The sequence below is a fragment of the Bos javanicus genome, chromosome 1, assembly GCF_032452875.1.
Source record: "Bos javanicus breed banteng chromosome 1, ARS-OSU_banteng_1.0, whole genome shotgun sequence".
Lineage (NCBI taxonomy): Eukaryota > Metazoa > Chordata > Mammalia > Artiodactyla > Bovidae > Bos > Bos javanicus.
Window position 1 is genome coordinate 63,596,416 of NC_083868.1, and position 288,358 is coordinate 63,884,773.

Genomic DNA, 288,358 nt, shown 5'->3' on the forward strand with positions numbered 1-288,358 from the left:
AATTTCATGGCTGCAGTCACCATCTGTAGTGATTTTGGAGCCCAGAAAAATAAAGTCTGACACTGTTTCCACTGTTTCCCCATCTATTTCCCATGAAGTGGTGGGATCGGATGCCATGATCTTCGTTTTCTGAATGTTGAGCTTTAAGCCCACTTTTTCACTCTCTACTTTCACTTTCATCAAGAGGTTTATTAGTTCCTCTTCACTTTCTACCATAAGGGTGGTATCATCTGCATATCTGAGATTATTGATATTTCTCCCGGCAATCTTGATTCCAGCTTGTGTTTCTTCCAGTCCAGCATTTCTCATGATGTACTCTGCATATAAGTTAAATAAACAGGCTGACAATATACAGCCTTGACGAATTCCTTTTCCTATTTGGAACCAGTCTGTTGTTCCATGTCCAGTTCTAACTGTTCTTCCTGACCTGCATACAAATTTCTCAAGAGGCAGATCAGGTGGTCTGGTATTCCCATCTCTTTCAGAATTTTCCACAGTTTTTGTGATCCACACAGTCAAAGGCTTTGGCACAGTCAATAAAGCAGAAATAGATGTTTTTCTGGAACTCTCTTGCTTTTTCCATGATCCAGCGGATATTGGCAATTTGATCTCTGGTTACTCTGCCTTTTCTAAAACCAGCTTGAACATCAGGAAGTTCACGGTTCACATATTGCTGAAGCCTGGCTTGGAGAATTTTGAGCATGACTTTACTAGCGTGTGAGATGAGTGCAATTGTGCCGTAGTTTGAGCATTCTTTAGCATTGCCTTTCTTTGGGGTTGGAATGAAACTGACCTTTTCCAGTCCTGTGGCCACTGCTGAGTTTTCCAAATTTGATGGCATATTGAGTGCAGCACTTTCACAGCATCATCTTTCAGGATTTAGAATAGCTCAACTGGAATTCCATCACCTCCACTAGCTTTGTTCACAGTGATGCTTTCTAAGGCCCACTTGACTTCACATTCCAGGATGTCTGGCTCTAGGTGAGTGATCACACCATCGTGATTATCTGGCTCATGAAGATCTTTTTTGTACAGTTCTTCTGTGTATTCTTGCCATCTCTTCTTAATATCTTCTGCTTCTGTTAGGTCCATACCATTTCTGTCCTTTATTGAGCTCATCTTTGCATGAAACGTTCCTTTGGTATCTCTGATTTTCTTGAAGAGATCCCTAGTCTTTCCCATTCTGTTGTTTTCCTCTATTTCTTTGCATTGATTGCTGAAGAAGGCTTTCTTATCTCTTCTTGCTATTCTTTGGAACTCTGCATTCAGATGCTCATATCTTTCCTTTTCTCCTTTGCTTTTCACTTCTCTTCTTTTCACAGCTATTTGTAAGGCCTCCCCAGACAGCCATTTTGCTTTTTTGCATTTCTTCTCTATGGGAATGGTCTTGATCCCTGTCTCCTGTACAATGTCATGAACCTCATTCCATAGTTCATCAGGCACTCTATCTATCAGATCTAGGCCCTTAAATCTATTTCTCACTTCCACTGTATAATCATAAGGGATTTGATTTAGGTCATACCTGAATGGTCTAGTGGTTTTCCCTACTTTCTTCAATTTAAGTCTGAATTTGGCAATAAGGAATTCATGATCTGAGCCACAGTCAGCTCCTGGTCTTGTTTTTGCTGACTGTATAGAGCTTCTTCATCTTTGGCTGCAAAGAATATAATCAATCTGATTTCAATATTGACCATCTGGTGATGTCCATGTGTAGAGTCTTCCCGTGTTGTTGGAAGAGGGTGTTTGTTATGACCAGTGTATTTTCTTGGCAAAACTCTATTAGTCTTTGCCCTGCTTCATTCCGTATTCCAAGGCCAAATTTGCCTGTTACTTCAGGTGTTGCTTGACTTCCTACTTTTGCATTCCAGTCCCCTATAATGAAAAGGACATCTTTTTGGGGGTTAGTTCTAAAAGGTCTTGTAGGTCTTCATAGAACCATTCAACTTCAGCTTCTTCAGCGTTGCTGGTTGGGGCATAGACTTGGATTACTGTGATATTGAGTGGTTTGCCTTACCTACTGTTAGTTCACTGCTTCTCTTCTAGAGACAGGCTCTCACATCAAAATGGCCTGAGCAGTCCTTGGAGCCCTCAGGCGGGTTGCTCCAGTGCTGCCTCACCCTGCAGACCTGCTCTCATCCTCTTGCCCATTGTGTGTGTTAGTCGCTCTGTCTTGTCCAACTCTTTGTGACCCCACACGCTGTAGACTGTCAGGCTTGTCCTTCCATGGGATTCTCCAGGCAAGAATACTGGAGTGGGTTGCCATGCCCTCCTCCAGGGGATCTTCCTGATTCAGGGATCGAACCCTGGTCTCCTGTTTGCAGGCAGATTCTTTACCACCTGAGCCAACAGGGAAGCCCTTTTGCCTATCAGTGACTTTCTTTCAGATCTTAAAGTTAGCATTTAACTACAGATGAACATTCCTTGGCCCTTACACTGAGACTGTGGGCACTAAACCACTTTTCTTTTCCCCTATTTTCTTATCTTTGGTCTCTTAACTAGAGTCATTGTTTGCAGATTCCTTCCTTTCCCTCCTCTCCCTCATGGGGTTACAGGTGCGCAAGCCTTCCTCCCTCAACCTGCCAAAGGTACGGAAAGACACCCCTCCCAGCCTCGCCCTCCCTGCTACAAAACTCTGAAACAGGACTGAACAGCATTGAGAAGTTCTCTGCACTCTGAGTTCTAACTTTCTTTGCCCAGCCATCTTAAAAATCAGATGAAATGGGAGCCCGGCCTCCAGGTTAGGCACACAATTAAATGGAATGGGACTATTCAAATAACAAGATCTTCTTTGGAAGGAGGAATGACTCGAGCTATGTGTTCTCTCAGATTTATGTAATTTACACTGCTACCTACATTAGAAATATCTCTTTTCTAGTAATTAAAACACACACACACACACATATAGATAGATAGATAGATAGATAGATAATATATTGGGTTGGCCAAAAAGCTCATTCGGGTCATTCCATCTTACAAAAAATCCAAATGTAATTTTTGGCCAACTCAGGATTATATAAGTAACAATCAATCTGTAGAATCACACTCCAGATACAAAAGACTCAGAAGTCTATGCTCCCATCCTACCTCTGCCCCTTCCTAGCCCTAATCCCTTAAGCAGGTTATGTAACGTCTCAGAGCCTCAGTTTTCTCATCTGTAAAATGAGAATGATAAGGATGCTACCTCAGAGTTAAGTAAAATAATGTAAGCCAGTGTATGGCCTGTATTAGGGCTTCTAAAAGTGTCAGCAATTTTTATAATGTGTGTATCCTAGAGTTTATAGGTCTTTTTGCCACTCTTCAATGTCTGAAAGACAGTTAAGAAGTCTTCCAAACAGTTGCTTTATGATTACAGGGCTCCCGTTACAAACAATCTAGAAATTCACAAAGAAACTCAGCAGCAGAATATGGTCAAGTTTACATATTAAGCAGCCTTTCTGACAATTCAGCAATTAAAGTCCTCCTAAAGGGGGAGAAGGGGTATGAAAAGAGGAAAAAAAAAAATCCCTTGGAAATAACGATTTCATCTTTTGTTCTGGCCTGTTTCAGGGTAAAAGAAATGCCAATTCAGAAAGTCCCTGGAGCTAAGCAAATTCTCTCCCATCAGCTCCTGGGCTGTGTCAGCAAAGCCAGGCCTGCCAGCAGGACAGAGGGCCCAGGAGTCTCCCCGAGGCTCTCTCGCTCTGGCGTCATCGCCCTGTTGTCCTTCTGAAGGCCACAGAGGGCATCGGGACCACTGCCAGGCCCTGCTCACCTTGACAAGAAAGTCCAGGCAGGCTTTTATGCCCAAACTGGAGGGAGAAGGGGAGAGCTTCTCTCCTCCCCTTGTCCTCTCCCTCCCTTGCTCCCTCCTGGATATTAAACTTACTGGGGTTTCAGATACTTTATCATCTCATTTGCTTTCTGATCTGATCCTGGGCTGCCATGTGGCTGATCAAAGGCAGATGTGAGCTCTCATCTTCACAAAGAAGTCCCTATATTCAAACAAACATGTTAATTCATCCGGCTCCTTGCCTGCAGTTACCTTGCTTTGCCCCCTCCTGCCATTTCTCAGTATATTCTGTCACTCCTAATGCCCTCTCCCGCAATTCACACTTTCTTTCCCCTCTGTTTGTATGACCTTTGGATTCTCATTTGTCTTTAAAAATCTCTTCCTTTTCCAGTTCACATTGTCAGAGGTTAAAATAATAAAATTGCTTTTTACCCCCATCTCGCAGTCCTCATACTTAAAGAAAAAAGAAACTATAGTTTTGTTTTGTTTTTTAAAACATGAGACATGCTCTTATTTTCGGCAGCCTAGTTTGTTTTTAATGGTGGCAAACATTATCGATGGTGAAGGACAAGGAAACTGGTGTGTTGCAGTCCATGGGGTCGTGAAGAGTCAGACAGGACTGAGCGACTGAACATCAACAATAGTATCAAATTCCAGCTTTGTTTCCTTCTTGCCAGACTTCCCCTTTCCTTCCATTCTCCCTGCCTCTCCCCTCTCTCCTTGTCTGCACCTTCCATTCAGGATGTGTCCCCATCTATTATATCCTTCCCTGCCTTCTAAGAGACAGTCACCCTTTTTGCATTCTTTCCAAATTCTGCTGCCTCCCTCTCTGCCAACCTTCTGCTGAGTTGCTACTTTCAAGGTTTTGAAATTCAGTAAATCCTTGATAGTTTGCCCTAATTTAGAGAGAAGGTCAATCAGAAATAATAAGCCTGAAAAACAGAATGTTTTACAAAAAATCTTCCAGTTGAAGGATATTAAGTGGACACAATATGACTGTTGACAAAGAATGAAGAAAGCTATTCACAGAACTACCAATAACAATTTACTGAGTTCTCAGGGCTATGAGTGATTCAGAGATGAATAAGGCTTGATCCCTGCCCTCGAGTATTTTAAATATAGTACAGAAAATACAGTGTGCTTGTACCTGACCTTAATAAAGTCAAAGTGTGTAAGAAGCTGATTCGTCTGACAGACATTAACCCCTACACTGTGGTTAGAGCTTCAGAAAACTCAAAAGTGAATCCCACATGGTCTTCATCTTCAAGGCACTTAGACTCTAGCAGAAGATCAGTCTGTACTTAAATGATTACCATGAGAAGTCAAAAATCAACAAGCAAAACCCTTAAGGTAGTGGACAATGACCAGTTGCTAAGGCAACGTGATCAACTTAAGCCTAAAGATGGGGAAAGTGTCAGGGCAGAGAGGCCATCGAATCTGGGTCTTAAAAGATGACTTGGCAGAGAGGTCAAAGCTATAGAAGGGTTTGTCTTTGTGTCCATTCAATTCACTGTAAGACACCACAGGATTCCCTGGTTGAGGATTCTATCTCTGCTGAGAGGTGATGTGCTGATTAGCAGTGTCTCCTTTGAACCCAAGCAAAGGAAGCAGAGTTATGGATGCCCACACATGACTTCCTGCACTCAGGATCAGCACTGCACACAAGGCTCAGATAGAAAACTAACTGGGACGTAAAGTAGGAAATAAGTGGCCCAAAGCTGCTGTTGGGTAGGTCGTGAGAGAGATCGAAGAGGTGAGACTGAGATGGCAAGTACCACGTTGTGGAGGGCCCTGAACACCACATGCAGAAGTGGAACATGCAAGATTTTTGAGCAGAGGAGGATAGAATCACATTTATGCCAGGTCTATGGAAGAGGGGAAATATTAGATGAAGAGAAACCACTTAGGAGGCCATTGTAATAACTCAGTAATACTTAATGAGTATGATGGCAATGAAAAGAGGGATTTGATTCAAACAATAAATCTATGGTAGAATCTGCAGAAGAAGGAAAGAGGAGTTAAAAATGAAACATTACAAACAATGATGATGTCCTATAACCAGAAAGAGAAAACAGGAGAGAAGGTAACAGATTTGGTTTTATTCACATTGATTTTGTGATATTGGTGAATATAGAAGCAATAGTGAGAAGAAAGCATAGAACATGAGAGGCCATTTGAATACATCTTTGGAGCAAAATTATATAAAGTCAGGAGGTGAAAAACTGTACCTTCATTCAGTAAATATTTATTGAGCACCTACTATAAACCTGTGAGATGAAGCACAGCACAGAAATCATACCCTAGAAAGTAGGGTACTGTTTACATATTTTAATGGCTAAAAAAGGTGACAGAGAACGAGATGGCTGGATGGCACCACCAACTCAATGGGCATGAGTTTGAGCAAGCTCTAGGAGATGGTAAAGCAAGGGAAGCCTGGCATGCTGCAGTCCATGCTGTTGCAAAGAATTTGACACAACTGAGCGACTGAACAACAATAGGGCTTGAAGTGAGCAGAAAAAGTTGCCAATGATTCACCGTGGGTAAATTGATTCCAGCAGAATTGAAACCTCCTCAATACATTCCAGAGGCTGTAAAAAACAAAACTAAGTGGGAGAAAGTAAGGAGTAAAAATGTAGAAGCCACAAAGGTTTTACAGAATCCAGCAATTCATTAATAGATAGATAAGAATCAGTTGTGCTTAGCAAATGTATTATTTACAGGCAAATACTGCCGCTAATTGTCTTCACTCCTAAGTAGGCTAAAGAGAAGGTTTCTAATGCTGGAGAGAGTAAAGGGAAACTGGTTTTGTAATTACTCTGCCACTTAGCAATATTCCTTGGGTCAGTTACTTAGTATCTCTGAGTCTCAGTTTCTTCTCTGCAAGAATGAAAATATTTCCTTCACTGTGTTATTGTGAGGTTTCAATAAAATTAATGTGAGTCAAATGCCTGGAACAATAAATGGCAGGTATTATTATCATATTTTAAAAATGTATTAGTCTAACACTTTTTTCCCTGCTTTGAGTCAAGTTCTGTCAACAAGTTTCTGTATGAGTAAACTGTTTCCACATCCTATCAGTCTCTAGGAATGAAGTTCATGTGTGCTAAGTCACTTCAGTGGTGTCTGACTCTTTGTGATCCTTTGGACTGTAGACTGCCAGGCTCCTCTATCCAAGGGATTTCCCAGGCAAGAATACTGGAGTGGGTTGCCATGCCCTCCTTCAGGGGATCTTCCCAACCCAGGGATTGAACCTGATCTCTTATGTCTCCTACATTGGCAGGTAGGTACTTTACCACTAGTGCCACCTGGGAAGCCCAACAGTGTCTAGGAACAAGGTTTAGGCAGTCTTATCAGAACACATCCTCTGCAGTGCTCGTCCCTGCCCCTGTCCACTTAGCACAATTCTGTACCACAAATGCATGCTTCCGCAGTTTTCATTAGAGGAGTAGATGGGGACGGTCAAGCTGATGGCAGAGCAGTATTGCTTTTTGTTTTCACTTCAAATAGCAATTGCGCATCAAACCTCACCCTGCTCCATGTCAGATAATCAAATCAACCTCAAACAGAAGTATTTCTAAGTCCTTATATTAAGCACTATCTATAATTCCCAACCCTGACTCTCACCAACCAAATTCACTCTGTCTGCTGCATCTTCTTAGTATCAGTCTGCAGCATCCTAGCATTCATAACTCTCCCTCTGCCCCATGGCCACATCGAAAGGGTTCTGTCTCTTAAACCAGATTCTTTCTCTCTACTCCCACTCTGCTGCCCAGTGCAAGAGCCCTGTTACCTCTAACTGATTTCTAGGCTACAATCTCTTCTCTATTCCAATCTGCCCTTCACACTACAAAAGAGATCTAATTATATCATTCTGTGACTTGCTAACTTCTATTGGCTCTGAACATTGCCCACAGGATAAAATCTATATATTTTATTTGTGCATCATGGCCCTTTATATTCCCAGCCTAGCTATTCAGTCCACCCTTTGCTCCAGTTTCCCAAATATGTAAGTATCATTCACTAATTCAAGCCATTGCAGGTACTGTTCCCTTCATGTGTAATACCTTCCTATGATTTGTTTGACAGGAAGACTCTTACTCTTCTGTTAAAATCCAATCTCAATTAATAATAGAGACTGAGGATAGCTTTTTGAATTGTAGAGCTCTGTCCATGTCTAGTCACCCATAACCTTGAGAGGTTCCTAAGAGGTTTCTACCATGTAAGCTAAGGCAAGAGAAAGAACAACTTTTAACTCGGCTTTGGTCTCCAGCAGCAAGGAGAAGACCTAGGTGGGCTAACCTGAGCAACAGTGCCTTGAATTTAATTATTTTACTTAAACTGAGAAACTGACATTTTCGGTGGGAGATCAATCTAATTTCTAAATGCCTTTCTAACAGCCTGAGAGAAAGGGAAGAGTGGGAGCTCTCTTCTCTTAAGCAAGAATGCCATGGGCCCTGACTTACCATCATAACCTTGTGGGAAAACAGAAATGGAGCTTATTAAGACCCCATCCGCTTGGTGACCCAGAAAACCTGATCCAAAACATATCCCCGAACATGACACACCTATTGTGACTCTCCTCCTCGGATGAAGCCAGAGGCCAAGAAGATGACAACAGTGACTTCCCTTGAGATTTCTTCTCTGACTCTTTATATTCCCCACTGCCCTTTCCTTCGTCTGCGTTCTTTCACTTCTTCCTTCATCTGTGTTCTTGAACTAATTTGTCCCTCTCTGATAGCACTTGTATTTTCTATAATTATTTTTAGTATCATCTTTCCCACTTGACTACCACTTTTAAGACTATCATACAGTCCTTTGTGTCCACTGCCTAACACAGGGAACCCAGTAGCATATGGCCCCTTGATGCTACTTCCTCCAGCTGGATGTAGCCGGTGCTTGGTGAGCAGAGCATGGGCTGTTTCAGGCCCCCCTCATCCACTCTCTAGACACCTGATGGTCTAGCAATCCTAGACCAACAGAGGGACCCTTCAAATATTTTTGAATAAGTGGATAGTGCACAAAAGAATGCTTTGGAGCATGAGGAATATAGTGACAATGTAAAGGCTGAGAAACTATGAGGCTTAAAAATTAATAGAATTTTTGACCACGATCATTAACGATCCATAAATTTTAGAAAGCTCTTAAGTATACAAAAGCAATGAGGGCCTTAAATCTCAAAGAATTTTATAATTAGAAGTATGGCAGCCATATGTTCCAGATTTTCTAGGATAATCTATATTTCAAATATCCTGTCTCATTGCCCCCATAAGTATAATTGAACTTGTCAGAGTGTATGTCCTAATTTGGGGCTCAGAAAATATAGTTACTAACTAGAAGGTACATTTGATTTATGTTTGTTCAACCTTCTCATTTTAAAGATGAAGAAACAGATCCATAGAGGCTAACCAGGTCATCTAACATCACACATGAAATTAAGTCTAAACCAGGGCTTAAAACCATGTCTTCTGACTTCTAATCTATTGTTATTTTGTATTACTTTATTTTATGACCTAACATAGCTCCACAAAGTCTTTTGCTTGCTGTTAAACAAATATCCCACTCCTCCTATAAAACCTTTTCCTGGAATAGGAAGCACTGCCCTGCCACAATCTACCAGCAATCCTTCCATCTCTGATTTTATGGAGTCTCTGATATCCTATATGGCACAGTGTCTGAGACAAACCCAGCCTGTATTTTGGGGCTGAATGTCTGCAGGGCAAGTTGAGGGAGGAGACAGACAATGCCTTCATCAAGGCTAATGGTACAGAAGGGACATAATCACTAGGTGATGTTTCTTAATCACTACATTCTGAACTCTGTACATCAAAACCCCAGGCTTCCTGGTATCAACATCAACCAAGGTGACTTTCCAAGATAAAAGAGGAATGTGAGAACATCTGGTAGGGGAAGGCTCAATAATGAAAAAGTATAGGAAATACCCAGCAGCCAGTCTGAAACTGCCATTCATAAAGAACCCATCACATAGGGAAAGTGCATATGGAGTGATTAAGAAAAGGACAGAAAGAGTAGGTAAGTTGAGAATAATTAATGTGAACATATTATGGATACTGTGGTGCAGTAACAATGATGAAGTGCTTAAAATCAAGGTGAACACAAAAATACTACTAACTGAAGGACTCGTGCAGGTTAAAAACTTGAAAATGAAGAAAGCACAGTTGTAAAAAGAAACAGAGAAGTCCAGTTAGAAGGGAATGTGGAGCTGCTTCAGATGGCGGAATAGAAGCCTTCAATCTAACTTGATATGTGACTTTGAGCAAGTTATTTTGTTTCTCTGAGCCTCAGTTTCCCCCCTTTTAAACATAAGAATTAGGCTCCATGATCTGCAAACACCTTTTCCAGCTTTAATTTTTGTGATCTCAATTGAACAATTACCATCCTTTGTTTGAAAGTGAAAGTATTAGTCACTCAGTGGTGTTTGACTCTGCGACCCCATGGACTGTAGCTGGCCAGGCTCCTCTGCCCATGAAATTCTCCAGGCAAGAATACTGAAGTGGGTTACCATTCCATTTTCCAGGGAATCCTTTGCTTACTTGCAAAGAACTTTATTTGTAATAAAGTGATTAACAAATGTGGAGGGTTGTGTTTACCAGATTAATGGAAAATCATAATTTCTAGTGTATTTTCCAGTCCAGAGCGACTGGACAGCAACTTTTCCTGTAAGATGCCAGGTAGCAAATATTTTATGCATTATGGACCATATGGTCTCTGTCATAACTACTCAACTCTGCCACAGTAGCATAAAAGCTGCCAGAGATAATATGTGAAAACTTAAATATGGCTGTGTTCCAATAAAACTTTATTTATAAAACAGGAGGCAGGCTGGATTTGGCCCCTAGTTTCTAGTTTCCTAACCAAAGCATGAAAAATGGATTATACGTCATTTAACGTAATTTTTAGGCTTCTGTATGTATTATACATGGTAAGAATGCAGGAAAAGCTTTAGAAAAGAAACAAGTTTTCCCAGTTGAGAAATATATAGACTGTCATATTGCACTACTCCAGGTGCCATCATTCACAATGACTTTATAAAACACTAGAATTCTATACAGTACAATGTGAACATGAGAGATGTACCTCTGTGACCCTGCTGGTGGAACTGATACCTGAGTAATATTAACAGCCTAAAAGGGAGAAACTGAATGTTGAGGAAGAAAAGAAAGAATCTGAAAAAGATTCAATAGACTAGAATTCATATCTCCTACTCCCCTCAGGAATTCTCCATGATAATTCTTCCTCACTCCCCAAACAAAAGGTTGTTACCTCAGGAAAGTGAGGGCATATCAGTCATTTTAAACTTGAAGTGAATTTAAACAAGTGACCTTTCTCTAGAAGTGTTTTGATTTAAAGATGAACTATTGGAGGGAGTCCAAGGAACAGTGAGGCGGTAGGGGAATGCTCCTGAAAGTATACCCCCAGTGGCCGCCTGCTGCCTGCAATCCCTTTATATTGTTCATCTGTTGTTTAGATACCTTCTTCCAGAAATAGCACTTATTTATTTCAAAAGAGTTGATGCTTTTGAACTGTGGTGTTGGAAAACACTCTTGAGAGTCCCCTGGACTGCAAGGAGATCAGACCCATCAATCCTAAAGGAAATCAGTCCTGAATACTCATTGGAAGGACTGATGGTGAAGCTGAAGCTCCAAAACTTTGGTCACCTGATGCAAAGAACTGACTCCTTGGAAAAGACCCTGATGCTGGGAAAGATTGAAGGCAGGAGGAGAAGGGGACAACAGAGGATGAGAGGGGTAGATGGCATCACCAACTCAATGGACATGAGTTTGAGCAAGCTCCAGGAGATGGTGAAGGAGAGGGAAGCATGGCATGCTGCCATCCTTGGGGTTGCAAAGAGTCAAACATAACTGAGCAACTGAACAACAATTTGGAGGTCTTACCCCCACATCAAAGCATATGTTCCAGTAGAAGTTACTAATCTAAGGAAATCTATACCCCAAATCATAGTTTATCAACTCAAGGATGGACATCTGACCCTGGCCAGTCAGAGTTCTTTACTGGGATATTTCACACCAGAACTTGGGGAAGAAGAGTAGCCACTTTCTCTGGTAGGGAAACTATAAAACAGCTTTCTGTCGCCCATCATGTGCCCTACCACATGCACAAAGCAGATGTGAGAGAACGCAGCCAATGTGCAGCGAGATGCCGAGAGAGGAGTTTGGGGGACATTCTTATCAGTATTTCCAGCTGTGCTTCAGGTTCTTCTGTATTCCATCCCTCAAGAATTGTGTGGATGTCCTCACTATCCTTCTAAAAAATTCTCCCTTCTGCCCAGACTACTTCAAGTAGAATTTTTGCTACTTGTAACCCAAAAAAAATCTGAAAAATACAGTCTTATAACTATATTATTGCCTCCAGATATGTACTCCTGTATCACATTTTTAATATTCTGTACTCTTCCTTTCCCTGGGATTTTCCCAAATTCTGGTGATAGAGAAAAAGTTAAATTTTCTTCCACTGTACATTAAGCATCAACCCTAGACCATATTCACATATATGTGCTAGTAGGGATTCTGTGGTGTGGACAGAATCTACAGACTTCGGGTATTACCACAAGGAATTCAGTCTGCGGCCATCCCCAAAGGCCCTTAGATATGGAAGACAGCACAACAGCAACCAATCACATGACAGGTTGCCCACTTCACCAAACAGCAGGGAAGAAGCATTCAAACTTCAAAAGCTTCAGTAGTAAGTTCTATAAAGTTATCCAACTGTAGAAATCCCAACTTAGTAAGGTCAACTTGACCATTTCGTTCAGTTCTCCTTGGTTAGTTGGTTGCCATTTTAATTAGCCACCCATGTACATGGCACAATCTTGAAAGATTACAAAAGTGTTTATGGTGGTTAGTAGATCTCCCCTTACCACTTCCTCATCCCCCAGACGCCAACTGTCATCGCTAATGGCAACAGCTCTTATCAGTTCTTGAATATGTTTCCAGAGATACTCTGTTTATTTATAAATATATATGCATATATTTTTTTTTTCACAGACATGCCAGTACTAAAATACATGCCATTTTGTTCCTTGCTTTTTTTAATGTAACAGTGCATCTATTCTCACTACTTGGAATGAGGCATATGTTATCTGAAGAATCTTCTAGTCTCATCTGCTTGGGAACAATACTTAGATAATTACGGCTAAACAGACACAGACATTTCCTGAGATCTCTGTTAGATATGCTCCTTTGTTTTCCCTCAATATTGTTATAAAATAAACTGAAGCATATTAAAAATTTTAAGAGTTCCTTTTGAGCAAACATTGACTCGAATTGGACAACACCAAATCAGAAGTGATTAAGAGCACTCTACCAGCAGGAGTTTCAAGAATATCTTCTATAGACAGACATGGAAGCAAAGCAAGGAAATGATTTGACTGGCTACAGTGGTTGCCTGGTTTGGGAAAGCCTAGTTGGATGCTTGTGACTGGCTGTCCTTAGGTTTTGATCTCTTAAACCTTAAGGCATCCCAGGCTTATATTTTCATTTGTTTACATAGGTTACCAAGGCATGGCAAATAGATGGAGAAACAGTGGAAACAGTAGCTGACTTTATTTTTGGGGGCTCCAAAATCACTGCAGATGGTGATTGCAGCCATGAAATTAAAAGACGCTTACTCCTTGGAAGGAAAATTATGACCAACCTAGAGAGCATATTAAAAAGCAGAGACATTACTTTGTCAACAAAGGTCCATCTAGTCAAGGCTATGGTTTTTCCAGTAGTCATGTATGGATGTGAGAATTGGGGTATATAGAAAGCTGAGTACAGAAGAATTGATGCTTTTGAATTGTGGTGTTGGAGAAGACTCTTGAGAGTCTCTTGGACTGCAAGGAGATCCAACCAGTCCATCCTAAAGGAGATCAGTCCTGGGTGTTCATTGGAAGGACTGATGTTGAAGCTGAAACTCCAGTATTTGGCCACCTGATGCAAAGAGCTGACTCATTTGAAAAGACCCTGATGCTGGGAAAGATTGAGGGCAGGAGGAGAAGGGGATGACAGAGGATGAGATGGTTGGATGGCATCACCGACTCAATGGACATGGGTTTGGGTAGACTGGCAGTTAGTGATAGACAGGGAGGCCTGGTGTGCTGAGGTTCATGGGATCACAAAGAGTCGGACAGGACTGAGTGACTAAACTGAACTGAACTGAACCAAGGCATTAGAGTCACCTTAATCTAATGGCCTCCTTGCCTAATTAATACAACTGTACCAATAACAAGTTCATTTAAAGAAGAAGTTCAAAGAGGCAGAAATACAATACTGAAATTTGGGGATAAGGTAAATATCTAGCCAGATCCCAAGCACAAATCTTAACTCTGGAGGGTCTGAAGTTTGAAGCAACAGATTGCTTTATAAAAGGGAGTTGTGAATTTCAGCATATTATGAAACAGAATAAGCTGTGACTGCTTGGTTCCAAGCCATTTTACTAAACTAACAAATGACCAGTTCAATGATAGGTTTTTGGAAAAAAAAAAAAAACTTTTGTGGTTGACATCATGAGAATAATCTGCCATGGTCATAAACAAACTCAGGACAAGATCAAACGTTAGTTTATTCTTATATGATCATTTACTTGTAGGTTCTTTTTTTTTTTTTTAACTTTACAATATTGTATTGGTTTGCCATATATCAACATGAATCCGCCACAGGTATACACATGTTCCCCATCCTGAACCCTCCTCCCTCCTCCCTCCCCGTACCATCCCTCTGGGTCGTCCCAGTGCACCAGCCCCAAGCATCCAGTATCGTGCATCGAACCTGGACTGGTGACTAGTTCCATATATGATATTATACATGTTTCAATGCCATTCCCCCAAATCATCCCACCCTCTCCCTCTCCCACAGAGTCCAAAAGACTGTTCTATACATCAGTGTCTCTTTTGTTGTCTCGTATACAGGGTTATTGTTACCATCTTTCTAAATTCCATATATATGTGTTAGTATACTGTATTGGTGTTTTTCTTTCTGGCTTACTTCACTCTGTATAATAGGCTCCAGTTTCATCCACCTCATTAGAACTGATTCAAATGTATTCTTTTTAATGGTAGCTCAAGAGACTTTTGGGACAGTTTGACCAGTTTTAAGTGATTTTTATCCTTTCTTTGTAAAAGAAAGTTTGAAATCTTTCTCTTCTATTCGCCAAATCACTCTATACAGGAGAACAGCTGTGACATTTATCATCATTTAAATAGATTAGAGTTTCAAAGCATTCATTGTCCTAGACCTTAGCCCATCATAAATTTTGTATAAGCTTCTTTGCTCAGAGAAGATAGTCTGACCCTAGGCAGTGCTATCTCTGGTCTCGCCTTTTAAATTCCTCCCTCATGCCTTCCTCTCTCCTCATTTTAATAGTCCTTCCTTTACTCTAATTGGCCTCACATAAGCCATATTAAGGGCTTCTCCAGTGGCTCAGTGGTAAAGAATCTGCCTGCAGTGCAGGAGACACATGAGATGCAAGCTTGATCTCTGGGTCAGGAAGATCCCTTGGAGGAAGGCATGGCAACCCACTCCAATATTCTTGCCAGGAAAATCCCATGGACAGAGGAGCCTGGTGGTCTATGGTCCATGGAGCTACAAAGAGTTGGACACAACTGAAGTGACTGAGCACAGCAGAAAACCACAATAGCTGAAGAGTTATTGCCATGACCAAGAAGCTGTTAATAGCTGCCTGACTTGTGCTGACTCTATGGAACTTCTTACCAAGTCCAACTCCAAAGAAAATGATGCTCTTTGAGCTTCCTGTTACATTTTCTTCTCTCATTCCATCTCCCTTTCTGTCCGTGCAACACACTGACCACCTATTGCACTGGACTGACCAGCATCCTTCACTGTAAACCTTCAGTGTAAGCCTCCATTCCCTTCCAAGCAAATGCCTTAGATCTAGACAAATCTCTCCACCTTTCCCCAACCCAATTTTTCATTGCTGTATAACCAAGTCCCTAGAAGTCTTCCTCAGCCTGGTTCTACCAGCATTTTGGATAGGGAAACATTAAATCATGGTGTGCAGATTCTCCTCTGATGACAACACCCATAAGAGTCACAGCTTCTTTTCTTTCCAGCAGTGTTCCACAGTACAATCGGTTCGGGTGCATAAATTGTGTATATGGCCCTGAGTTAGAAACTCTGTGTTAACTGTAACGAGAATATGTACCCTGGGCAGAGTTCTGTGTTTCCAATTCACCTTGGTCTTCACTTGGACATGAACTGGCCTCTCTACTCCATAAAACTTTCTTCCAGGAAAGGTCTCCACTCCAAGACACTACACTTATCTAAGGCCTTTGTACTCCAAGTTCGGCTGTTTCCTTTAGCTACCTTTAGAATCAGGAAGAGCAATGATCTTCCTCTCTCAGCTCCCAGACCTCTGCTTTCTTTCCATGATCAAAATTATTTACAGATTCCTAAATTCCTTCTCTCAGTGATGCCTCTCAGAATCTACCTAGAGAAACTTTTGAATAGTTGTTCCTTTGTTCTGCGATGCAGCATCCACATAGCTCTACTAAGCTCAGCCTCCAGTCTTTGAGTTTCCCTAACCCTCTCCATCAAGATCTCTCTCCTACTGGTCCTTTCTCTAAATGTCCCTTCCATGGGACCAGTTAACAAGGTCCTCCTATCTTAATTGGCCTCACAGAGGTTCACTTTTCTTTATGCAACCCCAGGGTCTCTCAAACCCCCACTGTTCCTCCACAATAACCCAGCAGACATCAGTAGCCCACCTGGACACCTCTTAGCTCAGAGTTGCCACAATCATTAGCATAGCAAAGCCCAATTATATCAATACACACTTCCCCAGTATTGCCTTTCCCTGGCACCATTTACCACTTAAAACTCCCCTTTTATGTTTTGTCTCAGCTGCTCCAAAGTCCAGGGGAAGCCAAATGACTTTGGGAAAGATTGATATTTATTTACTTTACTGAGTCATTTCAAAAGAGGTCTACATAATCTATTTTAGATATGTAACAAACTAATTCATGATAAAGTTTTAATAACTGGAAACATGCTGGTCAGAACTTTATATTCATATAGGTCTGATTTTTAATATTGGTAAAGCTTATCTCTAGTTATTTCAACTTGGATGAGTTAGGAAATGTTCCCATTATCAGATTCATCCTATTAAATGAACATACTCCTCCCTCATCTCTCAGCAATGATAGCAATAACATCAATAATATGGATAGTAGATAGTCAACAAATGCCACATTCAATCTCTCCTCCTCAGGGAATGTGTGTTATTGCAAGTGTCTACAGTATCTTCCTCAATGGGATGACTCTAGAAAGGCTTCAGAAGGATTCTCTCTGGAAAAAAAACTCTGGAACAAGCCCTTGCCAATGTTTCTGACATTATGCATATAATAATACCTTACTCTAGTTCTGCTATCAATAACTTCGTTGGCCTTTTTTTCCCCTTGTCATTCCTATTATCTATCTTGTTATTTTCAAATAAGCCCTTGCAGTTTCCTAAAGTCTATACTTATGATTATATGACAGGTGAAACAAATATTTCAAAATTTAAAACTTGGCACTGTACAACTGATAACATGAACTCATTTCACATTTGAGTTGTATCCCCAAAGGTGGAGGACTCTGAACACTGATTACTCTTATATTCCTTTAGAAGTCCTTATATTTCTCTGTCCAGAACCTGCTCCACCTCTTGGGGCAATAGGTTCTGTGTCCTTGACTACAGAAGTGTGCATGTGAACCAACCTGAATCAAGAAATATCACCCAATTGTCTGGCCACTGAGATTGGCCTGGAATAGACAGATGATCCATGCAAAGTCCTGCTCCAGGATGTTTCTGGCTTAAAGGAGCACAAATTATATCTCTCCTCTCTGATGGCAGAATTTCTGGGAAGTGAATTCAGGGCCGCAAGTGACCATGTTCCTTGCCTTATGGAGAAAATGTGTCTATAATAGGAAAAGATGAAGCCAATACAATAAAGAAGCTGAAAGATGACACAGAAATGGATAAAGAGTCCTGCCAGCATCACAGGCAAGGCAGGGAACCAGTTGTTCTTGGGGCCAATGCCACCTTTCCTGTGATGCATTCCATGAGTAATAAATTCTCCTTCATCTTAAATGAGAATCTTGTTATTTGCAAGTTTAAAAGTGCTTATTCTGAAATTTCCACTGTCTTGTCCCAGCTCTTTAAGAAGAACTCCTACCAAAATAAACAGACTGGTCTATGCTGTGGGATTCCAGACATAATCCTTAGAAAGAGACAACCTTCATCATCTCCTACTAATCCCCTTTGCGAGCCTGTGTCCTCTCTTCTGCTGCCTTCCTTCATTGCTTTACCTTTTCTGCCATCTCTTCCCTTTCTGTAGGTGTTTTCACCTCTATCCTCAAACAATTTTAGCTTCATCTAGTCTAAAAAGACCTTTAGTTGATGCTGTTGGCACTTCAGTATACCATGGCATTTAGCCAGGGTGTGCCAGGCTCTGCTGCAATAGCAAACAGCAGAAGGCATGTCAGAGGAAACAAATAAGATTTGTTTATTTCTCATAATAAGTGCACTACAGGGCAGGGTGACTCTCTAGAAAAGACCTTCTAAGTGGACAACTCAATGTCCCTAGTAAAGAACATTCCAGCATTCTGTAATTGTATGGTGTACAACACTGTAGTGGATGGAGCGTCCATGGCAAGCATAAGAGGGCAAAAAAAGGATGGAGAATAGCACACAAGCTCCTTCAAATCTTCCGCCCAACAGTGAGAGAAGTCCCCTTTGCAGACATTTTACTAGCCAATGTAACTCTTAAGGTCATGGGTAACTTCAAGGATTCTGCTTTGGGGAGAAAATATCAGATATGAATATTAGATGTTTCTACATCTCTCTCTCCCTTGGATTTACCACTAGAATTTTTAAGAAATCAGACCAAAATCAATGTAAATTTTTTTCCCACAAACAGTCATTAACTTCTTGCAAATATCCTTCTGTACCAATAACTTGAATCAGTCAGCTTGGATGAAGTACTGATCTTCCCACTCCCAGGAGCTTACAATAAACAATGATTTCTTTTTCATGTCCCTTAGGGACTGCAGGTTGGCTCCAGATCTGTGGCGCCTGGAGCTCAGCCCCTGTGTCTTCTGTTTGGGGACCGAATCTGAAAGAGCAGTTCCCATGCTTTTGCTCAGACATGGCACCCTTGACATTGCACACATGCCTTAGCCAAAGCACATCACATGGCCAGACCCAAAGTCAACAACGCTGGGAGGTACAGTCCCCCAACAGGAAGCACAAAGTTCTCAGGGCAGTGGGTGAGGGTCCTCATACAGAGAAGCAGATGTGAGTAACCAGGACCAGTAGTATAAGCCGGTATAGTACTTGACCGGCACAGCTCTGTTGGTATTTGTTCTATTCACCTCCTCTAAGGTAGGTACCTTCTTCTAACACGATTTTAACTATAAAATTCTAAAAATATTGCATAAATTACATCTTTGATACCATTTTTCTCTCCCAAGATTTAAAATATTAACTCATCTGCCAGAAATCTACATTGTATGAATTATAATTCCCATCACTGCCTCACTAGACACGCCTTAAACATATCCCCACAAGTAAGCACTCTTCTGTATATTCCCATATCTGTCTGAGGTTATTATGCTGACCATCCTTGCCATACAACCCCAGTGTCATTCCTAAATCCTACCTCTTTGCCTCCCCGACATCTTGTATGAGATAAACGCAATTCAAAACCCCTTCTAATGCTTTATTCCCTCCCATTACCTGATTCTACTCTGATCCAGAGGCTTCTAACACAGGCCATTTCGATACTTTTCCTAATAGCATACCTAATGACCCAGGAATTCCATTCTTAAGTGTATGCCATTCAAAATTCTCATACACACACACAAAAGAATTTACAAGAATATTCACCTTAGCATTGATGGGATTAACAACATTTGAAAAACCTGCACATGGCCATTAACCAGAGAACTGACTGATTGTGGTTTTCTCATGATAGACTAGTAGACAATAGTGAAAATAAATAAAATTACACATATCAACATGGATGATTTTCACAACAAAATGTTCACTAAAATAGCAACATCACAACAGGGCATCCTTTTGACAAACATTTAAAATCATGAGAATAACACTATGGTTGTTCAGTAAAATACTTTAGTAAAGTATGTTTTAAAGGCATGGAATTCACAAATACCAAAATCATTACCGTGGTTACTGAGCAGGGCATGGAGAACACAGGTGGGAAGAGGAATGTGCCTGGGGCGGGCACACAAGGGGCACCAACTGTATCCATAATGTATTTCTTAAAGGAGATCGTGGATTCACAGAGTGTTTTGTCTGTATTTTATACTTTATGACTAACTGGTTATAAACAGTTAATGGAATACCATTGGTGGTGGTGTTCAGTCGCTAAGTCATGGCCAAATCTTTGCAACCCCATGGACTGCAGCACACCAGGCTTTCACCTTTCAGTTTTATATTATTTGTGTCACACATTTCCTATAATAGACGTGTTAATTTTATTGTACTTTTTGGTAGCTTTCACGAATCTAAGGTATTGTAAGGTATTGTACATGCGTCCTGATTTTGCCACAACCTAGATACTGAAGCTATCCAAGCTTTTGAAATAAAGATTTTAAAATCCCCAAGGCTAGGTGATTGTGGGGTACACTGTGAAGAGGGCAGGTGCTCCTGAGCTCCAATATCCTCCACGACTTCCTAAGGCATCCTGTCAGGCATAACCATACACTGACCACATATTTGGTTAGTTCCCTTTAATTTTTTTTTAAATATCCCCTAACAAATCTCTCCATTCTAAACTATCCCTATCTTAAAGCATTTTGTACATTAGCCTGATTAATCTTTCTAAAATGCCATTTTCCTTTATCTTTTATTTCCAAGTCTCCAATTAGTCTCTACAGCCTATAAGGTAAACTCCATACTCTTTTCACATCATCCAAACCTCCCAAGAATCTGGAAATCTCCTTATCACCATCTTCCTTACTCCCTTACCTGAGACATTCTCTCCTTAAGTCATACTTTCCCATCAATACCCAGTCTACATATCCCTTTCCTTTCAAACCTGCCTTAGAGAGTGGAACAGATTGCCGTCTTTCTCATCTGGGCTGTTCCTCTACATACACCCTTTAGCCTCTTTCTTCCCACACCCTCTGGGAACAAGTTCCCCATTTTCTTTTAACTCACTGTGTTTTCTACATTCTTTTCTCTCCTATACAACCTGTTTTTTGAAGACTTCTCTTCCAGTCAGGCCTGAGTTTTGAGGATGTACCACTTTGCAACCTTGGTATGCTTTTTTAGGTACTGCTAAGAATTGTGAAGGCAATGGCACCCCACTCCAGTACTCTTGCCTGGAAAATCCCATGAATGGAGGAGCCTGGTAGACTGCAGTCCATGGGGTCACGAAGAGTCGGACACGACTGAGCAACTTCACTTTCACTTTTCACTTTCATGCATTGGAGAAGGAAATGGCAACCCACTCCAGTGTTCTTGCCTGGAGAATCCCAGGGACAGGGGAGCCTGGTGGGCTGCCGTCTATGGGGTCACACAGAGTCGGACACGACTGAAGTGACTTAGCAGCAGAAGAATTGTGAAGGGTTAAAGATTTTACCCTCCTTGCAAACTATCCAGTTAGCCCTGAAGAGTTCATGGATGTTGGCAGAAGATGTAAAATGCATGATCAAAGACAAAGTATTTTATTGCTCACAGCAGAAGCAACAGCTGGGACATCAGCTTTTCTTGTGCTGGTTCCCTGAACACCAGTTCCTATCGCATGATGCAGGAGACTATGTGCCACTTGCATACACATTGGGTTACATTATAGGAAAGAAACCCTGAGCTTAAGGAACTAGATACTTTTATAAAAGTCAGTAAGCAAGTCTTTTATAAAGTTAGTAAGCCCTTTCCACTGAAGAAAGATTCTGTATCTTTTGCTATTTGCTATACGAATTTCATTGAAAAGATACATCTAAAAAACCAAAAGGCTGTTTGCTATATGAATGTCATTTGCTATACAAATTTCGAATTTTGTTGGTTGCTATATGAATTTCATTGAAAAGATACATCTAAAAAACCAAAAAGCAGTCAGTACCTCTGCTCAAAAGAAGGGTGGAAACAAGTGGCCCATAGATAACTGTCTTCTAAAAGTTACTAGTCTTATTTATACAACTCCATGGTAAAATCCTTGAAAATGAGGTTTGGCAAACATTTTCTTAAAAGGTCAAATAGTTAAATGTTTTAGACTTATTGACCAAAGCATCTCTGACACTATAGCTCAAAAGGAGCCAGAGGTAATATATAAAATGATGGATGTGACTACAGCCCAGCAAAACTTTATTTACAAGAATAGATGGCTGACCCTTACTTGTGGACATTGGAACACATGTATGTGCTACACACTGTTCTAGATGCTGGTGATGTCTTAGTGACTAAATCAGATAAAATGTCCTACATTCATCAACTATGCACTCTACTGGAAGAACCCACAACAAACAAAGGAAACAAGTAAAAGATAGTTTGCCAGATAATGATGAGTGCTATGAGGAAGAAATAAAGCAGGAATCAAGGAGATAGAGAGAGGTAAAGTTTAGATTAAAGGGTCAGGGAAGGCATCAATGAGAAGGTAACAGAAGAATGGAAGAAAGTGCTGATACCTGGGAGAAGAGCAGTATTCCGGAAAAGGTAAACAATGCAGATGTCCTGAGATGACAGCACCCAGGCATGTGCAGCAGATTCCAGGAGCAGGAAGGAAGGACTAGAGGTGAAGCAGAGTGGATATGAGGGAGAATGGCAAGAGATGAGCTTATGAGTTAGCTGGAGGATTCTAGGGAGGAATAATCTATCCTAACCTATATTTTTAGAGATATGTCTGCTGCTTTGAGAATAGTTTGAAATGGGGGCAAGGGTGGAAGTAAGAAGACGATTGAGGTTGCCTTGAAAATAATCCAGGCAGAAATGCCAGCTCACACTAGAGGAAGAGTAGTTAAATTCTAGATAAATCCTGAGAGTACAGTCAACAGGCTACAGCCAACAGGTGGGCTGGACGTGCGTGTGAGAGAAACAGTGGAGGAAAGGACGATAGCTCAGGTTCTTTCCTGAGCTAGGGAAAGGGTGGCACGGCTCTAGACTGACAAGGGAGCACTGAGAGAGGAGCAGGTTTGGGGGTACATCTGGAGTTCTGCCTCAGAATGTCAAGTAGGTATTTGGTAATGTGTTGATGATAATAAGCTATCTACTTAACAGTTGCCTACAGCCAGCCCTGCAGCCCGCTGATATATATCAGAGGGCTCTAAATGCAAACAGACAGTGGCCTTCCTTACCCTCTGCAGAGTTGTGGCCTCTACAGATGGGTCAGCTGGAACATTAATTCAGATCACTTCTCTGGCCAAACAGACACAGAATGATGACAAGGGTCCTTTGTCCAGACTTGATCTGATGAAGGACAGATCCAGCGAGCGAAGATGAGGCTGTCTGCCTATCAAAATGCATATTCATTAAATGCTTTATCAACTGTCAGCCCAGAAGGGAGAGTGACAGATTTTTAATAAGATAATTTGAGGAACATTCCCTAAACATATTGAACTAAATTGTCCCTCTGTATCTGGGCTGGTGCCAGCAGGCACTGTCCACATCTTGCATTCTTTTCCAGGCCACTTCACAGGGTCAACTGAGGCATCCTCTCACATTGCTTAAAAATCAGTGCACAAAGCCTGCTTTGAGGAGAATGCAGGGTGCTTTTCCCCTGCTCTAAAAGTGAAAGAGTCTCAGCACTGGACCTGCACCCATTCCAGCCCCATCTCTCACATCCAGGCTATATCCCCAAAATTTAAAAAAAAAGAAAAAAAATAGAGTAGAAGTTAGCTTTGCTTGGCTCATAATCATTTCTAAACAAAAGCAAAGCCCCACCTAGTATAAACAAAGGAAGTAACCCACACCTAATTTCATTTTGGCATCCACTTTCATACATGTTCATGCATCTCTGAAGTGTTTCTTGCAGAGGAGCAGCAGGAATAACTTAAATGAGAATGTTCCTGTGTGCAGGATCCCATCCCATCTCAGGGTTCTTCAGTACCAAGTTGGAGAAGGTCAATCACTAAAGTGAGGCTGAGTTGCCCCTTTGAAATATTTGAGGAGGGAGAATATAGTCATCCAGAGGGAAAACTAAAAGCAACTTGACATAGAAAGAAGACATTGGCCAGGGTTTGACAGAAGCGTAATGGGGCCCAAGCCAAGGGAGAACGAAGTTGACAGTCTTAGCATTGTAGATGGAAATGGAATGGACAGAAAAGAAAATAAAGTTCAGCAACAAAACTGAAGGAACAAAAGTAGACTTGTTTCTTGAGAACAGAAACCATCAGAGCTGTGCCAGAGAATATCTACATAGAATCTGGGCAACTGGTCTAGACAGAGAGGCAATATGTATATCTGAGAAATATTAAGATGCAATTCAGGGAAGTTTATTAGATCCACTGGGATATATTTTGCTGAAAGCAACAATACCTTTTTAAAAGTGACAACAATCAGGATCCATTATCTCAAATAACAAGAAATCCAGGGTTAGGATTCAAAAGTTGGTACAACAGCTTAAGAATGTCAGCAAAAACCTTGGTTTAATGTTGCTTTTCTGTACTGCAATTATTCACATGTTGGTGGCTTCTCTCATGAACACAAGTTAGCTGCAACAACTCTCGTGTCCTATTTTTCACAAAACAGTATCTTAAAAACAAGGTAGTGGGTGGGAACATAAAGGGTGTGGCTCTGTCTTTAGCAGTATGATGTGGAGGTGCTGACAAAATCTGAGTTATCTTCCAGGGAATAGAATTGAGCTATTTGGCTTAATTTAATCAAAAATTCATCCCTGAGGTTGACTACATTGCAGCAAGAATGCAATTGAGGTTTTATTTGCAAGAAAGGGAAGATATATGTTAGGTAGAAAACCAAAAGTATCATATTTCATTTCTTGCATTTCCCATATTCTATCTTAAAAAGTACTTCTAGAAGGCAAGAACTTTGGTAGGAATAAAGTTTGAGAAGCTGAGATTCAGATGTCTAAGAGAGAGAAGACACAGAATGGAATAAAAACTTCCGATTCTGGTAAGGTGGTTTATGTAACTGAGACGGAACATCACTAGAGAAATGATAATTAAAAAAAAAATTAACCTCATCTCTTTGAAACTGTCAAGAGCTTACAAAGCAGTGGACAATTATGTGGCCACAATCTCGAAGCAAATGGAAATCAAGAGAGACAAAGTGGGTGCTTAGGGCCACTGTGCCCTAGGAGTATCTGTCAGTTTTGAAAGAAGTAGCTGAAAGGCTTGGAAACTGAGGAAGGGCATAGCACTTGGAGTTCAGAACCTTACATGCCTAATATAAACTTCAGCCCATGGGTTGGTGACATGAAGAGCAAAGCCCTAGGAGTAAGGTACAGATCAGAAACAGACCTGGCATTGCAGAGGATGAGATGGTTGGATGGCCTCACCAACTCAGTGGACATGAGTTTAAGCAAATTCTGGGAGATGGTGAAGCACAGGGAAACCTGGTGTGCTGCAGTGCATGGGATTGCAGGGAGCCGGACACGAGTGAGAGACTAAACCGCTTTAAATAACCTTGTTCCTTGAAACCGGTGATAGGAGATTTGGAAGAGCTAGAGTGTCCCTACTAACTGTCTGGCAGAAGGAAATATTACTATTCTTTAGAGAAGAATAACAACGTTAAGCCACTAATTACTCATATTTATTTCATATTTTCAGTTTTTAAAAATATATACATTGTCATATCTTTTCAGGTTCTAGAGCATAATGAAAACCTCCTGACATATGGGAGATAAGACAATGTGATTGAAAAGTAAGAAAGACAACGGACAATAAAAACCTATCCACTGGGTTCCAGGGATTAAAGAGATTTAGAGTTTAACCAGGTCTAAGATGTTCAAGGAAAGAAAAGAAAATTTGAAATTTAGAAATTTAAAAATTAGAAAATCAAGAGTTAGGTTGAATGGCAAATTTGATATAGCTAACTATAGAGAATTAAGGCACTGAAGGTTAGATCAGAGGAACAGATCCGGAATGAAGTAAGAGAGAGAAGAAGGGAAATATAGAAAAGGTAATGCAAGATGGAAGAAATGCAAAAATGACTACTTAACTGTAATTAAAACCCCAGAAGGAAAGGAGTGAGATAATAATAGAAAAAGCAATAGCTGAGGCAATAATGCCTGAGAATTATCCAAAATAAAAGAGAAATAATAAGCCACGGATACAAAAAGCACTGTTCCAAGTAACCAGAATAAATAAAAAGAAAATTACACCTACGCACAGCATAGCAAAGTTGCTAAAGATCAAGATGAAGATAAATTCCAAAAAGCAGCTAGAAAAACAACAATACTTTCAAAGGTAATAATAACATAATAGTTGATTTCTCAACCAAAAAAAAAAAAAGGAGCTTATATCTTCAAAGTTCTGAAAAAAATAGCTCCCAAGCAAGAATTATATACCAAGTAAAATGAAAGAAAATGAAGTTATTTTTAAATAAGTAAAAAACCAACAGCATTTTCAACACTGCACTTGAACTAAAGGAAATACTAAAAGAAAAGAATGAATAAAAAGTGTTAAATATATGGGCAGATTTGTTAATTAGCTAAACACATAAATAATGCTTCTAGGTTTTTAAAACAGTAGGAATCAAAATGCATGAAGCCATACTACAGAGGTTGTGAAGGAGAACAAAGGTAATAAAAGTGTTTTAGTTCCTTGAATTTTTAAGCAGAGGTGAAAATCTTAGTTTGCATTATACACTGATAAATTGAGAAGGCCTGTTGCAATCTGTAGGATACCACCAAAAAATTGTTAACAAGAAAATATGCATAACCTTCTTAACAGATGAAATAAAATGCAATAATAAAAATTATCCCAAAAGGGGCACTTCTTTGTCAGTAACCATAAAAACAAAATAGAGAAAGCATGTGATGATCTAAAAAAAAGAAAGAAAGTAACAAAAAGCATTTGATAGCTTTTAGCATCCATTTGGAGAAGGCAATGGCACCCCACTCCAGTACTCTTGCCTGGAAAATCCCATGAATGGAGGAGCCTGGTAGGCTGCAGTCCATGGGGTCGCTAAGAGTCGGACCTGACTGAGCAACTTCACTTTCGCTTTTCACTTTCATGCATTGGAGAAGGAAATGGCAACCCACTCCAGTGTTCTTGCCTGGAGAATCCCAAGGATGGCAGAGCCTGATGGGCTGCCATCTATGGGGTCGCACAGAGTCAGACACAACTGAAGCGACTTAGCAGCAGCAGCATCCATTTATGATAAAAAACCAATCAAACTAGAAATAGAAAAAAAAATTAAACAGCCTTATTGAGGTATAATGAATATACAGTATACTGCACATATTAAAATGTTTGATTTGATGAGTTTTGACAAGTATATCCCTATGAAACTATCCCCACAGTTAAGATAAGCAAATTCATCACCTCCCCAAGTCTCCTTGCAGCTCTCTGTCATTTCTCTTTTCTATCCCTTACCACAGGCACCCTCAGCCCCAGTGAAACACTGCACTACTTCCAGTAATTAAAAATTAGTTTCTAAAAAGAATGTCATGTAAATTGAATCTCTATACTCTTTATTTTTTCTCTGACTTCTTTCCCTCAGCCTAATTATCTTAGGATTTATACATGTTGTTTTATGTATCACAAATCCATCCCTGTTTACTTCTGAGTAGTATTCTATTGTATGGGTAATACTACAATTCACAGAGACATTCACCTGCTGGTGGACATGAAACATCAAAGCTATTCCAAATAAAGCTCCCATGAATATTTGTGTACAAATCTTTCTATGAATGCATGCTTTCATTTCTTTTAGGTGTGTACACAGACACATACACACACATACACACACACACACACACACACACACACACACATAGGTATTATATAGGAGGAGGAAATGGCTACTCATTTCCATGGGTATTCTCACCTGGAAAATTCCCATGAACAGAAGAGCCTGGCGGGCTACAGTCTATGGGGTCACAAAGAGTCAGACATGACTGAGCACACAGGATATATATACATATGTATATATGTGTATAATGTGTGTGTGTGTACACACCTGTGAATAGAATATAGCTAGGTTATATGGCAGATAATATTTAACTTTTAAAAAAATTGCCAAACTGTTTTCCCAAATTAGTTCTATCTTTTTACATTCCCAGCAGTGTGAGGATTCTAGTTCCTCTGCTTCTTTACCAACATTTGCTTATCTGTTGCTGTTCAGTCACTAAGTCATATCCAATTCTGTGTGACCCCGGACTGCAGCAGGCTAGGCTTCCTTGTCCTTCCCTATCTCTCAGAGTTGCTCAAACTCATGTCCATTGTGCTTATGATGCCATCCAACCACCTCATCCTTTGTCATCCCCTTTTCTTCCTGCCTTCAGTCTTTCCCAGCATCAGGGTCTTTTCAGTGAATCTGCTCTTCACATCAAGTGGCCAACATAGTGGTGCTTCAGCTTCAGCATCAACCCTTCCAGTGAATATTCAGGGTTGATTTCCTTTAGGGTGGACTGGTTGGATCTCCTTGCAGTCCAAGGGACTCTCAAGAGTCTTCTCCAGCACCACAATTTAGAAGTATCAATTCTTTGATGCTCAGCCTTCTTTATTGTCCAACTCTCACATCCACACATGACTACTGGAAAAACCATAGCTTTGACTAGACAGACCTTTGTTGGCAAAGTAATATCCCTGCTTTTTCATATGCTGTCTAGGTTAGTCATAGCTTTCCTTCTAAGGAGCAAGGGCCTTTTAATTTCATGGTTGCAGTCACTGTCCACAGTGGTTTTGGAGCCCAAGAAAATAAAATCTGTCATTGTTTCCATTTTTTCCCAATCTATTTGCCATGAAGTGATGGGACTGGATGCCATGATCTTAGTTTTTTGAATGTTGAGTTTCAAGCCAGCTTTTTCAATTCTCCTATTTCACTTTTATCAAGAGGCTCTTTAGTTCCTCTTCACTTTCTGCCATTAGAGTGGTGTCATCTGCATATCTGAGGTTTTTATTTCTTCCAGCAGTCTGAATTCCAGCTTGTGATTCATCCAGCCAGGCATTTGCTTATATGTATCTTTTTCTATGTTAGCCTTCTAATAGCCTTGGGGAGGGAGGAGGGAGGAGGGTTCAGGATGGGGAGCACATGTATACCTGTGATGGATTCATTTTGATATTTGGCAAAAATAATATAATTATGTAAAGTTTAAAAATAAAATAAAATTTTAAAAAAATCAAAAAAAAAGAATATTGAGAATCTTTTGGGGTTTTTATTTAACATTCTTTTATTCAGCAAAAAATCTTTAAGTCTTTGCACATTTTTAAATTTAGTATTTTATATCTTATTATTGAGTCTTAAGAATTTTTAAATATATATATATGTACACAATGATCATTTTTCATTGATATTTTTGTCTCTCTTGGTGCTAACACCATACTGTTTTTATTACTGTAGCTTTACAATAAACCTTGAAATAAGGCAGTATTATATTATTTTCCAAGTTTGTATGTGTATATATTTCATATACATATGAAATATACTTTTCAACTAAAGATATGTATATATGTATTTTTCCTGAGCACAATTCCTTTTGTCAGTTGTACAATGTACAAACGTTTTTATATCAGTCTGTTAGTCTTTTAATTGTTTTAACAGTATCTTTTAAAGAATAGACATTTAAAATTTTCATGAAGTTCAATTTATATATTTTTTTCTTTATGGACTGTGCATTTGGTGTCATATCTAAGAAATCTTTGCACAACCCAAGATCCAAAGATGCGCCCCTGTTTTTCTCCTAGAACCTTCATGCTTTAGATTTTACAATTAAACCTATGATTATTTCCTATTAATTGTTGAGCATAATGTAGAGTATAGAGCAATGTTATATTTTTTGCATGTGGATAGTCAACTGTCTCAGTACCATCAGTGGAAAATTCTATTCTTTGTCCAATAAATTGTCATCACAAAATCCTTATCAGAAATGAGTTGTCCGTATATGCGTTGTTCTATTTCTTGATTAAGTATTATTTTTCATTGATCTTTGTCTCTTGATACCAACACCATACTGTTTGGTTTCGTGTAGCTTTATTAATATAATAAATCTGAAATCAGGTAGTATTAGTCCCACAAGCTTGTTCTTCATTTTCAGAGTTGCTCTGGTCATTTCAAATCCTTTGTATTTCTGTATTAAATTCAGAATCAGCTTGTCAATTTCTATAAAAACTCCAGTAAAGTACAAAGTAAGTGTTTAGAGCCCCCTTCAGATGCTCAGTGAGGCATGTGCATGTGATGGGTAGACAGCTATTATCTCCCTGGTGTAAAACTGCTGGGCTTACTCACTGTGCAAACATACACCTCATTTAGCACAAAATGTAAGTGTGTGTATCATCAAGTTTACAAATTACTACAGATTATAATAAGTGAGCAAAACTGTGAGCTGGGGCCTATGCCAACACTTATATACATTATTTCACTTAATGCTCACAATAAGCAGCAAGGAAGGTATAGTGATTCCTCTCTATTTAACAGACGCAGATAGATAATTAATTTGCTGACAGATACATAGCCTTGATCTTACTCTGTTAGTCACTGAGTCATGTCTGATTCTGTGCAGCCCCATGGACTATAGCCCACCAGGCTCCTCTGTCCATGTCTAGGCAATAATACTGGAATGGGGAGCTGTTTTCTACTCCAGGGGATCTTCTTGATCCAGGGATCAAACCTGGGTCTCCTACATTGCAAGCAGATTCTTTACCATCTGAGTCAATAGGGAAGCCCTGATTTGACTCTAAATCTGACTTATTGACCACTAGGTTATTCTACCTCTAGGGCCTTAGAGATCCACTTAAATAATAATATGAATGTCTTATCTGTTTTCTACTAGTTTATAAAGTCTCACAGGACAGAACCAGTGCCCACATTTTTGTTTGTTTGTTTAGTCACTAAGTCATGTCCAACTCTTGTGGACCCCGTCGACTGTAGCCTGCCAGGCTCCTCTGTCCATGGGATTCTCTAGGCAAGAACACTGGAGTGGGTTGCCATTTCCTTCTCCACATATGAACACAGAAATACCAGAGCCCACATATGGGAAGCATCCAACAAAAGTCTTGAAAGAAAATGATTTAACAAATGATTGAACAAGAAAATAATAGATATTTTGTATTGAATACACAGACGAGAAAAGAGGGGAAAAGAGAGTTTATATTGGGTTGAGGCACATAGCTTTTGGGTTGGTGAATAGTGATGCATTTGTCTGTAAGGCTTTTTGTAAGATTTTGTAATGATTTACAAAAGGGTGAAATCTGGACTGTCAGCAAGATGGTCAAAGAAGCTGTCCATGTAGAGATGAAATCTGACAGTAGCAGTTGCAGTGAGAGAAACTGGCAAGGCTTGCAACCCAGTTATGACCACTCAACAGCTACTGAAGAATAAGCACCAGCACAAGAAAATGCAATGATTTAGGAAACACTTTTTGCAAGTTAAAAATTTGGGTTACTCAACTAATCTCACCATTTCAGAATTTTGGATGCTAAGGAGACCTTACAAATCATTGATTTTGCCTCTCAGTTTCATTGCAGAGAAATGGAGCCTGAGAGAGATGGATGGCCTCATCTAAGGTCACACAGTTTGCTGTTTACAGAAACCCAAATACATTAATTCCCAGTCCAATACTCACTTCTTTACAACACAGAGTCTCTATGTGTATCCAGCCATAGATAATCTCACACTTTTTATGATCTGTGGACTAAAAAGGGATTTCCGCAGACAGGATTAATATCTTTAGAGCTCTCTCGAGGGAATGGGAAAGGCCTATTAGAGGAAAGAGAAGCAAATAAGCAAAGATCTGGGAAGCTTCAAGAGCAAGCTAAAAACACAACATTCCCCTGCTGTTAGCCTTTGTGACAGTTCAGTGAAAGCAGAATATCTATGGTATTTACAGGGGAAATTAAGAATCCTCTTCAGGCTGACTTAACTCTATGCTGTGCTTAGTCACTCAGTCCTGTCTGACTCTGTGACCCCATGGACTGTAGCCTGCCAGGCTCCCCTGTCCATGGGAATTCTCCAGACAAGAATACCAGAGTGAGTTGCCATGCCCTCCTCCAGGGGATCTTCCCAACCCAGGGATCAAACCCAGGTCTCCTGCACTGCAGGCAGATTCTTTACTGTCTGAGCCGCTCTAATATGGAATATTTTGCTATGAATCCACTACCATTTGGCCACACTACTTTACTTGGTTTTGCCCCATTCATGTAGCCCAACTAGTTCCCTTCACCCTGAGAATACCATGTACTTGGAATATTTACAGGTGGTACCAGTATCAGGTTTTATTTTTATTATCTTTAATTCTCCTTATGACTTTACAAATTAGATGTGATCATCATTCTTGTTCAATAGGTAAAGTAACAGAAGCTCAGAATGTATAAGAAATACCTCATAGGTAATACAATTAATAAGATCTAGGGCTAGAAATCAAACCAGGCACTGGTGATACCCAAGCCTTTGGTCTTCTCACACAGCACAAAAAGACCACCTGAGCTGAATGCTGCATTCCCAACCAGCACATACTATTGACCAGAGTGCTGAGTAAGTGTTCTGGTTTGCTGGACAGGAAGAGTGTCCTTCATGGGTGTCTAGAATAATCAATGGCAAGAAAATCATTCATTGGTAAAGAGTCATGGGCTATAAAAGCAGGATGAAAGAGAATCAGAAAAAATAATAATAATTAAAATAATACATAACTGGTGCCAGGAACTATTTCACACACCTCACAAAATGTATTGTTATTTAGTTCTTACAAGTCTAGGAAGTGGTTATATGGCAGAAGAGGAAATGGGAGGCTTTTAGACTTAGGTGACCTCTCAAAGTCACACAGCTAGGAAATATCGAAAGTCTATTTTGAGAGCCTACTTTCTTAATCTGGAAGGTTAAAATCACCTGAAATAGAAATAAATAGAGAAACAAAAGAAATTTGCAGGTAACTGGAAATTTAACAGGACAAAGTGAACACAATATTAAAATCTGCAGCTTTTACTTAAAGGAAAATAATTGTTGTTAATGACTAGCCTAAGAGATCTCTAAAGTACTTTCTTAAGTTTTATAAAGCTGAAGTTGGATTTTTTTTTCCTATGTGAGACTTAATATAAGCCTCCAGATATGAATTAGAAATTACATTATTTGTCTCCGTGCAATACAGTTTGTTTAGCATGAAATTGAGCAGTGCAATTGTGTTTACTATTAATGATTAGAAAACCAATTGTTGTGTGATTCACCATAAACGATAATAGAACATGAAAAATGTATGACCACTATTCGGTCTCCAGAGCCATATCAGATTAAGAACAAGAGTAAGATACAAGTCATGATGACTCTCATTTCTGACCTGCATAAGAAAACAGAGTTTTCAACTCTCACCGTCAGTTCCTTGGTAACCTAAAAAAAAAAAAAAAAAAGGCAGCCTCATGGGTTACAAAGTACAGTTAGCTAAATACCCTACCCTTCATCTTGTCCTCTCTTCCCAAATTAAATGTCATATTATGGAGAATCTAGGTGCTTAAGAGGTAACTTCAGACACATGGGTGCTAAAAATATAGGTCAGGTTTGATTTTGGCCTTATCATTTACTAACTGTTTGTGACCTTGGATGATACAGTCGGAATGTCTGGTCACTCTCCAGTATCCATTCTTACCTTTTAGTATGGTAGAATTTTTAGTTGGGCACCCTGTCACCCAGAACACAGACTACATTCCCTGGGTTGCCTTACAGCTATTTCCCAGACATGTCCTGTATGACTAATTGTCCTACAAGAAATTCCTGAAAAGAAATCTGTTATACCCTTTTCCCATTGTTATTCATTCTTCCCTCAATCCTATTCCCTAAAGAAGAAAAAAAAAATAGATTCAATCCTGATTAATAAGGCCAAGGTCATATGCAATGCATGACAGAATGAGGAACTGGTAGAGGTCTTGGTCTCTGAAGACTTGGGACAGAATTACAATATAGCATCCAAACCCTGGATAAACACCACTGCACATTTACATGATAGAGAAATGTGCTGCTAACTACTTAACTGTTATTTTAAGATTTTCTCATATTTTATTCAAACCAACTCTGAACAAATGCTGACGAGCTATATAAAATGAGAATACTAGTACATATGTAGCTCAGGGGTATATCTTGAGGATTAAATGAGGAAATGCATGCAACTACAAGGCCTGAATTTCCACAGTTTACTGTGATCCACACAGTCAAAGGCTTTGGCATAGTCAATAAAGCAGAAATAGATGTTTTTTCTGGAACTCTCTTGCTTTTTCCATGATCCAGCGGATGTTGGCAATTTGATCTCTGGTTCCTCTGCCTTTTCTAAAACCAGCTTGAACATCAGAAAGTTCACGGTTCACATGTTGCTGAAGCCTGGCTTGGAGAATTTTGAGCATTACTTTACTAGCGTGTGAGATGAGTGCAATTGTGCCGTAGTTTGAGCATTCTTTGGCATTGCCTTTCTTTGGGATTGGAATGAAAACTGACCTTTTCCAGTCCTGTGGCCACTGCTGAGTTTTCCAAATTTGCTGGCATATTGAGTGCAGCACTGTCACAGCATCATCTTTCAGGATTTGGAATAGCTCAACTGGAATTCCATCACCTCCACTAGCTTTGTTCATAGTGATGCTTCCTAAGGCCCACTTGAATTCACATTCCAGGATGTCTGGCTCGAGGTCAGTGATCACACCATTGTGATTATCTGGGTCATGAAGATCTTTTTGTACAGTTCTTCTGTGTATTCTTGCCACCTCTTCTTATTATCTTCTGCTTCTGTTAGGTCCATACTATTTCTGTCCTTTATCCTTTATTTCTGCTTTATTGACTATGCCAAAGCCTTTGACTGTGTGGATCACAATAAACTGTGGAAAATTCTGAAGGAGATGGGAATACCAGACCACCTGATCTGCCTCTTGAGAAATTTGTATGCAGGTCAGGAAACAACAGTTAGAACTGGACATGGAACAACAGACTGGTTCCAAATAGGAAAAGGAATTCGTCAAGGCTGTATATTGTCACCCTGCTTATTTAACTTCTATGCAGAGTACATCATGAGAAACGTTGGACTGGAAGAAGCACAAGCTGGAATCAAGATTGCCAGGAGAAATATCAATAACCTCAGATATGCAGATGACACCACCCTTATGGCAGAAAGTGAAGAGGAACTAAAAAGCCTCTTGATGAAAGTGAAAGTGGAGAGTGAAAAAGTTGACTTAAAGTTCAACATTCAGAAAATGAAGATCATGGCATCCAGTCCCACCACTTCATGGGAAATAGATGGGGAAACAGTGGAAACAGTGTCAGACTTTATTTTGGGGGGCTCCAAAATCACTGCAGATGGTGACTGCAGCCATGAAATTAAAAGACGGTTACTCCTTGGAAGGAAAGTTATGACCAACCTAGATAGCATATTCAAAAGCAGAGACATTACTTTGCCAACAAAAGTCCGTCTACTCAAGGCTATGGTTTTTCCTGTGGTCATGTATGGATGTGAGATTTGGACTGTGAAGAAGGCTGAGCGCTGAAGAATTGATGCTTTTGAACTGTGGTGTTGGAGAAGACTCTTGAGAGTCCCTTGGACTGCAAGGAGATCCAACCAGTCCATTCTGAAGATCAGCCCTGGGATTTCTTTGGAAGGAATGATGCTAAAGCTGAAACTCCAGTACTTTGGCCACCTCATGCGAAGAGTTGATTTATTGGAAAAGACTCTGATGCTGGGAAAGATTGAAGGCGGGAGGAGAAGGGGACGACAGAGGATGAGATGGCTGGATGGCATCACTGACTCAATGGACCTGAGTCTGGGTGAGCTCTGGGAGTTGGTGATGGACAGGGAGGCCTGGCGTGCTGTGATTCATGGGGTCGCAAAGAGTCGGACACGACTGAGCTACTGAACTGAACTGAACAAGGCCTGAATAATAATTAAATATTTGTTAGTAGTGTTACAATAGAATGATAGTATTATAATTCTTGACTAATGAAAACCATTTTCTTGTCTCAGGTATTACTCAGGAATTATGATAATTCAGGTATTTCCTCGGACTAAAACATTATAAGAAAAAAAATAAATTGTTTTATGAAGAAAACACTTAACAAAATTTAACAGCTATTCATGATAAAAGTATGTCAGTGTGGATATACAGAAACATATATGAATATAATAAAGGTCATTTATGACAAGCTCACAGCTAACATCATATTCAACAGTGAAAAGTTAAAAGCTTTTCCTCTAAAATCAGGAACAAGACATGGATGCCAATTCTCACAACTTCTATTTAATATAATATTGGAAGTCCTAACCATGTCAATCAGACAATAAAAATAAATAAAAGGCTCCCAAATTGGGAGAGAAGAAGTAAATCTGTCACTATTTGCTGATGCTGTGAAAGTCTATATGAATATCTGAAAATCTACCTATAAAGTATCTGAACTAACAAAGGAATCAGTAAAGTTGTAGGAAACAAGATTAACACGCAGAAAACTGTTGCTTTTCTATATATTAATAATCAATTATCAGAAAGAAAGAATAAGAAAACAATCTTGTTTAAAATCATATCAAAAAGATAAAATTCCTAGAAATAAAGATAACCAAGGGAGTGAAAGACCTATATTCTGAAAACTATAAAACATTTATGAAGAAATTTGAAAATGTTACAGAAAGGGAAAGATATCTTAAGTTCCTGTATTGAAAGAATTATTTTTAATGGTCATACTACCCAAAGCAATCTACAGATTTAAAGCAATCTCTATCAAAATGCCAGTGACATTTTTCATAGAACTATAAAAAAAAAATCCTAAAATTATTTAGAACCACAAAAGATCCTGAATTGCCAAAGCAATATTGAGGAATCACACTCCCTGACTTCAGACTATACTACAAAGCTATCATAATAAAAACTGCATAGTACTGGCACAAAAACAAACACGTGTATCAGTGGAACAGAATAGAGAGCCCAGAAATAAATCCTATGGTCAATTAATCTATTACAGAGGAGGCAAGAATATACAGTGGAGAAAAGAATAGAGAAAATATAGTCTCGTCAATAAGTGGTACTAGGAAAATTGGACAGCTACATATAAAATACTTAGAACATTTTCTCATTCCCTATAGAAAAATGAACTCGAATTTAAGATCTAAACACAAGACCTAAAACCACTCAATTCCTAGAAGAGAACATAGGCAGAACACTATGACATAAATTATAGAAATATTTTTTTGATCAGTCTCCTAAGGCAAATGAAAGCAAAAATAAACAATGGGTACCTAATTCAAAGAGTTTGCACAGGAATGAAAATCACTGACAAAGTAAAAAGACAACTTACTGAATGGGAGAAAATATTTGAAAATATGATCAATAAAGGGTTAAGGTCCAAAATAGATAAACATCTCATTCAACTCATATAAAAAACAAACAAACAAGTAACCAGGTTAAAAAATGGGCAGAGGACCTGAATAGACATTTTTCAAAAGAAGATATACAAATGGCTAACAGGCACGTGAAAAGATGCTCAACATTGCTAGTCATTAGAGAAATGCTGATCAAAATCACAATGAGATATCACCTCACCCCTGTCAGAATGGCTATCAGCCCCAAATCTACAAATATCAAATACCAGCAGGGAGGTGGGAAAAACGGAACCCCTGGACATTGTTGGTGAGAATGTAAATTGGGGCAGTCATGATGGTAAACAGTACGGAGGTTCCTCAGAAAACTAAAAATAGAACTACCATATGATCAAGCAATTCTACTTCTGGGTATTATCTAAAAGACAATGAAAACACTAGTTTGAAAAGATACATGCACCCCACTGTTCATAGCAGCACTATTTACAGGCAACCTAAGTGTCCATCAACAGATGAAGGGATAAAGATCTGGTACACACACACACATTTGATCTTTACCATTTGTCACTCACCTAAAATTAATATCTTCAATTTCAGGCTCTCCTCTTTCAACATCCCAGATGATGACCCTCAACCCATTTTCTTGGGTAAACTATCCTTACCTATTCCATTCGTTCCCCTGTTAAAGCAGAAGAGTAGAGTAGGAGTCATTGCTAGTGTTTTATCAACTTCTTCCACAGCAGGAGTAGACAAGCCCCTCATGGTAGCTTACCTTCTGCAGTACTATATTTGTAACCACATCCTAGAGCTTCCTCAGCTACTGCTGAAGGCCTGGTCCCACTCACTATACCACAAATCTTCCTTCTCTCATGTGAAAGATACTTGTCTCCCTTTGTCCTCCACTGGACATAGTTTTAAAGGGTAGAGAGGTCCAATGCAAAGAACTTCGGTTTTGAAGCAGACTGAATCTGAGTACCAGCTCTGCTAACCACTGGCTACGTGCTTGAGTGCATGGTAAGTTGCGTCAGTCATGTCCGACTCTTTGCGACCCCGTGGACTGTAGCCTGCCAGGCTCCCCTATCCATGAGATTCTCCTGGCAAGAATACTGGAGTGAGTTGCCATACCCTCCTCCAGGAGATCTTTCTGACCCAGGGACCAAACCATCTCTTATGTCTCCTTCTTTGGCAGGCAGGTTCTTTACCACTAGCACCACCTGCGAAGCTCAAATATGTGTGTGTGTGTGTGTGTGTGTGTGTGTGTGTGTAACTTGTTATTGTTCAGTCACTAAATCATGTCTGACCCTTTGCAGCTGCATGGACTGTACCATGCCAGGTTCTTCTCTCCTCCACTATTTTCCAGAGTTTGTTCGAATTCACGTCTATTGAGTCCGTGATGTTATCTAACCATCTCATCCTCTACCACCCCTTTCTTCTTTTGCCTTCAATCTTTCCCAACATAAAGTCTTTTCTAATGAGTTGCCTCTTCGCATCAGGTGACCAAAGTATTAGAACTTCAGCTTCGTATCAGTCCTTCCAATGAATATTCAGGGTTGATTTATTTTAGGATTGACTGGTTTGATTTCCTTGCTGTCCAAGGGACTCTCAAGAGTCTTCTTTAGTACCTCAATTCAAAAGTATCCATTCTTTGGTACTCAGCCTTCTTCATGGTCCAACTCTCACATCTGTACATGACTACTAGAAAAAGCATAGCTTTGACTATACGGACCTTTGTCAGCAAAGTGATGTCTACTTTTTAATATGCTATCTAGGTTTGTCATAGCTTTCCTTTCAAGGTGCGAGTGGGATATGTAGCATGTAATGTTATATACATGTTATATGTAGCTATGCACAATTCTATGTGTGAATTACACACAATAGATATTATATTACATATAATATTAAATTCTGTGTGTCTATGTATGTATATATATGTGTGTGTATACACACACACACACACATATATATATAAAAAAATAAAATAAGATGTGCTGCGGGGACTTCCCTGCCGGCTCAGTGGTAAAGAATCTTCCTGCCAATGCAGGAGACACAGGTTCAATCCCTGATGTGGGAAGATCCCACATGCCGCAGAACAACTAAGCCTATGTGCTACACTATTGAGTCAGTGCTCAAGAGCCTGGGAGCCATAACTAATGCACCCATGTGCCATAATTACTGAAAACTGTGCATGTAGAGCCCATGCTCTGCAACAGGAGAAGCCACTGCAATGAGAAGCTCCTGCTTGCCACAATTAGAGAAAATTTCATGTAGCAATAAAGACCCAGCACAACCAATAACAAATAAATAAATAAAATAAAATATTTTAAAAAAGATGTACTGTGATGTAAAGACAAATCATCAGGAACAAAATCCCGTTTGGTTTGTTACCTACTTTGAGGAGATACATGTGCTTCATATCCAGTTTAATTAACAAATTCAGATTCCTGGTCCACCAGAAAAAAAAAAAGTATCCAAACCTTGACCCCAGGATTAATAAAAAACTTCGTAAATGAGGAATCATTAGAGGATGTGAACCAAAAACAAACAGTCAAAGCAAAACTAAAACTTACAAAGTAAAATAGAATTTGCCTTAGATGCATGATTTAGGAAAGTACATAAAATATGTGGCAGATTTAAAAGCTGAAGTTGGAAAAACAGAGTTTCCTCATAAGGAGAGCTCGAGCCAGAAATGTCAGATTTTCACCATTATATTCTAAATCTGAATTTATATAAAAATAATTGAAGGCAAGTTATTTGTTTTGAAAACCTACCTCCTACCTTCACATTATATTTTGTCTGGGAAACAGATGTAAAAATAGCTCATTGCCACATGCCCAGAATAGAACACAGACTGCGTGTGGATGGAAGCCCTTCGTGTCCTCTCTGCCCAGTACAGTGGGGAAAGGGATCCGTGTGCTGGGCTTCACAGGAGAGGGAAGGGGCCTGGTGGAAGGAGGGCAGTGTGCCCGGAAAGGAGCCAGGGTGTGGAGGAGACAGATGGCACCGGTGGGTGCTGAGCCGGTGAAGGCGAGTAAGCTGCCCTCGTTCCATCCTGTTGAGCACTCGGGCAGTGGCTTCAGAATAAGTTATCACTGCCCTTCGGTGTTCTCATTAGCTCAACAATGTCAGGTGCAGAGGTTTGGGGCCTTCCTGCTGATGCCCAGGGGAAGACTTAGTCTGAGCTAAACACTCTCAGGGGTCAAGTTACCAGACTGGAGGGGTCAGAAGTGCCGACAGTTGATTCTGAGTCAATGCAGACACTACGAGCAGACAGTGAGATCAGAAAAGACTGTAAATCCAAAATCAGGAACACAGGAAAGATTTTCTAAGCTGTGCTGAACATCAGAAAGAACTGTAAAATGTGTTCAGGAGAGCAATGGAACAAAGCAGAAAGACTAGTAACCTAGAAATCTAAAGACCTGGATTTTAAGCTAGGCTCCATCACACACTACGTGTTTGATCGTGGAGAAGTCATCTAGCTTTTAAGCACCAATCTATCACCAAAGTTCTTAATTTCTCCAAAGCGAAAAGTCTTCATCTACAAAATGGATAAAATAACAGAATCTTTCTCATCTGAATTTTTTAAGAATTAAATGAGCTAACACATGTAAAGACAATAGCACATATTAATAGTAAGCATTCAGTAAATGTTAATTGTCATTCCTGCTGTTACTCATCATTATGTCTATCTCAAAGGGATTCTCTGCAGACCAATCAAATGAGACATTATGTCTAAGCCTGGGCCCTGGTTACACTGGTTCTCAGACTCAGCTTTGCCACCTGACCTGGTCTATCACTCCTGTCCACACTCATTTGATGTCTAAGGGAACATCAATCTGAAGCTATGTAACAAGCTGCTGACAGCCCCTGACACCGATGTCATGAGCGGTGAATTGTATGAACAGGCAAGATGGTGATTATTCAAGAAGATGAAACTGACAGGAATACGGAGGGCTGAAACACCAGTAACAACCCCCTCCATTAATTGCCCGATTAAAGTCAAATCCAGTGTGATCAAGAGTGAAATCTGCAATTTCAAGCAAAATAAAACATATGAAAACATACACAGATGAAGAAAGGAGGGAAAGAATTTGATAGAGATGACAAATTTGATAGTGATTACATCTGGCCTGAAGGAGAAATTTTATTTTATTCTTTATACTTGCTTGCCTCCAAAATTTTGTGCAGTGCACATTTTATTTAAAAAAATGTATAAAAGACAAAAATGTAAGTCCAGGCCCCTCTAAATGGAAGAGATGTAAGACCATATTGTAGGGAGCAGAGGAAGCAGGGAATCTGAAGCTACATCCAAAGTAGTATTTCATTCTTGCATCCCTTCTTTCTGTTTCCATGGTCACTTACCTCCCTATTCTGGATCTGTATCACCAGATGATCATAAAACTATTTTGCAATGTATCTACTCACTTCCATGCTCCCTTTGAAGCCGTCTCTCCCACACAGCTAGACACATTCTGCAACAAACACCATCTTTGCCAGTCACCTCCTTGATGTCCTGTCACATCGGATATCACTCAACAGGTGTCCACTGTTCAGCAGATTTTCTTAACTATTCCTCTGTTATAGTTTCTTCTCCACTTCTATTTCTCACTAAAACTTAATGAGGCCTCTAACTTTCAGCTAAACCAGGCGTTCTCAAAGTGTGGTCCATGGACTACTGGTGTCAGCATCACTTGGAAACTAGAAATGTTACTTTTGGTCCCACCTCAGACCCCAGAATCAGAAACTCTGTGGTTTATCAAGCTATTCAGGTGTTTACCACAAAAAGTGGTAAAGTTCGAGAGGCAAATTCAAAACATTGATCTAAATTGACCAGCCAGTTCCTTTCAAACCTTGCTCGTTCAATTCTTACCTGGTCGCCTTTGTACACAGTGTGGAGGCTTTGCAATGAATCAACTTGGGTGGGATGACTATATTTCACAGAATTTCCTTACCTGGTGGTTTCTCGTTAGGCTCGGTGACCAGAGATTCAAGTGCGCTTCCAGCCGGAAGTGAAGAGCCGCCATTTTGTAGCTCACACTTGTTGTTACTTACCTGCTGAGTTGCTTTGTGGGTTGAGGTAGTAGCTGGATCTGAAATGGCTCCTCCTTCACCTGAATCCTCCTTCACCTTCTCTAACTCTTGGGCCAGACAGGCACTGAGCTCCATGATGAGGGGCCTCAGCTTCTCCTGTGGACACACACTATCAACGTCAGAGGCAGTGAGAACCATGGGACTGTGGGTTCCCATTTGTCTTTGCTCTTCCCATCTTACACCCATCTTCTCCTCCCCAATGCACAGACTCCACAATCTCCTGCATCAGATGAAAAGATAACAGCTTTATAGCATGAGCTGTCAGCGAGATAGGAAAGGAAGAGGAAAGGTGAAGAGCAAGTGTGTACAGAAAGGTGTCCCTGACCTCCACTGCAAATCTCACTAATCCTCAATTTCCCCTTCACACTCTTGCATGCTCAGGAGAACTCAGCTCAAACATGAGCTCCAGGAAATCTTCCAGATGAATCCTATTCCCATTCTAGTTTTTCTGAATTTTGAAAGATGTGCTGTCCTTCTTTGTTCCCCCACACTCCAGTAAAGCAAATTCTATTTACTATGTTTTGTAACATCAGCTTATTTCCCTTCATATTCTTCCTGGACATTATTCATCACTCTCAATGTTTCATGAACAGATAGATGATATTCAAATATATGTCTCTTATCTGGACCTCTTTCCTGAACGTCAAGCCATATACATAATTGCCTACTGAACATCTCACATGGATATCTCTCAGGTTTCTTTAACAGGTTCAAAACGGAACTTTTCACACAACCAATTCCAACGTTTTTGTGTTTTCTGTCAAAGACAAATGGACCTCTATCCACGCTGTTCACCAGACTCAAGCCATGACCTGCGTTTATCCTAGATGCCTCCCTCATCCTTTCCCCCAAATTCAATCATATTACTGACTCATCCACATGTTTCCTCCTTGATCCTAACCACCTCTCTTCCCTTGTTTTAGGGACAATGCACAAAATGGTTAAAATGATGGACTGCAAAAATGGGGGCTCAGGTAGACTTAAATTCTAGTTCTACTGATGACTACATACTAAGGCTCAGTTTCCTCATCTGTAAAATGGAAAGAAATTAGTACCTATTTCAAATGACTGTTGTGTCTGTTAACACAGAAAATTCTTATTAAGCCGTATACAGTCTCTGTCAAGTAGCAAATACTCAATAAATATGAGCTGTTATGAGTCCTTCTGCTATTACTCAAAGCCAAGTCACAATTTCCTTCCTTGATTATATTGCAGCTGCCTAATCGGGTTCCTTATCACAAGACTTTCTTCTGACTCAAGTATAGATGTAGAATTTTATAAAACATCATAAAATGCCATCAATTATTCTTTCAAACACCACAAATATTTTACAGTGGTATTTTAGGTATATTAACAAACTAGATTAACAAATTTATATGGACTTAGCACCAAGAACTAGAGGGTCTGGCATAAGACCCCAATTCTTTGCAACCCCATGGACTGTAGCCTGCCAGGCACCTTTGTCCATGGAATTTTCCAGGCAAGAATACTGGAGTAGTTTGCCATTTTCTTCTCCAGGGGATCTTCATGGCACAAGGATCAAACCTGCACCTCTTGCATCTCCTGCCTTAGCAGGTGATTCTTTACACTTTGGAAGCCCCCATAAACTAGATTAACAAATTTGTATGGTCTTAGTGCCAAGAACTAGAGGGTCTGGCATGAGACCCCAATTCTCAGCTTTGGAATTTTAATTCAGAGAGGCCCCAATGCACACACACTTCCTGAAACATCCTTGAAGAGCCCCAGTATTCACAAGGTGGATATACCATACCACTACTGAGTTATTAAGCAGGTAGTTTTCTTTTTTCCCCCTAGGACAACATACAAATGTCTAACATTTCTACTTTTCTCCATCATTCAGGTTGGAATGTTCTAGGATTCAGCAGTAGGAAGATTCACAATATCCTTTTCAGGAGCTATGTCTTCCCGTAGCAATAACTGACTCTGACCAAGACAGACAGACTTAACAGCTGCACAGCAGATGGCCCTCAGTCATGTTTTAGGTGACTGGTTCAACTGAATATTATAAAATTGGATGAAATTCTGCCAATTTCCCCGTGCAATTACAGAAATGTGGAGTGAGAAAGTAAAAAAGATTTAGTATCCATTAAAGTGAGCATCCTTAATAAAGTCTACACTTTCCATTTCTGAAAAGCTGCGTGTTTTCATGTAGCACCAGAGCACTTGTACCCTTAATGAGCTCTGGTCTGTATTAGAGCGATTTATATATGTTGTTTGCTTTCCCCACTAGACTGTGAGCTACTTGAAGGCAATTCCATGTCTGATACATCTTTGTTTTCGAGCACCTTGTACACTCTCTTGCTTACAGTGTGTGCTCAGTGAATACTGAATTAATGAACAGCCAGATGAATAAACATGCCATTGAAATTTTCATAATTAATTCATACTTTATAATGAAGTGGAACGAGTCACTATTTAAAGGTACTCTGTGGAAATTTGTTATGTATAATGCCAAATCTCTTCATTATTTACCACATATTTCATATATCAAATTTACTTAATTTGATACAATTCAAAAAATGCACAGATTGAGCATCTGTTGCCTTCCACTGACTGCTAAGATACTGAGAAACAAAGAAGAATGAGACATGGTCCCTGGGGCAAATGTTACTTTCTGCTCTTTTCACAATGTGATTGACTGACACCCTTGCTATGAAGTGGCAGGGTCTGTGCCCTCTCCCATGAAGATGAGTGGGATTTTGTGATTGTTCCACCCAATAGAGCATGAAGGAAGCGATGATACGTATCCCCTGAGGCTGGGTCACATGAAGGATTCTTACTCTCTCAATCGGGACACTCCCCATCTTGGAAGCCAGCCACCATGCTGTGAGGAAGCCCAAACTAGCCCATAAGGAGGGTGTAGAGACCACATTAGAGAGGTCCATGCAGATACAGAGAGAGATCCTGGCTTCTCCCTGCTAGATGACAGGGAGTATCCCTCATCTGAGTTGTGACAATCAAAAATGATTCCAGACATTATCAAATGTTCCCTGAGGAAAAGGCAAAACCACCCCTAGTTGAGAACCACTGCTTTAAATGATTCCAGAACCCAGACTCTGAGCTGCCCCAGCCAACTTCATGTGGAGAGAAAATGAGCTATCCCACTGAGCCCTGCCCAAATTGGGGATTTGTGAGAAGAACAGATGCTGTTATTGTAAGCCACAAAGTTGTACAATGGTTTGTTGCAAATTATTAAATAATGTGAAAAGTTCTTGACTTCAAGGGACTGTTTTTCCCCTGTAGGATGGAAAGCAACTATGAAACTAAATAATCACTATTCTACAAAAGGCACTTATAAAATCTACTGTTCAAAAGTTTTACTACATGGCATACCTTGAATAGATGCGTGTGTATGTGTGTGAGAGACTGTGTGTGTATACACAAGGGGCAGCACTCTGATAGCAAAGGCCTCGTCTGTGGTCACACTGAGCTATTACAGCATCTATGTTAACCTAATTTCTGATATATAATTACACCGTCTTCCTAATTTGCTCATGCACTTTCAACTGGAAGTGGTGAACACCAGATTCTTAAATAACTATGCATCATTAAGGTCGCCTACAGTAACGCACAGCTTGTTTTCCTGTAAACTGCATTAGATGACTCAGTGTCAGAGTATTTGGAACAGTTGTGAGATAATGTTCTGAAGAGAGCTGTAGCAGGTCAAGTTTGGTCTGCATGGCACTTATCATTTATTTTCAGACATCAAGGAAACAGTCTTAGACACAAAGTATGGATATGCAGGGACTCAATATAAAACAGATATGCTAAATTTAGGGAGTTTTTTAAAAAGAATTTTAAATTAAGACAATACATGATAATATGTATACCTAGAATTTGGTTTTACATAATTACTATGAGTAACATGACCTCAAGAGTAGAAGCTGTGTCTCATTTGTAATAACAGCAGTGGCTACTATTGAATGCTTGGCCATGGGCCCTGTGCAGCATTATGCTGTGGGGTTAATCCTCACCACAGCCCAGCAGTTCAAAGAGGTTAAATAACTTTCCAAAGACCTCATGGGATTTGAAGCCTTATTTCTCTGACCCCTAAGCCTGTTGTCTTTCCACAACACCTGCTCCCTTTATCTTTGTGTCCTCGCTAGTCAACACAGTGTGTAGTGCATAGCTGGATATTCAGATGAGTTTGTAGGTGTTGATTAAAAAAAGGCTTCGAATCACAAATGCAACAGCTCAGTATGGAAAAGAGACAATATAGCCTACTGGATTGATCATTATGATGGTCAATCCATGTTTGTTGATTGCCACGCTATAGTGGAGTCACCAAATAAGTGATTATTCTAGATGCTAAGCCAACTGAATCAGCTTGACTATGCAGTATGACTGATTGCCTAGTAATCAGCCACTGAATGGCAAAACTCATCTATGTAGACATAGCCTTAAAAGGGCCTGCTGTACTAACTCATTAGTTTCTCATTTTATGAAGGGAATGTTGTTTCAGGAAGGAGAAATAGAAGTCAGCTTAATCTCTTTCTTATAAGGAAAGGGATAAGCTGGTTGAGAGAGGCTCTCTAATGAATATATGCACAAAATATACTCAATATATAAGGCTAAGCAATTTCCCAATTGGATTGTGGAATGTTATTAACAAAGGGTGATGCCCACAAAAGGTGAGTGAATAAATGAATGAATAATTGAATAAATGATAGATAAATAAATAATGAAAACTAGCCTAAACTAGTCAGAGGCATTGTTGACTGACATCCAACTGCATCTAACTGCAAAGTGAACTTGTTAGGAGAAATGCATATGAAGATCAATTGCAAACAATAGTTATTAATATTCCAAATTTAGTGATGATCACTGATAGTTTGAATTAAGCCTTCTTTTTCTTCTCAGCTGTTTCCTGTTTCACATGAGTCAAAAATTCAGATTCTGATTTAAGAACCACGTTATGTATATATGTATGTATGAGAAAGAGAGAGAATCAAAGAGAGAGAGACCAATCTGAGGAAGTACTTTTTCCAGATACACTTTAATTTATCAAAACCTTAGATTCTTTCTGATAGCTTATGGGTCTGATCACATAGTTTGGAGCTACACATACCAGAATCTTTCCACCTGAAAAGGAAACAGCAGCTAAACCTCTCCTCTTCTGAAAGAGCAAAAATGAGGAAGAAAGACAGATTCAATAGTTCTCAAGTTCTTAAGAGGGGGTGTTCTCTTAACGGGTGCTGGAAAAGGTGGTGTGGGGGGCGGGGTGCGGGGCGGACTCTGGAGTTGCCACAAAGACAGGGAGCATGAATGGTATTTAATGGATAAAAGCCATGAAAAGAAAACATCCTGTAACATACAGGACAGCTTTGCAAAAGGAACAATTTACCTGCCCCCAATAAGACTATTAATGAGAAATACTAGCCAATTCTCTTTTGAAACTTCACAGGCCACTTGTACAATATGAGCAAGGAGAACCAAATTCTAGCCATAATTATGTAGAAGGAACACGTCAGGATTTGGCTAAAAGAACTTTCCTGTTCTGAAGCGAAGAAAATCCCCATGGCTACCTCTAAAACCTCTAAACGCTTCTCAACTTTAGGGACAGCACCTCTGAGTTGCTACAGGCATTAGAAATTTCAAAGAGAGCCATGAAATCAACAAATGCTAAGATTCGGTTTAACCCAAGAACTCTCCCCTGCTTAGACGGTAAGCCTGGTTGAACATGCAGTAGATTATCAAACAGAATCAAAGGGTGAGTTGCATGGTAAGAAGCTCATTTGAAAGTGCTGTAAAATGTCTCCGTATTCCTACCCTCAATCTTGGGGGAGACTGTGGTCCTTGTGCTTTTCTAGAAGACAATTGATGTTGTTCACTACACAGGTGGGCTGAGGATTTTAGCAGATGGCAACAGGATGGCTGTAAAAGAGAAAAGAGCTCTTGCAAATGGTATACTCACTCCTTTCTGTGTTTTTCTTTTTGGAGAGGGCAGGGTGGGAGGTAGTTGTAAGACAGTGCAAAGATGCTGCAAACTCCCCAAGTATTAATTCTCATATGTCTTCAGAAGTTACCACGTCATTATCTTTCATCACATATCACAGAAGAGAAGTCAAGGAAGAAACGAAAAGAAGACAACAGGAAAGATTCTTTAATATATACAACCATAAATTCACCATCCTCTAGAATTACCCTTCATGGACTCAAAGCCTTTAATGCAGTAAATTCCCCTGTATTTTCCTTTTCCACGTTAAATAAGCTAATTGCTGTAACTTTTCCTCATAGGCATTTTTTTTTCAATCTTGTGCAATTATATTTTGGTGCTTGACTTCCAGCTATACATTCTGCTCATTGTGTGATTCTGAGGCACTACAAGTTGGTCACAATATTCTCATAATGGCTGCAAGATTGGAGCTGACTTTGCTGGTGATCTCTTGTTAGATGACAACACCATGTCCCTCTGTGGTCTCATCCAGGAGAAAGAAGGTAGTTAATGAAGCCACTCAAATGTGGGCAGCTTCTGCTGCAGTGTGGGTACAGGTTTCCCACCATAATGAGCAACCACAGCCATTAATTGGGCTGCAGATCTCCGAGTTTTCCAAGCCTACTTCTTCAACTCCTGTCATCACTGCAAAGATGGCAAGTGGCAAGTTCTTTGCAATGTACTCTCTCCCACAGTGTGATCCTAAAAAGTTCATCCTCAAGGATTGCTGTTTCCTTTTCCTCCACTAGCTCTGGACGGCTGTACCCAGAGTACTTCCTCTGCCTACATTTCATATCAGAAATGGGATTAAGTGATAAAGAGTGAAGTAGATACTTTTAAATAATTACTTCAGTGATTCATGCACATATTCATTTCTCCCTTCATCAGCCTAGTAAATATATACTGAGAACGTACTGTGGACCAGTTTTGGGGTAGTCACCAGAGTATAAGCAAATAGATCAAGTTGTGACTCTAAAGTTCTATGAAGACAGACAAGGAAACCAACAATTACAATTCAATATAATACATATATATTTTTCAAATGCATAGGGTCTGATGTGAACACCATTTCAGCCTGGACGGTCAGAATCAGAAAACCTCATTATTTAGATGTGACGCTATGAGGGAGTCAATGAAAGGAGAGGCACACCACAGAGAAGATGGAGCCCGTGCACAGGGACCTGAGAGAGTGTTTCAGAAGCACCAGATTGGAAGGGAAATTGTAGCCTAGGATACATGTGGGGCATGGCAGGCAGGAAGCTGGAGACAGAGAGGTCTGAAGGACTTAAGACTTGACTAGAAGTTAATTAAGACCAGCATAGTAAACTCCCACCCAACTACAATTCACTAGGTGGTCTCAGTCTAGGGGACTTAGGTTCAGAAGAAGGAGCTATGAGGCAATAAAACAGACTCTGCCTTCCTCATAACTGACCTGCGGCTCTTCCTTCATGGTAGGGTGACACGGTGTTGAGCGGCCTACAATCTAGTTTAGTTCTCAGTAAAACATCCTGTTTCCTCAAGCAACTATAGAATACAGCCAGGAATGTAAGAGGCTCCTTATGGAGGACATTTGCCTTGGTTGTTTTGGCCACCCAGCATCGAGTCCCCTTCTTTTATGGTTCTATCACAGCACATTTTTAAAGGATCATCCTATGCCCACATTCAGTGTAGTTTGTTGTTGTTGTTATTGTTCAGTCACTCAGTCATGTCTGACTCTTTGTTACCCCATGGACTGCAACACACCAGGCTTCCCTGTCCTTCACCATCTCCTGGAGCTTGCTCAAACTCATGTCCATTGAGTCCATGATGCCATCCAACTATTTCATCCTCTGTCATCCCTTTCACCTCCAGCATCAGGGTCTTTTCCAGTGAGTTTTCTCTTTTCATCAGGTGGCCAAACTATTGGAGTTTCAGCTTTAGCATCAGTCCTTCCAACAAATATTCAGGGTTGATTTCCTTTGGGATTGACTGGTTTGATCTCCTTGCTATCCAAGAGAATCTCAAGAGTCTTCTCCATCACCACAGTTCAAGAGCATCAATTCTTTGGTGCTCAGCCTCCTTTATGGTCCAACTCTCACATCCATACATGACTACTGGAAAAGCCATAGCTTTGACTGTATGGAGTTTTGTTGGCAAAGTGATGTCTCTGCTTTTTAATACACTGTCTAGGTTTGTCATAGCTTTTCTTCATAAGGAGCAAGCATCTTTTAATTTCCTGGCTAGAGCCACTGTCTGCAGTAATATTTACATTCCTACAAAAGTGAAGTCTGTTTCTTGGCTTAGGACATCAGCATACCAAATTGTCCTGGTCACAGGGACTGGTTCTGAGATGGACACATAGCTCCCAGCTGGTCCAATCCAGGTGAATTCTGGGGCTTATTCAAGACCTGTCAGGAAGATGTGCTCTTTCATATCCACTGAATGCAAACATGGGAACATTTAAGAGCTGAAGTTACTGCCAGATACCTTGCTATTTTGCAGAACTTGAGAATGAAGTTGACATGGTAGAAAGCAGAGCCCGGAAATGGAGAAAAAAATTGAACCTCTTGGATCAAGCCACAGCTAAATCCTGGACTCTCTAGAAATGTGGGTGTGCATGCCCGCTCAGTCACTCAGTCACATCTGGTTCTTTGTGATGCCATGGACTGTAGCCCACCTGGCTGCTTTGTCCATAGGATTTTCCAGGCAAGAATACTAAAGTGGGTTTCCATTCCCTTGAAATATATGTTCCCCCAGATTTTCCATTTTAGTAAAGCTCAGTTTGAGTTAGATTTCCTGTAATTTGTTATCAAAAAATACCCTTACTGATATAATGCTAAAATTCTTTTTCAAAAATTCAGTTCAGTTCAGTCACTCAGTCATGTCCGACTCTTTGCAACCCCATAGACTGCAGCACACCAGGCCTCCCTGTATATCACCAACTCCCGGAGTCTACCCAAACCCATATCCATTGAGTCAGTGATGCCATCCAACCAGCTCATCCTCTGTCATCCCCTTCTCCTCCTGCCCTCAATCTTTCCCAGCATCAGGGTCTTTTCAAATGAGTCAGCTCTTCACATCAGGTGACCAAAGTATTGGAGTTTCAACTTCAACATCAGTTCTTCCAATGAACACCCAGGCCTGATCTCCTTTAGGATGGACTGGTTAGATCTCCTTGCAGTCCAAGGGGCTCTCAAGAGTCTTCTCCAACACCAAATGGCTGTCTGAGGAGGCCTTACAAATAGCTGTGAAAAGAAGAGAAGCAAAAAGCAAAGGAGAAAAGGAAAGATATACCCATTTGAATGCAGAGTTCCAAAGAATAGCCAGGAGAGATAAGAAAGCCTTTCTCAGCAATCAATGCAAAGAAATAGAGGATAACAATAGAGTGGAAAAGACTAGAGATCTCTTCAAGAAAATTGGAGATACCAAGGGAACATTTCACGCAAAGATGGGCTCAATAAAGGACATAAATGGTATGGACCTAACAGAAGCAGAAGATATTAAGAAGAGGTGGCAAGAATACACAGAAGAACTGTACAAAAAAGATCTTCACGACCCACCCAGATAATCACAATGGTGTGATCACTCACACTCACCTAGAGCCAGACATCCTGGAATGTGAAGTCGAGTGGGCCTTAGGAAGCATCACTATGAACAAAGCTAGTTGAGGTGATGGAATTCTAGTTGAGCTATTTCAAAAATTATCTCTTTAAAAATGTAGTGTCTTAGGGGATAGAGTATACTGAACATTGAACAGGTGAAGAATAATGAAACAGGATCCATAAAAACTGTTTTCCAGGTCTGGCTTTACCACTTACTAGTCACATAGTTTTGGACAAATTACTTCATCTTTCTGAGCTTCAAACTCTCTATATTGAAAATACCAGCATAATTCTAAGCTGTTCCCCATATTATTATATGGATGAAATGCCTTGCAATGAAAATCAAATAAAATTATGAAGGAACAACTCATCAAATCTGAAGCACTAAATGAATTAAATGGCTACTAAAGTATTTATATTTTCTTACAAGCCCTTAAAGATGTTAGTCTCACATTAGGAATCAGTCTCATTCTCCCCAGCTGTATAAATTAAGTTTAAAGTGGTTGACATCCAATCAGTACCTGCTTTAAAGCATCAGGTTCCTGAAAGCTAAGTGGAAATCAACATTACCTCAGGTCAGGAGCCAACTAAACTTAAAATCCTACTGTGCCCATGGTAACATAGTACATGTTAATTGGTATTATGTTAGCAGTTATTTGAGCCAAGAATGAAAATGTAAGAAAGCTATGTCTAATATCTACTTAAAATCAGCTGACAAACAAAAGCAATCTGACTTTGCCATCCAGGCTATTAACCACATTTTTTGTATATATACATATATATATATATATATTTTTTTTTAACCTGGTTGCTATGGTGACCTGTCCCAGAGTGATGAAGTTTTTTTTTTTCACTTGAGACTTAAATATATGCTATGTCACCAACGACTGCAAAGAGACTTTGTTCTTTCACCCCTTCTCTTTTTCAACCACCTCTCCGTGCAATGGGTCACCTAGTGCCATCAATTCTCCTGGGGCATCTCATAGATTCTTCCACCACATAGCAGGTTACTCAAGCCACCTGACCATTTCCCTGCACTCTGCCACTAGCCCTACCCATTGTCTCACTCTCTTCCCCACCCCAGCCTTCAGAAAGTCAACATCTGAGTCAAACTGCAATTCCTAGACATAACACAGAGCAGCCACACTGTTCCTTGAACTTAATATACATTATCATAACTCTGGGACTATGTCCATTTGCTTTCTTCTGATTAAAATGTCCATTATTCTAGTTTTTCCTATACCTCTTCTCTGTAACTACGAAAAATGTGAACAAAAACTGATAGTATAAGAAAAATCATACTGCTGTGTTAGTCTATCTTTTGTCACCTTTAGATATAACCATGAGACAAAGAAATCAGTTCAGTTCAGTCACTCAGTCATGTCCGATGTTTTGCAACCCAATGGACTGCAGCATGCCAGGCTTCCCTGTCCATCACCAACTCCCGTAGCTTGCTCAAACTCATGTCCTTTGAGTCCCTGATGCCATCTAACTATCTCATCCTCTGCCATCCCCTTCGCCTCCTGCCTTCAATCTTGCCCAGCATCAGGGTCTTTTCCAGTGAGTCTGCTCTTCACATTAGGTGGCCAAAGTATGGGAGTTTCAGCTTTAGCATCAGTCTTTCCATTGAATATTCAGGATTGATTTCCTTTAGGATTAACTAGTTTGATCTCCCTGCAGTCTAAGACCTCTCAAGAGTCTTCTCCAACACCACAGTTGAAAAGCATCAATTCTTTGGCGCTCAGCTTTCTTTATAGTCCAACTCTCACATCCATATATGACTACTGGAAAAACCATAGCTTTGACTAGACAGACTTTTGTTGGTAATGTAATGTCTCTGCTTTTTAATATGCCATCTAGGTTGGTCATGGCTTTTCTTACAAGGAATGAGAATCTTTTAATTTCATGGTTGCAGTCACCATTTGCAGTGATTTTGGAGCCCAAGAAAATAAAGTCTCTCACTGTTTCCATTGTTTCTCCATCTATTTGCCATGAAGTAATGGGACTAGATGCCATGATCTTCTGTTTTCTGAATCTTGAGTTTTAAGCCAATTTTTTTCATTTTCCTCTTTCACTTTCATCAAGAGGCTCGTTAGTTCTTCTTCACTTTCTACCATAACGGTGGTGTCACCTGCATATCTGAGGTTATTGATATTTCTCATGGCAATCTTGATTCTAGCTTGTGCTTCATCCAGCCTGGCATTTCACGTGATGTACTCTGAATAGAAGTTAAATACTCAGGGTGACAATATACAGCTTTGACGTACTCCTTTCCCAATTTGGAACCAGTCTGTTGCTGCATGTCTACTTCCAACTGTTGCTTCTTCACCTGCATACAGATTTCTCAGGAGGCAGGTAAGGTGAGCTGGTATTCCCATCTCTTGAAGAATTTTCCACAGTTTTTTGTGATCTACACAGTCAAAGGATTTAGCATAGTCAATCAAGCAGAAGTAAATGTTTTTATGGAATTCTCTTGCTTTTTCTATGATCCAATGGATGTTGGAAATTTGATCTCTGGTTCCTCTACCTTTTCTAAATCCAGCTTGAACATCTGGAAGTTCGTGGTTCATATACTGTTGAAGCCTGGCTTGGAGAATTTTGAGCATTACTTTGCTAGCGTGTGAGATGAGTGCAATTTTGCAATAGTTTGAGCATTCTTTGGCATTGCCTTTCTTTGGGATTGGAATGAAACTGACTTTTTCCAGTACTGTGGCCACTGCTGAGTTTTGCAGATTTGCTGGAATATTGAGTGCAGCAAAGAAACAAAGAAATATATTGAGACATAGAAATAGTTCTCTACTGTTTAAAAATTAGATCAAGGTCAGTAGATATATGCAGTAACAAATTACTTCCTACATGTTGGGGACATAATAAGGAATGGTAGCAACTCTGGAAAATGAAGCAGAGAACTCTCAGATTTAAACTTTCATTGCTCTATAATTATGTAGGCTTAATGCTAATAATCTTTCAATTTTTAGGAGATGCCACAAATCTTTATTTATATGTGAAGCCTTTGGAGAAGACTAGATCAATATATTTTGTTGGTTATGTATGGCCCAAGGGCAGTTTTGTAAATCTCAGCCTAATGACCTTGTTCAAACACTGCATTCTCTGTGATGCCTTCACTTACTCCCCTGAGCCAGCCACCATCCTGAGGTGTTAGTGACACAGTGGACTTAACGTGGAGCACAATCATGTGTAAGCAGGGCAAGGTGTGGACTGTCAAATATACTTGTGTGCCCTGCACCCAAGCACCTCAGTCTACCTGCTTTCAGGATAGCCCTAATGGAAATGTTGCTGCATACTGCCTGTATCCCATCTCAATTATAACCCACAGCACCTGTTTTTCTGCCTCCTGGCTTTCAGGTAGAAACCAGCTCAGTCTGTGCAGGCACAGCCTTGACAGGCATGGCAATGAGAGAAATGCCCTGGTTAACCTGTCCTTTGGTTGAACAATTCTGTCTCCATAACTTACACCTCTATTATGATGTTTTTATGGATGTGAATTTAAGGAAAATTATTAACCCAGATAATAACCATTACCTTTCAAGGGGCAATTCTTGTCCCAATTCCTCTAGGAGACCCTACTAACTTCATGATAAAATTACAGAGGGAAAAAAAAAATGACAGTGCTATTTATAAAAACATTACAGTAATTTCTACTCAAAACCCACTCACACAGGATGCTCTCTTAGTTTTTTTATAGAATCATCATGGGGAGAGTTTTCAGTCATGCAGCTGTAAGGCAAGTACCTACCCACTCTTAACTAGGAGGGCATGGAACCAAAATACAGATGTTGCAGCTCTGGTATTAAGTAGTCTTTTTAACTACAATAAGAATTTTCATCATAAAATGGTATATCTCTGAAGTACTTATTTTTATATTAACTGATTTTGTGCTTCTTCTGCTGGGAGCTCTACACTGAAGTGAAGAAACAATTGAAATGCAGAAAGCTCCCCAAAGAAGGATGATCAAATCCTACAAACTGGCAGTAGGCCAGGAGTTAAGACAAGAGATGGCCAAAACTCCAGTGAGAGATTGTGGACCCTGGACTTGAAAAGCTGACATATCTAATATCCAGTTTCAAGTTTCCTTTCTCTGTGTTGAACTTTTCTTATGTAAGTCTCCTATCTTAGTCAAATTAGTTTTTTGTTTTTAATTTATTTATTTGGCTCTGCTGGGTCTTAGTTGAAGCATGCAAGATCTTTGATCTGCATTGCAGCCTGAGAATTCTCAGTTGCAGCAATGTGGAATTTAGTTCCCTTGACCAGGGATCAAACCCCAGTCCTGTGCACTGGGATCCCAAAGAGTTAGCCACTGGACCACAAGGGAAGTCCCCAAGATTAGTATTTTTGATGAAAGTTTTTTTGCTGGTGGTTAGGGGTAAGCTATCACCGCGTGAAGAGGAAGTGATGGGAAGACAATTAGGGATAGGCCAGAGTAGAGGGTAGGTGTGAAGAGAGCACATCCAGGATAGCATTTGTTCTGAGTTGAATTGTGTCACCCGAAAGATGTTGAAGTTCTAACCCCCAGTACCTGGATATGTGACCTTGTCTGGAAATAGGGTCTTGCAGATGATCAAGATAAAATCAGACAACTCGAATGGGCCTCAATATAATATGACTAGTATCCTTACAAAAAAGAGAAATTTAGGCAATGAGACATGCATAGAGGAAAAATACCCTAAGGACACAAAGAACAGCATCTACAAGCCAAGGGACACCTGGGGCTACCAGAAGCTAGAAGTGTGGCCTGGAACAGAATTTCTGTCATAGCTCTCAGAAGGAATCGGCCCAGGAGACACCTTGATTTTGAACTTCTAGCCTCTGGAGCTGTCAGACAATAGATTTCTGTTGTTTAAGGCTCCCAGTTTGTGGTACTTAGTTATGGCAGCCCCAGGAAACCAATACAGCACTCTTATAGCAAACCTCAGAGAGACACCGGATGGGATCCCAGCAGTCACACAGGAGGGATTCTCAGACTACTGTATTTAAGTTATTAAAGGTAAGCATGAAAAATGTAGGTACACTCGGAGAGACGAATCATTCCACTTGCCTTCAGAATGTAGCACTCCAGCTTTCTTATTATATCACAGGAGTCAGTTCTGTGATCCAGCTTGAATTAAACTCCTTCATGACATATAGCAGCTTCCCAGGTAGCACAAACGGTAAAGAATCTGCCTGCAATGTGGAAGACCTAGGTTCCATCCCTGGGTCAGGAAGATCCCCTAGAGAAATGCATGGCAACCCGCTCTTGTCTGGAGAGTTCCATGGACAGAGGAGCCTGGTAGGCTATGGTCCATGGGGTTGCAAAGAGTCAGACACAACTGAGCGGCCAACACACACACAGTACATAGTACAAGGAAATACAGCACAAACCCCTCCTTCTTGGTCAATTTTACCATCTCCTTAGTTACAAGCAGACTACTGACACTTAGTATTGAATTAATATCTATCAATTACACCTATTTCAAGGCCTTTCTATATTTAAGAATTTCCAGAACACACAATCCCTCTGATTCCAAAAGTGACCAAAGGTGCCTGCCTTCAGAAGATCTAGGCCAAGGATAACAACTCCTTAACAATCTTGGAACGTTCTATTAAGGAAGAGATGAGGTTGTTCAGGGTACTTGGTGGTCTGGAAAGAATCTTGAGTGTATTTTTCTGAAGCCTGCTTTTTTCACTTGGTAGTATATCATGAACTTTTCTCTGTGTCAATAAATATCCCTCCACAACATGATTTTTAATAGCTGTGGGGATTGTATCATCAAGAAGTACATTCCATAATTCACTTAACTAATCCTCTATTCCTGAGACAAGTCAATGAAAAATCAAGACAGTGAACGGAGTCCAGAGATATGTATGCCCTAAGGACCAGCTCTAAGATCATACGTCTCATATTCCTCTATAAATCTCTATATGGTGCTTTTTCTGTCTAAGAGTGCCTCACAGAATCTCACTCTCCAGTCTGAAGGCATTACTAGGCTTTTCTGAAGGGGAAAAAAAAAAAAAAAAACACCTGTCACTAAACTTCTGACTCTATCATACATCCGTTCACTCAAAGAATAAATATTTATGTTGTACTTAACTATGTGTCAGGCACTGTTCTGATGGCTGATGATAGAGAAATGAACAAGACAGATATGGTCCCCATGTTCCTGGACTTCAGAACCTAAGCAGAGCACAAAATTAACAAGATCTATTCAAATAGCTTCTATGAAGGAATGACGGAGATGGTGGGAGCAGGATACTTCAGATAGAGAAAGAGAAAGCAGCATATGAACTGAGACCTGAAAACGGAAAAGGTGACTGTGGAACACAGGGAACCACATTCATTACCTTGTAATATCCTATAATGGAAAAGAATCTGAAAAATAATACATAATACATATATATGTATAACTGAATTACTTTCCTGTCTACCTGAAATTAATAAAATACAGTAAATCAACTCTACTTTAATTTTAAAAAACAAAGGAAAAGAACTATCCCTGTCAAGAGGCAGGGAAAAGGACCCCTCACAGAGGAAACAGCTACAGTAAACACATGATAAGGGGAAAAGTGTAAGTTCAAGAAACAAAAGTTGGCCACAGTGGCTAGATAGTGAAATAGCAGGTGACACAGAGAAGAGTTCAACAGGTAGGTGAGTGCTGGGTCTAGGAGATACTCATGAGACATGGCAAGGTGGAAGGACTTCACTCTTTACTCTGACCTCAGTGAGCTGATAGCTTGCAAGGTCTTAATTCAGGGAGTATCCTATGCCAGTTCTGTTTTAGGAAGAACCCTCTGGCTATGGTTGAAAGCATAGATCATAAAAAAAGCATGAGAGGAAGTATAAACAGACTGAGAGAGTTGTTGGCTCATTAACACTGAGTTGATGGCTATGGAAACAGAAAATGTGAATGGGTTAAAGATGTTTTGATAATGCAATAGGCAAAGCATATTGATAGAATTGATATGAATGCTGAGTTTCAGAAAGGAACCAAAGATGACAAAATTTTTAATGAAAATTTCCAGACTTAGACTGAATAATGATCATCCATGTACTCACCATGAGGATTGTACAGCTAATATTTTACTATATATAATTTATCAAATAACCATCCATCTATCCATCCCACTGTCCATGCATCAATCCATGTTTTTTGATGGTCTTAGGGTAAAAGGAAATTTGAGAACATCAGGACATCTCACCCCCACGTCCTACTACTGTATGCATATTATTGACTAGAATCAACAAGTTGTTTTGGTTCTTTTATTTTTATAGGAAAACTCTGCATAGAATGAATGAAATGCAAATATCTTAAGTATACCATTTAATGAGCTTAAGAAATGCATACACGTATGTAATTCTAACTCAGGGTTTTTAAACTTTGACACTGTTCTCAACCTCAGATAATTCTTTGTTGTGGAGGCTGTCCTTGCATTGCTGGATGTTCAGCAGCACCCTTGTTCTATATACCCTGGGTGTCAGGAGCTCCACACACCTCCTTCTCCAGTTGTGACAACCAAAAATATCCCCAGACTCTGCCAAAAATAACCTGGGGGCAAAAATTCTCCCGTTGTTAACCACTTCCCTTATTCCTAACATAATATAGACGATTACCATCATCCAGAAAGTTTCCCCATGTACGTTCCTTCTCAGCAAATCCTCACACTTCTCTTGAAGGTAACTACTCTAATTTGTTGCATAAATTAGTTTTGCCTGTTCTGCTGCTAAGCTGCCAAGTCACCTCAGTCGTGTCCGACTCTGTGCAACCCCATAGATGGCAGCCCACCAGGCTCCGCCGTCCCTGGGATTCTCCAGGCAAGAACACTGGAGTGGGTTGCCATTTCCTTCTCTAGAACTTCATATAAATGATATCATACTGTATGTACTCTTTGTGGAAATCTTTATTCAATAAGCATAGGTGTTTTCGAGATTCATCAATGCTGCTTTGTATATCCGTACTCTCCTCCAGGTGGCGCTAGCGGTAAAGAATCCGCCAGCCAAGCTAGAGATTTCCAGAAAAACATCTGCTTCATTGACTATGACAAAGCCTTTGACTGTCTAGGTCACAAAAAACTGTGGAAAATTCTTAAAGAGATGAGTATACCAGACCACTTTACCTGACTCCTGAGAGACCTGTATGCAAGTCAAGAAGCAATAGTTAGAACCGGACATGGAACAATGGACTGGTTCCAAATTAGGAAAGGAGTAGTCAAGGCTGTATACTATTAAACCGCGTATTTAATTTCTATGCAAAGTACATCATGCGAAATGCCGGGCTGGATGAAGCACAAGCTAGAATCAAGATTGCCGGGGAAAATATCAATAACCTCTGATATGCAGGTGACACCACCCTCATGATAGAAAATGAAGAGGAACTGAAGACCCTTTTGATGAAGGTGAAAAAGAAGGGTGATAAAGGTGGCTTAAAACTCAACATTCAGAAAACTAAGATCATGGCATCCGGTCCCATCACTTCATGGCAGACAGATGGGGAAACAATGGAAACAGTGATAGACTTTATTTTCTTGGGCTCCAAAATCACTGTGGACGGTGACTTCAGCCATGAAATTAAAAGATACTTGCCTCTTGGAAGAAAAGCTATGACAAACCTAGACAGAGTATTAAAAAGGAGTGACAGTATTTTGCCTACAAAGGCCCCTGTAGTCAAACCTATGATTTTCCAGTAATCATGTATGAATGTAAGAACTGGACAATAAAAAAGGCTGAGCACCAAAGAATTGATGCCTTCAAACTATGGTGCTAGAGAAGACTCTTGAGAGTCCCTTGGGCTTCTGGAGATCAAATCAGCCAATCCTAAAGGAAATCAACCCTGAATATTCATTGTAAGGACTGATGCTGAAGCTCCAGTACTTTGGCTACTTGATGCAAAGAGCAGACCTATTGGTAAAGACCCTGATGCTGGGAAAGTTTGAAGGCAGGAGGATAAGGGGATGACTAAGGATGAGATTGTTGGATGGCATCATCGACTCAATGGACATGAGTTTGAGCAAACTTGGGGAGATGGTAAAGGACAGGGAAGCCTGGCATACTGCATTCCATGGGGTCACAGTCAGACACAAGTGAGCAACTGAACAACAACAAAGAGAAAATTAAAAATTATAAGGAAGGAGGAAAATAGGGAGCCTGTGGTTCACAGAACTCAAAAAAGGAAAGTGCTTCATGTTGACTGCTGCCAAGAGTTCAATAAGATGAGGACAGAGAACTGCCTGCAGATTTGGTAACATGGAGTCACTGGAGACGTTGACGCTAATCTTTCTGGGATTGGATTTGGGGTGGAACAAAGGTAGATTGGAGTGCATTAAAAAGAGAATGGAAAGTGAGGGAAAGATGACCATAGGTATCATCAACTTGTTACAGAATTTTTCCTGTGGATAGTAGCAGAGAAATAGGGCTGCAGAGATGAGGAGTCAAGAAACAATAAGACAAGTACATTTCAACCTTTGAGATAAGGAAGACAAAATAGAAGAGAGGATAATTTCATTTAAAATATTTGTGATGGTGGCGAGAGCTGAGCTGTAGATTAAACGTCAGACTGAGGTTGTTTCCAGTCTTAATCAACTACATGACCAAGGGTGGGTCATTTCCCTTTCTCTTAGATTCAGTTTTCTCATTGATAAACGGATGTCTTCTGGACTATGTATAAAACAAGACAATTTAAATATTCCTCAACTCCTGTGACTTCTCTGACAAGTCTCAAAATGGAACTGGCCTCTAATCTGTCGTGCTTACATCTTAAAATTTATGGTAATTTTGCTTTATCTATGGTGTCTCTTAATTGTTTATTTGTATTTTGTTAGTAGTATTACAATCAGAGGTCAAGTCTAATTACCCTACAAAAGAAGAAGATATACAGACAGTGAAATTCCTATTTATGTGAAAATAAGCTGTAAAGAGGAGAGAGTTCCAAGGGAAACAAGTGGACACAGAGCCAGAAGAATTTCCTAAACAGAGGAAACACAGCCACAGATGCTTTATTAGATCCCTTACAGCCTTTACAGCAAGTGGGAAGAGAGATGAGAAGGGTACTTGAAGGTTAATCATAATCAGCCAATCACATCATGGTAGATGAAACACATTTGATAAACTATAATAACTAGTCACTAAAATAACTAGGCCACATCAAATTATCTTGTTTGTTAAGATAAATGTATTAGATTAGCCATTTTACTAAATCCATGGACTAAATGTTTAACTAATTAAACTCATTTCTTCTAAAAGAAGTGATTAATTGTGTTGATGATGTAGTGTCAAGTAAACAGGACAAGTGGATTTGGAGCGGAACAAAAATTAAATAGATTTTTCTACAAAGAATATGTATATTTAAATAGACTCAGAAGTCAAGACTTCACTATGGATCTGTTGAGTTTTACAATTCAGTGTTTTCTTTCCACAATTATTAGACACCAGGTAGGAAACAAAGAAACTTAGAGGAAATGGTTGCTGCTTTTAGGTAGCTTCTAATTGAATTAAGGATATAGAACACAATAGTGAATACACTGAATAGTATTGCTTCATGCCTAACTAGGGGAAAGACTAGAAAATTAGCAGTTGTGCAAAAGAAATGGGATATTATAGGGCAAAGGTAATCAGGGAAGGGTCATGGAGAATGTATATTTAAGTACATTAAAGGCAGAATTGAGAATCAGAACATTTGCTTCAAGTGACAAATATATACGAGTGAACTATATACTAGGCATAAACTGGAACCAGTAGAAGACAAAAGGAATCAAGATCAGCAACTATAGTGGCAGGCACACAAGTACTTCCAGGACCTCTTTCCGCCTTTTTCTCATCTCTCCTTCTGTTAGTTTCTCAGCTTTAAGTCTCAGTTCATATCCAGTGGAGAATCAAATAAATATATATATTTTTTAAAGTCACAAAAGTGTGTACCAAATCAGGTAAAGTATAAATACAGGCAGGAAAGGGCAAGCTTACTGTTTTCTATATATTTATTAAAGTGAAATTCATTAAGTGGCAGAACCTCCTTCTTTCATCATTCAGCTCTCTGGAGAAACTGAATGACAGGAAGAGACCACAGTTAAGAAGCAGAAATAAGATATCAGTAAATATAACACAGAAGGAGCAAAGAAAAATCTTTTTTAAAATGCCAATTTTAATGTCATTAAATTATTAGAGGCATCAAAAAGAAAAAGAATACAGGAAAGTTCAGGGATAAAATATTCCTTTAAGTAGATTGTAGGCAATAAAACCAAATTTAAAAAGGATTAAGAAATAAGTGAATTATAAGAAAATGAAACTTCATTGTCTAACCATGATGGAGCAACTAGGACCTGACCAATCTCTCCCCATAAAGAGTAATGTGCTGGTAAATATTTAAAAGCCAATTTTAAATTAGGTAATCTAATTTAAAAAAAAAATCCTTGGTTTATAACATTTGCCTGTTTCCATTACATACCTACTCCCCCTGGGGCTGATTTCAAGCTACCAACGGTTTAACAGCTGACTGGCAAAATTCCTAAAAGTTTCAAATTTGCCTTTCACGCTGGCATGAGCTGATTCCAACACCCCTTAAATTGCTATAAAATTGGCTAAAATATTAAATAAACTTATTTTCAGGCATTGGAAAACAGGGAAGCTTACATAGTAAGCATGATGTGTACAGCTACCATCCTACTGCTTTCCGCCTGGAGAAGAATTTCCCAAGTCAGGTGAAGTTAGACCTGGAGTATAAATAGAATACAGTGTTTCACCTGAGCTAAAGAGTCTCACATCTTCTTGGAGATAGAGAACGGGACTACGATTTGAGCAGCCTTCTAACAAACGGGAGGGATCTGTGCAGAAGAGAGCCCCAGAAATCTAAGTGGGGTACCCCAGTGAGTCCTTGACTTAAGGCTGGGACTGTACATGGGCAAGGAGAGATTACACGAGGCTTCCAAGGAAGTTCATTGCTATGGGGCTGCCAGTAGAAAAGAAATGCTAGAAGTCAGAGTTATGAATTATATTAAGAGTTTGAACTAGCCAGGGTGGAGACATCTCCTTAAAATATTGTTCATATCCTATTAGCACTCAGCATCCAGCTGAGACTTCAGCAAGGCCATAAATTAGCAAGAAGAAATGACATTTTTAAAGTGCTGAAGGAAAAAATAAAAAACAACAGTCAGCCCAAAATTCTATAACCAGCCAGCAAATATTTCTCTATGAAATGAGGATGAAATGAAGACATGTTCTCTTTAAAAAAAAAAAACAAAAAACTGAGAAATCTGTTGTTTACAGACCAGCACTTCAAGAAATTGTTAGAGTATCTTTGAGGTTGAAGGGAAGTGATAATGAAGATGTGTGAGACTATAAAATACTTCTCAAAAAATTAAAGAAAATTTAAATAAAAAGAGATATACCACATTCATGGATTGAAGGACTCAATATTAAGATGTCCACTTTTCTCCAATTGATCTACAGATTCAGTTCCAATCAAAATCCTATTTGGCACTTTTGTAGAGACTGGCAAGCTTATTTGAAAATTTATATGAGTTTGAGCAAGCTCCAGGAGTTGGTGACAGACAGGGAAGCCTGGCATGCTGCAGTTCATGGGGTCACGGAGTCAGACACAACTGAGCAACTGAACTGAACTGATGAAAACTTAAAGGACCTAGAATTGCCTAAACAATCTTGTAAAAGAAGAACAAAACTAGAGGACAGAGACTATATATATTAGCTTGGTGCAAAAGCAATTGCAGTTTTGCACTGCTGAAATTTGCTGTTTGATAATGGAATACATTCTAAAATAAATGTGATTGTGTTATACATCACTTTAATGCAGATTTCTTGCTTTATTTCTTTTACTGATGACTTATTAATTGCTGTTTATTTTATATTTATTTAGACTACAAAAATGATGTTAGAGAAAAAGCAAATTCAAGCAATTTTTTTAGAGTTCAAAATGGATCATAAAGCAGCAAAGACAACTTGGAACATCCACAACACATTTGGCCCTGGAACTGCTAACGAATATCCAGTGCAGTGATGGTTCAGGAAGTTTTGCAAAGGAGATGCGAGCCTTAGAGATGAGAGGCACAGTGGCTGGTCATCAGAATTTGACAATGACCAACTGAGAGTGATCACTGAAGCTGATCTTCTTACAATTACACGAGAAGTTGTTGAAAAACTCAACATCTACCGCCATTCTATCATTTGGCATTTGAAGCAAATTGAAAAGGTGAAAGAGTTCAACAAGTGGGTGCCTCATGAACTGACCACAAATCAAAAAAATAATAATAATAATTTTGAAGTGTCTTCTCTTATTCTACACAACAACTTCGAACCATTTCTCAATCAGAGTGTGATATGTGACAAAAAGTGGATTTTATATGACAACTGGCAATGGCCAGCTTAATGGTTTGAATGAGAAGAAACTCGAAAGTACTTCCCAAAGCTGAACTTGCACCAAAAACAAAGGTCATGGTTACTGTTTGGTAGTCTGCTGTCTGATCCACCACAGCTTTCTGAATCCCAGTGAAACCAATACTCTGAGAAGTATGCTCAGTGAATCAAAGAGGTGTACTGAAAACTACAACAACTGCAGCCAGTACTGGTCCACAGAATGGTTCCAATTCTTCTCCACAACAATGCCCAACTGCATATTGCACAAGCAACACTTCAAAAATTGAACAAATTGAGGATATGACGTTTTGCCTCATCTGCCATATCCACCTGACCCCTCACCAATCGACTACTTCTTCAAGCATCTCAACAACTTTTTGCAGGAAAACTTCCACAACCAGTAGGATGCAGGAAATGCTTTCCAAGAGTTTGTTGAGTTCTGAAGCATGAATTTTTAGGGTATAGGAATAACCAAGCTTACTTCTCATTAGCAAAAATGTGTTGATTGTAATGGTTCTTATTTTGATTAATAAAGATGTGTTTAAGCCTAGTCATAATGATTTAAAATTCATGGCCCAGAACTACAATTACTTTTGTACCAACCATGGCACCCCACTCCAGTACTCTTGCCTGGAAAATCCCATGGACAGAGGAGCCTGGTAGGCTGGAGTCCACAGGGTCGCTAAGAGTCAGACACGACTGCGCGACTTCACTTTCACTTTTCACTTTCATGCACTGGAGAAGGAAATGGCAATCCCGCTCCAGTGTTCTTGGCTGGAGAATCCCAGGGACAGTGGAGCCTGATGGGCTGCCGTCTATGGGGTCGCACAGAGTCAGACACGACTGAAGCGACTTAGCATCAGCAGCAATAATTCTAAGACTTACTAAAAAGTTACAGTAATCAAAATATTATAGTATATAAAATTAATTTGAAACAGATCATAGACATAAGTATAAAAAAAACTATAAAGTTTCTAGAAGAAAATACATGAGTAAATCTTCATACTTTAGAGCAAGCAAAGATTTCTTAGACTAAAATTACTAACCAAAAATTAAAAAAAAAAGATAAACGTCATCAAAATTAAAACTCTAGTTTTGCAAAAGATATCATTAAGAACTAGAAAGGTAAGCCAAAGATGTGGAGAAATTAATTGCAATGCATATATCTAACAAATGATTTGTGTCACAAGTCATTAAAGAAACTCTTCTAACTCAATATGAGGAAGAAGACAAGCAACCCAATTTACCAAAATGTAGGAATTTTGTACAAGACACTTCATAAGAGGACATATAAAATGGCCAGCCAGTAAGTACAAAAAGAGAAGCTGAACATCATTAGTCACTAGGGAAACATATTAAGACCACAGCGAGTTACCCTGTCATTGGAATGACGAGAATCAAAATGGATAATACCAAAGGTAACATGATTGTGGAATAACTGGAACTTCCATACACTGCTGTTTTGCTAAAGTGACATAGCCTCTTTAGCAAACAGTTTGAAAGTGAAAGTGAAGTCACTCAGTCGTGTCCAACTCTTTGCGACCCCATGGACTGTAGCCTATCAGGCTCCTCCGTCCCTGGGATTTTCCAGGCAAGAGTGCTGGAGTGGACTGCCATTTCCTTCTCCAGGGGATCTTCCTGATCCAGGAATCGAACCTGGGTCTCCCACATTGCAGGCAGATGCTTTACCGTCTGAGCCACCAGGGAAACGCTAAAGTGAAGTCGCTCAGTCGTGTCTGACTCTTTGCAAACCCACAGACTGTAGCCCACCAGGCTTCTCCATCCATGAGAATCTCCAGGCAAGAATACTGGAGTGGGTTGCCATTTCCTTCTCCAGGGGATCTTCCTGACCAGTGTGGCACTGGGTGTCCTGGTGTGTCCTGCATTGTAGGCAGACGCTTTACCATCTGAGCTACCAGCAAACAGTTTAGCAGTTTCTTAAAGAGTTTAACAGACACTAACCATATGACCCAATAATTCTGTCCTCAGGTATTTCTCCAAAAGAAATAGATGATAGATAGATACCATATACACATATATTTCATACAATGAAATACTACTCTGCAGTATAAAGAATGTCCATTCAACAAATGTTACATTCAAAAACATGGAAGAAAAATGTTGTTTTCAATTATGCTGAGCAAAAGAAACTACCACACAAAAAATATACACTGTACATAAAAAATATAGTAACTCCAGTTGAATAAAGTCTACAACATGTAAAACAGATCTAAAACGACAGAGATCAGATCTGCGCTTGCAGTAAGAGATAGAAGCAATGGCCTGTTTATGAGTGTGAAAGACTCTGGAATAATGAGGGTGGTCTATGTTTTGACTGGGGTGCTGGATACATGATACATATACATACAAAAACCTCATCAAACTTCAAATTTTTCATTTTATTTTATGTAAATTATGACCTAATAAAGTTGATTTTTTTTAAATGAACATAGTATAGCAAGCATAAGAATAGCTACTACTTCCCAGTGTTTTGTATGTCTCAGGCACTGTAGGATGCTTGGATATTAACATATTAACCACTCAATTCTTTGAGCATCCTTCAAGTCAGGAGTTATTGTGAAAACTGTGGTTGAGAGCAGTGAAGTAGCTTGCCCAGGGTCACACAGGAGGGAAATGACCCACAAGAAGGGCCAAGGGAAGAATTCTATAGGAAAGAAGAAATCAAAACTGTTAGAAGGAAATTATGGGAACAAGCCATAACATCTGAAATAGAGGGAAGAATTAAAGGGTGTTTATAGAGGCAAGTATGTAAGAAGAAAGAGAGCTGGTGGGAAATGGGAGGGGGGGTTCATGTTTGATGAACTTGGTCTCCTCAGTAAAGCAGAAAGTGGGATGACCTGTTAGAGGCAGCTGGAGCAGAAGGAGGAATCTGGAATAGTCCCAATAGAAATAAGAAAGGACTTCTGGACAGCAACAAAGACGCTGTCTGAGGGAGGCGGGTAAACACATGCAGTGGGCAAGCCCCACAGGACTCTGCCACCATCTCTGGGGAGTCCTGCAAACTAAGCTCAGCAGTGATGAAAGCGATGGTGGATACAGCCTGAGAATATGTAAATGGGTCCCAGGCAAGAGCAACCCAGAAGCCTCTAGGAGTACGTGAGTAAAGCTTCTCAGTTGAAGTTTAAAACATTCACTATCACGTCCATCCGAGCTGAGGGGAAAACTGGCAATTCTGTCTCTTTTTTAATTATAATATGTGACTTACTAGGATTCTGTAAGACTACTAAACTGGAAATGGAATAAAATATAATAGAGTAGAAATTTTAGCTGAACCAATTAAAATATTCCATAGGGAGCCTTTCCTGTCCAAGCAATATTATGTACCTCTGAATAAATTGGGTCTGGGCCCTGGTTTGTTATTTTTAATTTGGACTAATAGGTTTGACATAAAAGACTAAAATTTGGAGCTTATTCAGTCACTCATGTCCTGATCAAAATTCCAACATGTCAAAAATTGACATCAGCTTCACCATCTCAATTTCCTCTGTTACTGCCAAAGTTTACCTCATATTCTGCCTTCCCAGACTTAAGAGGGAGGTCTTTGAATCTAAGAACTGTCCCCCTTCACTCCTCGGCCTCTTTCTTTTTCTTCCGTGCCTTTGTCAAGAACCAGTGCCACACCCTGCTGCTGCTGCTGAGTCACTTCGGTCATGTCCGACTCTGTGCGACCCCATAGACAGCAGCCCACCAGACTCCCCCATCCCTAGGATTCTCCAGGCAAGAACACTGGAGTGGGTTGCCATTTCCTTCTCCAGTGCATGAAAGTGAAAAGTGAAAGTGAAGTCGCTCAGTCGTGTCCGACTCTTTGCAACTGCAGCCTACCAGGCTCCTCCGTCCATGGGATTTTCCAGGCGAGAGTACCTTAGGTCCTATACATGAACATGGTTCTGTAGTCAGCTACCTTGTGTTAAACATAGTTGCAAAATTTTGCTACAGGACCTTTCAGAGGTTTTAACTTGTTTCTGGGCATTGTGAATCTCTAAGGGAAAGAGGAAATATTTGATCATGGAACCCCTCTGGTTGTTACATTACCTGAAATTCACCCTGGGAAGTGTTGGCCTAAATTGCAGTAACCACCCCCTGGCCATCCTTTCTGCCTTCAGACTCTGGTGTTTCCATCCATCTTAAATACAGCTGTGGGGAATTAGCTCAAACCACACGTTCCTTGAGTTGGTCTTTAGCTATAAAGCCTTTGGTGACCACATACAGTACCTACAATGCCACATCCAGCCACCTCTAGCTTTGTGACCTGCAAAGCTCTCCTTACTCTGAAAAACCACACAGCTGACAAGGATGTCACATGCTCTCAGTGGAAGGAAGTTACTGTTTCTAGAATGTATAGGTCTTCAGAGTTTACATTTTAAAAACAGGAAAAGTGGGGGGGGAAAGCTTAGATGATCTTCCCTTTAGAGGATCATCATTCTTTAAAGAATCTGCCTGCAATGCAGGAGACACAGGAGATGTGCGTTCAATCCCTGGGTCAGGAAGATCCCCTGGAGAAGGAAATGGCAACTCACTCCAGTATTCTTGCCTGAAAAATATCATGGATAGAGGAGCCTGGCAGGCTACAGTCCATGGGGTTGCAAAGAATTCGACATGACTGAGAGACAACAATTTCACTTCACTATGTGCAGACCATCTGATAAGAAATGAGTTCGAACTGGGATGGTGGTGGGTAGGGGCTGCGGGTGGTGTCACTTGCCAAAATCTTCTGAGCTGGCTTAGACCTACCAACAGGAGAGAGACTATCCTTCATTAAGCATTTTACCTCATTCAAGAGTAATATAGCTATAGACCCCACCCCAGCACACCGTTAGATCTCCAGAGCTAGACACATTTCCCAACTGATTCTCACAGGCAGCACCAGTAGCCTAATTTTGCCCCTTCAATGAAGTGCTCTGCTATATCACACACTATCTATACCATATAAATTATCTAGGACCTATCTGCTCCCAAATGCTTCGACCTCAAATTATTTGAATACTTCATGTCAAAATGTGGTTTGGATCTGAATTACCTAAATAATTAAGTTGTGCTTGGTTTTCAGAGCATGTGTCTGGAATAAAAAGAGCCTGTTTCTTTAAGCAGATTTTACAAAGGCTTTCTAAAGCCCTCTCCTGTTTTGTTGATTTATTTTTTTAAAGAGAGAAAGACATGTTGATGAATGAGCTGGACTCCTGCAGGATCCCAGGGGAGGACAGGAGGAGGAGGAGAGGGGTTGGGGGAGAGAGAGAGGTGGGCGGCTTTTTCTTCTGCTTTGCAAAAGCTCCAGGGCCCCCAGTCTTCTCTGATTACTCTCCAAGATGCTACACTCACTGTCTGGATTGACTGGATGCCAAGAAAACCCTCCTTTCAGGCCTTGGAGAGTTCCATGCTGTGGAATTAAAAAGTAAATGAGAACAGAAAGGGATGAAGGATAGAGAGTGAAAGGAAAAGAAAGCTGAGGAAATGAGTCTATTTGCAAGCTGGGAAATTTCTGTATCTCCTGGCTTGCTAGGCTCCAGTGATCCTTAGAAATAAAGGGACAGAACTAATATAAAAATGTTCCAATGCAGAAAGGATTAGGCTTTTGCACAAGAGGTGTCCAAGGAGTCTCTCTGCCTCTGGTCTGGAAATAGCAGGTCCTCTATAAGAGAACAAATGCATGGATTTGTCCTGAAAATCAGCTGGAGACTATAGCACTCACAAGCTGCTTCATAGGGACTTATGGGTCTCATAGAAGCCTTTCTCATGACAGAACAATCAGAACTGTTCATTCATGTGAGTAGCAAGGACAAAAAAGCTACTGTATGTCACCAATGGGCTTCCCTGGTGGCTCAGTGGTAAAGAATCCACCTGTTAATGTAGGAGATGCGGGTTCGATCCCTGCGTCAGGAAGATCTCCTGGAGAAGGAAATGACAACCCACTCCAGTATTCTTGCCTGGAAAATTCCATGGACAGAGGAGCCTGGCAGACTACAGTCCATAGGGTCACAAAAGTGCTAGACATGATTTAGCAACAACAAACATCACCCAACAACAGGTTAGAGGGAGCATCAAGGTACCTGACAGGAACACATCAAAAAAAAAAGTTTCTGACAGAATGTAATATATTTGCCACTAAAAAAAAAAAAAAAGGAATCAGTTTGGAATGCTAGAATAGTTTATTATATTTATGTAACAGTTTCATGTACTTCACATGTCAACCATTGCTACATCTAACAAGCCATCCATAACTCAGTGAGTTAAAACATCAGTGATGGATAAGTCAGCGTGGCATTGTCTCCTCTAGGCTGAGCTCAGCTAGTCAGACAGGTCAGCCTCAGTCCAGAGTGGCTGGCACAGCTCTGCTTCTCAGAGTAGGGCCAGGAAAGCTGGGTGGCTCTGCTACACTTGTCTCTCCTCTTCCTTGCACCGCCAGGCTAGCTCGGGCACGTTCTCCTCTTGGCACTGACAGAAGCACAGGAGGGGGCAGCCCCAGCCTTCCCTAATCTTACCTTCTAGTATTCTTGCCTGGAGAATCCCAGGGACGGAGGAGCCAGGTGGGCTGCCGTCTATGGGGTCGCACAGAGTCGGACATGACTGAAGCGACTTAGCAGCAGCAGCAATATCTGATTAGACAAATGAAGTCCAAGAGCCAAGCCCAAATTCAAGGGATAGGAAAGCACGCACCGCTCTTTGAGAGAGACGCTATAAATTTATGTGGGAAAGGGTGTTGATATAGGGAGAAGTGATGCGTCGGGGCCAGTGGTTCCACCTATCCTGAAGAACCATTATCTCTTCAGTTTTAGGGCCTCTAAAGATCTTCTCTAGGCATCACTGGTTCTTCCCCAGTTAGTAGCTAGTGTTGGGGATCTCTTTAGGACTCGGTTTCCTGATCCATAAAATAAGGATAATACTTTCCCTGACTATCTCACAGGGCTGGTGTGGAGGCCAAATAAGATGGATGTAAAAGTTCTTAGAAAGCTCTAAGGTGTTACACACACCTATTACCACAATTATATACTACCATAAGGCAATACCCTTTGTATGTATTGGGCTTATAGACCATAGATTCTCTGTGAAACTGCTTATCTCTGGCATTTAGCACAAAGGCAGCTAGGGACAATATGTAAATAATGAGCATGGCTCTGTCGCAATAAACTTCATATACAAAAAAGGCAGCTGATCGAGGGTAATCATTTGCTGGTCATGATATATATTCATAAACTTTCGGAATAGATGTTAAGATGGATTTAATTTGTCTGACATGCTTGTGCAAGAACTCCTTCAAAAGACTCCCTTCCGTCTGTCATTAACTCATCTTGGGGTTCAACAACAATGCATCATATATATGTATATAAATAACTGATTTACTTTACTGTACAGCTGTAAATCAACTATATACCAGTAAAAATTAGTTTTTAAAATTATGCATCATAATATGTCAATTATACCCCAATAAAAAGAAAATTTTTTAAAAGATGCATCATATTAGCAAAGCTCCTCCTTCTGCACTTTAAACCCATGTTATTTCGTTCTGCATGGGGGTGGAGTTTATTTGTTATAGACAAGGTACTTTGTACACTCTAGGTATTTCATAAAGCCAAGTTATTTGGGGATTTTTGAAATTTGAGAAAATACAGAAAACATTTTCCATTTCCTCTGAAACATGAGAAGATTCCAGGCTTCCACTTTCCCCACCATGAGCTCCCGTGTGATCCTCTCTCACAGAAACAGGAGGCAGGGTGTAAGCATGGATCCTGGGACCTATTGCCAGTCTCTATTAAGGGGACAGTCCCTTCATTTCCGCTGAAGAAACAACTGCTGCCACTGAGAACTCTCTACAACCACTTTGCTGTTTTCAGAAACATCTTTGCATCTTCCCTCCCTGTCAGCCAGAGGGGTGATACTCCGTTACAACCACGTACAAGCATGGCTCCAGCCAGCACCCTTGGGAGATGAGTGAAGAGAGAAGACTTCTCTCTTCTAAGCTCTGGAAGGTCAGTTGGCCTACTTTAAAGGATTTGAAAATAAACAGAAAAACAAGCTGGAGGAAATCAAGAACAGTCACACAACCCCATGATTTCTTACCTGAACTCTTCATTAGGCATTCTGAATGATCCGCTTTGGAAGAGAAAACAGCTGATGCAAAGACTACAAAGGCTGGTGCGGGGGACTTGCTTTTATGAGAAGGCAAACAACCCAGAACTTTCCACAGGAGGCAGGTTGCGCCAGGAGCTCCAAAGGAGCCCACTGCAAAATATTTCATTGTCCTGGAATGATCTTCTATACCTGAAATGAGGGTTTCAACAGTAAGTAAATTACCTGACACTGCCCAGAGTCAGTGCTGGTAATGAGGACATTTGGGGTCATGAATCTTATATCTCCCCATTTGGTACACAGTTTAGAAAGCAGGCAGGACCCCATACTGATTTCATGCCATCCCATCCACAGAGCTGGAGAGGCTCTCAGGGTACATTAAATTCAGTGCAGATACCACAGGGACAACCTCTGCAGGAACCTGGAGCTTTTTAAGGTCTGAGCTCCATTTACAGTTGGCAGATGCCCAGTTTTCCTAGGCTGCTCTGAGAAGCAATCCCTTGCAGCACAGATCAGGCTCAAAGAGCTCCTGTTCAAATAAAAGATTCCCTTTCTTTGTGCTCATCTGAGAGTGGAAATATGCTAAGGAAGTGCCTCCCGGGAGTTGGAGCCCTGGATGGGGCATTCTTTCTGCATGGGTTAAAACCAAGTCTGGCTGCCATTTGTGACACACAGATTCCATGTCTAACCAGCCTGGCTTACTAATGCTCTGGCTTTGTATCCTCTCTGTTTTCCTTCCAATCATGACTTTCAGCTAAATGCTGCCTCCCTGCTGCCAGCCTCTCCTGTCCTACAAACCTACCTCATGTCCTAGCCCTCTCCTTAACTTTTCTATATCTTAACTTTAGTCATAGTCCTATTTCTCTAAACATATATTCTTTACTGACCCATCTGTTTCAGTAAATGAGATTATTCATCATTCTCCAAACTCATCTTGCTTTCTGCCATCATCTTCTTTCTGCACACCATCTTCTCAGCCTGGAATGTTCTATCCCATTTCTACCCATGCAAATCCTCCAAACCCTAACTTATACTGTTTTTCCTAAAAAAATAAATCAAAAGTGACATAATTAAGAGAATCTGGTTCAATCCCTGGGTCATGAAGATCCTCTGGAGAAGGAAATGGCAACCCACTTCATTATTCTTGCCTGGGAAATTTCATGGACAGAAGAGCCTGCCAGGCTACAGTCCATGGGGTCACAAGAGTCAGACACAACTTAGCAACTAAACCACCACCACAAAGTCCCTTAAACTCTGAACTTAAGTTGAATTTCTCTTATGATGTTATGTTCTCTCTCATATTATAATGAATTCTTTCAGATTGGAAAAATCACTATCTCTACACTGTCTTCCTCTTCCCAAAATATAACTCATAATAGATGCTTAGTTAACACTTGTCAACAAATCAGTCAACTGCAAAACTAAGAGCCTGAAAGATTCATTTGTATTCCTAAGTACATAAAGCATAACCAGGAAATGTTACCCCTATTGTGTGTATAACTTGTTCTGTCCCTTGAAGAAGTAAGAAATTTTACAGCAGTTTCACTAGGGTGTTTACCAAGTTGCTTACTGAATCATATTCTCTAAACCTAAGAGAAATAAGTTAAATCTTATTTTTCCCATAAGAGCAATCTTATAAAATTGGTTTCTGTTCTTAACCGAGACCTGGTACCCAACTTCTTCATATGAATGGTCACAAGCAGGATATTTAATCAATTTTAAAATGTTACACCTGTTACACTGTAGTGCATAAAGCTTTCTACAGTGTATATAAATCAATTAAACAAGGCTACACAGAAGCCTGTAAAATAAAATTTTACATTAAGTAAAATATAGGTCATAAAGGTCTACTGTACAAAGTTCTCATCTTCTTTAAAATTCCTTTTAAAATAAATCAGCCAGTGAAGATACTCCATGGATAGGGTTTCAGAAAGATTTCTTTAAGGAAATTTTGTAAAACCTCTTAGGAAAACTGTGTAGGGGATTAAAAACTGCAGTGACTTTTGGAGAAATGAATGCAGGAATGTAGGTTTGGCTGCCCCTATTTCTCCTTGATAACTTCCCCACAGTAAGTATAGATATTAACCAGCAAGGTTGAATTTCAATATAGAGGCAGAAAGTTTGCTGCCTTTTAAGTAGTCTTCTCATCAGCACTAGCTAATTTTCCCTGCTACATGACAATAACATACTCGGCCAAGAAATCTGCCCTGACATTAAAATGAATGCATTCATTTGCTCCCACATGATGATAGCCTTACTCTTTTCATCTGATAAAAAAACTTTACCTAGATTCCTTCCAGTTTGACAGACTAAACATCTACGACACTCACAGCCATCTCCACATTGCATCACCACAATAAGAAGTCTCCACGCTGCCTTTCACAACTGACGGTGGTGTGACTCCACATGATCGATCTACCTCTGATTTATGAGAACAATACCAGCCTTTCTCCATAGTTATCAAATCTAAGCCAGAGATGCTTAACTCTGACTACACATTAACATATCATTGCTGTTTACTCAGAGCAGTTGAAAATCTATGTCCACATGAAAACCTACACAAAGATATTTACAGCAGCTTTAAACATAACTGCCCAAACATGGAACCAACCAAGATGATTTTCAGTAGATGAATGGATTTACAAAACTTTGCTGCTTCTAGAAAATGGGATATTATACAGTGCTAAAAAGAAACAGACTATCAAGTCATGAAAAGAAATAGAGAAAGCTTAAATACATATTACTCAGTGATATAAGACAATCTGAAAAGTTTACATGCTATATGAGTCCCATTATATGACATTCTCAAAAAGGCAAAACTACACACAATGAAAAGATCAATGATTATCATGATTAGCAGGGAGGGAAGAATGAATAAGTGTACCACAAGATTGTTATGACAATGAAACTACTTTGTTTGATATGATAATGGTAGATACATGTCAATATACATTTGTCCACACGTAAATTGTACAACACCAAGAGTGAATGCTATATGTATAGACTTTGGGTGCTAATGATGTGTCAATGTAGGTTCATTAATTGTATCAAATGGACCACTCTGGTGCAGGATTTGACAATGGAGGAGGCTATGCACGAGTAGGGACAGAAAGTATATAGGAAATCTCTACCTTCTTCTCAATTTTGCTGTGAACCTAAAACTGCTCTAAAAAATAAAGGCTATTTTTTAAAGTTTTAAAATAAGTAAAAGTCCTCTCCCAAAATATTTACACACACACACATATGCCTGGGTGCTCCTCTCAGACCCAAAGCCAATTAAATCAGAAAATTGGAACCTCTGTGAGTGAAAACCAAGTCTCAGTATTTTTTAAAGCTCCCTAGGTGATTTCGGAGAAGGCAATGGCAACCCACTCCAGTACTCTTGCCTGGAAAATCCCATGGACAGAGGAGCCTGGTAGACTGCAGTCCATGGGGTCGCTAGGAGTCAGACACAACTGAGCGACTTCACTTTCACTTTTCACTTTCATGCATTGGAGAAGGAAATGGCAACCCACTCCAGTGTTCTTGCCTGGAGAATCCCAGGGACGGGGGAGTCTGGTGGGCTGCCGTCTCTGGGGTCAGACACGACTGAAGTGACTTAGCAGCAGCAACAGCAGCAGCAGCAGCAGCAGCAGCAAGTGATTTCAATGTGCCAGCTGAGTGAGAATCACAGATCCCTGTATATAAAAAGCAGCCTGCTCACTCATTTGAAACTTAAAGCAAATAACCACCTAAGAGAATTCTTGGGCTCTAGACTCAATGTGAAAATATCCAGATGCATAACTTTGAATAGATTATATCCCCTCTCAAAGTCTTAATTCCCTCAAGTATAGTATGAGCAGAGTATCCCCCATACGAAAACAGTCCAATTCCTCAACAGACACTAGCAAACAAAATTCAATAGTACATTGAAAGGATTATACAATACAACTAGTAAGATGTATTCCTGCAATGCAAGGATGGTCCAATATACAAAAGTCATTCTCTATAATATACCAGATAGATAGAAGGAAGGATAATAACCACATGATCATTTCAACTGATGCAGAAAGGCATTTCCACAAAATTTAACACATCTTCAAGATAAATTAGGAATATCTCAAACAGCTTAGGAAAAGAAGGAAACTGCATGCATGCATGCTAAATCACTTCAGTCATGTCCAACTCTTTGTAACCCTATGGACCATAGTCCACCAGGTTTCTCTGTTCATGGGATTCTCCAGGCAAGGATACTGGAGGGGGTTACCATGTCCTCCTCCAGCAAAGGAAATTACCTCAGCATAATAAAATCCATATATGAAAAGCCCACAGCAAACATCATATTCAACAAGGAAAGACTGATAATCTGCACTAGAGTTCTACATTTGTTACAAGCAATGAACCAACAATGACACCTTATTATCACCCAAAGTCTATAGTTCACATCGGGGTTCACTCTTGTACATTCTGTGGTTTTTGACAAATTGTATAATGATGTGAATCCACCATTATAGTAACATACAGAGTATTTTTGTTGCTCTAAAAATCCTCTGTGTTCCACCTATTCATATCAACCTTTTCAGATTGACTTCTCTCATTTAGTAATATACATTTATGTTTTCTCCATGTCTTTTCATGGCTTGATTTCTTATGAGAAATCACTAATTTCTGCTCAATTTTGCAGTAAACCAAAAACTGCTCTAAAAAAAAGTATTTTTTAAAGAAATGAAATGGTGTTATTCATATAAAAAAAAACAGGGTGAATTAAAAGAAAGTAGAAGAGACAAAGATTTATGCAGCACCTATTATCTGCCATTATTCTACTGGGTGCTGAGATACAGTGATGAGCAAAACAGACATGGTCCCCATCCTCTTAGACCTTTCCATGTAGTACAGGAATCTGATTCAAGCAAATCACACAAATATAAAAGTATAATGTTCAGTGACAGCATATACAGGCATACCTCATTTTATTATGCTTTATTGTGTTTTGCAAGTACTGCACTTTTTCTTTTTAAACAAACTGAAGGTTTGTGACAGCTCTGCATTGAGCATATCTATTGGTGCCATTTTCCAACAGCATTTGTTCACTTCATGTCTCTGGATCACATTTTGGTAATTCTCAAAATTTTTCATTACCATTATATTACAGTGATCTGTGATCAGTGATCTTTGATGTTACTACTGCAAATGCTTAACGATTAGTATTTTTATCAATAAGGACATTCTTAATTAAAAAAAGATGAAAGACTGAAAGCTTTTCTTCCAAGATCAGAAACAAGACAAGGATACTCACTTTCACCACCTCTATTCAACATAATACTGGCAGTCCTATCTAGAGAAATTAGGTAAGAAAAATAAATAAAAGGTATCCAAATTAGAAAGGAAGAAGTAAAATCATGTCTGTTCACAGATGACATAATCTTAAATGGAAAAAATCATAAAAATTTCATTAAACACTTAGAATTAATAAATAAATTCAGTAAAACTGCAGGATACAAAATCAGCATGCAAAAATCAGTTGTGGTTCTATACACTGCTACTGCTAAGTCACTTCAGTCATGTCTGACTCAGTGTGACCCCATAGACGGCAGCCCACCAGGCTCCCCCGTCCCTGGGATTCTCCAGGCAAGAACACTAGAGTGGGTTGCCATTTCCTTCTCCAATGCAGGAAAATGAAAAGTGAAAGTGAAGTTGCTCAGTTGTATCTGACTCATAGCGACCCCATGGACTGCAGCCTACCAGGCTCCTCCGTCCATGGGATTTTCCAGGCAGGAGTACTGGAGTGGGATACCATTGGTTCTATGCACTAACAATGAACAATACAAAAAGGATTTTTTTTTAAAATATCATTTATAAAATCATCAAAAAAGATTTGGGAATAAATTTAAACAAGAAGGCAAAAACCATATACACTGAAAATTCTAAAATATTAATGAAAGAAATTCAATATACAGATAAATAAAAGACATTTATTTTCATAGATTAGAATATTTAATATTGTAAAAGTACCAAAACTATTCAAAGTGATCTTTAGATTCAACACAATCCCTATTAAAATCCCAGTAATATTTTTTGCAGAAACATAAAACTTCCTTCATATGGAATTTCAGGGGACACCAAATAACCAAAATATGCTGAAAAATAAAAACAAGTTGGGGGGTCTCACATTTCCCAATTTCAAAACTTACTGCAAAGTCACAATCATCAAAACAGTACAGTGCTGAAAGGCACATGTATATAGACCAACAGAATAGAACAGAGAGGCTAAATAAATCCTAATACATATGGCTAAATGACTGTTGACAAGAATACTAAGACCATTCTATGAGGAAAGGATAGTCTTACAACAAATGGTGTTGGGAAAACTGGATATCTACATACAAAAGAATAAAGTTGGATCTTTACTTTACACTGTGTACAAAAATCAATTTAAAATCCATCAAAGATCTAAATGTAAGAGCTAAATCTATAAAACTCTGAAACAGTAACAGAGGAGAAAGTCTTCATGACGGGATTTAACAATGATTTCTTGGCTATGACATCAAAAGCACAGGTGGCAAAAGAACTGAAAGCAAGAACTCAGAGAGATTTACCTACTCGTGTAAATTATTATTTCCAGTATCCAAAAAGTAGAAGGAATGCACGTATCCTTTCAAAAGTGGATGGATAAACAAAATGTAGTATGCTGCTGCTGCTGCTAAATTGCTTCAGTCGTGTCCGACTCCGTGCGACCCATAGACGGCAGCCCACCAGGCTTCCCCGTCCCTGGGATTCTCCAGGCAAGAACACTGGAGTGAAAAGTGAAAGTGAAGTCGCTCAGTCATGTCCGAATCCCAGCGACCCCATGGACTGCAGCCCACCAGGCTCCTCCGTCCATGGGATTTTCCAGGCAAGAGCACTGGAGTGGGGTGCCATTGCCTTCTCCGAAATGTAGTATAGGCATACAGTAAAATATTATTCAGCCTTAAAAAGGACAGAAACTCTGACACGTGCTACAACATGGGTAAACATGTCAAGGGCCCAGATTCAATCTTGGTCAAGGAACTAAAATCCGACAGGCTGTGTGGTCAAAAAAGAAAAAACAAAAAACAAACTGTGGTGATGGTAGCACAAAATATGAATCCACTTAAATGCCACCAAATTGTACCTCAAGAATAGTTAAGATGGTAAATTTTATATTATGTGTATTTTGCAATTTAAGAAAAGACAGTACGATGGATGAATTCTATTCAAAGGCAACAGTTATTCAGTAGTTAGTGGACACACGGTAACTACCATGGACAGCTGTTTTAATTCAACCACCTCCATTCTGATGATAACGAACCAGCAAAGTAAGACTGTATAGTTGACTGGTGTTAGGGGAGACAAAAGTTACCTTGCTGAATTTCAAACCAATTATTTTATGTATCATTGAAATGCAACCATTAGCTGAGATTTCTGTCTGCTGGTTCTTGCAGACAGAAGAAGAGTTTCTTGCAGAACCCTCTATGATCTCACATGAAGATGCTAATACATGAGTGGTTTATATATAGTAAAAATGTGCATGCATGTTCATCCTTTTGAGGGTGGCATAAAGCTTTTTATAACTATATTTGACACACAGAATCTTCTAAATTGATAATATTAACCTAAAATAAATATTATGTTAATATTTTTTATTTAAAATGACACACTATTACTTCACCACAGAAGAGGAAATTTATGTCTTTTGAATGTGCATAGCTGAGCAATATTTAGACCTAATCAGACACTAAATATGAATATAATCAACTTGAACTCCTCCCCACAGCCACACCTGCCACTATCTAGTTGGTAACCATAGTAATAAAGTGGTACATTATAAACATTTTTAGTCACTCAGTCATGTCTCTTTTGTGACCCCCCAGACTGTAGCCTGGCAGGCTCCTCTGTCCATGGAATTTCCCAGGCAAGAACTGAAGTGGTTTGCCATTTCCCTCCAAGAGATCTTCCCTATCCAGAGACCAAACTGGTGTCTCCCGCATTGGCAGGCAGATTCTTTACCACTGAGCCATCTGGGAAGTCCATGAACAACATAGGACAGTTAAAAGTGAATTTTTACAGTTATTGAATATTATATCTTTAAAAATAGATTATATCTATTTCAAATATCTCTACAAATTGGCACACACAAAACAACAGCAGAAAATTCCAAATCAAATCACACACATACATATAATGTTGGCATCTGGGCATCATGAGGATGAGACTCTGTTTTGCTCTCTTCAGTATCTCCTGTGTCTAGAATACTACAAAGTGGTGCACAATAAGTATTCGCTGAATGAAAAAATAATGTGTATAGTTTCACTGAGGTCTCTGGTCAGACGCCCTGAGAAGGACATGGGTGTGGTCATGCCAGTGGATCAGATGAGCCAAAAGGAGGGAAACAAACCCAACTTTTGCCTCCAGACCTGAGGAAAGTATCTCCCATAAAACATGTTTCCAGACTGCAGCAATTTCAGAGCTGAAGCAGCAGACAATAGGCCCCAATATGAGGGGTACAGAGATTCCAATATAAAATGGGAAGGAAATGATAAGGAATTTAGGGTGGGCTATGTGAAGAAGCCCAGACAGGAAAGTGACCACTAAAATGTAGGAGAATTCCAGTCACTGGATTCTTGGAAGAAAGTCTCATGCCAAGAAGGCATTTCAGAAATCAAGGTCAAAGCTCCAATTCAGGGAACTGGAAAGATGGAGAACTAGGTTAAAAGCAACAAGCCAGAAATTTCCATTCCCTAAATGGAGGCAAATCACAAGAGTTAGATTAGCAAACTGGCTAGCACCTCATACTTAGTCCTAATGCATGGGGCTGAGGACACTGACGCATCTCCTGTGCCTGGAACTGGGCTAAGTAAGCCTAGTGTGTTTACGTAAACTGGTTATGAAGAAGAAAGGATTCAGAAATCCCTCAGCACCACAAGTCACCTGGGTACTGCCACCTTAGAATTGACAGGGTAGCTCTTCAGCTCAATCCCTGATTCAGGAAATAATGCTGGGAGGAAAGGAAGAAGAGAGGAGACTGGGCATCCACAGACAGAATACGCAGTGAGAAGGCTTTCCACTACAAAGAGAATTACACTGAAAGGATGCTGGGAAGACATGAACTGGATGCACAGGAATATTCCTGCCATGAAAAGGAGTCTGCAAATTCTTTTCCCCTTGCTTATGGCAGTAATGTGATTTCTCTAGTATGTGATAAACAGCCTCACTGTTCATTCTCAATTGGTACTTTCTCTGACTCTATCTAATTCATGTGTTGTAAGAGTCTCCACTCCTTGTCAAGTATAAATGGAAGGTAATAATAACATTGTTTGTAATATCATTATAAGTATGCTATGTATTGTAAAGCTGTGTTGAGTTAATATCTGTAAGAAAGGATATGAATCTTATAAAAGAGGTCATACTAGATCAGAGATCATGCTCAGAAACTATAAGTTTGTCAAAGGAGGTCAACTATATGGTTGAAACTGGTTCTAGCAGCTGGATAACAAGAAATAAGGGAGTTTTTTAAGAACTTACTCTTTTAACTGTTACATGACCTTATGGTGTAAATATTCTCATTTTATTGATGACCAAACTGAGGCAGAGAGGCAAAAAGTAATCTGTCTAAGGTAACATCCCTAGTAATCCGGGACTCAGATAATTCAAACACACTTCCTGTCCAGATAGCCCTTGCTGTAAACCACTTGGTACACCAAGATATCCTCACTGACCTCCTCTGATAAACCTGTAGTTTATGAGCATGACCTCTGATCTAGCATGACCTCTTTTAAAAGACTTATATCCTTTCTTACAGATGTTAACTCAATGCAGCTTTACAATACATAGCACACTTATGAAACAATGATCAAATCTGATCTATGTGTCCGTGCAGCCATAGTAGAGGGTGATGGTTTCCTGTCATTTCATTCAAAACCCTCTCTTTGTATGGAGAAAAGCACTTTTCAATCATTTTCAGAGAAAAAAAACTTTAGGGGTTGGACAAATAACCAGCTAGCTAGATACCTTTCAGGGGCTTTGAATACCAAGCTTTCTTGAAGACCCAAAGCATACAGACGTTGCAAAACCCATGCCAATTCAGGGAGGTTTCCTTCTAATTAACGTGCCCTGGAAAAAATTAGAATTAGATTATGCAGGGATTCATTACATATGCAGTGTCCTGAGAGATACTGCACTGTATCTAAATATTAGATGTTCTTTAAATCGTACTCTGAATATATGTACCCTGATTAACACACTACATTTGTTTTTATAAATTATTTGTTTGTATTTAATTTGTTACCTTCATCTATCAGGAGTGGGATAGAGCAAATCAGCAAAGGCATTAGACTACATGGTTGAAGTCAGTTCTAACAGCTGGGTAAGAACTGAGAAGGAGAAATACAGTAATCCTAAAGCAGCAAGGAACTGAAAGAGCTAGAAGTACATTTTATAATGAATCAAAGACCAGAAGTGAAAAATGGGCCCTTCAAAAAGTAGGCCTTCCCATTATGGAGTTCATCAAGCAATAAGCATGTATACAAGTGCATTCTCCACCTTAGGGGCTCAGGATTACAGAGATGACTGCTTACTCCCTGCTGTTGAAGGATTTTATATCTAGAACTGAAATATCCAATAGAACTTGGATATTCTATTATATATATATAGAATATTTCTATATATATTCTATATATGTGCTATCCAATACGGAAAACAAAAACTACATGAGGCTATTTAAATTTAAATAAGTTGAAAATTCAGTTCTTCAGTCACACGAGCCACATTTCAAGTGCTAAATAGCCAAATGTGGCTACTTAAATTTAAATTAATATTTAAAGAAAATTCATAATTTAGTTTATCAGGAATAATGGTCACATGTCAAGAGCTTAGTAGCCTTTCATGACTTGTGGCTACTGTGCTGGACAGTCAAACATGGAGCATTTCTTTCATCACAGGAAGTTCTATTGGACAGAGATGCTTTCAAAAATGTCAGAAGAGGAGGAAAGTACAATGTCCTTATTTTTAAGAAGCATTAATTGTACAGTCTTCTTTAAATGAAATCAATCATAAGATGATTCCAAGCAGGACCTTGTGCACAAAAGGCTCACACGTTCCTGACACAAAAGCTTCTCCGTGTCCCCTATGTCTCTCTTTTTCTTCATATGATATAATTTTTAAATTTTATCTATTTTTTATTTGAAGGATAATTGCTTTACAGAATTTTGTTGTTTTCTGCCAATTATCAACATGAATCAGCCACAGGTATACCCCATTTCTTGAACACAGGACACAGGCTTCATTCAGCCTCCTAGAACTTCTCTGAATTCCAAGGGCAAGTTCAAACAGATACTAATTAGGGAAGGGAGGAGATGCAGAGACAATGGAGGAACAGTCAAGAGAAACAGTAGTGCAGTCTTGGGGGCAAGGTCTTGGATCCCCCCAAGCGATACACATAACAATATCTTTGAACTGTTTTGCAGATACAGAAATGCCCACCAGGTTTGAGAAAAATTAACGATATGCTGTCCACAAGTACAAAGACCCCAGACTGGTTGGAACCCAAAGGTTGATGATGCTGACTCCCACTTATTTCACCATCAACCAGTCAGAAGAATGTCCACAAGCGGATCATGCCCTCTTTGAACCATTACTATAAACCTTTTCACTAACCCCTCTAGGTTGGAATACATAGTTTTGAGGGCATTAGCTCTCTGTGCACCCCCTGCCTGGCAAAGCAATAAAGCTATTCTTTTCTACTTCATCCAAAACTCTATTTCCTAGAATTAATTCAGTGTCAGGGTACAAAGGCCCGAGTCAGCTTCAAAGTCATGATGCAAAGTAGAAATAATGGACAAGATTCTAAGAAATCTTATCAACTGAAGGCAACCTATCTTAAATTGCCTTTGAATTCACACATGATCATAACACTGCTAAGGAATGTCTTTAACGTTTGAGGTAAAGCGTTTGGCACAAAAAGTTTCCACTTGAGAAGTTTTCCACGAAAAAAGTTAAATCCATTCAAGTCTTGACTGTGTAGTCAAAGATGATCAATGCGTGTTGATGTAGCTATCAGGGAAAGAATGAAATTTAGGATAACAGAGATACCATTGAGGTGAATTATTTTGTTCCAGCAAACCTCATGCTGAGATTTATTTCTTCTCCTTGGTAATGCATAACAAAGAAAGTCAAGTGCGGGCTTGTGTCAGTGGGACTATTTAAGCTGATGCATTACAAGACTAGTAGTGGCTTTCACCTCATTCAAGCTATGGGCCTATCGATGTTCTCATTAAGAACTAATATTCTCAGTGACTTGAAACTTATCATAAATATTTAAGTGGAGTTGCTTCTAAATTGGGGGCTTCCCACGTGGCTCGGCAGTAAAGAATCCACCTGCCAATGCAGGAGATGGAGGTTTGATCCTTGGGTCAGGAAGATCCCCTGAAGAAGGAAATGGCAACCCACTCCCATATTCTTGCTTGGGAAATCCCATGGACAGAGGAGTCTGGCAGGCTACAGTCCATGGGGCCACTGAAGAGTCAGACACGACTTGGCTACTAAGCAACAACAACTTCTAAAATGAGAGCTTCCTCCCTGACCTTCATTCATGAAAGGGCCCCAACCCATTTGTGACTATGTTTCCAAGGAGGAGCATAACAGGTGTGCCCACAGCGACAGGCCCTCCATACTCAGGTAGACTCTGACACTCATGCCATGAAAGTGGAACCCAGTACTTACGCAGAGTAGAGTACATGGGTCTTTCAACATCTTGTTTATGTACCTGGATCTTGGGGTGGCCTTTTTGTTACCATCTTCAGAACTCTGGCCTAGAAAACACTCCATAAGGCAATTTGATTTCTAAAAATTGGCTTCTTCACACATGAAACAATTTAATTTAAATAATAATAGTAATCTTGTTAATTGAAGGAGGGAAATTCACTGAGTGAAGCCACATTAATGCCTAGCATCATTTTAATCTGCTTGCTGCTAAGTCGCTTCAGTCGTGTCCGACTCTGTGCGACCCTATAGTCAGCAGCCCACCAGGCTCCCCGTCCCTGGGATTCTCCAGGCAAGAACACTGGAGTGGGTTGCCATTTCCTTCTCCAATGCATGAAAGTGAAAAGTGAAAGTGAAGCCCCTCAGTCGTGTCCGACTCTTATCGACCCCATGGACTGCAGCCTACCAGGCTCCTCCCATGGGATTTTCCAGGCAAAAGTACTGGAGTGGGTTGCCATTGGCCTTCTCCAAAATAAAAGAACATTGTAGTAGAAGGCAGAAGAGAGCTGCAAAGCAAGCTAAGGAGCAAATGGAGAACAGTGGTATCAGGAAGTCTGGCAGGAGTGATGTAGTCACGTGTGTCCAGCTCTTTGTGACCCTATGGACTGTAACCTACAAGGGTCCTCCGTCCATGGGATTTTCCAGGCAAGAGTACTGGAGTGGGTTGCCATTTCCTTCTCCAGGGGATCTTTCTGACCCAAGGATTGAACCCAGGTCTCCTGTATTGCAGGCAGATGCTTTACCCTCTAAGCCACCAGATCCCTAAGTTAATCTGCTTAGGATATCTAAATTTAGCAGGCTGAGCCCTGCCCACCGTCAGGAGAAAGATCTCTGCCCCTGTCCTGGAGGTTAGCCAACAACACCTGGTGACAAGCGGGTTGCCTTCCCTTTCCCACTTTCCGCATTCTAAACTTTCATTTTCCCTGTTGTGGTTCTATCCCTTTTTCATTTTTGAATTAAAAAGTTATACAACCTAAAGCAGTCCTTTTAAAAATAGACTCTCATGCTTTCTTCCATTTGGTGATCCATAGAAACCCTCAGAATAAACCTCCAAACCCAAGCTCCAGTAATAATCTAACCATGATCATTGTTGTTATTACAGCCATCAGGCATTCATCCACTCCTCCTTTTATCCTTACTGTTCTCACTATACTGGTTAAATAAAACTCTCCCACCAGCATGGAAGCTCCTGGGGTACCACCTTACCACCTCCTCTGGGAAATGACTGCCGTGAAACACTCCCACATACTTGTTCCTTTTAGTCATGCCTGATTGGATTAAGAGGGGACATCTAAATTAAGAGGAACTAGTCAAATTGTTTCTTCCTAAAAAATTAGAATTAAGATTTTAATCAGTCTGACCTGGTTTTTGCAATTGCAAACTTGAGAGATCTGATTTGGCTACCTTCTGCCTTGCATATAGCAGAGGAAAGCGGGGGAGGAGCCAATTTACAGGGGGAAAAAAAATAAACTTCTGGCAGCTTTTCAATTTAAGTTCCTATCTCCCCAGCCCCAACTCTTCACATCTCTCATGGATATACACAAATAACCACAATCCCCCTTCAAAGCACATCACCGCCTCTCTGACACAGTCATCTCCATCTCTTTTCCTTTTTACTTTTAAATGACTGTGTTCATATACCCTCTTCTTTCTTCCTGTGTCAAGTACAGAGATTCTCTCCTCCTTTTTAAGACTGACCATCCATCTTGACTTGGCCCTGTTCCTTTCCATCTCCCAAGTAACCGTCAATGTCTATTCTTCAATTATCTGATTTTGCATCTACCTTGTCATCTGCCATTTCTATTTCTCCAGGAATTCTCCTTAACCTTCAGGCATGCTTCTGTTTTCCTTCACTTTGTCACCAAACTCCTTAAGAAAGAGATGTGTACTTTTCTAAACAAGTGCTGAGCTTTGGCTATCCCAAAGTACCAATAACCCCAGAGCTCTGCACTTCCACCTCCTGTCCACCGTCATGCTCCATCAAGCCCAGCAAACTGTCCTCTGCCATCCTCACTCCATGGAAGCATTTATCCCAAAGGGCGTCTCAGACTTTCAATCACCAAGTCCTGAGTTCTCTTCTTATTTCTCTATTTGGCTTTTGCATCACATAAAAGAAACAGTTTATTCTCGGTGAAAGACAGAATAATGTGCTGTGTGCTTAGTCACTCAGTCGTATCCAACTCTTTGCGACCCTATGAACTGTAGCCCACCAGGCTCCTCTGTCCATAGGGATTTTTCAGGCAAGAATACTGGAGTGGGTTGCCATGCCATCCTCCAGGGGATCTTTCCAACCCAGGGATCGAACCCAGGTCTCCCCCATTGCAGGTGGCTTTTTTACCATCTGAGCCACCAGAGAAGACCAGACAGAATAATGATTCCCCCCAAAATGCCCAAATCCTAATCCCTAGATCCTGTGAATATGTTACATTATATAGCAAAGGGGAACTGGCAATGTGATCAAGGTTACAGACCTGGAGATAGGGAGAGATTCATAGATTATTCATGTGGGGACAATCTAATCATATGAGCCAAGAGTCAGTCAGAGAAATGTGGTGAAAAAGCAATAGGAGAGCTTTGAAGTATGAGATAGACTTAATCCACCATTGCTGAAAATGGAGGAAGACAGCCTCCAGCATCTGAGGAGATCCTCAGGCAACAGCCAGCAGGGAAATGGGACCTCAGTCCTACAACCATTAGAAAGTGAATTCTGCCAACAATCCTAAGGATCAGGTAAACAAATTAACCCTTAAAACCTCCAGAAAAGAGTGTAGTCCTGTGACATCTTGATTTTAGACAGGTGAGAACCTTGCCAGGATGGTGATTTATAGAACTGAAGATAATTTTCTTTAACCACTAAGCCATTAAGTCTGTGGTAACTTGTTATAGCAGCAATAGAGAATAGAAACATCCCCTTCTTTCTGAAAGTTTCTCCTTGGTTTTCATAATAATGCCTTTTGAGGTTCTGTCCCCTCTCCTGGAACTCCTCTTGTGCTCTTCTTTACTCCCATTCTCCCTATACACAGGTAATTATATTTTTGTTTTCATTCCTGTTCTCCTCCTGGCAATATTATAAAATTTCATAATCTCAACAACCACTTCCACTCATATGGAACCAAAAGCTAAACTCCTGCCTCTGACATTTCCCCCAACTGTCTGCTGGTCATCATCATCTAAATAATCCACCACTCAAACATTTAGTATGTCCCAAACTATTAGTGTTAGTCCCAAACATTTAGTATGTCCCAAAAGATGAATTCATCATCTTTTTTTCCAGGGATTGCTTACCCTCATTATTGTTCTATCTTTTTACTCACATTACCATTCTCAGTTGCCCTAATTCAGAAACCCCAAGTGACCGTGGAAATCTATTGACATTCTAAAATACCCACTTCTACAATTCTTTTCAAAATCCTATGTATCATCTTTCTATGTGTTTCCCTTGCTCTACTCCCACTGGCCTGCTGAATCAGCCAGGATTGAACCACGAAGATATGTGCTATGCTGTGCTAAGTCGCTCAGCTGTGTCTGACTACTTGAGACCCCATGGACTACAGCCCATTTTTATCCTATGTCCATGGGATTCTCCAGGCAAGAAAAGAGTGGGTTCCCATGCCCTCTTCCAGGGGATCTTCCTGATTCTGGGATCAAACCTGTGTCTCTTCTGTCTCCTGCATTGGCAGGCAGGTTCTTTATCACTAGTGCCACCTGGGAAGGCCCATGAAGATACAAAACCACACTAATTATTTTAAAAAGACTTAATACAGAATTTTAGTTCTACAGGTGCTAGAAACAATAAGAAGCTAAACAAGGGATAATCAAGCAATCTAGAAATGAGTACAATGGTAAATTGCTATTCTCTCTACCTTGGAGAGGCAAAAATGGAAGACAGAATTACCAAAGCTAAAGCCACTGCTGCCAAAGAAGTTACCACTGCTGTCAAAGTACCACCTGAAACAGACAAGAATCTGGAAACAGAAAAGAGATCTACTCCTCTTTCCCTCCCCTCTTTCACCAGTGTGCCTCATTTGCCAAACCAGTAGGAAGCTAGCTGACACCTAGTGTGGAGTCTGGGAAACACAGACTGTAGGAGTCAGCTACTTTGCAATCAGAAAGTGAAAGTGTTCCTCATTCAGTCCTGTCCAACTCTGCAACCCCATGGATTGTAGCCCACCAGGCTCCTCTGTCCATGGAATTCTCCAGGCAATAATACTGGAGTGGGTTGCCATTCCCTGTTCCAGGGGATCTTCCTGACCCAGGGATCCAACTCACATCTCCTGCATTGCAGGCAGATTCTTTACCATCTGAGCCACCAATCAGAGGAAGTGAGAGATTTAGATCTGAAAGCATATAAGAAGTTTTCTGTTATATATGCTAGCTCTACCCCTCATTTCCTCTCACCTTGACCATTTATAAAAGTCTCTTAATTGGTCTTACTACCTCATGCTCTTCCACACTATTGTCAGACTCATCTTTCTAAAACAATAATCTCATTGTGGTACCTTCCTCTGCAAATTTTTCAATAGCTCCCTCTTACCCACTGAAAAAATTCCTAACCCCTTTGCCTGGTGCAGCAGATGGTTAATCTGAAAGCCCTAATGAAGCACACCTCTCAGTACCCTTGCCTTTGTGTTTCTTCTCCTACGTGGACTCTAGGCTTGAGACCAATGGGCCGCTTGCAAGCATGTGGTTTAATATGCATTTCAATACTGAGGCATATCCTACTGGAGTATGAGTTCTTAGGATCCAGCCACTATGTGAAGCATCCGAACTAGCCACATGGAAAGGCTATGGAGAGAGATAGGAGTCACAGGCTCTCAGCCATCCTGGACATTCCTACCTAGCCCCATGAGAGATCCCAAAGAGAACAGCAAGAAGCTACCCAGCTGAGCCACAGTGAACCTACAGAATCATGAGCAAGTAACATGGTTGTCTTATTAGGCCACTAAGTTTTGGAGTGATTTGTTATATAATTATAGAAAGCCCAAACTATACTAGCTCCTCTCACAATAGCATAAGATCTAATTCCTGTAATAAATCAGTATTCCACAAAATATTTGTAATAATTTTGCTTCTCTGAGCAAATCCTGATGGCTATACCTGGCATTAAAAGCTCTCTGCAATCTATCCCCTGCCAACCTTCTCTCGTCCACCTCTGACTACTGTTTTCAATCAACTTTTATTCCAGCCAGTCATACCATAGGTTCTCATGTGTGGCCTCTACTCTCTAGTTCCACATCCTCCTCACCCAGAATGCAGCGTCCTGCTACTATTCACAGAAATAAACACCAGCTTAACATCACCGCCTGCAGGAAGTATTAGCACATCTCCACAAATAATCAACTCTTTCTCCTCTGTTACACTATTCTATGTTGGTAGGGTACCTCCCTTACATTAGTGCTAATCAGTCCCTGTGCAGAACTGGTAGCTCTCAGAGGACAATTAAAATCCTTAGTGCTTTTTTTTTTTTTCTCTCATCAGCACCCAGAATAGTATCTTATCCATAGAGTATGCTCCTTAAATGTTTGTGGACTAACTGACTGACTCAATTAAATACCAGTTAATCTTGGGTGACCAGGAAGTTAAAGAAAATAAGTGATGCACATCTACTGCTAGAATGAAAACCGCTGGGCACTGACAAGAGACACAGAAACACTTGTAAATGGAATACATACTCATGTGATACGTTATATGAACCTTCTATTTCAGGGTCATCTTAGTTAAATACTGTGTAGTTCCCAATATGTTTGAAACATTTAAAGTTACAATTACAATCTCCCCTTCTTTTCCTACAACTCATTTTCTCCTTCATCTTTTTGTATTACTTTCTCTCCCCAGGCCATACGTCCTTCTCTTACCCAAGGGCAGGGAGCCTTTTTTCAGGCAGGCTGCGTGCTGCCCAAAACCCCATGCCTAAGTCCGCAGAGAGGCAGGGGTCACCACAATTATATTACTCTGACCCCTTTCTTTCCGTGTAGATTTATTTCCTGTGCCTGGAACCAACAAAATGGTATGTTTTCAGAGCCCTAATCCTTTGAGGGTAAATTTTAATTTTATCATTTTAAAATGATAAGAACAACCAAGTCCTTGGTTAGCACAAAATATCTAGGGCATTGTTGCAAATATTTGGTAATATTCACTAAAGAGGGAGGGAAGCATGTTAAACCAAATTGGTTATAAATGCAAAGCAATTTTCATGGAAAATTAAAAATTAGAGCCTGAAAATGAACTGGTACCCCATAACATGCTAATTTCTAGGAGTGTCATTTAAAAGAATCTACCTACTAGTATGCCTTCTTTTTCTTTTTTCTTTTTAAGAATAAAAATGGGGTTTGTGCAAAATCCTAAATTATAAACCAGATTCATACTTCACATAACAAAATGAAAAGAGTAAGGGCTTTGAATCAAGACATGATCTGAGTCCCAGTTCTGCACAACACTTGCTGGGCACTTTACTTCAACTCTATCATCCTCCAAGCTTCCCTGACTGCAAAACAGGGATAACAATCCTACCCTACAGAGCCGCCATGAGAGCTATTTGTATGAGCACAAGAAAAACACCCTACCTGGCACGCTGCAGGTGCTCAATGCTCAAGAACTGGCCACGTTTGGGATGCTTAATGAATCTTTTTCTCCCACCTGCACTTAGAACAGCACCTTGTATGTAGCGTGTATCCTGAATCCAGCCCCTCTCCAGAGGAGATGGGGGTCATTTCCATGTTCACTTCCTTTCACGAAACCCTTTATGCAGTATTTTCTTACTTGTGTGTGTGTGTTCAGTCACTCAGTCATGTCCAACTCTTACAGAACAATGAGACATAGGCCTTGAAATTTGAGGATCATTAGTCCCTTTCAGACTCAGCAAGCCCTCACAGCAATGCAAGCTCAGATTGGCAGGCTGGTGGCAAGCCCCTTCCAAGTTCTTCCCTGTCCTTGGAACTCTGAGGAATACATGAGACCCAGGGTTCCCAAAGACTAGGAATTTACCATCTGTGGACACAGCACACACACCTATGAAACAACAACAAATCCACAACACGTTTTACAGCATCTTTATAATATTTTGTGTTCTTTTCTAGGAAATGCTCCATTCAGTCTTCTCCAAAGCTCCAGGTGCTTCTGAAGTAGGCAGGATAGGTATCATTAGCATTCCAACCATGGATCAGATGAAACCAATGCTCAGAAAGGCTGAGCAAAGTGACAGAGCCACATAGGCGCTCAGTAGCAGAACCCATACAAGCCCTGGGTCCCCAGATACCCTGCCCATGGTCTTCCCAGGAGACACTCTTCTTCCTGGGCTTCCCTCCCTTACCGTCTGAGTTATGCATGACTTTACCCCAAAGAAAGAGATTTTCAGATCTCTTATTCTTTCAAAGGCATTTCCTGAACTCCTTCTTGGTGTAAGACTCTGTGCTGGGTGTTTTATGAGATACACAGATTACAAGAGCCACAAGACCTCGAGAGAGAGGCAGCATCATGGGAGAGGAAGTGGCGAGTGTGTCCATACATAAGATCCCAGGAAAGATTCCAAAGGACAGGGCTCTCAGTTCCCCCTGTGAAGACTGGATGTAAGAGCAGATAAGTCAACTGAGGCCACTGAAATGCAGCTTCATTTCTTCTGTGAGTTTTCTCTGTGCAAAGAGGCAGTAGCCTGTTTTCTGTCAGTTGGTATAATGTTCCATTCAAGGTACGATGGTTACATTTACATGGCAGCTTGACTAGGCCATGGAGTGCCCAGATATTCAGTTAAACATTTGCCCAAATATTCAGTTAAACATTATTCTGAGTATGTCTGGGAGGGTGTTTCTGGGTGGGATTAACATTTGAATCAGTGTACTGAATAAAGCAGATAGACCTCACCAATGTGGGTGGACCTCATCCATTCTGTTTAAGGTCTGAACTGAATGAAAGGCTGAATAAGAAAGAATTCCATCTCTCTGTCTGACTATCTTTCAGCAGGGACATCAGTCTGCTTCAGACTCAGACTGCAACTTCCACCATCAGTTCTCCCAGGTGTCAGAACTCGGCCTCTGCCATGGGCTCCCCTGGGTCTCTAGCCTGCCCCCTGCAGAATGTGGACAATCAGTCTCCATACTTGCATGGAGGTCATCATAGTTAATCTCCTCTAGACATAAAAGGAGAAGGCAATGGCACCCCCACTCCAGTACTCTTGCCTGGCAAATCCCATGGATGGAGGAGCCTGGTAGGCTGCAGTCCATGGGGTCGCAAAGAGTTGGACACCACTGAGTGCCTTCACTTTCACTTTTCACTTTCATGCATCGGAGAAGGAAATGGCAACCCACTCCAGTGTTCTTGCCTGGAGAATCCCAGGGACGGGGGAGCCTAGTGGGCTGCCATCTATGGGGTCGCACTGAGTCAGACACGACTGAAGCGACTTAGCAGCAACAGACATAAAAATATCTTATCTGCTTGGATTCTCTGGAGAAGCCCACCTAAGACACAGGGTCTTCTCTCACCCCTCACTGACAGTCCCAATAAAAGCTTCTTGCCTTCTGCCCCACCCATTTTGCAGTTTTCCAAAAGGACACTATATGCTTCATGAAGTGTTGAAGTTTGAATCACCTAATTTGTTTTCTTTATCATTTTTAACACCAACTAGCCAGCATCAGTACTCAGATGAAGACGTAGGGGCTGACGTGAGTCAGGCGAGAGGCAGAAAGAAGCCTGGTCTGGTCCATCTGGCAGAGGAAGAGTCAGAACATTCCCACGGGGAGGTGGGTTAATGTAGCAGAGTCCACAGAGCAATACAGGGCTTCCCAGATGGTGCAGTTGGTAAAGAATCCACCTGCCAATGCAAGAGACGCAAAAGATATAGGTTCGAGCCCTGGGTTGGAAAGATCCCATGGACTAGGAAATGGCAACCCACTCCAGGATACTTGCCTAAAAAATTACATGGACAGAGGAATCTGGCAGGCTACAGTCCATCAGTCCATGGGGTCCCGAAGAGTTGGATATGACTGAGCATGCATGAAGAAACACAAGCTGGAATCAAGATTGCTGGGAGAAATACCAATAACCTCAGGTATGCAGATGACACCACCCTTATGGCAGAAAGTGAAGAGGAACTCAAAAGCCTCTTGATGAAAGTGAAAGTGGAGAGTGAAAAAGTTGGCTTAAAGCTCAACATTCAGAAAACGAAGATCATGGCATCTGGTCCCATCACTTCATGGGAAATAGATGGGGAAACAGTGGAAACAGTGTCAGACTTTATTTTTCTGGGCTCCACAATCACTGCAGATGGTGACTGAAGCCATGAAATTAAAAGACGCTTACTCCTTGGAAGGAAAGTTATGACCAACCTAGATAGCATATTCAAAAGCAGAGACATTACTTTGCCAACAGAGTTTTGTCTAGTCAAGGCTATGGTTTTTCCTGTAGTCATGTATGGATGTGAAAGTTGGACTGTGAAGAAGGCTGAGCGCCGAAGAATTGATGCTTTTGAACTGTGGTGTTGGAGAAGTCTCTTGAGAGTCCCTTGGACTGCAAGGAGATCCAACCAGTCCATTCTGAAGGAGATCAGCCCTGGGATTTCTTTGGAAGGAATGATGCTGAAGCTGAAACTCCAGTACTTTGGCCACCTCATGCGAAGAGTTGACTCATTGGAAAAGACTCTGATGCTGGGAGGGATTGGGGGCAGGAGGAGAAGGGGATGACAGAGGATGAGATGGCTGGATGGCATCACTGACTCGATGGACATGAGTCTCAGGGAACTCCGAGAGTTGGTGATGGACAGGGAGGCGTGGCGTGCTGCGATTCATGGGGTCACAAAGAGTCGGACATGACTGAGCGACTAATCTGATCTGATCTGATCTGAGTACTCACGCACATGATTTTGAGCAATACGTCATTTTGAGAGAAAGGCCACTCACAGAGGCATCCCTGGATGGTACCTGGGAGAGGGCAAGCAGGATCCCAGGTAAAAAGACAGTCTCCAACAGGAGCCAGGCAAGTCTGGGGTACCAGACCAGGTGGGATGTGTGGAAGCCAGTACTATGGCTTAGATCCACCCTGGCATATGATACAGGTATACATGGCAGCCTACAAGCCTGCCCACAGTTGGTGCCTCAAACAGAAAGCAGGTCTGACTAGTAGTCTGCCCCAATCTCGGATACCACTGGTCCAAGAAGAGGGCAGTCCTGGGCTTGGGGCTTTGAGGAACTGGAATACTCCATGAGAAGAGTTGCATAGCATGGAGGCAGGAGAGTACAACAGGCAGGAGTCAAGTTCCACAGGAACGTGAGCTGTATGAGGGCAGTACATTCTTTTTCTATTTTGTTCACAGCTATATCCTATGCATTTAAAGCAGTTCCTGGCACATCATGTGCCCTCATTAAATATCTGTGGAAAGAATGTATGAAATCACAGTTTTGTCTTTTGCCAGATGTATAAGCCTATTCAAGATATTTAGTTTTAATTCTTCTTAGATTCAGTTTTTTAGAAAACATGCATTGTCATAGGCAGAATTTTGGCCCCATAACCTTCACCTCCAGGTGTTACTGCCATGACTCTGTTACGTGACACAACACAGACTTTTTATAGATGGATTTAAGGTTACTAATCAGTTGGTCTTAAGACAGGAAAATTATCCTGGAATCTGAGTATATGTAATCTAATCATGCAAACTCTTAAAAGCAGAGATCTTTCTCCAGCTGGTAATGGAAAGAGAATTTAAAGATCCATGGCATAATAAGAATTTGATGTGCCATTACTGTATTGAAGATTAAGGGGGCCATATGTCAAGGAAATGGTAATCTCAGTCTTACTGTTATATTACAAAGAACTGAATTCCATAAGCAACTTGAATGAGCTTGGAAGTATTACCTTCCCCAAAGCCCAGCCAACCCCCTGACTTCTGCCTTGCAAATCTGAGCAGAAGAGCCAGTTGAGCTATGCTGTGCCCAGACTTCTGACATGTAGAACTACAGGATAATAAATAGTTGTGTTTTAAGCCACAAAGAGTGTGGAAAACTCATATGTATATAAAACTCATATATATAAATATGTTTACAAACTATTTTTCAAATTGAAATATGATTAATTTACAATGTTGTTTCAATATACAGCAAAGTGATCCAGTTATATATATGTTTTCTTTTCTATTATGCAAGATATTGAATATGGTTCCCTGGGCTATAGAGTAGGTCTTTGTTACTCATCTATCTTATACACAGTACAGTGTATATGTTAATCCCAAAGTCCCAATTATCCATATACACACACACACAGAGTTAACCCTTGAACAAAATGAGGATTAGAAGAATTGACCCATTTATTCAAAAATCTATGTATAACTTTTGACCCCTCCCCCCCAAAAAAACTTTAACTTAATATCCTAACAAAGAGAGTCAGTTAATATATATTTTCATCTTATATGTTTTATACACTGTAGTATTACAACAAAGTAAGTTGGAGAAAATACAATATTATTAAGAAAATCATAAGGAAAATACATTACAGCACTTCAATGTATTTATTAATATCCTAAGTGTACATCATCTGTTTACAAGATGAATCAATTGTCTGTCAGTACAAATACCAATATTGCCTTGTATGATACAAAACTCTGTAGATGTTATATATATTAGTAACACTAGACATTATAAAAATGGACAGATAATAGGAAAAAGAAATTCATCTTTATTTACAGGTATCACAATTCATGCACTGAAAACAAAGAAGCAGCAATATGACTGCTTTATAGTAGCCTAGTATAACTGATACAATTGCTTCAAGGTAGCTTAGCCTATACACTAAAAAATGAATCTAAATTGTTACAAATTTTTATGGCATAGAGTATTACAGTTATATCCATAATATACTATTGGAAACATTGTTATGTTTAAAAAAAATAGCACTTACCTGGAAAATAGGCTGACGCATAGTTTCTCCAATTATGAGACTGAGAGACATACTGTCAGTTCAGTTCAGTTCAGTCGCTCAGTGGTGTCCGACTCTTTGCGACCCCATGAGTCGCAGCACGCCACGCCTCCCTGTCCATCACCAACTCCCGGAGTTCACCCAGACTCATGTCCATCGAGTCAGTGATGCCATGCAGCTATCTCATTCTCTGTCGTCCCCTTCTCCTCCTGCCCCCAATCCCTCCCAGCATCAGAGTCTTTTCCAGTGAGTCAACTCTTCGCATGAGGTGGCCAAAGTACTGGAGTTTCAGCTTCAGCATCATTCCTTCCAAAGAAATCCCAGGGTTGATCTCCTTCAGAATGGACTGGTTGGATCTCCTTGCAGTCCAAGGGACTCTCAAGAATCTTCTCCAACACCACAGTTCAAAAGCCTCAATTCTTTGGCTCTCAGCCTTCTTCACAGTCCAACTCTCACATCTGTACATGACCACAGGAAAAACCATAGCCTTGACTAGACGGACCTTTGTTGGCAAAGTAATGTCTCTGCTTTTGAATATGCTATCTAGGTTAGTCATAACTTTCCTTCCAACGGGTAAGCGTCTTTTAATTTCATGGCTGCAGTCACCATCTGAAGTGATTGTGGAGCCCCCCAAAATAAAGTCTGACACTGTTTCCACTGTTTCCCATCCATTTCCCATGAAGTGATGGAACTGGTTGCCATTATCTTCGTTTTCTGAATGTTGAGCTTTAAGCCAACTTTTCACTCTCCACTTTCACTTTCATCAAGAGGCTTTTTAGTTCCTCTTCACTTTCTGTCATAAGGGTGGTGTCATCTGCATACCTGAGGTTATTGATATTTCTCCCAGCAATCTTGATTCCAGCTTGTGTTTCTTCCAGTCCAGCCTTTCTCATGATGTACTCTGCATATAAGTTAAATAAGCAGGGTGACAATATACAGCCTTGACATACTCCTTTTCCTATTTGGAACCAGTCTGTTGTTCCACGTCCAGTTCTAACTGTTGCTTCCTGACCTGCATACATATTTCTCAAGAGGCAGATCAGGTGGTCTGGTATTCCCATCTCTTTCAGAATTTTCCACAGTTTATTGTGATGCACACAGTCAAAGGCTTTGTCATAGTCAATAAAGCAGAAATAGATGTTTTTCTGGAACTCTCTTGCTTTTTCGATGATCCAGCAGATGTTGGCAATTTGGTCTCTGGTTCCTCTGCCTTTTCTAAAACCAGCTTAAACATCAGGAAGTTCACGGTTCACATATTGCTGAAGCCTGGCTTGAAGAATTTAAGCATTACTTTACTAGCATGTGAGATGAGTGCAATTGTGCGGTAGTTTGAGCATTCTTTGGCATCCCCTTTCTTTGGGATTGGAATGAAAACTGACCTTTTCCAGTCCTGTGGCCACCGCTGAGTTTTCCAAATTTGATGGCATATTGAGTGCAGCACTTTCACAGCATCAACGTTCAGGATTTGAAATAGCTCCACTGGAATTCCATCACCTCCACTAGCTGTGTTCGTAGTGATGCTTTCTAAGGCCCACTTGACTTCACATTCCAGGATGTCTGGCTCTAGGTCAGTGATCACACCATTGTGATTATCTGGGTTGTGAAGATCTTTTTTGTACAGTCCTTCTGTGTATTCTTGCCATCTCTTCTTAATATATTCTGCTTCTGTTATGTCCATACCATTTCTGTCCTTTATCGAGCCCATCGTTGCATGAAACGTTCCTTTGGTATCTCTAATTTTCTTGAAGAGATCTCTAGTCTTTCCCATTCTGTTGTTTTCCTCTATTTCTTTGCATTGATCGCTGAAGAAGGCTTTCTTATTTCTTCTTGCTATTCTTTGGAACTCTGCATTCAGATGCTTATATCTTTTCTTTTCTCCTTTGCTTTTTGCTTCTCTTCTTTTCATAGCTATTTGTAAGGCCTCCCCAGACAGCCATTTTGCTTTTTTGCATTTCTTTTCCATGGGGATGGTCTTGATCCCTGTCTCCTGTACAATGTCACGAACCTCAGTCCATAGTTCATCAGGCACTCTATCTATCAGATCTAGTCCCTTAAATCTATTTCTCACTTCAACTGTATAATCATAAGGGATTTGATTTAGGTCATACCTGAATGGTCTAGTAGTTTTCCCTACTTTCTTCGATTTCAATCTGAATTTGGCAATAAGGAGTTCATGATCTGAGCCACAGTCAGCTCCTGGTCTTGTTTTTGCTGACTGTATAGAGCTTCTCCATCTTTGGCTGCAAAGAATATAATCAATCTGATTTCGGTGTTGACCATTTGGTGATGTCCATGTATAGAGTCTTCTCTTGTGTTGTTGGAAGAGGGTGTTTGTTATGACCAGTGCATTTTCTTGGCAAAACTCTATTACATACTGTAGAGTAACATAATTCCTTGAAGGCAAAGTTACAAAACAGTAAGAAAACTAACAAATTATGAATTTTATATTAAATATCACTTACCCTATGCCTCTATATACACTAATATCTGCATATATTTTATTTATTCATAACATACCTTTTACTTTTTTAATTTTTTTAATATTTTAATTTTTTATTATATTCAGTTAAGCATTATGTTTTATATAGGTAACTCCCTTCTTTTTATTTTTATTTATTTATTTATTTATTTTTTAACTAAACAATATTGTATTGGTTTTGCCATACATCAACATGAATCTGCCACAGGTGTACATGTGCTCCCCATCCTGATCCCCCCCTCCCACCTCTCTCCCTGTACCATCCCTCTGGTTCATCCCAGTACACCAGCCCAAAGCATCCTGTATCATGCATCGAACCTGGACTTGTGATTCATTTCATATATGATATTATACATGTTTCAATGCCATTCTACCAAATCATCCCACTCTCTCCCTCTCCCCAAGAGTCCAAAAGACTGTTCTATACATCTGTGTCTCTTTGCTATCTTGCATACAGAGTTATCGTTACCATCTTTCTAAATTCCATATATATGCGTTAGTATACTGTATTAGTGTTTTTCTTTCTGGCTTACTTCACTCTGTATAATAGGCTCCAGTTTTGTCCACCTCATTAGAACTGATTCAAATGTATTCTTTTTAATGACTGAGTAATACTCCACTGTGTATATGTACCCCAGCTTTCTTATCCATTCATCTGCTGATGGACATCTAGGTTGCTTGCATGTCCTGGCTATTATAAATAGTGCTGCGATGAACATTGGGCTACACGTGTCTCTTTCAATTCTGGTTTCCTCAGTGTATATGCCCAGTGGTGGGATTTCTGGGTCATAAGGCAGTTCTATTTCCAGTTTTTTAAGGAATCTCCACACTGTTCTCCATAGCGGCTGTATTAGTTTGCATTCCCACCAACTGTGTAAGATGGTTCCCTTTTCTCCACACCCTCTCTAGCATTTATTGCTTGTAGACTTTTGGATAGTAGCCATTCTGACTGGCATGAGATGGTACCTCATTGTGGTTTTGATTTGCATTTCTCTGATAATGAGTGATGTTGAGCATCTTTTTGTGTGTTTGTTAGCCAACTGTATGTCTTCTTTGGACAAATGTCTGTTTAGTTCTTTGGCCCATTTTTTGATTGGGTCATTTATTTTTCTAGAATTGAGCTGCAGGAGTTGCTTGTATATTTTTGAGATTAGTTGTTTGTCAGTTGCTTCCTTTTCTGTTATTTTCTCCCATTCTGAAGGCTGTCTTTTCACCTTGCTTAGAGTTTCCTTTGTTGTGCAGAAGCTTTTAAGTTTAATTAGGTCCCATTTGTTTATTTTTGCTTTTATTTCCAATATTCTGGGAGGTGGGTCATAGAGGATCCTGCTGTGATTTATGTCGGAGACTGTTTTGCCTATGTTCACCTCTAGGAGTTTTATAGTTTCTGGTCTTACATGTAGATCTTTCATCCATTAGTTCTTTGTCAGTTGCTTCCTTTGCTATTATTTTCTCCCATTCTGAAGGCTGTCTTTTCACCTTGCTTATAGTTTCCTTTGCAGTGCAAAAGCTTTTAAGTTTAATTAGGCCCTATTTGTTTATTTTTGCTTTTATTTTCATTACTCTGGGAGGTGAGTCATAGAGGATCCTGCTATGATTTATGTCAGAGAGTGTTTTGCCTATGTTTTCCTCTGGGAGTTTTATAGTTTCTGGTCTTACATTTAGATCTTTATTCCATGTTGAGTTTATTTTTGTGTATGCTGTTATAAAGTGTTCTAGTTTCATTCTTTTACAAGTGGTTGAACAGTTTTCCCACCACCACTTGTTAAAGAGATTGTCTTTTCTCCATTGTATATTTTTGCCTCCTTTGTCAAAGATAAGGTGTCCATAGATGCGTGGATTTATCTCTGGGCTTTCTATTTTGTTCCTTTGATCTATACTTCTGTCTCTGTGCCAGTACCATACTGTCTTGATGACTGTGGCTTTGTAGTAGAGCCTGAAGTCATGCAGGTTGTTTCCTCCAGTTCCATTCTTCTTTCTCAAGATTGCTTTGGCTGTTCGAGGTTTTTTGTATTTCCATACAAATTGTGAAATTATTTGTTCCAGCTCTGTGAAAAATACCATTGGTAGCTTGATAGGGATTGCATTGAATCTATAGATTGCTTTGGGTAGTATACTCATTTTCACTATATTGATTCTTCCAATCCATGAACACGGTATATTTCTCCATCTATTAGTGTCCTCTTTGATTTCTTTTACCAGTGTTTTATGGGAGAAGGCAATGGCACCCCACTCCAGTACTCTTGCCTGGAAAATCCCATGGACAGAGGAGCCTGGTAGGCTGCAGTTCATGGGGTCACTAAGAGTCGGACACGACTGAGCGACAGTGTTTTATAGTTTTCTATATATAGGTCTTTAGTTTCTTTGAAAGTTGAAAGTGAAGTCACTCAGTTGTGTCCGATTCTTTGCAACTCCATGGACGGTAGCCTATCAGGCTCCACCGTCCATGGGATTTTCCAGGCAAGAATACTGGAGTGGGCTGCCATTTCCTTAGTTTCTTTACATAGATATATTCCTAAGTATTTTATTCTTTTCGTTGCAATGGTGAATGGAATTGTTTCCTTAATTTCTCTTTCTATTTTCTCATTATTAACGTATAGGAATGCAAGGGATTTCTGTGTGTTGATTTTATATCCTGCAACTTTACTATATTCATTGATTAGCTCTAGAAAGTTTCTGGTGTAGTCTTTAGGGTTTTCTATGTAGGGGATCATGTCATCTGCAAACAGTGAGAGTTTTACTTCTTCTTTTCCAATTTGGATTCCTTTTATTTCTTTTTCTGCTCTGACTGCTGTGGCCAAAACTTCCAAAACTATGTTGAATAGTAATGGTGAAAGTGGGCACGCTTGCCTTGTTCCTGACTTTAGGGGAAATGCTTTCAATTTTTCACCATTGAGAATAATGTTTGCTGTGGGTTTGTCATATATAGCTTTTATTATGTTGAGGTATGTTCCTTCTATTCCTGCTTTCTGGAGAGTTTTTATCATAAATGGATGTTGAATTTTGTCAAAGGCTTTCTCTGCATCTATTGAGATAATCATATGGCTTTTATTTTTCAATTTGTTAATGTGGTGTATTACAATGATTGATTTGCAGATATTGAAGAATCCTTGCATCCCTGGGATAAAGCCCACTTGGTCATGATGTATGACCTTTTTAATGTGTTGTTGGTTTCTGATTGCTAGAATTTTATTAAAGATTTTTGCATCTATGTTCATCTGTGGTATTGGTCTGTAGTTTTCTTTTTCTGTGGCACTTTGTCAGGTTTTGGTGTTACGGTGATGGTGGCCTCATAGAATGAGTTTGGAAGTTTACCTTCCTCTGCAATTTTCTGGAAGAGTTTGAGTAGGTTAGGTGTTAGCTCTTCTCTAAATTTTTGGTAGAATTCAGCTGTGAAGCCGTCTGGACCTGGGCTTTTGTTTGCTGGAAGATTTCTGATTACAGTTTCAATTTCTGTGCTTGTGATGGGTCTGTTAAGATTTTCTATTTCTTCCTGGTTCAGTTCTAGAAAGTTGTACTTTTCTAAGAATTTGCCCATTTCTTCCAAGTTGTCCATTTTGTTGGCATACAATTGCTGATAGTAGTCTCTTATGATCCTTTGTATTTCCGTGTTGTCTGTTATGATCTCTCCATTTTCATTCTTAATTTTATTGATTTGATTTTTCTCCCTTTGTTTCTTGATGAGTCTGACTAATGGTTTGTCAATTTTATTTATCCTCTCAGAGAACCAGCTTTTGGCTTTGTTGATTTTTGCTATAGTCTCTTTTGTTTTTTGGGGTTTTTTGTTTGTTTGTTTGTTGCATTTATTTCTGCCTTAATTTTTAAGATTTCTTTCCTTCTACTAACCCTGGGATTCTTCATTTCTTCCTTTTCTAGTTGCTTTAGGTGTAGAGTTAGGTTATTTATTTGACTTTTTTCTTGTTTCTTCAGGTATGCCTGTATTGCTAAGAACCTTCCCCTTAGCACTGCTTTTACAGTGTCCCACAGGTTTTGGATTGTTCATTTTCATTCATTTCTATGCATATTTTGATTTCTTTTTTGATTTCTTCTGTGATTTGTTGGTTATTCAGCAGCGTGTTGTTCAGCCTCCATATGTTGGAATTTTTAATAGTTTTTCTCCTGCAATTGACATCTAATCTTACTGCATTGTGGTCAGAAAAGATGCTTGGAATGATTTCAAATTTTTTTTAATTTACCAAGGCTAGATTTATGGCCCAGGATGTGATCTATCCTGGAGAATGTTCCGTGTGTGCTTGAGAAAAATGTGAAATTCATTGTTTTGGTGTGATATGTCCTATAGATATCAATTAGGTCTAACTGGTCTATTGTATCATTTAAAGTTTGTGTTTCCTTGTTAATTTTCTGTTTAGTTGATCTATCCATGGGTGTGAGTGGGGTATTAAAGTCTCCCACTATTATTGTGTTATTGTTAATTTCCCCTTTCATACTTGTTGGCATTTGTCTTACATATTGTGGTGCTCCTATGTTGGGTGCATATACATTTATAATTGTTATATCTTCTTCTTGGATTGATCCTTTGATCATTATGTAGTGTCCTTCTTTGTCTCTTTTCACAGCCTTTGTTTTAAAGTCTATTTTATCTGATATGACTGTTGCTACTCCTGCTTTCTTTTGGTCTCTATTTGCGTGAAATATCTTTTTCCAGCTCTTCACTTTCAGTCTGTATGTGTCCCTTGTTTCAAGGTGGGTCTCTTGTAGACAACATATATAGAGGTCTTGTTTTTGTACCCATTCAGCCAGTCTTTGTCTTTTGGTTGGGGCATTCAACCCATTTACATTTAAGGTAATTATTGATAAGTATGATCCTGTTGCCATTTCCTTTATTGTTTGGGGTTTGAGTTTATACACCCTTTTTGTGTGTTTCCTGTCTAGAGAAGATCCTTTAGCATTTGTTGGAGAGCTGGTTTGGTGGTGCTGAATTCTCTCAGCTTTTGCTTGTCTGTAAAGCTTTTGATTTCTCCTTCATATTTGAATGAGATCCTTGCTGGGTACAGTAATCTGGGCTGTAGGTTATTTTCTTTCATCATTTTAAGTGTGTCCTGCCATTCCCTCCTGGCCTGAAGAGTTTCTATTGAAAGATCAGCTGTTACCCTTATGGGAATCCCCTTGTGTGTTGTTTGTTGTTTTTCCCTGGCTGCTTTTAACATTTGTTCTTTGTGTTTGATCTTTGTTAATTTGATTAATATGTGTCTTGGAGTGTTTCACCTTGGGTTTATCCTATTTGGGTCTCTCTGGGTTTCTTGGACTTGGGTGATTATTTCCTTCCCCATTTTAGGGAAGTTTTTAACTATTATCTCCTCAAGTGTTTTATCATGGTCTTTCTTTTTGTCTTCTTCTTCTGGGACTCCTATGATTCGAATGTTGGGGCGTTTAACATTGTCCCAGAGGTCTCTGAGATTGTCCTCATTTCCTTTAATTCGTTTTTCTTTTTTCCTCTCTGATTCATTTATTTCTACCATTCTATCTTCTAATTCACTAATCCTATCTTCTGCCTCTGTTATTCTACTATTTGTTCCCTCCAGAGTGTTTTTGATCTCATTTATAGCATTATTCATTATATATTGACTCTTTTTTATTTCTTCTAGGTCCTTTTTAAACCTTTCTTGCATCTTCTCAATCCTTGTCTCCAGGCTATTTATCTGTGATTCCATTTTGATTTCAAGATTTTGGATCATTTTCACTATCATTATTTAGAATTCTTTATCAGGCAGATTCACTATCTCTTCCTCTTTTGTTTGGTTTGGTGGGCATTTATCCTGTTCCTTTACCTGCTGGGTATTCCTCTGTCTCTTCATCTTGTTTATATTGCTGTGTTCAGGGTGGCCTTTCTGTATTCTGTCAGTTTGTGGACTTCTTTTTATTGTGGAGTTTCCTCGATGTGGGTGGGGTTGGACGGGTGGCTTGTCAAGGTTTCCTGGTTAGGGAAGCTTGTGTTGGTGTTCTGGTGGGTAGAGCTGGATTTCTTCTCTCTGGAGTGCAATGAAGTGTCTAGTAATGAGTTATGAGATGTCAATGGGTTTGGAGTGACTTTGTGCAGCCTGTATATTGAAGCTCAGGGCTGTGTTCCTGTGTTGCTGGAGAATTTGTGTGGTATGTCTTGCTCTGGAACGTTTTGGCCCTTGGGTAGTGCTTGGTTTCAGTGTAGGTATATGCCAGCAAATTTGGAAAACTCAGCAGTGGTCACAGGACTGGAAAAGGTCAATTTTTCTTCCAATCCCAAAGAAAGGCAATGCCAAAGAATGCTCAAACTACCACACAATTGCACTCATCTCACTTGCTAGCAAAGTAATGCTCAAAATTCTCCAAGCCAGGCTTCAACAGTATGTGAACTGTGAACTTCCAGATCTTCAAGCTGGTTTTAGAAAAGGCAGAGGAACCAGAGACCAAATTGCCAACATCTGTTGGATCATGGAAAAAGCAAGAGAGTTCCAGAAAAACATCTATTTCTGCTTTATTGACTATGACAAAGCCTTTGACTGTGTGCATCACAATAAATTGTGGAATATTCTGAAAGAGATGGGAATATCAGACCACCTGACCTGCCTCTTGAGAAACCTGTATGCAGGTCAGGAAGCAACAGTTAGAACTGGACATGGAACAACAGACTGGTTCCAAATAGGAAAAGGAGTACGTCAAGACTGTATATTGTCACCCAGCTTATTTAACTTATATGCAGAGTACATCATGAGAAATGCTGGGATGGAAGAAGCACAAGCTGGAATCAAGATTGCCAGGAGAAATATCAATAACCTCAGATATGCAGATGACACCACCTTTATGGCAGAAAGTGAAGAGGAACTAAAAAGTCTCTTGATGAAGGTGAAAGAGGAGAGTGAAAAAGTTGGCTTAAAACTCAACATTCAGAAAACGAAGATTATGGCATCCGGTCCCATCACTTCATGGGAAATAGATGGGGAAACAGTGGAAACAGTGTCAGACTTTATTTTTGGGGGCTCCACAATCACTGCAGATGGTGACTGCAGCCATGAAATTAAAAGACGCTTACTCCTTGGAAGGAAAGTTATGACCAACCTAGATAGCATATTCAAAAGCGGAGACATTACTTTGCCAACAAAGTTTTGTCTAGTCAAGGCTATGGTTTTTCCTGTGGTCATGTATGGATGCGAGAGTTGGACTGTGAAGAAGGCTGAGCGCCAAAGAATTGATGCTTTTGAACTGTGGTGTTGGAGAAGATTCTTGAGAGTCCCTTGGACTGCAAGGAGATCCAACCAGTCCATTCTAAAGGAGGTCAGCCCTGGGATTTCTTTGGAAGGAATGATGCTGAAGCTGAAACTCCAGTACTTTGGCCACCTCATGCGAAGAGTTGACTCATTGGAAAAGACTCTGATGCTGGGAGGAATTGGGGGCAGGAGGAGAAGGGGACGACAGAGGATGAGATAGCTGGATGGCATCATTGACTCGATGGACGTGAGTCTGGGTGAACTCCGGGAGTTGGTGATGGACAGGGAGGCATGGCGTACTGCAACTCATGGGGTCGCAAAGAGTCGGACACCACTGAGCAACTGAACTGAAATGAACTGATGGAGTCGTTTGATGACCTCCTGTCAATTAATGTTCCCTGGAGTCAGGAGTTCTCTGATACTCTCAGGATTTGGACTTAAGCCTCCTGCTTCTGGTTTTCAGTCTTATTTTTACAGTAGCCTCAAGACTTCTCCATCTATACAGCACTGTTGATAAAACATCTAGGTTAAAGATGAAAAGTTTCTACACAGTGAGGGACACCCAGAGAGGTTCACAGAGTTACATGGAGAAGAGAAGAGGGAGGAGGGAGTTAGAGGTGACCCAAATAAGATGAGGTGGAATCCAAAGAGGAGAGAGCAAGCTAGCCAGTAATCACTTCCTTACATGCGCTCCACAGTTTGGACCACTCAGAGATGTTCACGGAGTTATACAGAAAAGAGAAGAGGGAGGAAGGAGACAGAGGTGGCCAGGAGGATAAAGCGGGGAATCAAAAGAAGCGAGAAAGATCCAGCCAGTAATCAGTTTCCTAAGTGTTCTCCACCATCTGGAACACACAAAGAGATTCACAGAGTTGGGTAGAGAAGAGAAGAGGGAGGAAGGAGATAGAGGCGATCTGGTGGAGAAAAAGGAGAGTCCAAAGGGGGAGAGAGCAGTCAAGCCAGTAATCTCGCTCCCAAGTAAAAATAGGTACTGAAGATTGGGTTCTTAAAGGTACAAAACTGATAACAAATACCAAAAAGCAAAGATTAAAAATCTAGAGTAGAGGTTGGATTTTCAAAAATACAATATTAAAGAAAAGAAAAGAAAAAACGAAGTCACAAAAATTATTTAAATATATATATATATATATGAAATTTGCTTTAAAAAATAGGGTCTCTTTTTTTGTGCAAAGTAATAGTAGGTTATAAAAGTGAAAATTAAAGGAGTAATAGAGGACTTAAAATTTTTTTTTTAATTTTTTAAAGAATGATAGTAAAACTAGTAAAAAATATATCTAGGACTTTCTCTGGTGGTGTTGTGGGCAGTGTGGGGTCAGTTCAATTTCATATAGTTCCTTGGTCTGGCTTATATTTCTCAAGATCTATAGGCCCCTTCCTGTGTAGTCGATACCAACTATAGGGTTTTAATCTATTGCACCTGTCACTTCCAAGGCAGTTCCCTCTTCTAGCTTCCCTCTTTTAGCTTCTGTTTGCTGGTCTCTTCTGCGTCTGATTTCCACCCTGACACAAGGGGGCGGTGGTGGACACTTTTTTAGGCTCACTTGTTCAGTCGTGCTATGCGGAGAGAGGGAGACTGCAAAAAAATAACACTGGCCTGTGCTCACAGTGTCTCAGCCACACTGGACCTACCACCACTCATGGCGTGTGTGCCCTCCCTGCCCACACTGCTCAGGCTCTAGGCTGCTCCGCTGGGAACCGTCCAAGGCCCACCCTGGGCTGCATGCACCTCCCAGGTCTAAGCCGCTTATGTTCAGGCACTTGAGTAGTCCTCAGAAGCGCAGACTCCGTTGGGCCTGCATTTTGTGCCCTTCCCAGGTCCGAGCAGCTCAGGTGATCAGGTGTTTGGTGAGCACAGTCGCTGCAACTTATTGCCTCCCCCATCCCTGCTGCTCGGTTTTCTGGGTGTACAACTGGTGCACCTTCTCAAGCAGATGTTGACAGTCCAGAATCCCAAGAAGTCTTAGTTAGCAAAGGAGCCTGCTTGCAGTTTGGTAGATAATGCCTCTCTGGGGCCGCAATTGCCCCCTTTCAGCTCTGGCTGCCCTCGCCTGCCTATCACTGGAGGGGGATGGTCTGCAGCTGGGTAGCTCTGTTCAGTCTTTTGTTCTGTGAGCAGGACTAACGGTGTCTTAGGTTAGGGCTTTTCGCTCTAGTCAGTCCTTTGTTCTGTGAGCGGATCTGGTGGTGTCTTAGGTTAGGGCTTTTCGGGTGGTAGCTATCCCACAGTCTGGTTTGCTATCTCAAGTTATTTCCCTCAGATTGCCCTTGGGGCATTCAGGCCGGGTCCTTACTCTAAGCAATGCAGCCTCCCTGCCCAGCCCCTGCTTACTAGTGGCAGGTGCAGGCGTCTGTGCTGCTTCTCCGCTGGGGGAGTTACCATTGGGCACATAATCTGTGGGTTTTAATTATTTATTTATTTTTCCTCCCAGTTATGTTGCCTTCTGTGGTTCCAAGGCTCGCCACAGACTTAAAAGTGAGAGTGTTTCCCGGTGTTTGGAAACTTCTCTCTTTTTAAGACTTCATTCCTGGGACAGAGCTCTGTTCCTACCTCTTTTGTCTCTCTTTTTGTCTTTTATATTTTTTCCTACCTCCTTTTGAAGACAATGGGCTGCTTTTCTGGGTGCCTGATGTCCTCTGCCAGCATTCAGAATTTGTTTTGTGGAATTTACTCAGCGTTTAAATGTTCTTTTGATGAATTTGTTGGGGAGAAAGTAGTCTCCCCATCCTATTCCTCCACCATCTTAGGACCACCTCCAACATACCTTTTTTTTTAATCATTTCAATATATCTTAGGCTACACAGTCTGTGATTTTTTTCAAATTGTCACAAATCTCAAAATGTTTCCAAAATAGTTATTGAAAAAAATCTGTATATAAGTGGACTTGCACAGCTCAAACTCGCATTGTTCAAGGGTTAGCTATAACTCAAAATACATATATTCATATACATATACATATATGTGTATATACATATACATATATATATATATATATATATATATATATATATATGTATATATAGCCTGGCACATTCTAACAACTAATAGTGTTAACTAGAGCTGGCAATCTTCATAGATTACATCTGAATTTCTAGGTTTCTTCTCGACCTTTTCTAGGTGAGCACCTCCTAGCCCTAATCACTTCATTAATTTTGCAGTGCAATGCTCCCTGTGGACCTAATTTTGAAATAACTTTTTAAGCCAGCTTCCCTTATTAAGAATGGAATCAACACTAAAGGATCATTTGTTCGAGAAAAGCCTTTTTCTACCAAAGTAGCCTGTCTCTAGTGTGTATTAGGAGGGTTGAGAAGAAAGGCAAAGGAAAGTGACAAGTAAGCCTGAAAATGGCTCTGTGGGCTTCCATATAAGAGAAGAAGGTTGCTGCATTCCCCAGGCACAAGTGACTCATCACAGATAACCTTAAATAAATGAAGCTGTCCTTCAATGAAGCTTTCTGCATGTTGCTGGTGCCCAGGCCTGATAGTTGTCAACCACAACAAAGGTTGAAATGCTCACTATTAAGAGTACATTCTACCATGTCAGAGATGCCTGGAAGTTTCAGAGGTCATTCCAATCAGCAGGGTTAATAGAACAGAATTCACTCCACCTAGTTTGAGCAACATGAGATTATTGCACTGTATATTGAGTTGAATAGGGTGCCTCCAAATTTATGTCCACCAAAATCCTCAGAACATCATGTTATTTGGATTAGGGCCTTTACAGATGTGATTACTAAAGTTAAAAACAGGCCATACTGGATCAGAGTGGGCCCTAAATCTAGTCTAGTGTCTTGTGTCCTTATATGAAAATCATGTGAAGACACAGAGACACATACAGGGAAGAAGGTCATATGAAAAATACAGGCAAAAATAGGAATGATGTATCACAAGACAAGGAATGCCAAAACATATTGGTAATCACCACCAAAAACTTGGAAGAGACCAAAAACATGCTTATTAGAGCTTTCAGAGGGAAAGCTCTGGTGACCCCTTGAATTTGAACTTCCTGCCTCCAGAACCCTGAAAGAGCAATTTTTTGCTGTTTTAAGCTTTGTTTTGTTATGGCAGCCGAAGAAAATGAATACACAGTGCATTAATGGCTCAGAGTATTACTGTGGAGAAAGGCTACTGAAGAAACAGATAGCTTCTGGGAATAATCCCAAAGCTGTACTATGGAATCCGTTAGCCAAATGAAATCTTCTGATTCTGATAGGAGGCCACCACATCTACCAGCTCTAGAACCACACCCTCTCTGCTATAACGGGAGTTAGTAAGATAGGATTCCTGATGCCCTACCTCTCTCCCTTCATAGTTCAGTTCTGAATTTAAGTTTCTAGCAAGGGTTTCTGATCAGTGAAAGTGACTCACAAAACTAACTGCAAGGGAGTCTGGAAATGTCAGTTTTAGCCTCTGCAGCCAGGAGACACAATCAAAAAGGTTTAAATCCATACACATCACACTAGACATCCAAGTGTCTACTCCTAATTCCTCATATAGATCTAGATTCCACTAACCTTTACTGAAATCTTTACATGGCCCAGGCTTATAGTTAATGACCTCTCCTATGTTATGTCATTCATATTCTCAACAACCTTTCAAGGCACCTATTATTGTCCTCATTCTATACATAAGGACATTTAAGTTCAAAATGTTTAAATCTCACTGACCACCTCACAACAATTTAACATCCAACAGGTATTGATCGGATACCTTCTATGTGCCAGGCTTGCTGGAAATAACCAGGAAAGACTTCACCCCTAATTCTAAATGCTTAAAGTTTAATGCCACAGTTTTAAACTCTGGTGAGCCTAAGAGTTGTCTGAAGCCCTAGGCTTTGAGTATTAATAGATTGTCGAGGCTCCACTACTAAAAGTCTGAAAAGAGAAACACAGTATGAGGGGTGATTTTTTATCAAACTGATGATCTGAATCTGAATCCTTGATTTCAGGTCCAGTTGCTCCATTGATACCCTAAAAATTCTTCCAGTTGCCAGGCAGGTAAAAATAAATATGTGGGGAGGGAGTCACAAGTCAATAGGTATTAAGAAAATTATTTCTAACTGAACCTAGCCTGGTGAAACTAACACATTCTCAGATTACTCAGGGCCTTTGAGTACCCCACAGAGGGCTTCCCTGATAGCTCAGGTGGCAAAGAATCTGTCTGCAATGCAGGAGACCATGGTTTGACACCTGGGTCAGGAAGATCCACTAGAGAAGGGATAGGCTATCCACTCATTCTTGGGCTTCTCTTGTGGCTCAACTGGTAAAAGAATCTGCCTGCAGTGCGGGAGACCTGGGTTCGATCCCTGGGTTGGGAAGATCCCCTGGAAAAGGGAAAGGCTACCCACTCCAGTATTCTCACCTGGAGAAGTCCATGGACTGTATAGTCCATGGGGTCACAAAGAGTTGGACACAACCGAGTGACTTTCACTTCACTCTTGAGTACCCTTGAGCTTCCATAGGGTGGGAACAATGGAAGAAATGGCTCCAATGCTGACCCTATTTGAGAACCAAGGCTCTGATCTACTTCTGCTGGACCTATCTAGGATGAAACTTCTCTGGTTAATGGCAGTATGCAAAGAAGGTGGATACCTCCCTCTTATGCAAGATCAGTTCAGTTCATGTCGGGAACCGCATTAGGCATTACTGAAAAAATGGAGGCACAGCCCCAGACCCCTCTCCTCATTCTGCAGGCATGGCCCCGGGATGCAGGAGTTAGGCCTTGTAATTCTGACTTGTCTTTTCCTCTCCTCGGCTGAGTTGACTGAAAAGGAATATTAAGGTGTTTATTGTTCTTGAGAGGAGCATGAGATGGCACAAAGCCTTCTGCAGCTGTGCTCAGAGAATAATTCATAAAGTTAATCATTAACATTTGTTTAAGTACTTTTACAAAAGAGTGTTCCAGGATGAGCACATAGGCCATAGCTTCAAGCCATGGGAGGCATTGCTATCTGAAGCCTATTTGTGAAGAGAATGTTTATGGCAAAGGAGTTTACTGAATTTAGGGCTTAGAAATAATTAAAACAGTTAGAAGTTAAAGATCTAAGGAATGTTGTAAAGTTAGCATATTTTACTATAGCTTATAGAAGTTAGGAATTTTTAGAGACACTATAGCTAGAAGCTTCAGCAATATGCGAACCATGAACTTCCTGATGTTCAAGCTAGTTTTAGAAAAAGCAGAGGAACCAGAGACCAAATTGCCAAAATCCGCTGGATCATGGAAAAAGCAAGAGAGTTCCAGAAAAACATCGATTTCTGCTTTATTGACTATGCCAAAGTCTTTGACTGTGTGGATCACAATAAACTGTGGAAAATTCTAAAAGAGATGGTAATACCACACCACCCGATCTGCCTCCTGACAAATTTGTATGCAGATCAGGAAGCAACAGTTAGAACTGGACATGGAACAACAGACTGGTTCCAAATAGGAAAAGGAGTACATCAAGGCTGTATATACACCAGCTTATTTAACTTATATGCAGAGTACATCATGAGGAACACTGGACTGGAAGAAACACAAGCTGGAATCAAGATTGCCAGGAGAAATATCAATAACCTCAGATATGCAGATGACACCACCCTTATGGCAGAAAGTGAAGAGGAACTCAAAAGCCTCTTGATGAAAGTGAAAGTGGAGAGTGAAAAAGTTGGCTTAAAGCTCAACATTCAGAAAACGAAGATTATGGCATCCGGTCCCATCACTTCATGGGAAATAGATGGGGAAACAGTGGAAACAGTGTCAGACTTTATTTTTGGGGGCTCCACAATCACTGCAGATGGTGACTGAAGCCATGAAATTAAAAGACGCTTACTCCTTGGAAGGAAAGTTATGACCAACCTAGATAGCATATTCAAAAGCAGAGACATTACTTTGCCAACAAAGTTTTGTCTAGTCAAGGCTGTGGTTTTTCCTGTGGTCATGTATGGATGTGAGAGTTGGACTGTGAAGAAGGCTGAGCACCAAAGAATTGATGCTTTTGAACTGTGGTGTTGGAGAAGTCTCTTGAGAGTCCCTTGGACTGCAAGGAGATCCAACCAGTCCATTCTGAAGGAGATCAGCCCTGGGATTTCTTTGGAAGGAATGATGCTGAAGCTGAAACTCCAGTACTTTGGCCACCTCATGCGAAGAGTTGACTCATTGAAAAGACTCTGATGCTGGGAGGGATTTGGGGGCAGGAGGAGAAGGGGACGACAGAGGATGAGATGGCTGGATGGCATCACTGACTCGATGGACGTGAGTCTGGGTGAACTCCGGGAGTTGGTGATGGACAGGGAGGCGTGGCGTGCTGCGATTCATGGGGTCGCAAAGAGTCGGACACGACTGAGCGACTGATCTGATCTGATCTGATTGCTAGAAGCCTTTTTAAGAGATAGTGAGCTCAGGATGTTAGGGGCAAACAGGATTTAAGAAGATAAGTAGTAAACTGAGGAATGTAGCATGAGTTACAATGTAATCACAAGTTAACTATAGGACACATTAGAGGAGGTAGATAATAGATGATAAGGCTGATTCCCAGAGAATCACTGAAGCAGGAACTCTGTTTGAAGAGCAACAATGATTTATGGAGATAATAAATCTGGGTGAGGGGGAACTGAAAATGTCAAGCCTCTGACCTAACGTTTTTGTACAAGTATAAAAGAATCTTAAACTTGAAATAAAGAGGCAGTCCAAAAGAAAACTGAGAGGCTGCCTCATCGCCAACACTGTTCATCTCTTCAGGTTGAATCCCTGGCAGCTGGAGCTGGACTCCGGCAAGTTCAGTTCAGTTCAGTCACTCAGTCATGTCTGACTCTTTGCGACCCCATGAATCACAGCACACCAGGTCTCCCTGTCCATCACCATCTCCCGGAGTTCACTCAAACTCACGTCCATTGAGTCGGTGATGCCATCCAGCCATCTCATCCTCTGTCGTCCCCTTCTTCTCTTGCCCCCAATCCCTCCCAGCATCAGAGTCTTTTCCAATGAGTCACCTCTTCGCATGAGGTAGCCAAAGCACTGGAGTTTCAGCTTTAGCATCATTCCTTCCAAAGAAATCCCAGGGCCAATCTCCTTTAGAATGGACTGGTTGGATCTCCTTGCAGTCCAAGGGACTCTCAAGAGTCTTCTCCAACACCACAGTTCAAAAGCATCATTTCTTCAGCACTCAGCTTTCTTCACAGTCCAACTCTCGCATCCATACATGACCACTGGAAAGACCATAGCCTTGACTAAACGGACCTTTGTTGGCAAAGTAACGTCTCTGCTTTTCAATATGCTATCTAGGTTGGTCATAACTTTTCTTCCAAGGCAAAATGATAGGATACTGAAAGAGGAACGCCCCAGGTCAGTAAGTGACATCCGCTGGACCATTGAAAAAGCAAGAGAGTTGAGAAAAACATCTACTTCTGCTTTATTGGCTATGCCAAAGCCTTTGACTGTGTGGATCACAATAAACTGTGGAAAATTCTGAAAGAGATGGGAATACCAGACCACCTGACCTGCCTCTTGAGAAACCTGTATGCAGGTCAGGAAGCCACATTCAAGGTCAGGAGGGGTGGCAGTGAGAAGATACCCCTCGTCCAAGGTAAGAAGCAGTGGCTGCGCTTTGCTGGAGCAGCCGGGAAGAGATTCCCCACATCCAAGGTAAGAGAAACCCAAGTAAGATGGTAGGTGTTGCAAGAGGGCATCAGAGGGCAGACACACTGAAACCATACTCACAGTCTAGATCACAGTCAACATAAATGGTATCTTTTAGGCTCCCCCATCCACCACCTCATATGTAAACTGCACAATTACACAGAGCTGGCAGGATGCAATACGGAAACCAGGGTGATATTTGCCATGTTTAACAGCATTTGGGACATCACAAGGTGGGTTTGGTGAGGAATGAGAGAGATCAAGAGAAAGAGAACAACTGAGATTGTAACAAATTACCTAGATGGCTCAGGGGTATACGAATCCACTTGCCAAAGCAGGAGACATGGGTTCGACCCCTGGATCAGGAAGATCCCCTGGAGAAGGAAATGGTAACCCACTCCAGTACTCTTGCCTGGGAAATCCCATGGACAGAGGAGCCTGGAGGGCTACAGTACATGGGGCTGCAAAAGAGTCAGACACAACTTAAGTGATTAAACAAAACAATAACCGTAACTGAAACTCATGTAGAAAAATATCAGTTAATGCCACTGGGAAGCTAACTATCCTTCTTCATACCTGCACCGAAGCCTGTGGGTTGATAAGCAACAGTCACCAGTAGTTTCTTGGCTTCCATGAAATCTGGAGAGATGCACCTCAAGGGACATCAGAGTGTTTTTCAGGAAGTACATTAATAGGCGCTGTTCCCACCCCTTCCTCTACTCCAATCCAACAGAGGTAGAAGTGGCTTACTAACCAGTTGGCTTTTCGAGTCTATAAACCAGACAATGGATGTACCTAAGTTAGTAGTAAATATCCCTGTTGTTTGTTTGAATATGAGGGAAGAAAGGAGTTAGAGAAGAGAAAAAGGAACTGCCTGCATTCAAGGAACAAGTTTTCTGCTTAAATAGAGGGGGAGACTCAAACTGAACATTTAATAAGCCTCATAAATATGCCTGTTTCTTCATCAATAAATGAAATGGAACCAGAATCTGGATGATTAATTCAGTAAGTCACAATTCTTTTGATTTTAATGTTTGGTATTTTTTTATGTTCTATGTTACATGGGGCAGAACTTTGGGGTCTCAAGCAAGCAGTTACTTAGATCCAAAACTCTTTTCTGAAAAATAATACTGTCTGTAGCTGCAAGTGAGGGAGAAGGGTGGTTTTCTCTCAAGTGAAAGGACAAGTGTAGTTCCTAAACTTGGATAATGTAGAAGCACTGCGTGTTCCTCCAGGAAGCGGACAAGAAGGCATACACTCGTCCAGCACTTCTCAGGTCTCACTCCTAGTCTTGGGAGTGACTACAACATTAACTCCTAATGTGATTACTTTTATCATTCTAAATATATTTTGTCTAAGTAAAAAGATGGACTGAACTGTGTCTCCCTACAATTCATGTATTGAAGTTTAACCTGCAATGTGATCTTATTTGGAGAGAGATCCTTTAGGCAAGGAATTAAGGTTAAATGAGGTCAGAAGGGTGGGGTCCTAATCCAGAATTGATGTCCTTAAAAGAAGAGAAAGAGAAACCAGAACTTCTTTCTCTCTGCACAAGCACTGGAGGAAAGGCCATGTGAGGACATAGAGGCAGCTGTCTATGGTAAGGCAGGGACCTCGCACCAGAAACCAAAGTTCTCAGCACCCTGATCATGGACTTCTACCCTCCAGAGCTGTGACAACATAAATTTCTGTTTTGTAAGACACTCAGCATATGGTAGCCTATTATGGCAGCCCTATACGCACATACACACACACACACTCTTCTCCCCCTGAAGCACACATACACCCACACCTTGATTTTTCTGGTTAACAATGTCTTTGAGCCTTCCATATCAGAATATAAAAACTGTTTCATTCTTTTTTTATAAACATCAGCTTAATATTCTATTGAATGGATGCCCCATGATTATTTCACTGGTCCCCTTTTAATGAATGTTTAGGCTGTTTCCAAACTTGGCAGCAAAAGTAACGCAGCAATAAATAACAGTATATATATAAATACATATATGCATAATAAATACATATGTGATTTTTCCACATCACACTAAGAATTTTTTAAATATATGAATTAGTTGCCAATATGGAAAACTAGGAGGATTTCATGTATAATCTTGATTTGTTACTTTTCTTGAAAGATCAGAAAATCGGATGACCCCGGTGCACACTTTATCATGGCGTCCGCCAGCAGGAGCCGAGAATTTGCTGCCAGTCAGTGGGCCACATTCTCTCCTGCTTGCCACCACCTCCACTCAGACTAGCTCACTCACCGGCGTTACTCATCAGACCCCCAGAGAAACAGGAGTTTTTGACCCCAAAACATTCTCTGGTTCCATGGAAGCTTAAGATAAGTTATCAGCAAGTAGAGTAACCATGTACTAGCTTAGCTCATTTTCATTGCCTTCTCAAAACTAGGGGGAAAAAAGCTCTTACCAAATTAGAATTTAATGTTATGCCTCCTGCCTCTATAGAAAGTTGAAATAACAATTGTCTGTTTAAGGAGGATTTTAGTGTCTTTTACACGGCTGTCACTGAAGATACTGTCCACTGTGTTACTCAAAGTTCTTTAAATAAATTCTCATTCCATAAATGTCTGCTTAGGTTTGATTCCAGAATAATAAAAAGGTCTCTTTGGGTGAATGCATCTACTTTCTCTTGTCAGAAAATGAAAATGGAATAATGCACAAACTTCTTCCTTTGCATTAGGAAACAAAAGAAACTTTTACCCAGACTCAGTGTCCCTTGACAGTTACCAGCTGGTCTCTGATGCCTTGGAAGGTTCTAGCTCTTACATTTTATTTAAATCAACAATGAGTGATTCCCATCCCTTTTATAGGTAGTTCATCTAGGTTCAAGTTCCCACCTTTTAGTCAATTTCAGGATGAACTCAGTCCCTAAATTAACATTTTAATGGCTAGAACTCAGTGCCATTTATTTCAGTGACAGTGCCATGCTTAATAATACAGATAATCTAAGTCATAAAAATATACATTTCCCCTGAGGGACCTAATAAACCTATTTTCATTTTGAATGAAATAAAAATTACATATAAATATGTATATTTGTCCTGCATTAGCTCTCACAGAAAAAAGAAAGTTGCTGAGTTAGGTGAACTTTTCTTTTTTTCACTCTCTGAATATCTTCTTGAATCCTGTGTTTCAATAGGAATCTGCATCTTGGTAGTAGGTAGGGTAAAAATATTGAATAGTGAAAAGAATACTGTTTTTTATTTTTAAATTTCCTTTTTTTTACTATGTAATAAAAAAAAATAAAATCTAGTTTAAAACTTAATTCCATATATTTAATGACTTAAGGAAGTTCTAAGTCCACTTAAAAACTCTGATCACAAATCCAAAGTCTTAGTTCTTAACTAAGCAATCAGTCTGCCAAGATCACTTGTTAAACAGGTTGGCTGTGATTTGAGCCTTCAGCCCTTTTCCCAGCTTCAGGGTCTAAAGGAACCATGTCTGTGTGCTCAGTTGCTCAGTCATGTCCAACTCTGTGTGACCCAATGGACTGTAGCCCACCAGGCTCCTCTGTCCATGGGATTTTCCAGGCGAGAATACTGGAATGGGTTGCCCTTTCCTTCTCCAGGAGATCTTCCCCACCCAGGAATCGAACCCAAGTTTCCTGCATCTCCTGACACATTAGCGGTGGATTCTTTATCGCTGAGCCATGTTCCCAGGCAAGCCATCTGGGAAGCCCGTGAGGGAACCATAGTCATAGCATATTGTGAAGAACCCTGGATAGCTGCCACAGTGCTGTCATGAGTTAGTTGTGTGAACTTGAGGAAGTGACCGCAGCCATCAGTTTTCTTCCCTGTGAAATGCACCTGCTCCCACTCAAGGGTGCTGTGATGACAGTCAAATGAAAGGTAGCATGTAAATATCCTTGGAAGCAATTCAAATGGCATGGTGGTTATAATAATAAAAGCTAATATGGGCATCCAGTCCCATCACTTCATGGCAAATAGATGGGGACACAATGGAAACAGTGGCTGACTTTATTTAGAGGGGCTCCAAAATCACTGCAGATGGTGACTGTAGGCTTGGAATTAATAAATGCTTGCTCCTTGGAAGAAAAGCTATGACCAACCTAGAAAGCATATTAAAAAGCAGAGACATTACTTTGCCAACAAAGGGCCATCTAGACAACGCTATGCTTTTTCCAGTAGTCATGTATGGATGTGAGAGTTGGACCACAAAGAAAGCCGAGCACTGAAGAATTGATGCTTTTGAACTGTGGTGTTGGAGAGGACTCTGGAGAGTCTATTGGTCTGCAAGGAGATCAAACCAGTCAATCCTAAAGGAAAGAAGTCCTGAATATTCATTGGAAGGACTGATGCTGAAGCTGAAGCTCCAATACTATGGCCACCAGATGCAAAGAACTGACTCATTTGAAAAGACCCTGATAATGGGCAAGATTGAAGACAGGAGGAGAAGGGGACAACAGAGGATGAGATGGTTGGATGGCATCACCAACTCAATGGACAAGAGTTTGAGCAAGTTCCAGGAGTTGATGATGGACAGGGAAGCCTGGCGTGCTACAGTACATGGGGTAGCAAAGATTCGGACATGACTGAGTGACTGAACTGAACTAAATATAGACTAGACTGCCCTCTAAGTCACTTACATATATTAATTCACCTAATTCTTATAAAAACTCTATGCAGGCTATTATTATAATCTTCATATTTTATAGATAGAAAAGCTGAGGCAAGGAGGGGTCATAAGACTTGCTAAAGGTCATACAAGAGCCAGGATTTGAGCCAGGATGCCAGGTTCCAAGGCCCATGCTCTCAACCATTTTGCAGCCTCCCAAATGTAAGGAAGTATTAAAATCACTCGGCTTCCCAGATGGTTCAGTGGTAAAAGAATCTGCTTGTCAATGCTGCTGCTGCTGCTAAGTCACATCAGTCGTGTCCAACTCTGTGCGACCCCATAGACAGCAGTCCAACAGACTCCTCTGTCCCTGGGATTCTCCAGGCAAGAATACTGGAGTGGGTTGCCATTTCCTTCTCCAATGCATGAAAGTAAAAAGTGAAAGTGAAGTCGATCAGTCGTGTCCGACTCCTAGCGACCCCGTGGACTGTAGCCTACCAGGCTCCTCCGTCCATGGGATTTTCCAGGCAAGAGTAGTAGAGTGGAGTGCCATTGCCTTCTCTGGCTTGTCAATGCAAGACACATGAGATTTGCTTGTCAATGTAAGACACATGAGATTTGGGTTTGATCCCAGGGTTGGAAAGATCCCCTGGAGGAGGAAATGGCAATCCACTCCAGTATTCTTGCTGAGGAAATCCCATAGACAGAGGAGCCTGGCAGGCTATAGTCCATGATGTTGCAAAGAGTTGGACACGACTTAGTGCCTAAAACAACAAATTAAAATTACTAAGTTCCCACAGAACCCCAAAGGTAGACAAATTTATTCCAAATACATCTTTCCTATTTTCTTCCCAGACATTAGTTCATGCCCAAGAAAGGAAAAAAGCAAATTTTCCTTTGTATCTTTCCTATAAAGGGCTGCTTCCTACTAAACAGAAATGGGTATATAACTGATTATTCTCTAAGTTGCTATAATGCATTTGCTCAATGTGTCAAAATATGCAATGTGCTTTCCCACCCACTGCCAAACCTGAACTTCACCATGGCAAAGCGAAAACAAATATTCATCACTATTTTCTTATGACAGAAAAGAAAAAGTTAAAGTGGGACAAAATAATGCAAATAGCTGAGGTCTCATAGCCAGTAAAATACAAAGTTAGGACTGGAATTCATTTTTTCTGAATCTAAACCCTAGGCTCCACCTACAAACCCATCCATGTGTTCACCAAGCTCTAAGATGTAGGATGTAAGGGATGCCGTGCCGTGCTTAGTCACTCAGCTGTGTCAGACTCTTTGCAACCCCATGGACTGTAGCCCATCAGGTTCCTCTGCCATGTAGATTTTCCAAGCAAGAATACTGGAGTGGGTTGCTATGCCCTCCTCCAGGGGATCTTTCCAACCCAGGGATCGAACCCAGATCGCCTCCATTGCAGGCGGATTCTTTACCATCTGAGCCACCAGGAAGCGCCATATAAGGGGTAATATAATTGAAACCTTGGGTCCTATGTATATATATTCCTTCTGTGGGAGAGCAGAGGGCGTGGGAAGTCAGAAAGTGTACTGATCTTCCCAGGGAACACTGACATAAAGATATGCTGCCTCCAGTCACTGTGTGTGTGGAGGTGTGTGTATTGAGGGCACATGTGCTCATCAAGTCTAAGGGTCACCTATCCTGTGGGTCGCAGAAGGTGTGCCTATAGATGAGGTTCCTTTCCTTTTCTCCTGTGCCTGCAAACCTGACAGGCTTTCCAATTTCGCCTGTAATTAGTGGACTCTTGCCCACAAATGGTGGGATCTTGCCTTGGAGGCAGCATCAGGGGCAGCCCTTATCCACCTGCTTCATTTCTCAGTCACAGCAGAAGATGGCCAAGAAGTAGTGAGGTAGAGAGGACAGCAGAGGGCACTAAATAAAGTTAAAGAGAGGAAGGGCATGAGGGGTTACCTCTTGGAAGGAGCAATGAAGAATCAGTATGGAAGGGATAAGGAGGACCGTGAATATTTGAGGAATATTTGAGGCTTAGAGGAAGGAAGTGATTCTCTGGCAAATCCTTTATAGACCCACAACACTCTTCCAAGATATATGCCTTCAATTCAGCTACAAGCTCCTCTCATCACTCATCTCTGTTGCTTTACAGGAAGCCCAATGCCACTGGCTTAGCCTCAAAGATAGAAGCAAATCAGTAGGTGATGAGACAACTAAGAAAGCAGAATTATCCTAATAGAGATGAGTGAACTGGGGCCAGGATGCTGTCAGCCAGCACAGACATATTCACAGCAGACAACCTGTCCCTGGTACTGCCTCTACTCACCCAAAAAGTACACAGTTCCTCTGAGCACCCTACAAGTGCTCCCAAAATTAGTCAAACCCATCACATGGGTTTCTGATAATGTCTCTTAATAATCACCATTCTCCATAATTTCAATGTGTTTACTTTAATTGTCATCATCTGATTTTCACAACGCCAGTCCAGTGTATCTGCCTCCCTCCACAGAGAGGTGAAGAGTTTTCAATTGTAATGGATCCATTTAGATGATCTACACATTCCACCTGAATGGGTGGGGATCCTGCAGCAGAACCACACACCCCTCATCCTGTCATTCCATTTGGTAAAGTTCATGGCTGGAGGACTAGGTGCTGGTGGATAGCATGTGATATGGGGAAATGAACATGAGCCTGGACATCAGAATTGGGATCCGAGCCCACTCTATCCATTTCTAGCTGGGTGACCTCAGGTAAGTGCCTAACTGCTCTAGGTCCTAGATTTCTCCTTCACAAAATAGAAATAATATCTTCTTCTAGGGCTTCCCTGGTGACTCAGATGGTAAAGAATCTGCCTGCAATGTGGGAGACCTGGGTTTGATTCCTGGGTTGGGAAGATCCCCTGGAGGAGGGCATGGCAACCCACTCCTGTATTCTTGCCTGGAGAATCCCATGGACAGAGGAGCCTGGCAGGCTATAGTCCATGAGGTCACAAAGAGTCAGACATGACTGAGTGACTAAGCACAGGGGTTGCTAGAAAAACTACATTAGGTAACATGTATAAGGTGCCAGAGATAGTGTCAAGCCCATGGTTAGAGGCTCAAGAAGCCATGGTAAATATAAGTATTATCCTCATTCTTGCTACTACTCCCAAAATAACAAACAAAAATTAGAAAGGCAGATACTACAGAAGGTTTGTCATAGCAAATGAGGTATACAAACACGTAGTCTTCAAAACACTCAACCGATTCTACCTTTGTGCACCCCAAACCATTTGTACATCTCTACCTGAGAACTCTGCCTCTGAACTGCAGTGTGAGCTCTGCAAAAACAGGAAAACTGTATTCATCAAGAGTTTCTCTTAATGTCTAGAAAGAATAGGAATTAAGAAATTCTGAATGAATGCAAAGCTGTCAAAACAAAAAACAAAACAACAACAACAAAAAACTTCCTCAAAAGAAATTTATTCCACAAGTTGATTTGGAGATGTACTAGCAAATGAGTTTATAATGCTCCCCTAAATGTCACGAGGAGGTAGCCAACCTAAACTGTAATTAATTAAAAGTAATCTGTAAACTTGTCGAATGTAAATGGTTACAAAAGGATGCTAAATGAGAAAGGGAAAGACTCATGTAACAACAAAGGCAGGTGACGGTGGTCATAAGAGAGGAGAGCTAAAGCCAGGGGGTCATCTGTCTCCTGCTATGCTCAGCAGGAGGGTGTTCAGACTGGAAATGTTCTGGCTCTTCCAACAGAAACCTCTCCTGGGACGAGAGACACAATTCATCAAGCTACCAAGACTTGGCAGGACCGTCCCTCGAGGACACCAGCTTTGATTCTGTATTCACCAAGAAACCTTCTGAACTGTCATGTGTTTTTCAGAGTGAACTCACAGTCTCAGGCCAGGATTTTCCCCAGCTTCAAGTTAATAAAGCTGCATTCTAACTTACATGTCAGAATTGGGGTGGAAGAAGGTATTGTCCTGAGCCAATTATCCAGTGCCTAATTGTGCCAGGAAAAAACTAAATAGGATTAAATTGTTGGTGCTATAAAACTATGGACTGGACTTACAGCTAAGAAGGTCCAGGCCTGCTAACTTTACCTGTCACATCACTTCAACAAGTACAGTGAAGATTACAGGAAAAGTTAAGGGCTGGGAGGAAGCCCCAGCCTTCACTGTTGTTATTCCCTGTTGGGTCCTTCAGAGTTCAAAGAAGCATCATACGGACTAAAACAACAAAAACAATTTCCTTTGTCTCAGTAGACTCCAAGCAAAAGATCAAAAGGCAATAGGTGTGGCTATGGCTAAAGAACTACTGCTTAACTTTATTTAAAAAAAAAAAAAACTTTTGACAGAGCAATTGACTTATTATAACAGAACTATTATAAAGCATAAATTTATAAGGTATGCAATTATTGGTCTCTTTAGTTTTTAACATTTAAACATATTCTCTTAGTCATTTCTAGACCCATGACTCTTCAAATGACACCAAAATAATTTGCTGATTCAATGCAAATAAATCAAACTAATCATTTTCTTATATATCCAAAATAACTACCTGAAGACTTTTCTTTAACTTTACAACCAACTGGGATGGCATTGCATGGATGAGGTATGGATGACCTATGATCATTGAGTCCAGAGAAATTCCCAATGTATTTCTATCTGGACAACATGAAAAGTACCAGGAGCCACTCACATTTACTTCTGCTTATAGTTGCAACAATGCAACATGGCTTTAAAAATCTTTATTTGTGGAATTTTCAATTGCTATAAAGTTAGAATCTCTCTCTGAAATTCTTTCTTCTACTCTGTGTCTATGTATAATAATCTCCAGCCACACCAGCATATCTGGAACTTTCATTCTCCATGTATGAGTCTGACTCTATGTAATTCTCTTGCTCAGATGACCTACTCCATTGCCTGATTCTTGTCTCTCCACATTCAATTTTCTTCTCATCCCCTGTTTATCTTTCTGTTTTCTATCCTGCTGCTGTCCAATAAAACTTTCTGTAGTGTTGAAAATGTTCTATATACGCACTTTCCAATACAGCACCCCTAGTGACAGGTAGCATTAAATGAGAGGAGCATTACAATGTGGATAATGCAACTGAAGAAGTAATTTTTTTTAAATTTTTCATTCATTTAAATTTAATTTTAAATAGTTATATCTAGGTAGCAGTTACCATATGAACAGTGCATAATTCCAATACATTGAAGTAATACTGGAGTTCATATTTTCTATCACTATAGTATATGTGTATATAATCTTCATCTCTTAGAAATAAGAAATTAAATTTATGTGGCTCTCAAATGATTTCTCCCTTTCAACAAAACCGTGGTCCCTGATCATTTATTTAACTCCCTCAGCTTGAAATCTCTAAGGAGTTCAAGGGAGAAAAAGGAATAGCGAAGCCAAGAAGCAAGAAAGAGAAATAATTTTTTTTTTTTTCAGGCTATAAACTTGAGCAGCAATGTAAATCCATGAAGCCATTCCCTCGAGTCGGCTTTGGCCCTGCCTATCAATAGAACATTAATGGCTGATTAGCAAATACTGAATATTTGTGGATTTGGCATGAGGAGATCTGTGCCTGGGCCCTTTGATGAGACCTCCCAGTGCAGAGATTTCACAGGGCTGCCGCACTCTGCCGGGCCAGAATCGGATGTCAGCCAGGAAAACTGCTCGCGCCTTGAACCTGCGGGTGATTCAATCTAGAGCAAAAGCTCCGCCTACAGGCCGCATCAGTTAATGCAGTCTGGCTAACAGGGTCTTCATTCATCCTGACAAGAAGCCTATACAGTAGAAAATCTCATCTCCAAATCCTGCCACAAAATCACACGTTCATGGGGGTGTGAGGAGACGGATAAAGTGAAGCATTTGTCAATTCCATCTCACCAAAACACTACCTCCCTGATTCCACCAGAGCGAAGCACTTCATTTCAGAACAAATAGCAGTTCATCACCGACCTCCTTCCTAGGCATAGTTTAACTGGACACCAGGGTCTTAAGTCCTTGTCACAGATCCCAATTCTCTGCTGAATGTATGTGCCACTGTACACCTCCTTCTTTCATTTGGAGAATGAACAATGTAAATGATTTCACTGACAATGAAGTACTTATTAAGGAATTCAGAGATAGAATTAGTTCCTCCTACTTTCTCTTCATTTAATGACAATGGAATAATCTATTGTTACATTAAATGCATTAGAGACGAGCATAATAACCCTGCTATTTTTAGCACTTTGCCACCACCTTTACTGGATTTACAGTATTTACAGGATTTACTTTATTAGAGGCAATACAGAACTGAGGTTTTTAGGTTTCCTTTCTGACCCTGACTCCTTATGGCATTTTAATCCAGACTGCCCTGGACAAGGAGGTGGCCCTGAGACCATGGGGAGGCGAGTTTCCCTGGGGAGCCATCTGAGGTTGCAAACTGCTGGGAGTCTGAATTCCTGTGAAGGAAGACCACCTCAGAATTCAGGAATTGGGACCATTTGGAGTTTAATGGCATCATCACCAGAACCCAGGCTTTCTGATCGTTAGAGGTAAGGCTATGGAAGCATAGTTGGCCACCTTGCTATGACCTGTAAACTCTGCTGCATCTTTCATATCTGAGTTCCAGTTTCTATTTACCTCAATGGCATGGAACTAGGTGAGGGAAGGCGAGGTCATGGAATAGGGTCAGAGAACCATACCAGAATACCAGAATTGAATATTCATTCATTCACTCATTCACCCCTTCATTTGCTCATGCAGTGTTTATTCAGCTCTAATAGGCAGACATGGTACCAAGACCAGAGAGAGACATGGTTGTGGATTTGCAGAACTCATGCTCTCTGGTGGCCATCTGACAAAATACGTTAGGCCAAAGCTCATGTTTCTGCTGAGCTCAGATAGTTATTGCAGGAGAGTTATGCTAGGTATTATCTATGTTAGAAATATGGGAACAAAAATTCCAGTCGCAGCTAAGTTGTTTCTTTCATTCTCATCCTATTTGTGATCCTAGCAAATTAATTTTCATTTATTCTCCAATCAAATATTTAAGGACCCTCTACTATATGGAAGGCATTATACTGGGCTTTTTATAGGTTCTGTGAACAACACAAAGGTCCTCAAGGAGTTCACAGGCAAAAAAAAAGGAAAATAAGACAAATGCATAAATAACTATACTAAATTGAAAAATAGACAAAATTGCATAAGAAAAACCAAACAGATAAAACTATTAGGAGAATCATGGGATACTGGGATTGATGGAAGGATCAAGAAAGTTGGAGAACGTACAATCTGAACTTAAAGAGAGTGTGATTGTGACAAGTGATTCAATGAAAATCAACAGAGCACTAAAAAAACACCCTTAAATCCATTAACCAGTTGAGCTTCACAGCAGCTCTGTGGGATCAAGTTACTTTTTCTTCTAAGTGAGAAACTGAGCCTTGGATAATTTAAATGATTCACTAATACAGAGATCACTTAGAATTTTTGCCATAACCTAGCTACCTAACTTCAGAGCTCTGTACATACCAAGGCAAATTTACCACTCCAAACTCCAAATGACTCAGCAAAGTTCTCCAATTTATATGATCCCATAGCCTTTCATCTCTTTTACAAAGTATCTTTATCATTTCCAAGGCAGGTGGAATGGAAGGATCCATGCCTGACAAAAGGATTCAAGGGAGTGGTAGATTGCATTCCCCCCAAAAGATTACAACATTTCTGGTTCCACATGTACATCCATAACAGGCATTCTCTCTCAAGAAGTACAGTCTGTGTCCCCTCATCTTGAAACCAGGAAGGTCTTTGGGATTACCTGGACTAGTAGAGTACAGCAGAAGTGATGCTATCTGACTCCTGAAACTAAGCCACAAAAGGTGACATAGCTTCTGGCTAGCACTCCGTCTCTCAGGTTCTTGTCCTTAGATCCCAGTCAGCAAGCTTTGAAAAATCCCAGGCCATGTGGGAAGGCCCAAATGAGAGATTCTGAGACTCTGGCCCTCATCCCTAGCTGAGATCCCAGCTAGTGATATCCTCAGTTCACTTCAGTCTCTCAGTTGTGTTTGACTCTTTGCTACCCCTTGGACTGCAGCACGCCAGGCTTCCCTGTCCATCATCAACTCCCAGAGTTTACTCAAACTCATGTCCATTGAGTCTGTGATGCCATCCACCCAGCTCATCCTCTGTCATCCCCTTCTCCTCCCGCCTTCCATCTTTACCAGCATCAGGGTCTTTTCAAATGGGTCAGTTCTTCCCATCAGGTGACCAAAGTATTAGAGTTTCAGCTTTAGCATCAGTCCTTCTAATGAATATTCAGGACTGATTTCCTTTAGGATGGACTGGTTGGATCTCCTTGGAGTCCAAGTGACTCCCAAGAGTCTTCTCCAACACCACATTTTAAAAGCATCAATTTTTTGGTGCTCAGCTTTCTTTGTAGTCCAACTCTCACATCCATACATGACTATTGGAAAAACCACAGCTTTGACTAAACAAATCTTTGTTGGCAAAGTAGTGTCTCTGCTTTTTAAAATGCTGTCTAGGTTGGTCATAACTTTTCTTCCAAGGAGCAAGCTTTCAATTTCATGGCTGCATTCACCATCTGCAGTGATTTTGGAGCCCCCCAAAATAAAGTCTGTCACAGTTTCCACTGTTTCCCCATCTATTTCCCATGAAGTGATGGTATACCAGATGCCATGATCTTCATTTTCTGAATGTTGAGTTTTAAGCCAATTTTTTCACTCTCCTCTTTCACTTTCATCAAGAAGCTCTTTAGTTCTTCTTCACTTTCTGCCATAAGGGTGGTGTCATCTGCATATCTGAGGTTATTGATATTTCTCCCAGCAATCTGGATTCCAGTTTGTGCTTCATCCAGCCTGACATTGCACATGATTTACTCTGCATATAAGTTAAATAAGCAGGGTAACAATATACAGCCTTGACACACTCCTTTCCCGATTTGGAACCAGGCTGTTGTTCCATGTCCTGTTCTAATGGTTGCTTCCTGACCTTCATACAGATTTCTCAAGAGGCAGGTCAGGTGGTCTGGTATTCCCATCTCTTGAAGAATTGTCCACAGTTTGTTGTGATCCACACAGTCAAAGGCTTTGGCGTAGTCAATAAAACAGATTTTTTTTGGAACTCTTGCTTTTTTAATGATCCAATGGATGTTGGAAATTTGATCTCTGGTTCTTGTTAGGAATTAGGAATCTGGTTCCTATTAGGAATCCTATTAGGATTCCTGATAGGAATCTCTGGTTCCTAGTGATATCTTATTAAACAATAAATCACTGACCCTGGAGATGAGTGGGAGCTCTGAGATGTAGTATTTGCCAGTTTCCATGGTATGAACACTGCCACTACCACTAATTTCATACTATCAACATGAAGTCATTGAAAGTGGACTGGAGAAACAGATGTACACAACTGGCTTTGTAAATCAATGCAACTAGGTTGCCAGCACAGCACTGCTCCCACCATAGTCTGCAAAGACTTAGCCCCCAAGTGAGTGACCCACCTCTGAAGCAAATGCTCCAGCCCTCAGTCCAGCTCTCCCAAGTGATGCCAGGTGGAGCAGACACTGACTTCCTCCCAAAGACCTGCCCAAATTTCAGGTTTATGGGTGATTGCTGGGTTTTGATAAGCTTTTAAGCTACATACCAAGTGTTAGAATGGCTGTTATAAAGCATCAAGTAACCAAAACGAATAAATGTGAAGGAGACGAAGACTCCAACATGACCTGCAGGTTGTAACACCAAAAGTTTGACAAGGCAATTTTATGCTTGAAGCTAAGGAATCTACAGTTAAAATTTGTGAGTTTGAAAACCACAATCAAATAGAAAAGAGAGCAACTGCTACTGGCTAGACATTAGGTGACTATCTGATAAAACTAAGATATTACTGGAGCCCAGCTTAGCCTCTAAGGGAATTTGTGTGTTTTAAAAGAAACGGTCAATAGAACAAATTAGAAATCCTCAAGGGGGCTTTCCAGGTGGCTCAGTCATAAAGAATCCTCCTGCCAATGCAGGAAACATGGGTTCAATCCCTAGGTTGAGATGATGCCCTGGAGAAGGAAATGGCAAACCAATCCAGTATTCTTGCCTGGAAAATCCCATGGACAGAGGAGCCTCATGAGCTACAGAGAGTTGGACATGACTGAGTGACTAAACAACAGCAAATAGTTCTCAAAGCCATGTTAGTCAGAGGTATTCTATGACTAAAATCAACTAACGCAGTTGCTTGTAGGTGAATTCACAAGAAAAAGACATTTCAATGAATACAGTTTGCTCAACTTAAAATGTCGTCCCATTAGGAAACCAGATTTCCTTAAATCTTTTATGACTGTTACAGATCTGCTATTGGCAGATCCTAGCAAATGATGAGACAAATTATTAAGTACTGCTGCATTAATGTTACCAGACAAATTTAGAAGTATCCCTAGGTCTTTGGTATATGTGATTATGGAAGTGATTTCACATTGCAGCATACCATACAGTCATATTTTCTGCTGGCTAAATGTTCTTAGTTTGTAAATGGCATTAAGCATACCAATATTTCATGGAGTTCTTCTCAGAAGATGATTTGCTCTATAGGTGTTTCACCAACTAAACAAGATTGAGAACCACTAACTTAAATGAATCTGTCATTAGTTAAAACATAAGGATGCTATTTTTTCACAGGTTGGAAAGACTCTATATACTGTCTCTTCTCCAAACAACTGTCAGGCCTTCACCACATGACAAAGAGAATGGTAATCAGCAAGCTGACATCTTACTTCTGAATGGCTTACTACTCTGGCCTTAAAGAAGCAGAAAGAAGCCAGCAGTTTTCTGAAGGCAAATTTGGCCTGAAGACACAGAATCACATGATGGTCCAAAGAGACATGTGATTATAAGATTAGACTGTATAAATATAAAATGAAAATTGTAATCAAGCTCTAGGGATGAAAGCAAGGTAATTGAAAGTGAAAAGGGACCCAATATTAGAAATCTTAGTTCTACCATGCTTAGTTACTTTGAGAAAGTGTGTGTGTTACACTAAAGTCTTAAGAACTGTTTCTCAAGCAAGATTATATAATAAAAGAATCTATCACCAATAGACTAAAAAGCCAGTAAATTCCAGAAAAAAAAATTCCCCAAATTTATACCTTTTATACAAAGAGTATAAAATATAAACAAAAGGGATAAAACACTGGATAGTGTTATAGATCTCAATATAATCACAGATACGCAAAACTGGTGGTTGAATTTTCCAATATTTGGACCTCCTAATAAAAATGCTAGTTAGCCAGAGGATTCTGAGTTTATATAAAATACAATGATAATTACTTATTGATATTCTTTGTGGTTTATATTTCACTAATTTCAAAATGTATTTGAGACAGCATTCTTTTTTAGATCAAAGTTGACTCTTAAATTCTCTCCTTCTCTCTCTCATAACAAGATTATTGATAGCTTTTTTTTCTTTATTGTCATTTGACACTTCTCAATAATTTTAAATATTGAGGAAACAAAACTCTTCTGAGTTTCTTAATCAGTCTTATTGTAGCACATATTCTTGCTATTCTAACACAGGCTGGGATAGAGAAGTGCCAAGTAGGGAGGGGATTGGTACCACTGCCTTCAAAGGACGCTCCAGTCAAAGACTTTAAAACAAAACAAAATCTTTTGCTAGCAAGGGTGTGATAAATTCATGTGCTCATATGACTATTGGTCTACATATGACAGAGCTTCAAAACTGCTCTTATCCTTTGACCCAAAAGTCAAGGAATTCAGTCTGAAAATTTTTTCAAAAAACATTTTAAAAATTAAAGTAAAAGCACATTCATCTTATTGCAAGATAGAACAGAATTTTAAAGGAACATAAATGCCAAGAAGTTTAAATATATTCTAGTATATACCTATAGAGAATAGTAATTTATAGCACTCACATGCACTATGATTTCATTTGTGTATACGTCTGTGTGTGTTTTTGTTTGAGTGTATGGGTACCTGGAACAAAAAGGAAACACATATAAATCCCAATAACAATTATTTCTAGTCTAAGAATTGTGATATTTCTATTTTCTTCCTTACATTTTTCTATGCTTTCTAAATGTTCTGCAGAATGGATAATATTTTCAGAATAATAAAAAAGAATGATACTATAAGTTTCCCTTTCATGTCCTTAAAAAAAAACAAAAAAACAAAAAAAAAACAGTCCAGTCATACTATCCAATTCTCTGATTTTTCCAGGAAGTCTGATGCTGGGTTAATTTATTTACGCCTTGATCAGATGTGCTTCGCCAGGACTGCTTCAGCTCGGCTGTCCCCTCATCAAACCTTCCTGAGTGCTGCCCACTCCAGAGGCCTGCAGCTCTCTGTGTACCAAGCAGGTTAAAGGTGTACGGCTTTCTCTCTCCTATCCACACTGCTGCTCTCAACTTTCTGCTTTTGCTCCAGCTTTATAAGCCAGGAACTTGCTTGTCACTTCTGAATGACTCACTACTCTACTTTCTTTTCCTCTCCCATTGTCCAAGTCTTACACAAGCAAACGGATTGACTTTAGTAATGGTCTTTCTTTTTTTCTCACCATCATGAAACATCTAACCGATAGGGTCCACATGGGGTCTCACTGATACGATGGCTCGTAATGTCAACTTCGCAAATAAAGAATAAATCACAGTGATCCTTGAGATTGACCAAATTGCCCAAATGGCATCCTGTTATCTCACTGGTGCCTATCTTCTCAAAGCTGCGAGACCACCAGATTCCAGACCTCTGGCTACATGACCGCCCCTTCAGAGAGTTGTTCATCAGTGAGGTATAAGAAGGACTCCATCAGAAAGGGAACACACTGGCTCTCCTTAAGAGCCAGGCACCCTCTCTTTTCCCTCTAATAAATTTCCCTTTCCTTGCCTGACTGCCAGGCTCACTCTCTTTTTCTCCGCACTCGCCTTTCACGAACAGCCAGTTTTCTTTCTGGGTTCACATGTAAGTAGAAATTGTGAGCTCCCACAATTATATAATTAAGAAAGAAATCTGTCATAACTCTGAACCATAGTTCCAATTCTTTCTTGTGTTTATCTTCTTTGACACTTTTATACAAAGATCTGCAGGAAAACATTAGTCCCTTGAAGTTTCTGGGCCCCTTATATGTATCAAGAGGCCAAGAATATTTATACTCTTTAACCCAATACTTCATTTCTGGGAGTATAGCCCCCCTATCCAAAATCCAAAACTCAAAGAGGGAATATGCTATGAGATATTCACTGTAGTATATTTTGTAAAAGAAAAAATTAGACATAACCCAAGTGACCAAAATTGAGAAATCCTTAAATACGGTAAGACACAACCATAATATAGTATTTTTTTTTTTTTAGTTATAGCCATTAACTTTAATGACTAAGACCAGGTAGCAATGGGCAAACATTTAAATAGTATTTTAATTTTTAAAGAGGAGGGCATGGCAACCCAGTCCAGTATTCTTGCCTGGAGAATCCCCATGGACAGAGGAGCCTAGTGGGCTACAGTCCATGGGGTCATAAAGAGTTGGATATGACTGAATGACTCAGCTCTTAATTTATAAAAAAGCAGTGCTTAAATAAATTATAATCTAAGCCAAAGGGTGCAAGAAAATCTGGAAGGACAAACAGAGATAACAAGAAAAAAGCCTCATTTCCCTCCTCCAGTTAGTTCCTTTTGTTAGTTTGGAATATATTCAAACCCCAGTAAAAAGGTGCGTATTAACAGGTCTAGAAGTCCTAATAGTGTGGGATCTCATTACCCACCTACAGACTCAAGTGGAGTTTCCTTGCTTCACACTTACCCCATCACAGCAGGGCAGTTCAGTTCAGTCACTCAGTCATGTCCTACTCTTTGCTACCCCATGGACTGCAGCACGCCATGCTTCCCTGTCCATCACCAACTCCCAGAGTTTACTCAAACTTATGTCCATTGAGTCTGTGATGCCATCCACCCAGCTCATCCTCTGTCATCCCCTTCTCCTCCCGCCTTCCATCTTTCCCAGCATCAGGGTCTTTTCAAATGAGTCAGTTCTCCCCATCAGGTGGCCAAAGTATTGGAATTTCAGCTTCAACATCAGTCCTTCCAATGAATATTCAGGACTGATTTCCTTTAGGATGGACTGGTTGGATCTCCTTGGAGTCCAAGGGACTCTCAAGAGGCTTATCCAACAGCCATAGTTCAAAAGCCTCTATTGTTCGGTGCTCAGCTTTGTTTATAGTCCAACTCACATCCATACATGACTACTGGAAAAACCATAGCCTTGACTAGATGGACCTTTGTTGGCAAAGTAGCAGGGCAGTGGTGACCTTCTAGAGAAGGCAAAGTTCTGTGTCATAAACCTGGTGAAGCATGTCAATTTGCTCCCACCTAAAGGCTTCTGCTTAGAAAAAAACCAAAGTGAAGACCAAGGCTTCCCACTGTCCCACCAATCATCTATGACTCAGCATCTCTCCCAGGATCTGCTGGTGCCCCAGGCACTCTTCCTAGCAAGGCTCTGACTCATACAATGGATTTTAGCAAGTCTGCAGGAAGGGACCTCTAAGGACCAACCAGGCAGTCACTTGGGAAGCGAATTCCCTCTTAGAAACTCCTGTCTCTGGACTGCCTGAGGCCATTCCCTGGGGTGGGAGCTGCTCTTACCTTGACCTCTGCTAGAGCTTAATCCCTCCTGTGACTACATCCCTGGTGGCTTAGAGGGTAAAGCATCTGCCTGCAATACAGGAGACCCGGGTTTCAATCCCTGGGTCAGGAAGATCCCCTGGAGAAGGAAATGGCGCCTCACTCCAGCACCCTTGCCTGGAAAATCCCATGGACGGAGGACCCTCGTAGGCTACAGTCCATGGGGTCACAAAGAGTCAGACACGACTGAGCAACGACACACGTGACTACCTCACTCCTGCCAGACTTACTGATACCACTGTTCTCCATTTGCTCCTTAGTTTGCTTTACAGCTCTCTTCTGCCTCCTACTAGAATGTTCTTTTAACACTTCTCATTAAGTCAGCTGACCCTTTTTCTGTTTCTCAAGATTCTTGTACTTGAGGCTTCCCCCCACCACCCCACTCAGTGTTTGAAGAAAGGTAGTTCACTTATCCTGACAAAACTCAGAACCTGTTGAGGCTCCAGCAGTGTTCCCCCGCTCCATTCTGTCAGTGCTTCTGGGGACCATAGACGACCCAGGTAGGAGCAGGTCCAGATTTACACTTTGACTACCAAATCTATATGCATCATCACAAGGTTGATTTCAATGCTGCACAAATTCCCTAGCCTTCCAGCAAGAGGAAAATCTCTCATTAATGAGAGGGGCTTCCCTGGTGGCTCAGAGGTAAAGCATCTGCCTGCAATGCAGGAGACCTGGGTTTGATCCCTGGGTCAGGAAGATCCCCTGGAGAAGGAAATGGCAACCCACTCTAGTACTGTTGCCTGGAAAATCCCATGGACAGAGAAGCCTGGTAGATTACAGTCCATGGGATCGCAAAGAGTCGGACACAACTGAGCAACTTCACTTTCAACTTCACTTAAACTCCCAGGAGACTACACTGAAGGCATTCACTTGTGAGCTCAATTGCCTTTATCCCACCCCTCCTTCAGCCCAAGATACAATTTTTCTAAAGTCCTAAATTGTGGGTTCCCAGGTTCCTTAAATGCACGTTTTTGTCTTGAACTTTAGGAAACTACATGTACATTGAAAAAATAAACTGGGAGAGATATATCCAGGTTATCAATACAAATATTAATGTAGTAGAATTATAGATGACATTTCTCAAGATCCTTATTTTCCAAATTTCTATATCACATTTCACAAGACTATCTCAATATCCTCACCATTAATCAAACTCCCAACAAAACCAACCAGAGTATTTCTTTTATTTGGTCTTTGTTTTGTTTTCCCCAACTTCTACTCTCCTCTCTGGTGGTAATACCTTAATTGTGATCTCAGCCATCCATCCACCTATCTATGCATCCACCCATCCCTTTTTCATCCCTACTTTAGCACAACCAAGTAAGGAAGCCATGAGCTGCTTTTAAAAAGAGAAAGCAAGAAACATTCAGTGGCAGCCACAGGCACTAATGTGAGAAGCTGGAGAAGGTGTCATTTTCCACTCAAACTGACATTTAAGCTGTTTCATAAATATGAAATCAAACTTGGGGGTCCAGATGGGCTGCCGCCCCCTCTGCCTTTTGCTGGAATGACATGCTATTTACCAGCCTCAGAAAAGGGACTAAGGAATGAAACTTTCAGAAGATGAGTCACTGAGGGAAATGATTGATGAGTGATGAATGAACTGGAGATTTTTTCATATAAGAATCAGGAGACAGTCACTGCAAGATGGACAGTGATCTCCAGCGTGTACTACAGCCACAGTCAGACTGTGACAAGGAGCAAGGTGGTCACATTTTCCAGGACCTGCACAGAGAACAAGTCAAGCTTATCCCCAAGGTACAGGGAGGCACTTCCAAGGGGATAGGGTCAGGTTTCGTGGATGATCCCATAGCAGCCGCTGTTCCATATCATACATGCATCATAATAAGAGTATCACATGAAATCACCTATAAAATTTGAGTCTCGAGGACACAGGAACCTGCTAGGATCTTCAAATCACAAAGTCCAACAGTACTGCCCTACCAAGTGCTTCCTAGAGAGCTGTTTTGAAGGTGAGCATTGCAGAGCCTTGTCTGCACACCCAGAGCCCTGTAGAGCGGGACGTGGGGAGGAAGGCAGGATCATCCAGAGCAACACTGGGCTGCAAAGCTACAATATGCTCCCAGCCAGGGAGAGGGAATGTGGTTCTCATCAACTTAGAGGACTCCGAGAGTTCCCTGGCCTTCATCTCTGGGGTTCCTCCTCGTAACTCTGAGGAGTCTTAATTTCCTGAGAAACAGAGAAAGAGACATCTTTGTTTGCTTTATAGCTGTTGATGATAAGAATGATGGAAATCTTTTTTAAAATGTATTTCAATGACAGAAGTGAAATTTTAATGATAGCCATAAGCTTGAATTTTCTTCATCATTTAACAGGCAAGAACTTGAGGTTGTATATAGCACTTTCTTCAGTGAAAATGTGGTGGTGATGTGTAGACAGAAAATGTGAACTTGAGCCACACACCTTCCCCCAGTGGCAGAACAGACCTTTCAAAACAGGGCAGATTCCAGCTACACTGGTCAAATTCTTTGGAGATACCAGCTTTGTATGTAAATTAGCACTGAATGAAAGAGTCTTGTTATATATCAATAGATCAGCTCTACTTACTTCTTCCAAGCACTCTTCTGCAAAACAGAGTCCTCCAGAAGGGGCTTTAATGTTAACAAAAGATTAAGATAGGAAAAATTCTCTCCCTCTGCTCCTCCCCAGGTCAACAGCACCATAATACTTAATACATAATCCTTGCCAAAGCAGTAACAATGTCTCCACCCTGTTCCAACTCTGAATTGAATACACACACACACACACACACACACACACACACACACACGTTAACTCAGAAGATATTTACTGTTTAGATTGATTTGATATGGTATATACAACTTTCAAATTGTTCTAAAGGAAGATTTCCCTTGAATGGGCCATTGACTTTCCAGCCTGCCAGGATTACTAACTCCAGACACATCGTCTTATGCTCACATGCAGATATCTGTGGCAGGGGTCCCATTATGGCTATTTGAGAGAATCACTCAGGCATGTTTGGACTTGAATATCGGTAGTTTCCATCACAAATATGGGAAAATGTGCACCGATTCAGGGCATATAGAACCCAAATGTAAAGCTGGTATAAAGAAAATGTACCATTTAAAGAGAACTAGTCTCTTCTCTGCTATTTAGGATCCTAATCGTTTTATTGATATCCTGGGCCATATGCTGGCAACTTCCACACTGGAAGAAATTCAAAGGTTTAGCAAAAGAAAGTTCTATCTCAATCTCATTGGTAAATATTAAAATCTACATTCAATTTAATTCAGAAAGCATATCTTATTTGAATACTATGTGCTTAATCCTGTGCTAGACATTGAATAGGGTTTTTTTTTTTAAACATTGGGTTTTTTCCTACATCTAATGGCATATATACTTACTATGAAAAATTAAATAATAGCAGAAAGCAGTAAAGAAAGTACTCAGCTAGCTCATCATGTAGACAAATCTTGTTTTGTTTTCATAGTGATTTTATGATCTCCTATGAAGGAAAATGGAAGTAAAGTGGGGGTTTGTGGGTAGGATGTCAAAGTTGTTATCATAACATAAAACAAAATGACTAGAAATAGTCTCTCCAGATACACCCCAAATAGCAGGACTAACTACAATGGAGAAAGGTCTACAATTAAGTACTTCCCCAGGGGAGTGTCAAGTATCCACAGAAGAAGCAATAACAGACAACAGGTGGGAGCAGGGACAAGTAAATTGTCTCAGAGCCCTGCAATTTCAAATAAAACAGTGGGACAGAGGTGGCAGTCCTAAGATAAGGCAGAATGAAGAAGAACCAACTGGCAGTATCAGGAAGATCTGAAAGCTGGAGGCAGAACCTCAGCCATAGGGCTAGTGTACAAGTTCTCTGGGGCAGACAGGAAAAACTAAGGTCTTAACCATAAGAAATTGGGCATAACAGATCTTCAATACAAGGCATAAGATTTGAGAGAACACAATAAGAATGCAGCCGCCAACCTAGAGGCAGCAAGTGGTCTGCGGAACCAAAGGACACAGGATTAGAGCCAGGCATGCAAGAACACTAACCAACCAATTTATACACTGCACGGAACTTTCACTTTCAGTATCACATTGTGCCTGTCCCCAGGTCATCCATTTAATAAATTCATCTACCATGTGCCAGGGCCCATAGTAGGGATGGAGCACCTAGAAATGGAGAATTTAGGATGAAGAAGGCACGACCCCAAGGTTTCTGGAATATGGTCAAGTGTGATTCATGGCTCCTGAACATCACAGAGCTCAAAAAGAGAAAGAAGTCATCCTGTCCTATGTCCTTTGTAACTAATTTAAAAGTTCACAGTGACAGCCTTAGATCTAAAGGTAATGACTTAGCAACATTACACCTACCAAACAACTAGAACTTAAATTTACATACAAGTGAGCATTTAATTTCTATCCCACAGGGCTCCACTTAGAGCAAGGGGTCCTTTTAAAATTCCATAGAATAGGCCCTGCGGTGCAGATCACCAGAGAGCCTGGAGGTGGATAGGCTCTAATGAGCTGCCACGTGACTTGGGTAATGTGCAACTCTGAGGAAAGACCTCTTACAAATGCTGGATGATGAATTTAAGGAAAAACATGGAACCCTCAGCTTCAATGAATGAGGGAAAATTAAGACAATGAACGCATGGGGTTCAGGCCTGGGAGTATTCTAGGATCTGGGGAACTTTAAGTAATTTGAACCCAGTTTTCCTCTTTCTCCAGTTCTCCACCCAAATGTTCTGTTGCTAGGACAACAGGATGCTAGCAGGCATATGGATGTGTCTGCTCCCTGCATGCTGTTGCCTAGCAACAGGACTCCGCAGAGCTTGGGCTCATGCTCTTTACACCTACCCTGCTCCATCTCTTGCCTTGACTTGCTGGTTGCTTTTGCAACCCCCAAGGCAAAGAAACAAGAAGCAGGAGAATGCTAAAGGCTCAGGATCTGATCCTCTCATCAACAGCCTAGTATCAATACCAGGAGAAAACCCAAACCTGGGTTTCACCCAGCTTAACCCCTACATCATGAAGTCATCAAATGTAAACTGACAATTACAGCTGAATGGAATCAAAGGATGATTTGACATTCTTCAGATGTGAAATCCAGTTATGGAGTCCTAGTCTGTAATCACCATAAGGGTGCTGTGATAAGAAAAATACTAAATCACTGGGGTAAAATTAACAGAATTTTTATACGTAGAATGAGACAGGAGAAAATGAGAGATTTTAAAAAAAGGAAAGAGAAAGGGGAAAAAGAAGCAAAGGAACAAGAAATAAAGTGTGGAGAGGAGGAACAAGAAAGAAATGTGAGACTTCTAACTCATAACAAATAATATTCATTTGGAATATGACAGTGTAAACTGGAAAAAATCTATAGCACTATGTGGAGTAGGATCTGATGTCTAAATGAATAACAATAGAGCTTACTGGGCTTCTTTTTAATACCAAGCGTCACATTAATACTTTACATAGATTACTTACCTCTTCATAATAACCTTGCAAGATGGATGTCAGGAAAATAATTTTGCAGCTAGGACTCAGAACAGTTCAGTGACTTGACCAAGACCACACAGCTAGTAAAAATGGCAAAGCTAATAAAAATAGAGAGTATTCAAGCCAAAATTAGTCTAACTCCAAATTCCATGTACTTTCTCAACATGTACTACAATAAATAAAGTGTGTGCAAAGCTTGGGAAATCATACAAATTTGTTTAATTGGGGACCTTTCAAAGGATCTATAAATATGCTTTTCTAACATTAAAGGATTATTTTTTATCGAAGTTTTAATGAAATAATTTGTGAAAAGAAAATCCTCTCACCAAGTCAGAAAGGAAAAGCTGATCCTTTAACAGAGTGCTCAGTAAAAAAATATCTAGAGTCTTTCGGATGAAACTAGAGACAGGAAACTCCTGGGTTTACACCTATTGAAAAGGAAGTTCAAATTTTGGAAATACCATGGAATTATGGGAAACTTTTTGAAAAGCAACCAGTATATATGGAAAACCAACTGCTAAAGGAAAGTCAAATATAAACAAAAAGTAAGGTTCCACTGAAACCTTATTGACCTCTATTATGGATCTCCTCTCTAGTAGCAATACAACAACCTTGGTGAGAGAACATAGAACAATGCACAGACAGCAGGGATGGATACACACAGATTCCTTTTCTCAGGCCCTCAAGCCTTCATGATAATAGAAGGCATATGGCACATTGGTCCCATCAGTCTGGTAGCTGTGCCCAGGCTTGCCTGGCCTAGGCTTAAGCAAGCAACCATGCCAAGAACATCTATTTCTCATTCTGAGGGATGAATTCAGGCATGCTCAGAAAATTCTTTTGTTTTAATCATTAGTTCCCAGAGTAAAGAACCTTTACATATAAACAGGGACCAGGTCAACCCCATCATGCTATTACTGTCAAGATCCTGGCACCCTATCAGTTCAGTTCAGTCACTCAGAGGTGTCTGACTCTGCGACCCCATGGACTGCAGCACACCAGGCTTCCCTGTCCATCACCAACTCCTGGAGCTTGCTAAAACTCATGTCCATCGAGTTGGTGATGCCATTCAACTAACCTGGCATCCTAAGTGCACTAAATCAGGTTCACAGGTAAACAGCCCCATACCTCTCCCATGTAAAGTGTTATTATTATTATTTTATTGTGTATGACAACTATTTTCCAGAAATAACCTGGCTTTTCTAGACAATCAGGGCCAAACATGTAACAGTCTTTCCTGCTTTTATACATGGAGCTGTATGAGGTAACTACATGAAAGAACTCACTAAAGTAATAGAGCATGTAATTGGTAAAAAAAAAAAAAATGCTTATATGGGTAACAACACAAGATGTAGAGACTAATATTTGTCCCACAATACCCATTCTGTCTGTCTTTCAACCTGGGTCTTCTGCATTGCAGGCAGATTCTTTACCACCTGAGCCAACAGGGAAGCCCGTCTTCCTTTCATAGCCACAGGAATTGTAACTCAGCATACAGCCACTCAGGCCGAAGTCTGGCCAATAGGATATAAGTGCATTTGTTGTGTTTTGAAACTTTAAAGAACAACTATTGCACAGACTCTGCCCCTCATCTCTTCTGTCCTTTCCCCCCTCCACCTTCTGGAATGCGTAAGAGAGTCACACGAGTGATGGCAGAGTAGGAGCTAAAGGCAGTGGAACAAAGCCACTGCCGGACCTCGGGACTCACCCCACCATGCTTTATACGGGAGAGAGGATGTAAGCTACTATCTTTTTAAAGCCTCTATTTGTTGGGTTTTATTATTTCCTTCAACCAAATCCAATCTTAAGTAATACACAGAGATTACAGCATAACTCTTACAGCCTAATTGGCTATCCAGGCAGGTAATAATTTGAATGACCTATAGCAGAGAAGAGATCTGGAATAGAAATGAGGATCTGAACTGTCTCAAGGTGAGACTCTCTCACCCCTCACTGGTAATCCAAGGAATTCTTAGTGTCTTCGTTAAGGAAATAATTTTTCTTGTAGAATGCAAAATAGGATGCTCTCTTTAAAAAAAAAAAAAAAAAGGTTTTATTCAAGGCAAAAGCCTGTCTTTTAAAGTTTCCATGCTACTCCCTCGAGGAAGGAGATCCTCATCAAATCCTCCTGAGCACACACCCAGGATGCACACCCGGAGGTGCTGTGTCTCCAGACGTTTACAGGAAGTGACATCCCAGAGGCCTGCCACCAGAGCCCTTGTACTGATAAGAGAGCAAATTGGGGGAATAATTATGACACTTATCCAGCAAGATAGATGAATATAAAATATGACAAGATCTTTTCAATGTTTAAAGACAATCTGTGCACGGAAAATGTGCAGGACTCACATCAGCCCTGTCCAACAGAAATACAACGCCTACCACAAATGAGAGCCACATATGCGATCTTACAGCTTCCAGTGACTACATGGGAAAAAACGCACAATAAGTGACTGAAAATCTGAACACTATCTTTTATTTAGCCCAATATGTCAAAAATATTATAAACATATTATAATCTGTATTAAATAAAACAATATATTTGACATTCCTCTTTTTTAACAAAGTTTTCAAACCCAGTGTATATTTTACACCTAGGATACATTTCAGTTTGGGCTAGTCACATTTCATAATGCTCAGCAACCACTGTGCGGTGGCTACTGTATTTGAATAGATCTAGAGTACGCCATTCACTGATTAGTAGAAATAATAACATCACTAAAGTGACTTGGGCCTCTACAGTTTTCCAATGCCAACCAAGACCCCTGTTTTCCAGTCATAATTTTATGTAACCATAGAAAATGAAGGTGACATTTTGTAAACAGCTACCGAAATGGTGATGCTATTACTGCCTCTCACAACCATTTATCCAAATCTTACTGATTGTGAGGTTTCCTTCTATGCTAATCCTATGTCTACTGTTGCACTTAACCTCATTCTTCTGATTCTGTCTTCCACAGAGATACAATGACTGAACTCCTTGACATAGGAGTCTTCCATGTTAGGAGACAGAAAACCCCAGACATTCTCAACTTACCAAGATACAAAGGTCGTGGCAATGTAGAAGGGCCACATCCAAATTCCAAAGCATTCAGTCTCAGAGTTTCTTTCTGCCAACTCTCTTACAGCTACCTCTGTTCTATAGTCTAGTCTATGACCAGAGACACTCCAAACGCTTTCCTTTCATCACAGCACAATACTGAGCATAGCTTCTGATTCCAGAGTCTACTCAAACCGGAGAAAAAGAGGAACAGAAGAAGGAAGAAAAAGAAGAAAAGGATACAGAAGAAGCAGCAGAAATGAGGAAAGCAAAGAAATATGCTATGCCCATTCACATGATTTGAGGGCTGACACTGGAACAGAAATCTGAGAAAAATATCTGCCTCCCCGACTTGCCTATTGGAAATTCAAGCATCAGTAATTTATTTCTTTTGGCTAATCCAGGAGTCCATGAGTACCCAGTTAAAATGCAAATAACCCCAGAAAGTAAAATACCAAACCTTCAGGTCTTACTATAATTTAATTCATCAAATACAAGCAATTTGGTCAACCAAGCAACCCCTGGGGAGGCAGGCATGAGTCTAGTGAGTCTGACACATGGGGTGGGAAAGAGCCAGGAAATGGAGCCAAGCCTCTGGGGCCTTAATGTGGCAACCTGGGAGACCTGAGGGGAGGGGCCCCAGCAGCAGCAAAGGATGCTGATAAAAGGACCGAAGGTGGCAAACCCTGGCCCTTCCCACTGTCCACAGCCAACCCGGCACAGGACATCTATGACTTCATTCATCAGTAAAAACAACAACCACTCTCCATTATTTTTCTAAACTCTTCTCCGATCTTTCATCACTTTACTATGAATTGGCTGCTTTGGGTGATCTGTATACACTTCTTGAAGATATAAAGAATGCAACATGTCACTGTCACTTCAGTTCTCATGTTTTATTAAGATCAGTGTCTCCTCTTTGAGCCCAGTAAGCTTCCTGTTTTCCAGTTTCTTGACCCAATAATAATGAAATAAAACATGAGATCTTGGGACTTTTAAAATTCAACTGAACAATCACTCAAAAGCTAACACTTGACAACAGAGCTCAGAAATAGGAACACCTGGAAAGGCCCAACAGTTGAAAATTTTTAAAAAGGATGTTTACCACCTCATAGCTATAAGCAGTTATTCATTCAGTCATTCAACAGTAATGACTGAGCAGCCACTGTGTGTTTGGCAATGTGCTCAGAGAACAGAAGTAAGTAACAGGCAGGTTAATACACACCTGCGTTGGGTACCATCAGAGATGTTCCCATGGACAAAGGGGGAACATTTTCCTAGATGCTGGCTCAGGTAAAATGGTTAGCCAAAGGTGTGGTCCCTTCCACTCTCACAGGTCCAGTATATCTCTCCCCAAGCAGACTTCACAGGGGAACAGTGTTCACCAGCCATAAATATATAAAAAGTTGTGCTTCCCTCTTAGAAAGCAAAGAATGAGGACAGAGAAGAAAGAAGAAGACAAGGGAAGAACCAGAGTCAAATCTCCTTCCAAGTCTTCTTTTCCATTTATTCTCAAGCAGCAAGCATCCTGGAGGTAAAATTAGTTCAGATCAGCTTTTTGGTCTTGCCAGTCTTCCTCAAGCAAATACAATGGAATAAACTGGACCAGTCTGAAGGGCAGGCACTCCATCCACTGTCACTACCAACTTAGCATCATCCTCAAGTGTCCCTAGAGCCCTGGGCTCTGGCAGTAACCTCTGAACTAACAGAAAGATACTAGGGTAGGATGGGTCTCGAATGTACCCAGAGGAACAGGTCCTTTGTATGCTGGCCCTGGATCTAATCAGACTTAAGTGATTTCCACCTTCATTTCCAACACATGTTCTTGACAGAAATAAGGAAAGTGGATAAGAAGCTCCAATGCATTACAAAAATCACATTCAAGAATCCTAATACCCACTTCAAGGTGAATTCCTCTTTGGTAAACATGTCGTCTGTTTGCATTTAATTCTTCTACACAAGCCCTGCAAGAAAGTTAGTCAAATTGATAATCGATTCACATGATCTTTGCTCACTCACTTATTAAAACACACCAAACAGTTAATTCCCTTCTCTGCTGGGAGCTCTCACTGGCTCCATGCAGCCTGAATGTTAAACAGCTACTCAAGGCTCCAGGAATACAGCAGAGTCATTAGGTGGTGGCTGTTTCAAACCACTCAGAGCAAGTCTCTGAAATGGAGGGCCTCGCTGTCCCTTCTGAATCTTTATTGAGCTGATAACCAACAGAAGAAAAAGCAGACCTAAAGATCTCAAAAGGACCTGATTTAGTTGAAAAATCCACCTTCCCTGTCTCACTCCCTCTGTGTGAATAAAGGGAGAGAGAAGAGTTTTTGAACACACTTCACTCCACCAGCTACAACACGAGACCACTAGACACAAGGGTTAGTACCTTACAGTTCCCTGCCAAGAGCCTTTCTCCATCACTCCCCTCTTTATCCTGGTCCAGAAGCTGATATCATATCAGAAAGTGTAAGTACACTGCAGTGCTAGAAGAAAGCCAACAGATTGCATGTGCTGAGTTGCTCAGGCGTGTCTGACTCTTTGCAACCCCATTAGACTGTAGGTCACCAGACTCCTCTGCCCATGGGATTTTTTCAGGCAAGAATGCTGGAGTGGGTTGCCATTTCCTTTTCCAGAGGATCTTCCCTACCCAGGGATCAAACCTGCAACTCCTGTGTCTCCTGCATTGGCAGGTGGATTCTTTACCTGCTGAGCCATTGGGGAAGCCTGTACAGCTTATAGTGTACAGATTAGGCAAATATAGTGCTCTGGCAAATCCCTTCTCTTTACAAAGGATAAAACTTTGGGCCCCAGCAGTGACTTGGTGGCCAAGCTGTGACTGTCGGCCAAGTTTCTCAACTTCCAGGGTAATGTACTTCTCCCTCTAGCACTCCAGCCTTGATGCAGTAATGAAGATGTAACTTAGAGCCTTTCTGAAACACAGTTCAGTTTTCCTACCTCAGAGTATGGTACAAATGTTCACGTTGAGCTTTTCTCTGCCACTGCACTCATCCATTCACTGGACAGTCACTAAGGGACAACACACTGTGGTAAACCCAGGGAATATCCAAAATGAATGAAAACTTTTTAGTATGTGGAGAATGGAGAGTTAACTGATCATGAAACACTTAAGTTATAATTCGATAAGTGATAATGGAGATATTTACAGAACAATAAAAATGCATAGATATGATAACCAAACTAGACCACACTAAAGCACATGGTAGGTGCCCCACAATGCAAGTTCATCTCCTCTGCACAGCAGTTAACAAGGGCTGGAGTGCGAACCACCAGCCTCAGGACTTTCTAGGGAGCTTTATGAACATACTGGAGTATAGCTCTAGAATCTATATTTTGAATTATTCCCTAGGGTGCCCTAAAACACGGTAAGTTTTAGAACTACATGCTTGTAGTAATAAAGGAGAAGAAAAAATTCCCTGGGAGTTTCAGAGAGACTTCACAGAGGAGATGATGCTTAAAGTTTTAAAAATAAGCAGGGGCTCCAGACAATTATTTGCAGGGTTATAAGATAAAAAGAAATTATAATTTTTCCATAGCTTTTCATATGCTAGAATTAGGACCACTGTATTAAAGTTAGTATTTAATTACAATTTCTAGGGATCTGTTTTAAAATATATGGCTCACTCAGTGAGGTAAAGAGCAGCCCATCATTGGAAACATTCAAGCCAGACTGGTTGACTAAAGTCCCCAGGTCTTTTCTATTTGGACAGATCTTCTCCATCGACTACCGTGCCTGTTATGTTATATGCTCAATTGACTTTGTCAGTAAATGAATCATATAATTGAGTATATGAACAAATGAATAAATAAGTATAATTAATGTTTTCTTTTGCAATATTGATGCCAGCCTGTATCTACTCTTGTTATTTCTTAAAAACTGACACTAAGGACTGGGTCTTATGCATTTTTGCAAACTCATTCTCAACTACCCTTTCACACAGGATAAATTCAAAAAAATGTATAAAACGTTGACCGAATCCCTATCAAATCCTATCTTGTTAGTCTTATCCATTGTTTCTAGATTTTGAGACTTTTTTCACCTCAGTTCTGAAGTTTAGAGGAACTGAACTCCAAGATCTCTTCAAATGCTGAAACTGGTGATGCTATGAAAGGACAGCATTTCTATGAATTTATTAAAATAAAATTATCCCTACTGAGTACATTAATAGCTGTCTACTTATCCTCAGAGTGAAGCTTCAGGGAATGAAAGAAAAGCTGCCCTTCAAGGTGCTGACCTCAACAACCAGGTACCAAGCATCTCTTCTGTGCCAAGAATGAAGAAGACTCACAGAGATAAGCAAGTACATCCTGCCTCAAAGAGTTCACCAGTTTTGTTTCTACAGTCACTCTCTTCCATTAGAGATCTATACCTTTAAACAACCAAACACAGGTCACGTCTTCTGAAATTAAATAAAAGCTGATTCCATGTTTAATGTCTTTAGGTTATTAGGTGCCAAAAAGGTGCAGAGAATAAATGAAATAAACCAGTAAATATTTTCCATAGAAGAGAATATTTTTTCAATGCCCACCAGATGCCTTAGTCAATCAATCCAAGACTTACCAAAGCAAAAAGTGGGAGATGAAATAGAGACGACTGAGGAGCATTTTCTATATAAGTTGTCATGGTAGAGATGCAAGAAAGTGATCAGGGGATGGGGAGAGAAAGCATGAAGAGACTCGGGCTCTGCACTCCTGACACAGAAGCAGAGAGATGCAAACACACCTGCCCCTCAACTGACTATCGAAGCAGTGGCCACTGCGCATCCTCCAGCCCATCTCCCAACCTCAGGACCACCATCCTGTGGGCCAGCAAACACTACCGCCAATCAGTGGCTTAACATCCCTGATGTTTTTTCTACAAATGAAGAATACAAAAGCATTAGTCCTTTCCTTCTGCAGGTGTCTACTGCCTGCCTGAGCTCCAAAATGTATAACCTAAAATGAGATAATTTTGCACAAAATAGGAAAGACCAAAAAAAAGTTTCAAAGAACTGCCTTTTCTACTCAATGGGGAAGATGAGAATAATTTCTTTATGAAACAAAATTAAATATTTTCCAAGCTTTTATCCTTTTCTCTTTAACCCCCTTCAGGTTCAAATCTAATTTTTTTTTAAAGAGCCACCAAATTGATTCTAAGAGAATAATTGCTAAGGCGTGAAAGTACCACCCGTTTCCTGGAAACAGGCTGTGCCAAGAGTCGTTTCTTAATTTTCACCCTATTAGGGTAATTTCCTGCCACTGTAGGTTTTTTCCCCTGCAGCAGTTCCTGCATGCGGGCTTCCTGGCTCCTTCACAGCTGTTTTGTCAAAGCAGAAGGAAAGAAGACCATTAGCATCTTTCTGGAAATAGATGCAACAAACGCCATTGTCCTATTAGCCTGCGACAGGGGAAGGACCGGGAAGGAACCGATACTGTGACAGGCGAGGGTTTGTCACCTTCAAGATCTTGGTGGCTGTGGTTATTTGACCTGCAGTGACACAATTTACAAACCCACTGTTGTAAAAGAAAACAGATGATTCACAAAGTTAGAAAACACAATTTGCAAAAACGTTCACCCTTCCCAATTTAAGCAACAAAATCCAAGTTAAAAAAAAAATCACAATACCATTTCTTAGCTTCTTTTTTTTAAATAATAAAATCAGATCCTGATAAGGGTCAAGAAAAATGGATATTTTCCTACAATATTGATAGCATTGTAAATTTAAATAGCCTTTCTGAAAAGCAGTTTATCAATAAGTACTAATGACTATAAAGATATTCATGCCCTTTGATCCAGCAATATTACTCACTGAAATTACTCCTAAGAAAAATATAAAAAAGTAAACCTGCGAGTCCAAATATATTCACTGCACTTTTATTTATACTAGTGGGGGAAGTGGGGGTAATATATCTATATATATATCTAATATATATATAATATATCTATAAATAAATTATTGAGTAAATCATATTCCAATGACTAAATAGACCATTGAAAGCATCCTAGATTAGCACCTAGCATTAGCAGGTGTAGAAATGATAAAAATGCTTATAAAATAAAATTAAGTGGAAAGTATCTCATACAAACATGCATGCTTATTACAACTCTGCCAAATATGTATAAAGAGAATAAAAGATATCTTTAAAAAATTTTAGTAATGTGTTTTTTAATACTTACACAAGGTAAAAGATTTAAAAATAAATGAATCAACTTGTCTTCCTTGATGTCAATAACCTTAGGCTGTAGGGTAGAAGAATGCATTGGTATACATCTCTCTTATTCAAACTGGCCTAAAAGTCACACAAAGAGAGGAAGATAGAGCACAAAGCACTTATGACAGACATGGAAGATGATCAGTAGTCAGTCTTTGAATTGCTGATGGATATGCTACTGGAGATCAGTGGAGAAATAACTTCAGAAAGAATGAAGGGATGGAGCCAAAGCAAAAACAATACCCAGTTGTGGACATGACTGGTGACAGAAGCAAGGTCCGATGCTGTAAAGAGCAATATTGCATAGGAACCTGGAATGGTAGGTTCATGAGTCAAGGCAAATTGGAAGTGGTCAAACAGGAGATGGCAAGAGTGAACATCAACATTCTAGAAATCAGCGAACTAAAATGGACTGGAATGGGTGAATTTAACTCAGATGACCATTGTATCTACTACTATAGGCAGGAATCCCTTAGAAGAAATGGAGTAGCCATCATGGTCAACAAAAGAGTCCAAAATGCAGTACTTGGATGCAATCTCAAAAATGACAGAATGATCTCTGTTCATTTCCAAGGCAAACCATTCAATATCACAGTAATCCAAGTCAATGCCCCAACCAGTAACTCTGAAGAAGCTGAAGTTGAATGGTTCTATGAAGACCTACAAGACCTTTTAGAACTAACACCCAAAAAAGATGTCCTTTTAATTATACGGAACTGTAATGCAAAAGTAGGAAGTCAAGAAGCACCTGGAGTAACAGGCAAATTTGGCCTTGGAATACAGAATGAAGCAGGGCAAAGGCTAATAGAGTTTTGCCAAGAGAATGCACTGGTCATAGCAAACACCCTCTTCCAACAACACAAGAGAAGACTCTACACATGGACATCACCAGATGACCAACACCAAAATCAGATTAATTATATTCTTTACAGCCAAAGATAGAGAAGCTCTATACAATCAGCAAAATAAGACCAGGAGCTCACTGGCTCAGATTATGAACTCCTTTTGCCAAATTCAGAGTGAAATTGAAGAAAGTAGGGAAAACCTCTAGACCATTCAGGTAGGACCTAAATCAAATTCCTTATAATTAAACAGTGGAAGTGAGAAATAGATTTAAGGGCCTAGATCTGATAGATAGAGTGCCTGATGAACTATGGATAGAGGTTTGTGACATTGTACAGGAGACAGGGATCAAGACCATCCCCAAGAAAGAGAAATGCAAAAAAGCAAAATGGCTATCTGGGGGGCCTTACAAATAGCTATGAAAAGAAGAGAAGCGGAAAGCAAAGGAGAAAAGGAAAAATAAAAGCATATGAATGCAGAGTCCCAAAGAACAGCAAGGAGAGTTAAGAAAGCCTTCCTCAGTAATCAATGCAAGAGGAAAACAACAGAATGGGAAAGACTAGAGACCTCTTCAAGAAAATTAGAGATACCAAAGGAACATTTCATGCAAAGATGGGCTCGATAAAGGACAGAAATGGTATGGACCTAACAGAAGCAGAAGATATTAAGAAGAGGTGGCAAGAATACACAGAAGAACTGTACGAAAAAGATCTTCATGACCCAGATAATCATGATGGTGTGATCACTCACCTAGAGCCAGACATCCTGGAATGTGAACTCAAGTGGACCTTAGAAAGCACCTACAAACAAAGCTAGTGGAGGTGATGGAATTCCAGTTGAGCTATTTCAAATCCTGAAAGATGATGCTGTGAAAGTGCTGCACTCAATATGCCTGAAAATTTGGAAAACTCAGCAGTGGCCACAGGACTGGAAAAGGTCAGTTTTCATTCCAATCCCAAGGAAAGACAATGCCAAAGAATGCTCAAACTACTGCACAAGTGCACTCATCTCACACGCTAGTAAAGTAATGCTCAAAATTCTCCAAGCCAGACTTAAGCAATACGTGAACCGTGAACTTCCAGATGTTCAAGCTGGTTTTAGAAAAGGCAGAGAACCAGAGATCAAATTGCCAACATCCACTGGATCATGGAAAAAGGAAGAGAGTTCCAGAAAAACATCTATTTCTGCTTTATTGACTATGCCAAAGCCTTTGACTGTGTGGATCATAATAAACTGTGGAAAATTCTAAAAGAGATGGGAATACCAGAGCACCTGACCTGCCTCTTGAGAAACATGTGTGCAGGTCAGGAAGCAACAGTTAGAACTAGACATGAAACAACAGACTGGATCCAAATAGGAAAAAGAGTACATCAAGGCTGTATATTGTCATCCTGCTCATTTAACTTACACGCAGAGTACATCATGAGAAATGCTGGGCCGGATGAAGCATAAGCTGGAATCAAGATTGCCGGGAGAAATATCAATAACCTCAGATATGCAGATGACACCACCCTTATGGCAGAAAGTAAAGAACTAAAGAGCCTCTTGATGAAAGTGAAAGAGGAGAGTGAAAAAGTTGGCTTAAAGCTCAACATTCAGAAAACGAAGATCATGGCATCTGGTCCCATCACTTCATGGGAAATAGATGGGGAAACAGTGGAAACAGTGTCAGACTTTATTTTGGGAGGCTCCAAAATCACTGCAGATGATGATTGCAGCCATGAAATTAAAAGACGCTTACTCCTTGGAAGGAAAGTTATGACCAGCCTAGACAGCATATTAAAAGCAGAGACGTTACTTTGCCAACAAAGTCTGTCTAGTCAAGGCTATGGTTTTCCAGTAGTCATGTATGGATGTGAGAGTTGGACTGTGAAAAAAGCTTAGTGCCGAAGAATTGATGCTTTTGAACTGTGGTGTTGAAGAAGACTCTTGAGAGTCCCTTGGAGTGTAAGGAGATTCAACATGTCCATTCTAAAGGAGATCAGTCCTGGGTGTTCTTTGGAAGGACTGATGCTAAAGCTGAAACTCCAATACTTTGGCCACCTCATGCAAAGAGTTGACTCATTGGGAAAGACTCTGACGCTGGGAGGGATTGGGGGCAGGAGGAGAAGGGGATGACAGAGGATGAGATGGCTGGATGGTATCACCGACTCGATGGACATGAGTTTGAGTGAATTCCGAGAGTTGGTGATGGACAGGGAGGCCTGGTGTGCTGCAATTCATGGGGTCTCAAAGAGTCGGACACTACTGAGTGACTGAACTGAACTGAACTGATGATGGACAAGCCGAGAATGGGTCTTCTCTGGGATTAAGCAGAACAGAACCTTCTGGTGAACCTTCCTGCTGCTCATTTCCAGTTTTGCAGCTGAAACCCCAGTATAGATGCATAGACATCTAGATGAGATGCCATTAGTGCTACAGACTGAATGTCAGTAGGGATCCTTCTTTCAGGAACTTAGATCAACTCTAGAAATAAGACACCCAAGTCTGAAAAAGCCAAGCCATGAAAAAATTCTTAGGCTAGGAGTCTAGAAACCTAGGCTAGGAGTCTAGTCTAAGAGTTGGACCTAATTCTATACACCTTTGAGGAGTTTGGGCAAATCATGTAACATCTGCCTGAATCTTATGTTTACGTATTGGTAAAATGAGCATACCGATCCTTGCCCCTGGCTACCTCACAAGGCTGTTTTCAATATCAAAGAAGCTAGCAAAGCGGTATGTGAGTGTGGACTATGATGTGCCATGTGCAGGGAAGGGATGCTACTCATCAAGGAAAGAGACCTTGGAGTTGCCACCTGACTGCTCATTGTGGAGCTGACAATTGGGGAGCTACACAATCAGAAATCAAAGAAACCTTCATGAATTCCCAACTTATGGATGGAAATCACAAGCCTTGTCCAGAATTCCTCTGTTTCCCTATGATTGCTACAGAGAAGAATTACATATCAAACAGGAAGACTGACGCAGGAAAGCCCCAGATATAGTGGTATTTACTAACAAGAGGTTTGAAAGCACAAGGTCCCATTTTCCTTCCAGCCCTCAAGTTCAGAAAACCATCAGTGCCACCAGAAAGCTATTCCTTTTACAAATGGATCTGAGGGCCAGGTGACAGTTACTCATAGACAGCGGTTATGAGCAGGTAAATCGTGACGCCAGAGGAACTATGAAAAAGAGGAGTATCTGCTGTATCTGAGATGTAGGAAGTTAAAAGAGTCAGTGATTTCCTCTTCAAGAGAACACTTTTCAAGTTACCCCTTCCTGGAAGTGTGTTCTTCCAACCAAATACCAAGGTTGTCAACAAAACTATCCTATCACCACCTCCAGTGCAGCCTGGAAACAGAGGACATAGGAGGCAGCAGCATTTTGGGTAATGAGCTGCATGCACACCTCTTGCAGACAGTGCTCCAAAGGAGAACAAACCCCTATTTTTGTCAATAAGCATTTACTGAGTACCTGCTAGGTACTGGGAGAAAACAGAGAAGCAGACAGACAAGGTCTCTGTCATTGTGCCACATGTACAAATTAAGAACACAGAGACACAGTTTATGAAGTTTTACAAATAAGGTCTATATTTGTGAGAGGATGAAAATTCTCAACAGAATAAAACTATGCATAGAAAGAGTTGTTCATGTAGAGATAGGATATAAATGACATGGAATAAAGAAGTGAATCAGTGACTTGACTGTAGAACACACACTTGTCAGCATCTACCACCCTCAAGGAAAAAAAAGTGAGAATCTCTTTGTTTGAGAATCCCTCTCTGACTGGAGTCTGTGTATTTTCAGTGAAGCACCTATAACCCCAGATACTGGAGTAGAGCACATGACCTGGGTTAAGTCAATCAGCCATTCCCATAGCCACAGAGATTGGTTCAGGGATGGTCAAGCCCACGAGGGCCCAAAAGACTCAGTTAATTCTAAGATATTCATTTGGAAACATGAGAGAAATGTTCCTGGTCTGTCTGTCTGTCTCTCTCTCTCTGGAGATAACAGAGAGAGCTGCTCTAGTGAACCTGAGAACATGTAGATTTCACTACAAAGCCAGGCTTGAGGAAGTAAGGCCAAAACAAGAAAAATTGGCTAAACCCTGATGACATCACATGAGCCCGGGGTCAAGCCGCCCCCTATCCCTTTCTTGTAGGTGTTCAATCACATGAAGCAGAGATGTGTGGATTAGCTATTCTGTCACCTGCAATGGAAAGCACTCAAGCTGAAATAATGACCACATCAGAACAAAACACAAGAAGCAGATGATCTGAGCAGGGGCTGGGCAGAGATATTTCCCTGACCTCCTGGCCAACTCTTTCTTTAGAACCTTAAAAGAGATGAATTGGATTTAGTGTTAGAACAACCATGCATATTATTGGGGTTATACTTTTGGTCAATGTTCTAAAACACATATGGACTAGGGTAGGTTGAACATAAGATAAAGACAAACAAGAAAGAGTGGTTTTAAAAAGCATAAAAGAAGTCCTAAGACCGCTTTCTGTGCCAAGTATCAATTCTACAATTTGTTGTGTAGGTCCAGGAGACCCCAGAGTTGGGACTCTAGGAGCCAGATGAGGGGAGTAGTTAAGTGCTAAGCAACTCAAACCAATAAATATTTATCAACAGCTACTAATTTATCTCAGCATTTTAACTACATGCACAGTCATTCAAGTGCACACGGGGGAAAAAGTCAGTGCAATGTATGTCCTACCTTTCCCTGCTGCTAAGGTCTCCTGGGCCCAATAGATAGCCAGGTAAATGCAGCACTATAGGTGCCATTGAAGAAAAGCATCAGCTGGATTATAGTGGCCCCTGATTTATTCTCTGTTGCATGACCATCTGTCTCGCGCCCAGCAAGGAAAAGGAGGGGAAAAGAGGAAGAGAAAAAGACCGAGAAATTAGAAACACAAGAGCTATTGACTGTTTTATTTTATCTTAACAAATCAACCAGAACATACCTCCCAGTTCCAACAGGCTGCAATTCCATGTAAGAATGAACTTAGTGAAATGGTGATAATGTCACTAGAGGACTTGCTTAAGCAGAAAAGGTTACGTTTACATGGGAGTGAAAGCAAAATGTACTATAAGTAAATCTCAGCGTGGATAATCAGTTCAGTCACTCAGTCATGTTCAACTCTGCAGCCCCATGGACTGTCCATCACCAATTCCCAGAGCTTGCTCAAACTCATGTCCATCGAGTCCGTGATTCCATCCAACCATCTCATCCTCTGTTGTCCCCTTCTCCTCCTGCCTTCAATCTTTCCCGACATCAAGGTCTTTTTCAATGAGTCAGCTCTTTGCAACAAGTAGCCAAAGTATTGGAGCTTCAGCTTCAGCATCAGTCCTTCCAATTAATATTCAGGACTGATTTCCTTTAGGATTGACTGGTTTGATCTCCTTGTAGTCAAAGGAACTCTCAACAGTCTTCTCTAATACCACACTTCAAAAGCATGAGTTCTTCAGCACTCAGCTTTTTTATAGTCCAACTTTTACATCCATATATGACTACAGGAAAAACCATAGCTTTGACTAGATGGACTTTCATTAGCAAAGTAACATCTCTGCTTTTTAAAGTGCTGTCTGGGTTGGTCATAGCTTATTTTCAAGAGCAAGCATCTTTTAATTTCATGGCTGCAGTCACCATTTGCAGTGATTTTGGAGCCCCCCAAAATAAAGTCTGTCACTGTTTCCATTGTTTCCTCATCTATTTGACATTAAGTGATGGGACCAGATGCCATGATCTTAGTTTTCTGAATGTTGAGTCTTAAACAAGCTTTTTCATTCTCCTCTTTCACTTTCATCAAGATGCTCTTTAGTTCCTCTTTGTTTTCTGTCATAAGGGTGGTGTCATCTGCATATCTGAGGTTATTGATATTTCTCCCGGCAATCTTGATTCCAGCTTGTGCTGTGTGGATAATCAGTCCTTCTCAAATTAACAGTTGATTATATCAGATTTATAGCATTTCAAAGATAAAGTATTAACAATAAATTCGGACACTGAAGGAGGACAAAATAAATTCAAACCTGCAGACTACACCATCATTCTTCCTGATCTTGGAAAATTTAAATTGGCTTTTGTGCAATTATTTTTAATATTAATAATACTTTCTAGGACAAGTAAAGGCTTTAGGCAGTAACATTCTAAAAGCACAAATAAAATCCTTTCTTATGAGATTTTAAGTTCAATATGCAGGCTAAGAAGTTTTTCCAATTGCACTAATCATTTGAACTCTAGTGCTCTTGATCCTGGGGGCACATATTTTGCTTCTCATTAACCATAAAAAGTTAAGGATGGTATAACACTTATTTTAAAAGCCATTTTCTAAAGATTGACTGTGAAAAACATGGTCATTTTCCTTAATTTGAGTATGATTTCTTCTATTTGCATGTAATTTCATGAAATGATTATTTTTAGACTGGTTCTGCTTTTAGCCATAACCTTGTAAGGGGAGGGGGGAATGAAGTGATGTGGGAGGGACTTTGAAAATGTTGTATGTTTAACTAGACTCCAATGGAAGGTCACATTTGGATGTTGGAAACAGCAGCATAAATAAGTCCCTTGATAGCCAATGTGGATCCACGGTAGATCTCTCTGGTATCAATCTACACTGAACACCAGAATGGTTTTGTTATAGAATATTTCCTATCTTTCATTTCTCTTACTGACAGGTTTCTGATAGGGTTTTTTTTTTTTTTTTTTTCTTTTTTATGGTTTGGAGAAATGTATTCTTGTCCACAAGTGCCACTTTTTCTCTTTCAACTCTTATTTCCTATAAAATGCCAGGTATGAGGCAATGTATCAGATATTTAGAAATGAGTAAAACCCAGATTCTGCCCTCAGACTGCTTACAACCTAGTCTTTCTTCCTCCTGATTGTGAGCCCTTCCCAAGCCAGGTCTTTGTGCTAAAGACACGTATCTTTTCCTCGTTCACTCCTGTCTTCTCTCCTTAGAGAAACCTCACTTCCTGCAGCCACACTTATAACACATTTTGTTTTCAGCTGTCCAAGCTGATCGCACAACTTACCCATGTTGGGCTGAGAAGTGTTTCTCTCCTGGAAAATGGGAAATGGATCAAAACACTGAGTCTAGCTGTGCCTGCCTGGCGCAAGAACCCGGACAAGTCAGGGTGCTGGCTACATCACATCCAAACAGAAAAGGCTGTTCTACAGACAGGGACTTAGAGAGACATGCAATGACAGGATCCCAGGGGTTCTGAAGTGACGAGGTAAGCTGCTCAGGACTGCCTTTCCACTTCCTCAGGGGGCCACGCTCCCTGCGGTGAAGCTCTGTGAGATGGATAGCCCCACATCTCCCCCATATATGTCTTATCAGCTTACAGTATACTGAATGGGCTTCTGTTCCTTCCACCAAATGCTCCTTGTCTAACACACAGCTGGTGGATTTAAGATTTACCACAGAAAAAAAATTTCAGCAGGAGATGACAAAAAGAGCACCAAGTGAGAAATGTGTGGACATCTGAATTTTATTTTGGGTTTTCCCACCAGCACGATAAGGATCAGATGATCCAGATTTTCTAGTAATGTCACGATGTTTAAAAATGTCTTTCCATTGTTAAAAGGGCAATATTATAAAAATATATATAGGTGATGGTGTGTTGGTAAGTGGTAACAACTATAAGCTCTCCATGCCCTCGTCAATTGTCTTTGCCAATTTACATGATGTAAATGCTTTATGATGGCTGATTTCAAGCTACTAACGTGATGTCACTGAACAATGATTTGGTAAAAGATGCTAAAAATCAACTCCCAATAACCAGATGAACACAATAGCTCTAGTACCTCCACTGTGCGTGGGACAGATTTTGGAATTAGAAAGACAGATTTACAACTTAGCTCTGCTCTATTTTAATTCATGAAGCAGATTTCTGTTTGAGCCTCTACTATCTATAAAATTTGGGTTAAAAATAATAATCTACCCCATAGAGGGTTGCTTGGAGGATCAAATAAGATGCAATGTACCTTGTACAATGCCTGGTGTTATAAATAATCAATTAACAGCAGTGATTATTGTTATCATTGCTTCTTTGTTGCTGTTGCTGACTGTTATTGTTGCTTTGTTGCTGACTGTTATTGTCAGATTATGAGTCTCAGTGTTAGATAGGAAATATAGTTGTTGTAATTATTATCAATTTCCTGAGGGACGGCAAATAAATAAATACTTCACATTTATAGTCAATATCCTCACTTCTAAAATGACGTTGTAAATTATCTGTACTTTTGCTTTCAAATTCTAAAATTCTGTAAGGACATAGAGTGTAACTATGTGAGATTGGGGTTTCAGGGAAAAGTGAAGGAAAGAGATGGTTTCTATTGGGTTGGGTCACCTCCCAAAAGCAGAAAGCACCTCAGAGTGAAGTCATTAAGTGTGATGTCCAAGGAGGGAAGTTACTCTCTGTCTCTAGCATTTTCAAGAGGTACAAATTAGGGCATTACCCAAAGGTTTAGCCCATGCTTTTAAGAGAGGTATCTCAGTGGTTGATTAGGAGAAAGAAGACAGACTAAAAAGAAAACAAAGGAGGTCAAAGAAGAGGATGAAAGATTTTCCTCTTGACATTTGCCCCAAGAGCAAATGACTGAGTAGGCCTTACAAATAGCTGAGCAAAGAAGAGAAACTAAAGGCAAAGGAGAAAAAGGAAAGATATACCCATCTGAATGCAGAGTACCAAAGAACAGCATGGAGAGATAAGAAAGTCTTCCTCAGTGATTAATGCAAAGAAATAGAGGAAAACAATAGAATGGGAAAGACTAGAGATCTCTTCAAGAAAATTAGAGATACCAAGGAAACCTTTCATTCAAAGATAGGTGCAATAAAGGACATAAATTGTACGGACCTAACAGAAGCTGAAGATATTAAGAAGAGGTGGCAAGAATACACAGAACTATACAAAAAAGATCTTCATGACCAAGATAACCACGATGGTGTGACCACTCACCTAGAGCCAGACATCCTGGAATATAAAGTCAAATGGGCCTTAGGAAGCATCACTACGAACAAAGCTAGCGGAGGTGATGGAATTCCAGTTGAGCTATTTCAAATCCTAAAAGATTATGCTGTTAAAGTGCTGCACTCAATATGCCAGCAAATTTGGAAAATTCAGCAGTGGCCACAAGACTGGAAAAGGTCAGTTTTCATTCCAGTCCCAAAGAAAGGCAATGCCAAAGAATGCTTAAACTACTACACAATTGCACTCATCTCACACACTAGCAAAGTAATGCTCAAAATTCTCCAATTCAGGCTTCGACAGTACATGGACCATGAACTTCCAGATGTTCAAGCTGGATTTCGAAAAGGCAAAGGAACCAGAGATCAAATTGCCAACATCCGTTGGATCATCGAAAAAGCAAGACAGTTCCAGAAAAAACATCTATTTCTGCTTCATTGATTATGCCAAAGCTTTTGACTGTGTACATCACAAAAAAACTGTGGAAAATTCTTCAAGAGATGGGAATACCAGAACACCTTACCTGCCTCCTGAGAAATCTGTATGCAGGTCAAGAAGCAACAGTTAGAACCGGACATGGAACAACATATTGGCTCCAATTGGGAAAGGAGTACATCAAGGCTGTATATTGTACCCTGCTTATTTAAATTCTATGCAGAGTACATCATTCGAAATGCCAGGCTGGATGAAGTACAAGCTGGAATCAAGATTGCCAGGACAAATATCATTAAAGATGACACCACACTTACAGCAGAAAGGGAAGAAGAACTAAAGAGCCTCTTGATGAAAGTGAAAGAAGAGAGTGACAAAGTCGACTTAAAACTTTACATTCAAAAAATGAAGATCATGGCATCTGGTCCCATCACTTTCTGGCAAACAGATCAGGAAATAATGGAAACAGTGACAGACTTTATTTTGGGGGGCTCCAAAATCACTGCAAATGATGACTACAGCCATGAAATTAAAACATGCTTGCTCCTTGGAAGGAAAGCTATGACCAACCTAGACAGCATATTAAAAAGCAGAGACATTACTTTGCTGACAAAGATCCATCTAGTCAAAGCTATGGTTTTTCCTATAGTCATGTATGGATGTGAGAGTTGGACAATAAAGAAAGCTGAGAGGCAAAGAATCGATGCTTTGAAGTGAGTTGTTGTAGAAGACTCTTGAGAGTCCCTTGGACTACAAGGAGATCAAACCAGTCCATCCTAAAGGAAATCATTCCTGAATGTTTATTGGAAGGACTGATGCTGAAGCTGAATCTCCAATACTTTGGCTACCTGATGGGAAGAACTGACTCATTGGAAAAGACCCTGATGCTGGGAACGATTGAAGGCAAGAGGAGAACGGGACAACAGCAGATGAGATGGTTGGATGGCTTCAACAACTAGATGGACATGAGTTTGAGTAAGCTCCGGGAGTTGGTGATGGACAGGGAAGCCTGGTGTGCTGCAGTCCATGGGGTTACAGAGAGTCTGAGATGACTGAGTGACTGTACCAAGGGCCAGTGACTACCCTGAGGGCCCTGACCCATTTATTTTGTGCCCCAAAGATATGGTGTTATCATTCTCATGCAGCATTCCCTCTTTGCCTATTTCGCCTCCCCCAACACACACACACACACACACACACACACACACACACACACCTTAGTACATATGTAAGGAAAAGGAAATAGACTAGTTAAATGGCAGCAATCTGCTCACTAGGGAGGGGCACAGCATGGGAGGTGATTTTAACTGAAGTCTTAAAATCAATCCAGTTCATGCCAGACCACACTAGTTGAAGCATCATCTCTATTCATTTTAAAGAAGGAAACACATTTTAACCCCTTCACAGCATCATCTCTGTTCCTTTTAAAGAAAGAAACAAAGTTTACCCCTTTTAAAGGGGTAAACAAATTGGAGGAGTGGTAATGGGAGTTGGGGCCCAAAGAAAAGAAATGCTAACCTAAAGGGGAAGGAAAAGTATACAGGGAAAAAAAAATCTGGCTTTGCAAAAGGAAAAGCAAAGAGGGGATGAACAAGAGGAAAGAGACTGTGAGCTATGAGAGGAGAGACATGAGGAGATGGAGGAAATGGCTAAGAGGAGGAACTGGCTATGGATGAATTGTGTATAGGCTTTTTCCCCACAGCATCAGGATTTCCTAAACCCCAAAGCCCCAGTAGGGCAGTGGTGAGTTTACTGATGAAAGTATAGCAACTCGGAAGGTAGTTCTCTCTATTTTTAATGAGGACCTAGGAGATGCAAGGAAACACTGTTTTGTTATATAATTTACATTCAAATAAGCCTAGAAGGCAAGAGAAAGACAAGCTGCCTGCTGTATCCCATTTACAATTCTGAATCATGGGAGCCAACTACCCAGAATATTCTGGACAGATTAATCTTTGCCAAGGTCTATATAAAGATGAAAAAATGCAAAATTAAAGTGATTCTGTCACTTAAAATAAAAAGTAATTACTTATGGGAGGAAGAAAACCAAATAGAGTAGCAAGGAAATTCTCTGATTTAGTGAAATTCATAGAAATGAAAAGATTTTCTATAAGATCTGTTATATGAGCTGTAATTTTCCAAGACTGCAGACATGGGATTTGATTGGGACCTTTGATCAACCCTTGTTAAGGCTGTTGCTCCCTCTTATCATTGCTAGCACAGGATAAAATTTCCACCTCCTATCACAGCCATATTACACCATAAAGAAACACAGCCAACTTGTTTGAAATTGGGCTCCAAATTTAGCACTGGATGATTTGAGCCTTGCCTAAACTTATCGTTGGGGTCTGGAAAATATTTGTTTACTGCCTAAAACACACCATTTGCGAATGAAATGATCATTCCTGAATCACAATGCTATAAAAATGTTCTCTCGGTAAAATCAAATGAAAAATTAAGTTCTTTTGCAGTGAACTTACAGTCAATTTAACTACTTTGATGGAGTGAGAAGGCACATACTTAAATACAGTTAAAATTAAAGATATTTTTTCTTGCCTGAGTTATCCACAAATACTTTGCAACTGGATTTTAACTTTCAGTTTCTATTTTAACTTTCAGTTTCTTACTTCAACTACAGGAACCTATAAGATCTTCTGACCTGAGCTCATGCCAGAACATGGATAAGTTACAATTAATTGACAAAATGAGAATGAAAAAAATGGAAGTCAAAGAATTAGAGGCAGCAGAAATGAAAAAGTAAAGGGCATCTCTTTCATGATAGCCAATAAATCTGTTGGCTCAACACTTCTGGCCTGTGAGCTTTCAGAAAAGATGAAAATGAAGGAGGGTTTCTTCCCCCTCCATTTCAAATCAGATTACAAAGTGCACACAAAAGGATCTGCAAATAGAAATAAGAAAATTCCATTAAGGTGATAATGATATCCTGAATGACCTGAACAAACAAAGGAGATTGGAACTTTGTATGTAATTTGTCGATCGGTTTCCATTTCCAGGTTTTGTGAGCACCTGACTTGAAAGGTTTTAGAAAAGGCTGCTGCTCTGCCAGGTCTCTTCCTTCTGTCAGAGAATCCCTACAGGAAAAATTAATTCAATAAAACATCATTTAAATCGTGATGTTAGATTGTTTCCTCTTTCCATTAATTAGAAGAATATATTAAGAGTCAGCCTTAGTATGCCTTGTGCATGTTAGAATAGGTGTGAACTGAAGGGCTCTAGAAAACATGCCTCGAGCTTGAACTTCCTGGAGCCTGTTTTCTGCCTGAAATAAACCAACGGCCCGTGGCAGAGCCACTACTGAAATGCTCATGTACCTGGGAGGGCATGAGGTGAGGTTCAGTTCTTTTAACAACCTTGTTTGAATGAGACTCTAAATGTCTGTCTCATTGCCATCTCCTGCATGGGGCCACAATAGGCCAGAAGTGGATCTGGGATGGATGGTTCCCTGAAGTGGCTCAGAAGAAGATTTAGTAAGCCAATCCAAATGAAGTCTTTACCAGGAATTAAGTGGCAAATGAGGAGAGCTGATTTTTACCTCCAAGTCCGAGAGGCCAGCATGAAGGCAGAAACAAGGGTAAGACCCACAGAGAAGTGAGACAGTGAAATGATGAATTGGATAAGAGCAAGGGTGAGACTAAAGTGAGAAGGCTGCAGGGGTCCCAGAGATGGGTGAGAGAAAAAGGCTCCATTTTATTTGCTTTGACCCCTATCAGGCAGGTGGCCTGGTTTATACACAGATTTAAAGTGAATAGTCTCCCAAGAAAAGTTGGAAGAAAGTTCCAAGGCAAAAGGAGAATTCAATTAAAGAACATAATGTGGCAAGAGATGTACAGATGCTGGTCACGGTTAGGTAGTCAATGAGAGTGCAATGGGGGCATCTGTGTGTGCCACAAGCCAGAGGAGGGGCTCCGTGTGAGGTGTCCTGGTCTCCTGGACACAGGATCTACCTGACCAAGTCACAGAGATACTGAGCACTGAAAACCAAAGCTGAAATCATTCTGCAACAAGAGCTGATACAGAACAAGCTTTAGAACATGGGCTCTCAGGAAAGACGCCCTGCATTTGAGCCCTGGCTCTGTCACTGACCAGCTCTCTGACCTTGGACAAATAACTCAACCCTCCTCTCAACAATAAGACTAGTACCTATGTCAGAGAGTTGTTATGAAGATCAAATGAACTGGCAAATGGGAAGTGCTTAGACCAGTACCTAGTACATGGTAAGCACTCATTCAGTGTTAGCTATTATAATTGTTATTAGGACATTTTATACTATACTATAAGCAATATGAAAGAGATCACAGCTAGAATCCTAGTCATAGGAGCTTCCATTTTTCTACTACAAGGCCTAATGACCCAACCTGCAAATGCCTTTACTCTACTTCTCTATTTTTCCCTTCGTAACTTAATTGCAATAAGTTAGAATCTCAACTCAAAATAATATTTTAAATGTGAAATTATAATTTACAAGTCTTTTTAAAGAAACTGTTGTATTATATACAATTGTTAATTGATTTGTTGGAACAATTTCATACATATTTTAAAGACACAAATCTTCTGCACTGGTATAGTGCTGAAAAGGTTACCGTGCATGCACTTGGTCCATGCAACCTTGAAGGACAAAGTATTACAGAGATACCTCCTGGTATCATCTGCTTTTGTTCAGAAGGAAGGCATAGTCTCTTCCTTGACCATAAGAATGTTCTTAGTAAGTGGCCTCTTAAACCAGTTGGTGACTTGCCTTCCTGCCATATTCCTAGATGGTAGTCATGGAACACAGAAACCAGCCATTCTCCTCAGCCCAACCTAAAATTGTACTATTAGCTAAAGCAGTGACACCAGCAAGGGAACACTGCTTCAGACTCTGTCCCTAGACAATCTGTGCTCCAACCAGCTTGCCAAGTGATACTGATGCACTCTATAGTTTAAGAAATACTGGCCTAGAGAAGCTGGACCACAACTTGAACATCTATAGGAGTAGGGAACTTGCCCAAGGTCACACAGCTGATAAGTGTGAGAGCCAAGTACACTGGTTCATATTCTTAACCAGTATACCACTCCACTTCACCTTTCTTTGTACCATGTTTTTCAAGGGGAAAAAAAGAGCTTGGAAAATTAAACTATGGGAAAAGTATCAAATTCTATTTTAAAGGCATTTACAGTAAAAATGGAAATTTTCTGTTTTCTACAACCTAGCATATTTTGACTCCCATATCAACTAATCAAATATTTCTTCAGAAGCATTTCTAATGCATAAAGCTACCAGATATAATCTACCTTTTCCTAAGAAAATTCAATTCATAAAAATCTGCTTACAAAACAGATAAATCAGAGTTTTAACTTTACAAAAGAATTTGCCACCTAATTTTTTTTTCTTTAAAAAGCTAGTTTCCTGATAGATTTACACAGTAATTCATTTTACAAAATTTTAATATACATGCAAAATTTAGAAGGTATATCTACTGAGATTGTGTTCAGTCTCTTATAGAATTGAATCATTTATTACTTTCTCATTAATTCTCTGTGGTTGTGCTCATCATTTTGCACACATGAAAATTTTACTTAAAATTTCCAGGAGATACTACAAGCCACCCAAATCTTTGAAGATGGGGCTCTTCAAGTCTGAGATGCATCACAAAAGATGCTTACTTAAGATTACTGGGCCCTACCCCAAGAGTTCTAACTCAGCAGGCCTGGGGCTGAGCCTATTTCACATTTTGAACAAGTTCTAGAGACAGCACTTTGAGGTCAACCGACCCCTTAGGGAATTTCCAGGGCAGAAATGAACCAACATTCTCCTGCTATATTATTCTTTCATTTTCAAACTGTGTTGAGATACATTCTACTGACACTCACTGATTATGATAATTCAAGAAATAGTTGTTTCCTCAAATATATATTTAATAAACCCTTATCACCACCCACTGGGAGACTAATACAGATCTCATTTCAGAAAATGAAACAATAGCAGGTCCTGACCATCCAGCACCTAGAAACAAAATACCCAGATGAAATCAACTACACAAAGTATCCTCAGTGGCAGGGAAATGGACTACCTTTCCTGCTTAGGGAATATTTGAAAGAAGCTACCCTTCCCCACCTATTCCCATTAAGTATGAGAAAGGTGACATAGTGAGGTCTCTAGCTATCAGCATCTTGATGAGGAGTTTCTCCACAAAATTATACAATTCAAATGAGGTGCTGAAAGCCAGTCATTAAACCAAACAGTGCTAGTAACGACAGTTTTTAATGAGCACTTACTATATTCCTCAAATTATTATCATATTTCATCTTCATGTTCCTGCTTAATAAAAGTGGATTAGCCTCTTTTGCAGACTGGGAGGTGTTGAGCCAGCACTTGAATCCAGGTTGTGAGACCCCCTCTCAAAGTTTAGGATCTTTCTTTCAAGATCTGTCATATAAGACTATCATATCAAACAAGGCTTCAGTTCTCCCATTGATCAGAGCATAAATGAATGTAGAGTCTCTGCAAACCCCTTGGCTTAGAGGCACCTGAGGTATCTTACAGAGTCCTCATGGGTTATAATGGTACATCAGTTCTCTACTGCTGTGGTACAAATGGCCCAAACTCAGCAATTTAAAGTCATACCCATTTATTGGCTCAAAAGTCTGTACCTCAGAAATGTAGGCAGACTCCACCGCGTTCTCTGCTCAGGGCATCACAAGACAGAAATCAAGGTATCAGCCAGGCTGGGTTCTTACACAGACACCTCAAGAAAGCATCAACTTCCAATCTCATTGCTATTGTTGGAAGAATCCAATGCCTTGTGATCATGGGCCTGAGGTCCCTGCTTTCCTGCTGGTTGTCAGCTGGGGGCCTCTTAGAGCTTCTAAACATCACTTCTGTTCTTTGTCAGGTGGCTCCTCCCATCTTCAAGCCAGCAACAATGCATCAAGTCCCTCTAGGGCTTACATCTTTCCGACTTCCTCTTCTGCTGCTGGTCAGAGAAAACTTTCTACATTCTAAAGTTTCATCTGACAAAGGTCCACCCAGATAATCTCTGTATTTTGAGGTTAGCTAACTTGGGGATTTAATTACATTTGAAAAATCCCTCCACAGTAGCATCTAGATTCATGTTGGACTGAATACCCAGGGGACAAAAGTCTTCCGGAGTGGGGGCAGATGGTTAAGGGGGACATCTTTAGAGTTCTAAAGATGAGAGCTATAATTGCAGACAACCCCCAAAAGTCAAAGATTCCTAAGTTGTACATGTTATCATATCCCTCTGTCTATACAGGGAACTTAGGGACTGTTTTTCTACCTCCAAAGAAAGACCCTGAGGTCTGCCTTGCTTCCCTCTGCATTGTGGCTATTGACCAGCACTGCCCTACGGACTGGCACTGTCCTATTGACTAGCACTGTCCCTCCCTACTCTGAAGAGGGGCCAGGACGAATTCACTATCCCAGGATGGTCATCCGAATTCTAACTTGAGAATCAGCCAAAGAGATAAATTTTCAGGTTACTGAAAAAAAAAATCAGTTTCTCATAGATCATGTCCTTAAATGATTATTTTACCTACTTGGTTTTGTGCAGACATAGTTGTCAGCAAACTGTTGACTGAAACTACCCACCTTGGCCAGGTACAAGAATAACCACCTGCCTGAGTTGTCTCAAAACAGGAGGTCCTGATAAAGACCATGGTGCTTTTTTACAAGAGCTAGGACATGGAAGCAACCCCAGATGTCCATCCACAGATGAATGGATACAGAAACTGTGGTACATACATACAATGGAATAATACTTGGCTATAAATAAGAGCACATTTGAGTCAATCCTAATGAGGTGGATGAACCTAGAGCCTATCGTACAGAGTGAAGTCAGAAAGACGAACATCGTATAGTAATACATGTATATGAAATCTATAAAGATGGTACTGATAACCCTATTTTCAGGGCAGCAATAGAGAAGCAGACCTAGAGAACACTTGTGTACACAGTGGGGCCAGGAGAGGGTGGACGAATTGAGAGAAGAGCATAGAAACATATTCATTGAGTGAGTGAGTGAAGTCGTTCAGTCGTGTCCGACTCTTTGCAACCCCATAGACTGTAGCCTACCAGGCTCCTCTGTCCATGGGATTCTCCAGGCAATAGTCCTAGAATGGATTGCCATTTCCTTCTCCAGGGGATCTTCCCAACCCAGGGCTCAAACCCAGGTCTCCCACATTGTAGAAAGACGCTTTACCATCTGAGCCACTAGGGAACAGCATGGAAACATATTCATTACCATATGTAAAATAAATAGCCAGTGGGAATTTGCTGTGTGACACAGGGAGCTCAACACAGTGCTCTGTGACAACCTAGAGGGATGGGATTGGGATGGGAGATGGAAGGGAGGTTCAAGAGGGAATCATAGGGTTGATTCATGTTGATGTATGGCAGAAACCAGCATATCATTGTAAAGTAATTATCCTCCAATTAAAAAAAAAAAAAAAAGAACAAGGTGAAGCTGCTGAAAACTAACTGGGATAATTCCAGGAGGGGCGAAAAGATGGAGGGGATGATCAACCTCCCAGAACCCCTCACACTGGAATTCATCTAGGCTGAGAGATGCACGCACCATCAGAAAGGACCCTAAGTCACCAAATATGGACCAAGCAAGATGATTGGCCAGAGACAACCTGGAAACTAACTTCATTGCCATAAAACCTGAGACTGTGGGTCATGTGACAGAGCAGTTCTGGGTTCTCCTATGCGCTGCTCTCCACCCAGGTGCCTCTTCCCAATTAAGTCTCTTGCTTTGTCAGCACATGTGTCTCCTCAGACAATTCACTTCCAAGTGTTAGACATGAACCCAGTCTCGGGCCCTGGATGGGGTCCCCTTCCTGTAATGTGATCATATTCTCATACTAGACTGGGAGATCTGGAGTGGTTGCCATGCCCTCCTCCAGGGGATCATCCCAACCCAGGTCTCTTCACATTGCAGGTGAATTCTTTACTGTCTGAGTCACCAGGGAAGCCCTCTAGGAAAATAACTGCATCTTAAAAATCTTTGTATTTGGGACTTCCCTGATGGTCCAGTGCCTAAGACTCTGTACTCCCAATGCCAGGGGTCCTGGTTTTAGTCCCTGGTAAGGGAACAAGATCCCACATTCTTCAGCTAAGACCCAGTGCAACCAAATAAATACAAATAAAGTATTTATTTAAAAAAATCTTTATATTCATAAAAATGCCTAGCACAGAGCCTGACGTTCAGAAGATACTCAGTAGATGTTTGATGAATGTAGTGAGATACTTGGCATTAATTATGCCATAGGAAATATTGCTTTACTACTCACCAGGTGTTTATTAAATTTTATTTTTCTTGCCTTTTCCTCTGGATAAAAATTAAAGAAGGCAGCTTCTCTTCTTCTTAAAAAATTAAAAGCTACAGCTATTGTCAGTATAATCATTCAAGGTATATAGTGAGTGCTTATGATTGTAAGGGAGAGAAATGACTAACAGTGTTAATAGTGTTTCCTTTACAGCTCATATATAAGAATCTTCAGGATTGCACATATAAACCTTTGTAAGGACAGCTCAGCTATTCATTTTTAATGTCAAAAAAATAGGACTTGGTTATTTTCTTGTCAAGGAACTTAAAACATTTTAATGAGAACTAGAGATTTCACCCATTACGACTATTAAATAATTTGGGGTCTAAAGTCCACAAAGAACTCCCTGGCTGACTAGAGAGGAATGCTGATCTGAAGATGCAGCATCCATGGAAGCAATAAGTTCTTTTTTTTTTTTTTCTTTAGCCATGGACTTTATTTTTTGAATATTTGCAATTATTATTCTATACACAATCTTAATTTCTTATAAAACTCTGTATTCCATATTGCTAGGTCACTTCACTCTTCATTTTATGTCACATTTCCATCAAACACTATTTCCCCAAATCACAATCTGCCTGATTGTGTGTTGTTGTTGTTCAGTTGCTAAGTTGTGTATGACTCTGTGATGCCATAGACTAGCCCACCAGGCTCATCTGTCCATGAGATTTTCCAGGCAAGAATACTGGAGTGGTTTGCCATTTCCTTCTCCAGCAACAAGTTCTTATAAACAGGAAACTAAGCTTGAGCAGCCTATGATGAATTAAATATTCTGTTGCTGCTGCTAAGCCACTTCAGTCATGTCTGACTCTTTGTTACCCTATGGACTGTAGCCCACCAGGCTCCTCTGTCCGTGGGATTCTCAAGGCAATAATACTGAAGTGGGTTGCCAGGCCCTCCTCCAAGGGCTCTTCCCAACCCTAGGGATCAAACCCACATCTCTTAGATCTCCTGCATTAAAAGATGGTGCCTTTACCACTAGCACCATCTGGGAAACCCATTAAAGGTTCTGTTGGCTCTCAAAAGTCTTCTAGGATGTTGCTTCGGTCTCAGTGTTTGTGTTGCCCCCTACATTCATATGTTGAAATCCTAATTCCCTCCCAAAGATGAGGTGGGGCCTTTGGGAGGTGCTTAGGTCATGAGGGTGGAGCCCTCAGAAATTGAATTAGTTTTCTTATAAAAGAGGCTCCAGAGAGATACCTAGCCTCTTCCACCCTCTGAAGACATGAATAAAAGTCTGCAGTTCAGAAGAGAACAATCCCTAAACCATGCTGGAACCATGGTCATGGACTTCCAGCCTCCAGAACTGTGAGAAATAAATTTCTGTTGTTTGTAAGACACCTAGTCTGTAGTATTTTATTGTAGCAGCCCAAACAGCCTAAAATAGGAAATGCATGAATGTATTTGCTGCTCATGTGAAATGCCAGGCTGGATGAATCACAAGCTGGAATCAAGATTGCTGGGAGAAATATCAGCAATCTCAGATATGCAGATGATACCACTCTAATGGCAGAAAATGAAGAGGAACTAAAGAGCCTCTTGATGAGGGTGAAAGAGGAGAGTGAAAAAGTTGGGTTGAAATTCAACATTCAAAAAACTAAGATCATAGAATCTGGTCCCAACACTTCATGGTAGATAGAAGGGGGAAAAGTAGAAGCAGTGACAAATTTTATTTTCTAATGCTCCAAAATCACTGTGGATGGTGACTTCACCCATGAAATTAAAAGACGCTTGTTCCTTGGAAGGAAAGTTATGACAAACCTTGACAGCATATTAAAAAGTAGAGACATTACTTTGCCCACAAAGGTCCATTATAGTCAAAGTAGTCATCTACGGATGTAAGAGTTGGACTATAAAGAAGGCTGAGCACTGAAGAATTGATCATTTTGAAATGTGGTATTGGAGAAGACTCTTGAGATTCCCTTGAGCTGCAAGGAGTTCAATCGAGTCAATCCCAAAGGAAATCAACCTTGAATATTCATTGGAAGAACTGATGCTGAAGTTGAAGCTCCAATACGTGGGCCAACTGATGCGAAGAGTCAATTCAGTGGAAAAGACCCTGATGCTGGGAAACATTACAGGCAAAAGGAGAAAGGGTTGGCAGAGGATGAGCTGGTTAGATAGTATCATCAACTCAATGGACATGACTTTGAGCAAACTGCAGGAGAGAGTGGAGGACAGAGGAGCCTGGCATGGTACAGTCCACAGGATTGCGAAGTGTCTGACACAACTTAGCAACTGAACAAGAGCAACACATTTGCTATTCTGCAGGGAGGTGTAAGGAAGCATGGTACAGTGGTCTTTGGAGCCAAGTAAACCAAGTAAACCTCCTCAGACTGCAAGGAGATCAAACCCATCAATCCTAAAGGAAATCAAACCTGAATATTCATTGGAAGGACTCATGCTGAAGTTGAAGCACCAATACTTTGGTGGCCATTGGATGCAAAGAACCAACTTGGAAAAGACCCCAGTGCTGGGAAAGATTGAAGGCAGGTGGAGAAGGGGATGACAGAGGACAAGATGGTTGGATGGCATCTCTGACTCAATGGAAATGAGTTTGAGCAAGCTCTGGGAGATGATGAAGGACAGGGAAGCCTGGTGTACTGCAGTCCATAGGGTAGCAAAGAGTCAGACATGACTAAGTGACTGAACAACAACAAATCACCTGCAATGTAAACCCCAACTCTGCTGATTACTAACCACTGGGCTTTGGTGACAGAACTTGGCACTTCAGGAAATCAGTTCTGTCATCTGTAAAGTGGGCACAGTAATACTTACCTTTTAAAAATTACCATAAAGATTGGAAATAATGTGAATAAGTTAAGTGACACAGTCATTCTGTCAGCAGTAACTGCAATTATGATTATTTTAGATACCTTTCACCAATTCTCTAAAGATTCTCCCTTAAATCTGACACGGAAATTGTGTTTTTCCTCTCTCCCCAGTGCTGGATTTAGACATCATTTTCCTTCATATTCACTTACAATTTCTCAAACTTTCAAGTTCATAGAAAAAAAACTACAGAACAAATTTTTAAGGAGTGATGACTATGCATGTGAGATATTTGTGCAACAACATATTTTCTGTGTGTGCTGCACATTATGCTGCGCTGGAATGGAGACAGGTAGAGGATGACTGTGGTGGGGTCTTCCTGCCTCGCTTTGGTATTCCACACACGTGAAAGAATAATAATGGTCATCAGGACTACTGCATACATATTCTACATAAAAGAAAAATCCAATTGGTATTACAGAGCTGCTGGTCTTAGAATCTCTTTCTGCTTCAGCTGATATATAGTGTAAATCTAAAACTTATTTAAAAACCTGTCGGGGTAAGACAGCTTTTAATTAATCTTCTCTTAGTTTTTATACTATATGGTACCTGGAAGATGCAAGATCAATCACCACTGCATTGTAATGTCGGGTTGTGAGACAGAAAGATAAATGAGCTATCAAGTTTAGCATTTTGATAGCTAAGTTAATTTAACTAGCTCCAGAACATACTCTAGATTGGTAGATAAAGTTGTGAGCTGAGGCATTGAATGTTATGACGGCGAGTGTGGTATGCTATTAAGAAAACAAGAATTTGCTAGTTCTTGCCTGTCCTTTACGGAAATTTTAAATCTAGGATCAAAGAGGTGGAGCTGGCTGATGAGGTCATATTGCTAGTTCTGTCAGGCCAATTAAGACAGCTTTATTAATTCAGACTTTTAATTGAGTGCTGTGACAAGGTCCTGGCTGATCTGCAGTTTCCTTCTGCAGTATGCATGAAGGAAAGCTTGGCCAAGCAAATCAAACTCAGTTTATGCTTAAGGATAGACCTTGAGTAGAATCTGTCTCCTTATGGGACCTTCCAGAGTTTTTTTTTAATCATAAATTATACTTCAAATTGTGCTTTCTCTTTATAGGAACTTTGAACTCATTCTTGTCCTTGGAGGAAAGGACACCCCATTCAAAGAATATCCATTTAAACATGATGTTTCAATTAGCAAGAAGGATAAGAATAAAACTTCCAGCCTAGCTCCTCCAGACCATCAGTGTAAATTGTAATGAAACTTCAAACAAAAGAAAAGTGCTTCAGAAGTCTTTGGAGAAGTATTTAGATATGCTAATCGCAGCTATTAAGGAATATCAACTTTGGAATGTCACATCTATTCAAACAAGCAACAGTAAACCAGAGCAATTTTGAAAGGTTCTCCCTTCCTTAAAAGATAATGAAATCAAACTGCTGTAAGGCAAAACCTTAGCCTCTACCAAGCTCCACACTTACCCAGCCCCAATGTAAGCTATACCAGACTTCTTGGAGTTTCTTTTCATTCATTTCTTTTTTTTATTATTTATTTTAATTGGAAGCTAATTACTTTACAATATTGTAGTGGTTTCAGCCATACATTGACATGAATCAACCATGGGTGTTCATGTGTTCCCCATTCTGAACCCCTCTCCCACCTCCCTTCCCCACCCATCCCTCAGGGTCATCCCAGTGCACCGGCCCTGAGTGCCCTGTCTCATGCATTGAGCCTGGACTGGCGATCTGTTTCACATATGGTAATATACATGTTTCAATGCTATTATCTCAAATCATCTCACCCTCACCTCTTTAATAGGCATGTATTAAGCACCTACTACAAACAGTCATCCCTAGGTATGCGTGGGGGTTTGGTTTCAGGACACCTGCTACTATTCCCTGAAGATACACAAGTCCTTTATATAAAATGGGTGCATCCACAGATATGAAAGGCCAAATGCATACATATCAGGGCCTGTGTGATGTTAGTTTTGGTGCATGTTAAGTTGCTTCATTCATGCCTGAATCTTTGCAACACTATGGATGGTAGCCCACGAGGCTCCTCTGTTCATGGGATTCTCCAGGCAAGAACACTGGAGTGGGTTGCCATGTCCTCCTCCAGGGGATCTTCCCAACCAGGGTTCGAGCTCGTGTCTCTTATGTCCCCTGCTTTGGCAGCTGGGTATTAGTGCCACCTGGGAAGCAGTCACAATTCTTATCACCAAAAAGTTGCAGAGAAATGTGAGTTCATTCCAAAATGGTAAGTGTGATGCTTAGTTTTATTGTGTCAACAGGGCCACAGGGTGCCTAGATACTTGATTAAACATTCTGGGTGTGTTTATGAGAATGTCTCTGTACAACATTAACATCTGAATTTGTGATCTGAATTAAGCAGATTGCCCTCCCCAACATGGGTAGGCCTCATCCAGTTGGAGACCTGCATAAGTCAAAAAGAGCAATAAGAGAATTCTCTCTCTCTGACTGAGGATATCTGTCTTCTGCCTTCAAGGCTCAGACTAGGGCTGGAATTTGTACCTTTGGCTCTCCTAGGTCTCCAGCTTCCCTCCTGCAGGTCTAAGGGCTTCTCAGCCTCTATAATCACATGAGCCAACTTCTTATAATAAAAATACACACCACATACATTTTCTCTGGAGAACTCAGACGAACACAGTATGATAGGTGAGAACTAGAACAACTAAGCCCATTAGTTACACAATTATAACCAAGACCATTCTGTAATTCACATAATGCTCCCTTATTCATCTACAACTTTCCCTCAATGACATCATACTTGCCTTCAGAAACTGATAAATTTAAAGATTCACCCACCTCTGATATTCTACCCTAAGAACTTCTGACCCCAACTCATGAGCAATAAAATACATTCCTTCTCTAATGGGCTGCCATTTCAAAGTTGCCTTACTGTCTTTATTGCCGTAAGTCAATAGACCTCAACTTTGCTTATATCATAATAGGTTTCTTCAGTAAAGCGAGAATTTTATATGTTTCAGGGCAGAAACAATTATTTTCACAAATGTATGAATGTTCAGAGCTCAAAATCACCTTAGAAACATTCTAGTCGAACTCTCAAAATTTACTATCCTTGTATATAGGTAAGATGATCACTCAAAGTCATCCAGCCAGCTGGCAGCTTTGCCAGACAAGAACTTTTTAAGATTCCAGCAAAAACAAACTTCCTTGCTTTCATTTCAAGTATACTTAAAAAAAATGTTAAAGAGATGTTCAGCTTTGAACCAATTTCTGATTCATTAAACAAAACTTTCTAATTGCACTTTTACAAATAAAATGTTATTGCTTTTCAAAACCCACACACACAAACACACACATTCTATCTTAGCAAGAAAAGGAGGGAGAGAACCCTTGCATCTGACATATGTGTGTGTGTGTGTGCATGTGTACCACTATGATCAAAAACTTACATAAAGAGTTCTATAAGCATAGACACTCATATAATGTTCAGTTTCAGTTTTGCTACTATTCAATGAAGAAAAGCTTCAACCCCTAGTTTTAAATCTAAAAACCCAAGGAGCCTCAAGAACAGTCATCTCACTGGGAGGCCAAAGTGGACAACAGTTAAGAACATAGACTTCAACATTAACTACATCCAAGTTCAAACCCCAACTCTGCTACTTGAAAGAGAATTCTTAAAGCTCTCTTTGTAACCATAATCTCTTAATAAGGGTAGAATGATGAAAAATAAAAGCAGCCGGCCTCTCGTGTTATGATCATCTCTCCAGGTTTGAGGACAGGGACCAAATGGGACAATATTGCCAGAAGCAAAAGCACAGCAACTGTATTTAGATCTGATATAATTTAATATCATTAATAAAAGATTCCTCTGTATTATTCAGTAAGACCTACCTAAAAGAATATTATTATTCCTAAGGGCTAACAAACCCTTAAAATCAAAACCCTGTTTCTAGCAAAAAAGATAAAGTGAACAAGTAACTGCTCCCTCTATTCCTTTTACTGCATCTTGGCAGGAAGTAACTATGCCAGCAAACAGCTCATGTTTCCTTGTAACAGCCTTACACGAGAGGGACTAGCCAGGGCCTGCTCTGGTGTGATGGAAAGGAGCTGTGGGTGGAGTATGCAGTGTGTTGACCACTCTGACTGGCTTAGACTTGGGGTGCAAGGACTACCCTTGCACACTTCCACTGTTCAGGCAAATTCTGAGGCCAAACAGTAAGAAAACATGGAAGCACAAGATCAAATCAAAGTTCAAAAATAAGCTACACATATCACATTTACCACAAGCTACCATTTCCCACTCCCCCCCGCCAAAAAAATCCAGGTATTAAAAGTATATTGTCCTCAGAAGAACAGGAGAGAGGAATAGTTGATACCACTTCCAAAACTGTTCACAGTATTCAGAGAAGAAGCCTCTTAATGTATTTTTTTTTCATGGTGGATTAAACACATCACAGAATTCATTTAGCATTAATCACTTCCTAACTCTGGGACCATTAGTATGTTATAGAACCTCTCTGAGCCTCAGTTTCCTAATCCAGGTACTAGGGAAGAAAAATTAAATAATGAATAAAACATGCTTGACACAGAGTCTAACACATAGTATGCATTTAATAAATTACAATCATTATTTTCCCAAAGACTTTTATTTTATGAAAAACATACCCAGCTTTTACAAATTATATATTTTCACCAGTTCAGTTCAGTTCAGTCACTCAGTAGTGTCCAACTCTTTGCACCCCATGAACTGTAGCACGCCAGGCCTCCCTGTCCACCACCAACTCCCAGAGTCCACCCAAACCCATGTCCATTGAGTCAGTGATGCCATCCAACCATCTCATCCTCTGTCATACCCTTCTCCTCCTGCATTCAATCTTCCCTGGCATTAGGGTTTTTTCCAATGAGTCAGCTCTTCACATTAGATGACCAAAGTATTGGAGTTTCAGCTTCAGCATTAGTCCTTCCAATGAACACCCAGGACTGATCTCCTTTAGGATGGACTGGTTGGATCTCCTTGCAGACCAAGGGACTCTCAAGAGTCTTCTCCAACACCACAGTTCAAAAGCATCAATTCTTTGGCACTCACCTTTCTTTATAGTCCAACTCTCACATCCATACATGACCACTGGAAAAATCATAGCCTTGACTAGATGGACATTTGTTGACAAAGTAATGTCTCTGCTTTTTAATATACTGTTTAGTTGGTCCTAACTTTCCTTCCAAGGAGTAAGCGTCTTTTAATTTCATGGCTGCAATCACCATCTGCAGTGATTTTGGAGCCCAGAAAAATAAAATCTGACACTGTTTCCACTGTTTCCCCATCTATTTGCCATGAAGTGATGGGACTGGATGCCATGATCTTCATTTTCTGAATGTTGAGCTTTAAGCCAACTTTTTCACTCTCCACTTTCACTTTCATCAAGAGGCTCTAGTTCTTCTTCACTTTCTGCCATAAGGGTGGTATCATCTGCATATCTGAGGTTATTGATATTTCTCCAGGCAATCTTGATTCCAGCTTGTGCTTCCTCCAGCCCAGCGTTTCTCATGATGTATTCTGCATATAAGTTAAATAAGTAGGGTGACAATACACAGCCTTGACGTACTCCTTTTCCTATTTGGAACCAGTCTGTTATTCCATGTCCAGTTCTAACTGTTGCTTCCTGACCTGCATACAGGTTTCTCAAGAGGCAGGTCAGGTGATCTGGTATTCCCATCTCTTTCAGAATCTTCCACAGTTTATTGTGATCCACACAGTCATAGTCAATAAAGCAGAAATAGATGTTTTTCTGGAACTCTCTTGCTTTTTCGATGATCCAGCGGATGTTGGCAATTTAATCTCCAGTTCCTCTGCCTTTTCTAAAACCAGCTTGAACATCTGGAAGTTCAGGGAATCTAGAATATTTTCACCAAGAATGATTTAAAGTAGGTTTTATAATTACTAATTTAAACTTGAATGTTGAAAAAGACAAGATAAAATGAAGAAAGCAGTATTTACCCTTCTTTTACCCTGTTGTAGAGTACAAACAGTTTTAAAAAATGTACTTTATTTTTATGTAATTGGATATTGCTAATTTAATCCCAGGTGACTTTTATTTATTCATTAAGGTAGTTGTTATCCTGCCTGACTGTTAGTAATTAATTAATTGTGAGTACATTGGGGGAAAACAAAAGTTCAACTTTACAGGGATGTCAAGATCATCCCCAGTTCCAACCTACTTTCTATACATCTGATTCCGTTGCAACAAAAACAGAAATGATTAGCAGCCTTTGGCATGGAATCAGCCAAAAGGCCTACAAGAGGTAAATGAACTTGATTATTCTTTAGCTGTTACTACTAACAAACACTTTTAGCTGGACTTGTCTTTCACAAGGCTAGTTACTCTCTGAATCTGTCTATAGTATATAGATTATCCTCTACACCTGGCATTCTTCCCCCTCTACGCTTTCTTGTAGTACTCTGCATTTCAGAAAGAAAGTCATGGGCCAATAACTTTAGGGACAACAGAGCCAGTTGCTGAGTTGCCTGATGCTAGCTGTGGCCATTTTAAAACTTTGCAAAAAAAAAAAAAAAATGCAAGACCTTCAAGAGGATATAAAACCTTTCCCTATTTCCGAGAAAGGGGACACAGTTCTCGAGGAGCTAGCCTGCTGCATTTCCCTTTTCTCTGGCAAAAATAATAAAGCTACTCTTTTCCATTTCCTCCAAACTCTGTCTCCATATTTCCATTTGGCATTAGTGGACAGGGAGCCAAGATTTTAGCAACAATTCTCCAGGACAATATTCCCTGCTCCTTCAGATGGAGGATAATGGGTCAAATCCAAGAAGCACTGGGTTTTCAGCCTTTGACCCATCCTTTTCCCCACTACTCACACCCTGGGCACAGCCTTCAAAAACCAGTAAAACCAACACAGTGACAGGTGAGTTACAGGATTCTGTTGTGACCTCTGTCTCTACTCCTTTCTATGTTAATGATATTCCATGATTGTAGATGTACAGGAACAGACTGGCCTGCCCTGCGTTTATTCATAAATGAATCCTCAATACAGACATATCCGTCTCCATCTACTCAGAACTAAACCCTCCCACCCCTGATGACTGGACTCATCAAGAACTCTGTGAGGCTAGGCCTATCTCTGCTCCAGGTACCCTGAGGGAGAAAATGTTCAAAATCACTTTACCCAGACTGTTGAGGAAAATGCCATTCAAATGCCTAATCAAAAGTACAATAAACACCAAACCACGTTATAACTTTCATGCCGGTGTAGAAAAGAGTTAGATTAGTTTGACAAGATTTGTTCTTTTAAGAGTCATTTTTATTTTCCCCCACTACTCTGTAATCCCTCTCAGACTTTGAAAATTAATCCTCCTATTATTTGTGTATTGCTAGATATGAATTTTATGCTGCCTGGTTATAGCATCTGGTATCATGGGCCCCTGAGCAAGCCTCTCAGACTTTTCAGAAGGTTTTATTTCTGTTAATTCCTTAAGCATCGCAAGATTCAAGTCACTGCATCTTGTAATTTATTTTATTAATCCTAAGTGTATCTTAAAAGAAAACAGTAGAAATTAATGAAAATAAATTAGCATTTTTGATTACAAAAGATACCTTCAAGGGCATTCTCATTTCTTGAAAGTGATTTTGCATTGTTTAGTAATTAGTACTGGAACAGAAAAACAACAGAATGGCCTAAATTCCCTCAGAAATTGATAGTGTCTCTTTTTACCATCCGTAGATGGGGCCACATTAACCAGAGACTGTAGATATTTGAGCTAAAGATGCTAGAAATTGGTGTTGGCCCATAAGTAAGAGCTGATGAGCCTCTCTACAAGGCAAACTATAGTTGAATTCCAAACACCCCTATCCAACTTCAGTGTTCCCATATCAATCTAAATAAATGACTACCTCTCACCTGAACCATTACAATAGGCTCCCAACTAATGTCTTGGTTTCAACTCATAGTCCTTAACCATAAAACATACCACCACACAAATCGTACTACGTTATTCCCCTGCTTAAATCTTTTGAGGGGTTTCTCATTACAGCCGGGGCGGGGGAAGAAACCAAGTTGCTTACCTAGTATGTAAGGCTATGTACAAGGATCTGCCCCATGACTACCTCAGCCCCGCTGGGTACAGTAGGTTCTGCTAATGCAAAACATGCATTCCTAAGAAAAGGGCTACAGCATAGCAAGCATGCAATAAAACCATGGGGTAACAACACACAAAAACACCACCAGCAACACATTAAATAAAGGTAAGAACTTAATAAAAACTGTGGTGCCATTTTAATTACACACTGTAAATGGTTAAAAAATAACATGTTCAGCTGCTAATTCGTGTCTGACTCTTTGTGGCCCCACAGACTGCAGCCTGCCAGGCTCCTCTCTCCATGGAATTTTCCAGGCAAGGATACTGGAGTGGGTTGCATTCCCTTTTCCAGTGTATCTTCCTGACCCAGAGATCGAACCCAGGTCTCCAGTACTACAGGTAGATTCTTTACTGTCTGAGCCACCAGGGAAATCTCAAAACTAAAATATATTTATCTAGATATTATATTATTTACCCAGTTATTTTACTTATAAGCATATATGTGAAAAGTGGATACAGTTTATGCACAAATTCAATCATTATAGTGTTACTTATTAATATAATAAAAAATTTCAAACATCTTAATTGTTCAAAAAACCAAAAAAGGTTAACTACATTAAGGTCTGTCCATCCAGCCATATATTATGCTGGTCATTAAAAACGCTCACAAAGTATTTTTACTGTATTAGTTTATAATGAATGAGAAAACAGAAGGTACACATATATTTATAGTCATGTCCAACTCTTTGCAACTCCATGTCCTGAAGCCTACCAGACTTCTCTGTCCATGGGATTCTCCAGGCAAGAATACTGGAGTGGGTTGCCATGCCCTCCTTCAGGGGATCTTTCCAACCCAAGTATCGAACCCAAGTCTTCTGCATCTCCTACATTGCCAGGTGGATGGAATTCTTTACCACTGAGCCACCTAGGTCTGTGTTTAGTTAGGCAAACACATTTAGTCACTCCTAAATATAAGGCTTGGCTTCTGCTGTGGGGAGAAGTAAAGACATGATGAATTTATATGTATGAAAGTACCTTATGAAAAGTTGTCCAAATGCTACTTATTAGCTTCTAAGAAGTATATATATATATACACACATATATATATATAATATATATGAAATATATATATTAGTAAATATGGCACTTCACCATAGAAAGACTAGAAGTTTGTGTGTAGGAAGAAGGTCCCAGAGGAAGGTTATCTGAAATGAGAGGAAAGGATGTAATACCAGGTGGATGGAAGGGTGTGAACCATACGCACACGGGGAATTGAGGCAGCTGGCGGCCATCTGAAGTGTATGCATGTGTGCATCTGGTATATTCCTACACTGCTCAGTTCAGCTGAGTGTAGTTTTCTCCATTTGCCTTGTGTTCCTCTCAGGCAAAATTACACATAAGGAAATGCAAAATCCATGTAAAGATCAAATTTTTCCCTTTCCATCTTGTTGAAAGAATTTGCATTTTGAAAGCCAGCATTATAGTAGAGCTAACTAAACCTCCTGGCAGACCATCACAACACTGTCCACCCTGTCCTGCGTGGGCATCTCCGTTAGGCCAAGTTGTCTCCTTTCACGTGTGCTGCTCCCTCTGTTTGGACTGCTCCTCCCTACATTCTCCCCGTGACTGACTTCATCTCATCCATCAAGCCTCAGTTTTGATGCCACCTCTTCTGAAAGCCCTAACCTGAGATCACCCTCCCTCCACTCTCATTACACTCTGTTATAGAATCCTTTTCTCCCCATTTCTTTAGAGTTTCTAATATAAGCAGTAATTAATTTCTTTGTCTTTGCTCTTATCTCTCTTCCATTAGAAAGTAAGTTCCATGAGGTCAGGATCCACATCTCTCGACATTTTTTAATATCCTGGCCCTGGCAGGTACAGGGCTCAGCACAAACACAAAATACAGGCATACGATAAATGTCTCTTAAATGAATAAAATAATGAAGGAATGATTATATCTAGGTGAATACCAAATAACCAGCAGGCTGTCACAGAATGGCCTTATTAATGTGTTATGATACTTATTCTGTTAAACTCCTTACAGTTTAGCTCTTGTTCAAATTTAATGCTCTCATTAAAAAGAGTTTGAAGGGAAACAGTACAAATTAAATTTAAGACAAGAATATATGAGAGAATCTTCAAGGAAAAGAGTATTAGACTCACAAAACACAAAAGTAACAACAGAACTAAAAACAAGACTGTCAAAACAGATAATTCATTCATGCTCTTAAAAAAAAAAAAAATGGACTCTAATCTCAATGATGTGTAATAGAAAAGGCTCCTATTTGGCAAGAGATTAAAAAGAGATTAAGGATTTGGTGAGGCCCTTATCACAACTCTGTGACTAGTTTTGATATCCATCTTTTAAGAGGAATGTAGAGAAACTGTGAAGGATCTACAAAGAATCATGTGAACAGGATTAAAGAGTCATAATAAAGACAAGCAACAAGCCACTTAGAGCCTTCACTTTCCACCTTCTGCTTCATAAAGAAAGTATGACTAAAATGCTAAAAGGTCTGAATATCCCTTCCTTCTTCTGTCTGTAACAATAAAATGTGCCAAAGGCTCCACTCCACAGTCTCCCTTGTAGCTATGTGTAATGCATGACCATCAAGCTAAATTCTGGCTAATGGGCTATAAATAGCTAATTTCAGCTAATGGCATGGCAGCTCCCATAAACCCTCCTAAAGAGAAAGCTATGTCTTCCTATTGCCTCACCATTATTCATTTTTTCATCTTAGAATGCAGCTATAACACAGGAGTTCAGGTGCCATGTTGGATCATGGAATGACCTTGAAAATATAGGTTATGGTCAGTGAAGCTATAAGATATAAACAGCCTGGGTCTCTGTAGACTTTGTGGAACACAGCCACCGTAGCATCAATTGTCTCACTGTAAAACTTTAATGTGAGAGGGAAAATATCTATCTGGTTTAAGTGAATTTTATTTTAGACTCTAATAAGTCATAGAAGTAAATGCGCCCCCACTTTTAGCTCCACTGACTAGTTAAAACACCAAGTCTCAGTGGGAGCTTTTAATAAACAAAGTCAAGCGACCTGGGCATAGCCAGAGTATGACTGAAAAATCGAACTGCTCTGCCTAATGAATGTTAGGAATTTGGGAATTTATAGGTGATATCCTCAGGGAAAATAGTGGACACATGAAGAGAGATGAAAGAAGCTCCTTTAATTGAAAACAAGGGTCCTAAAAGTTCTCTGAGATAGGTATTTCTACAACATTTAGTATAAAGCTGTCCTCCTCTGCTATCAATAATTGTCCTCTGCTTTCCCCAAACTTTCAGCACAAGTTGTCTGTGCTTAATAACCTTGTATGTGTGGTCTTTGGATAGATAAAATAGCAGTAAAGGTGGGGCTGAGTAGCTAAGGGTGATATTTTTAGCTTCTGAGAGCTAAGGGAACTACCAGCAAAAAATTTCAAAGCATCTCTCAGTGTAGAATAAGTCAGAAGAGAATAAATGCCCCCTACCTAATAAATACACACACACACACACACAGAGATTTCTGTCAAGGCTTGATGAACCTCCACAGACCATGGAGTTGGGGGCTCAATATTGAAAGAGAGAGGATACCAGAGCCTGGAAGACTTGGAAACATCCAGCCTGAAGACCTTTGAGCTACATAATATCGAATCATATGAAATGGCCTCTTCTTGGTCCACATAGTGACATACCTATTCTTCACAATAGTACCTCAATGTCACCTTTATAGAGAGACCTTCCATAATCCTCCAGGATGGGATTTGTCCATCCCTTCTCCATAGTAACAAGGTATCTGATACATTTCTCTTCTGTTGCACATTGCCCATGATGAGCTATTTGAGACCATATCTTATGTTTTGTCTTACCTCAAGTGCCCAGCACAGAGTTAAAACCCAAAAAAAACCTTTAAAGAACTGAACTGAGTCATGAGTTTTATGATAAAACAACTGGCGTGGTAGGAACCTTAAAGGCAATCTTCATGAATCTTTATTTTGCAAATAAAGAAATTAAGGACTTGAGATCCTAACTGCATTTCCAAAAGTTACACAGCTAAGAACAGGCAGAAGGAGGACTAGGGCCCACGTCTTTAGATCCCGAATCACCCACCGTTGCCATCATGTTATGTTCACAAATGATAGGGTGGTGAAACACTCAGGAAAACCTGGGGAAATAGATAATTAAGATCAATTCCAAATTGAGTGCTATTTTCTATATGCCAAATGAAGCTGCTTCTATTTGCTTCAACTTTTGGAAAAGGAAAGCATGAGATGCATGCTTCCTGTTTCCAGGGTTCCTTGTAAGTAAGTGCTAAATATGAAAGATTCAGCAACATACAGAAGAGTACTAAATACATCAGTCCTCCTGGGGCTCAAAAGTTGCAGCGAAAGGTACACTTTTCAAACTCAATATTGTTATATGGGGCTGACAGAAACCAAAACACACACACATATACACACACAAAATAAGGGGAAATGGAAGAATTTGAATAAGAAATCAGGCAGGGTGGTACACCCATTCTTGTTATTTTCAGCCCCATGCACAGAATCACACTAGAGCAGTTCTCCCAGCTCTTCATATTCACCACAACACCTTATTTTATCTCCCTTATTTTTTCTCCTTTCCTGAATCCACTCAATCATTTCGTGCTTCCAGGACTCTAGTGTGCTTCTAGAGTGCTTTACTATCTCCCACTTTTCAAAGATAAACACCTCACACCTGGGAAACAGATGCCTCTAATTAGCTTTAAACCTGAAGTTTATGCCTGCCTTTGATGTTTTCTAGGATGCATTTTGGTGAATAATAATATTCTCAATTCAGAACGTTTCAACACTTAATCAAAAGTCAGTTTGTGTGTGTGTGTGCATGCATGCACACATGCGTGCACTCAGTCGTGTCAAATTCTTTGCAACTCCATGGACTGTAGTTCACCAGGCTCCTCTGTCCATGGCACTTTTCAGGCAAGAATGCTGGAGCAGGTTGCCATTTCCTCCTCCAGGGGGATCTTCCTGACCAAGGAATCGAACCCTAGTCTCCTGTGTCTCCTGCACTGCAGGCAGATTCTTTACCTGATGAGCCATCAGGAAAGCTCTAACCAAAAATCAGTTTAGCAAAGATATTCTGGCAGTCACCCACCATCGTGCTCCAGACCTAAGCCTGTCTGTTAAGGGAAGTGAAAAAACTGGATTCGGAAATTAGAAAGTTTCTTTTTCACAAACCACACTTTTCTGGGCTGATTTTATGGAGAAGTGGGGACCCCAATTTTATAAAATCTGAATAGGAATCAAAGACTGTAATACAATAATAGTAGGGGATTTAAATACTCCACTTTAAGCAATGGACAGATTATCCAGAGGAAAAAAATCAACAAGAAAACAACAGATTTGAACTTCATTGTAGGCCCAAATCGATCAAACAAATATATGCAAAGCATCATACAATAGCAGCAGAATATATATTCTTCTTACTTGCATATGCACATTCTCCAAGATCAGTTATATGTTAGGCCACAAAACACATCCTAAAAAATGTGACTAAAATAATACCAAGCACCATTTCTGAGCATAATTATATGAAACTGGAAGTGTGTGCTAATCACTCAGTCATCTCTGACTCTTTGTGATCCCATAGTCTGCCAGGTTCCTCTGTCCATGGGATTCTCCAGGCAAGAATACTGGAGTGGCTTGCCATTCCCTTCCCCAGGGGATCTTCCCAACTCAGGGATCAAAGCTGGGTCTCCTGTATTGCAGGCAGATTCTTTACCATCTAAGCCACCATCAATTAAGGGAGGAAAATTGAAAAATTATTAAAGATATGGATATTAAACAACATGCTACTGAACAGGTGATGACCCAAAGAAAAAAGAGCAAGGTAAATATATTAAGACAATTAAAAATTAAAGTTTTGCATGAGTGCTTGCTAAGTCACTTCAGTTATATCCAACTCTTTGCAATCCTATGGACTGTAGCCCATCAGGCTCCTCTGTCTGTGGAATTCTCCAGGAAAGAATACTGGAGTGGATCTCCATGATCTCCTCCAGGGGATCTCCCTAACCCAGGGATTGAACCCACGTCTCTTATGTCTTCTTCATTGGCAGGTGGGGGTCTTTACCATTAGTGCCACCAGGCTTTTCTTATAGCTGAGTCAGTAAAGAATCTGCCTGCAATGCAGGAGACCCAGGTTTGACTCCTGGGTTGGGAAGATCCCCTGGAGAAGGAAATGGCAACATACTCCAGTATTCTTGCCTGGAGAATCCTGTGGACTGAGGAGCCTGGGAGGCTACAGTCTGGATTGCAAGAGTCAGACATGACTTAGCAACTAAACCACCACCACCAAAGTTTTGAGACACAAATGAAGCTACTTAGTACAAGTACATAAAAGTGGTTCTGCAAGGGAATGTTGTAGAGATAAATGAATACATTATGAAAGAAGAAAGTTCTCAAATAATCTAACTTTTCACTTCAGGAACTAGAAAAAGAACAAACTAAGCCCAAAGCTGTTTCAAGGAACAAAATAATGAAGAGCAGAAATAAGTGAAATAAAGACTAGACAGACAATAGAAAAGAATGAACAAAAGAGTATTCTTTGAAGAGGCAAATTTTTTAAATAGTATTTTAGTTAGACTAAGAAAAGAGAGAGAAGACTCAAATAAAATCAGAAATGAAAGAAAAAGCATTGCAACTGAAACTACACAAACACAAAAGATCATGAGAGACTACTCTGAACAATTATATGCCAATGAACTGAATATCCTAGAACAAATTGATAAATTCCTAGAAACATGCAACCTACCAGGACTAAATCATACAGAAATAAAAACCCAACAGACCAGTAATGAGTAAAAATACAGAGTCAGTAATCAAAAACTTCCCAACAAAGAAAAGCCTAGGGTCCAATGGCTTCACTGGTGAATTCTACCAAATGTTAAAGAATTAACACCAATCTTCTCAAACTCTTCCAAAAAACCGAAGAGAAGAAAACATCTCCAAACTCATTTTACAAGGCCAGCATTACTTTGATACCAAATTCACATAAGGACATAACAAGAAAAGAAAACTAAAGAACAATATCTTTTATGAATACTGAAGAAAAATCCTCAGGAAAATACTAGCAAACCACATTCAACAGCACATTAAAGGTTCATACACCTTGATCAATAGGGCTTATCCCTGGGATTCAAAAATTGTTCAACATCTACAAATTCATCAATGTGATACACCACATTAACAAAATGAAGGATAAAAATTACATGACCATCTCAATAGATGGTGGAAAAATATTTGACAAAACTCGATGCTATGCTTTCAAGATAAAAACTCTCAACAAATTACGTATAGAAGCAATGTTCCTCAACAAAATAAAGGTCATATATGACAAGTCCACAGCTAATAACACACTTAATACTGAAAAGCTGAAAGATTTTCCTATAAGATCAAAAACAAATAAAGCATACCTACTCTTGCCACTTCTATTTAACACAGTAATCTAAGTCCTATCCTGAGCAATAAGGCAAGAAAGAAAGCAATGCTAAAGAATGTTCAAATTACCACACAATTGCACTCATCTCACACGCTAGTAAAGTAATGCTCAAAATTCTTCAAGCCAGACTTCAGCAATACATGACGTGAACTTCCAGATGTTCAAGCTGGATTTAGAAAAGGCAGAGGAACCAGAGATCATATTACCAACATAGTTGGATCATCGAGAAAGCAAGAGAGTTCCAGAAAAACATCTACTTCTGCTTTGTAGATTACACCAAAGCCTTTGACTGTGTGGATCACAACAAACTGTGGAAAATTCTTAAATAGATAGGAATACCAGACCACCTGACCTGCCTCCTGAGAAATCTGTATACAGGTCACAAAGCAACAGTTGGAACTGGACATGGAATAACAGACTGGAACAACAGGTTCCAAATTGGGAAAGGAGTACGTCAAGGCTGTATATTGTCACCCTGCTTCTTTAACTTATATGCACAGTACATCATGAGCAATGCTGGGCTGGATGAAACACAAGTTGGAATCAAGATTGCCAGGAGAAATATCAATAACCTCAGATATGCAGATGACACCACCCTTATGGCAGAAAGCGAAGAACTAAAGAGCCTCTTGGTGAAAGTGAAAAGAGGAGAGTGAAAAAGTTGGCTTAAAGCTCAACATTCAAAAAACTAAGATCATGGCATCTGGTCCCATCAGTTCATGGCAAACAGAAGGGGAAACAATGGAAACAGTGACAGACTTTATTTTGGGGGGCTCCAAAATCACTGCAGATGGTGACTGCAGCCATGAAATTAAAAGACGCCTGCTCCTTGGAAGAAAAGCTATGACCAACCTAGACAGCATATTAAAAGGCAGAGACATTACTTTGTGGACAAAGGTCCGTCTAGTCAAGGCTAGGGCTTTCCCAATAGTCATGTATGGATGTGAGAGTTGGACTATAAAGAAAGATGAGTGCTGAAGAATTGATGCTTTTGAACTGTGGCATTGGAGAAGACTCTTGAGAGTCCCTTGGACTGCAAGGAGATCCAACCAGTTGATCCTAAAGGAAATCAGTCCTGAATATTCATTGGAAGGATTGATGCTGAAGCTGAAACTCCAACACTTTGGACACCTGATGCAAAGAACTGACTCATTGGAAAAGACCTTGATGCTGGGAAAGATTGAAGATGGAAGGAGAAGGGGACGACAGAGGGTGAGATGGTTGGATGGCATTACCAACTCCATGGAGATGAGTTTGAGTAGGCTCCAGGAGTTAGTGATAGACTCCAGGAGTTAGTGATAGACAGGGAAGCTTGGCATGCTGCAGTCCATGGGGTCACAAAGAGTCAGACACAACTGAGCAACTGAACTGAACTGAACTCTTACCACCACTATTTAACACAGTAATCGAAGTCCTATCCTGAGAAATAAAGCAAGAAAACAAATAAAATGCATTCAGACTGGGAAGTAAGAGGTAAAAATGTCTGTAGATGACATGACATCATATATATATATACACACACACACATAAAATCCTAAAGATAGTACTAAAAAATACTGTGGAACTAATAGTCTCAGTATAGTTGTAGGATACAAGATCAGCATCAAAAAGCAGTTGTCTTAATCACCTTATTATTTCACAACATGGAAGTTGTTTGCCAGTATGAAATTGGCATATTGTTATTTGTGAACCCAAAAAAGGGAAAAAAGAAAGCTTTAGACATTCAATTCTGAGAGAGAATGTTCCGAGTATACTGAAGTACCCAAATGAATGTATAAGTGGCTCATAAAAAATTGAACAAACCAGCAAGCTAGCTCAATTATATTAAAAAAAAAAAAAAAGATTGCTCAAGACCCCATATTATATCATTTGTGGTAAAAAAGCATGTGAAGTTAAATATAAATTTAACTCCCTTACCACTGTTTACAGGTTTCCAAAAAGGTTGCATAAGGTGATATTTTCCATGCTTAATTTGAGCCCAAACAGGAAACATTTATGGAGAATTGAAGAAAAAGCTCAACAAAAAAATCGTGTTTTATGAAGGGTGAAAAATGATTTTAATTTTATCATAAGGAAAATTTTTTGAGAATGTATAGTTAATCTAATATATTCATGTTAAAATCCCTACATGAATTTTTTACACACTAAGAAAAGTTATCAAAAAGTTTGAGGAAATGTATTTAACTCTTAGATAAAAATCCATGTTGGTGTATTCTCAAAATAAGAATACCAACTACATTTGGTGTTGCTGAGTAAAATAGGCGCTAAACTACAATCAGTGGGTAGGGGCTGCAACCAACAAACTTTCAGTGACACTTCAGTTAAACATATTATTAAGTTTATTTCCACACTGAGTAATTTCTATTTTGGGTAAAAAATATTTTCTTGGTAAAACTCTTAAGTCATTTTGTAGTTTTAAAATTCTTTCATTCTTATACTTTGAATGGGCAGGACAAACTGCAGCCAAGTTCATGTTATTGATTAAACGCAGGTACCTGATCTGTGTATTTCCTCAATGGCAGTGTTTTCTGACTATATCCTTTATATGTTAATGTTACCCTCTCCATCTCATTTTTCTTAATATTAGAACTGAAATTTAGAGCTACAATTATACTTCCTCAATTATTTTTTAAAATAACATCTTTTAAGTTAATTTTATTGAAATATTGTTGCTTCACAATGTTGTGTTAGTTTCTGCTATACTGCAAATAAATTACATTATTTTTAAAAGGAAAAAAAATAATACCAACTACATTTGGAACTGACAAATTCTCAAAAGCTTATAGATGCACAAAAGTTTTTTTACCAAAGAATAAAAAGTATTTTGGACTAAAAAAAAAAAGAAAAGCAGTTGTCTTTCTGCTGCTGCTGCTAAGTCACTTCAGTCGTGTCCGACTCTGTGTGATCCCACAGACGGCAGCCCACTAGGCTCCCCCATCCCTGGGATTCTCCAGGCAAGAAAACTGGAGTGGGTTGCCATTTCCTTCTCCAATGCATGAAAGTGAAAAGTGAAAGTGAAGTTGCTCAGTCGTGTCCGACCCTCAGCGACCCCATGGACTGCAGCGTTCCAGGCTCCTCCATCCATGGGATTTTCCAGGCAGGAGTACTGGAGTGGGGTGCCACTGCCTTCTGCAGTTGTCTTTCTATATCCTAACAAAGAACTATTCAAAAAATAAGGAAACAATTCCCCAAATTAATGTACATATGTGTATAACTGAGTCATTTTGCTGTACAGAAGAGATTGGCACATACTTCAACCATATTTCAATTAAAAAAAAAAAAGGAACATAATACTTAAGAAAAATTTAACCAAAGAGGTAAAAGAGCTATATACTAAAAACTATAAGACAATAGGGAAAGAAACTGAAGAAAACACAGATAAATGGAAAGATATTCCATGTTTATGGATTAGAATAATTAACATTGTTAAAATTTTCATATTACCCAAAACAATCTACAGGTTCATCGCAATCTATCAAAATTTTAATTGCATTTTTCACAGATTTTTTTAAAAAGTAATCATAAAATACATATTGAAGCACAAAATGATGGATAGCTAAAGACAATCTTGTAAGACAAGCAAAGTTGGAGCCATTATACTTCCTGATTTTAAATAGTATTACAAAGTTACAGTAATCAAATCAGTAATGTACAATTATATATTTAAAAAAAAACAAACAGACACAGACCAATGGAACAGACTAGAGCTTAGAAATTAACACATACAAAGTCAAATAAAGTCAACAGAATAGAGCCTAGAAATAAACCAACACATATAAAGTCATATAAAGTTAACTAATCTTACCAGTGGCACTAGTGGTAAAGAGCCTGCCTACCAATTCAGGAGATAATGTAAGAGAGGCGGGTTCCATCCCTGGGTCGAGAAGATCCCCTGGAGGAGGGCAGTGGAACCCACTCCAGTATTCTTGCCTGGAGAATGCCATAGACAGAGGAGCCTGATGGGTTACAGTCCATAGGGTTGTAAAGAGTCAGACACGAGCAAAGCGACTTGGCACACATGCAGTCTTCAGCAAAGGCACCAAAATGCACAGTGGGGAAAGGATAGTCTCTTCAACAAATGGTGTCAGGAAAATTGTATAGCCGTTTGTGAAATAATTAAACTAGACCATATACTACACCATATACAAAAATCAACTCAAAATGGATTAAAGACAAACTTAGGACTTTGTTTATCCTAAAGGACTTTGTTTATCCTAAAGGACTTTGTTTATCATAAAACTCCTAGAAGAAAACACAGGGGGAAAGCTCCTTGACATTGATCTTGTCAGTAATATTTTGGATTAAAAGTACAGGCAACAATGGCAAAAATAACCAAGTGGGTCTGTATTAAGTTAAAAGGTTTCTGCATGGCAAAGGAAACAATCAGCAAAATGAAAAGGCAACCTGAAAAACAGAAGAAAATATCTGCAGGTCATATATCACATAGGGGTTAATATCCAAAACATACGAGAAACTCATACAATTCGATACTGGAAAAAAAGAATCAAATTAAAAAATGGGTAAAGGATCTGAATGGACATTTTTTTCAAAGAAGTTAAATAAACAGCCAACAGATATATGAAAAGATGATTGACATCAGTAATCATTGAGAAAACACAAATCAAAATCTTAGTGAGATATCACCTCACACCTTTTAGGATGGCTACTATCAACAAGTAAAAAGATTATAAGTTTTGACAAAGATGTAGAAAAAAAGAGAAATCATTTGTCCTGTTGGTGGGAATGTAAATTAGTAGAGGCATATGGAAAACAATATGGAGGCTCCTTAAAAATTTAAAAATAGAACTCCCATATGTTCCAGCAGTTCCACTTCTGGGAATATATCTGAAGGAAAAAATACAAAACAAAACACTGTCTTGAAGAGAGATCTGCACTGTCATGTTCATTGCAGGATTATTCACAGTACCCAAGATACGGAAGCAAATTAAATTCCTATCATCAGCGGATGAGAGGATAGAGAATGGAAATATATATATATATATATATATATATATATATATATATATCACATTTTCTTTATGTACATACATACCTTCACACATGTACACACCATGCATCTATATATATATAATTTTTATTTGTCAATCATACCCCAGTAAAGCTGTGGAGGGTGGGGTAATTGAGGATAGAAAGATCTGAGAAACAGTAGCAGCTCTATTTGCTAAGTGACCATGTTTCTCCTTTAAGTTTTAAATTCATCTGAGAAGTATTTCTGTTGGACATACTGTTTAGAGCTCTAAAAGTTTAAGCAGAGAGAGAAAGTTCATACAGATGGCACAAGGTACCCATGACTCTGAGCACTGAAGAAATTCTTCTCTAGGTTAAACTCAGCCTAGAAAAATTTCAGTCAAAAAAGAAAGGAAAACAAGAATAATTCCCTACTTCAGTATTATGGCTCTATGTGGCAAAATATAGAAAGTCTTCAAATAAAGAAGAAAACTGCAATACCACACAGATAAAGAAGAAAGACATCTAGAGAAACAATTACATTTCTACTTTCTACAGTCTTTTATGTAGTCTTTGGAGGCCAAAAGAAAAGTGGTGCAGAGTAATATTACACAAATAAAAACAGAGCTGCTGCTGCTGCTAAGTCGCTTTAGTCGTGTCCGACTCTGTGCGACCCCATAGACGACAGCCTACCAGGCTCCCCGGTCCCTGGGATTCTCCAGGCAAAAACACTGAAGTGGGTTGCCATTTCCTTCTCCAATGCATGAAAGTGAAAAGTGAAAGTGAAGTCACTGAGTCTTGTCCAACTCCTAGCGACCCCATGGACTGCAGCCCACCAGGCTCCTCCGTTTTAACTAGGGCTATAGGAAGAGCTGTAAAACAGTCTACTCAAAATGTGAACTTGGATCTATAACAATGAAAATATTAGTGTTCTATGCAACTAATATTAAGTATTTAAATGACTACTCAAGTGGTCAGGCTACTACTGAACACAAACAGCAGAGGCTATAGAATAAGGGGATTAAAAATGAAACAACCCAAAATATATTAAGCCATGACAGAAATAGTTCTTAGCATATGTGTTAAGGGGTCCCCCGTTTCCTTGGTGCAGAAGTTTAGGAAAATTTGTATTGTCCTATGACATGTACCTGTAATTATACTTTGTCTCATGTGTGTATTTAGTCAAGATAGGTTGTTGTGCTATGATAACAAATTATCCCAAAATCTCTCAACAAAGATTGATTTCTTATTCATACCATCCATCACAGAACAGCTACTGCTCCCAATCTAAGGCTGATCAGAGTACCTCCATAGGGAACATTGCTGATGGTCATGTCAGTCAGGAAAACAATGTGGCAAGCCTCCTTCCACCTCATGAAGTTTCTGCCCAGAAGTGACATGCATCACTCACTGTGATGGCCCAGGAGAGTCAAATGGCCCTGCCTGAGTTCAACAGGGTAAGAATATATAACCCTCCTCAAGCAGGCTTCCTGATCATGAGCCACACAATCTCTCACAGTACGCTCAAGATAACTGTTTATAGTAAATTGTATAATTCTAACTCTACAGTGCCCAAGTTTTTCTGCAATAAAATCATCTTTGCTAAATCTCAAAGAGCTCCAGACATTACTATAAACAGCTGTCTAAATTGTGTAGATCCTACTGGTAGTTACCATCAGTATTACAGTTTCCTGTATTTAAGAATGTCTTAAAATTTAACTCTGGGTATAGTTATGATTTTTAAGCCTTTGGGTTGTCTGCAAAGGTCCTTAAAGAGGAGAACCAATAACTTGATTGGACTTTTTCTTGTATGTGTGTTCCCAAAATTAACACCATATTTAAGTAAGAGTTTGAATGTGGTTGGGTTGTAAATTTACATGTATGGATTTTACATATTTTTCATTTCATACCAAAAAGCCATATCTTCAAGCACTACTCTACAAAAAACAATTTCTTTATAAGGACAAGTTCTCCTTAACCCTAGTAATTAATTTTAGAATAGAAAGCATATATTTGATGGCAGAAACATCAATCAGAAGTTTGCTAATTATTTTTCCATGATGTGGGCTTTAATATGCTTGGTAAAGATAATGAAATATATGTCACTTAAATAGTTATTAATCTAACTGAAAACACTCATGTATATGAATCCCATCTTCCTACTACAAAGGATCTGGTGTACTGTGGATCTGTTTACCTATCACTGAGAGGAGGCAAGAGCACTCAGACAAGGATTCTTGGTAATGACTTCAAGTTAAACTTCTGAAAAGCAACATTTACTGTGTCATTTCAGCATGGCACTGTCCTGGAGGCAAAGAAAGAATGAAAAGTTCTCTTACTCTCCCTTTCACTCTTGTAGTTCTTTGCTATAAACTCCTTAACTTTTCTATTACTCAGTGAAGTCCCTTCTCCTCAGTCAATTATTTAATAATAAGTGTTCCTTTTGAAAACAAGGACACCTAAGAGCTCCAGAACTGAGACTTCCTTTCAATCCGAGAACCGTAGGAATCAGTCTGGAACACCACACAATTTTGATAAATTCTAAGCTGAAGTGTGCCTGAGGAACTATGGACAGAGGTTCGTGACATTGTACAGAAGACAGTGATAAAGACTATCCCCAAGAAAAAGAAATGCAAAAAGGCAAAATGGTTGTCTGAGGAAGCCTTACAAACAGCTGAGAAAAGAAAAGAAGCAAAAGGCAAAGGAGAAAAGCAAAGATTTTGCCGAGTTCCAAAGAATAGCAAGGAGAGATAAGAAAGCCTTCTTCAGTAATCAATGCAAAGAAATAGAGGAAAACAATAGAACGGGAAAGACTAGGAATCTCTTCAAGAAAGTTAGAGATACCAAGGGAACATTTCATGCAAAGATGGGCACAATAAAGGACAGAAAAGATATGGACCTAACAGAAGCAGAAGATATTAAGAAGAGGTGACAAGAATACACAGAAGAACTATACAAAAAAGCTCTTCATGACCCAGATAACCACGATGGTGTGACCACTCACCTGGAGCCAGACATCCTAGAATGCAAAGTCAAGGGGCCTTAGGAAGCATCACTATGAACAAAGCTAGGGGAGGTGATGGAATTCCAGCTGAGCTATTTCAAATCCTAAAATATGATGCTGTGAAAGTGTTGCACTCTATATGCCAGCAAATTTGAAAAGTTCAGTAGTGGCCTCAGAACTGGAGAAGGTCAGTTTTCATTCCAATCCCAAAGAAATGCAATGCCAAAGAATGTTGAAACTACCATACAATTGCACTCATCTCACACACTAGCAAAGTAATGTTCAAAACTCTCCAAGCCAGGCTTCAACAGTACATGAACTGTGGACTTCCAGATGTTCAAGCTGGATTTAGAAAAGGCAGAGGAACCAGAGATCAAATTGCCAACATCCACAGGATCATTGAAAAAGAAAGAGAGTTCCAGAAAAACATCTACTTCTACTTTATAGATTACACCAAAGCCTTTGACTGTGCGGATCACAACAAACTGCAGAAAATTCTTAAATAGATGGGAATACCAGACCACCTGACATGCCTCCTGAGAAATCTGTATGCAGGTCACAAAGCAACAGTTGGAACTGGACACAGATCAACAGACTGGAACAAGAGGTTCCAAATTGGGAAAGGAGTACATCAAGGCTGTATATTATCACCCTGCTTATTTAATTTCTGTGCAGAGTACATCATGAGAAATGATAGGCTGGATGAAGCACAAACTGGAATCAAGATTTCCAGGAGAAATATCAATAACTTCAGATATGCAGATGATACCACTCTTATGGCAGAAAGCAAAGAACTTAAGAGCCTCTTGATGAAAGTGAAAGAGGAGAGTGAAAAACCTGACTTAGAACTCAACATTCAAAAAATTAAGATCATGGCATCCAGCCCCACCACTTCATAGCAAATAGATGGGGAAACAATGGAAACAGTGACAGACTTTATTTTGGGGGGCTCCAAAGTCACTGCAGATGGTGACTGCAGCCATGAAATTAAAAGACTCCTGCTCCTTGGAAGAAAAGCTATGACCAACCTAGACAGCATATTAAAAGGCAGAGACATTACTTGGCCAACAAAGGTCCGTCTAGTCAAGCTATGGTTTTTCCAGCAGTCATGTATGGTTGTGAGGGTCGGAAAAACGGATAAGGAAACCTTCATGCCAAAAAACTGATGCTTTTAAAGTGTGGTGTTGGAGAAGATTCTTGACAGTCACTGCAAGGAGATCCAACCAGTCCATCCTAAAGGAAATCAGTCCTGAATATTCATTGGAAGGGCTGATGTTGAAGCTGAAGCTCCAATACTATGGCCACTTGATGCAAAGAACTGACTCATTGGAAAAGAACCCAATGCTGGGAAAGACTGAAGGCAGGAGGAGAAGGGGATGACAGAGGATGAGATGGTTTGATGGCATTACCAACTCAATGGACATGAGTTTGAGCAAGCTCCGGGAGTTGGTGATGGACAGGTAAGCCTAGTGTACTGCAGTCCATGGGGTCACAAAGAGTCGGACAGGACTGAGAAACTGAACTGAACTGAAGCTGCAGTAACAGATCGTATTCTCCTCTCATAGGTGTTGACTAAGTTTTCCAGGAGGCTCAGTGGTAAAGAATCTGTCCGCCAAAGCAGGAGATGCAGAAAAATCAGGTTTGATCCCTGGGTCAGGTAGACCCCTGGAGAAGAAAATGGTAACACACTCCAGTATTCTTGACAGGATAATCCCATGGACAGAGGAGCCTCGTGGGCTGTGGTCCATGGGGTCCAAACAGGCAGACAGAACTGAGCATGGAGGCACGCTCGAAAACAGAGGGTAGGTTAGAAAGTTGGCCAATTAACCCACTGATTAAAGGAAGAGAGAAGCTGGTATGGGTGACCTGAGAATCCTCCCAGTAGCAATGTCAAATCAGGTCATGAAGCAGAAGGAAGAGGTGACAGGATGGTTCTTGCCACCTCTTCCTCTTTCTTGATCACTTGGTTAATACCAATTCCACTTACTCTTGGCTTCCAGAACCACCACTGCCCTTGACCTTTGGCCCTGATCTTGGCCTGAAGCAGTTCAGTCATCTTATCATTTGTTTCAGGCCTTGTCTTCAGCATTCCCAAAAGCCCCCATTAGTGAAGTTACCCTTTTGAATGAGAATAAACAAATAAGCCTATGAATGGATTGAAAAAGTCTACTTGCTAAATGTCTGTTGAAGATAAGATATAAGTTTGACAGGGGCCAGAGTTACATTTTAGATTGTTTGGAAGATGTACAGAAGTGGCATAATCACCCCCTCAATCCCCCAATTTAAATTGCTTTCTGATAGGTACTGAGAGCTGCAATTTGACCTGCTTAAATCCTTCTCACATGTAAAAGCTTAACTCAGATGACAGTCCCATCTTGAAGCCTCCCTCTTCCCCTGTATCTCCTGCGAGGCAATATTAACTGTTCCTTCTTCCAGGATCTTTAATACTTAATTCATAAACTTCTTGTGGCATTTTCATGTTACATTATTTAACTCCGTGCATCTATGTATCATTCTTGCAAAAGACCAATCTCCCAAAGGCAAAATTAAATCTTATTTATCTTTACATCTATGATGCCAAACAGAACATTGGACATGTGGCAGGTGCCAGAGACATTGCTCACTGAATTGAAAGTTAGTTGAGGGTCAACGGTGTGTAGCAGAAGCTGCCTACAAAGAGGTAATATGGAAAACCGCAAGAAGGGCATGAGCTCTGGTTTTAGAGAAACCCAAGGTCAAATCCCAACTCTGCCAACTATGAGCTATGATATAACCTTAGATAATGTTATTTAACCTCTCAAAAACTATCCTTGCCCTTGTGAAATGGAGATAATCATTTCTATCTTGCTAGATCACACTGTAAATTAACCAAAAGGCATGCACAGTACTTAGTATCCGATGAGCTGCAATGACCATGAGAGTTGCAATGAACAACCAGATGCCCTTGGATAGGTCTTACTGGTTCTGTGTGCCCATCCTCCAGCTTTTGTGTGCTTCGGTTGTAATGGACGACACCCACTATTTCTCTCCGAGGAATACCTTTGGGTTGCTAGAAGGGATTTGGCCTAAACAAACAGAATCCCGAGACTGAAGTATTGATGTTTGTGGCTGTGATTCATACAGGAGTGTACCAGCCCAACACCCTTGCCTGTGGGTGAGATAAAAATAGTAATTTAACTTATGCTGTCAAGCTCCCCTTGGGACCTGGCTAAGGCAGGAGCATCACCTATACTCACACCCTGGTTTGACTTCTCCCCCCATTTTCTCTTGCTTCCTACACTCCTTCTGTCTTCTGCTAGAATCACTGACTTAATATATTTTGTGATGTGACTTCTTTTCTCAGGGTCTGCTTCTGAAAACCTAAGACGTGAGTGCTCTCAAAACAGACACTGTTATTACAACCCAAAATGGCTTAAAAACAAATACAAAAAACCACCACCCCTAAAAATATCTTCCTGTTGTCACCATCCACCTACCTTTCCTATTCTGCCCTCATTGCATTTTTTCCTCTTCAACATGTTCATCCCACCCAGGGAAAAGGAGAATCAGGAGACTTACTTTTTCTTTTGATGAAATGTATTTGTATTCATATTCTTCATTGAGTGGCTGCCTATTCAAAGTGGGTTTGCTCAGTGCTCAGCATCTTGAGGGTGATTAACAAATGTGAAAAATAAAACAAAACTATGTTCAGCAATGTCTCACAGAGATGGGAGAGATGCTTTCCATGAAAATCTTGTCCAGGAGAGCCAAGAAAACAGATGAGACTCTTCTGGCTATGCTACTTACTGAGTGACTTTGGGTAAATTAATCTTCCTAAACCTCAGTTTCCTGATCAGCAGATTTGGAAAAATAACAGTCTTTACCTCCCAAGGTTGTTGTGATCCAATGAAAAGATGTACATAAAACATGTAGCTCAGTACCTGGCCCGAAATAAACACAACCCAAGAAGCTAGTTCTTGTTGTTGTCATTGTTTTGTTCATTGTTTTAACACTTTCTTTCCCTTACTCTTCTAAAATGAACAAGGACAACAAACTTAATTTGAAAAACGTGGGTTATCTCTCCTGGATGAAGAACGCTTAAAGGATGGAATAGTATTTACTAAGGCTGAGGGGCTACCAAGGAGGAAACAGAACAGACTCATTCTGTCTGAAGGCATATAGAACTACCAATCATTTGTGAAACTCCTATGAAGCTGTTTCATCAATACGAATGGAATTACCCAAAAGTCCTCATTTCCCTATACTAGGATGGGGTCCATGGGAAATGGTGTGCTCCCTCCCACAAGGGACTTTCATGCAGGTAGGGACTAAACAACCACTTTCTGAGAATACAGGCACAGCTCTTTTAATTGAGCTTTGTTTTAGTGCACTCCGCAGACATTCCGTTTTTTACAAATTGAAGATCTGTGGCAACGCTGCACTGAGCAAGTCTATCAGTGCCATTTTTCCAACAGCATTTGCTTACTTTGCAACTCTGTCACATTTTAGCAATTCTATGATAAAGAATTGATGCTTTTGAACTGTGGTGTTGGAGAAGACTCTTGAGAGTCCCTTGGACTGCAAGGAGATCCAACCAGTCCATTCTGAAGGAGATCAGCCCTGGGATTTCTTTGGAAGGAATGATGCTAAAGCTGAAACTCCAGTACTTTGGCCACCTCATGTGAAGAGTTGACTCATTGGAAAAGACTCTGATGCTGGGAGGGATTGAGGGCAGGAGGAGAAGGGGACAACAGAGGATGAGATGGCTGGATGGCATCACTAACTCAATGGACCTGAGTCTGAGTGAACTCCGGGAGTTGGTGGTGGACAGGGAGGCCTGGCGTGCTGCGATTCATGGGGTTGCAAAGAGTCAGACACAAGTGAGTGACTGAACTGAACTGAACTGATGATGTTTCAAACTTTTTCATTACTACTATACTTGTTACAATGATCAGTGATCTTTGATGTTAACATTGTAATTGTTTGGGGGCACCGCAAACTGTACCCATAAAAGGCTAACTGAATTGATAAATCTTGCAAGTGTTCTGACTGCTCTACCAACCTGCAGTTCCCCTGTTTTTCCCCCACTCCTTGGGCCTCCCTATTCCTTGAGACACAACGATATTGAAATTAGACCAATTAATAACACTACAATGGCTGCTAAGAGTTTAAGTGAAAAGAAGGATTCCATATCTCTCATTTTAAATAAAAAACTGGAAATGATTAAGTTTAGTGAGGAAGAGATGTCAAAAGCCAAGAGAGGATGAAAGTGAGGCCTCTAGTGCCAGAGTCTAGAATTAAAAAGTTCTTGAAGGAGATTAAAGTGCTATTTCAGTGAGCATATGAATGATAAGAAAACAAAATAAACTCATTCCTGATATGGGGAAAGTCTCAGTGGTCTGGATAGAAGATCAAATCAGGTACAACATTCCCCCAAGCCAAAGCCTAATTCGAAGCCAGGCCCTAATTCTCTTCAATTCTTTGAAACCTGAGAGAGATGAGGAAGTTGCAGAAGAAAAGTGTGAAGCCAGAAGAGGTTGGCTCCTGAGGTTTCAGAAAAGAAGCCATCTACACAAGATAAAAGCGCAAGGTGGGGCAGCAAGTGCTGATGTGCTGATGTACAGCTGCCAGTTATCCAGATCTGACTCTTTATGGCCCTATGGACTATAGCACACCAGGCTCCTATGTTCATGGGATTTTCCTGGCAAGAATACTGGAGTGGGTTGTCATTTCCTTCTCCAAGAAGATCTAGGCAAGAAAATCAAACAAGATGGTTACACTAAACAACAGATTTTTAATGCAAATGAAACAGCCTTAAATTGGAAGAAGATGCCATCTAGGTCTTCATAGTTAGAGAGAAGAAGTCAACACCTGGCTGCAAAGTTCGAAAAGGATAGGCTGACTCTCTTGCTGGGGGCCAGTGGGGTTCAAGCTGGTGACCTGAAGCCAATGCTTATTTACTGTTCTGAAAATCCTAGGGTCCTTAAGAATTATACTAAATCTATTCTGCCTATGCTCTATAAATGAACGACAAAGCCGGAGTGACGACATGTCTGTTTACAACATGATTTACTCAACATTTTAAGTCCACTGTTGAGATCTACTGCTCAGAAGATTCCTTTCAAATTACTACTGCTATTGACAATGCATCTGATTACCCAAGATCTCTGATGGAGATGTACGAAATTCACATTCATGCCTGCTAAAAAAAATACATACTGCAGCCCATAGATCAGGGAGCAATTTCAGCTTTCAAGTCTTATTATTTAAGAAATACATTTCATAAAATGACAGCTATCTGAGGTAGTGATTCTTCTGGTAGACCTGGGTAAAAATTCACCATTCTAGATAACATTAAGAACATTTATGACCTACGGGGAAAAGGTCAAAATATCAACATTAATAGGAACTTGGAAAAAGATGATTTCAATCCTTATGGATGACTTTGAGGTATTTAAGATTTCAGTGGAGAAAGTAATTGCAGATGTGGTAGAAATAGCAAGGGAGCTAGAACTGACTGGAAGGAGAGCCTAAAGATGAGACTGAATTGCTACAATCTCAGGATCAAACTTACACAAATGAGAGGATGCTACTTAGGGATGAGCAAAGAAAGTGGCTTCTTGAGATGGAATCTCCTCTCGGTGAAGATGCTGTGGAGACTTTTAAAATGACAACTAAGGATTTAAAATATCACATAAACTTAGTTGATAAAGCAGTGGTAGGGTTTGAGAGGCTTGATTCCAATTTTGAAAGAAGTTCTACTGTGGATAAAATGCTATCAAAATAGCATTAGCATTGTATGCCACAGAGAAATCAAGAAATCTTCCATGAAAGGAAGAGTCAATCAATGCAGTAAATTTCATTATTGTCTTATTTTAAGAAATGGCCACAACCACTTCAACCTTTAGCAACCACCACAGTGATTAGTCAGCAGCCATGAACATCAAGCCAAGACCCTCCACTAGCAAAAAAACTATGATTTCTTAAGGCTCAGATGATGGTTAGCATTTTTTAGCAATAAATTATTTTTTAATAAGGTATGAACACTGTTTTTGTTTTTTAGACATAATGTTATTGCACAGTGAATAGACTACAGTATAGTGTGAATATAACTATACGTGCACTAGGAAACAAAAAATTTACTGTGGTCTGGAATAGAACTGAACCTACATTATATTCAAGATATGCCTGTACTATCAGAGAAGGCAATGGCACCCCACTCCAGTACTCTTGCCTGGAAAATCCCCTGGACGGAGGAGCCTGGTAGGCTGCAGTCCATGGGGTCGCTAAGAGTCAGACATGACTGAGCGACTTCACTTTCACTTTTCACTTTCATGCATTGGAGAAGGAAATGGCAACCCACTCCAGTGTTCTTGCCTGGAGAATCCCAGGGACGGGGGAACCTGGTGGGCTGCCGTCTATGGGGTCGCACAGAGTGGGACACGACTGAAGCGACTTAGCGGCAGCAGCAGCCTGTACTAACATTATATATATAATATAATGTATATACACATATATATGTACAGTATAAATTGAGTTTATTTTGTCTTTAAATAGTTACAATTTGGTTGTAATTACAAAGAAGTAAATGCAAGAGAGAATATACCTTAAGGTTACTGGTTGTCTTATGCAAGCCATGAATAGGAATGCAGACAGAATCCCAATGCCATCGTGTATATGTATTTCATTCATCACTGTATGTCTGCTTCTCTCTTTCCTCTGGCCACAGAGAGGCTTCTTCTGTCTCAGTTTTCATGACTGAATGAGGACCCTATAAATTCCCAAATTTTACACCTTACAGGCCAGATACTCAAAAATGATAGCTAATCCAAGGTTCCCTGGTTGTCACAGATCCAAATTCCTATGGTAGGAACTATGCACCATTCAACTGCAATCTGGACCAGGCAAATGAGGCCATGGGTCAGGATCCACAGCAGTGCCCTTCCCACAGTAACTGTGGAAGAGGAGGAGAGATGGTGGACCAGATAAGAAGGGAGAAGTTTCTAGAAGTGGGGAGAAAGCCTTGGGGTACTTCTGGACAGACAAAACAACAGGTATTCACTATCCTCCAGAATGGATGAAAAGCAGAACCAATTTCCTTTCACTTTTTTCTACCCCAGCAATTCTATCAGTCCAAAGTAAGACTGTATGTCCCAATGGATTCAAATCAGTGATTAGTTTGAAAAATTAGTCCAAAAAATTAAAAATTATGAAAATCACTCATTTACTTTTTTAAATTAACAGTGAGGAATTTAAAATATGATGATATCTACCACATTTCAGTGAGTATAACATACCACCGCTTTTAAAAACACCATTGTTTTATGCACTACCAAGAAAGAAAAACATGCCAAAAGTAGTTGTAAGACATAATCAAATGTTAAAAAAAAAAAAACAATTTCAAAGACAGTAAATGAAGATATGCACATCTTAGAATCGATGAGATATAAAAAATGAGTTTGAAATTCTGTATGCTCTGACATAGACTCTGTGCTTTCTTTCACTTAACAAATGAGATTTGAGTCAGTTAGGCAAACATTTAATGAGCATATGATAGGCACTGTGATAGGCAGGAAGGATGCAGAAATGCTTAGGAGAGGATTTCTAGAAATTTATAGGGTGAGAGGATACAGCCACAGAAACAAATAAACTACCAAGATATGCACGTGATAATAAGCATTCTTTAGGATTTTGAAATGCAACAAGATCCTTCCTAGTTTAGGGCCTTTTAAAGCCGTTCCTTCTGCCAGGAATGCTTCCTCTTCTTTACCAGGCTAACTGCTATTTATTCTTTGATCTCATATCCTGTACCTCCAAAAGGATACACACACAAGAACCCTGTCACTACCTTACAAAGACATAGATCTTGTCCTTTAAAAATTTTACCCTGACTGTATGTGCAATTAATATTGGCCTCCCATAGCTATAAACTCTATGTGCTTAGTCACTCAGTCATGTCCAACTCTTTGCCACCCCACGGTCTGTAGCCCACCAGGCTCCTCTGTCCATGAGGATTCTCCAGGCAAGAATACCAGAGTAGGTTGCCATGCCCTCCTTCAGGAGATCTTCCCAACCCAGGGATCAAACCCAGGTCTCCTGCATTGCAGGCAGATTCTTTACCATCTGAGCCACCAGGGAAGCCCATAAACTCTTGAAGGACAGAATTTTGACTTGCTTAGTATTATAATTCCAGTTTTAGCATGGGAAGAGTATATTGAGTGAATGAATAACTTCAAAACTTGAAGATTAAATGCTTTTATGCTTGTTTTTGGCTTCTTTTCTATTTAGCTGGAGAAATTTTTTGCTCATTTGCCACAGATACACAGATGTATATATTGATAATATGCAAAGATAATCTGGAACAGTCCCTGCAAAAACAGAGGACACTGGGCACTAAAGGGGCTCAGGCATAGACAAGATCTCTCATCTGGTAAAGGGACTCAGGGAAGGCTTCATGGGGAAGCAGAATCTGATCCAGGCTTTCAGGGATTTCAGGAGGTAAATGTTGAGGTGGGGGGAAGCATCCCAAGTAGAGGTACTAGAAGATTCAGGGCCAGAAATGGGAAAGACAAAGGCATTTGGGGGATAAACAGTTTGTCAAAACTGCAAGTTAGAAAGGTAGGCTGAGGATAAATGGAGGAGAGGAGAGGTGAGCTTAACACTAAGCTAATGGGGCTTTCCTATTGGTTCAGTGATAAAGAATGTGCCTGCCAATTCAGAATACACAGGAGATATGAGTTCCATCCCTGGGTCAGGAAGATCCCCTGCAAAAGGGAATGGCAACCCACTCCAGTGATCCCAGTTGAAAGTCTTGCCTGGAAAATCCCATGGACAGTGGAGCCTGGCAGGCTACAGTCCATGCAGTCAGAAAGTCAGACACTTAGCAACTCAACAACAACAACAGTAGGGTTTAGGCTGCGGACCCTTCCGATGCCTCGCCCCTTCTAAGGCTGGTCAGGTTCTGCTCCATGGACACAAGGAAGAAGGAGTGGGCTTAGCTGTCAATGGAGGCCTTCTCATGGTGTCCTGGGACTGCCCTTCCAGCAATACCTCCACATCCACCTGTCCTCCAGCAGAAATGGCCTCTGGTGGCCCTTACTGAGCAATTGGACACCATCTTGGACTCTAAGAAGAGATGCTGCTCTTTAAAATCCAGAAGGAAGGTACTGGCTGAAGGATGGATGCTGAAATACCCAAGGAGCAAGGCCAGCTGAGGCTGCAGCAGCTCTGGAGGCCAGGACAAGAGAGATTAAAGGAACAGACTTCTCCAAGGCCTGCCCTGGGGTGAGAAGCAATTTCTAGGTGAGATCCTGCAGAGGAAGTTAGAGGCAGTATTCCCAAGATGACATTCAGAAACAGAAAAACCACTTCCAAATAATTACAAATTCCTATCAGCCATGCTGGAAGAAAAATAAATTTTCTGTATAGAAAATTGTAATATTATTGCCATATGAAATGATGATCAAAGAGCATGCAACCAAATACATAGGAAAAGAGTATCATAGAAGTATCAGTTCAGTTCAGTCACTCAGTCATGTCCGACTCTTTGCGACCCCATGAATCACAGCACACCAGGCCTCCCTGTCCATCACCAACTCCCGGAGTTCACTCAAACTCACATCCATCGAGTCAGTGATGCCATCCAGCTATCTCATCCTCTGTCGTCCCCTTCTCCCCCTGCCCCCAATCCTTCCCAGCATCAGGGTCTTTTCCAATGAGTCAATTCTTCGCATGAGGTGGCCAAAGTATTGGAGTTTCAGCTTCAGCATCAGTCCTTCCAATGAACACCCAGGACTGATCTCCTTTAGGATGGACTGGTTGGGTCTCCTTGCAGTCCAAGGGATTCTCAAGAGTCTTCTCCAACACCACATTTCAAAAGTATCAATTCTTCGGCACTCAGTCTTCTTCACAGTCCAACTCTCACATCCATACATGACCAAAGTAGGCAAAAAATTAATAATAAAAATATTAAGTCATTTTCTTAGATTTTGTGATGGTTGTAATATTTGTTATCTTCTAAAAAAATTTACAAGGACTTCCCTGGTGGTTCAGGGGTTAAGAATCTGCCTTCCAATGCAGGGGGACAAAGGATTGAGCCCTGGCTGGGGAACTAAGATCCACATGTTGCAGAACAACTAAGCCCAGGCTCTGCTACTACTGAGCCTGTGCATTCAAGAGTTGCCACAACTAGAGAATCCAAATGCTGCAACTAGGACCTGATGCAGCCAAATAAATACTTTTTTAAAAAATTTATAAAGGATGCAATGTCTTTTCTCATTCAGGATGAGAAGTGTTCAGTTTTCTACCTAACTTTTAACTTACTATTTTATATTTTTCTTAGTGAGGGCTCCAAAAATTATCTAAGCTTCAAGTCCCCTAACACCTGCCTGCATGTGATCCCAGTTGAAAGTCTTGCTGGCCCAGGGCTGAGATGGTATTTGGTCAGAAACAGGAGCAGAGATGTTAGTTAATCAGTTTTCATGCTAATTTGTATAAGAATGAACATAAATCTTTATGTATCAGTGTTTGCAACTTTATCTTCCACTGACAGTATTGATAATTACTTAGAAATTAAATGCCTTCTTTATTCTTTTTTAAGTTTTCCTTCTATGTTGTGATTTTGCTGCAGGAATTTATCTGCTGATTCTCCATTTTGAAACAGAAAGACTTGCCTGTAAAGTATAACTACTTTGCTCAGATCGAAATTCCTTCCCTGGCATCATGATGTTATTAATATATCACATCCATTTTATCCATATCACTTTTCCTGCGTTTGGCTACCGGCACAGATTAATAGTTGTCTTTGCATTATGCAGTGGAACTTAATTTCTATTTGAATGTTTAACACCATTGTAATGATTTGATTGCAATTAAGAATGATAAATGTTTCCCTTCCAGTCTCAAAATCAATATTCACAAAGTGGAGGAGATAGGCGGGAATGTGGTAGTTAGAACAGGAGATTTTCAAGGAAATGAGGGAAGATGGAGGCAAGCTGAAAAGTACATGCATAGATTAAGCACCTACTGTGTGCTGAGCACTCTGAGAGGCACTACACAAAATAGAGATGGTAGTTGCAAAACCCATGGCAAAAACAGCTAACATTCACTGCATACTTTACTCTGAGATGAGGACTTACCATGTTGCCTGACTTGGACTTCCTACTAATGCTATAAGGTAAATAGTATTTCTATTCTTTTTTATGGATAAGGAAACTGAGGCTCAGAGAGGTTACTAGGTAACTTGCCCATAACCATAAAACTGGTGCATGGAAGACTCAGGCAGGACTTGAATTTAACTGTAATTCCAAAGCACCATAAATTTGATACCATTGTATTAGTTTGCTAGGTTGCACAACAAAGTACAGCCAAACAACGCCCATTTAACACCTTGCAGTTCTGTAGGTCAGATCTGAGTGGGCTGAACTGCGTTATCAACTTACATTCTCCTAGTTTGAAATCAAGGTGTCAGGTGGACCAAACTCTCATCTGGAAACTCTGGGGAAGAATCCACTTCCCATCTAATTCAAGCTGTTGACAGAACTCAGTTCCTTGAGGATATAAGAAAAAGTTCCTCATTTCTTTGCTGGCCGTCAGCCAAGGTCTGGTCTCAGCTCATAGAGACCCTCCTCATTTCTTGACATATAAGAACCTCCATCTTCAAGCCAGCAAGGGTGCACTGAATTCTCATACTTGGAATCTCTTTGGCTTCTTCTTCTGCTGTATGTGTTAAGTCACCTCAGTCATGTTCAACTCTGTGAACCCTATGGACTGTAGCCCACCTCACTCCTTTGTCCCTGGGATTCTCTAGGCAAGGATACTGGAGTGGGTTGCCATTTCCTTCTCCAGGGGATCTTCCCAACCCAGGGATCAAACCTATGTCTCCTGTGTATTCTGCATGGGGTGTGGGGTGGGGTGTGGGGGGCTTCTTTACCACTAGCGCCACCTGGGAAGCCTTTCTTTTTCTGTTACTATCTGGTAAAACCTTTTTCCTTTCAAATGACTTGAAGTTAACTGACTAGTAAACTTAATTACATCTGCAAAATCCTTTTGTTGTTTAATCTAACATAACCTTGTGTGTGATATCTCAGTATAGCTACAATCCTGAAGAACAGGGCAGGAAATCTTTAGGGGGAGTCCTAGAGTTCTACCTATCATACCCATATCATCCTCTGTATCAGGTATATGCTCTATTATTCAGTCTAACCACAACCTTGTCAAGAGATATTAGTATTTACTCAGAAGAATGAGTAAAACAGGACCCATAGCCAGAGTGACCGCTGGGGAGGACAGTACGAAGACTAAACCTATGTTGCACATGACGATAGTCCATGCATAGTGAAGCACCTTCCAATTGCCTCTCCATCATCATCCCTCACTGGGTCTTGCTCTAGTCACACTGAAGATGCAAAGATGTACCTCATGCTCATCTGCATCCCCTTGTAGGTAAACATAGTTCTCTCTAGAACTCTACTCTGTTTTTGCTTGGTTAACTCTTTCTTCTCCTTCAGCTCTCATTCCTACCTCCTTCTTTTGGAAACTACTCATCACAAGGCTTGAGCAGAGGTCTCACCTATACAAAAGCATCTTGCACTTAACTCATAATAATATCACTTATCAACCTGTACTGTGTAACTCCTATCTCCTTAGCTATCTCTACTCATTGAGGTAGTCTGCTTTGTGGCTGGTCTAGACATCTTTTGTAAGGCTTTAGATGATTTCCCTGTGGTTTAGGGTTTTTGAACAAGTTAATTCTCTTTGGTTAAAAATAAACTGAGAAATCAGTCCTCAAAATAAAGGTGCTACAAAAGTACAAAATAGCATCAAATAACCTTGCTTGTCCCTACAGCACTTGAAAATCCTAGTTTTGTCATGACCTTCATAGAAGACACACTCCCATAGCTAACTGTATGTACTTCTTCCTTTCTCCTATCCTTTTGATTAAATTTTATCAAAAACATAATCTCTAAGAAAAAATGTATTAGAATACCAAGGGTCCACATATCACTTGTTTTTGGACTTCATGGCCTGAGTTTATTCACAAATCACACTAGAAATGGAAATGAACACGAGAAATAATGAGATTCTATTTGCAAATATGTGTCTTCAATTAAAGCAAAATGCTAGAGAAAATGCATTAAAATCCTAGTTAAAAGAGTTGACTTCTTTGTAAAGTAATCATATTTCAAAAAGGTTATTATAAGTTTGAGAGATAAAAACTAAGAAGAAAAGAACATTTAAAAGACTCATAGGAAGAAGAGACATCTAGAAGTAGAAAGATTAAAATACATTCTTCACAGCTAAGTATTGAACATTTTAGCCATAGGAATAAGAAATTATTCTGGACACATTTTTACAAAAATGAAAAATACATAAAAGAATTAGGAAATCATCAGGAAGCAGCAATCAATGTTTGAACTCTTGAGACTCAGAAAACAGATAAGGCCTAGATGTAAATTGCTTAGAGCTAAAATAGATAGAAAAAGAAAAACAGATCTCTGAAGATGTTTCTTCTCTTCTCCCGCCAGTTGGATTTCCTTGGTTGCAACAAAGCCTTGATAACTTAATCCAAAAGAAAGTTGTGAGAAATAATTTTAAGGTTCACGAAATTAATGGAAAGTTGGAAAGCCGGCCTTGAAGATGGACAGGGCCTGAGAGAGTGTCAGATGAGAAATAAGAAACCTGCTTCTAGGGCAGAAGCCACACAAGCCTGGTAGAAGAAGCGGGAGATTCCAGGCATTTTTATTCACTTCGTTCTCCTTCTGTTCAGGAGGGGAACAGTAGACTGATCTAGTTTGGAAGTTGTGCCTCTATCTAGGCTAAGGGAGACTGGGACCACTGACACGTTGACACAATCCCATCAGACGTGCCTAGTGATTTCCCACTGCAAAAGAAAATAAAACCCCAACAGTCCTTTCCACAGTCTACAAGGGTCTAAGTGATCCAGTCCCAGCCACCTGGCCAAGCTGTCTTCCTCTCTCCCTGTGCTTCCTCACAGTCCCTGTCTCAGAACTTTTGGACGGACTGCTCCTGCTGCCCGAAAGCTCCTCCCCCATGTCAACCCATGCCCAACTCCCTCTCCTCACTAAAGTCTCAGCTGAAATGACACCTCAAGAGATCTTCTGTAACTACGCATCTCCTCCTTTTCTACCTTCAGACATTCCCAATCACATCTTCCCATTTCTTTTCTACGGCAATCTTCAGTACCTTAAATTGTTTATTTACTTGCTGACTTTTTGTTCGTCTGGTTCCATTCACTTCTTTCTACAAGGGTAGAGAACACACCCGAGGGCAAAGACCAGTATCTTTTCCTCTCCAATTACACCTACATTCTCTGTGTAGTATTCAGATATAGTATGACACTAGAAAAAATGTAAATCAATGTATGAACCAATATTGCAGCACTTACTACATTTCTCACATAATTAATGATGTATCTGTTTCTTATGATGAGCTGTGGATCTTCCAGGATAAAGACAAAGCCTTCCACATCTCTGTGCCCTAGTGCCCAGCACAGGGCCCAACTCACAGTAAGGTCCTCAACAAGTGTTTACTGACCTGAATTCTATTTAGCCACAGGCTCTTTCTTTATGAACTGCAAAGTCAGGCAGGCTGTACCTAGAGAAAGCTATTTTCTAAAATGATTCCAAATCAGACTTCATGAGATGATAATAGCTGGAATAAAAAGTCCTTCCCATGAAAGCCCTGAAAACAGTGCAAACATTCTCAAACATTTATAGCCCTGAAATTTCTTTTGCCCAGCGTCTTTCTCCAACAGCATGCATAAATGTAGCTGGGAAGTTCGTCCAATCTGTCAACAGACAAGCCAGGGGCTCAGAGCGAGGGGTTTCTCCTGGACAATCCATCTTGGTGAAGGGCAAGACAATGAGAGACATCACCCAAAAAAAATAATCCTCCTAGGAAACTGAACAAATATCTCCCCTGGCCATAAATAAATAGTTCAGCCTGGGAATTATAATTGTGTGTATAATGCAGCTCAGATATAGGGCATAATTACACTCTAGAATCCATACAGTAATAAAAAGCTGCAGTCAGGGAAAAGAATGCTTGTTTGCCATGGTTTGACAGGCAAGCAACAAACAAGAACCACTTTTTCACCTTTTATTCAATAAAATCAGCATATTAAATATTCAGACTGAGTGTCTCCATTAAGCAATTCACTTCCAGCTCTCCTCCTTCCTCCCTCCCCACCTCTTCTTGTTTTGTTTTCATCAAGTCAGGGAGGGAAAAAAATAAAACCAAGTCCGTGATCTGATTTTTAATGAGGCTGTTGCTCAGGGGTTCTGCTGCATTCAGAAGCTGCCTCCCCAGTCCAGCGGGGAGTTCAAGGTCCCAGGGCATGAGGGAGCAATTTGGAAAGGATCCCAGACGGAAGCAGACCACCATCTATAACCAAGGGTAATACAGGGGAGGAGGGTTTGTGTCCAAGAGGAGAGAAGGAATCAGCCTTCCCCACATCACACAGCAATAATAAAAGGCACCTGGCCTGCAAATATTTAACTGGATGCTCCGAGTGGTGAACTGTGGCTAATGAAACAGCTGACAACACGACATGGAGTGAAAGAGCCAGGGCAGAGGAGAGAGAGGTTAAAAGGCTGGGGAATCAGATTAGAATGATTAAGAGAAACCGGCAAACATTGAGAATGCAACTGACTGATCTCTGAAAGACACTGAGAGCAGATATTTTCTTGGACAACCAAATTTCTGCCTGCCTCTCTCTCTCCTATTTGGAAGAAGGTTTGGACTTGTGCATGTTAATCTGCCTCGGAAGGAAGAGGTTACAAATTGACAGGAGGAAAAAAGACATCTGGAAATGTCACTGGGATAAAGGAAAACAATTGTCATACTTCCTTCCCCAGTGCTGGCCCCAGCCACAAGCCTCACCTCGGCTCTGCCTCCAGTGTTGACGGGCAGAGGTGAGGACACGGAGCAGGCCAGCTGCGGGAGGCCAGTCGGCTCGATCCTGGGAGGGAGTGAGGTCACTGGTAACGAGCGACAGCAAGGCAGAATGCAAATTGAAGAAATTTATGAAGTTGTTTCTGCTCAGTGAGCAGATTCCAGATAAGTGGAGTGCTAATAAGGCAGGCGAGTTTTCAGCTGTGCCAGCTGTTGGGAGGATGTTGGCATGCTCTGAACCCGGTATTTATTGGATGCTACTCATTGCTGTGACAGCACACACGCGTACACAAGCATGTTTATTCACAACATGCATAATCGCCCTGTCACAACACAGATGCAAATCAGCGGCCTGTCTCAGGAGCAGAGGGACATATCTAAAACCCAGCGCCCTGAAGGAAAACTCAGATAGAAGGCCCTTCCAATGAAAGTAATGGATCCCTCTAGGCTGCCCTGCACTGGACTATGACAGATTGACTTCTGTGAGGACAAAGAGGCATAAAGCGAGGACAGGGGTTGTTTTAGGCAGAGCCTCATAAGGAATTCACCCTGAACAAACTGAGTAATTTGGGTGTGGTATCTTGTAAATTAGGGAGGGTAAAACTGGATGGCTTATACACGCGACTGTGGGCTTTTAAGGAGCTGTGTGATTTCTGAGCACCAGGTACAAATGGATCTTGAAGAATCAGTGGCCATGAGGAACCCAAGAAGCTCAGTGACAAACAGAGCTCTTCTGAAGGCACTTGAGTATCTGAATAAGCTGCTGAAGATTCTGTAATAAGAGACAAAATGGCTCTTCACGTGCACTTGAAGAAAAATAGGAAAACTAGCCAAGGAGACGACTAGAAAAGCCATAGGAATTTTGAAATGGAAGTGGGATTTTATCCAAGAAGATCGCTTACGATGAGGCAGGGGTGGGAGAAGATAGGGCACCAGCTAGGTGCCAACACAGTCATACACACTGCCCCCTGTAAGCTTTCTGGCCACCCCATTTTACAGAAAAGGAAACAGACCCCAGGAGAAAGGGTGATGCACCCCAAGTCTCAGCAGCTGAGGAAGTGTCGGGGGCAAGATGAGTCACAGCTCAGGCTGAATGCCAAGCTGCCCTCCTCCGGGTGCTTGGTCCAAACTGCCTTGGGTCAAGAAGAGGTTTCCTGAAGACTAAGCCTGCAGTCCCAGACCTAAAGTTGGCCAAGCCTAAGAAGCTAGAAGTAAATTCAGATGGAACAAGAGTACTAGACAGAGCTGCTCCAGAGATGAATTCATGATATAAATCCTATGCTGCTGCTGCCGCTAAGTCGCTTCAGTCGTGTCCCACTCTGTGCAACCCCATAGATGGCAGCCCACCAGGTTCCCCCGTCCCTGGGATTCTCCAGGCAAGAACACTGGAGTGGGTTGCCATTTCCTTCTCCAATGCATGAAAGTGAAAAGGGAAAGTGAAGTCGCTCAGTCATGTCCTCTTCTTCATGACCCCATGGACTGCAGTTTACCAGGCTCCTCTGTCCATGGAATTTTCCAGGCAAAAGTACTGGAGTGGGGTGCCATTGCCTTCTCCATAAATTCTATGGGGGAACTGTAAACTGTAGTACGGGAGTAACTCCACTCGCCCCACCTGACAGCCATGTCAATGCTTCCCAGCCACATGTCCAGCTGCCGTGTTCATGTCACTGGTGAACACAGACTGTACCTGCCTGTGACCACTCGCCGCCCCAGGCCGTCCTTCTTAGGCAGTGCCCCTTGCTGCATCTTCTTCATTCTCCCATGTTTCCCCCATTCCTTCCTTTCCTATCAACATCTCTCTGTTCTGGTATTTATAAGCTTCCAAGCAAGGTAACTCAAAGGTTATTAAATACATCATAATTCCGAGTACACTTGACACTGGTGGGAATGGCCAGAAACGCAACACTGACTCCCAAGGAGATGAATCTCTATGAGTGAAATGAGAGGTCTGCTGTGAGTGCAGCTCCACACTGTGGAAGGAGCAGTGGAGGAAAGCTCTAGCCTTGGATCTGCTGCTATAGTACTGTGTGGCCTTGGGCGTGTCACTTAACCTCTTTGGGCTGCCATTTCCTCAACCATAAAATAAAGAGGTGGCTCTAGAACTGTGCGGTTTGTTTAACCACGTGCCCTGCTCTCTCGGGGCCAGATAGAGATATAAATGGAAGGCATTTCTGATGGACGCAATGACTTCTATTGTTGTTCAGTTGCTAAGTCATGTCTGACTCTTTGCGACCCCATGAACTATACCATGCCAGGCTTCCCCGTCCTTCACCATCTCCCGGAGTTTGCTCAAACTCATGCCCATTGAGTCAATGATGCCATCCAACCATCTTATCCTCTGTCATCCCCTTCTTCTCCTGCCCTCAATCCTTCCCAGCTTTAGGGTCTTTTCCAATGAGTCGGCTCTTTGCATCAGGTGGCCAAAGTATTGGAGCTTCAGCATCAGTCCTTCCAATGAATACTCAGGGTTGATTTCTTTTAGGATTGACTGGTTTGACCTCCTTGCTGTCCAAGGGACTCTCAAGAGTCTTCTCCAGCACCGTAATTCAAACACATCAATTCTTTGGCACTCAGCCTTCTTCGCAGTCCAACTCTCATATTTGTACATGATTATTGGAAAAATCAAAGCTTCTACTATATGGACACAGTGACTAGGGGCACCTACCCTGACTCAAGCGCCCAAGCACCTCTCTGAAAGGTCCTTCTCTGTTCTGACATCCTACTGATCCACTGGGGAAGGTATCATGGGATAACAGTGTCTTTCCCAGATCCCTCTCAAATCTTACCACGTGGCATCCAAAAAGCAAGACTTTTTTTATTGGTTAAGATACTCTAAAAGTCAAGATAGAATATATTAGATCAGACACTAGACCAAAGTGCACCCAGGACACCATCAGCTCAGAAATCCAGAAGGCAATCAATCCTTTTCCAAACCACTGCTGCTGCTAAGAGATTAGCATTTTTCTCTGTAATTACCTCTCTGACTCCCCAGTTTCCTGGTCTCTTTTCTAAGCATCCTTTCGTGTTTATAAACTGCTTTCCTCAAATGTTTGGAATCATTATAAATAGCAGAAAGGTCTTTTGGGTTTTCCAGAGAAAACAAGGCAGATGCTCAAATGGGGGTATCCTGCACATCTGAGGTCTTTATGAGCCCGCTGTTCCTGTCCCACCAAGCACAACCTACAGGAGGAAGGAGAGAGAATGCGCTACAAAACAAGGCCCAGTAGATACACACACGCCAATCAACACCAGGCACATTTATTTAGTAAACTTCCTCCTAGCTTCTTCACTTACTACTGCCAGTGAATCCACATTAATGATCAAGTCAAAATCTTACACTCTTGGAATCATAATTATGTTAATCTCTTTTTCAAAGCTGCCTTTTGATTCTATGCATTTACATAAATTTTCAACTTTTTTCCTTCACTCAGTTCCTTTAATTTTCCAATCCTCTTGGTGTTGGCATTCCTACTCTTGTACATTTCTTCCCAGCTGGTTCCTATTTCTCTTTTCCTCCCTGGGTGTCTCCTTTCAACTATCGTGTATACTCAACTCAATAATATTTCTGCAAAACTCTTAACATCTATCCATTTTCAGGAGCCTCTAGGGAGTAAGCACTCACCCCAGGAGCCTAAACTGCATTCCTACCAGCATTTTGATTTATCTGGGCCTATCTTCCAGGCAGGAGTCTATGGGAAAGATTTTTCTAATGTAAGAGAGAGTGAGGGTCACAATTAGGGAGGTGGCAGCAGCTTGCCTACACTATCTCCTGCTCCTGCTTTCCTTCCAAAGGCCTCTTACCAGAGGGGAGATATTAATAAGCAGTGGCTGTAAAATCTCTGTATGAAACAAGGATGCCAGGCACCACTGCTGATTCCCAAAACATAAGAGAATCTCAGCAGACTAAACAACAACCTGGACTGACCTCCATCTCGCCCAGAAGAGAAAATAATGGAAGACATGATCCATTGGTGCAGCAAGGTGTTTGGGAGCACATGGGACTCTATGGCAACTTCAGGCCAAGACTGGAGGAATAGAGTCAGTGTAGGGTAACCGGACTGGAATCCTTTAATTAAAATCCCCAACAGGGTGACCAGAGGGAAAACACTTGTGATCCTCAGAACATACAAGATCTTCAAAAGTTAGAGGCCACTTAGGGCCTATCAATGGTCATGCCAGCAGAGTGAGTTTCCAGGAGGATAATATCTGAACTGACAGTCTTTCGCTCTGAATGGCATCAGAATGGATTCCTCAGTTTCCATTAGCCATTTTGTTGCTGTTCAGTTGCTAAGTCGTGTCTGACTCTGTGACCCCCTGGACTGTAGCACATCAGGCTTCCCTGTCCTTCACCATTTCCCGAAGTTTGCTCAAACTCATGGCCATTGAATTGGTGATGCCATCCAACCATCTCATCCTATAGTTAGGACTACTTGATTTTTAAAGACATATAAGGAAGAAGAATATTGGAGTGGGTAGCCATTCCCTTCTCCAGGGGATCTTCCCAATCCAGGGATTGAACTCAGGTCTCCTGCATTGTAGGCAAATTTGTTACTGTCGGAGCCATCAGGGAAGTCCCATAAACACTCATTACAGTGTTTAGAAACTATCAGAATATTATCCCTCTAACTAAAATTCCTTATGTTGCTTGCCAAGTCTATTTATAAGGCGTCTTTTAGTTGCTCAAAAACAACTCCTTATTTTCTGCCTAATGCTATAAACTTTCCCCTTTCCCTAAAGAGTCTTCCTTTCACCATTTATCTTTTATGCTTCCACATCCTTTAGCACAAAAGATAAAATGGTACCACTGGGTAGATACATCATCTAGCTACAAGAATCACAGGACCCAAAAGGCAGAGAGTCATCTGGAGTGGAAGTGGGAAGGGGGTGAGCTTGAAGTATCATAAAAATCAACTTGGAATTTGGAGTCAATGCTCTGCTTTGAGTCAGCCAATTTAGGCTTATTTGTTTGGCTGACGAATCTTAGAAAAATTAAAGACTGACTCACTATTACCTCGAGCAATGTTTTAACTGAGCAACCATAAATATAAATTTTAAAAATTGACTCATTTGTACATTTCCTGGAGCTTCATTCTACAAACTGTTTACTATGGAAACACAGACTTTTGAGTTGGATGAGACATTATTCCTTCACGATCCTTCCCTGCAGAGGAATCTCTCTAGCTATATCCACAGGGGCCTGAAAATAGCTTAAATGTGTTCAGGGATCGTGCAACCAATTCCATTCCAGAATAAATTCATTGTTAAAAATGAAAGTCTCCCTGAACTTGAGTTCAAATACACTTCCTCAAAATTTCTACCACTGGCCTTGGCTCCCTTGAAACAACATTAATACATCCTCTGCCTCCTGAGACCTTGTTCATTTTTTTTTTTTTAATCAGCAGTCACATCCCTCCTAAGATACGTCTTTAGGAGAAACCAGTCCTTGTTGCTGCAACCACTTCTCTTATTTCATGATTTCAGGACTCTTAACCACCTCTGGATATTCTCTGGACAGTTACCTGGAACAAAACTCGGTACGCCAAGACTATGGATGCTGTATCTCAGCCAGTGCAATCAAGCACTGCATCATCTATGTATTCTATGCTTTGCTCCAGTCTTTATCCCCAATACATATAAAGTTGTCACAAACAGTTAGTTAGATATGAAAAAGTGATTTTCTGAGTAGGAAAAATGAATGACCAAAAATCATATAGAAAGATGTTCAACCTCATTACTAAGCAGGAAAATGCAAATTAAAACAAAACTGATCAGATTGGCAAATTTTAAAAGTCTGATGATAGAAGTGTTGCCAAGTGAAGTGAAGAAATGGCAACTCACATGCTGAAAGTGGGAGTATAAATGGGTTTAACCACTTTGGAGATAAACTTGGCACTACTTAGTAATGTTCAAGATACACATGCCCTACAACTCAGAATTTCCACTCTTGTGAGTGGAAAAAACACTATTACAAAAACTGCAAACAGGCTCACAGGAACTTTCGTCTATGTTGTAATTGTTAACATTATTTATAATATTAAAAAAGGGAGAAAAAAAAGAAAATAAGTTCTTTAGGAAGGGAATGGTTAAATGTATGTAACTATGCAGTGGAAAAACTATGTAGCATTTAAAATGAACAGAACATGGACAAATCTTGAAGACCTAATGTTAAATGAAAAAAATCTGTAGAAGGATTTTTACATTATATTATTTATATATTATATAATGTAAAAATATATTATTCCACTTGTATATATTATTATTTATAATATTTATATTGTTTATAATTATTTATATATTTGTACACTATTATATATATATTTTTAATAAATCAAGTTGTAGTTTGTACAGTGTTCTGTAAGCTAACAATTTACAGAATCTTAATGTAATGATCAAATCAGGAAATTAACATAGGTAAAATACCATTAATGAAATTATCAACCTTAACTGAATTTTGCCAATTTATTATCTATTGTCATTTTTCTATTCCAGGATCCTACATTGCATTTAGTTGTGACTCCTTGGTCTCTTCCAATCTGACAGTTCCTCAATCTCCACTCGTCTTTCACAGCATTAGGACTTTTGATATTTGTCTCTCATTTGGGGTTTGCCTAGTGTTTTCTAGTGATTAGACAGGTTTGTTGTTCAGTCACTCAGTCATGTCAGAATCTTTGAAACCCCATGGACTGCAGCATGCCAGGCTTCCCTATCCTTCACCATCTCTTCAGAGCTTGCTCAAACTCATGTCTATTGAGTTGGTGATGCCATCCATCCAACCATCTCATCCTCTGCCACCCGCTTCTCCTCCTGCCTTTAGTCTTTCCCAGCATCAGGGTCTTTTCTAATGGGTCAGATCTTTGCATCTGGTGGCCAAAGTATTGGAGTTTCAGCTTCAGCATCAGTACTTCCAATGCCTTTTCATATGAATACCATAGAAGTAAGGCTGTATCCTTCTCAGAACATCATTTCAGGGGGTGCATGATGTTGACAGCTGTTATTACTGGCAATGCTAACCTTGAGCAGTGAGTTAGGGTGGTGTCTGTGGGGTTTATTTATCGTAAAATTACTGTTTTCCCCTTTGTAATTGATACACTGCATCAGATACTTTGACATTCTGCTAATACCCTATTTCCTCTGCAACTTTCACCCACTGATAGTAACATCCAGGAGGAGATTCTGCTGCAACCATTTATTACTGCGGTATTTGCCTTGTGGTGATTTTTTTCCCCTCAATTTTTTTTTCACCTCATTCATTCTTTTGGAATTCTTTTGTAAGAAAGAACTATTATTTCTCTTACATTTATTTACATATTCAATTATAAACTTTGGATAAATATGACTCAATGACATTTATTTATTCTATGGATTATAATCCAATAGTACAGTTACATATTCTGTTGGTCAAATTGTTCCAGCTTTGGCCACTGAGAAATCCTTCAGGTTGTTTCTCATGTCCTTTTGACATTTTTCAGGCACTTCTGATACCATAATGCTCTCCTCTTGTATTTTTCCCTGCCCCTGCCCTGTAATCAAGCACTCGTTTACTGAACTTTGGTTTCTTTTACTGAAAAATGGCATTTAGAAAACTGGTATCACAGTTCTGGGTATGTTCATATCTTCCAAGGTTTGAGTGACAGAGCAGATTACCCTTAGTGGACAAAGGTTGGAAATGTACATGTATGTTCAACAGCCTGAGTATACACACATATGTGGGCTTCCCAAGTGGCTCAGTGAGTAAAGAATCTGCCTGCAATGCAAGAGACACAGGATAAATGGGTTTGATTTCTGGTTCAGGAAGATCCCCTGGAGGAGGGCACAGCAACCCACTCCAGTATTCTTGCCTGGAGAATCCCATGGGCAGAGGAGCCTGGAGGGCTACAGTCCATAGATCACAAAGAGTCAGACATGACTAAAGTGAGCATACACACACTCCATTATGTGAGTATTGTTGAAGCTCTTTGCATTTCTTCATATCTTTTTAGCAAAGAACTGACTGCCCTTTGTTCCAGACTGTCTTTTCAGGCATGTTTGTATGGCCTGCCTTATAAAACAGAGACAGCATCTCCTCCAAACAAATGGGAAGGATGGTTATTTCCTATTATAAAAGATCCAGTTTCCCTAATCTCAGGGTTCCTCTTCTGTGCAGACATCACATGTACAGGTATTACCTGGTACTCTTTGCTTTGATCTGTGGGAACTGAGACACAAAAGAATAATGCCATAAATAATATTCAGCTATAGTATTTGCTCTAAGTATTAACAGTAAACTGTCCTTCTTCTCCGACACAAGTCTTCCAGATTCCAAGGAACTGTGGCATGGCAGGCTAATTGGTTAACCTGAATGTAGGGTAAAATCTCAGATACTTACAGATCTTGACAGCTGTGTTATAATTTACCTACCACTATCCTATATAGTGGAGCAAGAAATGGAAACCCACTCCAATATTCTTGCCTGGAAAATCCCATGGACAGAGGAGCCTGGCAGGTTCCAGTCCATGGGGTCACAAAGAGTCAGACATGACTGAGCAACTAACATTAACACATCCTGTATAGAACAATGTAAGTAACATTATCCACATCCCCACCCCCCAATAAAAGCTGTGGTGGTAGTGGTGGTTTAGTAGCTAAGTCATGTCTGACTTTTGCAACCCCATGGACTATAGCTTGCCAAGCTCCTCTGTCCACAGGATTTCCCAGGCCAGAATACTGGAGTGGGTTGCCATTTCCTCTTCCAGGGGATCTTCCCAACCCAGAGATTGAACCTACATCTCTTATGTCTCCTGCACTGCAGACAGTTCCCTGCATTATAGGCAGATTCTTTACCAATTGAGCCAAATATATGAGCATTTAAATACTACAGTTCCATAAGAGGACATGAAACCTCTAGATCAAAGACAAAGGAATTTATTTCCTCAATGCTCAGCAGTCAGCATGCGCTCCAGGTTTGCAATGGTTCCATTGCCCCCCAGGCCCATGGGGGTGATAGGTAATGACCCAGGTAGATCCTACACACAGAGAAAATCTGTGCCACATCTGAGGAAACTTGAAGTTAGGGAACACAAATCTCTCACACTGAGCTGCAAGCATTCATATCAGACAATGTTTGAAATTGCCTGTTTCTCCATGATCTTATCAAAAGAATGTGTTATTACACTTTTTAATTTTTGCTAGTCTGGTATGTGAGCAAAGATATATCACTTTTGTTTAATTTCTGTTTCTGTATCAGTAAACTTGAACATTTTCACATATCTGAGAGACATTTTTTTGGGAATTGTCTATTCACATCATTTCCCTATTTTCTACGAGGTTTCTGTTCCATTGTCCCTCAAGTTTTAAAAGATCTTTGTATATTATAAACAGTAGCTTTTGTCTGTGTATGTTGTGAATATTTTCTTCCAGTTTGTCAGCTGTCTTTTGATTTTGTTTATTGTGATTTTGTTATGCAATTTTTTTTCTTTTTATATAGTCAAATTTACCAGTTTTTTACTTTCTTGCCTCTGGATTTTAGTGGATAGTTAGAAAGTCTTTTGTTATCCTAAGAGGAAAAAGGAATTTGCCCGTATTTTCTTCTAGTATTTGAATGGTTTCCATTTTTGCATTTAGATTCCTAAGCTACTTGGAGTTTATTCCTATGTACAGTGTGAGATACAGGCCTAACTTTATCCTTTTCAAAATACTCCCAGATACATTCATTTAAAAGTCTATCTTTTCCCAGTAACATGAGATGAGATCTCTATCATAATCTAAATCTCCATATGCATTGTGAGTCTATTCCTGTATGTTCCATTCATACACTAGTCATATATCTTTACAGTTCTGTTAATGCAATTAAACATGGCTGAGATCATAAGGTATAAACAATTCTGTATACTCTTGTTCACTGCACATTGTAGTAATTATGTTCTATAACATCATTTAAGACACTTACTTAAAATTATTTCAGGAGGTTTTGTAAAAACATAATGTTCTGTTTTATGTTATAAATATAATTTAATTTACTTCAACGTTGCTCACTTTTGGACATTAGATTACTTCAAATTTTCTGCCATTATAAACAGAACTGAAATGAACAGATATTTGCTTCTTTATTAAACTTTTCATTTTGTCATAATCATCAGTTCAGTTCAGTTCAGTCGCTCAGTCGTGTCGGACGCTTTGCGACCCCATGAATCGCAGCACGCCAGGCCTCCCTGTCCATCACCAACTCCCGGAGTTCACTCAGACTCACATCCATCGAGTCAGTGATGCCATCCAGCCATCTCATCCTCTGTCGTCCCCTTCTCCTCCTGCCCCCAATCCCTCCCAGCTTCATAGTCTTTTCCAATGAGTCAACTCTTCGCATGAGGTAGCCAAAGTACTGGAGTTTCAGCTTTAGCATCATTCCTTCCAAAGAACACCCAGCACTGATCTCCTTTAGAATAGACTGGTTGGATCTCCTTGCAGTAATCATAGATTCTTACAATATGCAATTGTAAGAAATAATGCAGAGAGATCTACTTTGTCTTTACCCAGTTTTTCCAACTGTAATATCTTGCAGAACTACAGTACAAAATCACAGCCAGGATATCGATATTGCTACAGTCAAGATCCTGCACATTCCCACCCTCACAGGGATCCCTCATGCTGCCCTTTTATGGTTATACCCACTTCCCCCCACCGGCCTCCCCCACACACACTCCTTAAACCCTGGCAATCACTACTCTCTTCTCCACTTCTATAATTTAGTCACTTAAAGAACAAATGAGTCACACAAAGTAATATTTTGAGACTGGCTTTCTTTTTTTCCACACAGCATAATTTACTGAAGGTTCACCCAGTGTACACATCAATAATTTGTTCTTTTATTGCTGAGTAGTATTCCACAGTATGGATGTACCACGGTTTATTTAACCATTCATCACTGAAATATATCTGGATTGTTCTCAGTTCGGAACTATTACAAATAAACCTCCTATGAACACTCATGTACAGATTTTTGGGAACCTAAGTTTTTACTTATCTTAGACAAATGCCTAAAAGTTTAATTGTCCAAGACTGCATGGTTACTTCACATTTTAAAGAAACTGCAACTATATTTCCCAATGCCTGGGTCATTTTTCATTCCTACCAACAAAGTATGAGTGATCTAGTTTCTTCACATCTACACCAGCATTTGGTGTTGTGGGTTTTGTTTCTTTGTTTTGTTAGCTTTGTTTTTGTTTTTTTTGCCATTATGTTGCACGTGTAGTGGTTTTCACTTGAATTTCCCTAATGACTAATTATGTTGACTATCTTTTCATGTATCTATTTGCCAGCTGTATATCCTCTTCAGTGGAATATCTGTTTATAGGCTTTTTGCCTATTTTCTGTTTGAATCATTTGATATTTTCAATGTTGAGACTGAGAATTCTTTGAGAATTCTTTTTCAATTTCATTGCCTAGAATAACTCTTTGTTGAATATCTGATCTCCAAATATATTCTCCAAGTCTGTATCCTGTAAAGTCTATACTTTATTATCCTCTGAACAGTTACTTTTCCAATTCCATTTTTTAAGACTTGTTGTCAAAAATTTTTTCTGCAACAATTGGTATGATTTAATAATTTCCTTCTTTGGCTTTTGATATATTGAATTACACTGTTTTTGAATACTGAATCAGACTTGCATTCTGGGAATAAATTCACTGTGATAATTCTTTTTATATATTGCTGAATTCATTTGCTAATATTTTGCTAAAGATTTTTCCATCTGTATTCATGGAGGATACTGGTCTATAGTAGTTGGTTTTTTGTTTTTGATTTTTTTTGTTTTTTGTACTATCTTTTTCTGGTTCTGATGACAGATAAATACTAGTTTCATAAAATGAGTTAAAAACTATTCTTTCTATTCCATTTCCTGGAAGAGATGGTATAGATAGTATAGAATTGGTGTTATGGCTCAGCTGATAAAGAATCCCCCTGCAATGTGGGAGACCTGGGTTTGATCCCTGGGTTGGGAAGATCCCCTGGAGAAGGGAAAGGCTACCCACTCCAGTATTGTGGTCTGGAGAATTTCATGGACTGTACAGTCCATGGGGTCACAAAGTATCAGACATGACTGAGCAACTTTCACTTCACTTCACTTCACTTCATAATAGGTATAGACTTCTCTAGGGAAACCACGTGGGCCTAGAGGTTTCTTTTCTGAGAGTTTTTAAATTGCAAATTCAATTTCCTTAATAGTTACAGAGCTATTTGAATTATCTATTTCATACTGGGTGAGTTTTGGCAGTTCACACATTTTTAAGGAATTGGCCCATTTCTCCTAAGTTGTCAAATTTATGTGTCCAGAGCTGTTCATAGTTTTCATTTCTATTCTTTTTATGTGTGCAAGATGTTCACTTCCTGGTATTGGTTAATTTGTAAACTTCTTCTTTTTGAATTTTTTAATCTTTCTAGAGATTTGTCAATATTAATGATCTTTAAAAAAAAAAAGCCCAATTTTCTGTTTCTTTGACTTTCTCTGCTACTTTTCTATATTCAATTTCATTGATTTCTGCTTTTATATTCATTTCCTTCTTTCTGCTTAATTTGGGTTTATTTTGTTCTTTTTTCTAGGTTCCTGAGGTGGGTGCTTAGGTTGTTGCTTTGAGATGTTTCTTCTTTCCTAATCTAAGCATTTAGTGGTATAAATTTCTCTTTCAACACTGCTTTAACAGTCTGCCATAAACTCTGATACAGTCTATTTGCATTTTCATATACTTCAATGTATTTTTCAATGCCCATGAGACTTGCTTTTTGACACATGGATTATTTAGAATTATTCTGTTTAGTTTCCAAGTATTGTATGCTTTTCAGTGACTGTTACTGACTTCTACTTTGATTTCACTGTGATTACAGAACATTTTCTGTGTGATTTCAATTATTTAAAATATATTGAATATTGTTTTATGACCCAGATTATGGTCTATCTTCATATGTTCCATGAGAATTTGAAAATAATGTGTGTTTTACTCTTGTACAGTACTATTCTATAAATATCAATTAGATCCTAGTGGCTAATGGTGTTCTTGAGTTCTTCTATGTCTTTGCTGACTTTCTGCCTTGTTTTTCAGTTAAGAGTAGACTTGTCCATTTAGCCTTTCAGTTCTGTTTGTGTCTCACATGTTTTGCAGCTCGACTGTTTGCTGCACTAACATTTAGGTTTGTCACATTTTCTTGATAGATGGACTCATAATGAGTCATTTTAAATGACATCATGTTATAATGTCATTTATTTTCTGTGTCTGACAACTTTCCACGCTATAAAGTCTACTCTATCTGATATTGATATAGCCATACCTACTTTTTAAAGTTTGCATGATACATATTTTTCCCATCTTTTTACTCTCAACCTACCTGTATCATTATATTTGAAGTAAAATTATATAGACAGCACAGAGTTAGGTCAGTTTTTTTTTTTTCTTCTTTTTAATCCACTCAGTCAATGTGTCTTTTAATTGATGTACTTAGACCATTTACATTTAATGAAATTATTGATACATCAGGTCTTAAGTTTTCCATTTTATTATTTCACCTTGTTTACCCTAGTTTTTGTTTCTCCATTGTCTTTTTTCCAGCCTTCCTGTGAGTTACTTGAACATTTTTGGAATTGTGTTTTGATTTATACGTAGTATTTGTGACTGCATCTATTGTATACCTTTGTTAGAAGATGCTCTAGTTATTACATTTTGTGTGTGTGTGTGTGTGTGTGCTTAATCATATTTGACTCTTTACGACCTCATGGACTGTGGCCTGCCAGGCTCCTCCGTCCATGGGATTCTCTAGGCACGAAGACTGAAGTGGGTTGCCATTTCCTACTCCAGGGGATCTTCCTGACCCAGGGATCAAACCCACATGTCCTGCATTTGCAGGTAGATTCCTTACCACTGTGCCACCTGGGGAAGCCCTAGTTATTACATTATATATCCATAAACCACCATAACCTACTGGTGCTGACATTTTACCAGCTTAAGTGAAATTTAGAAACACTCTCTCCCTTGACATCTCTTTATCTCCCCTATTCATAGTATAATTGATGTAAATGTTTTCTCTACATACATTTAAATCCTATCAGCCAGTATTATAACTTTTGCTTGTCAAACGTAAATATAACTCAAGAAAAATAAGAAAATTCTACTGTACTTACTCATTTTGGTTGATCTTTCCACTGCTCTTTCTTCATTTCTGATATTCCAAAACACCTTCTTTTAAAATTTTTTATTTCTCTTTAGAGAGCTTCCCTAGTCATACTTTTGGTGATGAATTCTCTTAGGTAGGTCTTCTGGCGATGAATTCTTAGATTTCCTTCATTTTAGAATGTCTTGATTTTCCCTTCATTCCTGAAGGATATATTTACTGATTATATAATTCTGAGTTGACAAGTCTTTTCTTCTAGGACTAGAAAAATCTTGTGCCACTTCCTCTTGGCCTTCATGTTTTCTAATAAGAAATAGGCCATCTTTTTAACCATTTCTCTCCCACAGAAAAGTTGTCACTTTTCTCTCACTGCTTTTAAGATTTTTCCTTTGTTTCAGCTTTCAGAAATCTGATTATGATGTGTCTTGGTATACATTTCTGTTTTGGGTTCACTCAGTTTCTTGAATCTACAAATACATCCTTCACCAAATTTGAGAAAAGTCGTCCCTTATTTCTTTGAGCACTTTTTCAGCCCCATTCTCTTTCTCCTCTATTTCCAGGACTCCAGTGACACAAATGTCATACCTTTGTTTAAGTCTTTCAAGTCCCTGAGATGCTGTCATTTTTTAGACTACTTCAGTCTGCTGTTTAGATTGAATAATTTCTATTATTCTGTCATCAAGTTTACTGATTCTTTCCTGTGTCCCCTCTATTCTCCTATCCCTATTGAGTTCAACCATTGAGATTTTTACTTCAAGTATTATATTTTTCCATTCTAATTTTCTATTTAGTTCCTCTTAATATTTTCTATTTCTTTGTTGAGATTTCCTGTTGTTCCAAGTGTGTTCATAATTGCTTCTTGGAGCATTTTTCTGATGGCTGCTTGAAAATCTTTGACAGATCTCTGTCTCTTGGCAGTGGTGTCTGTTGACTGCCTTTTCATTCAGTTCAGATTTTCCGAGTTCTTGGCATGGTAAGTGATTCTTCTATTGAAACCTGTACATTTTGGATATTAAATACTAAAACTCTTGGTAAATATATCTTACTTAAATCCTCTTTTAGTTAGCTTTCTCTGGCACTGCTCTGACAGAGGGAGGGACAGGTCCCACTTTTTCACTTCCAGGTGCGGTTAGAAGTCCAGGTACATTTCTCAGCCCTCACTGACACACAGTCAGATGGGCTTCTCATTGTCTCTGGGCAAGGCTGGAACTTCTGGCCCCACACCAGGCCTCTGCTGATACGACGCTGGCTGGGAGGGTAGAAGTGCCATGTTACCACTCTGCATGCTGCACGTAGGAGGAGGATAAGGAAAAAGTACATCCATCCTGTCCTCTCAGATGCCTAACATTTGCTCTTAAAATTTATTATTTCTGTTGGACAAAGTCCATAAGATACAATTGTTGGAGCAAGGGATAAGAATGTTTTAAAGGTTCTTGTTATATATTTCCAAATTACTTTTCAGAAGTTTTTGTCAATTATTAATTTTATATGTAATATGGGATGCATTTTGCTATATCATGTTCCCTTTAGATTCTGCATTACTGTTTTCTAAGTTTTCCCTAATTTGATAGTCAAAATGTAGCATTGCATAATTGTTCTAATATATAGGTTTTTGGTAATTAACAATGGTGAACATTTTTTTCCAAGTTTTTAATAATCACTTCAAGTTCCCCTTTCATGAGTTCTTTGTTCACATATATTTGTTTACTCTTTCATTTTTTGAGCTCTAATAGTTTTGTATCTTTTTGTGAGTTCTTTATATAAATATTAACTTCTTCTATAACATTTATTAAAATTACAGTGAATTTTTAATTCTCTATATTTTTATGTACATTTGAAAATTTTTATCTAGTTAAGTCCATTGATATTTTCCTGGGTGGTTATTTTCCAGTTCTAAGGTTAAAAATGCATTCCAGAAACTCAATAAATATTTCCTCTATTTGTTTCAAGTTCCTTTTCTGTGTCTTATATTCACAAATTAGTAATCCATCTTATATTCATTTTAGTACTAGTTATATAGTGTAGTATACTGAAGTCGCTCAGTTGTGTCCAACTCTTTGCGACCCCGTGGACTGTAGCCTACCAGGCTTCTCCATCCATGGTATTCTCCAGGCAAGAGTACTGGAGTGGGTTACCATTTCCTTCTCCAGGGGATCTTCCCAACCCAGGGATCAAACCCGGGTCTCCCACATTGGAGGCAGATGCTTTAACCTCTGAGCCACCATATTTTTACATATGGCACACTAATTTCCCCATAACCATTTACAATTTTTTTCAAAACTATTTTTTAGAAACTCTTATGTAATCACAGCTAAGTACCTACCACAGGATACTAAATTCAAGACTGACATACAACACCCTCAAATTTTGAGGCTGACAGGGCCTTATTCAGATAATTACTGCTATGGTCTGAACATTTCTGTCTCCTGAAAATTCTTATGTTGAAATCCTAACCTTCACGGTAACAGTACAAGGAAGTGAGGCCTTAGGGAGGTAGTTACGTTATGAGAGCTGAGCCCTCACAACTGGGATTAATACCCTAATAACAGAGACCTAGACAGATTCCTTGTCCTTCCCACAATGTGCAGACACAGTAAGAAGATGGGTTCGTACCAGGACCACACACATCAGGGCTATGATCCTAGACTTCCCAGCTTCCAGGACTTTGAGAAATAAATGTATGTTATTTACAAGCCACCCAGTCTCTGAAATTTTGTTATAAGAGCCCTGACAAACTAATAGTACCATAGAACAAGGAAACAATATGATTTCTGCATACTTTGAGGGATTGAAACAATAGAAATGACAAGGCCAAAGTAAATCCTCCAGGGGCTAATCAATATCAACAGTGACAATATCCTACAGGAAGTCCTCTCTGAGGACACTGAGGAAAGCCCTACCACATTACCACAGGGGAGTCCTGACAGTCTCAGGGAATTTCATGCACCTGGTGGGATCCAATATAGAGTTACACTGAAGAAAGATTAAAATATAGAATCTTACAACTAAATTTAAGAACGTGAACGTGAAGTCACTCAGTCGTGTCTGACTCTTTGTGACCCCACGGTCTGTAGCCTACCACGCTCCTCCACCTATGGGGTTTTCAAGGCAAGAATACTGGAGTGGGTTGCCATTTCTTTCTCCAGGAGATCTTTCTGACCCAGGGATTGAACCCAGGTCTCTCGCATTGTAAGCAGATGCTTTACCGGCTGAGCCACCAGGGAAGAAATTTAGGAAAGGGCAGTTTTAAGTTTATAACCAATCACCACCAAAAACATAAGATACCATGTCAAATCACTGCAAAGTACATGTATACAGTATAATTTAAACTATTAGAAGCCTGCCCCATCAGATCTCCACTATGTGAGCAGAACAGTAAAATATACCTGTTTTTCATGTTGGTCCACTGGAGTCAGGAAAAAAGATGCATTTTAGATGATGTAAGCCATGATTCAGAAAACAGCATATGTGCCCTGGAAATAAAAAGAACTTAGATTCCATAACCTTGGAAAATGCATAAGTCCACAATCCCTTGATTCTATGCCTCCCTTTCTGGGCTCTCCACGCCCCCTTTACATTTATCCATTACGCTCCCCCTCTACCCTTTGTCTTCCTTAACTCTCCCAGATTATCCTTCCAGGAAGTCCACCCCTTCTTCCTGGTAACAGTTCAAACTTCCTTCTTGACTACTCTTAGTGGCCAACAAGATGACTCTATCTTAGGATGTGATGACTTGGTAACTGGGCTCCTTGAAAACTGGCATTTTTGAATATCCACATTTCCACATATGGGCCACAATACACTATTACCCCTCAAAGTAAAGATCAGTTCAAATCACATGTGCTTGTGGAGAGTTTTATCTTACACAAACAGATGTCATGAGATGGAGATATTAACATGCTGGTATTCACCACCTTCCCCTCAGGTTACTGAGCCTTTTCTCCCAGTTCCACTCTCTGTAAAGAAAGAGCCAAAGCTGCTAGGAAACTTATCACAAGAAAAGCCATTAGGGGAATAATTGTAATTATCAGGGACATTGTGTACACAGTGGGAGACTGAATAAAGAAGCATTATCAGGATGGGCTGGATGGAGAGCTTTGAAGTATTAAAAAGTAAGGGGCTCCAAGTTTGGAGTATTAGAAAATAGAACAAAACATTCTAGTATAAGGTGTGAAGATTCCTCAATGTTTAAGATAGATATTGAATAAGTATCAATATATATCTCTAGGTATTGATTTTAAAAATGCAAAACTACTCTGGCACCAGAGCTACACTACTGAGATCACAACTTTATAAATATTGCATATTTATTAAACCAACCCTATCTCCAGAGTATTATTTGGGAAGGGGAAAGCAGTATTTCTCTTAGAACACAGAGTATTGGGGAGATTTAATACCATTCCTATTAAACCATTAACTCTTTGAGATCAGGGCATCTGTCATATTTTTCCCACTTCATTGAGATATAATTGACATATAACATTGTGTAAATTTAAGCTGTAAAACATGATGGTGTAATACACTGGTACAAGGAGTCCACCTTATAAAAAACTACATTTCCAGTCCTTCATACATAGCATTAACCCCTGGTTCACAGTAGGTGTCTTGTAAAATGTCTGGTGAATGAATGACCTATGAACTTCACGTGCTAGCTCCTGGCTAAATTTCTCTGAATGGTTTAGGAAAGTAGGATCAGCCCATTCTTTGTGGATAATAAAAATCACCTCCACCAAGAGAGCCTTTGCTGCAAGGATTGCAATTCAACCCCTTCAGTTCAGACCAGACCATCCATCATGATCATTCCTGATGCCCAGAGAAGAAAAGAAAGTGGATCCTCTACTAGGAGCCAATTTAGACATCTGAGAATAAAACAGGTTTAAGACGTTTAAATAACAGGTTTATTACAATCCTAAGAAAACAGACTTCAGAATTGCCCAAGAAAGTTTGGAATGTCCAAACATTAGAGAGATGAAAGCCTGGCCCACAGCAGTGGAACTGAATACAGTCAGAAGGCTTAAGGACAGAGACAGGGTTAACTTGTGCAGTTTACATTCCTATAAATGCTATTTATTTTTATACACACCCGAAGAAAAATTTGTGTGTACTGCCTTATAATTCTCCAGTTCGCTGTGGATATAATAATGAATAAAGCACTATACTTTGCTAAGAGGAGTTAGAACATTATTTATACATAATTCAATAAATAAAAATCTGCAAGAAAATTGGTGCTAGGATAATGAAAGCCCATCACCCATACAAAAGGCTTTTATTCTTTAGGCCTCCTCTTTCTAGGATGAAGCTGGTTTGCTGAACAATTATAGGCAAGCTAAGGAAGGAAGGGAGGAAAGGAAGGAGGAGGGGAAGGGAAGGAGAGAAGGGACAGAGGGGGAGTAAGGAGCAGAAAAAGGATGAAGACATATATTACTGGCAATACTGCAAATTAAATACTCTGAATAACTGCTATTGATAGAAGCAACTAAAACACTGGATTAAAAAGTACACAGAAATACATTTTCAAGCACACCGCTGAAGTGACAAAAAGAATTCACAGAGCCCCAAAACTGAAGTGACATCAGGAATCCTGGAAAATAAGTAAGCACCAGGACTGGATTTTTCCTTGAAGCCTCTTTGCTTGAAACCTAAAGACCCTAAGCTTCTGCATCATCTACCACATGAGCAGTGGGAATGGGGAACATAGGATAAAACCTCATGCCCCCAAAAGCACCTCCCTAGAGAGAGGATGGATGAGAAACTAACCCTGCCAGACAGCAAAGATTATCACCACTCTCGGTTCTGGCACCGGACAGACGTGAAGAAATATACCGGAATATCTGTAACAAGCCAGCCACATGGGTTTTTTTGGTCTAAATTCATGTTATCTGAAAAAACACTGAGGAAATTTGATTTAAATTGATCCCAGTTTGGTAGACACCCTGGGTCCTTGGCTAAAAGTGTAGTTTAACTATATACAGATACACACACACACACATACACAAACACAGATAAAAAGTTCCCTTGACTGAAGAGCAGCAGAAAAAAGCAAGAATCTGTCCACACACAAACCAACAAACACTTCAAATACAATTCAGACACAGAGCATACATTACTTAGGTTTCTTAGGTGCTTAGAAACAGAAGAGAAGCTTGAAAACATAAGCAGGAAAACAACCAATATGACTTAAAAACTCCACAAAGGGAGGACAAATTAAACAGCAGATTAGAGACAGAGGAGAGAGCAGTTTTATGGCTCAGGGTAAAGAAGGTTTCTTAGACAAAAGTACAAGCCATAAAACCTTAAATAAAATCCTATCTTCATAAAGCATTTTCTATATGCCAGGCATTAATTTGTTAGTGTGTAAGATGAAATCAATGCAAAGAAATAGAGGAAAACAACAGAATGGGCAAGACTAGAGATCTCTTCAAGAAAATTAGAGATACCAAGGGAACATTTCATGCAAAGATGGGCTCGATAAAGGACAGAAATGGTATGGACCTAACAGAAACAGAAGATATTCAGAAGAGGTGGCAAGAATACACAGAAGAACTGTACAAAAAAAGATCTTCATGACCCAGATAATCACAATGGTGTGATCACTGACCTAGAGCCAGACATCCTGGAATGTGAATTCAAGTGGGCCTTAGGAAGCATCACTATGAACAAAGCTAGTGGAGGTGATGGAATTCCAGTTGAGCTATTCCAAATCCTGAAAGATGATGCTGTGACAGTGCTGCACTCAATATGCCAGCAAATTTGGAAAACTCAGCAGTGGCCACAGGACTGGAAGAGGTCAGTTTTCATTCCAATCCCAAAGAAAGGCAATGCCAAAGAATCGTCCATAGTTCTTCAGGCACTCTGTATATCAGATCTAATCCCTTGAATCTATTTGTCACTTCCACTATATAACTGTAAGGGATATGATTTAGGGCATATCTGAATGGTCTAGTGGTTTTCGCTACTTTTTTCAATTTCAGTCTGAATTTGGCAATAAGGAATTCATGATCTGAGCCACAGTCAGCTCCTGGTCTTGTTTTTGCTGACTGTGTACAGCTTCTCCATCTTTGACTGCAAAGAATATAATCAATCTGATTTTGGTATTGACCATCTGGTGATGTCCATGTGTAGAGACTGCTTTTGTGTTGTTAGAAGAGAGTATTTGCTATGACCAGTGCGTTCTCTTGGCAAAAGCAGCCTTTGATCTGCTTCATTTTGTACTCCAAAGCCAAATTTGCCTGTTACTCTAGGTAGCTCTTGACTTTTGCATTCCAGTCCCCTATAAAGAAGAAGACATATTTTGGGGTGTTAGGTCTAGAAGGTCTTATAGTTCTCCAAAGAACCATTCAACTTCAGCTTCTTCAGCATTACTGGTCAGGGCATAGACTTGGATTACTGTGATATTGAATGGTTTGACTTGAAAGCAAATAGAAATCATTGTGTCATTTGCATTTTAAACTCTTTTGTTGACTATGATGGCTACTCCGTTTCTTCTAAGGGATTCTTGCCCACAGTAGTAGATATAATGGTCATCTGAGTTAAATTCACCCACTCCAGTCCATTCTAGTTCACTGACTCCTAAAATGTCGATGTTCACTCTTGCCATCTCCTGTTTGACCACTCCAATTTGCCTTGATTCATGGACCTGACATTCCAGGTTCCTATGCAATATTGCTCTTTATAGCATCAGACTTTACTTCCATCATCCGTCACATCCACAACTGGGTGTTTTTTTGCTTTGGCTCCATCTCTTCATTCTTTGTGGAGTTATTTCTCCAGTCTTCTCCAGTAGTATATTGGGCACCTACCAACCTGCGTAGTTCATCTTTCAGTGTCATACCTTGCTGCCTTTTCATACTGTTCATGGGGTTCTCAAGGCAAGAATACCGAAGTGGTTTGCCATTTCCTTCTCCAATGGACCAGGTTTTGTCAGAACTCTCTGCCATGACCCATTCGTCTTGGGTGGCCCTACAAGGCACAGCTCATAGTTTCATTGAGCAAGACAAGGCTGTGGTCCATGTGATCAGTTTGGTTAGTTTTCTGTGACTGTGATTTTCACTCTGTCTGCCCTCTGATGGATAGGGATAAGAGGCTTATGGAAGAGGAAACAGAGATCAAATTGCCAACATCCACTGGATCATCAAAAAAAGCAAGAAAGTTCCAGAAAAACATCTACTTTTGTTTTATTGACTACACCAAAGCCTTTGACTGTGTGGATCACAACAAACTGTGGAAAATTCTTAAACAGATGGGAATACCAGGCACCTGACCTGCCTCCTGAGAAATCAAGAAGCACCAGTTAGAAATGGAACAACAGACTGGTTCCAAATCAGTAAATGAGTCCATCAAGGCTGTATCTTGTCACCATGCTTATTTAACTTATATGCAGAGTACATCATGCAAAATGCCAAGCTGGATGAAGCACAAAATGCAATCAAGATTACCAGGAGAAATATCAATAACCTCAGATATGCAGATGACACCACCCTTATGGCAGAAAGTGAAGAAGAACTAAAGAGCTTCTTGATGAAAGTGAAAAAGGAAAGTGAAAAAATTGGCTTAAAGTTCAACATTCAGAAAACTAAGATCATGGTATCTGGTCCCATCACTTCATAGCAAATAGATGTGGAAACTATGGAAACAGTGAGAGTCTTTATTTTGGGAGGCTCCAAAATCACTGCAGATGGTGATTGCAACCATGAAATAAAAAGACACTTCCTCCTTGAAAGAAAAGCTATCAACAACCTAGACAGCATATTAAAAAGCAGAGACATTACTTTGCCAACAAAGGTCTGTCTAGTCAAGGCTATGGTTTTTCCAGTAGTCATGTATAGATGTGAGTGTTGGACTATAAAGAAAGCTGGGGGCCAGAGAATTGGTGCTTTTGAACTGTTGGAGAAGACTCTTGAGAGTCCCTTGGACTGCAAGGAGATCCAACTAGTCCATCCTAAAGGAGATCAGTCCTGAACATGGAAGGACTGATGCTGAAGCTGAAATGCCAATACTTTGGCCACCTTTTGAGAAGAGCTGACTCATTGGAAAAGACCCCGATGCTGGGAAAGATTGAAGGCAGAAGGAGAAGGGGATGACAGAGGATGAGCTAGTTGGATGGCATCACCAACTCGATGGACATGAGTTTGAGTAGGCTCCAGGAGTTGGTGATGGACAGGGAAGCCTGGCATGCTGCAGTCCACGGGGTCACGAAGAGTTGGACACAACTGAGCAACCAAACTGACTGACTCATATGCCAGGCACCATTATCAGCATTTTACTTATATAATCTCATTTAATCCTCCCAAGAGCCCTTTGAGGTAGTCATCTTTATTATCCCCATTTCACAGATGAGAAAACTGAAGCACTAACACATTAAGTAGCTTTCCCAAAGTCACACAGCTAGCAAATGGCAGTGCTGTGAGTTGAATCCAGGCAACCTGGCTCCAGAGTCTGTGCCTTTAGGTAAATATATACACATCAAAATTTTAAACTTGAATCGGCAGAGCACAGATGATTTTTAGGGCAGCGAAAATATTCCATATGGTACAATGGTACATGAATGCCATTATAAATTTGTCTAAACCCATAGATAGAATGTATAACATCAAGAGTGAGCCCTAATGTAAATGAGGGGCTTTGGGTGATAATGTATGTTTATCAATTGTAATAAATGCACACTGTGGTGGGGGATGTAGAGAGTGGGGGAGGAAGGCTATGGGGAAAGTGGGAAGGGGGATATAAAGGAATTTTCTGTAATTTCCTCAAATTTTGCTATAAACCTAAAACTGCTCTAAAACTAAACTACAATATTTTTTCATCAGCCACCATAAAAAAAAATTAACAAACTAATTGGGAGAAGATATTTCCAACATATTTAATTATTAACCTACTGGTACTCAGATTCTATATGAAATTTTTCAAGTCAAAGCTGGCATTGAGGCATTTATGTTTTACTGGTCATTTTCCAAATAAGAGCCTAACCCTGTGGATATCACCATGGGTTAATTTCCACAACTCCCTTCATTCAAGTTTAATTTCCATCAAAAACCAAGTTTACCTACGGAAGGGTATTGTGCACTCTGGCCACTAATAATAGCCTTTGCATTTGAAAATCCCTGTCCTCACATTTTCTTTAAAACTCATATGGGAGCTTCCCTAGTGGTCAGATAGTAAAGAATCTGCCTGCAATATAGGATACCCAGGTTCGATCCCTGGATCAGGAAGAGTCCCTGGAGAAGAATCCCATGGACAGAGGAGTCTGGCAGGCTGATATAGTGAACACATTTCTCAGAATCCTGAACAGGAGACACAAGCAATCAGTGATATTATAAAGACTGGATTCTGACTCTACCAATCACTTGCTCTGTGAAAGAGGGCAAGTTACTTAAACTCTCTGTGCCTCAGCTTCATTGTGTGGAAAATGAGGCAGTCAACAACCATGTCACAGGAGCACTGTAGGAATGGAGTCAGTGGATTAGATAAAACAGCACATTCTGGGAGTTCCTCAAAAGATTATATTTAAGAATTCTCATATGACTCAGTGATTCCACTCCTAGGTATATATCCAAGAGAAATGAAAACATATGTCCACACAAAACATGCACATGCATGTTCATAATAGTATTATATATAATAGCCAAAAAGTGGAAGGAACCCAAATGTCTACCAACTGAAGAATAAACAAAATGCATGTTATGCATGCAATTGGATATTATCCTACAGCAAAAAATGAATGGGGAAAATGAAGCACCAATTCAAGCTACAGCATACAGGGATTTTGAGAACACTATGCTAAATGAAGAAAAGCCACTCACAAAAGGCCACACGTAACCAGATGTTCAGAGTAGACAAATCCATACAGACAGAAAATAGTTTAGTGATTGCCCAGGGGCTTGGAGTAGGGAAGAATGGAAAGTAACGCTAAAGGTATAGGGTTTATTTTGTAGCGATGAAATGTTCTAAAGTTAGATATGGAGATGGTCATGAAATTCTGTGAATACACTATAATCCACTGAATTGGAGACCTTAAAATTGTGACTTTTATGATGTGTAAATTATAGCTCAATAAAGTGGTTATTCTTAAGAGAACATACCCATAGGACTTGATGCATGGTAAGTGCTCGGCAGCTATTTGGATGCTGTTTGTCTGTCTATATGTCTTCTAGCATCCCTAAATTGTTTTGACCAATCAAAATTTTTTTTCCAATTAAAAAAAAAGTTATGGTTTCAAAAAGCCTTACAGCATAAAGGGCTCAAGAGAAAGAACCAAGAAGACCCCTGTTGAGGGAAAAAGAGAGACTTCTGTGCTCTAGTGTGAGGGGATTTGGGAGGATCCTGGGGTGTGGTAAGCTCCAGTGTGATTTGAGAACCGTAAGAGCAGCCTTGTGGGCATGCCCCAGCAGGTATCAGCCTCCTCAGCAGTTATGAGAGCAATAAATTAAACTAACCACATTCCTTCCCCAGCCAGGAGCGCGTCCCACTCTGAGCACTGTCTCATTTAATCCTCACCACTCTCCTGGGGGTTTGGTTCTATGCTTACCCCCATTTTTCAGATGGCAAAACCAGTGCAGGGAACAGTAATCTCCAGAACTCACACTCTTTACCACTGTCTTGCCACATGCCACACAGTCCCTGGACCTAAGAAATTCTTCCCATAATAATTATAGTAATAGCTAGCATACAAGCTTACTACACTAGAGGTGGTATTCTAATGGTTTTACATATATTCAAGCATTTAATTATCACAACAACATTGAGATGTAGTATCATTTTCAGATGACACAACTGAGGCACAGAGAGAAAAGATGACAAACCCAAGCCCACACAGCAGGAAGGTGGCAAGGCTGTCCTTTTAATCCGTATAGCCTGCCTATTAGAGTCTGCCTCTCAATCAGTGATGTATTGCTTCTCTAGCTGACAAATGTAGTACTGGCTTTGTCCCCAAAACTTGCCTAAATTCTCAATATATATTCTTTTAAATCTTCAGAACAATGCTCCGAAATAGATATCATGAAAAACTATATTTAAGTAGAAGAAATTAAGTATAGAGTAGTAACTACTCTGTACAAGTATATTCAGTGAACAAGTTTCAAAACCAAGGTAGCTTCATGCCAAGGTGACTTGGCCTTGGAGTCCAGGCCCTTTACCACAACGTCATACTCCCTCAGTAGTGAACAAATTCCTGGAACTAGAGACTACTTTTATCATCACGCAACTGGTGACAAAGCTAATGCTGAAATACTCAGAAAAGTTTAAACCGAAATAAGATAATCTAAATAAACAAAAACAAAACAATCTTCCACCTGCAGGTGTAAGGAAGGGATCACTGGACATTATCAGAGGACCCTGGAAGAGGGTGGAAAGGATATATGCTTCTCCCAACCTCATGCTTTGATTCTGCACTGAGGTGCCCCCTGAGATCCTCTAGACAATATATCCATTCTGCACTTAACAAGTTGATTAGTAGAGTTCATACAAACCTCAGGCTAGTGACTTCAGTTCTCCCCTATTATTCAGTAGCCTTCCATCCCACTTGCCTCCAAAGTCAAGCAGAGCAAGCTATGCCCACCATCTTGTGCAGGTTTCAAGGCTAGCTAGCCCTACATACACATACCCTGTTCTGGCACAGATTTGTACTGCCTTGAAAAGGGCCTAGGAACCCCACTCTCTGCTGCTTAGAGAGCACTTGTTCAAAGCAAGTGGGCCTTAGCCCACATTCTTGCCCTGATGCTCAGGAGCAGCCACTGTTCCCATTTATAGAGCTAGGGGAATAATCCACTTAGCCATTACTCTGTCATCCAACAATCTTTCCAATGCCATGCTTTTTCCTCACCTCTCCTCCTGTAGCTAACCCTTGGGCTATTTCTTTGCACCTCCATTCCCAGATGTGAATGTGATTATTGGACATATAGTAAAAATACATTCTACTGCTGTCCTTTTTAGCACTATAGTCCATGAAGTTTCAGATGTTCAAGCTGGTTTTAGAAAAGCCAGAGGAACCAGAGATCAAATTGCCAACATCCTCTGGATCATTGAAAAAGCAAGAGAGTTCCAGAAAAAAACATCTATTTCTGTTTTATTGACTATGCCAAAGCCTTTGACTGTGTGGATAACAATAAACTATGGAAAATTCTGAAAGAGAAGGGAATACCAGACCACCTGACCTGCCTCTTGAGAAACCTGTTGGCAGGTCAGGAAGCAACAGTTGGAACTGGACATGGAACAACAGACTGGTTCCAAATAGGAAAAGGAGTACATCAAGGCTGTATATTGTCACCCTGCTTATTTAACTTCTATGCAGAGTACATCATGAGAAACACTGGGCTGGAAGAAGCACAAGCTGAATCAAGATTTCCAGGAGAAATATCAATAACCTCAGATATGCAGATGACACCACCCTTATGGCAGAAAGTGAAGAACTAAAGACCTTCTTTATGAAAGTGAAAGAGAAAAGTGAAAAAGTTGGCTTAAAGCTCAACATTCAGAAAACTAAGATCATGGCATCCGGTCGCATCACTTCATGGCAAACACATGTGGAAACAGTGTCAGACTTTATTTTTGGGGGGCTCCAAAATCACTGCAGATGTGATTGCAGCCATGAAATTAAAAGACGCTTACTCCCTGGAAGGAAAGTTATGACAAACCTAGACAGCATATTAAAAAGCAGAGACATTACTTTGCCAACAAAGGTCTGTTTAGTCAAGGCTATGGTTTTTCCAGTAGTCATGTATGGATATGAGTGTTGGACTATAAAGAAAGCTTTTTGTGGGGGCCAGAGAACTGATGCTTTTGAACTGTTGGAGAAGACTCTTGAGAGTCCCTTGGACTGCAAGGAGATCCAACCAGTCCATCCTAAAGGAAATCAGTCCTTAATATTCATTGGAAGGACTGATGCTGAAGCTGAAACTCTAATACTTTGGCCACCTTTTGTGAAGAACTGACTCATTGGAAAAGACCCTGATGCTGGGAAAGATTGAGGGCAAGAGGAGAAGGGGACGACAGAGGATGAGATGGTTGGATGGCATCACCGACTCAATGGACACGAGTTTGAGTAAACTCCAGGAGTTGGTGATGGACAGGGAGGCCTGGTGTTTTGCAGTCCATGGGGTTGCAAAGAGTCGGACGCTACTGCACGACTGAACTGAACTGAACAGTTTTAAGTTTGGGGAGAAGACTGACATTATTGATTAAAATGAAGTCTTTGTATTCTACAAATGTCATCCAGGGCTCTGAAGAACAGCCATTTAGCAGCTTGCCAGTATATATCTATCCAAAACAAATTATAGATGGTACATTTGTCCTCGTGGACTATCAGTTATACTCACCTGCATATATGTCCTAAAAATAGATATACAGCCTCAGAAATGCACACATTCCCAACAGTGACACAGATTCACATACCAACATCAGCAACTTTGTAAGGAGGCCTTATCCTTCTCATCAGTTTTTCTCTTGGTGCCAGCACAGATTCACAAGTCGCAGTCAGCAGCAGTACTATCAAAATGTATTTTTAAGTCCATTGTGTTGTTTTGACAAACTAAACGATTAATTAACAGCAATCTAACAAACAGATCTCTACTTACAGCTTAGAGTGAAAGAAACACACAGATTGCCATAACCGTTCTACTGTCACCATTATGGAGGAAGAATACTGCCTAATTAATTATAATTGATCACAAAGATTAGATTCAAATTCCACTAACAGGGCAGAAGAAGCCCAAACTGAGGAAATAAATCAGAAAACTATTCTCTGAATCCATAATGAACCAACAAGCTTTGGAAATAAACAGATTTATTTTAACTTTAGTTTTTAGAAAATAATTTGAGAACATTCAGAGGCCTTTGGAGAGAGAATACAGAGTGGGAGCAGGGGTAGAGGCCAAAGCAGGGAAGCAGTGATTCAAGTGAATGCTGGGAGTTCTCACCTCTGACTCTGCACTAAAAATCAGTAAGGTGTTCACCAAGATAGGGGTTAGGCACAGGATATGCATATGTCATTCTGCAGAGGTGCCCCTGCCTGATACTTCTATTGACCGTATTCTCCTGGACCCCAAGGCACATCCCTGTAAGCTGGAAGATTCTCCAAAGACTTCTTTTACCTACTTTTCCTTCCCAGCATCCATTGCCCCTTCCTCTGATTACAGAGACCCCTCCTCTGGCCGCAGTCATGACTGAGCGAGACAGTGGCCCTCACCTCATCTCCCTACACCCCAGCCCTGGGGCAGTGCTTAAGCCAAGGAGAGGACTCAAGACCCAATCCAGGCCCACCAAAGGTCCTCTGAAAGATCTGAAAAGCCAGAGGTTGGAGAGAGAAGTCCGGTCTCTTACTCAACCCCCTTTCTTCTTTGGTTGTGAGGCTGCAAACAGGCGAACTGCATGAGGGCTGTAGAGAGTGGAGACGGACGTGGAGAGTGGAGACAGATGGGGAGTGTGGACCCAGCTCCAGGCAGTGGGTGCTCAGCACTGCTGCAGTTCCCAAGCATTCATTTGGTTTGTCTTTCCTGTTTTTGCTTTACTAGTTCAAGGTGGGTTCTAAGAAAATCCCAACACTATGTTGGGAAGTCAGGTAAATCCAGAAACTCCTCAAATAAAAGGATGCCCAACTATAGAAACAGTCTGACACAGAACTGGAGCCACTCTGGACCAGACAGAAGCCTTTCACAAATTCTTGGCATGGCTGCTGGAATTTACCTCCCGAACAGACTACACTGAAGCTGCAGATCTTACAATTGAGACTGGATGGTGGAGACAGCTTGAACTTCATAATAGAAACGACGACCTGACTACAAGTTGTGATTCCTTGATCTTGACCAAGTGCCTTAACCTTTCTGAACCATAGTTCCTCCATTCATAAAATGGGAATGATTACCCCTCACAAGGGTCTGTGAGTTTTAAATAAGATAATGCACAAAGAGAAAATAAATAATAGTGTCTCGAACAATATATATGGACTCCCAGCTTGCCTGCAAACATCAGTCTTTCCTTATTGTCACCTTCTTCCTCTCTGAATAGCTGAGCAGTATAACATACACCCACTTTCTCCTGGTACAAGAGAACATAGCAAATGAGTAATTAGAAGCTAAAATCCTACCCCATCTATAAAATATTAAAATCTGATTTTAGCTTAGAGCTTGTTGGATTTGGTAGATGTACAAGAAATGTTCATGCATTTATTAATGTAGTTGGTTGTACTAATAGTGACCTCACTAATTTAAAATAACTTGGGAGAAGGCCCAACCCAATACGGGATGATTTTTTAAAGTATACTTTAATTAGTTTCAAACATATTCAGTAACTGAAATAACTCTGAAAAGAATTGCCTGGGAGAATCGATTATGTGATATAGTGACAAAAATGATTTATAGACAGTATATCAAAAGTTAGTACACAAAATGCCAGGTTAACTCCTCTCATCCATGGTGGAACTGAAAGGGCTCTGACCTTGAAAAGTTGACTTCTCTGCATCTTTATCTATAAAATTGGAATTAAAATGTCTAAAACATGTTTTAATGTAAGACTTAGAATTCAAAAAGTGAGAATAAAACTACAAAGCCTGTGAAACAGGTTTATATGCCTCTGCTCATGGCAGCGTCCCAAAGTCCAGCCCAGTACCTGACACTTGGTGAGTTCTCAGTAAACACATAAACAGAAAAATGATGTGCAACTTATAACCCAGGGCTCAGCACATACAGTATCAGGACTTGGCATTTCAGGAGACAACTCAGAGGCCTCCAGCCCTTGCCTGACCTTCCAGGTGTTCATACAGAACCTTCAGGATCTAGCTCTAGCTCAGGCTGGCTACCTTTCAGTTCACCCACTAGAAAGAACTTCTGGTAACCTTGTTTGTACCCCCATAAGCCTGTCATGCTGGTCCCATTTTTTTTTTTTTTTTTTTGGACCAGAGATGTGCATTTTACCTAATAAGATTCAATCAGATTTTTCCAAATGAGAATTTGGAATAAGGATAATCAAATCTAGCACTTTCCAGGTCGCCTGCTGGAAAAGCAACATGTAAACTGAGGAGCTATGATGAATCATATCCCATTATTTGGGAAGCAGGTCTCAGAGAGAAAACAAAGAGACTTTTAGAAAGAGACAAATACTCCATTCCTACTTCTAGTCTCTAGATAAACTCTAACTACTTCCCGGCCATTGGGATCCATGAGATGTTCTCTGTACCCTTATGATAAAATTTCCCTCTGTGCCAGCTTGGAATAAAAGCGAAATAACTTTAATACAACAGGGAATGGATAAGAAATCAGTAAAAAATAAATCTTACTACAAAACAAACAAATCAGAAGGAGAAAACAAGCTTTGCCCAGGCTACATTTATTTTCTTGGTATGGTGCTGGGCTGCAGGTAAGCTTGGGTTAGTAAGAGACGAGTTAGGTAAGTTCTTATTGCAGGTACATGAAGAGTTCAGAACTCTTCTAGAAGAGCATGGTGTAACACTTAAATTACCTGATTTTTGTAAAAGATACTAATTTCATGTTACTACTTCTAACAACTGTTTTCATTCCTTCTGTACAGAAGAGGTTACTGAGACTTAGAGAGAAAAAATGACTTATCCAAGATTTCATAGTCAGCAAGAAGTAAGAAACTATATTACCCCCAGCTTTCTGTCCATAAATGCCATGCTCATTCCATACTAGGCTCTAGGATGGGAGGGAAACCACAGGGATATTTTGTACTTGAGGCAGTAGATTCTAATCATTTTAGTATGGGGAAGTGTTTTTAAAGTCAAAAGAGTTCTAAGATCTGTATTTGATATAGATTTGCTTTTTATATTCACTTCTAAGAAAAAATCAATAAAAATAATTACAGCTATGTCAATAATGCTTTTAAATAAGTTTGTTATTAACCAATAAAATAAATTAAAATTTTTATGTTTATGTGTATTGGCATGGGGTTAAGGAAAAAAGACAGAGGGAGAAAGGGAGAAAGGATATAACTGGACAGCCACCCTATTTTTTTTAATTTATACTATACATAGTGGTTAGTACACTTAAAGATTTAGAAAGCCTATCATTAAACCAAGACCTCCTATGGAGGTCTTGTAAAAAAAAAAAAAAAAAGCCACTCCAGCAAGGAAAACTGACTGTTTTAAACCTCAGATATTTCTTAAGAGGTTAATTTTTTCTTTTTCAAAAATGACTTCAATTAACAAAAATGTTAGAAGACAATCTTGCCTTATCTCATCTCTTCCTGAGTAGAAAACTTAGATTCCAGATTTTCTGAAAATGGATTCATTTAAACCTAATCTGGTGTGGTAACTGCAGTCTCAGTTAAGTTTTAGATATATTATCTTTGCAAGAGCAGATATCTTCATTCTATTTATGGCTTTGGCCTTGTCCTTTTCAGTATTTCCAACTGTCTTGTCTCTAGTATCTTCTATGTAGTCATTGATCTATCAGTTGTTTTTCTCTATGGTGATTAGCAAAGACCACCATAGGTGAAAGAAAGAAAAGGCTGTTTCTTTCACCTAACAAGGATAGTAGTCTGCCTCCCTTTTTTACCTCACATCAGTGTCTATTCTGGTTCTACCCTATTGAGTCTGCGTGAACCTTGATCATCTCACTAACCCACAGGTTGTCATGCTGGTCTTCTAACATTGTTGACATCCTACCAATCACCCTTCCTGAGTAGCAGTTTCCTAGATGTCTTCATAAACACGTTGTGGACAAGGGTTAAAACATCTGCCATGGAAAATCAGGGCTTATCACTTTTGGGCAGTTTGTATAAGTTCAGTGGTCTGGGGTGTTGAGCTACCACCTCTGGAGTGAGAGAGAGATGAGTTGCTGTAATTTAGATCCCCAGTAACAACAGAGATGCACAGTGGTAGTCAGCTTCAAATAACCTGTAATACTGCCAGCTTTGAGTGGAGCCCAGCAAGAGAAGGCTGTGCAGTGTGTTCAGAGTACAAGGTGCTCTGTGACTTGATCTTTATGAAATTAGACCTGTGAGATGTCTAGGACAGAGAGCAATGTTTTCTGGATTCTCAGGAAAAGCCTGACTTGAGAATCAGGCCCTAGGTCATAAAGCAAGTCATATAATGTTGAAAATAGTTCCATGTTTGCTTCCAAGACTGAATCTCTAACTCTTGGACAGTATGTAACCTAGCAACTTAAACTTCAAATCATCTATTGAGTGTTATCTGGTTACAAACCATGAGGTAGGACATGTGCTATCACATTCCATAATCAAGAGGAAATGGTACAGATAAGACTGAAATTAAGTAAGTCCTAGGGGCAGGAATAAGTTGCTTGAGCAAGTGGTTTAGACTTCCATGGAATCTACTTCTTCTGTATTGTTGTCTCCTCTTCATCTCATGCCTGTGGACTTATGGGAAGCCGCTTGTGATCATTTGACTAGAGAGGGGAAAACCTGGGGCCTTGGGTTTGTAGCTGATTCTGTGTGATGTTATGGTTCCAGACATGGAATGGATTGTAGGGGTGGCCCTAGAGGACAGAAAAGAAGGAAGAATCCTTCCTATAAGAAGGACTTAAGAGATAGCCAGAGGGGTGGTCTATACTGGGAAGTGACAGAAACTTTGGCTGGATGATCAGGGACTTGGGAATATCAAGGTTGGAGACATAGGGACAAGGACTCTGAAGAAGAGGTATGTGGATGGACCTTTTGACTAGGCATAGGTTGTTACCCATGAGATTGCTCAACACAGGTGTCTACTTCAGACAAGACTCAATAATCACAGAGATTACACAACCAGATCTGTGATGGCTGTCAGCTTCTTACCCCATCTACTCAACAACTTGCTCATCAACAAAGTGGTCATATTAATAGGGGTAGATGTTATGCACAGGCCTAACAAAATGGGTTTTCCTTCACCAAGGCTGCTCTGGCTGCTACTGCTGACTGTCCGATGTGTTAACATGTCAGTGGCATAGACCAAAGCTGAATTCCCAATATGACAGCATCCCCCAGAAGGACCCAGCCAGCCACCTGGTAGCAAATTGATTACATTGGACTCCTTCCATTATTGAGGGGGCAGCGATTTTTTTTTAATCCCTGGAATGGATGCATAATATGAATATGAGTCTGCCTTCTCTGTTAGCGACATTTCTGCCAGTACCACCATCTGTGGACTTATTGAAAGCATTATTCACTGTCTTGGTATCACACACAATATTTTTATTTTTATTCTGACCAAGGAATTTTATTTTGTAGCCAAAATAATAAATAAAAAGAGAGTGAGAGAAAGTGTTGCACTTATGGAATTGACTGGTCTTATCATGTCTCTTGTTCACTCAAAAGCAAGATGCAGTAAATACTCAAAAACAGCAATCTATACGTGATATCCCACTGGAAGAATTTATGGGTCTAGAAAGCCAGTTTTTGCTTCCTAGCTTCACAACTTTGGACCCTGATGGTTTAAAACTCTTAGTTTCCAAATAAAGAATCCTTTCACCAGGGGACACCACATTAATTATCACTGGAAGCTGAGGCAATGATCTGACTTTTTAGAGCTGCTTGTGCCACTGAGCCAAGAGACAAAAGGAGTCAGTGTATCACTGGTGACTCTGATTATGAAGGGGTATTGAGGTTGCTGTCACATAAAAGGGATCTGGCAGAGTGTCTGAGGGGATTTACTTTAGTGTGTTCCATGTTTGACTGGTAGAATTTAATGGAAGTCTGTAGCAACCAAATATAGGCACCTTCAGGAATGAAGATTTGGTCATCCCAGCAGATAAATTGTTATGGCTGGCTTAGATGCTGATTGATTATAAAAGGAACATGGAATGGGTAGTGGAAGAAAGGAGTTCATGGCTTTATCAACATTTTAAAAAATGAGGACTGTATTGGTTATGTGTTCTGTTTTTGCTTTGAGGTACGTATTTAAGACACATATATTTGCTTTGAGATATATGAGATACAGGTACAGATGTCTCATACACCAGTTTCTTCTCTCTTTTCTGTATAACATTCTGTAAGATGTGTTAGTTGTGATTAACCTTATAAGGTTTAATCTTTAGCTTACTGCCTGTCAGAGAAGGATCGTGACCACACTTAAGTGTCAATTCCCCTGAGAGATGAATGTGGTTCCTGAAGAAGCTTTGAATCTCCACTTTCGCAGGAGGAAAAAAGTTCATCTACATTTGTACAAGAGGCAGATGCCTCATATGAGGTAGAAACATGAGGTTGGTTGGAGGATGAACATGGGTATCTGCTCTTGCAAAGATAATATATCTAAAACTTAACTGAGACTGCAGTTACCACACCAGATTAGGTTTAAATGAATCCATTTTCTTTCCTCAAGATCTAGTGGTGTTCTGTATAAGACAAATGTTCGTGTGTGTGTGTATGCACATGCACACTCAGTTGCTCAGTTGTGTCTAACTCTTTTGTGACCCCATGGACTATAGCCTGCCAGGCTCCTCTGTCCCAGGCAAGAATACTGGAGTGGGTTGCCATTTCCTACTCTAAAAGGTCTTCCCAACCCAGGTACTGAACTCACATCTCTTGCTTCTCCTGCACTGGCAGGCAGATTCTTTACCACTGCGCCACCTGAGAGGCCCTCATAGGATAAATATACATGCCAAATGGTGATGACATATAAGAGTCACACTTTAGGATCTGCCAATCTTTTTGGTAGCACTAATTTTGTAATTCTCCAAGGGAATATAGCTTTTGGTTTTCTATCTGCGAGGGAGAGACAATTTCATGGGCTTCTGTTTGATTCTTCCTATAATGATTGCCCTAAATACACAAGTTAGGCAGCCAAAGCAGGGATTTCCCAGTGGTCAACTGTGTCTTCCAACTCTGCATCCAGGAACTGAAGAAATACCCACAGGGTGGTGGTGTGGATACAGGCACACTGTGAGGTTGACTAAAGCTGAGAACCCATGCATTATTTGACTTTGTAAGTTCTTACTCTGACAGGTGGACCACAGAAGTATATTGGATCCCCAGGAGTAGCACCAGTTGAGATCTAAAGTCTAGGAATTACCAAAATATATGAGTTTTCTCACTTTTCAAGGGCACATTCTTTGATAAGTGGCTGCCTGAGCCTTTGGGCAAAGGCCAGAAGGACTGCTTTTACAATGAATATACTTGTGGCAATACTGGAGGGTTCTTGCTCAAAGGAAGACACTTCCCTTATTCGTTCAAGTATCTTTGAATCAACTAGTTCCAGCCTGGAAATTGTGTGAGCGAACTTTAACCACCATTTTTATAAAACAGATCAAGGCTCTCTGTTCAGTACAATATGGTTTCTTAGTTATTCATATCAAATAAGGCTCTAGGAGGCTTCCCATCCAGTCCTAAGGATACCAAGATCAGTGATCTAGTCCTCCAAATTTCTGCATGTGATATCATTCCAATTATTGCTCTCACCCTGCTCCTCCTTACCATAACCACAAATCTCACGTCTTTGGTATTTAAGCATTATCATTGACCTCTGTCATTCCAGGATCCCAAGCCTCCATTTATTTAAGGGATCTCATTTCAGTCTCAGCATTTCCTAGTAACATTCTTAGCCTGCATTAGTGATTAGTGAAGTTGCTCAGTTGTGTCCGACTCTTTGGGGCCCCATGGACTCTAGCCCACCAGGCTCCTCTGTCCATTGGATTCTCCAGGCAAGAATACTGGAGTGGGTTGCCATTTCCTTCTCCAGGGTATCTTTTCAACCCAGGGATCAAACCTGGGTCTCCTGCATTGCAGGCAGACGCTTTATCCTCTGAGCCACCAGAACAACAATTAAAGAATGTCTCAAAGGTACTGGTCCTCCCCTCACTAATGCCTTTCCCCATGCTTCAGTAAAATGAATGTTATCTATGCCCTCCTGATGACTGTAAGGGGGTCATGTATGATAAACCTAATCCAACATTTCTGTTCTGCTGTGTTTTTAGAATTCATCCCTCTACATATTACCCAGGAAAGTCTAACATTTCAACTTCATTTAATTAATTCCACATTTATGTCCACCGTGTAAGCAATAGTTAAGAGTTGGTCACAGTGGTTTGATATAAAATTTCAAATAAATTTTGAAAAATTCAGCCCAATATAATGCTATATTATTTCCTCCTTGGTATATAAATTTAAAAACCTATTGGTAAAATCTCCTTCTGTTGAACATGCTGTGTCCTCCAAGTGTGGATTGTGTCCTCTTCTCCCTGGAGGCTGCTGAGATCCAATATTAGTTTGGATCTGCAGACAATAAGAGAGAGTGGTGGGGGTAAGCCTGAAGGACAGTCAGCTTCTCCTAATTGACCTGGAGTTAACAGTAAAAATTGACATTTTACTGAAGGGTCTTTAAAAGTGAGGAAAGTAACCACCTGATAGAATGAGGAATTGCTTCTCTGACAAGGAAATTCAGGATGATTTGGAGTTCAAGGTCCAAATATTCAACAGATTCCATCCAAAAGTCCCCTTCTAATTCTGAGGATTCCATGCCTTCATTAAGCTCCCTACACACTGGTAATCATTCATCCCATAGTCCTTCAACTTGCTGTTTCTCTCTTAACTTTCTATTAAAACAGCCACGTAGTCTCCTGAAGCATTATATCCAATAGACACTTAATTATGGACAAATACAAATGAAAATTTAACTAAGTTTTTACCACTATGTGCCATGAACTACCAACATTTCGATTTTCCCTGGGTATTTCTCATTTAAGTCTAAATAAACCAGACAACCAACCTCATATTTCATATTTGAAAATCTGTTACCTGAATCCTAAAGCTTTATCAAATAAGCTTTCATCAGTGTGATGACCCATTCTATGCATTAAATTGAAGGGTGTTTTTAGATAAGATTAAAATTTAAATTGGCATACTTCAAGTAAACAGACCATCCTCCACAATGTGGGTGGACCTCATCCAATCAGCTGAAGACCTGAATAAGACAAAAAGACCCAGCCTCCCCAAGCAAGAGTCAAATCTCCCAAAGACTGACTTGGGACTCTGCCTGCACCATTCGCCCTCCTGGGTCTTGAGGACACCTACCTTCAAATGGGAACTTCACCACTGGCTCTATTAGTCTCTGGCCTGCCAGCCCACACTGCAGATTTTGGATTCACCAGCCTCCACAACTGCATGAGTGAGTTCCTTATAATAATATTTTTCTTTCTATACACATGCACATCCTATTGGCTCTATTCCTGTGGAGAACCCTAACACAGTCAGGAAACCAGGAACTACTCAACTGGACAGAGATCTAATACAGAGAACCAGAGGTTTACACAACTGGTATAAGGGTTGGGGATGGGTCGGAGGTCAAGGAGGCTGGTGCTGGCTTTCAGACAATCTACAAGTGCAAGAATCACAGGGAAGTCACCACAAAATGACCTCAACTGCCTACAGCAAAGATGGTAACTCTCTGGAGAATGCCTCCAAACCACTGATACAGCCCCATGTCTGCCATCTGCTAAGGCCCACACCATGCCCACAGCTGCCTTAGTAACTCATGACTTTACTTTCCCTCTGGCTTCAAGTCTTATACAAGTACCTCTCATTGGTCAAAGCTACCACAGAACCCGCTGAGAAGGGAGTGTGAAAACCGTGGTTCCCAAGAATCAAAACTACGGAATCATGAAGGGGAGTAGAGGGTGATTGTAGCTGTTATTAAGGGGACATGGATGCTGCTGAGTTGACAAAAGAAACAGAGAGTCTGTGGTGTGGTATGCCTGGAGAAGACACAGGATGCCTGTGACAGAGCACAGCCCAGAACAGTTCCCAAACAAGCTACAGGAAGCCAGGATGTCAGCTTAGCAGCCATGTGACCAGCTGCTCATTGGCAGATAAGGAAAATTAATGGTCAGAAAGGAGATCAAGCTTTTCTCAGGTCACAGTGCTAATTAGTCGCATAGTCAAACTCTAAGCCCAGAAATGATTTAAGATTCTTTTCACCACTCAGTGGTTGCATTTTTGAGTTACTCTCTGAAGCCTCATCAAGTGCATAAGCTGTTCTCTCTCAAACACCATGCTCCCAGGGTTTATCATCCTTCACCCCAGCAAGCTGCACCCCTACTCTGGATAACACTCTCTCCCACTACCTGTGCATTAACAAATCACACCCTGCAGATTAGGTCCCTGAGACACATTACTTTTAGTGGGAGGAGATCTTACCGTAAATAATTGACCAGCAAAGACCTTACTGTATAGCACAGGGAATTGTACTCAATATTTTATAATAACCCATAAGGGAAAAGAATCTGAAAAACAATGGAGATACACACACACACACACCTGAATCACTTTGCTGTATACCTGAAACTAACACAACATTGTAAATTACCTATGCTGCTGCTTCTGCTAAATCACTTCAGTCAAGTCCAACTCTTTGCAACCCCATGGACTGTGGCCCATCAGGCTCCTCTGTCCATGGGATTCTCCAGCAAGAATACTGGAATGAATTGCCATTTCCTTCTCCAGTAAATTAACTATACTTATATCGAAAAAAGATTCAAACATCCAAATAGTTCTCCTTTTCCAGTTTTCATTCTTATTTCTTCTTTTTTCTAGCCTCTTCTTTAGGACTCAGGTCTTCTGGTCATCAGAAGAGAACATCCTCTCTTCAAAGGAAAACTCGCCTTCTATTTATCTACACAAACAAATCATGACTCAACAACTACCCTGGACTCTGCCCATAAACATCTCCCTGAATCAGGCTTTTGTTCCTCTTGGTCTATAAGCACCCCAGTAAGCACCACAAGTCTTCCTCTGTCTCTTAAATTCCTTTTTGATTTCCCTCACAAATCTGTTCCCATAGCCTCAATCCTGGCTTATTATCTCTGCCCAGATAAACATTAGCATAGCATATTATCATATCTAACACCCAATCGTACTTCAATTTCTCTGGTTTCAGATTAGAATAACTTAATCTTTTTGGAGAGAGGAAATCTGGCAACATTTCTGTCCTTTGGTGGTAAGAGCAGGACTGTGTTTCTGCCAGGCCTACAGGAAGAACAGGAGGGCTCTGTTAAGACATACTTTGCCAGGCACCTGTACCCACCAGCCCTTGGGAAGGTTCAGCGTAGCCCCAGGAACAGCAGACAGATGGAACAGCCAGGGTCTGGTGCTGCAATGCAAGGCCAACTTAGGCTTTCTGGGAAAAGCACAGCTGGATCTCAAGCCCTATGTCTAAGAGCTAAGCGCTTACTATCTCTTCCCTGGACACATGGATGATCTTGCCTCCATGGCATGTGTACAGACTCTGAAAAAGTAGGAAATGTCCCAGGAAAGACTCAGACTCAACTTAGCAGTCAGCTTTGTAGCAGGAGTTCATGGAAGACAGAACCACAGGACACAGCTGCCCAATGTAAACCATGCCAATTGCTGAAGGTAGCCTAGAAATCTAGCCCCTCTGATCTGTCTCCAGTGGGATGGCACTGGGAAGACTCTCAACCACAGAGCAAGGGTCAGGGGTCAGAGTGAATGGGCACCCCGAGTTTGGACTTTGCTAAACATGCCTCCCTTCTCCATATGACACAAATCACCAAGTCTTCTCTCAGGCCAGGCAATCATAGATTAGGGTCACTTGGCTGAACTCAGGATGAGTATGGAGCGTCTGCCAACACTTGTTCCTGATTCCTCTCCAGAACTTGTCCATTTCCCAACAGAACAAATACCAAAATAGATAAAATTTCACAACTCTCTAACTGACGGGAAGGGAAAAAAAGAGTCCCTGTTCAGATTAGAATGGCTTAGCAGTAAGAGGCTCCAGAGAATTCTTGAAGAGACTGGCGCTGGCCATGCGTAGGCTGGAATGTAGGCTTTCCAATTATCTGACATCCTCTTCCAACACATCCAGGGCACTCTCTGCATCTCATTTGCATCAAATTCATTTTAGCACATTTTTGATTACTATTTTATTATTCCCTTTTCGATCCCAAACTTTCAATAACAGAGGTTTATTATCTTAAGAAATTCTTCAGCTTATAAGCAAGCTTTACTCCCCTCCTGCCCACTCCAGTCCCACTCTCCACAAACTACCCTCCCTCCCCCAACTACTGCATACCCATAAGTATTCCTCATTACTATTCCCAATACTGGAGTGAAGTATTTCAGATAAAATCATCAAAATTTAGACAGAAACTGTCAGTCATAGAAAGGTGATCCTCAAACTTGCTGAGAAAAGACGCTTTTCTTCACACCCACCATTCCTGATGTCAAGAGAATCAACTCTTCTATGTAATCCTCAGTAAAATAATTCATGGTCTCCTATATTTGCAATCACTATCACAGCAGTGAAACATGTCCTGAGACTTGGATTATGGGGTTAAAGGGTGAAAGTAGTAAAAAAGAAGACCAGGTAGTAAAGAGAATTGGACAGAGCAAGAGAGTAGAGGAAGAAAATGGAAGAAGACCAAGAGAAAGAACCAGAAGGGCCACATGCTGTATCTTCAGCATCCCCAAGCTTTAGTGCTCCAGAGTCAGAGCATTGATCTGCCCCTCAGAGACGTACAGACAGACAGAAAGTGGCAGGTAATAGGATCCTGGAGACCACATGTTCCATCTAGGAAGAGAGAACAAGGGACCTCAGTGTAGTCAAGCTGATGGTCACACCATTCAAATTTTAGTTACTGAAACCCTACCCAGCTACCCATGGCCCTGTGTCATTCCCATCGCCAGAACACATCTAGAATTCTGAAGTTTTACGCTAGCCTAACTTTCCTGGGCTGGTTGACCCATGTTGACTTTTCTATCATGGAGGGAGAACTCCTCACTGACAGAGAATTACCGAGTTCACACACACATGTCAACAGCCACAGGGAAAGGCTAATGGTTCCTGCTGCACCTTTCATGCCCAGATTCTAGGACTGAGACTACAGAAGTGAGCTGATCTTGGGCTTTCCCAGACAGGTGAAAAATGAGCTGTGAACTGTCCCCTGCTGGAAGAGCAAGGCCTTTGGTTAAATCATCACAGCACAGCTGAGGCCATCTCAGGAGGAGGCTTGCCCCACTAATCCCTCCAGAGAAAACTGTCCATGTGTAACATCTTCACCTCATTAGAGCTTCAGTTCTTTTTATTAAATATTGAGCACATCAGATGGTTCTCTTTGGTGTGGAGCAGAGTCCCTGTTCTTGGAGGGGGATGCTGTGTATCCTCCGGAGAAAGTCCAGTTGGCCATGCTAATTGCTAACAGATTTCTCACACACTGTTATTTCTTCATCTGCCCAGGAAGTACATGCTGCACCACAGGAGACGTGGGACAGAACTTTGTTGCTAGGAATCTAAATGATAGTGGCAATTAATTATTCACACTAGAAAAAGGAAGAAACTTAGTGAGCAGCCTGGCAATGAATCCTACTCTGGGAAGTTAAACAAGAGGAGAAGGAAACAGAAATGCCTGATCACTTAGTCCCTCAACTGACATTTAGGTGGGACCCGAAGCAACTTAGCAGCAGCAGCAACATGTTCTAAGGCAGATTGAGAAAGGTCCTCATCTGAGACCTTCATTTACAGATAATGGAACTGAGAAGTAGAAGAAGGAAATAACTTGTCCAAAACACGAAGAAAGCAAGTGGCCAAGAGCTCTTACTGTGTGCTGTGTTCTAAGCATTTTCCATCTACGTGCTCCTTTAATACTAACAAGTCTACAAGGTAGGTACCCGAGAGTGAAAATGGACTGTTAGTTGCACAAATGATACACAGATGTCCTGCTCATCTAGATGCTCACCTAAGAGAACCTTCCCCAACTTAAATTTCTAAAGTCAGTTTGCCTTTTTCCTAGACGTTATCACCTAAACCAGCCATGCAGATTCAAGAGGAACCAGCCCAGAGTAACGTACAGTCACATACAGATTTTTCATTACATCTATCAAGTACTGAAACATGAGACAGAAGACAGACAGAACCCAGTTAGATGACAAAGGAGGAAGCGCCAAGCTATGGCACGATGTTCTGGACCCGTGTTCTCGTGGCCTCTGTTGCGTATCCTTGAAGGCCTGCTATGTTGTTGTTCAGTCACTAACAACATGTCCGACTCTTTGCAACCCCATGGACTGACGCATGCCAGGCTTCCCTGTCCTTCACTATCCTCTGGATTGTGCTCAAACTCATATCCATCGAGTCAGTGATGCCATCCAACCACCTCATCCTCTGGGGCCCTCTTCTTTTCTTGCCTTCAATCTTTCCCAGCATCAGAATCTTTTCCAGTGAGTCAATTCTTCACATCGGGTGGCCAAAGAATTGCAGCTTCAGCTTCAGCATCAGTTTTCCCAATGAATAGTCAGGGTTGATTTCCTTTAGGATTAACTGGTTGGATCTCCCTGCTCTCCAAGGGACTCTCAAGAGTCTTCTCCAACACCACTGTTTGACAGCATTAACTCTTCAGCACTTAGTCTTCTCTATGAGTCCAACTCTCATATCCATATATGACTACTGGAAAAAACATAGCTTTGACACTCAGATCTTTACTAGCAAAGTGATGTCTCTGCTTTTTAATATGCTGTCTAGGTTTGTCATAGCTTTTCTTCCAAGGAGCAAGCGTCTTTTAATTTCGTGGCTACAGTCACCATCTGCAGTGATTTGGGAGCCCAAGAAAATAAAATCTGTCACTGTGTCCACTTCCTTCTCCCCCGCCCCTCCTCTATTTACTATGAAGTGATGGGACTGGAAGTCACAATCTTCATTTTTTTATGTTGAGTTTTAAGCCAACTTTTTCCACTCTCCTTTCATCTTCACCAAGAGTCTCTTCTATGAGCAAACTTTAATTTCTTTTCTTAGGCTAGCTTGAGTTTCTGCTTCTTACAATCAAAATTTCCCCATCAAAGCTAGCATACACACATGTGTATGTGTGCATATATGTGCATGTGTCTAGAGGTTCCACTGAGAACACAAGGAGAAAAGACTTGACTGAGGGAAGACAAAACATCTTCCCATTTGGAGTCATAGAGTATCTTCTGATTGTGAACCAACAATAATAATCATAATGCCAATAATAATAATAATCATAAATAATGCCAATTAATACTAAAGTCACATCTGAACTCTTTCTATGTGCTGACTTCTAAGCATTTCACATGCATGTACATATTTAATCCTAACTTTATAACATAGGTGACTTCCCTGGTGGCTCAGACAGTAAAGCATCTGCCTACAATGTGGGAGACCTGGGTTCAATCCCTGGGTCAGGAAGATTTCCTGGAGAAGGAAATGGTGACCCACTCCAGTATTCTTGCCTGGAAAATCCCATGGATGGAGGAGCCTGGTAGGCTAGAGTCCATGGGGTCACAAAGAGTTGGACACGACTGAGTGACTTCACTTTATAACATAGGTACCATTGTTATCCCCATTGTATAAATGAAGAAACTATAAGAGAGGTTAAGCAACTAGTCCAATGCTCTCCAGTAAGTAAGTGGCAGTGCCAGGATCTGAACTCAGACTGTATAGCTTCCTAACCGATGGTCTAGGTGGAGAATGGGCAATAGAGTCCCTAGAGTCTTCCTTCTCTTTAAGAGACCACATACCCAACTAGGGTTTTCAGAATTCCAGAAGGGAAGGGTGAGATCAGCAAACAGGTCAGTCTCCTAGGTACTAGGCAAGTAGAAGGCTTATGATAGGGTTCAGGATGGGGAACACATGAGAAATAAAGGAATAAATTAAAAAAATAATAAATAAATAAAAAATTTTGCAAAAATAATTGTTGCCTCAATATGTCAGCCCTCATGATTTAAACCACTGCCTCCTTCATCAAACAACTCAGACTGAATATTTATTTTCACCTCACTGTTAAGTCCCATAGATTATCAACATAACTGTGTCGGCCATGAGTGAGAGGGCATGCTCAGTCTTCACGGAGCCAATGAGGATTAGCGGTTTGTGAGTAGGTGGATGACAGCAATATTTTATATCACTGATATGACCACATAGTTAGCCTTGTAAAAAATAAAGATTAAAAATAAAGTTTGCAATTTTTAAAAACCCATATGTGGTTTTAATTGTGAAGAATCATTTTGTTTGTTTTCCATGCCAAGAACCCCAAATCAGCTTGCACAAGTTACCCTGCAATTCACGCCAATTCACTGCTTATAGCCAGTCCAGAATCATCTGTTTTTCCTTCTCTTAATTCTTGAGTAGAAAAGATGCAACTCTTCCCCTCCTCATAGGCCTAAAGTGTCCATGTGGATCATAAAAGAGGAACAGTTGCAAAAAGCAACCAAGACACAAGAAGACACAAGATACAAAATGAAAGAAGCACCACTGTAGGCTATTGGAAAAACAGTCACAGGCAGAACTGGAGAGTCATATAAAATATAAACTGCCTAAAGAAAATAGACAGGGTTCAATGGATGTGTCCCAAATTTTGTCTTATATTTGAAGACAGAAAAGAAAATATATCCAATTTATCTGAGTTCAGAGTCTGAAGTAGCTGGTGCACAGGCTTGATTTCTATGAAATCTGTTCAAAGGAATAACCTGATTTCCTGCTCATTAGGGATTGCCAACCAGATAATTCAGTTTCAGCCACCTCGTAATACTTTATAATCCAGAGAATAAAGGAGAGATGGTGTTGGGAAAGCAACACAGACGAAGGAGCAACAGTCTCTTTTTGCAAAATAACACAGAGCACATTTTCAACTTCAAAAAAGAAAAGAGAATAAAGAATTTGGAAACCCAGAGCCTATAAATCTTTTTCCATTCCCTTCCTGTCCTTCAACTATTAGAAGGTATTTTGAGAAACCAGGGCAATTATTAAAGACTATCTAGATCCCTAATGTTTGCTTAGAGTCTATATTCATGAGGAAATATCATAGGCAGGAGAGAGAGAGAAGACAGAGCATGCATAAAGATTCTGCAAAGGAGAACAAATCAAAGTTTAGGAACATCAGCCATGTGACAAACAAAGCATTAACCTTTACACAGCAAGTTTTTAGTGACCGCCAGGAAACTCATCTAAAAACATTTATTTAACATGTCCCAAGTCCACTCATATCTCTTCATTTTCCTCTGTGCTTGCTCCTACCCATGTAACATATAGACATCTTATGTTTTCATAATACTCTGATTTACCAAGCACTTCCCCATTCATTAGGTCTCCTGATTCTCCAAGCGATCCTACTGGCAGGTACCCTTACAGAAGGCAAAACTGAGTCTCACAAAGACTGAAACTTTTGCCAAGATCTATCTGGCTCTATCTGTCCATATATTAACTCCCTTCATTCTCTGCTGCTTCGGCTGCCAGAATCCATCAGCTCCTTTTAAAATAATGAAATGCAACATTTCATTTGGGTAACTAGTCCTTTTTCTCTCAGTCCATATGCTCCATCTAGAATTGACTCCATCCCAAGTGTTCTAACTCAGATCTGTCTTACCGAGTATCACATGCCCTTAGGATGGGGAATAACCCAATCAAGACTAATAAGATGCACTTATGCTTGGTCTGTCCATATGTGTGCTTAGTCGCTCAGTCGTGTCCGACCTGTAAGACCCCAAGAACTGTAGCCCACCAGGCTCCTCTGTCCATGGTATTCTCCAGGCAAGAATACTGGAGTGGGTAGCCATTCCCTTTCTCCAGGGGATCTTCCCAACCTAGGACTCAAACCCGGGTCCCCTGCATTGCAGGCAGATTCTTTGCCATATGAGCCACCAGGGAAGCCCTATTTGTTCTGGTTTGCTGTAAAAAAAAAAAGAGGTGATCTCTTTCCTGCTGGACTTATACCTCACAAGATGAAGGCCTGGTGCTTCTTACAGTTATCATATGCAATTTGATATCAGAAACAAACCTGAAGGTGAGGAAGGCTGAGGGATGGAGGACAAGCAGATCCGGATGGCACTTCATGAGCCCCTGAATCAAATCACATGTGAAGGGTGACCCCCCCATCTTTTCAGTTGGGTTAAACAACACATTTCTTTTTTTTTTCTTAAGTTAGTTTGGATTGGGTTTTCTCTCATTTGTCCTGATACATTATTACCCAGTGACTTGAATATGTTCCTCCCTAAAATATTCCTCAAGACAAAGAGGATGATCTTCCCAAATAGCAGGACACACAGCCAGGACTTCAACTTAAATATGGTACCTGGTACTTAATTAAGACTTTTCTGTTATTGTTCTTATTTATATTTTTGTATGTGTTATCATCCCAAATAGACTCTGAGATATCTTAGGATGGAAACATGTTCTCATAATACATCTGTAGCCCTCAAAATGTCCTGGACCACATATACATAGTACACATTTTTAAATTTTATATACATTACACAGCACACATTATAAATACTCAAAAATTATTTTCACTGAATTGACAAAAGGAATTGTCAATTGACAAAAGGGCGTAGGGACAGCATAGAAGCAGTTAGATGGCTAAATGACAAAACAATGAGGAGAGGATACATTTATTTCTATGATGTCCTTAATATTGTCATTATGATTCAGTATAAAGTTTAAGAACTTTTTTCAAAAAAAGCAGCTTGTAGTTTAAAGGTGGCAATGCTTCTCTACTGAAAACTGAAAAACCAATAGAAAATAGCAGAGTCCTGACCCCACAGTAGGCCTTCAACAAACTTTTATGAAATCTAATCAAGTGTTAGGCCCCAGCCCAAGTTACTATGCTATGAAATATTCCCAGAGGGGCTTTCTTAATGATAATAAATAATCCAAAACATTTTGTTCATGGCTTATTTTTTCATGTTTTATTCATGTGTTAAGGAATAACAAAAATAGTAACAACTATTTTGTCAAATATGTACTATGTGTAAGACATTGCCAGACATAGGGAGATATTTTGCATATATTTACCCAATCCTTTAAAAAATCTGCTAAGTGTATATTATTACTGACTTTTTAAAAATAAAAATGAGTACCTTAAAGAAGGTAAGTGGGAGTTCTGTTTGGGGAACCAGAAAACCAAACAAATCTCCTTACCAAAAATCCCATAAAAGTATGGGCTAAAATAATATAAAAACATCTGTGAAGGAGCTGAGCTTACAACAGAAAGAAAATTGCACCAAAAACAAAGAGGGGTTCAAATCCATGGAAATAAGTATATAAGCTGCAGCTGCAGCAGTCTGGGAGGTGAGGAGGGTTCCTAGTTTTGCAACCCAAGTCCCTAGGATTTTATGCCCAGATAGGGCCAGAAGATAAAGTAAGGCACAGAGTTGGAATTAAGTCACTTCACATAAAACCAGGAATCTCAACGGGCTGCAAATTCAGTGGAAGGGAGAGTTTAAAAAACCTATCTACTAACAAGGAGAAATAACAGGAAAGATTTTTCTCTCATTGCCTGGTTGCTGTTAAAGACAAAGTTTACCCTAAGAACTTGTAACCAGGGAATGTGTCTCTGTGTGTTGAGTATGAATTTACCACTCTCAAGCTCTAATATCATAAAAATGGTTTCTGGCCTATTAATGCCCCTTAATACACATGAAAGAAAAAAATAAAACCTTTCTAAAGGGACATGCCCTCAACCCTGGCCAACCAGGATTCAAATAGAAAAAGCCCTGTTGAATTAGCTTATAATCCAAAAATTTAAGACAAATAAAGAAGATACCCTCAGTTAATAAGAGTCAGCATATAAAACATACAGCAAGTAAGACCCCTAATACGTTTAAATGATGGGCCCATCAGAGAGGCCACAAAATAAATATTTTAGATGGTTACTACAGATGGAATGAAAAATTATTTTTAGAAAAGACATAAATGAATAACAAAAAGTTTGAAAAAGAACAAATGGAACATCTTAATTTAGTGATTTAAATAAAAGGAAATAAAAGATATAAAGCATTTAATTCTGAAACTTGATGTTGAGCTTCCAAGCATTGATTATAGTATTTTCTACATCTTTTGTGTGTCTAAACAAAATAGCTAATTTTAAAAACTAAAAAATTAAACAAACTTAGTAAACAGATTAGATACACCTGAAGAAAGAATAATGAACGTGGAAGTATTTGTAAAGGAATTAACCAAGAATTAGGTTTAGAGAACCATGGAATTCTCTAGGCTAGAATACTGGAGTGGGTAGCCTTTCCCTTCTCCAGGGGATCTTCCCAAACCAGGGACCAAACCCAGGTCTTCTACATTGCAGGTAGATTCTTTACCAGCTGAGCCACAAGGGAAGGCTCTTCAGAGAACTAGAGAGATATATATATATCAGATAGTGTTGAAGGGTATGTATGACAGAGTGAAAAAGCCCAACATATGCCTAATGGGAATTTCAGAAAGAGAAAATAGAGAGAAACGAGAAATGTATTAGCTGAAAGATAACAGCAAAGGATTTCCAAGTATTGAAGAAAGACATAATTCATGATGCAAAATTATTTATAAGCAGAATAAATAAAAATAAATATGTAACTCGATACCCATCATGCAACTCCACAGTACCAAAGGAGAGATTTTAAAAATGTCCAGAGAGAAAATACAGGGTGCTTTCAAATAATAATTAGAAAATAAGAGATCTCAACAACAGCAATAGAAACAAGAAGACAGAGGAATAATATCTTTGAAATATTCAAAGAAAATAATGTCAGCCTTGAATTCTGTACCAGTCTAGATCACCATTCGTAAGTAAGAGTGAAATGAGGATCATTTCAGGCACACTAAGTCAGAGAGCTTTCTACTAACAGGTACTCAAAGTACCAATAAAGAATATACTTTAGGAAGGATTCTCAACCCAAAAGGAAGGGCTGAAATACATGAAAAAACGATGATGAAACACAATCGTTTTATTTGGTCATTATTTCATCACTTTCCTGACAAAGATCCATATAGTCAAAGCTATGGTTCTTCCAGTAGTCATGTACGGATATAAGAGCCGGACTCAAAGAAGACTGAGTGCTGAAGAATTTGTTTTCAAACTGTGGTGCTGAAGAAGACTCTTGAGAGTCCCTTGGAGAGCAAGGAGATCCAACCAGTCAATCCTAAAGGAAATCAATGCTAAATATTCATTGGAAGGACTGATGTTGAAGCTGAAGCTCCAATACTCTGGCCACCTGATGCAAAAAGCTGACTCATTGGAAAAGATTCTGATGGTGGGAAAGATTGAGGGCAGGAGGAGAAGGGGACGACAGAGGATGAGATAGTTGGATGGCATCACCGACTCAATGAACATGAATTTGAACAAACTGAGGGAGATAGTGAAGGACAGGGAAGCCTGGCATGCTGCAGTCCATGGGTTTGCAAAGAATCTAGCGACACAACCTAGCAACTGAATAACAAGAACAAAATTGTTTTAAATGTGGTTAATCTAGATAAGCATTCATTGTAAAATCAGTAACAATCATGATAATTGACTATAAAACCAGACAAACCTTACATACTGAACAATAAAATGTAAAAAGAGAGAGGACAAATATTCTTGTGTTGTTCAGGAGAAGAATAGAATCTTTGTTAAGCTAAACATGCATGATAAAATGTAAAGTGTGACCTTTAAAAAATGAAAGCAGAAGGCACGAATTTCAAATAGTAGAAGAGGGAAAATGAATAAAAATGACAATATAAGGCAGTAAGAAAAGAAAAAAAAAACAAGTAACAATTGAGCAGTGTCTCAGACCAGTATTTCTCAAACTTGAATGGAGAATTACTAGATCTTGTTAAAAGGCAAATTCTAATTAGTAGGTTTGGGACAAGGTGTAAGAACATGAATTTTGCATAAGCTCTTGGGTGATGTTGATTGACTGGTTTACAGACCACTCTTTTAAAAGCAATTTGGGACAGTATATTATTCCCCAGAAAGTATTTCTCATCCCTGGGATAGATTATACTTTCCCAATTACATTGATGGTCAGGTTTAGTCATGTATGTTGCTTTGGCCATGAAATAGCAGAAGTAATATGTATATTTTCCTAGAAGAGGATTAAAGAGCCATCGTGTGCCTTTCCACGATTTCTTTTCCTTGTGTAACAAAACTAGGAATAATCAGATGTGTCTCAATCAGCCTGGGTCTGGGAATAAAGACACACTGAACAAACTCAAGCTTGCTGCCTGGGTTAGGCAGCATGAGTGAGAAGTAGAAAAGTTTCATTGATGTAAGCCATTGTGATTTGGGGCTATTTGTTACTGGAATGGAACTCAGCCTATTCTGATTAACACAAGCTATTCTGTATATATAGATCTGTTATACTGAATTTAAAAATCCACCCTCCATCACTTATCTGACTGAGGACTTGAGTCAAGATATTTAACTTTTTTGGACCTCAGCTACTTCATCTGAAGATGAAAATAAAATTTGCTTGCCTAAGTTCAGTTCAATTCAGTCACTCAGTTGTGTCCAACTCTTTGTGACCCCATGAACCACAGCACGCCAGGCCTCCCTGTCCATCACCAACTCCCAGAGTTCACCCAAACCCATGTCCATTGAGTAGGTGATGCCATCCAATCATCTCATCCTCTGTCATCCCCTACTCCTCCTGCCCTCAGTCTTTCCCAGCATCAGGGTCTTTTCAAATGAGTCAGCTCTTCACATCAGGTGGCCAAAGTATTGGAGTTTCAACTGCAACATCAGTCCTTGCAATGAACACCCAGGACTGATCTCCTTTAGGAAGGACTGGGTGGATCTCCTTGCAGTCCAAGGGACTCTCAAGAGTCTTCTCCAACACCACAGTTCAAAAGCATCAATTCTTCTGCACTCAGCTTTCTTTATAGTCCAACTCTCACATCCATACATGACCACTGGAAAAACCATAGCCTTGATTAGACAGACCTTTGTTGAAAAACTAATGTCTCTGTTTTTTAATATGTTGTCTAGATTGGTCATAACTTTCCTTTCAAGGAGTAAGCGTCTCTTAATTTCAAGGCTGCAATCACCATCTGCAGTGATTCTGGAGCCTAAAAAAATAAAGTCTGCCACTATTTCCACTGTTTCCCCATCTATTTGCCATGAAGTGATGGGACAGGATGCCATGATCTTAGTTTTCTGAATGTTGAGCTTTAAGCCAACGTTTTCACTCTCCTCTGTCACTTTCATCAAGAGGCTCTTTAGTTCTTCTTCACTTTCTGCCATAAGGGTGGTGTCATCTGCATATCTGAGGTTATTGATATTTCTCCCAGCAATCTGGATTCCAGCTTGTGCTTCCTCCAGCCCAGTGTCTCTCATGATGTACTCTGCATAGAATTTAAATAAGCAGGGTGACAATATACAGCCTTGATGTACTCCTTTTCCTATTTGGAACCAGTCTGTTGTTCCATGTCCAGTTCTAACTGTTGCTTCCTGACCTGCATACAGGTTTCTCAAGAGGCAGGTCAGGTGGACTGGTATTCCCATCTCTTTCAGAATTTTCCAGTTTATTGTGATCCACACAGTCAAAGGCTTTGTCATAGTCAATAAAGCAGAAATAGATGTTTTTCTGGAACTCTTTTGCTTTTTCCACGATCCAGCAGATGTTGGCAATTTGATTTCTGGTTCCTCTGCCTTTTCTAAAACCAGCTTGAACATCTGGAAGTTCACAGTTCACGTATTGCTGAAGTCTGGCTTGGAGAATTTTGAGCATTACTTTACTAGCATGCGAGATGAGTGCAATCGTGCGGTAGTTTGAGCATTCTTTGGCATTGCCTGTCTTTGGGATTGGAATGAAAACTGACCTTTTCTAGTCCTGTAGCCAGTGCTGAGTTTTCCAAATTTGTTGGCATATTAAGTGCAGCACTTTCACACCATCATCTTTCAGGATTTGAAATAGCTCAACTGGAATTCCATCACCTCCAACTTTTTTTGTAGTGATGCTTTCTAAGGCCCACTTGACTTCACATTCCAGGATGTCTGGTTTTCGGTGAGTGACACACCATCATGATTATCTGGGTCGTGAAGATCTTTTTTGTACAGTTCTGTGTATTCTTGCCACCTCTTCTTAATATCTTCTGCTTCTGTTAGGTCCATACCATTTCTGTCCTTTATTGAGCCCATCTTTGCATGAAATGTTCCCTTGGTATCTCTAATTTTCTTGAAAGATCTCTAGTCTTTCCCATTCTATTATTTTCCTCTATCTCTTTGCATTGACCACTGAGGAAGGCTTTCTTATCTCTCCTCGCTATTCTTTGGAACTCTGCATTCAAATGGGTATATCGTTCCTTTTCTCCTTTGCTTTTTGTTTCCCTTCTTTTCACAGCTATTTGTAAGGCCTCCTCAGACAGCCAGTTTGCTTTTTTGCATTTCTTTTTCTTGGGGATGGTCTTGATTCCTGTCTCCTATACAATGTCACAAACCTCCATCCATAGTTCATCAGGCACTCTATCAGAACTAGTCCCTTAAATCTATTTCTCACTTCCACTCTATAGGCATAAGGGATTTGATTCAGGTCATACCTGAATGGTCTGGTGGTTTTCTCCACTTTCTTCAATTTCAGTCTGAATTTTGCAATAAGTTGTTCATGATCTGAGCCATAGTCAGCTCCGGGTCATGTTCTTGCTGACTGTATAGAGCTTCTCCATCTTTGGCTGCAAAGAATATAATCAATCTGATTTCGGTGTGGACCATCTGGTGATATCCATGTGTAGAGTCTGCTCTTGTGTTGTTGGAAGAGGGTGTTTGCTATGACCAGTGTGCTCTCTTGGCAGAACTCTATTAGCCTTTGCCCTGCTTCATTCTGTACTCCAAGGCCAAGTTTGCCTGGTACTCAAGGTGTTTCTTGACTTGCTACTTTTGCATTCCAGTCCCCTATAATGAAAAGGACATTTGGGGGGAGTGTTAGCTCTAGAAGGTTTTGTTGGTCTTCATAGAACTGTTCAGCTTCTTCAGCATTACTGGTCAGGGCATAGGCTTGGATTACTGTGATATTGAATGGTTTGCCTTGGAAACAAACAGGGATCTTTCTGTTGTTTTTGAGATTGCATCCAAGTACTGCATTTCGGACTCTTTTGTTGACTATGATGGCTACTCCATTTCTTCTAAGGGATTCCTGCCCATAGTAGTAGATATAATGGTCCTCTGAGTTAAATTCACCCATTCCAGTCCATCTTAGTTCTCTGATTCTTAGAATGTCGATGTTCACTCTTGTCATCTCCTGTTTGACCACTTCCAATTTGCCTTGATTCATGGACCTAACATTCCAGGTTCCTATGCAATATTGCTCTTTTCAGCATCGGACCTTACTTCTATCACCAGTCCCATCTACAACTAGGTGTTGTTTTTGCTTTGGCTCCATCCCTTCATTCTTTGGAGATATTTCTCCAGTTATCTCCAATAGCATATTGGGCACCTACTGACCTGGGGAGTTCATCTTTCAGCGTCCTATCTTTTTGCCTTTTCATACTCTTCATGGGGTTCTCAAGGCAAGAATACTGAAGTGGTTTGCCATTCCCTTCTCCAGTGGACCACATTCTGTCAGACCTCTCCACCATGACCCATCTGTCTTGGGTGGCCCCACACGGCATGGCTTAGTTTCATTGAGTTAGACAAGCTGTGGTCCATGTGATCAGATTGGCTAGTTGTCTGTGATTGTGGTTTCAGTCTGTCTGCCCTCTGACGCCCTCTCTCAGTGCCTACCATCTTACTTGGGTTTCCCTTACCTTGGATGTGGGATATCTCTTCATGGCTGCTCCAGCAAGGCACAGCCACTGCTCCTTACCTTGGACATGGGGTTGCTCCTCTTGGCCGCCACCCCTGACCTCAGACATGGGGTAGCTCTGGTAAAGTGTTTGCCTGCAATGCAGGAGACCCAGGTTCAATCCCTGGATCAGAAGATCCCCTGGAGAAGGAAACAGCAACCCACTCCAGTACTCTTGCCTGGAAAATTCCATGGAGGAGCCTGGTGGGCTACAGCCCATGGGGTCACAAAGAGTTGGACACAACTGAGTGACTTCACTTTCCTTCTTTGCTTGCCTAAAGGAAATAAAATTACATGAAGCAGCTCAAAAATAGTCTGCTTATGAATGAGCTAGGTCCCCACAATGCCTCTCAAAAAGAAGAAAGTAGAGAGGAGAGAGATGAAAGATTAGGAAGAAAGGGAGGAGAAAGACAAGGTTAATTTCATGACTTGTCCAAGATCATATAGCTAATGGGGTACTGGATTGAAACACAAACCCAGGCGGTTTCATTACAAAACCTATTCCTTTTCTACTCTGCCACACTGATGAGACCAATCTGAATGAAGACATTTTGTCCATTTGAATAGTGTCTAGTTAGGAAGAACTGCCCCTAGTCCTAATCATCTTGTCTTTATGAGCACACCTTCATTCATCCCCAACCACTCTTCTCCTCACCCAGTTTGCTTCTTCACCCTTGCTAATCCCAGAAGTTAGAAGCAGGTGTCACGATTTTGGCCAAAGAGAATGAATATCACTATGAATTTTAATAGACCAAGGCAGATGGGACCAACACCAGAATACCACCAACATATACTTTGCATCTGAAAATTTGCCCTGTCTCCACTGAAGAAATTATCTAATTATGCCTTCAACCTATTACACAACATATTAATAATAGGTGTCAAGTGCTTTATTGGAACCTACAATTGTGCTCATAGTTTCATGATCTGAGAACAGGAAGAAATTTGCCAGTGATACTGATAATACTGGATGGGAAAACACTGCACATGATGAAAACTTAGAAATGGAAAACAAAACCCTAAGGCTTTAAATATATAAAGAAGAGATTGAACCTGAAAAAAATTCAAACTGTACATAAACTAAGATATACTCATCTTAGGAAAAATTATTCCAAAGCACAAATATTCATTGAGAATAAAAAAATATATAGGCTGAAAGCGACTAGGGAGTGACAGGTAAGAATGAATGTTGGTGATAAATATGAATAAGATGAAATTTCAATGTGCTATTCCAACAAAGAGGTCCACTGCTTCTATTTTTTTCCCTTAGATTATATAAGAAAAGGGCCTGCGTCCCAGAAAAAAACAAATGATCATTTATCTTTAAACAGCTGATTAAACTGTACCTAGAATACTGCATACTGCATTTGTAGCAGTTTCAGAATAGCAAATAATAAGAGAATTCAGGTTGTTCTGAGTAGGATGGTCAGGACAGCAAATGGGGAGGTGACTTGAAGCCAACTAACACCTTCTCAGGGTCCACTGTGGTCCAGCTCTGTCTTGGGTCAAAAGTTATAAAGAGTTTCCAATTTACTTTGGTTTTCAGTCTAGTTTGGTTTCAGTCTTGACTGAAATCAAAAGAAAGTGTATACATTAACTCTACTACTTTTACCCCTGAACAGGAGTGAAAAGCTTGTGAAGAAACATAAATCACACACACATAATTCTGATTCACTTTTAATCTCAGGAGTTGGTTAACTCCAGCACACGAGCCACATCTGTAACAGTGTCCTTCATCTCCGCTGCCTTTGTCAAGAGGGCTCAGAAATATAAACTGAGTGATTAGAAAGAGAGCCCCTTTACTGTTAGAATCAACAGTGTGGTGTGTTTGGATGGCTGCCTAACAGCTCTCCCCCCAGTCTCTCTGCTGTTGTTAGAATTTGCTCTTTCAAATCAAAGTGCTCCTCCACCAAGGCCTGCTTCTTCTTCTTGAATGCTACAGGGAAAGGTAAAAAGTTTCATTATGCCTCTAACCAATAGCACAGCACCATTTATAGTGGAAATTTTCTTCGCAGCCTCTACCCAAAGTGCAACATGGGATATCAGCCACTACTATTCACAAACTAAGGCGATGAAGGGAAGCACCCGTTGGGGCCTAATGAAATCTCCATACAAATGAGTGGGTAGATCTGGGAATGCAAAGAGAAAAAAATATGTCCAGATACAAGATGGAGAAGTGACTCTGTGTACAAATGAGTGAAAAAGTTAGTCTAGAAATCAGTGAGGATCACAATGTGACCAAGAAATAACCACATGCCACTCAAGCCCAAACAGTTCTGGAACATGGGTCAGTTCTAAGCTTAACAATATAGAAGAGTTAATACAGCTAATAGTTTATACACAGCATGCTCAGTACTTGTGATGCAAATATTAATTCACTTAATTTTTAGACCAATTGGAGTATCCTTGTTCCCAGAGATGAAGAAATGTCACTGAGAAAGATAAACAAGGTAGTGTATGATCACAGGGCTAGAATTTCTGTAGGAGTGAGATTTGAACTCATGCAGGGTTGCTAAGAGTCAGACATGACTGAGCAACTTCACTTTCACTTTTCCCTTTCATGCATTGGAGATGGAAATGGCAACCCACTCCAGTGTTCTTGCTTGGAGAATCCCACGGATGGGGGATCCTGGTGGTCTGCCATCTATGGGGTCACACAGAGTCGGACACGACTGACACGACTTAGCAACAGCAGCAGCAGCAGCAGCAGTCTGACCAAGGAAACATGCATGAACATTGCATCACGCAGCCTGCAGCACTTGTAAGTACAACATGAGGGCCAAAAGAAGAGCCACAAAGACAAAGGAAAGAAAATTTTTATAGCAAGTCATGAGGTTAATTTTTTTTAAGTCAGTCTATTTATGTTGAAAATAAAAAGGAAGGAGTACTCCCTGGAGGAGTAAGAGAAGGAAGAAGGAACACTTGAAACCCTTGCATTCCAGCAGTTTGCTTGAAATATGCACATGGGTTTTGACACAATCACTTGGGAAGTTCAAGTGAGTTGTTCCAATTGAAGGATTAACAAAATAGGCTTGTACTTGTGTGTGCATGTCAAAAATAATAACTAAATCCATTTTCCTATACTATTTTAAGTTGTGTAGGCAACAGGCATTTGGGGAGGGGATGGACATTGCAAAAATTAATAATGCCAGGAAAAAAATGAACCTTGAATAGGAGCACTTCTCACTTCTACATGATTATCTTCTTTTTCTGAATGTCTATCCACCTCCTAAGTCATGATCAAGGCCTCAGTAGACATCTAAGAACTCATCATGTATCAGGGGCTATGTGAGATGCTCAAGACACAAGATTCCTCCCCAAATGAGGCCACAATCTCATAGTTCAGAAAAGAAAAATGAAGAAATAAGACAGATATAAAGTAGAAATAATAAATTCTAAAAAGGGTGAAGGGAGAGTTGGCGTCAAGAATTTAAAGGACAGAAAAATTATAGCTGATTGGAGGACTCTGAAGAGGTTTCCAAGAGAAAGTTGAGATTGGACTGAATGCTGGGGAGGACTGTGACCGAAAAGGCATTCCAGGAAGGAGTATCAGCATGAGTGAAGGCAAAACAATGGAAAGGAACAATGTATATTTGAAAAATATTGAGGGCCACAATTTGGCCATAACGTGGGATACTTATATGGTAGAAGTGGCTGAGATAGGTAAAAGTGAGTTAAAATCATATTGTAGATCTTAAGATCATAATTTTTGACAAAGGTAGATATTAGGGTTTCAATGCAGAAGAGTGGTAAGGTCAGAAACAAAATGCTGTAGAAAAATCACTGTGCTAGTGGCAGTATTGAATGTGGATTGAGTAAGAAAAAGACCTAAAGTAGAGGACTGAGAAATGTTCACCTAAGCTATGAACTAGGAGAAGGCAATGGCACCCCACTCCAGTACTCTTGCCTGGAAACTCCCATGGATGGAGGAGCCTGGTAGTCTGCAGTCCCTGAGGTCGATGCAAGTCAGACATGACTGAGCGGCTTGACTTTCACTTTTCACTTTCATGGGTTGGAGAAGGAAATGACAACCCACTCCAGTGTTCTTGCCTGGAGAATCCCAGGGACAGGGGAGCCTGGTGGGCTGCCATCTATGGGGTCACACAGAGTTGGACACGACTGAAGCAATTTAGCAGCAGCAGCAGCAAGCGATGGACTATGGCTTCAGTCATAGATGACACCATTTCTAAGGCTTGTCTTTGCTCTTGTAAAGGTTAAGGCAAGAGAACATACATGAATCCATGCATTCTACCATCGAAGGAAAACACCAAGACCATATGAGGTAGCATATGAAGATGGCTGCCACGCTGCCAGCCTGTGGGGCAATCTCTGCTATCTGTCCTTAAAATTAAAAGCCTCCTCCTCACCCTTTGGCTATGTTCCCAAGCTCAGATAATCTCTTCCAATTCTGCTTCTGATCCTCTGTTAAAGTTGCAGTATTTCTGATTTCTGTCTCTTCCCACTGGTACTTTGCTTAACCAGACTATTTATCCCAGTGTTGCCCTGGGATGGTGCTTTCAAATCTATAGTAGTCCCATAGTCTGCAGTGAAGGGCCACTCCAGCCCATACTTATTCAGGCCATGATCTGAAAATACTTTGCAAGTATCTCTGTCTCCCAGTTTTATGAAAAGGACTGAAATTATCCTAATGATAGTAGCCAGAGTCATGAGTTCCTAAGATTCAAAAACAGGGAGACTCTTCCAGGTCATCTAGTCCCATCTTCCTCATTTTATACAGAACAAAATATATATTAAGTGGCTTATTCATAGTCACAGAAAGTGTCAACAAAGAGCTAACATCTAATTCTCAATCCAGTAGATATTTGTTAGCAGTTAGAATGTATAAAGTGTTATCAATCTAAATTACAGATGCAATCAGACTACAATAACTGCATAATTTCTATCCACATCCTATAGCACTTTACCTTATGACCCTGCATTGCTCGTGAATTGCTTCACTCAATCATCCTGGCTTTCCAATGGACTGACATTCTTGGAGGGCAGCCATTAGATTGTCTCTGTGCATTACTAGCTGCCTGTCATGGTACAAGACACAAGGCATACCCCCAACAATCACCTAATGTGTTCAGATCAGATCAGATCGTTGATTACAAAGAAAGAGGTGAATTTTGGCACCCTCTGCATTGAAATATATGATGTTCTATATCATCTTAGAAGGGGAAAATTATGGACGTGTCTTTTATTCTTTTTTAATGTTGTAATTCAGGCATTAATATTTTAATGAAGTAAATGAGAACTAATATCCTCACCTACCACCAGCAATTAAGGAAACCTGGGGTGACTCCTATATCTATAGATAAGAAAACTAGCTGTTGAATCATTTCTTAGCAACAATATCTGATCCTTTATTAATACACATTTCCATTGTAGAATTAAACATGATGTCTGTCCTGTCTTTTTCTACACATTTCCATTCTTTATCTGTAACAAATAAAACTACAAGTATAGAGGAGTCCTTAAACTAGAAGTTGGTACCTTGAACAAAGTGGAAGTTATTTTCCCTTTAACACCCACAGAATAATGGCCTCAATGAGATTTCCTCAAAGTTGGGGAGAACTAATAGGAGAATTGTTCAGTTTTGTAAAACCCATTACGAATTATGACACCAAGGAGTAGTAATCTGAACTTTTTCTTCCAGTTCTAAATCTGGAAGTCTGAAAAATCCTGTTGTTGACCGTATTAATTTTTTAGACATTTTGGAGCAAAAGGATTCTTAATAAATATTAGCACTAATTATATTTACTACTATTACAATTGTATTCCATCTTTATTCAAATAGCTCTGGACACCTTCATGGTTAAATAAAAAAAAAAAATAAATGAACAAAAACATTCTAGCACCTCCGGCATTTGAAAGTAGAATTTGTTGGGCTGTAAACCAGTGAGTTATTTGTCATGCAGCTTAATTCTGTCATAAAATGCTAATCAGCCTTTCTGTCACTTTGCTTTTGCCCCATATCTTTTTATGAGAACATTAACATGGTTATTACAGAGCAGAGACTCTTAGGGCTGCAAACATACTTACCATTTATGTATATTTTTGTCCAAAAAAAAAAAAATGTTGCCACCAAGAACCCCAGACTCCTAGTTAACTTGAATCCTAGTTTCTGGCATGAAGGGCTTGAGTCTGCAGTGCTATCTGGATGATGGTACCAGATAGCCAGGGCTGGGATCAGTTTCCTCTTGTTCAGACCATTCATCATGAATGAATGTGAGACCTTCCTCCTACAGAAGGAGCAACTGAGGCTTCCTTTGTAGAGCTGGTTTAAAAAAAAATACAGGCTGTATTTTAAATGGTTCCTTTTTAACAGTTCCTCATGGAAAAATGGGCTTCCCAAGTGGCACTAGTGGTAAAGAACCCACCTACCAATGCAGAAGATATAAGAGACACAGGTTTGAGACTTCCTTGATGGCCCAGTGGCTAAGAATTTGGGCTCCCAATGCAGGGGGCCTAGGTTCAATTCTTGGTCAGGGAACTAGATCCCACATGCCACAACTGTGACCTAAGTACAGCCAAATAAATAAATATATTTTTTTTTAAAAGAGAGAGACACAGGTTCAATCCCTGGGTCAGGCCAATTCCCTGGAGGAGGACATGGCAACCTACTCCAGTATTCTTGCCTGGAGAATCCCAAGGAGAGAGGAGCCTGGAGGGCTATGGTCCATAGGGTCCCAAAGTCGAACACAACTGAAGAGACTTAGCACACACACATGCATGGAAAAATAGACCTTAGAAATAATTCCCCCAAAGCCTTCAGAGTTGGAATCTCTTCCCAGAAATTGAAGCAGTAAGGACCCAAGAAACCCTCATCTTATACTGTATAATCAACATTCCAAGCAACTCACTAAGGAAGCTGTAGGACTGGGTAATTCTTGCCAAAGCTGGGCTTCAACAAGAGCTGTCAGACATCTTACATCTCAGTAACTTATCCTGTGACCCTGGAGGAAGCTATCATCTTGAAAAGACATGTTTCACAATATACCACAAAATATGGGTTTTGACCTGAGACAGTTCTATATCTGAATTTTGGCTCCATCACTTACTCTGTAGCTCTTGTCAAATCACTTGTCTTTTCTGAGCTCCTAGGTTCACTGCTGTTATTGTTTGTCAAGCTGTTGTAAAGATTGATGTCTGTTTACCATTATTAAATATAATGGTAACTATTTATGATTATCCGTATTCCAGAGCATGTGAGCTCAGTCATATCCAACTCTTTGTGACCCCATGGACTATAGCCCACTAGCCTTTTCTGTCTATGAGATTCCCCAGGCAAGAATACTGGAGTGAGTTGCCAGTTCCTCCTCCAGGAAATCTTCCCAACCCAGGGATCGAGCCTGAGTCTCCTGTGTCTCCTACATTGGCAGGTGAATTCTTTACCACTGAGCCACCATGACTGCTATTGAACCATCAGAACCAAGGTTGGTGTTCAAATGCATTAACTGCATTATAGTACAATTCCTTCTTTCTTTCAACTCGATTTCTGAGTTCTCTTAGTTTATCTACAACTTAACTCTCCTATTCTGTATGTTTTAATTTAAGCTGCCTCAGATCTTCTTTGGAAGAAGAATAGCTATTACAAGTAAATATTTTCTTTGTCTTGTCCAAAAATGTAAAGAGGGTCTCTAATATACCTGATGGTTCACTCCTTGCTTTTTGATTCTACGTAGTACTCTTGCCTGGCAAATCCTATGGATGGAGGAGCCGGGTAGGCTGCAGTCCATTGGGTCGCTAGGAGTCAGACACGACTGAGCAACTTCACTTTCACTTTTCACTTCCATGCATTGAAGAAGGAAATGGCAACCCATACCAGTGTTCTTGCCTGGAGAATCCCAGGGACAGCGGAGCCTGGTGGGCTGCTGTCTATGGGGTCGCACAGAGTTGGACATGACTGAAGCAGCAGCAGCAGGGAGCATAAGAGAAGTCAATCTTTGAGAACCATCTCCTTTTCCCCAGTCAGTCATGAACCCAGAAATCTGGATATAAACTCCACTTTGCAAAATGCCCAAACATCTGGATCAGTTATTCTCATGTTTATTTATTAAGCATAGTAGCAACTTTTTTTGTGTGTGTGTGCCCGAGTCCGTGTCCTATCCAGTTCAGCCCAGCTGGCCCCAAGTTTGGTGCTCGGGAAGTGGAGAGCTCAGCCTTGGGATGAGTGGTCAAAAGGCTGCTGCTTAGGCTGTGCCTACTGCTCCCCGCTGCTCCCCAGGGCCTCTAATAGCCATGGCTGGTCCCAAATTAACTGAATCAGGAACTTTGTGAGGGTCCAGTAGTTGGGGTGAATTGACTGCAGGCAAGAGTTGAAGAGCCATTCTTGTACTTAATTGGCCTCCAAAAGCATGCTCTGCTCTCTTTCCAGAAAGGAAAGCATCCCTGCCATTTGGATCATGGGGAATGAGCCTCAACCTCATCTCTGCACTGTCTATGGATTTTGGCTTGTTTGAGATCAAGCCCTGAGCCTTTGGAGTGGGAGCACTGACTCCAAGATCCTAGACTATCAGAGAACTAATGCTAGGGAGTATCAAATAATGAGAACTCACACAAAGGAAACCACTTGAATACAAGACCCAGCATCACCCAACCACCAGTAGCACCCTGTGCAGGATGCCTCATCTAAACAACAAACAAAGCAAAAATACAAACCCAATCATCAGCAAAAAGGGTTACCACCTCACTCAGCCTTGCCCATAAGAGGAAAAACAAACAAAAACTCAGCACAAATCTCACCCTATATGAAGCTTACACTAACCACTGGACAAACCTTAGGAGGACAGAAACCAAAAGGAAGAAAGAATTCAACCTTGAAGCCTGGGAAAAGGGGACCTCAAACACAATAAGTTAAAAAAAATAATGAAAAGGCAGAGAAATACTACACAAATTAAGGAATAAACTAGAAACACAGAAGTCCAAATAAATGAAGAGGACATAGGCAAACTATCTGAAAAAAATTTCAGAATAATGATAGTAAAGATGATCAAAAACCTTGAAAACAAAATGGAGAAAATGCAAGAATCAATTAACAAAGGCCTAGAAAAATTAAAAAATAAACATACAGAGACAAACAACAAAATTACTGAAATTAAAAATACTCTAGAAGAAATCAGGGGCTTCCTTCATAGCTCAGTCAGTAAAGAATCTGCCTGCAGTGCAGGAGACTCAGGCTTGATCTCTGCGTCAGGAAGATCCCCTGGAGAAGGAAATGGCAACCCACTCCAGTATCCTTGCCTGGAAAATCCCCTGGACAGAGGAGCCTGGTGGGCTGCAGTCCTTGGCATCACAAAGAGTCAGGCACAACTGAGCGACTAACACTTCATTTCATGAGAAAGAATCAATAACAGAATATCTGAAGCAGAAGAACGAATCAGTGAGCTGGAAGTTAAAATGGTGGAAATAACTTCTGAAGAGCAGAATAAAGTAAAAAGAATGGAAAGAACTGAGGATAGTCTCAGAGATCCCTAGGACAATATCAAATGCACCAACATTCAAATTATAGGGGTCCTGGAAGAAGAATAGAAAAAGAAAGGGTATGAGAAAATTTCTGAAGAGATTATAGTTGAAAATTTCCCCAACGTGGAAAAGGAAATAGTCAATCAAGTCCAAGGGGCACAAAGAGTCCCATAAAGGATAAACCCAAGGAGAAACACACCAAGACACATACTAATCAAACTAACAAAGACTAAACACAAAGAAAGAATATTAAAAGCAGCAAGGGAGAAGCAACAAGTAACATACAAGGGAAACCCCATACACTTAACATGTGATCTTTCAGCAGAAACTCTGCAGGCCAGAAGGGGATGGCAAGATATATTTAAAGTACTGAAAAGGAAAAAATCTGCAACCAAGATTACTGTACCCTGCAAGGATCTCATTCAAAATTGATGGAAATTAAAATGCTTTTCAGACAAGCAAAAGTTAAGAGAATTCAGTACCACCAAACCAGCTTTACAACAAATGTTAAGAGGACTCAAGAAATTTCTTGTATTCAAGAAATACAAGAGAAGAAAAGAGATCTACAAAATCAACCCCAAACATTTAAGAAAATGACAATAGGAACATAAATATCAATAATTACTTTAAATGTAAATGGATGAAATGCTCCAACCAAAAGACACAGACTCGCTGAATGGATACAAAAACCAGACCCATATATATATGCTGTCTACAAGAAACCCACTTCAGACCTAAAGACACATATAGACTGAAAGTGAGAGGACTGAAAAATATATTCCATGCAAAATAAAGCTGGTGTAGCAATCCTCATATCAGACAAAATAGATCTTAAAGACGGTTACAAGAGATAAGGAAGGACACTATATAACAATCAAGGGATCCATCCAAGAGGAAGACATGACAATTGTAAATATCTGTGCACCAACATAGGACCACCTCAATACATAGGACAAACACTAACAGATATAAAAGGAAAAATTGACAGTAGCACAATAATAGTAGGAAAATTTAACACCCCACTCACACCAACGGACAGATCATGAAATCAGAAAATTAATAAGGAAACACAAGTCTTAAATGATACATTAGATTAGATGGGTCTCATTGAGATCTTCAGGACATTCCATTCAAATGCAGAATACACCTTCTCAAGTGCACATGGAACATTCTCAGGGTAGACCACATCTTGGGTCACAAATCAAACCTCAGTAAATTTAAGAAAATTGAAATCATATCAAGCATCTTCTCCAACCACAACACTATGAGACTAGATATCAATTACAAGAAAAAACTGTAAGAAACACCAACACATGGAGATTAAACAAAACATTTTAAAATAATTACAATTACAAGCACTGAAATTGAAGCTGTGATCAAAAATCTCTCAAAAAACAAAAGCCCAGGACCAGGTGGCTTCACAGGAGAATTCTATCAAGTATTTGCTACTGCTGCTAAGTCGCTTCAGTCATGTCAGACTCTGTGCGACCTCATGGACTGCAGCCCACCAGGCTCCCCCATCCCTGGGATTCTCCAGGCAAGAACACTGGAGTGAGTTGCCATGTCCTTCTCCAATGCATGAAAGTGAAAAGTGAAAGTGAAGTTGCTCAGTCGTGTCCGACTTAGCGACCCCATGGACTGCAGCCTACCAGGCTCCTCCGTCCTTGGGATTTTCCAGGCAAGAGTACTGGAGTGGGGTGCCATTGCCTTCTCCGATCAAGCATTTAGAGAAGAGCTAATGCCTATCCTTCTAAAACTCTGTCAACAGGTTACAGAAGATATCAGAAGGGAAATCAAAAAATTTCTAGAAACAAATGACAACGAAAACATGACAACTCAAACACCTATGGGATGCGGCAAAAGCAGTTCCAAGAGGGAAGTTTATAGCAATACAATCCTACCTCAAGAAGCAAGAAAAATATTGAATAGACAACCTAACTTTACATCTAAAACAACTGGGAAAAGAACAAAAAAAAAATTAGTAAAAGGAAAGAAATCACAAAGATCCAAGCAGAAATAAATGAAAAAGAAATGAAGGAAACAATAGTAAAGATTAATAAAACTAAAAGCTGGTTCTTTGAGAAGATAAACAAAATTGACAAACTTTTAGTTAGACTCATCAAGAAAAAAAGAGAGAAGAATCAAATCTACTAAATTAGAAATTAAAAAGGAGAAGTTACAACAGACAATGCAGAAATACAAATGATTACAAGAGACTATTAGGAATAACTATATGGCAATAAAATGGATAACCTGGAAGAAATGGACAGATTCTTAGAAAAGTTCAATCTTCCAAGACTGAACCAGGAAGAAATAGGAATTATGAACAACCCAATTACAAGCACTGAAATTGAAGCTGTGATCAAAAATCTCCCAAAAAACAAAAGCCCAGGACCAGATGGCTTCACAGGAGAATTCTATCAAGCATTTAGAGAAGAGCTAATGCCTATCCTTCTAACATTCTGTCAAAAAATTGCAGAGAAAGGAACAGTTCCAAATGCATTCTACAAGGCCACCATCACCCTGATACCAAAACCAGACAAAAACAACACACAAAAAAAGAAAACTACAGGCCATTATCACTGATGAACATAGATGCAAAAATCCTTAACAAAATTTTAGCGAAAAGAATTCAGCAACACATCAAAAAGCTCATACAACATGATCCAGTTGGGTTTATTCCAGGAATGCAAGGATTCTTCAATATATGCAAATCAAACAATGTGACACACCATATTAACAAACTGAAAGATAAAAACCAGATGGTAATCTCAATAGATGCAGAAAAAGACTTTGACAAAATTCAGCACCCATTTATGATTAAACTCTTCAAAAATAGAAAGAACCTACTTCAACATAGTACAGGCCATATATGATAAACCTACCACAAACATTATTGTCAATGGTGAAAAACTGAAAGCACTCACCCTAAGATCAGGAACAAGACAAGGATGTCCACTTTCACCACTATTATTCAACATAGATTTGGAAGTCCTTGCTACAGCAATCAGAGAAGAAAAAGAAATAAAAGGAATCCAGATCAGAAAAGAAGTAAAGCTCTCACTGTTTGCAGATGACATGATACTGTACATAGAAAACCCTAAAGATAGTATCATAAAATTACTAGAGCTAATCAGTCAATTAAGCAAAGTTTCAGGATACAAAATCAATACACAGAAATTGCTTGCCTTTCTATATACTAACAATGAAAAATCAGAAAGAGAAATTAAGGAATCAATCCCATTTACCACTGCAACAAAAAGAATTAAATATCTAGGAATAAACTTACCTAAGGAGACAAAAGAACTGTACACAGAAAATTATAAGACACTAATGAAAGAAATCAAAGATGACATAAACAGATGAAGAGATATTCCATGTTCCTGGGTAGGAAGAATCAATATTGTGAAAATGACTATACTGTCAAATGCAATCTACAGATTCAATGTGATCCCCATCAAATTGCCAATGGCATTTTTCACAGAACTAGAACAAAAAGTTTCACAATTCATATGGAAACACAAAAGACCCTGAATAGCCAAAGCAGTCTTGACAAAGAAGAATGGAGCTGAAGGAATCAACCTTCCTGACTTCAGATTATACTACAAAGCTACAGTCATCAAGTCAGTATGGTACTAGCACAAAAACAGAAAGACATACCAATAGAACAAGCTAGAAAGCCCAGAAATAAACCCATGAACCTACAGGTACCTTATATGTGACAAAGGAGGCAAGAATATACAATAGGGTAAAGACAGTCTCTTCAATAAATGGTGCTGGGAAAACTGGACAGCTACACGTGAAAGAATGAAATTAAAACACTTCCTAACACCATACACAAAGATAAACTCAAAATGGATTAAAGACCTAAATGTAAGACCAGAAACTATAAAACTCTTAGAGGAAAACATAGGCAGAACACTCGATGACATAAATCAAAGCAAGATGCTCTTTGACACACCTCCTAGAGTAACAGAAATAAAAACAGAAGTAAACAAGTGGGACCTGACCAAACTTAAAAGCTTTTGCACAGCAAAGGAAACTATAAGCAAGGTGAAAAGACAACCCTCAGAATGTGAGAAAATAATAGCAAATGAAACAACTGACAAAGGATTAATTTCCAAAATATACAAGTAGTTCATACAAGTCAATGCCAGAAAAACAAACAACCCAATCAAAAAGTGGGGAAAAGACCTAAACAGACATTTCTCCAAAGAAGACATATAGACGACTAACAAATACATCAAAAGATGCTCAACACCACTCATTATTAGAAAAATGCAAATCAAAACTACAGTAGATATCACCTCACACTAGTCAGAATGGCCATCATCAAAAAGTCTACAAACAATAAATGCTGGAGAGGGTATGGAGAAAATGGAATGCTTTTGCACTGTTGGTGGAGCTGTAAATTGATACAGCCACTATGAAAGACAGTATGGCGATTCCTTAAAAAACTAGGAATAAAACCACCATATGACCCAGCAATCCCACTCCTCAGCATATACCCTGAGGAAACCAAAATTGAAAGAGACACATGTATCCCATTGTTCATTGCAGCACTATTTACAACAGCTATAACATGGAAGCAACCTAGATGTCCATCGACAGATGAATGGATAAAGAAGTTGTGGTACATACACACAATGGAATATTACTCGGCCATAAAAAGAACACATTTGAGTCAGATCTAATTAGGTGGATGAACCTAGAACTTATCATACAGAGTGAAGAGAGTCAGAAAGAGAAAGATAAAAATTGTCTTCTAACACATATATATGGAATCTAGAAGAATGGCACTGAAGAACTTATTTACAGGGCAGCAGTGAAGAAACAGACATAGAGAATAGACTTGTGGACATGGGGAGAGGGCAGTAGAGGGTGAGATGTATGGAAAAAGTAACATGGAAACTTATATTACCATATGTAAAATAGATAGCCAAGGGGAATTTGCTGTATGGCTCAGGAAACTCAAACAGGGCTCTGTATCAACCTAGAGGGGTGGGATAGGGAGGGAGATGGGAGGAAGGTTCAAAAGGGAGGGGATATATGTATACCCATGGCTGATTCATGGTTGAGGTCTGACAGAAAACAAGAAAATTCTGTAAAGCCATTATCCTTCAATTAAAAAATAAATTTAAAATAAAAAAGCATGGTAGCTCTGAACTTGGATAAAAATGGGCAGATTCACCAGTCATTCTTGTGTTTAGTGATCTGTAGACACACTATTCAGATGATTGAAAATATTTTCACTTTCTATTTATATGTCTTCAGGACTATGCAGGTTCATTGTAAAGTATAATAACAATGATGATAATGACAGTAATAAACCAATATAGACATGTCAAGAATTATCAGAATTATCAACCTGATCAGAGCTAGAGTCCACAATAGACAGGCTGTCTCCTTTGTCATACTTCTCTTTTGCTGCCACTCAGCCACTCACAGGGACAGCTCAGGGGCATCATAGTGGGGACAAGCCTGACAGGAAGCTAGAGAAACTCTGAGCTCCCCTTTTCAGGGGAGCACTCTGAGTGTTCCCTGTATCTCCTGTGAGTGACTGTGAGATGTCTAGGCAATCAGAAGTCAATTATCATCAAAAAGAAAATTCCTGTCAAGAGTCATTTAAATTGTGTCAGGCAGGATGAAAAATCAATACCAACAGTCTCACTGACATTACTGATTTGGAAAAGTCTCCCATCCCCTCCCCACTCACACTAAGCTATGTTACTGCACTTACTTAGGCAGCAAAAGAAAATGGAAAATGAAGTCCCACCACTGAGCAAGCAACACCCTCACCCTAAAGCCTAGTGGCTCTTCACTCACTCTCTGACATCCAGGAAATGTTTTAGCATTTTGAATGAATTTTACCATTTCTCTGTTTTATGGAAGTGAATTCTCTTCTGTCCTCTCTTCACTAGCTCACTCTCCAAATATAAACCGAATTCCCTTTCTTTACAAGGCTTTCTTTTCATAAACACTCATTAAGGACTGACAAAAAGTGATGCCTTGCAGATGGGAGCTAGTATTCTTTCCTAGTTCTGACCCTCATTCAGTAGAGAGTGATTAGTATCAGTAATGATAATGGGCCTCGGATGTAGGCCGCATGGTCTGATAAGTACCTAAGTAAACAGACTTGATCTAGGAGAAGGAGTTATTACGTGCTGCTACATTTTTTCATGAAGAATGACTTCCTTGTAGATCAAAGTCTGCAAATTTGACTCCTTCTCAAATTACTCAGCCTTTCCATGCATATGGGAAAGAAGATTGTTTTTTTTAACTTTTTGGTAGTAGGTCTTCTGTCTGTGGATTAACTCTTGAAAAAGCTCCAAAGAGATAGTATATCTAAGACTATCCTTTAGATATGGCAGAAACACAGTCTGGAATGGATAGTCATTCTGCTCAATCCTGATAGCTCAGATGAAAATGCGCAGAAGGAAGCAGGATTCAATACAAGAAAATGATAATGCATTTCATAGCTTGTAAAAGAAGCACTGAGAGTTTGCCTCAGCTTCTGTTGAACTTGCTGTCAATCAACAAAATGAACCAAACAAAAAGTAAATGCACACAAAGGTTCAAGAAAAAGATACACTGATGGAATTTTAAGAACAAATTTTAATAAAGTCTCCAAAGAAACCCAAGGTCACTGTGTCCTCTGTGACTACCTGACCCTACCCTAGTGTAGTATAGGGCAACTATTGGAGCTACAGGGAACAAGACACTAACTAGCAAAACATATTGACTCAAAACATTATCTCTTCAAGGGATGAGAGAAATTATCAAATTCAATCTCCCTCATTTTGCAGAAGAAACTGAGGCAGGCTCCAACTGTTCAAGACCATGACTTGAGAAAATCCAAGTTAGTATCCGAAACACACAGCAGCAGATAAGAACTCTGGGAGCATGACCCCCCAGTCCAGGGCCTTCTCGCATCAAGTACCAGAGAAACAGAAATGGAAGGAAGAATACATACATGGCTCGTGAAACCTCCAGAGTCTGAGAAAGTGTTCATCGCTCAGTCATGTCCAAATCTTTGTGACGCCATGGACTGTAGCCTGCCAGGCTCCTCTGTCCATGGAATTCTCCAGGCAAGAATACTGGAGTAGGTTGCCATTTCCTCCTCCAGGGGATCTTCCCAACCCAGGGATCGGACCCACCAACCCAGGGATGGAACCCAGATGTCTTGCATATCAGGCAGATTCTTTATTATCTGAGCCACCAGGGAAGCCTGTGAGACCCACAATTAAATCTCTGGGATGCATGGGCAGCCAGTGTCTTCCTTCACAAGGGGAAAGAGGGTCCTTCCTTCACAAGGGGAAAGAAACAGTACTATATAGTAGTAGAAATTTTTGTTTTCTATTTCGGTAATCAATCTTTAATGTTATTATACTGGATTCTGTGAATGTTGTCTGTGACTATGGAAATGTTTGGAATCCTGCTTTAGAGCCAACATAGTTCCACTTTTGTAAATGTTCCCCAGCACATCTTTAGAAGCATCTTCTCTGTTTTCAGAATATGGTACATTATAGATTGAAGTAGCTATACCAGTTAGGTCTACCTTGTTAATTATGTTTTCTAGGTCTTCTACATCTTTACTTACTCATTTGTCTACTTAATTTGTCAATGAACTGAGGAAAAGTTATTAAACTTTACTTTTACTAATGTGTTTTGGTCTATTTCTCCTTGATAGTTTTTGCTCTATTTATTTCGATGCTATGTTATTTGATTGAATGACTATTAAATCTTCATTAAGAATAGTGGCTTTATGATTTTAACACGTCTTACAACACCAACTGGGGGTTTTAAGGTTGTTTCTATATGAGTAAGAGAACAATAGATGAAAAATTGAGTGACATTAGAGAACAGAGCCTGACTTAGCACTGACTCTTATATAAAGCCACTCCCTAACTACCTGGTCAAAGCAAAACCACAAAGCATTTGAATTGCACCTCTCTCATGGCTCTTAAAACCCCCTGCCTTATAATAGTTTAAGAGCAAGTTTATAAACTTATCATGAGGCTGGAAACTTTTATTTATGGTCCTCATAGCACTTAGTATATTTCATTCTTTGAGTCTAACAGATGTTTAAGAAGATCTAATGAACTCTTGATGAACGTGAAAGAGGAGAGTGAAAAAGTTGCCTTAAAACTCAACATTCATAAAACTAAGATCATGGCATCTGGTCCCATCATGCCATGGCAAGTAGATGGGGAAACAATGGAAACAGTGAGGGACTTTATTATTTTGCGCTCCACAATCACTGCAGATGGTGACTGCAGCCATGAAATTAAAAGACGCTTGCTCCTTGGAAGAAAGGCTATGACCAACCTAGACAGCATATTAAAAAGCAGAGACATTAGTTTGCCAACAAAGGTCTGTCTAGTCAAAGCTATGGTTTTTCTTTCCAGTAGTCATGTATGGATGTGAGAGTTGGACTATAAATAAAGCTGAGTGCTGAAGAATTGATGCTTTTGAACTGTGGTGTTGGAGAAGACTCTTTAGAGTCCCTTGGACTGCAAAGAGATCCAGTCAGTCAATCCTAAAGGAAATCAGTCCTGAATAATCATTGGAAGGACTGATGCTGAAGCTGAAACTCCAATACTTTGGCCACCTGATACAAAGAACTGATTCCGTGGAAAAAATCCGGATGCTGGGAAAGATTGAAGGTGGGAGGAGAAGATGACAGAGGATGAGATGGTTGGATGGCATCACCGACTTGATGGACATCAGTTTGAGTAAGCTCTGGGAGTTGGTGATGAACAGGGAAGTCTGATGTGCTGCAGTCCACGGGGTCGCAAAGAGTTGGACACAACTAAGCAACTGAACTGAACTGATTTATCAAAATAATCATTTCTATAGCCTCTAAAATATATTCCATGACTACAGGGTTCTCCAGAGAAACAGAATCAACTGAGATATACAGGTGAAGATACTAGTACACAATTTACTACTCAAGATTTCTTATTAAGAATTGACTCACACAGTTACAGAAGCTGAGAAGTCAGCAAGCTGGAGATCCAGGGAAACTGATGGTACAGTTCCGGCCTGAATCCAAACCTGAAGGCAGAAGAAGATCAATGTCCCAGCTTGAAGACAAGCAAAGAACAAACTTTTCCTTACTCGGGCTTTTGTTCTATTCAGACCTTCAGCAGAGTGGATGAGACCACACTGGGAAGGATAATTTGCTTTACTCAGTCTATCAGCTGTGATGTTAATCTCATCCAGAAACACTCTCACAGGCAAATCAAGAATAATGTTTAACCACTATATGGGGATGTCACAGCCCACTCAAGTTGACACATAAAACTGACCAGCACACACGCTAATGATACAGGTGAAGACCTAGGTTGGTATTTTGTCTATAATGACACTAGTTTTTGCAACTATTTCCCTAACATCCCTCTTAATGCTTCACTCTCAAACACAGGAGCTCTAGGAAATGCAACCATGGGAGTCCAACAAAATCTTTGGAATACAAAATGTTTGGAGAACTTATTTTTGTGAAGAATTTATTTACCAAGGTTCTTTCCGGGAAAATCAACAATCTGAGCTCCTAAAAATCATCATAAATTGATTGCTCCTTCTAGCTTTAGGTTCATAACAGTATTTTTCTTCGATCTGGGCCTGATTTTTATTCCCTCCCTCAGTTTTAGGGAACTCTTGATTTTTAAAAAATATTTGAAAATAAGTCTGTAGAATTTGGATTCATAGAGTAAATGTCAGCCAAGGAGCGTATAAGAAACTCACTCCATGTTGAGATCAGACAATATGTGGAATGATATTCTCCAGATGAAGGCTGCACTGCTTGTGTTCTTAAAGAGCTTAGAATTTATGGGGGACAGTCTCATGAATGACCAACTAGATTATGTGACACAATGAAGCAAGTGCTAACCTGAGGCACAAAGCGCATTTACAAAAGAACAACTCATTCTGCATGGGAAGACGAGAGAAGGACTTCGGATGTGGAAGTGGAGCACTGGAAAGAATAAGGAAAGAGGACTTTTGGAGGGGCCGGTGTCAATACGAGCAAAGTGCAAGAATGTGAAAGTGTAACACAGAGAGAAATGATCTCTGTGACACAGGACAAGGAAACATTTGATGGTAAACAAAATTGAAAAGGTCATTTGAGCTGAGACCAAGGAGGATACAGCCCAGGACCTGAAGAGTTCAGAATTTCTTCTGTAGAAAGTGAGGACCTAATGAAAGTTTGGGGATGGGGAGTAAAACGAAGTTGGCTATTATTCAGAATCTCTGTGTCTGGTAAGGAGGAAACTCTAAGCACTTGAAATTACTTGGAATGGACGGGAAAGCAAGAGAAACAAGATAAAATGAAATGAAGATCACCCATTAGAATGTGGACTAGTTTTCTGCTACTGTGGGAAAATTTACCACAATCCAACAGTTTATATGGACACATATTGATTATCTTAGATTCTGTGGGTCAGGAGTCCAGGCCCAGATAGGTCCTCCATGGTGGTCTGACTAACCTGTCTTTGAGATGTCAGCAGGGATACAGTATTATCTGAGGGATAAAGGTGAAGAATCTGCTTTCCAGCTCAGGTCGTTGGCAGAAGTTAAATTCTTTCTGGTTGCAAAATTGAGGGCTTCAGTTTCTTGCTGGCTGTTGCCTGGAGGCCATTCCTAGCTCCTAAGTCTGCCCAGAGTTCTTTGACTCCTGGGGTTTCCCAACTTGATCACTTGTCTCTTCAAAGATGGCAGAGAGTCTTCTGTGTAACATAATCACATACACTCCACCATCTCTGCTGTATTCCATTGGTTGAAGCAAGTCTTAAGACCTATCCCCTAATATGCTATGCTATGCTAAGTCACTTCAGTCGTGTCCGACTCTGTGCGACCCCATAGATGGCAGCCCACCAGGCTCCCCGTCCCTGGGATTCTCCAGGCAAGAACACCAGAGTGGGCTGCCATTTCCTTCTCCAATGCATGAAAGTGAAAAGTGAAAGTGAAGTCGCTCAGTCGTGTCCAACTCAGTGATCTCATGGACTGCAGCCTACCAGGCTCCTCCGTCCATGGGATTTTCCAGGCAAGAGTACTGGAATGGGGTGCCATTGCCTTCTCCATCCCCTAATAAGGGGGATACTAAGAGGCATGAATCACAGGGACCACCCTGAAAGTCTATATCCCATATATGCTACTGAAAGCTGTGGCCAAGAGGTGATAAGTCTTGAAACTGGGCAAAAACTATGAAAATTAAAGATGGCTGATAGTCGTACGTTTCCTATAGAATCTATAGACAGATTCTGGAAGGTAGGTGGAAGACACAGAAGTTGCCAAACATGGACATGCCAAGGAGATGTGGGTCAATTGTTTACTGAGCTAAAGAATCCCTG